The 288,358-nt window shown below is 42.7% G+C and overlaps 2 protein-coding genes, 2 long non-coding RNA genes and 1 pseudogene across 6 annotated transcripts in view; 2 read left to right on the top strand and 3 right to left on the bottom strand.

Annotated features, from left to right (window-relative positions):
- The window catches only part of LOC138747551 (WAS/WASL-interacting protein family member 2-like), a 76,888-nt gene extending 12,043 nt beyond the window's left edge, over positions 1-64,845 (bottom strand). Inside the window, 4 exon segments of the mRNA XM_069906867.1 lie at positions 4,237-4,368; positions 8,216-8,348; positions 14,138-14,269; positions 64,605-64,845. Of these exon segments, the coding sequence (XP_069762968.1) occupies positions 4,237-4,368; positions 8,216-8,348; positions 14,138-14,203 (331 nt within the window). The 5' untranslated portion in view covers positions 14,204-14,269; positions 64,605-64,845.
- Positions 64,846-66,711: 1,866 nt separating this feature from the next.
- On the bottom strand, positions 66,712-76,985 carry LOC138747552 (uncharacterized). Its single transcript, XR_011347537.1, has 3 exons — positions 76,928-76,985; positions 75,078-75,233; positions 66,712-67,956 (listed from the first exon to the last, which is right to left on the bottom strand). It is a non-coding gene; the product is annotated as an uncharacterized lncRNA (long non-coding RNA).
- A 9,061-nt stretch (positions 76,986-86,046) lies between these two features.
- Positions 86,047-216,939, top strand: tbkbp1 (TBK1 binding protein 1). 3 transcript variants are annotated; one of them, XM_069906864.1, is made up of 10 exons: positions 86,047-86,248; positions 110,029-110,273; positions 117,317-117,436; positions 119,884-119,988; positions 126,404-126,554; positions 129,274-129,476; positions 134,723-134,778; positions 211,103-211,221; positions 212,873-213,282; positions 215,646-216,939. In XM_069906864.1, the coding sequence occupies exons 2-10, from the start codon at positions 110,049-110,051 to the stop codon at positions 215,772-215,774; spliced, it is 1,518 nt and encodes a 505-aa protein (XP_069762965.1). In that variant the 5' UTR covers positions 86,047-86,248; positions 110,029-110,048; the 3' UTR covers positions 215,775-216,939. The 3 variants fall into 3 exon arrangements, with proteins under 3 accessions (XP_069762965.1, XP_069762964.1, XP_069762966.1); XM_069906863.1 differs by lacking the exon at positions 86,047-86,248 and adding an exon at positions 86,383-86,519; XM_069906865.1 differs by lacking the exon at positions 86,047-86,248 and adding an exon at positions 87,511-87,614.
- Positions 216,940-218,363: 1,424 nt separating this feature from the next.
- LOC138747103 (uncharacterized) lies at positions 218,364-228,849 on the bottom strand. Its single transcript, XR_011347308.1, has 3 exons — positions 228,734-228,849; positions 221,776-221,890; positions 218,364-218,431 (listed from the first exon to the last, which is right to left on the bottom strand). It is a non-coding gene; the product is annotated as an uncharacterized lncRNA (long non-coding RNA).
- A 1,511-nt stretch (positions 228,850-230,360) lies between these two features.
- On the top strand, positions 230,361-235,963 carry LOC138746660 (uncharacterized; annotated as a pseudogene).
- Positions 235,964-288,358: the final 52,395 nt, after the last annotated feature.

Genomic DNA, 288,358 nt, shown 5'->3' with positions numbered 1-288,358 from the left:
CACAACTATTGTTTCAGTGAAAAAGATATTGAATTTAATGTCAATGTTTTACATCTACTCCCTGACATTTATGGAATTGATTCCATGTCAAATTTTCATGCCTCTCCACATTTATTTGGAGACCATACAAAATTCATGAAGAATAGAGAAAAACAAAATTTAATTGCAATAATATCCTTCACTACATTTATTTTTAATTTTTTTTAAATATTTTTCTTTTCAATATTGAAAATCTAAAGCATTTCATCTCATTCATCATCCTCCTGTACTTTACCCAGCTCTAGGTGTTGCGATCATCAGAAAACCTGGAATCAATTACGTCTATTGCTTAAGTGCACAAACCCAATTACAATTACAAAAATATTAATCTCTTTAACATGGTCAAAGAAGGAAGCTCAAATGATTCAGCTACTCTTTCCACCTATGTTGGACTTTGGTTATGTAGTTATGGCATTAGTGTGGCCACATTTTAAGTCAAAGTGATAATGAAACCAAATGAGAATTTTTCTTAATGTGCTATATATTTATAGCGTACAGAAAAATCATAACAGATTAAAGATGAGCTCAGCTACAAGAGAGATGGTTTAAATTCAAAACTGAGCCAACTGCAATGGTATGAGGGCACAGGTAAAGCAACATCTGTAATTAGGGATGAGACAATCATAAGCCTGGCATTTATTAATATGTTTCACTCTTTAAATATATAATGCTTGAGACATTTTCTTTTTTTAATTTCAGATATTTGTAGAAACAACAGGGTCAAGGTCAAGTCAAGTTTCTCTTGATCTGATTGCACAATTACAACCCAACAGAACAATGTTCTCCGATCCTCGGTGCAAAACACACAACCAGACATAACACATACATACATACAAACAATACATATGCAGGACAAGTATTCATGCATACATATAAATAAAGATTTTGTGAATGAGAGCCTTAAATGGTTAGTGAGCACAGCTCCTTTGGTCCTTCGGAACTCTCACTGCCTGTGGGAAGAAGTGGTTTCTCAGCCTGACTCTGATACTCCTGTATCTTATCCTGACAGGAACAGCTGAAAGATGTGTGTGGGGTGGAAGGGATCTTCAATGATTTTTTGTGCTCTCTTCAGACAACAATCCCAGGTAGATCACATTGATGGGGATGGTGGAGAGAGACTTTAATGATCCTATCTGCCACCCTTTAGTCCTCTGGATTGATTTCCGATGTATTTTTCTGCAGCAAATGTACCACACTGATGCAGCCGGCCAGGACGCTCTTCATAGAGCTCCTAAAGAAGGTTGACATAATGGTGGCCAGTAGCTTTACCTGCTTGAGTTTTCTCAGTCGCCGTTATGACTTCCTGACAAATGATGAGAGGTTGAGTCCACATTAGGTCACTAGTTAAGTGAAGTCCAAGGAATCTGGTGCTCTCCACTCACTCCTCAACAGAGTTACCGATGTGTAGTAGCAAATGATCATTCGTGGTCCTCCTGAAGTCCATGATCATCTCCTTCATCTTAACAGTCAGGATGTTCTTCTTTTTTGGCTTGGCTTCACGGACAAAGATTTATGCAGGGGTAATGTCCACGTCAGCTGCAGGCTCGTTTGTGGCTGACAAGTCCGATGCGGGACAGGCAGACACGGTTGCAGGGGAAAATTGGTGGGTTGGGGTTGGGTGTTGGGTTTTTCCTCCTTTGCCTTTTGTCAGTGAGGTGGGCTCTGCGGTCTTCTTCAAAGGAGGTTGCTGCCCGCCGAACTGTGAGGCGCCAAGATGCACGGTTGGAGGCGATATCAGCCCACTGGCGGAGGTCAATGTGGCAGGCACCAAGAGATTTCTTTAGGCAGTCCTTGTACCTTTTCTTTGGTGCACCTCTTGTGGAGAGCTCGCCATATAACACGATCTTGGGAAGGCGATGGTCCTCCATTCTGGAGACGTGACCCACCCAGCGCAGCTGGATCTTCAGCAGTGTGGACTCTTGCACTATATCACAAGATTTTCCACCTCTTTGTAATGTGACTGAATTGCTGCTAATGAGGTGTTGTGTCTGTTACTGTTGTGTCACCTGCAAACTTGATAACACTGTTAGATTGGATCTGGCAATGCAGTCATGGGTCAGTAGCTTGAACAGGAGCAGGCTGAGCACATAGCCCTGAGGTGCTCCAGTGTTCAAGTGATGGTGCTCAATGTTCTGTTACCGACCTGGACAAACTGTGCTCTTTCCATTAGGAAGTCCAGAATCCTGTTATGGAGAGGGGTGTTGAGTCCCAGTGAGGTAAGCTTCTGCACAGCCTCTGGGGGAATGATCATATTAAACATCAAGCTGAAGTTGATGAACAGCAGCCAGGCGTATGAGGCATTGTTCTTCAGGTGGATCAGGATTCAGTGAAGGATCAAGGCTATAGCATCATCTGTGGAATGGTTTCTTCTACAGGCATATTAAAATGGGTCCAGCATTTCTGGGAGGTGTGCTGCAATGCATTCCATCATCAGATGCTCAAATCACTTCCATAATGGTAGAGGTCAATGCCACAGTCATCAAGGTCTGTTATTGTCACCATCTTGGATATCAGGATGTTGGCTGTCTTGAATCTCGCTGGAACAATGGTGTTGAAGATATTTGAAGACTTCGTCAATTGGTGTGCACAGTCCTTCAGTACCCAACCAGGTATGTTGCTTGGTCCTGCCGCCTTGCGTGGGTTCACTTTGGATAACGTTTGCCTCACCTCAGCTGGTTATGCAGGGGGCCATTATACATGAATAGTACAATTGCCTCACAGCACCAGAGATACAAGTTCAATCCTGACTGTGTAAAGTTTTCATATTCTCTCTGTGACTGTCCACTCAGGCTTCTTCCCCAATCCTAGAGATACGTGGGTTCATTGTTGAAGGGGAGGGCAGGAAAATGTAAGGGTGCTACGGGATGCAAGTTTGTTAGCATTAACAGACAAAGGAAAGTGGCCAGACATCATGTTATCAAAACTGCAAGACAGTGCAACTGTAACTGCTCAGCTACAAAGATATATAACCACACCTGTTTAGTCGATTACAAAGAGATATAGTAAAAACCTAACGAGAAAGAAGAGGGGGCAGCTCCGAGCCAAGACCACTGCACGTGGAGTCTGCGACCTTGAAAACACTCTGTATTAATTGAATGGGTATAGCAGAAAGAAACAGTAGCAACAGTTACTCCTCTTTTACACTCCCCACTCTGGCTAGTAATATGTAATTAAAAATTGTTTGTGTAGCTCATTTGTCTAGCTGTTGTTTTATCCTGAAGAGATACAGCACAGGTCGAATTTAACCACTTTATATTGCCTCCAATGTAGATGCACAAAATGCAAGAAGAGTTGGAGAATTCAGGAAAATAAAAAAAATAGAATAAATGTAGAATTGATGTACAATGTATGGTTGGTCAGGGTAGACTCAGACTCCATTACCTAATGCACCAGGAAGAAACATAGTATCTTTTTGAAAAAAAACACACATATAATGTACATGTTATATGCATTTTTTTTTAGAAACCAGGCACTCTGAAGCCGGTCTGTGATTTATTTAATTGATTCCTCTACAAAAGCTTGTTAATGTGTTGCAGCAGGATATCATCTAAATAAAGGGCAATTGACACCTCTTGGGAAGTTGATTGGGTGTTAATTGTAGGAGATTAACTGTGGCAGATAGTGGTATGTGCTTTGTCTCATGTTCCATTTAAATGAAAATTGCTTTTGTCAGTCGGATAGACTACACCCGCATAATACATGTGTGCGCGCGTTAAACGAAAATATTTTTAAAAAACAATTTATGATTTAATGCGCATTTATGTGTGTGCATGTTATAAACATGAAAATACGGTAGTTTTGTTCAAATTGTACCAGATCACCTTAAATCCATTCAAAAAGAGGTGACATTTATAAACATCTCTCTAAATAGCATCACACTCCTTCAATGCAGTCAACTATATAAATAACTATTATGATTTAATCTTGGCTTTTTTATGAGTTGTTCAATGTTATGCCATGAAAAAGTGGAATACTGTTTTTAAAAAATCCCTCACTGCCGCATATCAGAACATATTAATTGATCCCTATCAAAAAACATTCAATTAAAATATTCAATTAAAATATTATTTCTGTTTGTCCACAGGTGCATCCTGACCTAGCAAGCATCTCCAGTGTTATGGCAGTCAATTGCTTAAAAGGGAACTTAAGTTCAGACACAGCTGGGACTTAACCAAATAAAAAGTTGCCACAAATTACCCGAATTGTCTCTGTGTCCTACTGGGCGAAGCTTAGGGACTCCACCTTGGAACAAACCACCCATTGGAACGGGCCCACCAGATGCAGATCCTGAACTGTGTCCACCACCTCCTCCTCCTCCTCCTTTAAGATCTTCAGAAAAGAAAGGCATTATTAAATAAACAAAATGGAAATTCACCATTCCATGAATTCACTGGTATGTGAGAATATTAAATTATTTTTTAATTTAGATACAGGAAGGTATGAGACCTTCTGGTCCATGTGCTTGCATCACCCAAATAAACCCTTGTGACCAACTTACCAACCCCGTACATTTGGAAGGTGAACGCAAAAACTCGTTACAGACAATGCTGATTCGAACCTGGGTCACCGGTGCTGCAATAGCGTTGCGCTAATCATCCTGCCCCGAAGTGTTGAAAACTGAGTTCAGGCATAAATTACCAACAAATAATTTTAAACCAACAGACTGAATCAGCAAAAAAAATCAACAAAGTTGATGCGCTTTGCTGTTACACATCACACTTCTAGTATGGTACTTTTAATCTTTCACCTCAGACTGTCTTCACAAGGATAAAGTTTCGATATTTTAGACGTGTTCTCTCACAAGTCTTAAATTTGAAAGCACAATCAGCTATAATGGTACAACTGGATTTTTCAGTTTTTCAGTGAACAGCAATAGAGCAACAAGGTTCGAGATATCTCAGATCATGTTCGCGGCATTCTCAGGTGGGAGGGTAAGCAGTCAGGTGTCGTGGTCCATGTAGAGATCAATGACGTGGCTAGGAAGGGTGAGAAGGTCCTGAAAAGGTAGTTCAGGGAGTTAGGCGCAAGGCTAAAGGAGAGGACCTCCAGGGTAATGATCTCAGGATTTATACCCATGTCGTTTGCTATTGAGTTTAGAAATAGGAGGATAACGCAGCTCAACACGTGGCTAGAGACATGGTGTAGATGGGAGGGCTTCAGGTTTCTAGATCATTAGGGTCTCTTCCAGGGAAGGTGGGACCGATTCCGACAGGATGGTTTGCATCTGAACTGGAGGGGAACAAATATCCTTGCAGGCAGATTTGCCAATGCTGCTTCAGTGGGTTTAAACTAGATTTGCAGGGGGGAGGGAAACCAGAGTGTTAGATAGTGAGTTGGAGAAGGGTAAAGGTCATGTGAGGACTGCATGTACAGACTGAAATTGAAGGTTTGTAAGTGGTAGAAATTTTCTCAGGTGTATTTATTTCAATGCAAGGAGTATTATCAGAAAGGCAGATGATCTTAGGGCATGGATTGGCACGTGGGATTATGACATTATTGTTATTAGTGAGACTGAATTGCAGGAGGAGCAGAATTGTCAGCTCAATGTTTCGGGATTCCATTGTTTCAGATGTGATAGAGGGGGAGGGATGAAAAGGGAAGGAGTAGCATTACTAGTCAGGGAAAATATCACAGCTGTACTTAGACAGGACAGCCCAGAGGGCTCGTCTACGGAGGCCATATGGGTAGAGTTGAGGAATGAGAACAGTATGACCACACTGATAGGGTTGTATTATAGACCGCCCAAAAGTCAGAATTGGAGGAGCAAATCTGTAGAGAGATAGCAGACCGATGTAAGAAAGAAAAGTTGTGATAGTAGGAGATTTTAACTTTCCACATATTGACTGGGATTCCCATACTGTAAAAATGCTGGATGGCTTGGAGTTTGTCAAATGTGTTCAGGAAAGTTTTCTAAATCAATATATAGAGGTACCAATGGGGGAGGATGCAATACTTGATCTCCTACTAGGGAACCAGACAGGTCAGGTGACAGAAGTATGTGTTGGTAAACATTTTGGGTCCAGTGACCATGTCATTAGTTTCAAGTTAATTATGGATAAGGATAGGTCTGGTCCTCGAGTTGAGATTCTAAATTGGAGAAAGGCCAATTTTGTAGAAATGAGAAAAGATCTAGGAAGAGTGAATTGTGATAAGTGGTTTTCTGGCAAGGAGGTGTTCAGTAAGTAGAAGGCCTTCAAAGGCAAATTTTTGAGAGTTCAGAGTTTGCATGTTCTTGTCAGAATTAAAGGCAAATTTAATAGGCTTCAGGAGCCTTGGTTTTTAAAGGATATTGGTGATCTGGTTCAGAAGTATAGCAGGTATAGGCAATAAGGAGCAAATGAGTTACTAGAAGAGTATAGAAAATGTAATAAAATACTTGAGGAAATTAGGAAAGCAAAAAGAAGTCATGAGATTCCTTTGGCAGATTATATGAAGGTAAACCCAAATAGTTTCTACAAGTATGTTAGAGTAAAAGGATAGCAAGGGACAAAATTGGTCCCTTAGAAGATCAGAGTGGTCGTCTATGTGCGCAGCCTCATGAAATGGGGGAGATCTTAAAAGTTTTTTTTGCATCAGTATTTACTCACAAAACTGGCAGTGTATAAGGAAGGAAGAGAAAAGGCAGTAGTGGCATGGAACATATAGAGGTTAAAGAGGAGGAGGTGCTTGCTGTCTTACTTGCTGTGAATAAAGGTAGATAAATTCCCCCGGGCCTGACACGATATTCCCTTGGACCACGAGGGAGACGAGTATACAAATTGCAGGAGCCCTGGCAGCAATATTTAAAATATCTTTATTCATGGATGAGGTGCCAAAGGATTGAAAGGTAGCTCATGTTGTTCCGTTGCTTAAACAACAGGCAGTGAACCTGACGTTAGTAGTAGGTAAATTATTGGACGGTGTTCTTAGAGATCGGATATACAAGTATTTGAACAGCCAAGGGCTGAATAAGGATAGTTAGCATTGCTTTGTGCATGGTATGTGTCATGTTTAATGAATCTTATAGTTTTGGGGAGGTTACCAAGAAAGAAAATGAAGAAATTGGACCCACACGGGATTCTAGTTCAGAAGGTTTAGACATTAGGTATCCATGGAGAGGTTGTAAACTGGATTCAAAATTGGCTGATTGGGAGAACAGAGTGGTAGGGGATGATTGCTTCTCAGACTGGAGGCCTGTGACTAGTGATATCCCTCAGGGATCTGTGCTGGGACCATTGTTGTTTGTTGTCTATATCAATGATCTGAATGATAAATGTGGTAAATTGGATCAGCAAGTTTGCTGATGACACTAAGATTGGAGGCGTCATGGACAGCAAAGAAGGCTTTCAAAGCTTGCAGAGGGATCTGGACCAAATGGAAAAATGAAACAGAAAGTGGAAGATGGAATTTAACGCAGAAAAGTGTGAGGTGTTGCATTTTAGTAGGACATACACGGTAAATGGAAAAGCACTGAGGAGTGTGGAGAAACAACAAAGGGATCTGCAAATTCAGATACTTAATTCCCTGAAAATGGCATCATAGTAGACAGGGTTGTGAAGAAAGCTTTTGGTATCTTGGCCTTCATAAATCAAAGTATTGAGTACAAGAGTTGGGATGTTATGCTGAGGTTGTACAAGACATTGATGGGGCCAAATTTGGAGTATTGTGTGCAGTTCTGGTTGCCAAACTACAGGAAGGATGTCAGCAAGCTTGAAAGAGTGCAGAGAAGTAGGATGTTTTCAGGAGTTGAGTTGCAGGGAAAGATTAAGCAGGTTAGAGCATACTAGAATGAGGAGATTCATAACAAAATTATGAGAAGTATAGACAGTCAATTTGAGTAGGCTCTTTCCACTTAGATTAGAAGAGATAAAATACTAGAGGACATGGCTTTAGGGTGAAAGGGCAAAGGTTTGTGAGGAACTTTTTCATTCAGTGGTGGGAGTGTGGAACAAGCTGCCATATGATGTGGTAAAAGCAGGCTCATTCTTAAGTTTTAAAAATAAACTGGATAGATACATGGATGGGAGAGATCTGGAGGGCTATGGAATGGCTGCAGGTCAGTGGCACTAGCGGAATAATGTTTTCGGCCCGAGTGGCCTGCTTTCTATGCTGCAGTGCTCTATGGTTCTCATGTCACAACCTCACCTTTACAGCTGACTGAAATCCTATAACATCACTGTTTACATTTGCTACTTACTTTCAAGATTTGGGGCACTTCTGTCATTTGCATTGGTCACTTTTCGAAGTTTGGCTCCCTTTGTGATATCAGATAAAAGTGCCCCTCGATTACGGTGCTCCTCTCGGCTCAATTTTGATGTTACTGTATTCGCCTGTTAAAACATATCAAAAGTAACTAAAACTATTACAATGTTGCTTTACATTCCATGACAAGTTGCATCAGATTGCATATGTACAAATATTCCATTGTTTTACTTTGCAATTCCTTGCTTATACTGCCCTGTTCTCACACAGATGATTCAATTTCCCTACAAACAATCCATTGATTACCTGAAACTTCAAAGTCCTCTTACCCCACACCCTCTTAACCAGTTTAAATTGAAAGATGATGTCACAAAAATTAAACTCAGAATGTAGCCAAGGGTGAGCAGCAGAATGGATAGGAGCTGGCTTCAAGATAAACAGCATAAAATAGGGGTAAAGGATTCAGAATAAGAGAAAGTATAAAGTGAGGTAGCAGTGGTTTTCAAACTGCCCCCTATACTCAAATGCCACCTTAAGCAATCTCTATTTTATAAGTGCTCTGTGATTAGTAAAGGATTGCTTAAGGTGGCATGTGAATTGAAAGAAAAAGTTTGAAAAACACTGTTTTAATCGTACTGTAACAGCGCTATGGCAGCACTACAACTCGCAGGAGGCATCGAACCGGCCATGTGACATCAGTATGTGATGTTGTCAGCGCGTGTCAAGCGGGTGATTCTGACTTTTAAAAGATTGCGTGGGTGATAAATAGTAAATCCATTTGATTCACTCAAAAAAAAACGTGTGGTTATTTCGTTGTGACCACTGCAATTCAATTGGTGACCCCGATGAGTCCAAAAATGTACTTCTGGACAAACACGGACTCTGCAGCTACCATCTTTCTGGAGAGCTGAGCCTAAACTGTGGTTCCAACAGGATGAAGCACAATTTCACCTGTGCAAAGTCGAATTGGATACCACTCGTTATTGTCAGTGCCCTGGACCAGACCGTTGCTAAGAGGGTCAGCAACTTCCTAAAGGATCAACCACATGCCAGCAAGTATGACGCTTTAAAAGTACTTTTATTATGTGTATATTATTGTAACTGTGCCCAAAATGCTTGGGCTGCACATGTAGCTGAGGAATCTAGCCCCCACCAAACCACACCCGAACTATCCTTTTTTTCCCCAAAAAAATGGAGTGAGCAATTTATAAAAATTTGCACAAGCTTGACTTCAAGACACAAGAGTCTCGTGAGCTATTCAGTTGATTGACGACTCCAGTGGTAACACACACCCCTGGCGACTGTGGGTCGCTCTCTTTAGGGCATCCTAGCAATTCTATGTCCCGTAGAGAGAGGGCAGCCAAACTAGTACATTTCGAAGGGTTGGGAGACCACCCCCTTCAGAACTAATGAATGAAATGCTGTTCCTGGCAGCTGGTGAAATGCCCAATATGTTATTCGAGCAGCTCTTTTTAGAGCGAATGCCAGGTGATATTAGGCTCTTGTTAACCAAGTGTTCATTTGAAGACCCAAGGGCTGTAGCAGAAGAGGCAGACATTCTATGGCTGGCTTAAAAAGCACAGCAAGGAAAGACAAATCTGCACAACCAACCCCTCTGATACTGACTTCATGTCACACGCTAGTGCTCTTAGCACATCACTCCCTACAAACAGACAATGCCCCAAGACAAGCAAGCAGCCTGTGGACACCTCATCTTGCAGGAAACGCCCAGGGCAACCGCCAGTGAGGGCTGTGGTGGCTGACGAGAAACCTGCAAGCCTACTGTATGTATGGGACCACTTCTCCCAGCGAAAATTTCAGGTGGACGTGGGTTCAGAAGTTAATGTATTTCCACCCAACAGTTTTGACACACGCCATCCTACCCGGACCTGCAACTACGAGCAGTTAATAGTTTCAACATTCCGACCTTTGACTCCAGGAAGATGAATGTCAAGTTCAAGAATCATCTCTACACTTGCCCATTCATTATAACAGCAGTATCCCGACCTTCACTTGGTGCAGGCTTTCTTTGGGCTCATTCATTCCTCGTCGACTTAAAAGGCCGTCGGCTAATAGATGGAACTACTTTTCAGACCAGTACTCTGGCAGATGCCTATACCCCTGCTCTGCACCTTCAAGCATTAAGTAAACCAGTAGATGAATTCTCCAAGCTGTTGAAATATTTCCCTGAGATTACTACTCTACAATTTTTTGCCTCCACTGCAAAGCACGGTGTTACTCACTGCATTTCTACTAAGGGTCCGTCTATCCATGCTAAAGCGCGTCGCTTGCCTCCAGAGAAGCTGCGCTTGGCTTCTGAAGAGTTTGCCAAGATGGACGAACTAGGCATAATTGGTAGGTCTGACAGTCCCTGGGCATCTCCCTTACATATTAGGCCTGAAACACAATAGAGGTTGGCACCTTAACACCACCATCCCAGATCGTTATCCGATACCTCAAATTCAGGATTTCTTAGCTAATTTGCATGGAGCAAAGATCTTCTCCAAAATAGACTTGGTGCGTGGCCGTCACCAAGTACCAGTAGAGTCAGAAGATATTCCAAAATCAGCAATAATTACCCCGTTTTAGTTGTTCAACTTTTTACGAATGCCAATCGGTTTAAAGAATGCCCCTCAATCATTTCAACGGGTGATGGATGCTTTTGGACATGGTATGACCAATGTCTTAATTTACCTTGATGACATTTTAGTGGCCAGTGGGACAAGGGAAGAACATTTGGAACATCTTTGTACACTTTTTATCGTCTTCAATAGTTTGGGCTGACCATCAATCCAGATAAATTAGTTTTTGGACAAGGAATGATTGATTTCTTGGGGCATAGGATTACTCAGGAAGGCATGACTCCACTGCCATCCAGAGTTGAGGCCATTACCAAGTACTCAAGACCTGCTATGGTTAAAAGCCTGCAGAAATTCTTGGGAATGGTAAATTTTTACCGTCGGTTTCTTCCAGGAGCAGCTCATATCATGGAAGCCTCTTTTTGACTTACTGTCTGGAAATGCCAGAACCATCCATTGGACTGAAGAGGGAAACAATGCCTTCTTGAAGATGAAAGAATTGCTGACTCATGCCACAATGCTTAGCTACCCAGTTTTAAATGCAGCCACTGCCCTTTCTACAGACATTTCCAATATGGCCATAAGAGGCACACTTCATCGATATGTCAACGGTCAATGGAAACCATTGGCATTCTTCAGCCACCATCTTCGTGAAGCAGAGAAGAAATACATTGCTTTTGATAAGGAGCTGTTCGACACTTCTGTTATTTTTTGGAGGGCATAGATTTTACTATGTACACCGACCACAAGCCCTTAACATTTGCATTTTCCAAGGTCGCAGAGCCCTGGTCAGCTCGACAACAATGGCAATTACCATTCATTTCAGAATTCTCCACAAAAATACTACATATTTCCGGAAAAGACAATGTAGTTAGTAGCTGATGCACTTTCCCACTCTGCCTCAGTCGAGGTTTCGTCTGTAGATCAAGATATTGACTGCACAGCTAGGCCAAGGATGAAGAACATGACCATGAGATGATGCTTATTGGACTGCAATCACGAAATTCGGAGTTAATGGAAAACTACTCCTCTGTGATTTATCATCGGAACACTCATGCCCAGTAGTTCCAGCATCATGGAAATATCAGCTCTCTGTATGGTTTCTCACATCCATTGATTAGATCGACCTTTCGTATGGTTTCGGACAGGTTCGTGTGGCACGGTCTTAAAAAAAGACATTACACAAATGGCGAGGTTCTGCATTGCCTGCCAAAAATAAAAAGTTCAGCGGCACTAAGGCATCACTGCAGTCCTTCCCAGCAGTTACTCGCCGTTTTACTCATGTCCACGTGGACATCACTGGTCCACTTCATGTTTCAAGAGGATAGTTACCTTTTTACAGTAATAAGACAGATTTACATGATGGCCCAAGGCCGTGCCTATGGTAAATACTACGACAGACATGTGCTCAGGCGTTCCTGGGCGTCTTGTTTTGGTTTACCAATGCATATTACTTCAGATAGAGGACCACAATTTACTTCCTCGCTGCAGACGGCCTTGTCTCGCTTGCTCAGTACAACAATTCATCATACAAATGTCTGTCATCTCCAGACAATGGAATGTTGGAAAGGTTTCTTCAACATCTCAAGTCAATGTTGAATGCTCAGTTAGAGGGCCTGAACTGGGTTGAAGAGCTGCCCTGGGTATTATTGGGCATTAGCACAACTCCAAAGGAGGACCTCCAAGCTTCAATTGTGGAGGTCATGTACAGCACACCGTTAGAGGTGGTTCTAGGGGAGTTCGTCCCCTACCATTCCAACTCCAGTGATGATTCTAAAGAACTATTGAGCAGGCTAAGGAAGACCGTAGGAAAATTGATCCCTATGCCACCATCGACACATGGAGAACACTCTTTCTTTGTGTCTGAAGACATCAAAAATTGCGAATATGTCTTCATCGGTAGGAGAACATTTGGTCAACCTTTACAGACACCCTGGGAAGGACCTGATAGGATATTCAGACTAATTAGGTCAACCTGTATTTTGGACATTGGAGGGAAGCCAGTTTTTCCACTATTGACAGGCTTAATCTCGCTCGTGTAGATAAGTCTTCCTCACTGGAGCAGCCAACAGTCCGTCGCAGAGGTCAACCACCTAAAAGACAAGACAAGCCTTCCTGCTGGTTCGGGGGGTGGCGGACGTGTAGCGGCACTATGGGGGCACTACAACTCCCAGAAGGCATCGAACCAGCCATGTGATATCAGTGTGTGATGACATCAGCACGCGTCGAGTGCGTGATTCTGGCTTTTAAAAGGTTCCATGGGTGACGAAGAGTAAAGCCATTTGATTCCCCCCCAAAAAATGTCTTATCTGGTTATTTTTTCGTGTCCACACCAATTCCAGTGGCCACAGTACCTCATTGACTCGTTATGTGCACAGTTGCATAACTCTAAAGGAAATGGGCCAATGTCAATTTTTCTCAAGCAAAATATTTCATTAACAATTGGGTCTAGAGCAGTGATTCTCAAACTTTCCTTCCCACTCAAACCATCTTAAGCAATCCTTTACTAATCACAGAGCACCTATGGGATAGGAATTTTCTTAAGGTCGAATGTGAGTTTAGGGGGGCAGTTTGAAAACCACTGCTCAAGACCAATGCGGAGAACACTATTGCTCATTACTTAACTACTTATACTTTGGAAATATTTTAAAAAGTTACAAATTATATCTTAAAACCAGTAAATTAGTGCAAGTAATTGAGCCGCATTACTTGAAAAAAAAATGAACTGGAGGGAGAAATACAAATTTGCAAATTATTTGAAACAACAGTTTAATAAGGCCATCAAATAGGTAAAAAACTTAGCTACAATATAATTTTACCAAAAATAAAATTCTTGGAGTCCATAACAAACAGTTTTGTTTTTCTAAATAAGTTTTGAGTCTCAATTTGGTCACACCCAAAATATAGTGAACAACTCTTGCTGATGTATGAAGAGATAGTAGTTCCAGAGAGGGTGGAAAAAAAACTACAAAATGGTAGCGTCAGACATGCAAGAACAGCCTTGCTCTCTTTTCTCAAATTTGTAAAAAGGAAAATGTGATGGAATAGCTTATGTTTTCTGCGTGCAAAACGAACACATCAGCAATTTTTGACAATCATCCAGAAACAGTGAACTAAAAAAATTTACTTACCCAGAAACAAGTGGACCTTCGTACCACTGAAAATGGCTCAGGTAGCAACACAGATTCATTGATAGAAAGGGTAAATAATTATGAGGGAGAACAAGGTCGAGGCTTATTCTGGTAAGAGTTTGATAGTTGGCAGCTCAGGTTCTCTGTTGTATTATTCTACAAAATACTAATGATCCCCAAATCTGCCAGATTATGACTTTTCCTTACCTGATTAAATGATGGGGGTGGAGGAGGTGCAGCAGGTGGGGGTGGGGGTGGCGGAGGTATTGGCATATTTTCCACTACCTGCTGATTCAATCTCTGTTGTATTTCACACAGTGTTCTTGGTCATTCATAAACCTGAAAATATACAGAAATATTTACCAATTTGAGAAGAGTTCCCTTTATGCTGCAATGGAATAATACAAGTGAAATCCCCACTCATCCCCTCAAATATCTCCATCTTTCCCAGAAAACATAAGCTTATAATGATATACAAAATGCCCAATTAAGTTTCAGTTTCTCATTCAAAACCATTCTGAATTTATGAATCAAGACAGTCTGCTTCAGAAACAGTTAAGCTATGGAGGAATAAATAGCAAATGCACAACTACCACAGATCCAACAACCACAAATGGAATTCTCCAGTAGGGAAATAAAAAACAAATGCTGGAGGAACTCAGCCAGTCTCGTAGCATCAATAGGAGGTAAAGATATATTACTGATGTTTCAGTAATCATCTGAAATCAAATTCTCTAAAATCCTCATTTATCCAAAATTTTGAAAAACAGACATTTAAGGACTCTTACTTTGCTCATTATTTATTATTGAATATTTATTTTTCTGTATTTGTAAAGTTGGCATACTCTCCTCCTTGAGTAGTTTAGTGACCAATAATTAGAAATTCTGCCTGGCCCACAGGAAAGAATCACAGGGCTGTGTGATGTCATGCATGTATTGTGATAATAAATTGGAAATTTAACTTCCATATAATAAAAAATATTCGAGCAAGAAGTTGGTTGGGGTGTGTGTTGCGTGATGCTGTCGGGTGATGACGAGGAAAACTTTTCTCCTGGCAGAATTAATTAGTGCCCGACTTTTAAACAATTTCTTTTGTTGAACACTTTTAAACAATTTCTTTTGTTGAACTGGTTTTAAAAACTTCTTAGAGGTCTCAGAAGATGGCTACAAAGAAATTCAGAACTCAAACTACAAAAAAAAAGGCTGCAACTGGAGTTACTTTGCTGGAAGAATCAGGGCCTATCTTGAAGACTCAGCCTCCGATCCTAGTTCCTCTCCAGCCCTGACCGACAAAGGCTTCACAGGTGAGAATTCAGGCTCCAGCATCACCCTTCTCAGGAAGCTGGGAAAGATGGTGCTGGAGCCTGGGAAAAAAACTACAGAGATGGCAGCAGAGACAACGCCATGCGTGGAAATTCGTACATGCGCGCCACAGAAGCAACTGAATCGGAACCTATGGATCAGACTCTGACAACGGTAGCGGGTCAGACAAGGGCTAAATAAAAAGCCCGTTTACAGTTTTAACCCTTAGCAACATCAGTGGAGGAAGATGATGATCCTGGAGGAGAAGAAAGTTTTTTTTACAACTGTCACAAGGAAACAGAAGGAGATCAATATATTCAAGATAAAATGGGTGCATATTATGTTACCCCAAAACCTCTTGACCCATAGGTTTTTGATAACATCCTTGAAAAAATTGACTTAGTCAGAAAATGGATGCAAATTTTGCTGAAGTTAAAGATGATTTCCAGAAATGTCATATGGAGGTGGAAGAATGTAAAGATACAGTTAATAAGATAGAAGATTCTTTTACAGTGTGGGAAGTTCAGAAGAAAGATTTATTGCAGAAAGTTGATATGTTGGAAAATCAGAGTAGAAGAAATAATGTGAAAATTGTTGGTTTGCCTGAAGATTTTGAAGGTAATAATCCAGTAAATTTTTTTCAAAATTGGCTGCCTGAAATTTTGGGACCAGAGAATTTTCCAAATGGTTTGGAGCTCGATAGAGCACATAGAGCTCTAAGGAAAATCCATATCTGGGACAACTGCCACGCTCTATATTGATTAAATATTTACGTTACCAAGATAGGGAAATAATTTTAAGAATGACAGCTCAAAAAAGAGAGAACAACAAAGTCCTTTAGTGATTCAGAACAATAGAGTATTTTTTAATGCAGATTTAAGTAATGAAATTGTTAAAAGAAGAAAAGAATTTAATCCAGCAAAATCAGTTTTGTGGAATAAGGGATATAAATTTGCTTTTTGATATCCAGCAGTCCTTAAAGTTTTTTTATGGACAATATCAAGCTCAATTCTTTGCTAATGAGTCTGAAGCCTTGGAATTTGCCAATTCGTTGCCCAATATTAAGAAGAATGGAAGGTAATCTTCTGTATCTCAACAAATTGAAGGGGACCAAGAAAAATTAAAAGAAGGGATTCCATCTGGAGGACAGCCGAATGAAGCTCAAGTTGAAATTGATGATGATAAAGTTAATAGAGACCTTGAGGAAGCTTATCATACTTGATGATTGAAGTTTAATTTTGATATTCCGTCTGGGGGAGGGGGGGATTCTCTTTTTTCCCCCCCACTTTCCTCTTCCAAGGCCTCGTGCCACTAGTGACGAGGGCCTCTTCTCATTAAGGGAGTTAGCTCTGACCTAATCGGCGCTTTTGGGGTATTTTTTCTCCTTTTTTTAATTCTTTTATTTTGGGGTTTCTTAATTTCTGTCTTGGAGATGGGATGTTCTGAAAATTGATTGTGGGGCTGGGATGACCTGGGATGGAGAGGAGAGTTTAATATTTTCTAAAATTAAAACATGGCAACACAAGGTTTGAACTACGTAATGTTAAATGTGAATGGGCTCAATAATACAATTAAAAGGAAGAGTGTTTTCGCTCATATTAAAAAGTTGAAAGTAGATATTGCTTTTTTTTTTAAAACAGGAAACTCATTTGACAGAGAATGAACATCAAAAGTTGAAAAGGGAATTGGTTGGTCAGGTTATAGCTTCGTCTTTTAATTCTAAAGTGCAAGGAGTAGCCATTTTAATTAATAAAAATTTGCCATTTAAATTGCAATCAACAATTGTTGATCCTTTTGGTAGATTTTGGTAAATTTATTCAGAATATTGGATTGTTATGAATATTTACACTCCTAATGTGGATGATGAAAAATTTATTCAAGATGCCTTTTTTTAATTTGGTAAAAGTAGATGGAAATAATAATTGTGGAGATTTTAATTGTTTAGATCCAATTTTAGATAAATATACAAAATCTTTAGTTAAGACAAAAATGGCTAAAAGATTACTGATATTAATGGAAGAGTTAAATTTCATGGATATTTGGAGAAAATTGAATCCTAGAGGGAGAGCTTATTCATTTTATTCTTATCAGTTTGATTCTTATTCTAGAATTGATTTTTTTCTAATTTCTGCTCATTTACAAGGAAGGATTGAATATGCACAATATAAACCTAGAATTGTACCAGATCATTCACCATTATTGATGTCATGTTTAAATACTGATAGAATTGAAACAGTTTATAGATGGAGATTTAATTCATCATTACTAAGAAATGCAGAGTTTTGTGATTTTATAAGAAATCAAATACAGATACATTTAGATACAAATGTCAATTCAGTTCATCATAAAAAAATTTTATGGGATGTATTAAAGGCTTATTTGAGATGTCAAATAACAAGTTATTCGACTAAGATTAAGATAAATTATTTTAAGGAAGTAGATAAATTAGAGAAAAATTATGATTTTGGAAAATGATTTACAAAAAACCATCTGGGGAAAAAAGGTTAGATTGATAAATTTATAAAATGCATTATAATTCAATTCAGACATAGGACTGTGAAATTAATTGATAGAACTAAACAAAAATATTATGAGTTGGGGGAATGAGCACATAAGGTTTTGGGTTGGCAATTGAAAATGGAGCAAGCATCAAGTGTTATTAATGCTGTTAAAAATAAATAAGAAAATTACTTATAAATTCCAGGATATGAATGATTCTTTAAGAGAGTATTATACCAAATTATATTCATCTCAATCAATGAATAATGAAGAAGAAATTAATGATTTTTTACAGAAGCTTCAATTATCATCTTTGAATTGCCAAGCACGGAATGATTTAGATTCCTCATTTACGTTGAAAGTAGTTGAAGAAAAATGGGAAATCTCCTGAAGAAGAGATATGGAATAAGAGAAATTTTATTAAAAATTTAAAGATTTATTGATGCCTTTTTTAATGGAAGTATTAAAACAAGCAACTGTAACTTGTTCTCTACCCGATTCTTTTTCGAATGCTGTGATAACAGTAAAGATAAAGATTTATTAAAACCTGAATCTTAAAGACCTATATCATTAATAAATGTTTATTATAAAATTGTTGCTAAAGTTTTGGCTAAGAGTAAATAAATATTTACCTGAGTTGGTTCATTTAGATCAGTCTGGATCTATTAAGAAAAGATATTCTGCTGATAATGTAGCTAAATTAATCAGTTTAATACATGGTTCTCAGAAACAAGTGGATCTGGCATTAGTTTTATCATTAGATGCAGAAAAGGCTTTGATAGATTAGAATAGAATTATTTATTTAAGGTTTTACAAAAATTTCAATTTGGATCAAAATTTATTAATTGGATTAAAGATTGATATAGGAACCCTATGGCTAAAGTAGTTACTAATGGACAACTTTCTCCTTTTCCATTAACATTATCGGCTAGGCAAGGTTGTCCTTTATCTCCTGCATTGTTTGTTTTAGCAACTGAACCATTGGCACAATCAATAAGACAAGATGTTGGTATTAAAGTGAATAAAGAGAAATATAAAATTAGTTTGTTTGCGAATGCTCTATTGATTTATATAACAAATCCTGATAATTCTTTAGTTTCTTTATATAAAAAATTACAAGATTATACAGAAATACCTGCTTATAAAATTAATTGGGATAAAAGTGAAGTTATGCCATTAGTAGAAGGAGATTATGATTGTTGTTAATGTGGAGCTCAATGTAGGTGGACAAATAATCCGATTAAATATTTAGGTATTAGAACAGATAGAAATTTAGTAATTCGATTCGGTTAAATTATGTTCCATTATTTAATAAAATTAAAGATAATTTAAATAGATGGAATGATTTACCTATTACTTCAATAGGAAGAGGGAATTGTATCAAAATGAATATTTTTACGAGGATTCAATATTTTTTTCCAATCTATCCCTTGTTTAGTACCCCAAAAATTTTTTAAAAGATCTTAATTTAATTGTGAGAAAATTTTCATGGAAGGGGAAAATGAATAGGGTATCTTTGGAGAAATTAACTTGGAAATTTGAATTAGGTGGTTTACAACTTTCTAATTTTCAGAATTATTATAAAGCTGCACAATTGATATTTGATATGAACAAATGTTTGATATGAACAAATCTTCTATTTGGGCCAAAAAAGTTAGATAAAATTGATGAGAAGTTTATGACTGAATTTATTTATAAGTGGAATTCAAAATTGTTAACTGGTATAGATCCTCCAAATTTGAAACATTTAATTGAAATATGAAATAAAATTGATTATCAGATAGTTGGGAAAGGAAAGATCTCAGTGAAAATGCCTTTATATCAGAATAAACTTTTCCCCTTTACTGTTAATAATCAGTTTTTGAAAATATGGAATCAAATGGTTCAACTTTAAAAAGTTGAAGATTGCTTTAAAGCAGGGAAGTTTTTAATCTTTTAATCGAATGAAGAAGTTTCAAGTTCTTGATACTTTTTTTATTATCATTAAAAAAAATTTGTTGGAGAAATTACCTAGACAATCTGCTTTAGAATTATTACTTACTAAGGAAGATTCAAATAAATATCTCTCTGTGACGTACAAGTTATTTCAAAATAAAATGCCTAAATTGAATGTTCATGAATCAAGAATGAAATGGGAACTTTATTTGAATAGAAAGATAGATGGAAGTGTTTGGAGAAATCTTTGTAAAGATAGTATGACTATGGTTATAAATGTAAGATATAGATTGGTGCAATTTTTTTTTTACATCAATTGTATTTAACTCCTCAAAATAGCACTAGATAAATTAACAGAATTGTACAAACAAGGAGGCTTATAACTACCAAACTTTAAGAATTATTAGAAAATTGTTTTTCGGGAAATAAATTATTATCTTTTGAACAAATGAAGGACAAATATAATATAACTCACGATACAAGGTTTGCATACCACCAACTGAAAACCTACTTGAAGGACAAATTGGGAAACAGTCTGAGGTTACCAGAAGGAAGCAATTTTGAATATGTGATTACAGACACAATGATAATTTAAAAATTTATAACAAACATGTACATCAAACTACAAGAAAAGGAGAATGAGGAAACAAACTGTAAACCAAAACAAAACTGGGAACAAGATCTAAACATAAAGATAAAGAATGAAACATGGGAAAAGCTATGCTCCGGAACTATGAGAAATACAATAAACACGAGGTTACACATGATACAATATAATTGGTTACACAGGCTATACATCACACCCCAAAAGTTAAATAAATGGGACCCAACAGTATCAGACAGATGTAAAAAGGAAACGGGAACACCAATACATGCAATTTGGACATGTGAGAAAGTAGAAAAATTTTGGGAAGATCTAAACCAGGTATTAAATAAAATCACAAAAAGCAATATACCAAAAAACCCAGAGATCTTTCTTCTAAGTAATATAAGAAATAAAGAATTTGGACTCAATTTGGATGGAGTACAGAAAAGATTTATTATGATAGCCCTAGCTGTAGCAAAAAAATGTATTATGTCAACCTGGAAATTAGAAGACAACTTGAGAATACAACAATGGTACATTAGAAAAAATAACATATAATTTAAGAAATAACATCACAATATTCGAACAAATATGGGAACCATACATGAAATACAATAGAGAAATCCTACCATGAACCTCCACCACCTAAAATGACAGAAGGAAAAGACAACTAAATGAACTGACTCAGTATATAAAAGTAAAAGATAAAAATTTCTTGTTTATTTTATTAAGTGACAACATTGTTTAACGGATTTAATGTATCTTATAGATTGAACTTTGAATAAATGGGAAGGGGGAGAGGGAGGGAGGGAAGGGAGGGGGAAAAGGGGGAGAAAATGACACTATATATTCAAGAGAAAAATGTCTGCATGTATTTTGGTCAATATGGTTTATTGTGTGAAAAATAAACAAATTTAAAAAAAATTAAAGAAATTTGAATTAAATTCTTCAGATTTATGTTTTAGGTGTGGACAAGAAATACGTATTTTTTTCATTCGACTTGCACTTGCTCTAAGGTTAAGAACTTTTGGTCACCAGTTAAATTGTTTTTGGACCGAGTATTAAAAGTAAGTTTACCATTTAATCCAATGTTATTTTTATTAGGGGATATTAAGCCGATTGCTTTAGGGTTGAGAATGACTATGTACCAAATTGAATTTTTACGTTTGGTTTTAGATGTTTCTAAAAAAAATGTTTGGCTATAACATGGAAATCTGATTTAGTTTTAGGAATGCAAAGATGGCATCCTGAAATCAAATCTTGTATTCCTTTAGAAAAGATAACATACAACTTGTGGGATAAATATCATTTCTTTGTAAAAGTATGGAGCCCGTATTTTAAAAACTCTTGGTATTAAAATTTGATCTCTCAATCTACTCTGGAGGATGTCTCACTTTCCACAGCTAAAAAGTTGATTATGATTGTTTTTAGTGATGATCTCCTTCTTTCCATTGGTGGAAAATTTTCATGGGGAGGAGGGAGCGTGTTATTGGGGTGGATGAGGGAGGTTGGGGGGTTCATTTAATTATATAATGTTTATATCAAAATATTATAACCAATGTCGTATGATTTAAAATTGGAAATAAAATATTTTTTAAAAGTTGGCTCATTGCTTCTCATTTATTTTGCAGCAAGATTAGTATTTTTGGATGAAATGTTCATTAAAGACAAAAGTCCCTGTGTTAGACAAGATCCAAATCAATACTCAATTTGTCAATATTAGAGATGCTGAGGGTAAAAAAAAAAAAATTAGGCTGATCTAGGTGTTGAAAGCAATGTTCCATCTAATTTTTTTAGTCAGTGTGTGCAAAAATCTAATGTGCCTTTTTTTTCCCCCTGTGACAAAAGTCTGTGTGCACTGAATGCTTGTGCAAATGTAAACTTGAAATTGTTTCAAGATCATTTTGACTCATGGCTAATAAAACTGTATTGGCATATTTTAATATAATACAATCATGATTGCATTCTTCGAAGTAACGTATTTAGTTAAGATTTTATTCTATACTTTGAACTCCTTTTGCGTTCACATTAATTTCCTTTGTGCATTGATTACAAAATGTGTGTGCACATGCGCACAGCTTAGAGGGAACAATGGTTAGAAGGTAAATTAAGAGATTTGCTGTTGATATTTGCATTGAGAAAACCTTTCAACTATGCAGTGCTCAGTGTGCATTCCATCATAGGTAACATCTGAGAACCCATTGCTTACTTTTCGTGTTCTCAACCAATCCAAACTTATGTGCACTATGTCAACCATTAATGTAATTTATTTTGCACTGACATCAAATACACCCATATCCATTTGGATATCTCGACTTCCTACTTTAAGATTCACCTTTCTGTAATTCAGATTAGTATTGTGATCTCTCATGTTTGTGACAATGCTTAAAATAAATGCAGATAAATTATTAAACTATCATATCAGCTTAAGTGCTTTCCATACAGAGCTTTCCAATCTGAACAGACATTCATTGATACCATAAGACATCAACACTTTTCACAAATCCAAATTAATTTAAACATAAATCAAGACAGACATGTGCATAACTTGAGCTAAATAATCTAGTTCACCAGGTAAGCCACAACCTTGAATTATCCATAGGCAGTACACTTTCAGCTATAATAAATTTAATTTACAGATACGCCATGGTGCAGGCCTTTCTAGCCCATGAGTCGATGCCGTCCATTGACTAATCAACCTCTCAACCCTTTACGTCTTCAGGTTTCCTCCCACATAATAAAGACATAATGGGTTAGGAGGTTGGTTAGTTATTATGGACTGCTCAGGCTCATGGAAATCTTCAGAGGAAACCCATGTGGTCAAGGAGAGATTGTGCCAACTCTATCGAGATAGTGCTAGATTTGAGCCCAGTTTGCTGTTGCACAATAACAAGCCATCTTGAATTTGGAAAAGATTTGATGCAATTGCTTCAAAGTCACTCTCTTACTAATACGGTAAAACTCCGATTATCCAAAAATCAGATTCTCCAAAATCCTTATTCATTAAAAAAAAATTTAAAACTTCAGTTATCCAAAACAAATCAGAAATAGTCATTTATCAGAAGTATTTTTCAGAGCTGAACTGACCTCACAGGTTGAAAAAAAATTCACTCAACATGAAATTAGAACAATGATTGTCCTTGCTTCAATCCTCTCTCTTTCCATTTATTCTTTACCTGCCTCCATTGACTTTTCTCTCCAACTCTCCCTCTCAAAGTGCATGCAAAGTTCCTTATCCTGGTGTCACCAAGGAGACTGGCCTCCTGGGCAGGATCGGGGACTTCAGACTCCCAGGCAGGAGCAGGGACCTCGGCGGGGAGGCGTCAGTGATTGGTGGCGGCCAGCATTTTTTTGGTGAGGATTAAACATTATTTTAATGCTTAAAAAAGCCTTCCCTTGTTGTTTAAACACTATTACAAGTGATTTGTTGTTGCTACTGAGCTGTTTTTAAAAAAAAAAACGATCAGCTATCCAAAAAAAAACATTTATGTGACATAGGCCCAGTCCCGACCATTTTGTATAATCAGAGTTGTACTAGAATTACTTTTCAGGTGTATCCTTCTAACTTGGTAAGCTTTCAACTTGCATTGAAAATATTCAACTGAAGGCAAACAAAATAAATAACCAACCTTCGTGCTGTTGACTGAAGGAGAAAAGGTTGGCCAGGACACCAAGTAAAACTGAATCAATGAACTTTGCATTCAAAAGGCAGCCTCTACAACAATTCGCCACTAACTACACAAATCTTAAATGAGATTTTTAAGAATCTTGCCAACTCTCAAGCCCTGAGACTTCAGAAGTATCAATCTTAAAATGGATCACTATCACTGGAAAAAAAATTGCACAAGTTAAATTTTCACTGTTACACTCTTTCCAGTTGCTTGGAAAACTAGTACAGCATTTAATTCAAGCTATACTGCTGTCTTAATGCGGACATAATTTAATCCTTTGAAGTCCAAACGATGGAAAAATGACTGACAGGATCTACTCTCAATTAATCAATGGGCCATTGGTCTAAACTTTTTTTTAAAAGATGAGACCTATAATTCAGATTAAATTTCAAATGATTTTAAATTCTGAATGCATGCTTTAGGCTGGCAATCCAGCATCAAAAGACATTTTAAGTTCACAAGGGACTGGTATGACCAAGCAATATGTGCCTTCCATGCTGTTTGGGACAAAGACTTTTTTTTCTTTATTTGCCCCTGTGCTCGACAGTTTTAAATTTGTAATCAAAGACCTGCTAGGTTTCTCCAGGACTTTTGTGTATTGCACTAGATCCGAGCATTTGCAGATTTTCTTGTTTTCCTCAACCTGTAGTAGTATCAGAACATATCAATTTCCCTTAAGAGAAGCCATTCCAGTTATAGACAGGATTAGCGGGGAGTTGAATAATGTTTTTTTTCATTCAAAGTGGTCGTTGTTGTCATTGCCTAAAAGTACATGAAGATGCAAGTGTTTATTTTATTTTAAAAATTTCTGATGAATTACATGTTGCGTCATAATCTGAGATGAAGATCTCAAATTTTTAAGCAGCCTCTTAAATTTTAAGAATAAATTGGGTAGATGCATGGATGGGAGGGCTAATGGAATGGGAGCAGGTATTGACCTGCTATTGACTAGCGGAATAATGGTCAGCACAGGCTTGAGCACTTCATCAAAGTATGAACAAAATGGTTGGGGGAGGAGCAGGGTCCCAAAGGCAGGAGGTAATAGGTGGATGAGGGAGGGAGGGAGGGAAGGATGGATGGATGGCTCTGTTAATTGAGAGGGAAGGGAGTAGAGAACTGTAGGAAAGATTACAAAAGGGAAGGGAAGGAGAACAGTGAGTAGGAGAGCAGAAACTGAAGAAGTCAATGTTAATGCCATCTGATTGGAGAGCACCAGACAGAAAATCAAATGTTGTTCCTCCAATTTACGGGTGGTCTTGCTGGGAAGGTAAATGAAGCCATGGACTGACAGAGTATGGGAGTGGGGCACAGAATTGAAGTGGTTGGACAATGGGAAGATCCTTGTCACTGATGCAGTCAGAGGAAAAGGTGCTCAGCTAACCGATCTCCCAGTCTGCATCATCTCTCTGATAACTCCCGTGGATACACGTGAAGTGCTGCTTCGCTTGAAAGGATTATTTGGGGCCCTGAATGGTGGTGAGGGAGGCGATGTGGCACTTCCTGCAGTCAGAGGGGAAGATGCCATTGGTGGGTGGAGATGAGTGGACAAGGGAATCATGGAGGGAGAGGTCCCTACAGAAGGCAGAGAGGGGAAGATGTGTCTAGTGATGGGATACTGTTGTAGGTGTCAGAAATTAGAGGAGGTGTGGCATGTGGAGGCTAGTGGGGTGGTAGGTAAAGACAAGGGAAATCCTGTGTTTGTTACATCTGGGGGCAGAGGGGGCCATGGTAGATGAGCAGGAAATGGAGGAGATACGGGTATAGACAGAGATGATGGTGGTGAAAGGGAAGCCACATTTGTGGAGGAAGGCAAACATTCAAATGATCTGGATTGGAAGACCTCATCTTGGGAATAGATGCAGCAGAGATGGAGAAATTGGGAGAAGGGAACAGAATCCTCGCAGGGGACTGGTAGTCGAGGTAGTTGTGGGAGTTGGTGGGTTTGTAAAATATGTCTGTGGAAAGGTTGTCTCTCGAGATGGAGCTAGAAATCAAGAAAAGGGAGAGTGTTGCTGGAGATGGACCAGATGAATTTGAGATCAGGGTGGAAGTTGGCAGCGAATTGAATGATAAGCTCATCACAGATGCATGAAGCAGCCCCAATATAGCCATTGATTATAGCAGAGGAAGAGTTGAGGGGCCTTGCCTGTGTGAGCATGGATTGCTCTACAAAGAGGCAAGCTTAGCTGGGACCCATGCAGGTACCCATGGCTACTCCATTGATTTGAAGACAGTGGGATGAGTCAAAAGAGAAGTTATTATGTGAGAACAAGTTCTGCCAGGCAGTGGAGAGTGACTGGTTGGGTCTCTTGTCAAGAAAGAAACAAAGGGCTTTGAGATCATCTGTAAGAGGGATGGAGGTACAAAGGGATTGGACGTCTTTTGTGAAATGAGACGGTCAAGTTCAGGGAATTGGAAGTCACTGAAGAGATGGAGGGCATGTGAAGCATTGCGGATATAGGTAGGGAGGGGTTGGACCAGGGGAGAAAAGGTGGGTGATACTAGTTCGGTCGAGCAAGCAGAAACAATGGGTCTACTGGATAATTGGATTTATGGATCTCAGGTAAGAGGTAGAACCGGGCACGGTGGGGTTGGGAAACAAGGAGATTGGAGGCCATGGGAGGGAGGTGACCAGAGGTTGAGGATGGTGATGGAGACAGTGGCTTAATCTGCCGTAGAGGCATCCAGTGGAAGAGTTAAGTAGGAGTTATCAGAAAGCTGTTGTCTAGACTTCTCCAGTTTCTGTTAACCTACTCTCTATTCTCCCTCCCTTCCCCTTTGTCTTTTGTCCTCCAGCTATCCACCTCTTTCCTCTCCCTTCACCGAAGAAACCCCCTCCTCCTGTTGGCAGGTGTGCTCTCCCTGCCTTATCCACATTACCTTTTGGACCATGCTCCTCCCCTTTCCCCATCTATTTTGTTCGGGCACCTACTGAAATTTTATCATTCCTTGATTAAGGCCTCAGCTCAAAATGTTGATTATGTATCTTTATCTCTGCTACATAGAGAACATTGTTTGACCAGCTGAGTTTCTCCAAAATTGTGTTTTTACTTCAACTATTGTGTCTTTCATTTTTTTACTACTTTTAAACATAGTTTCCACATATCAGGGTACCATAATGTTTGGGACATCTGGCTCCACAGGAGTCTGTGATACTCAGGTACATTTAACTGCTTCATTGATGCTTGGGTATGTATGGCTGCCACAGGTACTGGTGCACTTATCGACAATGATGTAACTGCTGATGTAACTGCAGTAGGAAAATGAATTCTGAGGTACATAGAAACATCTTATTTGCTGAAGTTCAAGCAAATGTCTCCAAACTCATTGGTCAGTGCTTCATCCTACAGCAAGACAATCATCCCAAACATACTGCTAAAGCAACAAATGAATTTTTCAAAGCTAAAAATTGGATAATTGTTGAATATCCAAGTCAATCACCAAATCCAAATGTAATTGAACATGCCTTCCATATGCTGAAGAGTAAACCTAAGGGGACAAGCAGAGCTGAAGATGGCTGCAGTGGAAGCCTGGCACAGAACACCAGAGAAGATACTCAGCATCTGGTGAAGTCCATGAATCACAGATGTCAAGCAATTATTGAATGCAAGGGATATGCAACAAATTACTAAATATGACTAATATTATGTACATACAATTGCTATGTCTCAAATATTATGGTGCCCTAAATGAGGGGACCATTATAAAAAGTGTCGCATATCTTCATGGTCAAACTTAAATGTACACAAATACCCTTTAATAAAATCTGGAATGTACACTTTAATCACGTGAAACGTTTGATTGCAAACGTAAAACTGTGGAGCACAGGGCAAAATAAAGGGAAAAAGTGTCTTTGTCCCAAATATAATGGATGGTACTACACTGTACATATGCTAGGTCAGCCATTCACAACCTTTTTTTGGCTATTCCCCCCCCCCCCACCCCACAGTACTCTGCTTAAAGTTTATGGGCTCAGTTCCCTGTGAAGTAGTCAAGCTTTGATTTCTTCCATACTTGTCTCCTACCAACTGCATAAAAAAAAACACCAAAAAAAATTGTTATGCAAGGTGAAAAGAAAACAAGGCTTTTATTTAAATATGCCGTGGCCCCCAGGGTTGGTCTTCGGCCCTACAGAGAATGGTTGTGTTAGGTAACTACCCAGTACGTGAGAAACAAATTTTGTTGAGTCTGTTTTTAACTTGTTCGGGTAGCAAAGAAACTTTCCTTAACCAAAATTAATTAGATTAAAACAGTGATATTTGATTCAGATGGAAACCTTTTTCCAACAAATTCAAGTTTATCACCATATTTTCCAAGGTACAGTGGGATTTGATTCGCAGACAGTGCAGCTGGTCAACCCCATGCATGATACAGCAGTAATTGAATTAAAATGACACCTTCAACAATACATTTTCTAAAAGTAAACTTAGTCACATAACCTAGGCTGACAATTAAGACTGAGTTGACTGGAGATTCAACTCAGCCTTACTTAGAGGCAAAGGTATTAACAATGAACCAAGGCAAGCAAATTGATTTACAATTCGATCTTGGTCTTCATAAAGAGTTAATTAATTTTATTATATTTTCCAAATAATTTCCCAATGATTCATTCATTGATTCATGATTCATTCTCAAATGTTGCAATAAACAAGGGAGCATTCTAACATTAAACTGGGTCTGAATTACGGTATCCAGAAAATGTATGTGTTTTCTGCCTTTCTCTCAAGCAATCTCATGCAGTCTTTCAGCCCTTTCTCCACTGGCATCCCGGTTAATTGGCCGTGCAGTGTCCCAGGATAGGAGGCTGTTTGTACATTTTCCACTGGGCCACCTTTAACCGGGACACTGACTGCTTTTCCACTGAATACAACTTATCCCTGGGGGTCGGAGAGTCTACCTTCGAATGGAATGGATGGAAGTTGCCCTTTTTCCACTGCTTTAATCAGCATGCCAGTGTCAGCTGATGCCGGGGATACAAGCAGAGGTAGAGGCCATCAATCCCCAGCCTGATTTGACGTCATTTGATGGCGGCATGCTGATTTTTTTCCCTTTTCCACTGGACCCTTAACCCATCAATTCCTGGGACACTGTGCCAGTGGAAAAAGGACTTTTATCTCCTTACAAATTACAAGTTAGACACACCCACTAAATGGAACTAGTTTTTTTTGGCAACACTAACCTCAACTGCTGTCCTTTCACCAGTGCAAAATATCTATAAAATCACCTTCATGGATATTTATGAAGCAAGAATTTAAACAGGAACAAGATGAAGCAGTCCTTTGATTAGTCTCTCTGGAATTTGGCCAATCTGTTGGCAACTGTTGTTTCAAAGCAATTTCAAACTTAACCCAAACCACATCATGATCAACAGTGTTACGAATCGTGCGTATCAAGCAGCAATAGACAATGAACCAGACAGTGTTTAATTTTAAAAACATTAACTGTATTTCTAACTCAAACTATAGTCTTACCTTTTAAACTATCTTTAAGACTAAATCTGTGTCTCCCACGCCTCTGTGTCTCTCCGTCTTTCTGTGTCTCTTATACATAAACCATTACAGTCCAGGCCAAAATCTAGAAAGTTACTTCAAAGTTCAGTCTTTTAAATTGAGTGTTGAAGCCTAGGCCTTTAAAATTTGATGCCCAGAATTAATGATGAACTAATGGGAAAACGGGAGTTGTGGCTGCTACAGGACTCACAAATTCTCCTTGTGTTGCCTTTGAACTGTGGTCATAACACTCCTGGTCCTTTTGTAGGCGTAACTCAAACTGGGTGGCCACCACAAAGCTTCCAAGACCCTGGCACAGGTCTCTCTAAGTGATCTTCACTGTTGGTCACAAATAAAAATGAAGCACTTTGCTTCCCAAAAGACCTTCCTGGTACAGGTCAATCCACCAAAATGGCCCAGTCATTCACAGAGCATGCTTTGCCCTGAATTCCACAGAAATGGCTGGTCACAAGAGCGGCTTCAAAAAGCTGTTTTCTCATCAGATTGGTTCTCCCTTGCAAAATCGCGTCTTTGCAAAAGTATAGAATCTGGAACAGACTGTGACAAGCCTTTCCTCAGATCTTCCAATGTATTGAATTATTGCTGGCCTGTGACTTGTTTTGTGATGGTGCTTATTTGAAATATTAAATATTAACTGTGACCATTCAGTTCCTCATGTCTATACTATCCCTTACAATGATAATCCTATTTTACTAAAACAAGAGCTTGTAATAACAGCAATGAAACAAATTACAGTACTTGCTTCTGAACTTTTTCTGATCTTGCCAACTATTTTGTTCATGCAGGGTTAATATGCTGCTTAACAGCATTTCAGTTGGGCAAGTGAAGTGCCAGTTGATGAAGTAAACAAAGACGATGTGGTCAAACAATAATCATGGCTTTTATTCGCAGAAACTCATGGTACAATAATGAAAGACAATAGGTGCATACACAGTTATATCCAAGGGGAGAGTCCTTAACAGTAGAGATAATGCACAGCCAATGTTAGTACAGCAAGGCTCACCAGAGAGGGGGAGACAGGCAGCTTGGCAGACATTCACCTCAGTCTACCCCCCCACCCCACCCCCGGCAGAAGGGTTAAAATCAAAAGGACAGCTGCCAGGAAATACTGAAGCAAGCGATACATGGATACCAAGTTTGGCCTTCAGATATTCTAACAGTCAAAATACGCCAGTATCTAACAAGCAATCGAAATATAATCAGATGTTTTATGAATATGTCAGGCTGTCAGGTTGTTTACAAATTCTGATGCTTCGTCTCAAAACAGATGGCTCCTTTGCAACCTTGGGAACTGGTACAGGTCCTTGGTCTGTAGTGCGGGAAGGACTGGCTTCTGGACCCACTTTAGAATCACCAGTGTAAGGCAGTGGAGCCTCAGCATGGCCATCTGAAAGCTTACTGGGGTCACATGCTGGGGAGGGGTGAGTCCAACCTCTCAGGCTCACTCTGAGTAGGGGTGCGAGGAAGGGGCGAACCACGCGAGGCCATATCTCTTAGGGGTACAGTGTCAGTACTCCCGTCTGGGAATTTAACATGAGCATAGTTGGGGTTAGTATGCAGTAGCTGAACTGGTTGGACTAGGGGGTCTGTTTTACGCGCTCAAGCGTGGCTCTTCAGCAGCACGGTTCCAGGCTCAGATAAACAGGCTGACCAGTCCATCACAGTTCCTGATTTCCTAGGAAAGGCAAACATACGTTCATGAGGTGTTTGATTTGTTGCAGTACACAATAAAGACCGAATAGAATGTAGTGCCTCAGGCAGCACCTGCTGCCACCAGGTAACCATGTGTTTTTAAAGCAAGATTAACAGCTTTCCAGACTGTAGCATTAGCCCTTTCAACCTGTCCAGTGCCCTGCGGGTTGTAGCTCGTGGTACGGCTGGTGGCAATCCCCTTTTGTAGCAGGGTTCGCTGCAGTTCAGCGGTCATGAATGCAGAGCCTCTATCGGTATGAATGTAATTGGGAAAACCAAAAATGCTGAAAATTCTGTCAAGTGCCTTAATGACAAACGCTGACAAGACATCAGGGCAGGGTATTGCAAAGGAAAATCTGGAATATTCATCAATTACAGTAAGGAAATATGCATTTTTGTTGTTGGAAGGTAACGGCCCTTTAAAATCTAAGCTAATCCTCTCAAAAGGTTGGGTTGCCTTGATGAGACTGGCCTCTGGAGCTTTGAAGTATTGCAGTTTGCATTCTGCGCAAACAGGACAGCTTTTAGTCAGTTTCCTGACTTCTTCCAGAGAGTAAGGAAGGTTGTTAGCCCTTATGTAGTGGAAGAATCTCGTGACTCCTGGGTGGCACAGTCTGCTATGGATCTCTTTTAGCCCCTCCAGCTGAGCACCAGTAGCAGATCGTGACAATGCGTTAGAGGGATCATTTAACCTGCCCGGTCTGTACTGGATCTCATAATTATAAGGTGAGTGTTCTATTCGCCAGCGTGCCATCTTATCGTTCTTGATTTTACTTTTGTGTTTAGTACTGAACATGTAGGCTACATATTTCTGATCAGTAACAAGAGTAAATTTTCTGCCAGCTAGAAAGTGTCTGCAGCAGCGAACAGCTTCACTAATAGCCTGGGCTTCTTTTTCAATGGCAGGATTTTAAGTTCAGGTCCGCGTAACATGCGGGTCTGCCCTTTTGATTAAGGGTTCCTGCCAAGGCACAATCTGAGGCATCAGTTTCCTCTTGGAAAGGGACATCGTCATCAATGGACGAGAGTGCAGCTTTGGCAATATCAGCTTTAATTCTCTCAAAAGCCTTCAAGGTCATTGGAGAGAGAGGAAAAGATTTAGTGTCAAACAGAGGGCGTGCATTCGTGGCGTAGTCCCGAACCCATTTGCAGTAGTAGGAAAAGAATCCCATACACCTTTTAAGGGCTTTTCCTGAGTTTGGGGGTGGTAACTTCTTAAGGGGGGCCATTCTTTCCGTGTCGGGGTGGATTTCACCCTTGCGGACAATGTAGCCCAGAATGGGTAGCTCTGTCGCGTTGAACAGACATTTGCCCTCGTTAAATGTAAGGTTAAGTTCTTTAGCTGTTGCTAAAAATTTCTTTAAGTTGTTGTTGTGCTCACCCTGTGTTTTCCCACAGATAGTGACATTATCCAGATAGGAAAACGTAACCTGTAACTTATACGTCCTAACAATCTTATCCACTTCCCTCTGAAACATTGACACACCATTAGTGACTCCAAAAGGTACCCTTGTAAACTGGTATACCCCCACCCCCCATCAGCTTCAAAGGCTGTATAGGGTCGTTCCTTTTTTTTTAAAATGGGGATTGGTGGTAAGCTGCTTTGAGGTCGATAGTGGAGTACACTTTGAATTGCGCTATCTGATTAATCATTTCATTGATGCGTGGCAAGGGGTAGGCATCCAGGTTAGTGTAACAGTTGATTGTCTGGCTGTAGTCAATAGCCAGTTGTTTCTTAGTGTGATTTTTTCACAACTCCCACCTGGGCTCACCACATACTCTTACTGGGTTCAATTACTCCCTCTTTTAGCATTCTCTGGGTCTCAGCTTTGATAAACTCACGATCCTCTTTGCTGTAAGAACGGCTCTCAGTGGCAATCGGCCGACACTCGGGGATGAATCACTGAAAAGTGAGGGAGCTTTGATCTTTAATGTGGACAGACCACAGTAACTAGCGTGGGGGATGGTAAGTGTGGGTAGTGGCCCACCGAAATTTAACACAACACTGTTCATCTGAGATTGAATATCTCACCCCAGTACCACAGGGGCACAGAGTTCCAGCATAATAAAGAGCCACACATCAGCCAGGCAATGTCCCTGCAAATTTAAAGTAACTTTACACTTGTCCCGTACAGTTTTTGTAAGTTCACTACAAGCCATTGATATCTTTCAGTTCGCTGGATATCTCCACAAATTTAAGGCTCTGGCAACTCTCTCGTGGATGTAACTGTCAGCATTCCCCGAGTCTATTAGACAATCTAGAGTCTCACCATTCACCTCCCCCTTCATAGTCGACCGTTCCAGTCCGTAACATCCCCCAAGCTTTAGAGTCAATTGAACTATCACAGGGGATCCCACCTCGCCGTCACTTGAAGTCGATTCAGCCTGCTCGACTGAAGATTCCCCCTTTTCACAGTTGTCTTCCATTTCTGCAGCTCCAGGACGTATTTTCTTGGTGCTTCTCCTTCTTATCAGTGGGAGTACTTTTCGCCTTACACGCTTTAGCAAAGTGGCCGAGTTTCCCACAATAGCTGCAGGTAGCAAATCCCTAGGATTGCTTAAGGTAGTATGTGAGTGGGAAGGTAAAGTTGAGAATCACTGCTCGAGACCCAATTGTTACTGAAATATTTTGCTTGAGAAAAATTGTCATTGGCCCATTTCCTTTGGAGTTATGAAACCGTGCACATAATAAGTCAATGAGGTACAATTCAAATGGTGGCTTTCAAACTTTTTCTTTTTCCATCCGCCTATCACCTCAAGCGATCCCTTACTAATCACAGAGTACATATGGCATAGGGAATACATAAAGTGGTGTGTGAGTGGAAAGAAAAAGGTTGAGAACCACTGGATTAAACATTTCAAATCTACATGTATTACAGTATTTGTTTTTAAAAATGGGTAAACAACATTTGTTTGGATAGTGAAGAGGAATTTATTGCCACTGTATACATAGATATTTGAAAGCTTCAACATTTTTTGGCCAAACAGCTTATTTCTTGGTAGTGGGTTTCGATCTTTTTTATAATAATATAAATATAATATAATCTGTTTTATTAAAATGTGGGGTACCTTGGATGAAGTGACATGATTTAAGTGTAATGTATCTTTTTGAATTTTAACATATGTACTCTATTTTTGGATTTGAAATTTCAATGTTAAAATATTGAAAGAAAGAAAGCTTCAACATAGTAAACATTAAAATACTGGTGGTTGCTTTGAAGGCTAAACTATTTCTTTTAGAATACAAAGAATTGAATTTTTTTTAACTTTAAAACTACTCCGTACATATCTCAAATAAGTTACAAGTTTTTAAACACTGGCATCAAGCTCTCCGTCACATCCATTCATATCCATAGCACAGTTATACATGATGGTATAAAGAATTAAAGCTTCCCACATGAAAACAATATACCCTATGGGTCAGAGATTGTTAATTCTGAAATACAAGGATTTACCACAATTCAAATCAAGACCTTCACCAAGTTAGCTATTAGTTACATCCAGGATCCAATTTTAATAAATTCTATGTTCCTATTGTACAAGATCTTGCTTGGATGTGGTATGCTCAGAAAGGACAGTCAGCAGTGGTGCCCAGGGTTGAATATTCAGTGTTCATTGCTGAACCATCATTGTTCACTTAAAAGTTGATTAGAAATCTTATTTTAGGTGAAACAAATGAATATTAACACTTAAATATTAGAAAAGTTTAATCAATACATGTTTAAAAATTATGGCATTCAAAAAAATCCTTTAAAAACCATATGACAGGAAGAAAAAATATACTAGCCTGTAACATTGCTTATATTTTATACAAATCACAAAATGCAAAGTGCAAAACAACACCAAGCCTTAAGACAAAGCTTAAAATATTTGTCAAGTATAATCACGGGGGAAAACTATCAACTCATTAGATGTGCATTATTCATTCTATGAGGAAATAGACTTCCAGCTAGCTCTGTGGCATTACTCTACATACCATAATAAATATGCTAAAGCAAACCTATTCCCAAGTACAAACTTTCCCTGGTTGACACAGGGCGTTGTACAGCACTTTGACATTCACCATAAAGTGGTAGCAAATAAACACGATTTTTTTTTTTAAAGACAGGAACACAAGCAACAAAACTAATATTAAAATCTTCTCAAATCTGCACTCTGTCCACCAGCCTTAAAAGGCACATCTCTTCACTGGTATGCCATGAGTAAAAATGTACATACCCCCATTTGGCAGCGTTAGAATACCTACAGAACTCCAAGAATGACTTCATCAGGTAAATTTACTATCACTTTTACAAAGAAAGAACATGGAATAAATACTATCCGTTCCAAATGCCACCATGAGCTCACAGAGCATACACCATTACAGCACAGTACAGGCCCTTTGGCCCACAATGTTGTGTTGATATATACAAACAAAAAAAACTGAACACTTCCTACCTCATAACCCTACATTTTTCTTTCATCCATGTGCCTGTCTAAAGTCTCTCAAATGGCCCTATTGTTCTAGCCTCCACCACCATCCATGGCAATGCATCCCAGGCCCCGATAACTCTATATATAAAAAAAACATTCCTGATGTCTCCCCTAAACCTTCCTCCCTTTCACTGTACAGATGTCCTCTGGTGTTTACCCTTCCCACCCTGGGGAAAAAGATGCTGTCTACTTACCTTATCTATATCTTGAGAACAAAGATGTCATTTGCAGGGAAATAATAGTGTTAACAAATCCATAATTTAAATTTCAAAATGAAAATAACACTCCAAAAACAGAAAATGTAATCAAATGCAGAGTTTTCCTCATATAACATAATTATGGATAGAATTCAAAAGTGGCACTTAAACACTTTAGTTCACTGCATTTATCACCTGAAAAGTTATAGTTAAACCAGAAATTAAATTCAATAATCTAAATAAAGTCTGGAAGTTTCCTACACATGAGCATAAACAAATCTGACGTTCAGTTAAGTTACAAAGTGTATACAGTCAAAATGGCCATTTCGTCAAAATATCAACCTGATAGTTTACCGATTGGCCCAGATCGAATGAATCCAATTCTTCTCCTTGGTGTTCCCCATGCCCATACATGCCTCATTCACACACAGAGAACCCATCACCTTGGTCCTTTGCAACCCAGAGTACAGTTGCATGATCTAGACAGCAATAGGATTTCAGACTGCACTGCAAATAGAAACTGCCCTCAAAATATCTCTGGCAATCTTCGGACAAAGTTCAGCTATACAAGGTGTAATAGATTTCAAAAGATTTTTAAATACCTGACTCATTTAAAAGCAATTAAAATTGAATAAAATTATATCACAAAACATAGAAGATAGGAGCAGGTCATTCAGCCCTTCGAGCCTGCTCTGCCATTCAATGAGATCATGGCTGATCTTAAAGTTCAGTACCCCGGCCCCGCCTTCTCGCCGTAACCCCTAATTTCCTTATACTGAAGAAATATCTAATTCCCTCTAAAATATATTCAATGAACCTGCCTCTACTGCTCTCTGTGGCAATGCATTCCACAGATTCACCACCCTCTGGGTAAAGAAATTCCTCCTCATCTCGGTTCTAATTGGTTTGCCTATTATCCTCGAACCATGATCCCAGACTCTGGACTCCCCCATCATTGGAAACAACACTTCCACATCCATTCCGTCCAGTCCTGCCAGAATTTTATATGTCTCTATGAGATCCCCTCTCAATCTTCTGAACTCCAGCGAGTACAATCCCAATTTGCACAATCTTTCCTCATAAGTCATTCCTGCCATTCCAGGTATCAGCCTGGTGAATCGCCTTTGCACTCCCTCCATTGCAAGAACATCCTTCCTCAGATAAGGCGACCAAAACTGCACACAATACTCCAGGTGGGGTCTCACCAAGGCTCTGTACAGCTGCAGTAAGGTATCCTTATTCCTATACTCAAACCCTCTTGATATGAAGGCCAATCTACCATTTGCCTTTTTAACCGCTTGCTGTACCTGCATGCTCGCCTTCAGTGACTGGTGCATAAGAACCCCTAGGTCTCTCTACACTTCCCCATCTCCCAATCTATTGCCATTCAAATAGTAATCTGCCCTCCGGTTTGTATTACCAAAGTGGATAACCTCACATTTATCCACATTGTAGTGCATTTGCCATGTATCTGTCCAGTCCCCCAATTTATCCAAATCACACTGGAGCTTCCTGACCGCCTCTTCAGTGCACACAACCCCTCCTAGCTTAGTGTCGTCTGCAAATTTGGAGATATTACATCCAATCCCCTCATCTAGATCTAGATAAATTGAAAAAAAAATTATTCTTCTTGCCTTTTATTGCTTTGCCTGACCATCTCCAGGAAACAAAAAAAAGGTTTTGGGCAAGATATAACCTGTTGTAGAATCCTGGAGGCATTCCACCAATGTACAGCATGCACTGACGTCCAGGATTTACTTTCAATTCAACAACAGATCATCAACAATTCCTGAACCATTGGTAGATGCCCAAGCAAACAAAATCCCACTCGGGTAAACAGTCACCTGGGATACCTCAACTTTTTAAAGTCTTCTACAAGGTAAGGGGAAGTGAGGCGGTTGGTGCTCTTCATTTTACATTTACAATCTGTTCCATAATCCATCCTGAAATACTTGGAACACTTCCCATCTTCCTTTTTTGTAATAATCTGTGTTTTAGCACCCACTCAAAATAAAAAAGTGCATTCTGTCCAAAGAATTCTCATATCAATGATTTTCATCACGTTCTTTTTCTAGTCAAGCATGCTAAGATCCAATGGAATATAAAATTGCTGTGGTTATGAAAGAATCAGGCCGCTACATGGTACATCTTTAAGAATGTCAAGAATCTAGTAAAATATTCACAATGTGAGATTAAAGGAACTGATAAAAACAACAAAGGACTAAAACACGTGTTGAAATTGGCAAAATAAATGGAACAATTTCCACAATTTATGAATTTCTCATTGACGTACATTCTGAAGTTGAAAGAATGTTAGGCATTAGGACAGAGAGCTTCCTCTGGTAACAATTTAAGCAATAATACGATCAATTTTATCAGAAGAATATGGAGTGGAAATGAAAATAATTCCATTACAGTCCTGACAAATCAGCTTATATTTTTCTGAACAGACATTAAAAATGTGTTCCTTCTTCAAATATTCTTCTCCAAAACACAAAGATCTGCTGGAGAAACTCAGTGGGTCAAGGACATTAAGACAGAGTAGGAATTGCAGCATCTGCAATATCTTGTGTCTCTACTCTTCTGCAATAAAGACTTGCTTTAAAGTTTTCTTGTAGAATCTGAATGTTTTTCTATTTTACAGTTCTTTCCCACAAGTTAAATCCCGTCCATAATAAGCATCACACATTCTGAGCCAGGACTGCTTCGAATACAGGAAGTCTCCAGGTCACAATGGGGTTCCATTCCCAAGGACTATTTGTAACCCAAACTGTTCACAAGGCAGGATTATGTAACAACTATGGCAGGAGAACAAGCAGGGTGGAAATTACTGGTTCACTGAGTGAGCAAGTCTGCTCAGCATTCTCAGATGGCAATATACAATGAAAGTTTGTCATACACAAAAGTACAACATATAGATGCACCAAAATTCTTGCTTACTGCAGCCAAACAAGTATGCAAGATGCACCAACTACATTAAATTACCACAATGTGAAGACAAAAAAAGAGATAATATAATTGGATCTATTAGTGTCGGGAAAAATAAGTGATGTTTCAATAATGCAAACAGATCCTTGGTTAGTTTATGGATAGGATAGCAAGGAGATGTTCAAGAGCCTGATAGGTGTAGGATTAAAAACAATTCTGGAACCTCAAGGTGCTGCACTGCTGCTTGAAGTTAGGAAAAAGAATATGCGATCGGGATTCTTAATGATCTTGGCTGCCTTCTTGAAACAGCTTCTCACAGAGAAGTCTTCAATGGATAGGAGGCCAGTGTCCACAATTGTCTTAGCTTGATTTACCACTTCTACAGCTTGTGTTCCTGCATATTCGAGTTTCCAAACTAGGCTATGGTGCAACCAGTCTGTATATTTTCTACTGCTCAGCTGAAGGTAACAAAGTATTTGACAACATGTCAAATTTTGATCAGATTAATGAGAAAGTAGAGGTGTTGGTGCGCTTTCTTCATGGTTGCCTTTAGGCTCCTGGAGGTCTTCTGTAATACGGACTCCCAGAACCTTAAAGGTACTATACCTGCGCACCTCCCTCCAACAATCTCCTTGCTTTTGCTGACATTGTTATTCTGGCACCAAAGAACCATATGCTCACTCTTCATCCTGTATTCTGACTTATTTTTGTTCCTTTGCCAACAATAGTGATGACAGTAAATTTATAGATTACGTTGAAGCCAACCATGAGAATACAGAGAATGGAGCAGAAGGACTAAGCATGCAGCCTTGAGGCAACCCGAGGAGAAAGAAATGCCCTATTCCATCATATTTATTACCAGATTGAACAATTTCAACTCAAACAATATCTTAAAAAATGGAACAGGGCAAGAGAAAAGGTTTAAATTAATTATTTGCACATTTGTGGCTAAGACAGAGGCAGAATTTGCTAAACTAAAAAATATGTCTGAAGCTGGTATTAGAATGCTGCAATCCTCAATGGAGTTTGTCTGCAAGCAGGCTAGTTTGCAGACAGCACAGGAAATAGCTGGAATAAATGACAGTTCTGAGCATAGTTCATTGAATCCAAGGGCCACGCCATTTTACTCCTTCAGCATCATGCTACAGCTGTTGAGAATGCATGCACTCTCAACGTACATGGTATCTGCAAGTTTGTTTACAGTAATGATATAGCTCCAAAATATTAGAAATCATTCCAGATTACCATCTGTTGCAAATCAAAGTAAACTACATGAACAGTCTGATCACACATGTGATCTGAACTGCATATGTAGATTATTTATGTAAATACCAACTTTGGTAACCCTTCACATTTTTCCTCTATGTGCATTTCCTTTATTTGTGAATCCCAAACTGCAAAGATATGAAAGGAAAGATATGATCATTAGTGAGAACAGATACAACAAATGTGTTTGCAATTACATGTTATTTATTACAAAATGAGAAAACAGCAAAGCAGGGAAAGGAGGGAAAATAGCTAAGCACAATATTTCCAATTTAGTTTTCAATGACTGTCCACTTACTTTGTGGTTATGTCCCTTTATCTCTTATAGTAAATTGTAAAAATCACTATGCTACTGAATCATCAAACCCCAAAGCCCTAGATTCAATTTCCTAACAGTATGAATTAGTTTCAGAATCAATTTATTGTTATGAACATATCATGAAATCCATTGTTATGCAACAGCATTTCAGGTGCAAATTTTGGTATAAATTACATTTTTTTTATTAGTGTAAAAGAAGAGAAAGTGAGGTAGAGTCTGTAGTTTGACCTTTTAAGATCACACCATTGTGGAGTTCCAACAATGACTCTGTCGTAAAACCCCAATGCTGGAGAAACTTACCAGGTCAAACAGTGTACTTTATTTAGCATAAAAATATGGATGCCACGAGTGACGAGTCAGTAGTTGAAGACAAGGATCTGGCGGAGGATGTAGTGCAGGAGAGGTCCGTGGCAGGCTGTGGTGAGTGAGGTCCAGAGGTGTGGCAGTGAATTAAGGACACCAGGTGAGTAAAGAATCTAATTATAGATGCCAGGTATGGTCTTTACCACAACTTGCACATCAAGATGTTATAACCAAAAAAATAATTTCAATGCTATCAGTGTTCACTATGGCACAAAAAGGGTAACAGAAAATGCCAAAATACTTAGATCATATGAAGGACCTTGACCCAAAATGCTAACCATTTCTCTTTTCCATGAATGCTGCCTGCACTTTAGATTTCCAGCAATGAACAGGTTTTTTTGGTCAGGCACAGAAAAGTAGATTAGGCATCTGTATATGATGTCAGTGATCTCATTTCCACTTGTTCAGTTTGCAGTCTTTAATATACTTTTTACACAGCCACTTCGTTCTGGGATTATTTTCTCCTTATTTACAGAACGCCTCTTGTGTAAAATGCCTGGAGATGGAATGGGGAGGTCATTCAAGTCCCATCTGTTTTCTCCAAAGGAACCTAGTAAAATTCCCAGAATGCCTGCAGTCCAAACTGCACTTCTGGCATTCTGGGACCATGTTGGGAATTGAGCACTAATTTTTTTTAGTGTATTGAGTACCATAATTCTTTTTTAGTGCTGCCTGCTCTCTCCTGCAGCCTGCTGTCCCACCCTGTCCTGGAGATCTGCTGCCTCGCTCTCACCCAGTGGCCCACTCTGCCCCAAACTGCAACCCTAATGTGTGGAAAATAAGGTCGCCCGTGATACAGAGAATAAACTTAGCCCAGGGAACATCAAGATGCACAAGTAGCGGAATGAAAGTAAGGCACTGATCTCACTAAGAGCGAGAAACAGGTACAGGGCAATGAAAGCAAAGGCCAACCAAAAGTGGCAGTTTATCGTGACACAGAACCTCAGAGAAGAGACCAGTGAACACAGAGATGATTATTCTGCTGCCCGCATACTAACAACCTAACCGTACATTTGACACTAGGTCTGCCAGATTGAGGGCAATCACAAAGCACAAAGATTTGACATTAGGTCTGCCAGATTGTGAGCAAGCTGATCTGTGAATTTGTCCTCAGGTTGAACAGTTGGAAGCCCACCGCCTCGCTCCCCCACCGACAGCCCGTCACCAGGCCCCAACAATAAGTAGTGGTAATTATTAAGGGATTACTTAAGGTGGTATGTGAGTGGAAAAAGAAAAAGTATGAAATCACTACTACAGATCAATACTTGCAGTAGATTTTCCCACGCTCTTTTATACATTGTGCACGTGGGTTTATTCCTACTACGATTTTCCAGCGCTGTTCTATTAATTTCTGTGTGTTAATTAAAGTAACATTTGATAGCAAACTCTTGTGTCCAGATTTGTTTCTCATGGACCTGACATTTTCTCAACACAATGACCAGTGCGGGGACCAACTGTGTTAATCACCATTAATGCTCTCATATGACAAAATGTTGCACTCATTAATCATCTACAGAGGTCTGGTAGATTAATTCCAGTTAGGAAAGAATTGTCTAATCCCCAAAATGTGTCATGTCTCTGGCCCTTGCCTTCTCAGGTCTTTCCCTTGTTTCTCTCTTTAAAATGCCATCTCTTCTTTCTGTACATTCCTTGAGTTTGTCCGATCTCTGCACATCATTAGTTTCTATCTCTATGTCTGTCTGTCCTGGTCATTCTTTCTCTCTGTGGGGGCTGTCTCTTGGAACTCTGTTTCGCTTTGTTCCTTCCTCTTTATCTCCTGGTCATTCTTTCTTCCTCCACCCAAACCCTAGGTAACAACTCTCATTGTTCCTATTCCATGTCTCGCACTTTTTTAAAAAAATACTTTATTTAAAATTTTTAAAACCATGATACATAAAGTTAATAGACATTTAAATACAAAATATTTATGTTTACATGGTATATAACAAAAAATTTTCTTTCCCCCACCTTGCTCAATAAACCCTCTCCCTTTATATACCCTTACCTAAAATCACTCCAAACTCCCCCCTACCTACCCCTTCTAAAGAAAGAGAAAAAGAAAAATGGAGGTAAACTATCTTTTCTTTGGCTTGGCTTCGCAGACGAAGATTTATGGAGGGGGTAAAAAGTCCACGTCAGCTGCAGGCTCGTTTGTGGCTGACCAGTCCGATGCGGGACAGGCAGACACGATTGCAGCGGTTGCAAGGGAAAATTGGTTGGTTGGGGTTGGGTGTTGGGTTTTTCCTCCTTTGCCTTTTGTCAGTGAGGTGGGCTCTGCGGTCTTCTTCAAAGGAGGCTGCTGCCCGCCAAACTGTGAGGCGCCAAGATGCACGGTTTGAGGCGTTATCAGCCCACTGGCGGTGGTCAATGTGGCAGGCACCAAGAGATTTCTTTAGGCAGTCCTTGTACCTTTTCTTTGGTGCACCTCTGTCACGGTGGCCAGTGGAGAGCTCGCCATATAATACGATCTTGGGAAGGCGATGGTCCTCCATTCTGGAGACGTGACCCATCCAGCGCAGCTGGATCTTCAGCAGCGTGGACTCGATGCTGTCGACCTCTGCCATCTCGAGTACCTCGACGTTAGGGGTGTGAGCGCTCCAATGGATGTTGACAGATAAATAGCATAGGTTGAGGCATTTCACCACACCAAGGCAGAAGTATTCAAAATTTTAAATCAATATAATCCAAATAAGGGCTCCAAACTTTCCAACAAATAAAACAATTATCTCGTAAATTATGTTATTTTTTCCAATGGAATACAAGATCTCAATTCTGTATGCCATCGAAGTAAATTCAGCTCGATATAATTTTTCGAAGTAATCACAATACATTTTCTCACAACTGCTAATGCTAATCTCAAAAATACTATTTGAAATTTATTTAATCTTAATTCCAAACAAATCTTTTTAATATTACATAGCAAAAATATTGATGGATCCATTGGGAATTTAACTTTAAAAATATTTCGTAAAAGTTCTTTACACCGCATTCAAAAAAATTTCACCTTTTCACTAAGCCATGTTGAATGTAAAACGTTCCTTTTACTTTCTGGCATCTAAAACATAAATCCAAAAAAAGTAAATTGTGTCTCATTAATTTCTCAGAAGTTAAATATACTTGGTGTATAAAATTATAATGAACTAATCTATATCTTACATTCACTATTTTTGTCATACCATCTTTACACAAATTTCTCTAATACTCCTGAGTAATTTGTGCTCCTAAATCTCTCTCCCATTTTAACCTATATTTTTGTAAATCTGGATTAAACATTTTATTCTGTAATAATGCATACATTTCTGATGCAAATCTTTTTTCCACAACCCGTAATTAAAATTTCAAAATTTGTCTAGGCAACCTCATAATATTCTCAAATTGATCCATCAACAAAGTTCTAACTTGATAATAACAAAAAAGTATTCAATAGTATTTCATATTTTTCTTTCATTCTTTGAAAAGTAATAAAATAACCTGCTTCATAACAATCCTGTACAAATTCCTTTTTGATCCCATATTTTCAAAAGTTGCTTATTAACTGTAAAAGGAAAAAGTTTACTCTGATACAAAGGTGTCTTCATAGAAACTTTACCACATGTACCTATCTCTTCATTTATCTTATTCCACATTTTCATCAAATGTATCAAAATTGGTGAATTATATATAACAACTTCAAATTCCATTTATATTCAAATTGAACCCTCTTATTCTCATTAAGACAATTTAATTCAATATCTACCCATACCAGTAGTTTCCAAATAAAACATTCTATTAATAAACTTTAATTGTGCCGCCTTATACTAATTTTGAAAATTCTTAAGTTGTAAACCTCCTAAATGACACTTCCACATTAATTTTTGTTAAGATACTCTTGGCATTTTATCTTTACATAAAAACTTCCCAACAATAAAATTCAAATCTTTTTTTAAAAATTGAGGAATTTTATAAGGAATTGACTGAAAAATGTATTGTAATTTAGGAAAAATATTCATTTTAATACAATTAACTCAATCTATTAGTTATAGATAAATCTTTCCATTGATTTAAAATAAGGATGTCTCGCACTTTCTTTCCTGCATCTTTTGCGTCCATCTTGGCAGGGTCTCTCTCCAACCTGGATTTGTCCATTTCTCTCACTATGACATCTTTGTTCATTTTCTTTCCCACCCCCCACCCCCACATTCCCCCACCTGATTTGGGCCTCTCTAGAAATCTCCCTCTCTTTCTTGTCCTAAACCTCACTCTCTATATTCCAGGTCCCACTGCATCCCATGTATCTCCCTCTCTGATCTTCTCCTCAAACCCGAGTCTTACACTATTCAAGGTTTGTTGATCTATCTCCCCAGTTTCCCTCTATCCCAAGACTCTTTCTATCTCATATTTCTCTATCCTGGGTTCCTCTGCCCTGCATCACTTGGGATACCAAGTCTTCTTTCTTACTGTCCCTATCTCCTTGTCACCTTATCTTTCTCTCTATCTTTCTCTCCTGGGTCTCCTTATCACTCAGTACTTTCTTTCCCAGGCCTTTTTCTCTTTCCCACTTGATCCTGAGTTTATATCCCAAGTTTCTGCCCCACCCCACAAATCTACAGTCCTCTCAATTTCAACTCTCTATTCAGAGTCTCTTGCTCTCCTCCTCTCTTCTCTATCTAGTGCCTTTCTCTCCACACACCCCCACCCCATCTCATGTCTCTCCCTCTAAACTCACCAGTACAACAAATTTAAAAATATTTTTTCCCACAAATATACGTAGAAAAACACCAACATTTTATTTATTTATATATTTTTTTAAATTATTGTATTTATAATTACAATTGTGCCCCTATGATCCAAATATGGCTGGCTGCCATATCTTAATTAATATCATATTTGTTCTTTACGTTGTATACAATTTTTTACATAGGTATGCAACTATTCAGTTCAGTAGACCATTGTGCTATCTGTAAAGGGGAGTCGGATTTCCAAGTAATCGCAATACTTTTCTTAGCCACTGCTAAGGCTACTTTAACAAATAAAATTTGGAATTTAGTTAATTTATTACTTATTTCAATACAGTTGCCCAAAAGATAAAGCTCCAGGATGCCCATGAAGGCCACCTGTCATTTTTGTTAATATTTCTGTAATATCCTGCCAGAAAGGTCTCACCATCACACACGGCCACGTAGCATGCAAGAAAATTCCTATTTCAATCCCACACCTAAAACACATTTCAGATTTTGATTGATGTAATTTCTGTGGTGCGAGATAATAGATGTAGGAAATTATATTGCACGAATCCATATCTTGCATTTATAATAGATGTCATGCTATCCAAATACCAATCAGACCAACATCTTTCCATTATTGCAGCACATAGATCCAACCCCCATCTCTCTCTCTCAATCTCTGTAATCCTGGTTTCACACTTTCATTCTGGCGAGCATAGTAAATCTTAGTTATAGATTTAAGTGTCTTCCCCAGCCAAATAGTTCATTCCATTTCACTAATTTCAAATTTGGCCAGGCTTGGCTCCCATTTTTCTCTTAGGAACGATCTTAGCTGGAGAAAACATGTCCCATTAGTCACTCTGTATTTATTTCTTAATTATTTAAAAGACACGAGATCCTACCACATAACGATCATCATTATAGCTTGCAAATAAAGTCCTTCACGGTTTCTTTTTCTATTGAATTCAATCCCATTCTGATCCAAGGGAGACTGTCTTCTTCAAAAAAAAATGATAAGAAATCTTGCTTGTTCTGATAAATAATATTTCTTATAGTCTGAAAGGTCTAAGTTCTCCCAATTTATAGTCCCACGGACGCAATCTAGTACACAAGATGGTCGAAGAATACACGCAGACCCCGCGGGGGCCAACAACCTTCCTCCCAGCTGACCAGCTGCACAGCAGGAAATAATGAGCAATGGTAAGAATACCGACCAATCCAAGGCCAGTGCTTCTGTGACATCACTCCTGTCATCAGCAGCGGGGAGAGAATACAAGCAGAGCTGCCAGTGCAATAAATCAGACTTCGACTTCTTGGATGTGTGTGTTATTCTTTCCAAACTTGGTGGTAGTGCGCACGCTACATTGGCGACCCCGGCAGGTCCAACCAGTCGTTGGACCTGAAAATGACAGACCTAGAGGGTCTTCACGCAATTTCGTTGAAGCTGCCAACTTTCTGGGCATCGCAGCCACATGTATGGTTCAAACGAGCTCAGGTCCAGTTCCACCACTGACAGATCACCGCCAACGTCACACATTACTACTATGTGGTGAGCTCACTAGACCAGGACACTGCAGCAAGGGTTGATAACTTTCTGCGACAGACTCCGGAGCAAGGCAAATACGATGTCCTCAGGGAGCTAATAACCCGCACCTTCGGACTCTCACGGTGCGAGCGTGCCACCCGATTTTTGCATATGGACGGTTTGGGGGACAGAGCCCCATCCACCCTCATGAGTGAAATGCTCACCCTTGCTGAAGGACACAGACTTTGCCTGCTCTTTGAGCAGATTTTCCTGCAGCAGCTGCCTGAGGATATCTGACTTTTGCTTGCTGATGAGGACTTCAGCAATCCAAGTCGCAGGCTGGGCGGATGTGCTCTGGAGAGCGAAGAAAGAAAACAGCGCCTAGTGGAGCAGATTGCTAGACCCGCTCACAGCCATCAACAAGGCCACAGCAAGCCGAGAAGGAAGTGGGACCCCTGACCCAACAGTTTTGCTATTATCATCAACAATGGGGAGCGAGGACCCGTCGATGCCTCCCACCCTACACGTTACAGGCAAATGTGACAGCCTCCTCCATACGTGGGTCTCTTTGCCAGGAAGGTGCTTGCTTGTGGACACCAGTGCCGAAATAAGTGTCCTTCCCCCCGCTCAGCCTACAACACCTGGAATGGCAAGCTGGTCCCGGCAGTGAACAGCACCACCATACAGACATTTGGCACCCACACTGTCCCCCTCCAGCAGGAACTGGTTCACGTGGACATTCATGATTGCGGCTGTGGCAACGACCTTCATGCTAGGTGACCACCTGCACGTCAGGAAACAACAAGCAACAGCGGGAACGCCAACCAATCCAAGGAAGGCACTGGTTTGACATCACTTCTGTAGTCAGCAGCGGGGAGAGAATATAAGCAGAGCTGCCAGTACAATAAATCAGTTTTCAACTTCGACTTCTTGGGTGTGTGTCATTCTTTCCACACTTCATGGTAGCACACACGCTACAATGTTAGCTTTTCCAATGAAATTCTCGGCACTATTATTCAATGGGAATTGTCTTATGTAATTATTCAATAACAAAGACATTTTTAAGTTGTGCAATAGGCAACTATTGAAAAAGATACTGTAATCTAGGCATCACCTTCAATTTAATACAATTTACTCTTCCGACTAAAGTAATCATCAGGTCTTTCCATTTCTGAAAATCTCTCTAATTTTTCTAAGAGGAGTGTAATTAAATTTATAGAAGTTTTGTAAATTATCATGTCATTATTCCTGAATATTTGATTCCATCTGTCTTCCATTGAAATCTACTACCTTTTTGATATCTTTCATAATCAAAATGTTTCAATTGTATTATCCCACTCTTGTCCATATTTATTTATAACCTGATATTCTTCCATATTTTTCTAATGTTGTTTGCAATTTTATCAAGGGCTCAGCCAGATCAGACATATATAATAGCACATCATCAGCAAATAAACTAATTTTCAGTTCTTCCTGTCCAACTTTGAAGCCCTTAATGTCCAGAATGCTACTTATAATTTCCGATAGTGGTTGAAGAGCTAGGATAGAAAGTGCCAGAGACAGAGTACACCCATCTACTCAAGAGAACAAACGCTGACATTTGATTGTTAGTTATAATTTTGGCTTGTGGTTTATGATAGAGAGTTCTTATCCATTTTTTAAATTTTCAGCCTATACCAAATTTTTCCAATGTTTTAAATAAGAAAGACCATTCTAATTGATCGAATGCTTTTTCTGTATCTAGGGAGACAGCTATACTTGGATCCAACTTTGATTTTAACATATGTATTATATTAAATGGACTACTTAGACTATTTGAAGAATGTCTTCCTTGGACAAATCCCACCTGATCTGCATGTATTAATTTTGGTAGTTATTATCCCAGTCTATTAGCTAAGGCCTTGCCAATATTTTATTATCAGCATTGAAGAGTGATATAGGTCTATGTGATGAAGTTTTTTTAAATGGGTATCTACCTTTCTTCAGTAGCACTGTAATTATATCAGTTGAGAAAGATTCTGGGTCTCCACCACCCAGTCCAATTCATCCATCATAAGAATTATCAATGTCTTTAAATTGGTTGTAGAACTCAGGAGGAAATCCATCCTCCCCTGGAGATTTGTTAGCTTGTAAAGTACCCAAGGCTTTCTTGATTTCTTCTCTTGTGAAAGAGGCAACTAAATCAATTTGTTCTCTATCTTCTAATTTTGGAAATTCAACATTTGTTAAAAATTCATCCATCTCATTTTCATCTCCTAATAGTTCTGATTTATATAGTTTTGTATATTGTCTAAAAGTATTATTTCTTTCTTTTTGATTATATGTTATATCAGCCTGTTTTTATTGCATTTATCATTCTAGATGACTCTTCTGCCTTTACCTGCCAAGATAAAACTTTATACACCTTTTCCCCAATTCATATTTTTTAGTTTTTAATTTTTTTTTACTTTCTATACTTTTGTAATGTTATATTTCAGGTTTTTTATTCTCTAAATAATTTATATTTTTGTGACCCTGTTCTCTGATATACATTTTCAAATTTTGTTATATCTTTCTAGCTAGCTTTATAGCATATTCTTTCAAGATTTTTTGAATAAGAAATCATTTGTCTTCTGAGATAACTTTTAAGCATATCCCATATTAAAAAGCTATCCGTAAACAAAAGATTAGTTTCATAAAATAGTTCTGTCTCTCAATAAATTCACAAAAGTCCTTCCTTTTCAAAAGTGTGGCATTGAAACGCCATCTGTATACATTTTGTTTTTCCATTATTGCAATAGTTAAAATTAATGGTGAATCATGTCAAATCAAATATTCCATTTTTACCACTACTTTTAACCAGGAAGACATTAAAAACAAATCAATCCTTGTATGTGAATCATGTACCATTGAGTTGAACGAGTAGTCTCTCTATGGGGTAAGCTGCCTGCATATATCAATCAAATTTAAATCCTTCATAAATGATAGTGTCATTCTTGCAGTTTTTACCCTTGTCATTGTTCTGGCTGATTTATCTAGTACTGGATCTAGACAGAAATTGAAGTCTTATCCAACCAGTATATTTTGTCTTCCCTCTGCTGTTTTTAAATAGATATCTTTCACAAAGGCTTCTTCATAATCTGGGGCATAGATATTCATCAACACCCATAATTCTGCATAAATGTTACAATGTGCCAAACAAATCTTCTATTATTGTTGGTATATTTTTATTAATTAGAATCACTACTCCTCTTGCTTTTGAGCCAAATGAAGGCGATATTACTTGTCCCACCCCATCCTCTTTTTAATTTGGTAAGATGCTTTTCTTGAAGACTACATCTGTCTTTAATTTTTTTTTAATAATGTGTGCCAAGACCCGCCTCCTCTTAATGTTTATCCCATTAACAATGACAAATAAATGTTAACATTCTATCCATATTGATCATTCAAACAAATATTGTTTAACAATAAAACCTTTGATTGTTTAAATAAGTGATCTTTCTCCTTTAAAACACACATACAATGTCCCTGCCCTGACAGTGATATAAACAGGAAACCCCGAAAGCCCATAAAAAACCCGACGGAATCTCTCGAGGAAGAACCACCGCTCCCTTTAGCGTTATCTTTTTATAGATACTCTTCTCCAGGTGCCATTCTCCCCCTTAGAATAGAGTGTCCGCCTTACTACTTTTCCCAGGTTCTGTCTCTTTTCTGAGCTCTCCATGAACATTTCAATAAAGTTAACTTTTCAACAATAACTAACTTTTTTTTGTATATTTACGACTTTTACAGTCCCATTGTAAACAATCTTCACAGTCTTCCTCTTTAGCAGCATTTTCATAAACCTTGCAGGAAGTTTTCCACCTCGTTCTTATGTCTTGAAAGATTGTCTATTACCTTCTGCCACGGGGTATACCATCGAATATTTCAAGTTTCTGGAACACAATTGTCTTTACATAGTCAAACTCCTTTCTTTGCTTAGTCAAAGTAGGACTGAAATCTTGAAAAAATAGCACTTTTTCATGATCAATCTCTGCTTAGAAAATTTATATGCTTCCCCCAAATTGTCTCGCATTCCCAGTAACTCAGAAGTCTTACCAGGACCGGTCGTGGTCGCTGATCCCCAGCTCTCTTGGGTCCAAGGGTCCAGTGAGCCCTTTCAATATGTGTAGTTTATCTCTGAATTTGTCTTCTCCCAACACTCACGGGATTCATGTTTCAAAGAAGTTCACCAGATCTCTTCCCTCCATTCCTTCTTTTAGTCCAATAATTTGGACGTTATTTAATCTGCTAAAATTCTCCATGGGGTCGGTCTTGTCTGTCCAACTCTCACTGCTTTGCATCTTTCTCCAAAGCATTGAGCTTGTGTTTTTACCAAATATGCTTTTGCTTGGGTCATTATTTCCATCAAGTCTTCAAAGATTTCATTAATTTTAGTCTTTGTTTCTGTAATTTCTCTCATTACATTTTCAACACCAACAAATTGGTTGCTCTGGTGCCAGAACCTTACCGTGAGACCCCAACCACATGGCAACGTCCCTCTCCGTGTAAGTATCATGAGATTTAGCTGGCCTGCAGTGTCCTTGCTCACGTATGTTGGAGCACAGGGGCAGTAGAGAATGTCCCCCAATCATTCCCTCAACTTGCAGTCTGGCCTCACCACCATTCCTGATTCATTAATACCTGTGTGCCAAATGGAAAGCTGGGGAGCAGACAGTATTCAGACTTAAAAGTCTAAAGCTTGTTGGGAGTAATGTTCTCCCAAATCTACAATCACATCTCTCATTCTTGAAGAAGTTGATTATTTTTAAAAAACAGGCGCCGGAGCGGCGCCCTAGTAGTATTGCCTTTACAATAATATCCTGGAACTGTCAGAAATTGCCTGATGACACACATAATATCTGTTCAAATGGATACAAACAACAAACCACAAGGAGCTGCATTTTTAAATGATATCTGAAAGTTACATACACAAATGTCCTTAAATAACCCTGATCAAGTTCACTGAGATGTCAATGCACATGACCACTAAGTTTTTCAACAAAGTCTCAAAGCAGTTAAATAAGTATAAATTATAGAAAATATACTTTAAGAACCTCAACTTATCAACTTGTTAAAATTAGTTTTTATGTTGATAAATTAGACTAGTCTGTTGATATGTACTCCTCCCCCGCCATTTCTTTTATTCAGGCACAACGTACTTTTTCATCATACCTTGAAGAAGGGCTCAGGCCCAAAGCCTCAGTAACATATCTTTACCTCTTATGGTCACCGCAATATCTGCTGAGTTCCTCCAACATTTCTGTGTTTAGACTGGTTCGCTAGACTAAAGAATAAAATGCAGGATTTCATGCATGGCATACTTAATATTCTGGTGCACTTAATAATTCAATTAGTGTGGGAGATTAATTTTTGTAAAGAGCAGACACTTAAATAAAAAAAAACAGAATTCCTACTCACCTATAATCTATAGATTTTCTGATAAACTAACCACATTGGAACAATTCTGGTTTTCTTGCTCAAATGATCAAAGGTGCATCATCAAGTCATTTAGTACAACAATCAAAATTATCATCAATGCAGACCCCTAACCAATACACAGATTTCAGATTTATTGCAGGAGTACATGTATGACATCACATACAACCCTGAGATTACTTTTTCTTGCAGGCGCAGCAGAAATACCAATAATTGTTAGTGCAAAAAATAAATCTTACACAATGTAAACATGTACAAAAAGAATTGTAAACATAACAATTGTAAACATAACAAATGTAAACAAACTGCAATACAGAAAACAAAAGAAAATCAATGAATGCACACTCACAGATGAATATTTCTAAACACTAAATCACATGAATATGGCTAATGAAAGACAAAAGGAAAGTAACTTTTGAACAGGAAATGTATATGAAGTTTTTTGTTTAAATTCGAGATCACAACTCAACTTAATTTCCATTATATCTAATCTATATTAGGGCAGTGACGTGGCTGCACCTCCATTATTTTCTTGCAATTCAATAGTCCTCCAACTGCATCCCAAGATTTCCAATTCCTTTTTCACAGCCCTTCAATATTTTATTTTCATGAAAGTGAGGCGACACTTGTCCACATAACTGGTATTCTTGCATAGAATTGGCTTACATCCAAAACACACATCCAGTCCCGTTCAAGTGCCTCCTGGTAATAATGTACTCATATCTTCTTGATATCCAAGTAAATTTGAGCAGTGTTATTTAAAAGCTTTTGTCTTCATGGTAGTATGCAACTATAATAACATGTAAAAAAAGTATATTTATGGTGGTTTTTTGCTTATTAAGATTTGAACAATATCATTGAAAATTAGACCGAGCCACATGCATGTCATTAGCCAAGTTCTGTCAGTACCAGGATATTATTTATAGGCATAAATTAAGGTAGTGCCACATGTCTAATTGTAAAGTGCTGGAGAACATCAGCAGGTTATGCAGAATCTACAGGAAACCGAGGGTCCAACCAGTGTTGTGGGCCTGAGCCCTTCATTAAGGTATGAGCAAAAAGCAGGCAGGTGCCTGAATAAAAAGGTAGTGGGAGGAGGGAAGGGCTAGAGTGAGAGGAGCTAGAGGTCAGAGGTGGATATGAGTGGGACAGCAGAAGAGAGAAAAGGCTGAGAAGTGATGGGGCAGGGAGGTAGCTCTCTGAATAGAGAAGGGGAAAAGGGCTGGAGGAAAGAAGGAGGGAGAGAGAAAGAAAGACAGGGGAGGGGCCTAACAAAAACAATAGCAATTGACATTAATACCATCAAGACAGAATATTAGTTGTTCCTCCAATTTGTAGGTGACCTTGGTTTGGTAGTCAATGTTGGTGTTGGTTTGGTGTTTAGAATTAAAATGGTTGAACACTGGGAGATTCCTGTCATTGGTGCAGAATGAAGATGCTCAATGAAACCATGTCATGGTCTGTGTCCATTCTCTCTACATGGCGGTGGCCAAAATGGGAGCAGGTATAGTATTTCTTGCGGTCACAGGGGCAGGTAACGGGGCCGATTAGTGGAAAGGGATGAGTGGATGAGGAAGTCCTGGACGGAGTAGTCCCTACAGTAAGGGGAAGATGTGTCTGGTGGTTGGATCATGTTGTAGATGGCAAAAATTGGAGAGGATAATATATTGAATGGTGGGGTGGAGGGCTGAGAGTTGAGGACAAAATGAGTCCTTCCCTCATTGCATCTAGGGACGGAGAGGACCAAAACAGAAGTGCGGAAAAGAGAGGAGATGCGAGCAAGGGCTGAGTTAATGGCAGTAGCGGAGGAACCATATTTTTTGAAGGAGGACATCTCGGATGCTCTAGAATGGAAGACGAACGACATCCTGTAAACAGATGCAATGGAGGAACGGAAATTGAGAGAAAGGAATAGAATTCTTACAGGGGACAGGGTATGAAGAGGTGTAGTTGAGGTAACTGTAGGTTTGTACAAAATATCTGCAGCAAGAGCTTGTCTCCTGAGATGGAGACAGATCAGAAATGGGAGGCACGATTGGCATAGCAGTTAGCGCACTCCCTTTACAGTGCCAGTGATTGGGACGGGGTTCAGATCCCACGCTGGCGGTAAGGAGTTTGTCTTTCTCCCCATGTCTGCGTGGGTTTTCCCCTTCGTGAGTTTTTCCCAGGGGCCCCAGTTTCCTTCCTCTGTTCCAAACATACAGGGTTGTAGGTTAATTTGGTGTAAATTAGGTGGCATGGGCCGAAATGGCCTGTTACCGTGCTGTATTCTAAATTTTTTTTAAAGTGTTGCCAGAGATGGACCAAGTGAATGAGGTCAGGGTGCAAAGTGGATAAAGTTAACAAGCTCATCATGAGTGCAGGAGGCAGTAGAATGTAGTTGTCGATGTCGCAGAGGAAGAGACGAGGAGATCTGCCTGTGTGGGCTTGCAGCACAAATTGCCCAAACATAGCCAACAAAGAGGCAGGCATAGCTGGGATTCATGCAGGTACTTTTGACTTGGAGAAAGTAAGTAAGCCCAAGTAGAAGTTGAAGGACAAGAACAAGTTCTGACAGGCAGAGGAGGGTGGTGGTAGAGAGACTGGTTGAGTCTGTTGCTGAGAAAAAAAAACAAAGGGCTTTGAGATCTTCTGTATGGGGGATGGAAGAGCAGACATATAAAGAATGACATTGGTTTTCCAGTTTCTGCTAAATCTCCCCCCCAACCCCACCTTCCCCCAACATGAGTACCTCTTACCCCCCTTATGAGTCCCACCCTCTTCCCTCCTCCTCCATTCAGAGAGCTACCCCTCCCCTATCACTTCAGCTATTTTTTCCCCTTTTCTAGCCTCTCACCTATATCCACCTATGACTTCTTACCTGTTAGCTGGGACCATTTCCTCCCTCCTCTCCTCATCCTTTTATTCAGGTACCTGCCTGCTTTTGTTCTTACCTAGATAAAGGACTCAGGCTCAAAACGTTGGTTACCTTTTACTTCCTATCGACGCTGCATGACCTGCTGAGTGTAATATGCATATTACACAGAAATAAGACTGTCCTGCTGAAGGCCAACGTAGACTCTTTGGGTAAATAGACTCATAAAACCTTGCAAGGAAACCCTTGCTCCACATGCACAATCCAGTTTAGTCAACAGAAGGGGCACCACAAACCACAAAGACCTGCCATTATTCGACATTATTGCACACATTTTCAGCTGGAGCAACAGTTATCAACCTCGATGAAGCCACCTGTAACAGCTTTTTGTTGAAGACAACTATTAGGACCCCAAGATGCTCCAGTTGTGCACCAGGGGACATTCAAGTTATTCTGGCTCAATAAATCATCAACAAAACTACTGAGCAGATGTGGAAACATTTTTAAGTTCGCCTGATCAACAAGAGCATGTTGACACTGGAGCCAAGTTGCCTCTAAATGATGGTCCACAAAATATTTTTACAAGTCTAGAAACTATAATATAGCAAACCAATGCCATGGGCAGCTTAGGTCCAGCATCAACTTGCTCTTCTTGGTTGGGCTAAATGAAAAGCATGTTTCTATCTACTCAAGGGGCGAGATGAAAGAGGTTTTTTTTTAAAAAAAAGGCATGGGTTCTCAGACAACAGAGTGGCCTTGCAGTCAAGTCACTGGAAATTAACATGCAAATTCAGCAGATAATTAGGAAAACAGTATGCTGGTCTCTACTGAGAGGATTTACAGTAGGTAGAAGAGTAGAGATTTCTTACTTCAATTGAGTCTTGGAGAAATTGGATCCGGAATATTATGGAAGGGGTATTCTCCCCACTTGTAATAGATGGATCACAAAAATATCTTGCATTTGATTTCTGGGACAGCAGGTTTGATGAATGAGGAAAGATTAAGCAGACTACACCTGTATGGAAATGTGCAAAATTCTTAAAGGGCTTGACAAGGTTGAAGCAAATTGATGTTTCCCCTCACTGGGGGGGCATCGAGAATAAGGTCACAGTACCAAAATATGGTGTCATCTATTCAGGAAGAGGCAAGATAGGTAGTAAATCTTTAGAATTCACAACCTAAAAGGCCACCGTACATTCATTACAGAGATCAATAGAATTTTAAATATTATGGGAATAAATGGGACCTGGATGAGAGAAAGAATGTAGTGTTTTCAAAAGAAAGAAAATTACAGATCAGCCATAATCTTAAGGAATGGTAAAACTAGCAGGACGAGCCAAGAGGTTTGATCCTACCATTTCCCGCATTCTTATAAGGTGGCTCAAATCAGTATTGATATTTTAAAACTATAATTAAAATTGAAATAAAATTTCAGGAGTCTTTTGGCCCTTCTCTAGAGAAAGAAATTGCAACTGTAATTGATATTCTCCGCCCTCACATCGCTGAACCTACCTCCATGCGTGGCTCCAAGATGCCAAATCCGATTCTTCCTCAGGTTGGTCGCAAAGGTGGAGCAGAGCGCTCAACCATGCTCCATAAATGTGCTGCTGCTGCAAGCAGCTGGTTAGGGCCGGGCTGATAACATCGCGATGACGGCGTTAGCCTGAGACACAGGAGTGAGAATTTTGAAACCCTGATTGCGTGCACAGCAGGGATTGCATTGGAGGTACATTCTTATCATCAGTCCTAGAATTCACAGTACCTTCTCTACAGTCATCATTTTCTGACATAGGGCTCTTTCCCACTTGGCCCGTATGTATGACGTTATGTTGGAGGGTGGCACTACAGCACCAGTCGCCCTGCCTCCATTGGCTCCGGAGGACGCAGTGAAATGCCGCTCTTCATGAGAGCAATGCTGGTGCAGGCTTTTAGGCCTTTTCTATAAAAAAAGTCCAGATTTTTCTCCACCGATGGAGCTGGCCTCAAAGCGGTACCCCTCCATAAAACACCTTTGTAAACCACCAATACCCTTCCTTTTTATGAAAAAACTTTGAGAGAATACCAGACACCATTCCACCCACATATTCACACTGCCATCTCTCAAAGCCTCCACAATTCAGCTTAGATTAGGTATTGACACATTTGTCCACACAATGTTATTGACTTTTTGGGCAAAAATACAGTATTGAACCAACCTTCAGATAATTTGGGGCAGCACGGTTAGCACCAGCAATCAGGACCAGGGTTCATATCCCGTGCTGTAAGGAGTTTGTAAATTTTTCCCGTGTCCACATGGGTTTTCCCCAGGGACTTCGGTTTCCTCCAACCGTTTGAAACGTAGCGGGGTGTAGGCTAATTTGGTGTAAATTGGGCAGCACAGTCTCATGGGCTGTAATGGCCTGTTACTGCGCTGGTTTTTTAAAATTTAAACATACAGCACATTTTCATGAGTCCATGCCACCCAATTGCCTACACCCTTGGTGTATCTTCACCTTAGCTACACAAAGGACATTGTTTGATCTGCTGAGCTTCTCCAGCATTGTTTTTTTATTTCAACCAGCGTCTACAGAATTTTGTGATTCACTACCAGTATGTTTCACAGTGGGTGGAAACTAGAGCCCCTGAGGAAAACCCACGCAGACATGCGGAGAATGTACCAACTCCTTACAGAGAGCGTGGGATTTGAACCCCGATCTCTGTTGTTGGCTCTGTAAAGGCGTTGTCCCAACCGCCACGCCAATGGTGCCGCCTCGTGTCTAAATTTAAAATAGATTTTTTTCAATTACAAACCACCCCAAGTACCTTTGTAGTGAACAAGTTCAAACGATCACGTTAGCATCATGAAACAGTGCACTAAAACTAAATGTTAAATGACACAGGTAAGGGTCTATCTGTGTGCTTTCTCTCTTCATGCTTTAAGTTATTACTTAATCAAGTAACATATCCAAACCATAAAAATTTGCATTTTGTCTATATGCATCCTGTAGGTACTCTTCAGATTACAGATATTCCCCGTTTCATGTGTGAAAGCAGTAGCCAATGCAAGTCTTTTAACATGCTGCTTTTTGTTTAGGGTGAAAACAGTGGAAGCAAAGTAACCTAAAAAAAAATCAAATTATCCATGGCTAACTTTGAAACTTGAGGAATTGGTTTCAAGTGTGACAAGCCAGGAAAATTAGTTTGCATCATTGTTCAGTTTTTCAAAACTTCTAGCGCTGAAGTATGATTCATAGGGTGCAAATGTAGTCAGAGTTACCACTGAAATGGGCAGACAGTATATTGACTGAAATTGGGTTAATCATCAACAGGTGATCCATTCTTCACCTATGAAGCATATTCAGAGCAATTGCTTCACTGAACAAAGGAGTCATTTTTAAAATGGCATCTTCTCCACCAATCACAACATGGGAACACTAACACTAATTGTTTTACACCAAATTCCTGCATACAATGGCCAGGACCAACCTGAGAATTAATAAGTTTGTGTTCCATAACAGTTTCAAAAATTATACAGCTGCTTCCACAAGATATAGTTTATTACACTGGAATTTAACACATTTCAATTAAAAGTATTTGTAACATCTGTAACTTCCAGTTAAGTTAGCTGAAATTCTTAAGCAGCCAATTTGTAATCGGCAACACTGGCCTTACAATAGTCACCATCCAATGTAACTAACTATATTCAATGATACCTATGATGGATCCCTGTCATCAAACAGTAATTTCCAGACTGCTCGCTGGATGCACAAATGTGCTGGGGAAACTCAGCAGCTCATGCAGCATCCATAGGAAGTAAAGGGTAACCAACATTTTGGGCCTGGGCCCTTCATCAGGTAACTCCTGCCAGCTGGCTACAGGTGAATATATATGCCAACAATGACAATTGTATTTATTAAGCATGTTAAATAGGTTTTATCCAGCCAGATGTCTGCAAATGCAGTCATACTCACCTCAATGCCCTGAGATTAGGATCAAATTCCAACTCAAGTCATCTTTCACTGAGAAATGGTCTTGCACAGTAATGAAAGGATAAGCACAACATCTGCATCAACTACTTTCTTGGATGGAAACTTCCTAATCTAGATTCTTTTCATTTTTTACTGGGACATTAATTCCAGTCATCACTACACCCAAACACTCCAGGACTAAAAACACCATAATCTTAGTTGGGGTACAAAACTGTCACTTTGCAAACAATAAAATCTAAGCAAACAGCATTTTTTAAAAACTCATCATTGAGAAATAAATGTTGATCAAAAAGAAAAATGATGTACTCTATGTCACTAAAGGACAAGGATAAAGAATGAATGCAGAATGACAACCTCCAGATGCCATACCACACCTGAAACAGCCAGTCACTGACAAGTGTTATAATTTTACTGAACACCAGAGGCTGGGGAGGGGGAAGAAAACCAATTGCAGATCAAACTCCAAGCACAAAATCCAAAGAATAAGAATGCTTTTAGTTGACACGCTTTCTATGCTAAAATATTAATGGAGAATGTTCAGTGAAGAATAGCTATTTGGGCAATATATCAGCATTATGTCAACATCTTCAGTCAAGAAAACTTGCATAAAATGCTCTGATTTTCACTCTATTCAGCAATTAATGCAGAAATCTTGGTACACCAGCTTCTTAAATATGATTTAGCACATTAGGCGTTTACTGTGCTGCCAGATGATACATGTGTATGAGTACATGTGTGATTACATAAACACGTATTAGTACTGCTTTTTTTTAAAAATAGAGAATGCTTATTAGCTTGAATTCCCAGTCTTCAATTGTTAAGTGGGTGATTTGAGGCTACAGAGCCAAACTCATTGCATAGGACTATCAAAGTGGAGTGAATCAACAGTGCATTCCTAGAATGCTCTCAGCATTACATCGGTTTTATCTACCAGTGTAAACACTGGATTGAATGAAAACTGCATTGACAGGGCAGGGACTAAGAGGAATATTGTGCAATTATGTTTCTCTTGCTCTTTGCTCTCCTTCTCTGGATGCAATACAATATACGATATTATATTCCATTCTTTCTGCTTCAAAATGCTGGATATTAATTTCCTTCAGGTTCCAATCATTATTTTACGTGACCTCAAAGTGCAGTGATAATGACTGAATCACACTTCTGATCGCAAGGTAAATTCCTCCGACTCCCCTGAAAGATCGAATTTATTGCCCATAGAACCCATTTGTCCTACTAGAAGCTTCACATCAATGATTGCATTTCACACAGAAGACAAGATATGTACATTCCCCTGAAGTGATATCCTAAGTAGGAATGCTAGCTTACTGCCTTCTCAAAACAAGTGCACGTTAAGCACTGGCTCACAATCAAACCTGGTCTCTTGGTCAGTGCTCACGTTATCTAGCTAAAATAACTGGAAAGTAAAACATCGGTTCTCAACTTTGTGATGCAGCAACAGTATAGAGAAATGGCGATAGAAAAGGAAAACTGTAGCAAGAACTGCAATCAGTCACTCTCATCATTTTTTTTAATCCAAACTTGACACAAGAACATGGATTACGCTGTTGATAAGCCTGGTGTACATGCAAGTTGAGATCAAGGCAATTGACATTCTGCAAAAGTGGACAGGTCTTTCAGTCACACTCAAGACAAGCATGAGATACTGAAGAGACTCTGGGGAAAATTCTCAGGCTAGGCAATGGTGACTATTGACTAAAAACTGGTGATGAAAAATATCCAGCACTCAGTGCCCACAAATCAAAGGCAAGCAGTCTTTTTCAAATATCTTTATCACTAATTGATGGAGATTGTGGGAAGAATCATAAGAACAACATGCAAATACTGTATTGAAACCTGAACCATAGTTCTCTAATCATTGTCTGGTTTCTATCCCTCTGTGAGCAAGTGCTGAGGACACATGAAACAGCATCTCTTTGGGCCAAAAATGATACAAAGCTTGATGCGTTGGAACTGAGTCAATTCTCATTGGCAGGCACTAGTCAAACACCTGAGCCAAGCTGCTCTGCAGCACTCCAAGATACTAATTATATTTGAGCAGTGAGCCTATCTCAATAACAGAAGAATGGAGCTGCAAGTATAGGCTGAGAATACACCCTTTCAGCACCAGATAAACTTGCAACTCATGTTTTTTTTACAAGTTTGGAGGCTCTACTGGGTGCAGACTTAGCTGAATTAAAACTATTATCTATACTTAACCTTTCAAGTGAAGCAACACCACTTGAGTATCCGCGGGAGTTATCTACAGCATCCGGTGCTCCCTTTGTGGCCTTCTGTACATTGGAGACTGGCCGCAAGCTGGGAGGTTGCTTCTCTGAGTGCCTTCGCTCTGTCAGCATTAATGACAGGGATCTCTCAGTGGCCAACCCACTTCAATTTTGCACCCCACTCCCACGGTCAGATACCTGTCATGTACTATCCCACTAAGACCATCTGTAAATTGAACAACAACACCTGATTTTCCGTCTGGGCAGTCTCCAACTGGATGGCATTAACATCAACTTCTTGGTTTTGCTAACCTATTCTCTTGCCCTTTGCCTTCTTTTTCCAGTTGTCCATCCCTTCCTTCTCCATCCCTCTTCCCCCTGCTTGCTGCTGTGCCCTCCCTTCCTTACATACTGCATTTGAGACATGCTCCTCCCCTGCCCTCTACCATCTTGTTTGGGTGCCTGCCAACATTTTTACAGACCTTGATGAGGGGCTCAAGCCCAAAACATTGGGCAATAAAAAGTACACTGTTTGACCTGCTGTTTTTCCAGCATTATGCTTTTACTAATTAAAACTATTACTGCACACTTCTGGGGTAAATAACTAGGATGACTCCAACCTGCAAAAGAACTATGTTTAAGTACAATGCATAGCAATGAGAAGTTAATCTGCATCCAATATTAATAAATAGAAATGCTACAGGTAAAAAGGTTTCCTTAGTCTGGGTTTTTTTCTAATATTCTTGGGGCCTAGGCTGGGATTTTCATAGTCAATATTTTAAACTGCAATCAACTGCTTGTTTTATTTCATTACTTCATGGAAATCCCTCTCGCTTTTCGTTTTCAAGTCCATAAGCAATTCAAACTCACAATTAGGGGATGTGTAATTACTGTAATCTATTCCAATCTATTAAGCAACACTGTTACACTGCCTTGCACCCCAGACTAATATTTTAAATGATTTTTTTTTTAAAAACAGGATAGTTGGCTTAATTGCTGCATTGCACAAAACCAGAAACATTTTGGATTTTGAGGTTATTAACTGCATAATTACCAATATGCAAATTTCACACATTAAAAATGTGGTACAATTCTTTCTCCACATGCAGTTTTCACCAGAACCATTCAAAGATCGTTTCATGGTTCCTTAACAATATCACAAGTGGATCTATTGCCATTCTTGACTTTTTTTGGTGAAATCTGTTCATTTTAATCTACATCTCCCTGACTGGTTTCATGTCGGGCCTCTGCCTTGAGACCGGTTATGGAGCAGATAGAAAAATGGGAACTTACTTTTCAGACAGCAGCCCCTAAAAGGCTACTCCAGCGTCCCATTCATATCCAGAGGCGCCTCGTAGCGCCCTCCGGATCTGACAGAGGGGGGGCGACTGGTGCCGTAGCGCCATCCATCATCAATATGCGGCAGAGCAATGGCCATCTTCCCTATCCATAATCCCCCATGCAGCTGAAACCACTCTATGGTTCCCAGAACAGTTCCAGCTGTGTGGGAATTATGGGTAAGGAAGATGGCTATTGCTCTGCCGTGTTTTGAGCTGCAGAGAGCAAAGGCCGAAGCAGCCCAGTGTGGCTGTCCCAGCCCGCACCGGCCGCCCCCCTGGCAGTTCCCGCTGTCCCGACTGCCCCCACTGGCCCAAGGGCTCCCCGCCGTCCCGGACTTGGAGGGAGAGGGGTGAGTGGGGAGATGGGTCACGGGCTGACTGTATCATCAGCCCGTCCCTAAACAGCCGCTTAGTGTGGCTGTACACTCAGATTGATCGGCGGAGGGCTGTGCTGTGGAGATTATCCCTCTCAGAGAGGGGTTGGAATATGCGGCTCAGAGACTGCCTCCACACATTCAGAAAGGTAGGTGATTATGCATTTTGGTGGAGTTTCTCCACCTTTACATCTCAACTTTTTGGCTATCTGAAATGGCCTTTTGTTTCAGATTTTCAACATCTCCAGTTTTATTATCAACTCACTTCATTAATGTATTACAGCCTAATTAAAGACCAAAAATAGGTACAGGAAAAGGTCTTTATGCACTGCCAAACCAGGGCCACCCACAAATTGGAGAAACAACACTTAATAATCTGTCTGGGTACTCTGCAACCATTAATATCAACTTCTCCAGTTTCTGCTAGACATTCCCTCCTCACTCCTCTGTCTCCTTTCCCTCTCCAATCACATCCTCCCTCACCATTTTCCCTTGTGCCCTCTCTTATCCTCCTATTACCTTTTGCCTGTGGGCCTGTACTTCTCCTCTCTCTCCCCCCCCCCCCCCCCACCCCCACCCCATTATTTCATTCAGCCACATTTTGCTTATACCTTGATAAAAAGGCTCAGGCCTGAAACGTTGGTTATAGATCCTGAGTTTCTACAGAATAGTGTTTTTACTACAATCACTGTCTGCGGACTTTCAAGTTTCACCTCACAAGTTTCAGTATCATGCAGATTTTTGAGAAGTCTATTCTAACAATGAAAGAGTAGGCCTGTTTAAATTGCAAACTAATACAAATGTCAAAAAGTTATTAAGTCTAGTTAAATCTTTCAATAAAACATTCTTCCAACATATCCCCATCCCCAATGGGAATTCCGATTAAACTGCAATCCAGGGAAACATAAACTTCTCAAACCAATTACAAACAAGCAAGTACGTCAACCCAAAGAAAAGATCTGTGTGGTTTAGTTTGAGAATCGACATCTCACTTCTCCAGTACTTGCATCCCAGTTCACTTTTCTAATCACCTTCGCTCAAGTCAGGTGTCACATTATAAATTTTGTAGTAAATTAATTATACTACCTGCTGAGTTTCTTCAGTGTTGTGTGTTTATGTCACAAGCTGAAAATCGCAGGGCAATTCTTCCTGCTTCCCAGCGACTGAACGGGAAATAGCCTGAAGGACACGATGCACCTGCAGGCTCCAGGTGGTTACCCTCCGCCACACGCTCCGGGTACCTGGCCCTGGCCCGTGTCAGAGGCCCGAGGGCGCGGTGACCGCCCTGCCCGGAGCCGGGGCCTGAACCGCCAGGTGCTCGCACCTCCTGCCCTGTTTCCCTACCTGGAACTGGGGCGGATGCGTGTACCCCTTCTGCTGGCAGTGTCACCTCCTCGGACCGGGCCTGCTCGGCTCTGGCCAACGGCACCCGGACCCCAGGCCCTGCCCTCCCACCTCCTCCTCTCCCCTCCCACCCGACTGTTTACCTGGCTCCCCCTGGTCACATACTCCAGCCCGGGGCCGGTGAAGGCTTGCGGCCAGGACGGGGCACCCGCGCTCGCCGCCCTCCCTCCCTCTGAACTCCTCGATGCCGACGGCCGCCTCTTTTCCGCCGAAGCCGCTTCCAACTTTTCCCTCATTAACAACCCGGAAATTTTTCCCTCTCCCTCCCTTCTTCACACAGGCGTCCAACAAAATGGAAGCCGCGGCGCGAGCACGCACGATGCGCGTTCCCCGCGCCCCACAGGGCACGCTCGCCCACGGCGGACGGGGCACGCAGAGCTGCGCCACACTGCACCCTAGTGCCCGGAGGTGTGCGCTGCCAGACCTCAGACCCCCACCAGGAAACTATTTCTATTTGCAACCCCATATACAGTAATTGGGTGTAAATGTGCCACGTCCCATTAAAATGCCCTTTTTATTTCTCCATCCAACCATTAAATATGTAACTTTACAATTTGTCCATAAATGCCTTTTTTATGGTGTTGTTGCTACTTTCATTGAAAGGTGAAAGTTTCTAGTTGGGTCGGTTTCTGACACCTCAAAGGCCAAGAGAAAAAGCAAGCAAGTACTTGGTCATGATGTCAGAGATGGACGGTGAGAGGAAAAAGACATGTGAGGGACACCTTTTTAAACAGAGAGTGATTGGTTGATGGATCAAGCTGCCTGACCTTCAAATTCCTGGGTGTCAATCTCCAAGGATGGATCTGGAGCCTCCATGTCGATGCAATCATGAAGAAGACTCGCTAGCTGCTATACTTTGCAAGGAGCTTGAAGAAATTTGGTACGTCTCCGAAGACTCTCGAAAGCTTCTGCAGGGTATAATGGGGAGAGTATTCTGGCTGGATGCAGCACAGGTATGGAGATGCCAATGTTCAGGACAAGAAAAAACTTCAGAGAGTTGTTAATTCAAACAGTGACATCACAGGCACCAGACCTCATTCCATCGAGGTGGTATCTAAAGAAAGCAGCCTCTATCTTCAAGGACCCCCACCGCCCAGGGGCCATGTCCTCTTCATTCTGCAACCATCGGGTAAAAGGTACAGATGGCTGAAGGTGAGCACACAGTAGCACAAGGACAGTTCCTTCCCCTCTGCATCAGATTCCTGAATGAACCACAGACACTGCCTCACTTTGACTTTTTCTTTTTCTTGCATTATTTTTATTTGTTTTGTAGTGTGATTTATATAAATGTTTGCCCTGTGATGTTGCCGCAAAACAACAAATTTTGGAGCAATAATTCTGATTCTGAGGAAGTGGTAGAGGTGGGGGACAATTCTAACATTGAAAAAAACATTCAAGCAGGAGCATGGATAGGAAAGGTTTAGACCAGTGGTTTTCAAACTTTTTCTTTCCTCTCACATACTACCTTAAGTAATCCCTATGGAGGTGTTCTGTGATTAGTAAGGCTTTACTTAAGGTGCCATGTGAGTGGAAAGAAAAAGTTTGAAAACCACTGATTTTGTGGGATATGGCCCGAACACAGACAAGTAGGGCTAGCTTGACCCACCTGGACAAGTTGGACTTCAGGCCTCCTGCACTGTCACAGTAAAGTGATGAAAGCCTGTTGTAAATACCACTATCTTCTTCTCCTTCTTCTTTGGCTTGGCTTCGCGGGCGAAGATTTATGGAGCTGCAGGCTTGTTTGTGGCTGACAAGTCCGATGCGGGACAGGCAGGCACGGTTGCAGGAAAAATTGGTTGGTTGGGGTTGGGTGTTGGGTTTTTCCTCCTTTGTCTTTTGTCAGTGAGGTGGGCTCTGCGGTCTTCTTCAAAGGAGGTTGCTGCCCGCCGAACTGTGAGGCGCCAAGATGCACGTTTTTTTTGTATTTATCATTGAATATTTATTATCTGTATTGCACAATCTGTTTGCAATTCTTTCTTTGTTTACATTTCTCTCTTTTGGTGTATGTATCTTTTCTTTGTTTTTAATTTTTTTTATTTTTCACACTATGAACCATACTGACCAAAATACACACAAACATTTCCCTCTTGAATATACACAGTGTTATTTTCTCCCCTTTTCCCCCCTTCCTTTCCTCCCTCTTTCACCCCCCCCCCCTCCCCACCCACTCAACGTTCAACATATGATACATTAAACCCATTAAACAATGTCATCACACAATGAAAATAAACAAGAAATTTATGTCTTCTACTTTTACATACTGGGTCAGTTCATTTCGTCTTCTTCTCCTTCTGTATGTATCTTTTCTTGAATACAGGTAGAAATTCTGCCTGGCCGGCAGGAAAAGGAATCTGAGGATTGTAAGTGATGACAATTGATCGGAACTCTGAACTTGTGGTATCGTGTACAGTTTTGGTTTCCACATTTCAGGAAGGATGGCGTAGCATTGGAGATAGCACAAAAGAGATTCACCAGGGTGTGGTATGGAGGGCTAGAGATTGACTAAGCTGGCTTTGTTCTCACTGGAATGTAGCAGACCTGATAGAGGTTTATGAATTAAGAGGGGTATAGATAGGATAAATATATATATTTTCCCCCCAGGGCAGGGGAGTCTGGAATGAGAGGGTACGTGTTTAAGGAGAGGGGAGAAATCTAAAGATCTCAGGGCTAACATGTTTTTCACACAGGCAGTGTGCCAGAAGAGGTGGTAAATGGGGATATAATTACAACATTTAAAAAGCATTGAGGGAAGCACTTGCATTCGAACAGGGACAGAGAGGTCGAGGAACCCTGCACCAGAACAGAGACGGTGGGCATAGACCAGGCCGAGAGAGCCTGTACCTGAGCTGCATGAACTTCTATGCCACAGTTTTCAGGCCAGGTCTCTGCAGCTGAAGAGGTGCCACTTGCCCCTCCACAACGACGCACAAAAATATCGCCTCAGTGGAGCCATCAGACAACATATTCCCTTCTCCCGACTTGCACCAGTCCAAGATGCACGGTTTGAGGCGATATCAGCCCACTGGCGGTGGTCAATGTGGCAGGCACCAAGAGATTTCTTTAGGCAGTCCTTGTAACTCTTCTTTGGTGCACCTCTGTCACGGTGGCCAGTGGAGAGCTCGCCATAAGTGGTGCCAACTCACCAATAGTCATTGATGCTCTACTTGGGTTTCGTCAGGACCATCCAGATTCAGACCTTAGCACTGATCTAGCCAACGGTCATAGATATACAAACAAGAAGAATGACTGCTCTTGATACCATGCAGAGTTTTTCCAATTCTGTGTCAAGGCACCCTGGTGACATTGAAACTGACTTGATTGAAGTCATAACTTGTGCAAAGCTGTGCTGATCAGAAATGAATAATCCAAATTCAGATTTCAGATTTATTGCCAGATTACATCATGGGATCGCACACAACCATGAGATACTTTTTCCTGCGGGTGAAGCACAATTACCACTTATTGGTAGTGCAAAAAAAACCACATAATGTTCACATGTAAACATATAAAGAAATGCAAACAAATTGACTGTAATACAGAGAGGAAAAAAAATCAATGAAGTGCAAAAGTAAGAGTCCCTGATTAAGTTTGTCATTGAGAAGTCTGATGGTGAAGGGGTTGCAGCTGAATCTGATGGTGCGAGTCCTGTGGCACCTATACCTCGTTCCTGATTGCTGCTGCTGCTCTCTGATGGCTGTGTTCCCTGTATCATCATACAGTACCACCATACAGAATCTCCATGCAGTACCACCAATGCAGTACCACCATACAGTACCACCATACAGTACCACCATACAATACCACCGTACAGTACCACCGTGCAGTAACACCATGCAGTACTACCATACAGTACCTCTGTGAAGTACCACCATTCAGGACCACCATGCAGTACCTTCATAAAGTACCACCATACAATACCACCATGCAGCCCCACCATGCAGTACCACCATGCAGTACCACCATGCAGTACCACCATGCAGTACCACCATGCAGTATCACCAATGCAGTACCACCATACAGTCTTCTTTGGCTTGGCTTCGTGGACGAAGATTTATGGAGGGGGTAAAAAGTCCACGTCAGCTGCAGGCTCGTTTGTGGCTGACAAGTCCGATGCGGGACAGGCAGACACGGTTGCAGGAAAAATTGGTTGGTTGGGGTTGGGTGTTGGGTTTTTCCTCCTTTGCCTTTTGTCAGTGAGGTGGGCTCTGCGGTCTTCTTCATAGGAGGTTGCTGCCCGCCAAACTGTGAGGCGCCAAGATGGACGGTTTGAGGCGATATCAGCCCACTGGCAGTGGTCAATGTGGCAGGCACCAAGAGATTTCTTTAGGCAGTCCTTGTACCTTTTCTTTGGTGCACCTCTGTCACAGTGGCCAGTGGAGAGCTCGCCATATAACACGATGTTGGGAAGGCGATGGTCCTCCATTCTGGAGACGTGACCCATCCAGCGCAGCTGGATCTTCAGCAGCGTGGACTCGATGCTGTCGACCTCTGCCATCTCGAGTACTTCGACGATAGGGATGAAAGCGCTCCAACGGATGTTGAGGATGGAGCGGAGACAACGCTGGTGGAAGCGTTCTAGGAGCCGTAGGTGATGCCGGTAGAGGACCCATGATTCAGAGCCGAACAGGAGTGTGGGTATGACAACGGCTCTGTATACGCTTATCTTTGTGAGGTTTTTCAGTTGGTTGTTTTTCCAGACTCTTTTGTGTAGTCTTCCAAAGGCGCTATTTGCCTTGGCGAGTCTGTTGTCTATCTCATTGTCGATCCTTGCATCTGATGAAATGGTGCAGCCGAGATAGGTAAACTGGTTGACCGTTTTGAGTTTTGTGTGCCCAATGGAGATGTGGGGGGGCTGGTAGTCATGGTGGGGAGCTGTCTGATGGAGGACCTCAGTTTTCTTCAGGCTGACTTCCAGGCCAAACATTTTGGCAGTTTCCGCAAAGCAGGACGTCAAGCGCTGAAGAGCTGGCTCTGAATGGGCAACTAAAGCGGCATCGTCTGCAAAGAGTAGTTCACGGACAAGTTTCTCTTGTGTCTTGGTGTGAGCTTGCAGGCGCCTCAGATTGAAGAGACTGCCATCCGTGCGGTACCAGATGTAAACAGCGTCTTCATTGTTGAGGTCTTTCATGGCTTGGTTCAGCATCATGCTGAAGAAGATTGAAAAGAGGGTTGGTGCTAGAACACAGCCTTGCTTCACGCCATTGTTAATGGAGAAGGGTTCAGAGAGCTCATTGCTGTATCTGACCCGACCTTATTGGTTTTCGTGCAGTTGGATAATCATGTTGAGGAACTTTGGGGGACATCCGATGCGCTCTAGTATTTGCCAAAGCCCTTTCCTGCTCACGGTGTTGAAGGCTTTGGTGAGGTCAACAAAGGTGATGTAGAGTCCTTTGTTTTGTTCTCTGCACTTTTCTTGGAGCTGTCTGAGGGCAAAGACCATGTCAGTAGTTCCTCTGTTTGCGCGAAAGCCGCACTGTGATTCTGGGAGAATATTCTCGGCGACACTAGGTATTATTCTATTTAGTAGAATCCTAGCGAAGATTTTGCCTGCAATGGAGAGCAGCGTGATTCCCCTGTAGTTTGAGCAGTCTGATTTCTCGCCTTTGTTTTTGTACAGGGTGATGATGGTGGCATCACGAAGGTCCTGAGGCAGTTTTCCTTGGTCCCAACAAAGCTTGAAAAACTCATGCAGTTTGGCATGCAGAGCCATACAGTACCACCATACAATACCACCGTACAGTACAACCATGCAGTAACACCATGCAGTACCACCATACAGCACCTCCATACAATGCCTGTGATAGTACAGATTCTATCACCAATGTGTATATGTACAGATTGTAGTGTAGGATGACTGTGATTGGCTGAGAGTGTAGCCACACCTACTAGCAGGTCTTAAAGGATTGCTTCTAGCCAGACCAGGTTATTCTGAACTGGTCGACCTATTTGTGATATGCTTCAGTCTTTTAGTTAATAAAAGCCTTGGTTTGGATCAACAATTCTTTGATTCTTTCGACGCACTCTACAGTACCACCATACAGTACCACATACCAACCAACTCTACAGTACCACCATGATGTATCACCATGGCCTGGTGCTCACATTAGCCAGAAAATCATTTGGATGAGCTTTATATACACAGTGCCTGCAAGAGCTGGTGATCCTGCAGTGAATGACTCATCTCTAAACACTTCAATGTTTTTTGTCAGTATTTGCAGAGCACAACACTATATCATGAAGAGTTACCTTGCAGAATCAGGATCATGTCTATTTTCATGAATATTTGTCACAAAATTTGCTTATTTGTGGCAGCAGTGTTGTGAATTATAGGTGCAAAAATTGCTATAAATTACATTTCTCTAATTACACTATTAAAAAACAAAGCAGAAAAGTAAATACATAAAAACAGATACATAACTAACTACATGCATATAATGATATTATAATATATCATAATATTATTATAATAAATTGCCTGGGTGAGTACAACACCAGAAATCTTGAGAAACCAAACACCAAGGAAAATAATGCAGCTGCCTTGACTAGTGCCCTATCCACCACCCTCACCACAGTGCCTATGGTACATCCACTGCAGTTACTTACCTAGAGGCCCTCTGACATCCCCTCCCAAATCCCTTCCAATTCACACAGCAACTTGACTTAAAATGTTCTCCACAGTCTTTCGTCATGGATGGATCTAAATCTTGCAAATTCCTACCCCCGGCACTGCAGGATTATCTTCAACAGAAGGCGATTCACCGCCTCCTCCTCTTGTTTTTGAATATTTTTAAAAATTTTCATAGACTCAAACCATATAATCTTTCCCGCCTCCTTCTCAAGAGTGATTGGGGTTGGACAGTAATTAATGGCCTTGTCAGCAATGAATATGCCCTTTAATATGCCAACACAAACTTCAAACTTTATCAAAATAATACCTTGCACAATGATGAGACCAACATTTCTGATTCAACCCTGCTTGTTTCCAGCATGGTGGTTATTTAGTATTTACTTAATACCTAAGGCATATAGGGGATGATGCATCCAAGAAATGTGGTAACAGTCAATGAATATGCTAACTATTAAACTAAAACACACAGAAAATATTGAAAATTCACAGCAGCCCCATTAATGGCAAAAAGAAAATAGACAGGTTAATGGTTTGGAAAGGGACCTTTTGTCAAAATGGTCGGAGGCAGGAGATTAGGGTAGGAATGATAGATTATCTTTGTATTCAGGTGAGGAATGTTTCCCAGATACAGAACACAGTCCACTGGCTGAATAAACTTGGGACTTTCTAAATAGTTCCAGCTCATCTAAAGGAACAGAATTTCCTGCATTTGCAAATGATCATTTATAATAGTATATAATTCTGTGATGAACATGATGCATTTTCACAAATTTAGAACCCTCCAGAAATTAACTGTGTGATCTTTAACTAGTGTGATTTAATTTCTGCCAACAGTAAATCATGAGAATTGAATATTATTATGGAAAAGCATTATCTGTTTTGAATAGATCAGCTCACCCAGGGCTACTTCTTGTGTATGCTTGGACAATTAGTCTTGACAACCTATTCAACCATGAATAGCACAGCTAAAACCTCTGAAATCTCTCCACAAAAACAGACATCCACCTCACAGACACGTGCGCGCGCACACACACACTTGCACGCACAGTGCCCCCCCCAACCCCGATCAAAGGGAACTAATTATTCTAATAAATCAGCAACATTTGAGGAAAGAAGAAGAAAAAAATTCATAGAAAACAAATTCAATAGCTGTAATATCTGCAAATTAGTCCAATATTTGCATTAATTTAAGAAATGGACTGCAATGATCATTACATTAAAAACATCCATCAATCCGTATTTATCTAATTGACAGTTTCTGCTTTTCTAATTTTATCATGTAGTTATCGGAACGTGGATTCCCTTGGGCCTGTGTGCACAGCTGTGTGAACTAATGTGTTAACATCTCTCTTTAATCAGGGACATGTCAGAAAGTGCAATATGTTAATCTGAGGCACAATTCTCATACACAAGCCAGCACGGGATTTTTTTTTTGTATTATGGGTGCATTTTCTAACCTTGGTCTTCCTCCTTTAGCTGGTTAATTTAGAGCAAGAATTTGCGTAGAAGTATTGTGATCTCTCAGAAACATCCCAAAATTGTTTAGCCTCTGCTTATGCAACCAATCTGCACATGAAAAGACTTTTTATGTGCAGTGAACATTTAAATTTGATTTTGATGGTGATTCAGGGAGGAATGTTGTATGGTGATCTCCCTGATCTTCTGTAAATATTCCCATAAATTCCTTAATATTCCACTGAGCAGGCCAAAACTATTGTTCACCTGATGTATTCAAGATTCAAGATTCCTTTCTTGTCATGTAATAGTGTAGAACATGTAATATTACATGAAATTGCCTACTGCCTGTTGTAAAGCAAAGAGTCACCATTAGTGTTGCCCAGTGCCGCTACAATACGAGAGAAAGAGAAACAAACGAGAATCATCTGAGTGTCCATGAATTCACCTCCAGCGCTCCCTGCAGCTATACAGACTTCGGTCCAAACCATCAGCAATCCGAGCTCCAGATCCAAACCTCCAACACAATCCAGAAGCCTTCAGTACCTGAGGCCCTTCTGGAGCACTACTTTCCCACAGCACCCTAGAAGCCAGTCTCCAGCTGCCTGCACAGGTCCCCTGACTGCATCACCCTCAGCTTGTGTGGGTCCCTCTGCTGCTGAGCCCCTTGCTGGTCTGCTGGCATGGTCACCATCCTGTATGGTCATCTCCTCTGCTTCTCCTTCTCAATGTGGGGTGATCTCCCATTCCTGGAGCCCTGAGCTGGTCTGCTGCTCCCTGGAGTCTGCAAGCCATCCTGGCCGCTGCTGAAGATGGCAGCACCTACTAACCAATTAACCTACTAACCAGTACATCCTTGGAATGTGGGAGAAAACCAGAGCACCCATACAGTCATAGGGATCACATACAAACTCCATACAGACACCACTGGATTTGAACCAGAGTTGCTGGCATTGTAACATTGTTGTTATAATTGCAACACTAACCGTACCACCTGCTGTTGGTATTCCGCTTTGTATTTTATTTAGATCAGCAAACATTCTTATTCTAGTCTGTTAGGAATGGGCGCATTTTACTTTAGATCCGAGCAAAATATTGATTCCGCCCTCACATGTCGTTGCTTATATTTCTGCAATTCACCACACTCGTCATGTGTGCCCATCTTGGGCAGTAGCTTAAAACCAGCATATTGGTTCCTTGAACAGGCCATTTAATGACTGTGCAGAGCCACCAGCATTAGGCCTGGGAGGATCCCTTTGGAGCAGCCATTATAACAGCTCAGGCAGCGCTGCCATTTTTTTAATACTTTTGCATTTTCTGTCAGATTTTGTTTGCTCAAATACTTGTGAAGTACCTTGGAGCATTAAGTTACTAAGTTGTTATTCTAATGTATTGCAAACATGCTCAATCCAGGTACTGGAGTCAGACTAGCAAAGACGTTATATCACATCTGGTATGACAGATAAGGAGAGCTATTGAACTAATCACTGCCTGGTTTGCTCTGTTACCTTGTTTACAAATGAATTGCATCACGTCATCCTGTCTGCAGCCTGATAGCGTTATTGTGATTTCTCATCTTGCATTTGTGCACTTTGTTTATCTAACCCCAAAGTCTGTAACCCTCTGTCACAACTTCCCATCTGAGAATCCGCGCTTAGAATCATCAAATCCCCTCTTCGTGTTTTCACAGGTTTTTAATTTCCTACATATCACAGCATCTCAGGACTGAATGGAGTTCCTTTCCACCAGCTCTGCACGCACAGAGCCACCCCTTCACCACGATCAATTCTCACCTGTCCTCCCCTCCCCTCCTACCGATGTCCAATTATCACTTTTTGCCTGTTTGGCCTGTGCTCTTCCCCTGCTCTTTCTTTCCTTCTTCCCCCAGCCTTGTAATTCAGTGCCTGCTTACTTTTTAATCATATCATGAAGAAGAGCTCAGGCCCAAAATGTTAGTTATATGTCTATGGACAATGCAAGACTGGCTGTGTTCCTCCAGCATTTCTGTGCTTTTACTCTTAGTATTTGTGGGGCGCTGTTAGCCAGAATCAGACACACTCAAGATAAAGACTGTACAACAGGGTTTAATCCACAAAGACTTCCACAGAGCTAGGCTGACTGTAGCTGCAGTAACTCTGAGTGAGCTTCGGGAGGCCGGCGCAGGCTTATATCCCGGAGGGTGATGGACACCCGACTGAGTGGGGCTTGATCCCTTCAGGCCGACTGATTAACAGCCGGCCAGGTGTTGTCCTGTCCCCTTGCACTCCTGCAGGTCCAGGTGTTGCCCCCTGCAGTAGGCCGGTGGTGGACCACCACAGTATTGAAGCTTGGTTTCACCCCTTCACTTGTACAATCAGCAAGCACTGAAGCTTGGTGTCACGACGCCCCACCATTATCTCACTCAACTCGCACTTTCTACAAATTAGAGACTTGAGAAATTCTTTTTTACAGACATCAAATGAGAATTTCTTACCTCCTCGATGCCTTCTGTAGTCATAAGTTGTTAAATCTCAAGCTTGTGTTAAATCTCCTCTTCTATTTATCCAGTCTTTCTTATTGTTGTCAGACTGGGGCTGAGATCCAGGTTTACCAGCAGAAACATGATATTCAGCTGACTGTTACATAATGACTGAGGAGAGATAAAAACACCTCACTTGGTCACGATTCACAGTAAATCATGAACGATCTTTCAGATATAGCAATATTAGAAAGTCAGCCTGCTTGTGGGTGATGTAATCACCCACAGCTGCTGATTTGTTTTGGTGTGTGTGTGTGTGTGTTAAATTACCTTTCTGTGAGGGAATTTGTTGAAAAAAAATTTACTGCTTGAATTATGGATTCAAAACAGCTTTGTTGAAATTTTACTTTTTAAAGAACGTTTCTTTGTCATGGAAGCTTACAAGGTCACATTTTAAACCCCATCCTGTTGCTTTGCCTAATATATTAAAATGAAAAGATTCACCAGTTGATTTCTATAGTTGTGGCTACTGTGGGATAAAAACAACCTTTGTGGTTCCATTCGAGTTTCTCAGAATATTCAGCTTCTCTTGCAGTTTTATATGCACCCAAAAGGTTGCTTGATTCCTTCCCAATGGTAGCAATTTGCCACCTCTCATTTTGTGTGAGATCTGAGGAGAAACACACATGACGAGTGTGGTGAATTGCAGAAATATAAGCAACGACATGTGAGGGCGGAATCAATATTTTGCTCGGATCTAAAGTAAAATGCGCCCATTCCTAACAGACTAGAATAAGAATATTTGCTGATCTAAATAAAATACAAAGCAGAATACCAACAGCAGGTGGTACGGTTAGTGTTGCAATTATAACAACAATGTTACAATGCCAGCAACTCTGGTTCAAATCCAGTGGTGTCTGTATGGAGTTTGTATGTGATCCCCATGACTGTATGGGTGCCCTGGTTTTCTCCCACATTCCAAGGATGTACTGGTTAGTAGGTTAATTGGTTAGTAGGTTATAATTGGGTGGTGCGGGGTCATGGGCCAGAAGTGCCTGTTACTGTACTGATTCTCTAAATTATAAAATTAAATTAGAAAATGAAAAGATAAATTATTATAATTATAAATCCTGGATATTGCATTATGGCAGAAATTATAATATTGAAAAATGAATTCAGAACAGATATTGAAAGGAATTTGCTTATGCTTCTTGAAAATACTAAATATTTGGTATAATGCATCAAAATGTGTAGAAAGGATTTAGAGTTTGAAAGCATTTAAATCTAATTGAATAGTAGCCCAGAATGTACAAGAGGAAATGTGTTTTTTTCCCTTTTTCAATGTTTTTATTAATTTAATTTAGCAAATGTTACATAGGTAAATAAACATGAGTAGAACAATAATCAAATTTATATGATAATATCAGTAATGACAAAGCTATGTTACATTTTTAAAAATAGAATACATACAAAAAGAAAAGAAACTGACTAATCCTCAAATTCGACCTGGAATGTGTTTTGAAGTGGTGAATAATTTATTATTTTGAATACTTTGACTCAATAAATTGTAATCCAATTTGTTCAGTTATTTTTCTGCTTAATTCCTTCAATAATATGGCCCTCTTATGGTCAAGTAGCTGGATGGATAACTTGGTTGAAGACTTCACGATGAGGACTCATGGATGACTCTCTCTCTCCTTCTCTCTCTTTTTTTTTCCTTCTCTGTGATGATGGTACTCAGTGTCTGGGCGGATGCTCACCCACAATGGCATGGCAGAAGTCGAAAGCTGAAAGTGTGTGGTGAATTGGAGGTGCAGTTAAAAAGAAAGGGCAAAGTGAATTACATCAAAGGAAGATTGTAGTACCTGTATTTGATCTCATGGGATCCATGATTTCTCCTATTCGTCTATTGGCCAAACTGTTAGTCTTTCACGTTAGAGATTTCAGATTTATTGTCGGACATCATGACATCACATACAGCCCTGAGATTCTTTTTACCTACAGACGAAGCAGAATTACCACTAATTGTTAGTGCAAAAAAATGTACACAATGTACACATGTAAATGAATAAAGAAATGTAAACAAACTGTGCAATACAGAGAGAATAAAAAAGAAAATCAATAAAGCGCAAAAGTAAGAGTCCTTAAATGAGTCCCTGATTGAGTTTGTCATTGAGGAGTCTGATGGTGGAGGGGTAGCAGCTGTTCCTGAACCTGGTGGTGCAAGTCTTGTGGAATCTATACCTCTTTCTTGATGGTAGCAGTGAGAACAGAGCGTGCGCTGGGTGGTGTGGATCCTGCTGTTCCCTGTAGATGTTCCTGAAGGTGGTGAGGGTTTTGCCTGTAACGTCCTGGGCTGTGTCCACTCCACCACCTTAATCTTATTCCTTAACACAAAGTTAATACATATTGAATATAAAGCAACAGTAATTATGATAGATATTTGACCATATTATCTATTCTAGTAACGTATGCAAATGATGTTTATCAGGGTCGAGTTCCTTGAATCTATCCTTGTTCAGAAGAGTCAAGATTCACCTCCTTCCCATGTGTAGTTAAAAAGAATTAAGACTCTATCTCACATCAACATCCCTCTGGAGAGCCTCTTATTGCTACTTGGCTCACAACTATGATAGCTGGCTTTCAACCAGGTATTCATATTAATATTTCTCCTTGTAGGTGATCCTTATAGGAGAGATTGTATGGCGGAATGAAGGATGGGATGAAACCAGTCAATTGCAGGTAGGTGGGGACTGAACAGACAGGCTGGTAAGTTAAATTGGCAGCAGTAAATTAACTCGAGTGTAGGAGGTTGTCAGGCGAATCAGAAATGAGTTGGTGGGTGCTTGAAAATATGCTACAAGGAGATAAATGGGTAATGGTTCTGATGGAAGCAGAGACTCAAGGGACTGAATGTTTTTTTTTGTGAAATATGAAATATGAAAGAAAATAAGCTGATTTAAAAAATCACACCTTCTGTCCATGATATCATTCTTTCATTAGTCCTGGTTGTGTCTACTGCTTTATTCATTGGTTGCAAAAGAGTTGAATGATTCAATAGAAAGCATTTTAAGTCCCTTAGCGTTTTTTTAAGAAAAAAAACTTTTTTTTCTCTGCATTAGCTTTCCTCCTAGTATTTCTCTCATCACAAAATATTTTATTTTCCTCTTTATTTTTCTTTAAATAGAGAGGAAAGCAATAGATCAGAGAAGAGGAAGCAGACTGAGTGGAGGGTAAACTGTAGAAGTGACAGATTAAGTGTTCTCAGCAGCACAAAGGTGCTGCCAGTAATGTTACTTCCTCCCAGTTCCGGAGACTCAAGTCCAGTTAGGAAAAGGAGAGATGCAACGAGACCTGGGTGTCGCTGTACACCAGTCATTGAAAGTGGCATGCAAGTACAGCAGGCAAGGAGGAAAGTGAATGGTGTGTGGGTACTCATGGCAAGAGGATTCGAGTACAGGAGCAGAAAGGTTCTACTGCAGCTGTACAGGGCCTTGGTGAGACCACATCTGGAGTACTGTGTACTGTTTTGGTCTCCTTATCTGAGGAAAGATATCCTTGCCATGGAGGGAGTGCAAAGAAGGTTCACTGGATTGATACCAGGGATGGCAGGACTTACATATGAAGAAAGGTTGGATCAACTAGGCTTATACTCGCTGGAATTTAGAAGATTGAGGGGGAATCGTATAGAAATGTATAAAATTCTTAAGAGATTGGACAGGCTAGATGCAGGAAGGTTGTTCCTGATGTTGGGGAAAAGCAGATCCAGGATTCACAGTTTAAGGATAAAGGGGAAGTCTTTCAGAACAGAAATGAGAAAAAAAAATTCTCTCAGAGTGGTAAATCTGTGGAATTCTTTGCCACAGGAAGTAGCTGAAGCTGGTTCTTTATCTATATTTAAGAGGGAGTTAGATTTGACCCTTGTGGCTAAGGGGATCGGGGGTATGGGGAGAAGGCAGATACTGGGTACTGAGTAGATGATCAGCCATGATCAAAATGAATGGCAGTGTAGGCTTGAAGGGCCAAATGGCCTACTCCTACACCTATTTTCTATGTTTCTATGTAATCCTGGCTTCTGGTGCTGTCTTTGTGGAGTTGGCAAGTTGGGAACAGGTCGATTTCCTCTGGCTGCTCCAGTTTCCTCCATCATCCAAAAACATGTGGGTTGGTACGTTAGTTGGCCCTTGTGAATAGTTAAGTGAATGAATTGAGGGAATTGATGAGAAGAGTGAGAGAATAAAATGGGAATAGTACACGATCAGTATATATGCGTGACTGACGTTCAGAGTGGACTTGCTGGTCGTAAGGGCTCATTTGAGCGCTGATTGACTGATTCTAGAAAGCAATATGCTAACAAATAACCACGTCTAATGCTGTGGAAACTCCGCAACAAAACGCAATGAGAAGGATCAGTTATTTTTGAAGCATTCTGTGCTGATAAAATTTCTTTTCAATTTATGATTCACAGCTTTTTGGAAAAGTAATTGTTCTCATCTATCAAAGTTTGCTATTAGATTAACAGCATAAAAAGCAAACACTGCAGATGCTGGAGATCTGAAACAGAAACAGGAAATGTTGGAAACAGTGAAAGAAAGGTTAAAGACTCTTCCTCAGAGACTACAAAAAAACTGCAGATGCTGGAACCTTAAGTGAGCAGTGAAGCTGAGAGGCAGAGGAACTCCATCAGTAAGGCAGCATACAGGGAGAGAAATGGATCGTCAATGCTTCAAGTTGGGATTCCAATAAACAATGCTGCCTCACTCATTGATTCTACCTGGTTCTCTTTCTTTACATGTTATTTAAAAGTTGCCTAGCAAAGGAGGGGGTGGGGGTGATGGATGGAAAGGACATAGGGAATTTCGCTGATAGACTGAGGCCAGGGACACCACAGTGAAATGCTGTTTAGGAAAAGAGTAATGAGGGAAGGGAGGGAGGGAGGAGGGAGAGAAAGATAGAGACTGAGAGAAAGAGAAACAAAGTGGCATGAACAAGCTGTGAAATGAACCCCAGATATCTGGTTCATGAACTGAAATCAAATAAAGAACACTGGGAATGCTTGGCAGATCAGGCCATATCAGCGAACTGAGAAGATTGAGTTAATGTTACAGATGGATAACCTTACAGCAAAACCACTTGTTGTAAGGGTTTCAACCTGAAATGTTGACTGTCCGTTTCACTCTATGAATCTGTCTGACACATTGAGTCCTTCCAACTTCTCTTTGCTTATGCAAGATTCCAACATCTACAGTGTCTCTTTGAACATGTTTGTTTCCTCACTATTGCACTTCTGAAGTCTTCTGCTTTTCGATGTTTCCAGCAATTTTCTATTTTTATTGAATTTAATAATGAGTCTCAAAGCTGTAACATGCTTGGATGGATGATGAGATGCTGTTACTCAAATTCCAGAGGCCACAAATACTTAGGGCAGCGGCTAGTGTATTGCTACTACAGTACCAGTGACCTAGGTTCGAATCCATTGCTGTCTGTAAGGAGTTTGTATGTTTCTCTGTGACCGCATGGTTCCCCTGGCTCGCCAGTTTTCTCTGGCTATCCAGTTTCCTCTCACCTTCCAAAATGTACAGGGTTGGTTGATTAATTGGTATATTTGGGTGGCATGGTTAACATAGCATTTAGCTCAATGCTATTACAGCACATATGACCCAGGTTTGAATCCAGTGCAGTCTGTAAGAGATTAGTACATCTTGCCATGACATGCGTGGGTTTCCTCCAGGTGCTCTGGTTTCCTCCCACCCTCTAAAATATGCAGGATTGGAAGGTTAATTGGTATATTTGGCTGGAATGGCCTCATGGGCTGGAAGGGCCTGTTACTGTGACTATCTATCTCTAAATTAACAATTAAGTTTGAAAGGGAATAGGATAGAAAATTAAAGAGAGATAAGATGAGAAACTCAAGACCATCCATGTAGATAAAATGATAACCTGCAGAGTGGTCACCCATTTGGTTTCTCCAGTGTAGAGGTGATTGTTCAATAGACAAGATTGGCAGAAGTGAAGGTTCTTGGATGGTGGGAAGGGAAGAGTAAAAGACACATGGGCCTCTGTACCTTCACCTCCTGTGATTGCCTGAATAATCTGCCTGAAATGGTCCGGTTTCCTCCCACCATTCAAAGCGTACCAGGGTTGTAGGTTAATTGGGTGTAATTTGGCAGCACGGGCTCATGGGCCGGGAGGGTCTGTTACTGTGCTGTATGTATGTATGAAATGGGAGTGGAAGGAGGTAATGGAAAAGGCTGAACAAGGAATTCTTGGGTTATGAACATCTAACTTATGGACAAGTTATATAACAATTACAGCACAAAAAAAGGCCACTTGGCCCTTTTAGTCCACTTTCTCCCACTGACTTACACTCAACCCATGACCCTCCATTCCTTTCCCATACATCCTTAAATGCTAATATTGAGCCTGCCTCTGCTACTTCGTCTGGAAGCTCGTTCCACACACCCACCACACCCTGAGTAAAGAAGTCCCCCCTCATGTTTCCTCTAAACTTGTGCCCTCAACTCATGTCCTTTCATTTGTATCTCCCCCTTTCTTAAAGGAAAGAAACCTCTCGACATCAACTCTATCTATGCCCCTAATAATTTTAAATACCTCAATCAAATTCCCTCGCAACCTTCTACACTCCAAAGAATAAACAGAAAATTTATTTAACCTTTCCATGTTATTTAGGCCCTGTAACCCCGGAAATCATTTAAATTTTGAATATTGAGATCAGAGGTATGGGAAATGGGTGAAATGCAGTCAATAGCTATAGCAGATGAAGGGTCCACGGGGTTGAGGAAGATTCTCTCAAGCAGAGTAGATAAGATGATGATGGAGGAGCTGAGTGAATGGAATTGCATACCTACAGGAGGTAGAGTGGGTGGACAATCTGCCCCCATCTAAACACTTGTCTGTGTAGAATAGAACAAGAAATTGATTTGAGGACAGACGATCTTAACGACAAAAAAGCTTCTGTTCAATTAATACCACTGACCATCTGCATAAAAATGGTATTTTTACATTACAAATTGGTTTACTTTGTTTTTCTAATTCCATGTAATCCAATCTTTCAACATCAAAATTCATTAAGAGGGATGCAGTTAGGCAGTCCATAAAATAAAGCCTTTATTGTCCTTGGCATTAAAATTAACCAGTGCACCACTTCAGTCACATTCAGTAAGCTCTTGTTAATTGTCGGACTCCTTAAAAAGGTAGAATCAGAACCAGGATTTATTGTCATGAACCAGTCATGAAATGTGCTGTTTTACAGCAGCGTCATACATTCATATTGTAACCATCTTATAACATTACTATAAAAAATTAAAATAATAGTGCACGGAAATAAAGGCAGTGTCTTTGGTTCATTGATTATTCAGGAATCTGATACGGGGGGGGTGGGAAGAAGGTGTCCTTGTGCTGCTGGGTGCTCGTCTTTAGGCTCCTGTACCTTTTCCCCAATGGTAGCAGAGTGGTCTGGGTGGTGGGGTCTTTGAGGATAGAGACTGATTTTTTAAGACACCGTCTCATGTAGATGTCCCCAGTGGTGTCTGTGATGTCACAGGCCGAGTTACCAACCCTCTGGTGTTTTTGCTTGTCCTGAGATTTAGCGTCTCCATACCTGACAGTGATGCAACCAGCCAGAATGCTCTCCACGGTACACCTGTAGAAGTTTTCGAGAGTCTTTGGTGATGTCCCAGATCTCCTCAAGCACCTCACTAAGTCTAGCTGATGATGGGCCTTCTTCCTGATTGCATCAACATGGAGGCTCCAGGACAAATCCTTGGAGATGTTGACACCCATGAATTTTTTAATTCTGCTGTGGAGCGATTGTGATGATAGGCAAATTGCATAGATCTGCAGAGGGACTTGGACAGGTTGGAAGAATGGGAAAGAAAGTGGCAGATGGAATACAGCACAGGGAAGTGTGTGGTCATGCATTTTGGTAGAAGGAATCTTCATTTAATTACTAAATGAAGAGAAAATTCAGAAAGCGAAGGGAGAGGAGTCTGAGTACAGGATACACTGAAAGTTAACTTGCAGTTTGAGTCAGTAGCATGGAGGTAACTGCAATGTTAGCATGAAATTAATTTATATTCTAGATCTGGGGCAGGATGGTTAGCGTAGCAGTTAGTGCAATGCTGTTACAGCACCAGTGATTTGGACCAGTGTTCGAATTCCGTGCCATCTGTAAGGAGTTTAGTACATTCTCCCTGTGTCTGTGTGGCTTTCCTCCAGTTTCCTCCCACCCTTTGAAACGTACCAGGGGTGTAGGTAATTGGATATAATTGGGCAGCATGGGCTCATGGGTTGAAATAGCCTGTTACCATGCTGTATGTCTAAATTTCAATTAAAAAAATTAAATTTAAAAATAAATTTAAAATCTCTCGAATATAAAGGCAAAGGTGTAATGCTGAGGCTTTACAAGGTATTGGCCAGTCCAGATTTGGAGTACTTGTGAGCCGTTTTGGGGCCCCATTTCTAAAGATGAATGTGCTGGCATTAGAAAGGATCCAGAGGAGATTTACAAGAATGATCCCAGGGATTAACATATAAGGAGCATTTGATGACTCTAGGGCTTCTTAGAAGAATGAGGGGGGGGGGGGGAATCTCATCAAAATATATCGAATATTGAAAGGGCTTCGGAGAAGAGTCTCAGAACAGAGGGCAAAACCTCCGAATTAAAGGATATCCCTCTAGAACAGAGATGAGAAGTCTCTTCAGCAATATCTCCCCCAACCAATAGTCAGCACATATGCTCATGCCATTCATGGCATTGCTAAATGTGGGTCACCTCCATGCACCTACAAAGCTGTTGATGTGGCAGAACGTTATGAGGTAAATGAAAGTTACCCATTAACCTGTTTTTGTTCTTTTACTCTTCCATTCTCCACTTCTTCCCCCAGGGCCGGATTAACTGATGCCCTTAGCACAACCTATGTTGTGCGCCCCCCCCCCCCCCCCACGGACCCCACGGACCCTTCCATTGTAGAGACATTAAGACACAATAAGTGCTGAATGCGAAATAACAGATAAAAAAATTCCGTTTTCTTCCAGGCCAGACCCCCTATATTAAATATAACCTGTATATTATATTTATATTTTTTTCCATTTATGGAGGGGGGAGGCTTTTTGTGGGGCCCTAGTCCTGCTGCCCAATGGTAAATCTGACACTGGGGAAAAAACCCACTGGGGTGCCCCCTTCCCTTGGTGTCCTAATCACCTGGTTATTTCCCCTTGCGACAAAAAAACGCAAAAGATTGTGTCTTCTGCAGCCTTTTCAGACCAAACGACGATATCCATTCCCGTTTGAATGATTGCTCTGGGATTGAAACGATTGGCTACATTTACGGATACGACTAATCTCGGCGGGAACTCGCTCTGATCTCCCCACAAGTGCCACTGAATACCGCAGCTATTCGCGTTGGGATACCCAGACTGGTGGGCATTTACAACGGAATTGGGGTTTGGATTTCCCACACTACGCTGGTCTTTTCCTCTCCATTTTCAGTACCCAGGTTTGAAATGATACCAAACAACAGGTGTTTAACTACAAATTCCCCACCTCAGACATCACAAAGCGCCAATGAACTCGCAGCCCCCGATGTCGTGAATCCAATCAGCTGTGGTCGAGAGGGAAGAAGGTTTAGAACCACGAACCGTTCTTAATGCAGTGAAATCAATCAAACAGCCACACACATTAAAAAATATATTTATTTTAACCTACAGAGAAATCTCTCGCAAAAAATCCTCCCACTCGGTTTTTCGTTAACAATGCAGTAAAAATAAAACAATCGCATGACAGTATTGCAATAGATGAAGGTCTCAAGCCCGAAACGTTGGTTCTGTATCTTTACCTTTGCTACATAAAGGCACTGTTTGACCTGCTGAGCTTCTCCAGCATTGGTGGGGGGGGGGGAGGTGGGGGGGGGGGAGGTGGGGGGGGGGAGGTGGGGGGGGGGGAGGTGGGGGGGGGGAGGTGGGGGGGGGGAGGTGGGGGGGGGGAGGTGGGGGGGGGGAGGTGGGGGGGGGGAGGTGGGGGGGGGGAGGTGGGGGGGGGGGAGGTGGGGGGGGGAGGTGGGGGGGGGGAGGTGGGGGGGGGGAGGTGGGGGGGGGGGAGGTGGGGGGGGGAGGTGGGGGGGGGGAGGTGGGGGGGGGAAGGTGGGGGGGGGAGGTGGGGGGGGGGGAGGTGGGGGGGGGGGAGGTGGGGGGGGGGGAGGTGGGGGGGGGGGAGGTGGGGGGGGGGAGGTGGGGGGGGGGGAGGTGGGGGGGGGGGAGGTGGGGGGGGGGGAGGTGGGGGGGGGGAGGTGGGGGGGGGGAGGTGGGGGGGGGGAGGTGGGGGGGGGGGAGGTGGGGGGGGGGGAGGTGGGGGGGGGGGAGGTGGGGGGGGGGGAGGTGGGGGGGGGGGAGGTGGGGGGGGGGAGGTGGGGGGGGGGGAGGTGGGGGGGGGGGAGGTGGGGGGGGGGGAGGTGGGGGGGGGGGAGGTGGGGGGGGGGGGAGGTGGGGGGGGGGGAGGTGGGGGGGGGGAGGTGGGGGGGGGGAGGTGGGGGGGGGGAGGTGGGGGGGGGGGAGGTGGGGGGGGGGGGAGGTGGGGGGGGGGAGGTGGGGGGGGGGGAGGTGGGGGGGGGGGAGGTGGGGAGGTGGGGAGGAGGGGAGGTGGGGAGGAGGGGAGGTGGGGAGGAGGGGAGGTGGGGGTGGGGGTGGGGGCTTTTCCCCCAATTTTTCTAAATGAACTCGTCTCAGCTGCAAGGACGCTCCTCTTATTTGAAAAGTGCCACTCTTTGTCGAGAAAGTAGAGACCTGAGAAAAGGACTGGGAGTCGTTTCCTGACTATAAAAAAGACCATTATGATTTGATCGACACAGAAATACGCAGAACGAGCTCAATCCAGACATTCCTGTGGTTTTCCCCTGTAAAACACTATTTGGTGATGTTTTTGTCTTCAAAACGGAAAGGCCTCTTTAAAAGAGAGACTGCCGTCCAAAACAACCGTCTTGGATATCCCCGATGTAAACAAACCGCCCACTTGTACAGTATCAGAATGCCGAAGATGGCAGCGCGCTGCCCAAACTACTGTACCTTAACAAAGCAGGGGTTTGGTTGGAGCAGTGGCGTGCAAGAAACTTGCACGGTTCATGTTTCACCCGCAGATGCCAGCAGGCACTAGGACCGTCAGCAGCAGCGAGGTACAACTCTATATTTTTACCCCAAAATAAGGGAAATCACGATGAGAAGAAGTAATGTTGCCGGTGGCTGGAAATGATACAAAGAGAAGGGCTTTGTAACATGTCATGAATTGATACTGTCCTGTCGAGGTTTGCGCCACCACGTGGTGCTTCTGCGGGGAGGGAAATTGCAACATTGTTCAGTTTCGTCTAAGTTACAAAGAGAAACACTCTGGGTAGAGTGAATGAAACAACCAGAGCCAGATGGGGTCCCAGGATCAACCCGCAACACGTGAGTGCAACCTTTCGCGCAGCACACCCACATTGACCAGAACATCGGGTTAGAACAACCAATCTTCTCTTTCTATCTTCCGTCCTTCAGATGAGGCACAAACACTCAGCCATATTTTTTCCCTCTCCCTTTCTTGTTTGGACCCCGATTTAATTATTGCCCGAACTGTTTAAACTACATTCTGACATTCACCCCAACGATTTTGCTCCTGAACACGTTGACTTGGCCACCGTAATTTAAAAATCAGTAGCATTTTTTTTGTCTTACTGTTCGAGGCGAGATGCTGGGTTGGTCTGGGACGAGTGCGCAGGCGTTTTTCCACGCCGAGAAACCCAGGCTGAGTCTGTGATGTGGCCAGCAATAATATTCTCTCAAGTCTGGCTTAGTACACGTTACTCTGCAGGATTTCTCACCGTTGGAATACATTTGTTGTAAATGGAATTCCAAATAGTTAAAGAACAGTCGGATGTTAATGTAAATCATTGCATTTAAACAATTCAGAAACTTGAGATAGGTTGGCTACATTTTGTATTGTTTAATGTTGAATTAATAAACAGTGCAGCTTAACATGAATTGTACTTTGTAGAAGTTCCAATATCATGAAGCAGACTGAACGTTAAGATTTCCACGCTCAAAGGATGATTCAGTAAATAGTTACGTTTTTGTTTGAAGGAATGCACCCTATGTGGATATGGCATCTTATGGCTGAGGTGAATGATAATCATCAGATGGCCCCGTGGGGCTTATTCCTGGAGTTCTCCCATTTTCCTTGACGTATTCAGTATCGTCATGAGTTTGAATTTACTACCTGATTTGAGTAATAAAGAATGCTTCCTATTTCTGCCGTTAAAATCTTGCATTTAATTAGACATCCGGAACTGGTCGGTTTTTTTTATATAAAACAGGAAGCACAGCAGCCAATTAATGAAGAGCAGTTTATCCCAGACTAAAATGATCCGTTTCCCAGTCATGTCGAGTCGATAAATGCTGACTTGAGCACCGGATTGAATCGCCTTGCAGTTTTGAACTCATGCAATATGAATTCTTACATCATACTGAGAAAGTTCATGGGATCTGAATCTAACATCTTGTCAGGTAGATGTAACCTCTTGCTATTGCAATGTTAGCACTTGAGCCTATGGAGTGGGAGTGAATCGCAGAGCTGTTACACATGGAGCCATCACTTCGGGGTTGGAGTGCAGTCATGTGCTTCTGTACAATGGTGTAGCATCTCTCGTTCCTGACTGCTAATGTGTTATCTCCCCTGTTGTGTGAGAGAGCTGAATGTGCGTGTCTGCGTGCGTGTATGCCAGAGAGAGAGAGAGTGTGTGTGAGTGTGGTCATGTGTTGATGTGTTGCGTGTAATTGTGAGCATGCTTTGGTGTGAGTGTAAGTGTGTGCAGGTGTGTGTGTGTGTGTGTCTCCATGGGCTCAAGATTGATTCATCATGGTGATCTCACCAGAATTATGAACTGATATCGAGCCACTGCGCATTTATATCGAAATGCAGGAGAGCCACTCGGGAATGGAAAGTGATGGAAAATCGAGAAGAGTGGATGTATTAAGAGAAATACTTTATGTTCAATTCACATCACTGGTAAATAGGGCGAACTATTATTTGGACAAGGAGAAATTTCAAAATTCAGAGGTGCTAAGGGACTTGGGAGTCCTTGTGCGAGATTCTTTAAAGGTTAACCTCCAGGTAGGTTGAGTAGGTGGGAAAGAAGGCAAATGCAATGCTGGCACTCATCTGGAGGAATAGAATATAAGAGCAGGGATGTGATGTTGAGGCACTGGTGAGGCTTCACTTGGAGTGTGGGAGCTCCTTATTGACGAAAGGATGCGCTGGTATTAAAAAGTTACAAGAATGATTTCAGGAATAAATGGATTAGTGTATGAGGAATGTTTGATGGCTCTTGGACTGTGCTCCTTAGAGATCAGAAGAATGAGGATCTTGAAAGGCCTGGACAAAGTAGATGTAGTAAACTTGTTTCCCACAGTGGGGTGTCCAGGAGAGGATGGCACAACTTTGGGATTGAAGGCTGCCCACTTAAAACAGAGATAAAAAGGAATTTCTTTAGCCAGAGAGTGGTGAACCTCTGGAATTTGCTGCCATGGGTGGCTGTGGAGGCCAGATTGTTGGGTATATTTAAGGCAGAGATCGATAATTATCTGAATAGTCAGGGTATCAAAGATTATAGAGAGAAGGCAGGGGAGTGGGGCTGAGTGGGAGAGTAGATCAACTTATGATGGAATGGTGGAGAAGACTCGACGGGCCAAATAGCCCACTGCTTCTGTGTTTTATAGTCTTGTAATAAAACCAGGTCAATGTCTATCTTTAATTGTTTTTGAGAAAGTATTGGTGATCTGGCATCATGAACTGCTATAATCTAGACTATGAGAGTATGCCTACAGTGCGGTTATAGAGGGAGTTTTCAGGATGGTGAAGAAATCCTTTCCAATCAGCATGATGTGGGATTTAGACATGTCATGTCATTGGTGACATAGAACCATAGAACATTGCAGCACAGAAACAGGCCCCTTCGGCTCTTTTGCCTAATCCCACTGATGTACACTCAGTCCACTTCCCTCCGTGTACCTGTCCAAATTCTTCTTAAATGTTATAATTGAGCCTATATTCATCACTTAAGTTGGCAATTTGTTCACCACTCCCTGTGTGAAGAAGTTTCCCCTCATATTTCCCCCTAAACTTTTCCCCTTTCACCCTGAACACATCCTCTGGTTTTATCTCACCTACCCTCGGAGGAAAAAGCTGACCTACATTTACTCTGTCTATCCCCCCTTATAATTTTAAACACCTCTATCAAATCTCCCCTCATTTTATGCTCCAGGGATTAAAGTCCTAACCTGTTTAACCTTTCCCAGTAACTCAGTTCCTGATGTCCAGGCAACATCCTAGTAAATATTTGCTGCACGCTTTCAATCTTATTGACGTCCTTTCTGTAGTTAGGTGACAAAAACTGCACACAATACTCCAAATTTGGCCTCACCAAAGTCTTACCATAATATCCCAACTCCTGTACTCAATACTTTAATTGATGAAGGCCAATATGCTAAAAGCTCTCTTTACAACCCTATCCACCTGTGACACCACTTTCAGGGAATTATGTATCTGTAATCTCAAATCCCTCTGCTCTACCGCACTCCTCATGTGCCTTCTCTCCTTGCCCTACTGGGAGATCATTTCAGAGAAGCCTTGGTGAGTTGCTGTAGTGCATTTTATAGCTACCACATGTCAGTGGTGGGTATGTGCTTAGAGTAGATTGGGTACAAATGAAGTGAGCTGCTTTACTCCAGGTGCTGATTAATTTTATGTGCAGATTAAGCTCAGTGGAATTTATTCTACTCCATTCTTGTCTTGAGTCTTTGTTACTGTTGAAAAGATTCTGCAGAGCCGGGATGTAAGTACTTAACTCTTGGATTCTCAGCTTCTGGCCTGTTCTCATTGTTACTTTATTTATGGATTGTCCAATTAGGTTTCTAGTCAATGGTGAACACTAGTAATGAAACCACATCCTCTGTCTCCTACCCAGTACCAGAATTCAGTTGCTAATCCTGTTGCATGTGCTTTGGTCATAAACGCAGGTCTGTTGGCCCATCAAGTCCACATCAAGCACCCATTTACACTAATCTCACATTACTCTCTTTATTGTCCCCACATTCCTCACAACTCTCCCAGATTTTACCGCTCACGAGCACGTTCGGGATAGTTTATGGTGGCCAGTTAACCTACATTATTAGGATGTGTGGGCATACTAAAGCCCTGGGGTGGGGATGGTGGGGCGCAGGAGGGTGGGAGGGTAACGACAGTCGGAACCAAAGATCAGGACTGAACCGAAGTCTCTGGCCCTGTGAGACAGCAACTCTACTCACTCTGCCCCTGTAGGGTTTAGAATCAAGCAGTTTTAGTGTGAATTAATAATAACAGTTGCAACCTATGATTTACAGTGTGCACATGCCAATGTGCAATTGTGGAAGAGAACAGTGTGAGTACATACATAGCAGTAAATTCACCAATTTGCATGGCCAGAAGCACTTTTTGTTGTGTAAAGTTGAGTGCCCTGCCTTCCTTCTCAGGTAGATGTTAAAAGCAAATTCTGCTGCTGTTCTAGATCATCTGTTCTCAATGGTGGCCGCAGCACATTTAAATAATACCTTGATACTTTAATGAAGGGCTCAAGTCCAAAACGTTGGTTATGCATCATTATTATTGCCATATAAAGTAATGCATCTCCTATAGATGCTGAAAAGACCAGCTGAGTTCCTCCAGCATTTTGGTGATTTTACACTATCTGACCTGCTGAGTTTCTCCAGCATTGTGTTTTTACTTCAGTCACAGAGCCTGCAGACTTTCACATTTTACTCCTCTCATTTAAGTAAAAACCTTGTTTACTTTTCACCTCATGTAACATTAATATTTTTGGTTTTTTATGTAGTCGGCAGGAGAGAAGTACGGAAGAAACAAAAACTTCACAGGGAAGGGGTTCCATAAACTTTGAGCAGAATCCTAGGGGAGGCACAGTTAAAATAAAAAGGTTGAGAATGGCTGAAAAGACCAACTTCAACCAGCGCCTGCAGATTTTTGTGTTTTACAGGTTGAGAATGGCTGTTCAAGATGAATACCATTACCATGTACCATGAAAACAGATGAATTATCAAACCAGACATAACGAGTGGTGGGGGGGAACACTATGAAAGAAAGAGTTGGACCATAGTACAAAAATCTGTCAAGAGCCTGAGAGCTACTGGACAAAATAAATGTTTTTGAATCTAGAGGTGCCGAATTGTAGGCTTCTGTACCTTTTCTGTGAAAGTAACAGTGAAAAGAGAGCATGGCCAGGGTGATGAAGGACAGGGTGGCATGGCTGGTGTAGCAGTTAGTGCAATGGTATTACAGCACCAGTGACCTGGATTCAAGCATGTTGCTGTCTGTAGGAGTTTGTACTGTTTGCCCTGTGTTCATGCCCCTTGAATTAGTAGCATTGACATGAATTGACTTTAGCCTTAACACCCCCTCCCCCCCCCTCCCCCCACCTCTTTATGAGGCCCAACCTTCTTACTGCCTGTTGTCTCCTTGGCCCATGGTTCAAGAGAAAATAAAAGAAGAAAATCTATTTCTCCAGTGCATTTCATTGGCTCAGTATACCAGAAAGAAGTTAAGTTCTTCTGAAGTGCAGCCACTGAACAGAAACTGTGGTGTAGGAAAATGGACCGAGTTGTGCATAACAAGATCTCACAAATAGCAATTTGATAATGACTATATAATCAGTTTCAACCATGCCAATTAAGGAATTAGTATTGACACTAGGACGCTGAAGATAATTCTCCAGCTCCACTTCAAGAATTGTCCTGAGTTCTTTACATCCACCTAAGGGAGCAGATTTATACAGAGAGCTGGTAGAAAGAAATAACTAACCCTTATTCTGTATCATTCTCAAGTTGCCCAAATGAGATGCACAGTCAATGGAGAAATGTAGGTAACACTGCAGCCCCTGAGGATACATCACAGAAATAGCAATGTGATAATGTCCAGTTAATCGTGCTCCAGTGAGGATAGAACTGAGGGATAAACATTGGTCAGGATGCCAGGAGGATTATCATCTCTCTTTTAAATGGTTCGACTCCAGGCAATTTTTAATGCAGTTAGAGAGATTAGAATAAAGAGCTGGAGATCAGAATAAACCTTGTTAGAATTCCCATCTCTCCAACAACCTAACTCGTCATGGTTCTATCTCCATTATTTTAGTTTCTACTATATCTTAAAGTCCAAAAGACATTGTAGGCTATTTATAGATGCATACAGTTCTACAGAATGAGAAAATCCTTTGGCCCAATCTATTCCCATTTGCCAAAGTTTTGCCCATATCACTCTTTGTTAAAGTCAACCCATGCTATAATAAAAAAAAAAACAGCAGAATCAATCAAACATACAACAGTTTCTTTATTTAACCTTGGTAATGCTAGCAGGAGTGAGGGGTTTAGTAATTCGGTCTCTACACTAAACCCTACTCAAAGCATCAGAGTGTTCATCATACTTTTACACATCTTTGGGTCCCTTACAAGTTTCATACAAGTTTCACACACCTGATAATTTTGTGTTGACAATAATGTTCCCTGGTGGTGTTGGCAAATGGCTGGAAATGTCAGGGTATTCTTTTCTCAAGGCGTATTGACATTCTTGTGGCGTTAGTTACTATCACACTACAGCATAATGAATGTCAGGTCACTCGTCTGAGCGCTACTGGTACCATGAACCCAGTACTACGTGTTGCATGGTCAGGTGGTTGGCAACTAAACCGGCTCCCCCACTAGGCTTGCGTGGTGCAGAGGGTGGCTAGACACTCTGCAGGATGAAAAACAAGACCTGTCAAAAGGCGGATGAACCCTCTCCTACATGGTCAATGGCCATGTAGCAAACACATGGCCTGAAGCACGGAAAGGGCATCCCTTAGTGGGCAAAGGAGTTAAGGGTTATGGGAATAAGGCTGGAAAGGGGTACTGATGGTAGTGATCAGCCATGATCTGTAAAATGGCGGTGCTGGCTCGACGGGCCGAAGGGCCTACTCCAGCTCCTATTGTCTATTGTCTATTGTCTATTGTCTTGCATCGAAGCTTGGTCTGGCCATTCACTCCAACAGAGCTTTCCCCATCCGTCTGGATCCAGGAGGGGATGTCAAGAGGGTGGGTCTGGACCTGTGCAACCCCCTACTCGCCTCAATCCATTCACGCACACATTGTTCCTTTCTGAGGAGTGGGGTATCTTCATATCAAACTCCACAAACTGACTGAAAGGAACCATCATCATCGTATGGGATGGACAGCCAGAAACAGCACAGAGAAGGTCATGTTTAGAAGGAAATTATATTCCCACCATTTTACAAGCAGCTACTGTGTTTTCTCACCTGATTCATTAATCTTTGTTAAGCATATTTGTTGAACTTATTCTTTCACATCTTTACCTCCCTGATAGATATACCTGTGCCTGTCTAAATGCTTTTGCCTGATAGATGTACCTGTACCTATCGAAATGCTTTTTGAATGTGACATTTATCCCTATTTCTAGCACTTCTTCTGGCAGTTCATTCCATATACCCACCACCCTCTGTGTGAGGGAGATGCTACTCAGGACCCTTTTTAATCTTTCTCCTCTTACCTTAATTCTCTGTCCACTAGTTTTGGATTCCTCTATTGTGGGGAAACGACTATGATTATTTACCTTATTTATACCCCACATGATTTTATGGGTTAACTTGCTGGGTGGCAATTTCATTGGTTGAGTAGCATATCAGTTACAAACTTCACCGATATTTATTGTAATGGACAGTATGATTAAACTAGAGAAATGATAGTGGCAGACGAGGTTGCAGAATCCACTTCGGCTGGTTGCTGCAGAGAAAGGGGATCGGGGGTCAATCCACAGGCCCAGAAGAGTGAAAGAGAGGATCACTGTGGACTCCCTCCCCACCATTCCCTAACTATTGACGTGATCTGCCAGGATCATTGTCTGAAGAGGGCGTGCAAAATCATTGAGGACCTCTCCCACCCTGCACACAGGATCTTTCAGCTGCTCCCATCGAGAAAGAGATCGGAGCCAGCACCCTCAGGCTGAGGAGCAGCTTTTTCCCACGGGCAGTGAGAATACTGAACGACTAAAGGAACTGCTTCCAGTGACCATCTGACATATTTACAAAACAATACTTCATTATATTTGTCATGCATATAATAAATATATATATATATATATATATATATATATTATATATATATATTGTTTGTCTCAGTCTGTATGTATGTTATGTCTGGTTGTGTGTCTGCGTGTTTTGCACCGAGGACTGAAGAATGCTGTTTGAGCTGCTCCCATTGAGAGAGAGAGATACAGGAGTATCAGAGCCAGCACCACCAGTCTGAGGATCAGCTTCCTCCCACGGGCTGTGACAGTGCAGAATAACCAAAGGAACCGTTCACACTAACTCTCTGAGACTTTCATATTTACTAGATAATATTTGTATATATGAATACTTGTCTTGCGGATGTATTATTTGTCTTATGTGTGATATGTCTGCTTTGTCGGACTGTATTTGTACAATCAGATGACAATAAACAACTTGAAAATTAGCATTTAAACCAATGCTGTTGGATTATCTTGAGTAGATTGGGTTAAAGTGCTGAACGTAACATTTTTGCTGTGACTTTCCTTACTCTCGTGCATATTTTTTCAGTTGCCTGCTCTGTGCACTAAGCCTTATTTTGGAACAGTATTTGACCTTGGACAGATGCCTGCATCCTGATATTGTCAGTTAATCCTTTTCTTATGCTGTTCATAGCTGAGAGATTTGAGAGGCAGCATGGTTAGTGTATCAGCTAGCGCAACGCTGTTACAATCCCAACGACTGGGGTTCAAATCCAGCGCTGTCTGAAAGGAGTTTCCATTTTTTCCCCGTGTCTGTGTGGGTTTCCTCCCACCCTTCAAAAACTGTCAGGTGTAATTAGGTGGCATGGGCTCGTGGGCTGAAAGAACCAGTAACATGCTGTAAATCTAAATTTTAAAAAAATGTCAATTGGTTCAGCTTGAAATGCGCAAGGCTTTTAAATAAATCATCAACTCTACTGGGACTGATTATCAGCTAATGTCGCAAACTGCTGTCCAAGATTTACTATTTAGAATTGATTTGCATAAAGTTTTTGAGAGAATACTTCATAGTTTTTTTTTAAATTAAATGTTTAGTCAGTTGTTTTCTACAACTTGGATGTAATACTTGACCACAACTTCAGTGAAGATGTTCTTTGGTTCTGCAGACAAATTTATCATCAACAAATATTTGCTGCACACTTCATTAAACTCAGACCCATACCAAATTCAAGTGCTTGTGAATGAAATGATTAGGACTTGGACTAGTGAGGATTTAAATGGGAAGTTTTTATAGGTTGGCATGACACGATGGGAATAAGTAATGTTCATTCTTTCTCTGGTTAAATCACAGCTACGTCCAGCACAAAGTGTTGGAGAAAGGGACGTTTCAGACTGAGGTCTTGAAACAAATATCCAAGTTTCCTCAACTAATCATTCGTCACCCCCATCTGGTTCTACCCAATCACCTATCAGCCTCTCTCCCATCCTCCAACCATGCTCCTATATCCGGCTCTACTGCTTTCCTTCTCACTCTTGATGTAGGGTCTTTATGCAAGGCATCGACTTGTACCTTTGCCTCCACAGATGCTGCTTGACAACTTTCTTCCAGCAATCTTTTTTTTGTTCTAAACTTCAGCACCTGGGGTCTCTTCTCATCTCTCAGAGAGTGACTGGTACCTGAGATGGCCAGTGAGGCAAAGTAGTGGAAGTAAATAGACTTAAAAAAGCAACATGATACTGAGACAAAGGCTCTGCAGGTTTCTTTGAAATATATTGTCAATAAATTATTTCTTTGAAATATATTGGCCCTTCGAGCCCATACAGTTAATCAATTAGATAATTGCGGTTTCTGTGAATGTTTTAGTTGTATACCGAACATTGGTAAGTGACTGTAATTTAGTAATGTGTAAATATCATTCTGTTCGAGTTGTACCACATGAAGCCAGCAGGATTTATTATAGTGTCACTCAACAGCCCATGTCTGAATGCAGGGTTGGCGCCAGAACTAATGTTAGAGGGGGTCATTGGAATGTTAGAGGTGGGCACATTCCAGTGCTCGGCAACTCGCTCGGTGGGGAGGAAGTTGCTCTCAACTAAAAAATGTGCCAGTGGTGGCTGGGGGTGGGGGGGGTCTGCTGTCAGATGCATGGGAGCTACCTGTGCTGACGAATGCGGCTGGGGTTGGGTAGAGAGTCACTACCATGCATCATTTTAGACCCTATTGACGCACGGTAATGATGCGTTCGAGGGCAGGGCTGATGTGATGGCCGCGACTGGGGGGGGGGGGGGGGGGAGGGGAGGCACAGCACCTCATAAGGGGGTCCATATCCGTGAATGCGCCAACCGTGTCTGAATGTTTTCTTGGGAAGCCTCACTTGCTGAGGAGTTGTGTATGGAATTATATGTTGTTCAATAACACTGGACAACAAACTTTTTTGGATGTATTTTATGGATTTAGGGCTGCTGATCAAGAAAATCACTTTAAAACTTTCCTATCATGTACTGCTTTTTAGATATAATATATTTTTGTGATTTTTCTGTCATTTTTAATATGTTTCAAGCATAAAAAAAACCATAGAAATGCAGCGCATCATTGAAAATTAATTTTCTGCATTCCCTGTTGATCTTGGTGCAGTCAGTGATGAACATGGTGAAAGGTTTCACCAGGACATTGCAACCATAGAAAAGGGGTATCAGGGCAACGGGAATCCATCAATGCTAGCTGACTATTGTTGGACGCTGACACGAGAGGCATCAGATGTTGAGTACAAATGAAAATCAGTGGCAAAGCATTTTTAGGTCAGTTGAACTAACTCAATGTGTCAGTATCATTATGTGATTAAACATGCTAAATTCAATAAAAGTTAATGTTTCTCCAACTTCCTGCATCATACAGCAAATCTGAAATTGTTTCTGTGTTTAGCTAGAAGTTGTCTAACATAATACCCAATTTTTTTCAGGAAGCAAACCTTTTGAAAAAAATTGTTGTCCTGTGTTAATCAATGATGGCAGGGAGTGCAGGTCATTATAGCCGACAAAACGAGGGCGAACACCATAGATGGCTGTGATGCTTCACGACCCGATGAGTTGAACACCACCTATGCCCGCTTTGAGAAGAAGAACCAAGCAGTGCTACTAGAATCCCTGAAAAGGCTGAGGACCCTGTGATATCTGTCTCTAAGGATGACATCAGAACATCATTCAAGAGGGTAAACCCTCGCAAGGCATCAGGCCCTGATGGCGTACCTGGCAGGGTACTGAAAATCTGCACCAGAGTGTTCATGGACATTTTCAACCATTCAATGCTGCAGGCAGAGGTCCCCACCTGCATCCCAGTACCTAAGAAGAGTAGTGTGAGCTGCCTCAATGACCACCACCCAGGAGCACTAACTTCTACTGTGATGAAATGCTTTGAGAGGCTGGTCATGGCTAGAATTAACACGTATCTAAGCAAAGATGTGGACTCACTGCAATTTGCCTATCGTCACATATCACTCCACAGCAGATGCAATATCGCTGGCTCTCCACTCAGCTTTGGATCACCTCGAAAACAGCAATTCATACATATGATGACTCTTCATAGTCTACAGCTCAGCCTTCGATACCATTATTCCCTCAGTGCTGGTGAAGAAGCTACAAGCTGTAGGCCCCTGTACCTCCTTTTGCAACTGGATCCTTGACTTTCTCATCAGAAGACCAGTCAGTACGAATTGGAAATAACATCTCCTCCTCACTGATCATCAACACAGGAGCACCCATGACTGTGTGGCCAGGCACAATTCCAATGCTATCTCCATATTTTCTGATGACACCACAGTTATTGGCAGAATCACAAGTGGCAATGAGGAAGCGTACAGGGAGGGAGATAGATCAGCTTGTTGAATGATGTAATGACAGCAACCTTGTGCTCCAGGTCAGCAAAACCAAGGAGATGATTGTGGACTTCAGGAGGAAGTCAGGGGAACATGACCCAGTCTTCATCAAGGGTTCAGTAGTGGAGAGGGTCAAGAACTTCAAATTCTTGGGTGTCAACGTCTCCGAGGATCTGCCCTGAAGCCTGCACATTGATGCAATCACAAAGAAGGCTCGCCAGAGACTATACTTTGTGAGGTGCCCGAGGAGATTGGGTATGTCACCGAAAAATCTCGTAAACTTCTATAGGTGTACTATAGAGAGTATTCTGGTTGGTTGCATCACTGCCTGGTATTGGAGGCACTAACTCTCAGGACAAGAATAAACTCCAGAGGGTTGTTAACTCGGCCTGTGGCATCACAGGCACCAAACTCAATCCATTGAGGCAGTGTCTTAAAAAAGGAGCCTCTATCCAGGCTATGCCCTCTTCACTCTGCTACCATTGGGGGGAAAAGGCACAGGAGCCTAAAGACAAGTATTCAATGGCACAAGGACAGCTTCTTCCCCACTGCCATCAGATTCCTGAATAATCAATGAATCAAGGACCCTGCCTTACTTTTTGTGCACTATTATTTTTCTTTTACTTATAGTAATGTTGTAAGATGGTTATAATATGAATGTTTTCGCTAAGATGCTGGCAAAACACAGAATTTCATGACTAGTTCATGACAGTAAATTCTGATTCTGATAACCCTAATCTTCCACCAGGAGGAACGCCATGGATGAGTCAACTGACCATCAGACACTATCCTGAAGAATTCCTGCAGCACTGTTCTGAGATTGAACTGACCAAGCTCTGACAACCGAAACAAATGTTCTTCCTATCAAGACATTTTACATCCCAAATGCCCAAAGCTCCATCTCACTGAGCAGTAAAAACTGGTCAAGGATGGAGAGATTGTCGGTGCCCACTGAAGAAAATACTTTGAAGCCTGGTGTTTTAGCAATGAGATAGTTGTGATTTGGGAAAGGGAATCACAAAGGCACTAATCTAGAGATCTTTGATCCTTTGAGGGCTGGGCTCTGCAGATTGTTGATGATCTGTGCATAATCTATTTACTGGTAAAGTAATTGTTTCTACAGTAGAAGTCTAAATATCTGGATGCCAGAAATCTGGACCACCTGAGAACCCGGACTTTTCAAAAAATCTCTTAAATTTAGCGGGCTTACGTGTCCGTGCAAGCATGCGTAAGTGCCACAGATGTACAGCAGCAACAGGCAACCAAGCTTGTTGACTTTATTTTTCTTTAAAACTGCTTGTATTTGCCAATGAATAAATTATCTAAATTTACCTGTTCATCTCTTTATTCCTCCTTAAAGTTGAATTTTAAAAGTACTGCCCATGAATCTGGAAAAGCCAAAAATCCGGACCAACCCAATCCCTGAGCAGTCCGGATTTTCAGACATCAACTGTACTGGGGGCACACTGCAGAGGCTGGAATATTGAGCAAATAGCCAACTGGTGGAGGAACTCGGTGGGTCATGCAGCCTCTGCGGAGGCAAAGGGGACGTCGACGCATTGGGCTGAGACCCTGCGTCGGGACTGAGAGGGAAGATGGACAATTGGGGAGGGGTGAGGCAGGAGCTGGCTGGTGATGGGTGGTGGTGAGGAGGTGACGAGAAGATGGAGCCAGATGTGGGAGGGAAGGGAAGGGTGGAGCTGACAACAAAGGTTAGAAGTGGGGACAGCAAAGGACTGCAGATTATGCAATCTGAAAAGGAAGGAAGGTAGTTGTCCATCATGACTGTTCTGAGCCTTTGAACCACATCTCCAATTAATTTCACATCCTGCTGTTTATTTTCAGTGCTGCCACATTTTTCTTTTCAAGTTTGATGATGTCTCAGCAACTCTGGCTTGGTGAGAGGAAGAATTCCTGAACTATACACTGGAAAGAAAAACATAAGCACCTCAGTTCTAATCTATTCTATAATTCCTTTAGAGAGGTGATTCTCAACCTTTTTCTTTCCACTCACATGCCACCTTAGCTAATCCCTTGCTAATCACAGAGCACCTATGGCATAGGGATTACTTAAGGTGGGATGTGAGTGGAAAGAAAAAGTTTGAAAACCACTGCTTTAGTGCAATGGCTCATAACCGGTTTCTCTCCACGGACCTCCCAGAGTATTCCTGTGCCTACCTCTGACCACCTTTAATAAGCGTAATGACTACTTTTTGGGGAAGAAGAGAGGCAGTGATGACCTCAAGCCCCTTTCCAGACCATTTTTGTTTCAGTGTGAACATTTTTTGGAAAACTCTTATAATTTTTGGTCATCAAATTTGCAACCTTGTTTTGCACCCCTGGGGATTGGTAGATGCCTGACAAGTGAATTTTCTGGTTGCTTGAGAATGCTTGTTGCTTGATTGGCGAATTAAGGCTGAGGGCACCAATTTTAAACTTTCGTATTTTTTTTTTTACCCTATTTTCTGCAATTTTTTTTGTTGCTGGTTGCTTGAATTCCAGATAATGGGGATTTTGCAGTATTTGTTTATTATATTAGTAATATTTATTTATCATTACTTTGATGTCAATCATACTGGCACCCAAGAAGAGAGCAGTGACCTGCCTTATTGACTTTCAACCAGTAGCACTTACATCAACAGTGAAGAAGTGTTTTGAAAGACTGGTGATGAGGCAGATCAGATTTTGTCTGAGCAGTGACATGGATCTGTTCCAGTTTACCTATCGTAGAAACAGGTCTACAGCAGATGCCATCTCACTGAGTCTACACAAAGCCCTGGAACACCTGGACAGTAAAGATGCATTCATCAAGATGCTTTATCAACTACAGTTCGGTCTTTAACACCGTCATCTCCTCAAAATTAATCAGCACATTCCAAGACCCTGGAGTCAACACCCCACTGTATGATTGGATCATGGATTTCAGACCACAATCAGTGAGGATTGGTAAGAACTTCTCCATAATCTCTATCTGTACTGGAGCACCACTGGGCTATGTTCTTAGCCCCCTGCTCCACTCACTTTACACCTATGACGGTGTGGCTCGGTATGATAACACCATCTACAAATTTGCTGATGATACCACGGTAGTGGGTTGTATAAAGAAAGGTGATTGAGTCAGCATACAGGAGGGAGATTGAAAACTTGGCTGAATGGAGCACCAACAATAACCTTGCACTCAATGTCACCAAAACAAAGGACCTGATTGTATACCTCTGGTTTTCCCTTCCTAAAGTCAACAATCTGGTGCTCATTGGGGGAATCAGAGGTGGAGATGGTGAGCAAATTTAAGTTCTTGGGAATCTTTATCTTGGAGGATCTTTACTGGACTGGTCACACTAATGGCATCATTGTTATGGGCCCAGAGGACCCTAAAACCTGGTGGCAAAAGAAATTCATCAAGACAAATGGTTACTTAAACAAAAGTAGTTTTTAATTTTCTTTAAACATAAAAACAGGATCAAACTTTAACTTATTACTATTAGCTTAACCTAACTTAACTCCCGTCTAATTCTAAGTGCACGTGTATGTAAAGTGTATAAGTTCAACAAAGTTCTTTGATTCATGGTCCAATCTCATTTCTCACTCCTCCTAGTTCACCGGTATCAGGCAATTCTTATACTGTGCATAGATTTTAACATTTATGAATTTTCACCAAGTTCTGGTACTTAAAAATAATTGGTTACTGCTCTGGAAGGTTCTAGTTGGTTTCAGTGAGAGATTCGTTGCTCATTAGGCACACACAAACTGATTCCCTCCGATCAGCCACTTCAGTGTCTTGCCGAAGAAACTTGCCCCATCGAGATTTTCCAAATAATAACCTCATCTTCTGCAGGTCACCACAGAGTTCCTTTTGTTTCCCTTATTTCAGGTGAAGCACTCTAGCCAGCCATTTCCTCTTATATGGACCATAAGGGTTTTGAACAGGGTGAACTCAGAACTCACAACCCGTCTTCAAAATGGGGTTTCAACAAGCTGCACAAACCCGTTCTCTCTCGTTCTCTCTCGTTCTCTCTCGTTCTCTCTCGTTCTCTCTCGTTCTCTCTCGTTCTCTCTCGTTCTCTCTCGTTCTCTCTCGTTCTCTCTCGTTCTCTCTCGTTCTCTCTCGTTCTCTCTCGTTCTCTCTCGTTCTCTCTCGTTCTCTCTCGTTCTCTCTCGTTCTCTCTCGTTCTCTCTCGTTCTCTCTCGTTCTCTCTCGTTCTCTCTCGTTCTCTCTCGTTCTCTCTCGTTCTCTCTCGTTCTCTCTCGTTCTCTCTCGTTCTCTCTCGTTCTCTCTCGTTCTCTCTCGTTCTCTCTCGTTCTCTCTCGTTCTCTCTCGTTCTCTCTCGTTCTCTCTCGTTCTCTCTCGTTCTCTCTCGTTCTCTCTCGTTCTGAGGCTGAGAGAAAACCTGTTTGACTCTCTCTCCTTGCAAAACCACATGACCCTCTTAGAACAGCCAACTGCACTCAGACAGCCTGTGGCTCCAAACCTAATCCTCCGAGTTCTTTCATCTGTTGATTTTCAAAACAACAATCCATTAGTGAAGTCTCTATAGGCACTCCCCAAAGCTTTTGCAAAGGCACTTGGAGTCAGACTGTCTGGCTTGAGCAGAGCTCCAGTATTTAAAATGAGATCTGTTTGGAAGTGTTTGTATGTGACTACACTAACAAACCTGCCACAATTTATCTCCCAAAAAAAATCTATATATAATATAAAACACAACATAATCTGTCACATCTGGCATTTTAAATGATTTGTTTTGCGAAGTGTTTTTTGTGACCTACACTACTCCCACAATCTATTTCCTTCAAAAATAATCTATGTAAAATATGATATAATCTGTCACACCATGAAGAAAGCATGTCAGCACCTCTACTTCCTCAGGAGTTTGGGGAGGTTTGGTATGACATCAGAAACCCTGGCAAATTTCTACAGATGTGTGATGGAAAGTGTGCTGACCGGCTGCATCACAATCTAGTATGGGAATATCAATAACCCTGAACATAAAACCTTCTAAAAGGTAGTGAACACAGCCCAGAGCACCACAGGCAAAACCCTACCCACCAATGAGTACATCTACAGGGAACGTTGCCATTGGAGAGCAGCAGCAATTATCAAGGATCCACACCACACAGCACATGCTCTGTTCCCACTGCTGCCATCAGGAAAGAGGTATAGATGACACAGGTCTCGCGCCACCAGGTTCAGGAACAGCTGCTCCCCCTCTACCATCAGACTCCTCAACAACAAACTCAATCAGGAACTCATTTAAGGACTCTTATTTCTGCACTTTATTGATTTTTTTTCTATCTGTATTGCACAGTTTGTTTTCATTCGTTAACTGTTTACAGTTCTTTGTTTTTTAATGTTAAATTTAGACATATAACACAGTAACAGGCCATTTTGGCCCATGAGTTCGTGCCGCTCAATTTACACCCAATTAACCTACACCCACAGAACATTTCCATATAACCATATAACCATTTACAGCACAGAACAGGCCAGTTCGGCCCTACTAGTCCATGCCGTAACAAATCCCCACCCTCCTAGTCCCACTGACCAGCACCCGGTCCATACCCCTCCAGTCCTCTCCTATCCATGTAACTATCCAGTCTTTCCTTAAATGTAACCAATGATCCCGCCTCGACCACGTCTGTCGGAAGCTCATTCCACATCCCCACCACCCTTTGCGTAAAGAAATTTCCCCTCACGTTCCCCTTATAATTTTCCCCCTTCAATCTTAAACCATGCCCTCTAGTTTGAATCTCCCCCACTCTTAATTGAAAAAGCCTATCCACGTTAACTCCGTCTGTCCCTTTTAAAATCTTAAACACCTCTATCAAGTCCCCTCTCAATCTTCTACGCTCCAGAGAAAAAAGCCCCAGTCTGCACAACCTTTCCCTGTAACTCAAACCTTGAAATCCTGTCAACATTCTCGTGAACCTTCTCTGCACTCTCTCTTTCAAATGGTGGGAGGGAACCAGAGCCCTGAGAAAATCTACACAGACACAGGGACAAAGTACAAACTCCTTACAGACCGTGTGGGATTCGAGCTCCGGTCCCGATCGCTGCCACTGTAAAGGTGTTGCGCTCACCGCTACGCTAATCGTGCCACCCCACCTTATTATTTCCTGTTTTAAGCTTTGTTCTACCTTTTGATATGTTTACATAGGGGGTTCTCTTAGGGGTCAATTGTTGTTTACCGGTATTTCCTGTGGTCCGGCTATGGCCAAATCCTGACGTTGCCGGATTACAGAGGTACAATCTGTACTGTATTATTCGTTATGCACTCAATGTATGCTCTGTATATATACATGACGCTCTGTAAGGTCACAGACCTTGTGTGAGGCCAGTGATTAGGAAAATGTTTATTGACTGTCCTGAATATATAAGGGACTCACAAGAGACTACAAAAGCTAGAATGTGGAGCAACAAACAATCTGCTGGAGGAACTCTGACTTGAGCAACTTCAATGAGAGAAAAAGAATGGTCAATGTTTCGGGTCAGACTCATTCTTTTTCTCCCACTGATACTGCTTGACCTGCTGATTGTTTTTTTGCTCATGACTATGGGACAGCACAGTTGGTGCAGCAGTTAGCGCCAGCGATCGAGACTGGGGTTCAAATCCCGCGCTGTCTGTAAAGAGTTTGTACGTTCTCCTTGTGTCTGCGGTGGTTTCCTGTGGGGGCTCCAGTTTCCTCCCACTGTTGAAAATGTACAGGAGGTTGTAAGTCAATTGGGTGTTATTGGGCAGCATGGACTCATGGACCAAAAAGACCTGTTACAGTGCTGTATGTCTAAATTTTTTAAAAAAATCTAAATTTTAAAAGAATATATTAAACAGATATCCTTTAGATGTAGCCAATGCTTTGTGAATCGACTCCTTCAGAAAAAATTGACAGAGGAGAGGATGCAAAAGTAGAATTCTCAAAGCACTCCATTGGGACCATATCAATACTCTCCGTACAGTGGGTCAGTGTAGGACAGTTGAGCAAGCAAAAAGAAGATGGAGGGGCTCAGCAGGTCAGTCAGCGTCCACAGAGAGGTGGATAGTCAATGTTTTAGGTTCAGTCCCTTTGCTTGAGAGAGGACCCTGATCTGAAATGTTGACTCTCCATGCATCTGCCTGACCCGCTGAGTCCTCAGAGCAGGTTAAAATTTATTATTGAATTATTATGGAGGATTCTGTTCGATCGCCTTTAGAGTTTAAGTGAGAATTTAAATTTGAAGTGAGAAGAGTTAGAGAATACAATCAAAGGAACATGCAAGTGCTGTGATAGGATCATCAGGTCAGGCTGTGTGAGTGGAAAGGGAAATGCTGAATGAACATAACAGATGGACTACCTCATCTTGTTCAAACTTATAATACCCTATGGGGGCGTGAGAAGGTCGATTTTGAAAAATTTGCATGAGTGGGTAAGGGGATGTAGTTACAAGGTGGGAGAGGTGGTGGGGCTGTCACCTAAAATTTCTTCTCCCCATGGGTAGTGTATCTCTGGAATCCTCTATGGAGGCAGGATGTTTGGAAGTATTTAAAGGGGAAGTCCATACGTTTTTTAAAAGAGAAGAGAATTTAATTGTCATGTGGAACAGATGTAGAAGGTGGGGAGGGTGGTTGGAGGTGCTGAGCTGTGAGATAAATTAGCCATGCTCCTATTGAATAGTGGGGCATGCTTGAGGGGCAAAGGGAATTAATTCTATTCCTATTTTCTTGAGTTCTTATGCAGGAGCACTGGCTAGCTCTGACCCAAACAGAGCAGGTGTTCTACCCAAAAATGTTGAATTCAATATTAAAACTGGAAGCCTGCAAAATGGAATACGAGGTGTTGTTTTAAGCTTATATTGGTCCTTGTGATGTAAAGGGAGTGATTAGTGGACTTTGAAGAGCTGACCAGGGAGTCATACAGCATGGAAGCTGGCCTCTTGGCCTAATTTGCCCACTTTCTCGCTGTACTCTCGAAGTGCCTTACTCTGCTGCACTTGAGTATGGATAGACTTGCTGAATAAGTTGCAAAACAAACTTTTTCAATGTACCTCAACACAAGTGACAGTAAATGTAAACTTGAACTTGACATCCTCATTGTCTACCTGGGCTGGACCTGTTGTTGCAAGTGTTGTAATTGTACCGACCGCTACCCTTTTCCTGCCAGCTCGTTCCACGCACCTATCATCCTCTGCTGGAATGTTGCTCCACAATCCCTTTTAAATCTTTTCCTCCCAGTTAAAACCTATATGCTCTTGTTTTACACTCTCCTACCCTGGGGAAAAAGACTGTGATCAATCACCTTTCGTATGCCCCTCATGATTTTACCTCTCTGGTGAGATGGCCCCTCAGCCTTGTGCGCACAAGGGAATAAAAGCCCAGCCTTCCCTTATGACTCCAGACCCAGTAAAATCTTTTCTGCTCCCTTTCTTGTTGAATGACATCCTTCCTGTAGTGTAAATATTCCAATAGAACTGGGATGGAAATCATCCCTTTGGAATACTGAAAGGGAGTGGTTGACATCAGATCAATCAATCATCAATGACGCCCTTTGTTTCTCGTTCTTCACAAAATTCCAAACACTGTTGGCCCCATAGATTCTGCCCCCTCCTCTTGCTCCTTTCTCGTGACTGCTGAGAAATTTCTGCTGTTCTAACTCCCGTCTCTGAAACTCCTTCGCAGCCTTGCTTCCTTCCCCTCCGCTTGGCTCTGTCAGCCTCCGATTTCTCCGAGGGTCAGCATCGTTCCATTTCCTTCTCCATCAGAACACGTGTCAAATCGGTTATGTTCTGCCATCACTTCAACAGTCTGATGTTTCAGTAAGTGAGAAATGACTCACTGTAAATTCAGAACTAGAAAGTAAAAGTGTAACCGAAATTAATTCAGTGTGACTGAAACTGCAGTCAGTCTCAAAGCTTGAAGTGAATGACGTTCAGCTTGTGTATATACAAAAGCACATAGGTCGTAGGATTTGGACAACAATATTATTCAGTTTAATACAGATTGATCATCAAATTGATGGCAAGGATGAATATTTTGAATTTTGGGATAAGATTTTAATGTCAAGAAAACATCTGCTTCAAAGGTCTATTTTAAATCATTCTATATAGAAAGAGAAACTTGGCAAGGTCAGGCAAAGGTCTGGAACCTTGCCAATCATGATTAACCTTTATGCTACTAAAGAATTTTGTATTTAACTTCAGAAATCTTGATCTTGCGGCTCAAAATATTGGTTCTGGAAAGTAGTGGAGGAAATCCGACAAGGTAGCAACAAGTTGTTAAGAAGGCCAAACATCAATTTTAACTTGCAGAAGTGCTGGGGGAACTCAGCAGGTCTTACAGCGTCCAGAGGAGGTAAAGATCTATTACTGATACTTCGATGATGTATCTTTACCTCCTCTGGACACTGTGAGGCCTGTTGAGTTCCCCCAGCACTTCTGTGTTTTTACTACCATTGCAGTGTCTTCAGACTTTCGTGTTTCTCATGAATTTTAACTTGTAAAAAGTTGGTAGTAATAGCCGGCAGAAGATTGAGGAGTGGGTCAAGAGGGTGAGGTGGAGAAGAGAGTTCAATTGACAGGGTAGAATACTCTAGAGCCCTTCTCAACCCTTTTTTTTTTCACCTATCATCTCCACCCACCCCCCCCCCCCCCACTCCCCAGGACTCTGCTTAAAGTTTATGGGTGCCCTTCCTTGTGAAGCAATCATTTTGGTTTCTTCTGTACTTCTCTCCTACTGATAAATATTTGTTACATGAGGCGAAAAGAAAACAAGGCTTTTACTTAAATGTGCTGTGGCCCCCAAAAGCCCCCCACCACCCTCCCTCCCCCCACTCTGAGAATGGCTAGTCTAAGTAATATCAAAATCGTCTTGTTCATTGGGATGATATTAAATGTCTCTCCAGCCTCATTTCAAGAATATGTGCATGAAGCTGTGAAATCTTCCCTGGAGCACATCACTGGAATGGAAAGGGCGTGATCCAAATAAAGCAGATTTACCTTTCATTTCAGTCCTGGAAAAGGAAGAGTTAAAAGCAGAAGTCAGAATTGTGAGCCTAGATTCGGTTTGAATCTAGGAGTACATTAGTCAAGGAGAGCTGCAGACCAGGGGTGTCGAGTTTAAAATGGGACTTGAAGTGTACGTAGCAAGTGCAGCTGCCGTCTCTCAGTGACACCGGTTTGACCCTGATGTCTGGTGCTATCTGTGTTGAGTTTGTAAGTTCTCCCTATGTCTGCATGGGGTTCCTCTGGCTGCTCTGGTTTCCTCCCACATTACAAAGACATGCAGATAGGCAGGTTGATTGGCTCTTCTAAATTGCCCCTTGTGTGTAGTAGTGGCAGAATGTGAGGAGTGGCTGGGAATGTGGGCAGAGTATAATCAATGCCGAAGAGCCTGTTTCCTTTGTGTACGGCTCTCTAAATCGACATAAAGTCTCCATCCGCTCTCTCAGATGGAAGTAAATGATCCCATGGGCAGGGACAGGGTGTTGGTTCTGGTCACCACACATACCTCCTGAAACAGCGTTAAAATAGATGATCTGGTACTTATCATCTTGCTTACGATTGAGGTTTGCAGTGAGTAAATTGTATGTTGCATTTCCTAGGAGAATAAATTGGTCAGACTAGGTTGGCACCCACTGTGCTTAAAGCAGTTAAAGTGAACTTGATTGAAATGTGTAAGGTTCTGAGAGGTCTTGTGAGAATAAATGCAGACAGGATATTTCCTTCTGGGGATTCTAGAACTCGGTGCCACTGTTTTATATAAGAAAATAATAGAAGCAGGAACCTGCTATGTAGCCATCGAGCCTGCTCTGCCATTTTGTGAGATCATGGCTGATCTGATCGGGGACTCAGCTCCACTAACCCACCTGTTCCCTTTAACCCTTAATTGCCCTATTTTTCAAGTCTCTCTGTGTATGAAGCAGCCACGATTGGGTCCACTGGCAAAGGATTCCACAGATTCTCTACTAGGTGGTAGAAGCTATTCCTCCTCGTCCCTGTCTTAAATAGTCCCCGAATCTTGAGGCGATGTCCCCTAGTTCTCATCAGAGCTCTTATAAAATAAAGATTTGCCGATGCAAAAAAAAAATAGTGGGGTCAATTTATTTTTCTTTCAATATGTCCTTAAAGGGCAGATAAAGCAGGATATTTGAATATTCTGTGTTTAAGGCAGTGGTAGATAGATTCTTGATGAGCAAGAGGTGAAATATTACTGGGGAGGTGGGGTGGTGCTGGCTGAAAAGTAGTCCGCCACGAACTTCAGTGGGTCTTTCTTCTGTCCCTAATTTAATTTGAGGCTTCAAAAGTACACCATTGAGTAAGACATTATCGGGTATCCTAAAAGTGTGAATTTTCTACAAAAATGCAGAGCCCATTTTCTACTTGAATAAATGGGAAAATTACACTGGACAACTTTTTTTTCCCCCCTAAAAGGTTTGCTTCCTAAGTAATAAATTGTGGATTATGATAGACAACTTCAAGCTAAACCCAAAGATAATTTCAGGTTCACTGCATCACGTAGGAAGTTGGAGAAATATTGAATGAGCTTTTATTGAATTTAACATAATGATGCTGACACATTGCATTTGTTCAACTGATCTAAAAATATTTTGCCGCTGATTTTAGTTTGCACTCAGCATCTGATGCCTCTTGCGTCAGTGACCAACAATAGTCGGCTGGCATTGATGGATTCCAGTTGCCCTGAACCCGCTTTTCCATGGTCACAATGTCCTGGTGAAACCTTTCTCCATGTATGACACTGACTGCACCAAGATCAGCAGGGAAGACGTCCAAATGCAAATACAGAAAAGGAATTTTCACTCCCATGCTGCACTTCGTGGTCTTGTATGCTTGAAATAGGCTTAAAATATGGCGGAAAATCACAAAAATAAGTTTTTTTTGAAAAAGGTACACGATAGGAAACTTTTAAGGTGATTATCGTGATCAGCAGCCCAACACCCAAAAGTGTTCAGGAAGCCAAATCTTTGTTGTCTGGTATTATTTATTTTATTTTGCAATTGACAGTTTCTCAATGACTGCCTACTATGGATTCTTACAACTTTGAAGAAGATATCAGTATTCTAACACATGAAGGACTACGCGATGAAGAGGACTGCATTGATAGCCCCAACACTGAGCTCACAGGGGAGGAACATTCTGCTTCTCATTTTGCACTTATAACTGCATACAACGATATCAAGCAAAGGCTGATTGGGATGGAAAGAGACAACTCCACTTTGAAGAGGAAACTCAGGCAGTACGACCTCAAGGTAAATCTTGGCATCAAATTTTGTTCTTTGTGAAGCTGAGATGTGTCCTATCTTGGTAAAAGACTTTGGCTGGAATTTGGGCTGTGTATTAAAACGTGTGGTTCTCTATGTGAGACTGTAGGGTAGTGGGATTCCAGGATCTAAGGTGCTTGGGGCATTGAGCATCCCAGCTGCTTATCTCCACGATGACAGGAGAACGTAAAGCGGAACTGCCCCCTTCAAATGGTATGGGTGCCATTTACCATAGGTGCTTTGTGGTTAGTAAGGGATTACTTAAGGTGGTATGTGAAAATGGTTGAGAACCACTGGGGTAAGTGATGGAAACAGGCTCTGCACCCAGCCGACAGTCATTGGGTTATTATATGCTGTCTCTGATGGTCAGGGATTATCTAGCAATAAAGAACAAAGTAAATACTCTCCAGAAAGATGGGTCTAGATATCTGGACCCAAATTACAGCTCCAATGTCAGATTCCCTGACTGTGGCTCAAGGGGAACCAGATCTTTTAACAAAGGCACGGTTGGGGTAGCAGTTAGCACAATGGCATTACAGCGCCAGCAACCAGGACCAGAGTTCAAATCCCACGTTGTCTGTAAGGACTTTGTACATTCTCCCTGTGTCTGCATGGGTTTTCCCTGAGGGCTCTGGTTTCCTCCCACCATTCGAAACGTACTGGGGGTGTAGGTTAATTGGGTGTAAATTTTGCAGCATGGACTCGTGGGCCGAAATGACCTGTTACCGTGCTGCATGTCTAATTTTAAATTTTGAGTGGGAGGCTTCCTGTGCCCAAAGCCTTTGTCATTTTGTGACATGTATATTCAGCGGTGATGTGGTCGTGTTGCAAGACTAACAGTCAGAGTTCCAGCTAATTGATTCAATTGTTGGGAGAAATTAAATTTAACTAACTAAATAAAGAGTGAACAGAAAATAACATAAACCACAAAATTACTGGATAAACCCATCTGGTTCACTAATATTAGAAGAAACACGATTGGTTGCCGACACTGTAATTGTAGTAAACACACTGAAATGCTGGAGGAACTCAGCCGGTCTATTCAGCATCTATGAGACAAAGATATATTGCCGACGTTTCGGGCCTGAGCCCTTCAAGGAAAATCAGAAAAGGCCGAAGCAGGAGATAGCAGAAACAATGGGGGAGGAATCTAGACCAACAAAAGGTGTTAATTGGATGTAAAAGGTAAATGTTCTATTAATGTCATGTAATACTACATGTAGAATGTAACATACATGAAATTGTCTACTGTAAGGAAGACAGAGTTGCCACTTTGTCAAGCGCTCCTCACAGAAATGAGGCCCCAGGAAGGAACGAACTTGCATGATAAGGGACTAGGTAGAATTTATCCTGTTTGTGCGAAAGGAGATGGAATGGAGAGACGGGGGTGGTGGGGGTGGGGGGGGGGTGGAGGGTGTGAACGAAAGCCAGAGACGTCAATATTAATGGGGGAGTCCTCCACCACTGTTTAAAGTCTGAGACTTTCTGATATCTCCTGCTTCGGCCTTTTCTGATTTTCCTTGAAGGGCTCAGGCCCGAAACATCGGCAACATATCTTTGTCTCATAGATGCTGAATAGACCGGCTGAGTTCCTCCAGCATTTCGATGTTTTTACTAGTTCATTAATATTCTTTAGGGAAGGGAGTCGGCTTACTCCTCCAATTGGGCCCTTTAAGTGTTTCAAGAGCCACCGATGAAATTGGGGATGGACAATAATGACTGTCAAAAACATTCCTCATTTTATGAGGGAGTAAGTAAAATAAAGTTTGCTGTGTATTTAGTGTTGATTGATATTACCACTGTGTTTTGTTGTCAGTGCAGCGTGTTGACACATTTGTGGAGGAGCGCAAGGTAATATTCCAAACAGGGACAACTGTGCATTGAGATGGTTCTTGGGGATGAATCTACCACTTAGGACATTAAAATATTGCACTGTGTAATTTGGACCATACCTGAATCTCACGATTCCTGAAAGATCACTACCGGTGCCTCTGCAATCTCTACCGCTACTTCTTTCATAACCTGAGGGGGCAATCTATCTGGTCCAGGAGACTTATCCATCATTAGATCATTCAGCTTTGGAGCACTTTCTCCCAGCCTCTGCACTCATTTCCCTTCCCAGACACCCTTTGACATCTGGGACACTGTTAATATGTTCCACAGTGAAGACTGATGCCAAATACTAGTTTAGTTCCTCTGCATCTCCTTGTCTCCCATTTATTATTTCGCCAGCGTCATTTTCTAGTGGTCCCATATCTACTCTCACCTCTGTTTTATTCTTGAAGCTTTTTGCATCCACTTTGATATTATTTGATAGTCTATTTTCATACTTCATCTTTTCCCTCCTTATGAACTTTTAGTTCCCTTCTGCAAGTTTTAAAAAGCTTTCCAATCCTTAACCTTCCTACTGATTTTTGCTTCCTTGTATTTCCTCTCTTTTTTTTCTTTTGCATTGCCTTGACTTCCCTTGTCAGCCACCATTGTGACATTTTTCCATTCTAATATTTCCTCTTTTTTGATATGTATTTATCCTGCACCTACCTCATTTCTTATTAAAGGATCCATCCCACCCCAATCTTTTCTTTTCCCTCCTTCCATCAGGCAGCAGATAGATCAGCTTCAACACATGAACCTCCAGATTCAAGGACCTTTTTTCCTGCTGTTATCAGACTCGTAAATGTCCTGTAATTGCTAAAAGATGTATCGTTCTCTGTGTCCTGCACTTTGTCTTTTTAACAGCACTCTGCGACTCGCTGTAACACCCCACCCTGCCCTCTGCGACTCGCTGTAACACCCCACCCTGCCCTCTGCGACTCGCTGTAACACCCCACCCTGCCCTCTGCGACTCGCTGTAACACCCCACCCTGCCCTCTGCGACTCGCTGTAACACCCCACCCTGCCCTCTGCGACTCACTGTAACACCGCACCCTGCCCTCTGTGACTCACTGTAACACCCCACCTGCACCCTGTGACTCTCTGTAACACCACATCCTCACATTTGTTTTATTACTGCACTACCTGCTCTTCTTAAATATGAGTTGACTTGCCTGTATAGCATGCAAAACAAAGCTTTTCACTGTATACCAGAACATGCAACAATAAACAATACCATTGTGGGGAAGAAAGCAAACACTTTGAGATGAGAGTGTTGGACTTTTGGACAAGGCAACAGTCAGGCATGTGGTGGCAGAGCAGGTGTATTTGAAAGCAATAGCCATTCACATTTGCCAGAATTCCCTCTATCTCCATATCTTCCCTTTTCTACCCCCTCAGCACCATGGTAGTTAATTAAGGTATACTTCTAAACAAGAGGATGTAAAATTTGCCAAATTTGAGGTAAATATGTTGAAAAGACCATTTAAAAGTCTGGTTTACACATTAAATTACATTGAGCTGTTTTGGTGTGAGTTGAAGGTTTGGGCAAGATCTTTAATGTGCCAGCAAAATTAATGGTCCACATTACTACCTATGTTTGGAATCATAGAGTCATATGATGTGGAAACAGGCCCTTCGGCCCATCCTACCCATGCCGATCAAAATTCACACCCACACATGTCCCACCTGCCTGTATTCGGCCCATATCCCTCTGAACCTTTGCTATCCATTCAGTGGACATATTGTGTAGCCACACCTCTGCCTTCCTCATAGAGATCCTTCACGCAGAGATTGCAAGCAGAAAGTTCCTCTTGTTAAAGTTGGAATCCACTGAGCTACAACCAAAGCAGTTGGCAGCAAGGGAGCTCATGCTTGCATCTAAATATAGCCTAATGTAGGTGAATGGGTTACAGTGTAAGTGTGTGTGAAAATGGGTCAGGTTTTGTGCTCTTCAATCATCTCAGATGCAAGGGAAGCCCAGCAAATGTGCAGAAATCAGCCAATCAAAATCTGATTTTCTTTTCAAGGAAATTTGGAATGAAGCACAAGGGAATTAACAAATAGGATTCTGGGACCAGGTTAACAATTAAACCACCCCAATAGAAATAGTTAATTTGGAAGCATACTCATGCAACAAAGGGCTCTTGTTCATTGGTAGATGCAGGTTTAGGTTAAAGCATCAAAATTCTGGCAGTCTGTTTTCAAACGTATCTTCTTATCGATAACTAAATCAAATTTAGATTTGTATTAAATTTTAAATTAAATTTAAATTTTCCATTTTAAATTTAGACATTCAGCACGGTAACAGGCCCTGCTGTCCCATGAGCCCATGCTGCCCAATTACACCCAATTAACCTACAACTCCCGTACGATATATATATATATATATATTTTTTTTTTTTGGAGGGTGGAAGTGCCCAGAGGAAACCCCCATAGACACAGGGAGAATGGGCCAACACCTGACAGACAAGGTCAGATTCGAAGCCAGGTTGCCAGCTCTGTAACAGCGTTGCGCTAACCACTACACTTAACCGTGCCGCCCAAACCCTTCTCCAGGATGCATAATAGGTTCCTACCCTGTGCGATCTCAGTTCTAAAATTTTGCTTCACATCCCTTCACGAATATCGCTTTTGCTGTCTCTGTATCCCCCTACTGCCCTAACCCTTCTCCACACTCTCTGAACCTGTGCAAACTAACCATTTGCATTGGTTGTCATCTGTTCCGGACTTGAGCTCTGAAATTGCATCTTTTCAATCATTCATGCCTCCACAAGTTTCTTATTATTTGGGATCCTTCTTAAAGAGAATCAAATTTTCTGTCGTCTGAAGAGCAGGGGTGTTGTCCTTGACGTCCTGGTCAGAAATAATTCCTCAAAATGCAGTACAATCTGGCGGTTATTGCACAGCTGTTTGAGGGAGTTTGAAGTATTTTGGGACTTTGGGGGGTGGATAGATAGTGAGATACTTTTCCCTCAGCAGATGTGTCTTTCAGCACAAGCCATAGGTTTAAACTAAAGCCCCTTTCTCACTTGCAAGTGTTCCCAGGAATCAAACACCAATCAGCCTTTAAAGTGGTAAGTGTGAAAGCAAAATCAGCTCAATGCCGGCGTCAGATGACGTCATCTCACACTGGGGATTGACAGCCTCGACCCCTAGTACAATCCCTGGTGTCTGCAGATGCTGGCATTGCAATCAGGCAAGTTTTTGCATGAGTGAAGGAAGAAAAGATTAAAATGAAGGTATAAACTTTGGCATGGGAAAGTTGCAGATGGGGAGAGAGAGATAGAGAGAGAGAGAGAGAGAGAGAGGAAAAAAATAGCAATAGCGTTCAATTTTTAAACAGCGTGGGAAAATTGGTAGTGCTATAATGCACAATTTATAAAGACTGGAAAGAAAGCAATGGTGGACTTGACTTCCCAGAATGCTGTGCAACAGAGAAACTCCTCTATGAATGCTCCATGCATACAGCCAGGCATACAGCCCTTTCTCTGCTACATGGCATTCTGGGAGGGCAGGTCAGCCGTTGCTTTATCCGACGGTATTTATACATTGTACACGATAGTGCTACCAACTTTCCCACCCTGTTTAAAAATTACTTGCTCTTTCCCTCAGTCCCTTATAAAAGTTTACATAGGTCGGCACAACAACAGGGGCTGAAGGGCTCATACTGTGCTGTATATAAAGTTATAATTAGGCATGATTAATTTTGTTCAAATATAAGATCATAATACATTGATCAGGATTTAGGGGAGGTCCACCATTGCTCAATGTGTCGTGACATCACTGGTAGAAGGTAGAGCAGTCCTAACTTCGGGGACAGCTCCTTGCAAGTGTGAAAGCATCAATGTCCCAGTTAGGAGTGGTCAAGTGTGAAAAGCCAAATCCCCATTCCTATCCCAGGCTACTGAACACCCAATTTAGTGGGATGCAAGTGTGAAAGGGGCTTAAGATTTGTAGGACATTTGGAGTAGGATTTGATTTTAGCCATGTTGGGTAGTTGAAATCTGATGAGATGATAGAAGCAAGTCCTTCACAACGTTAACTGAGTACTTTGATGATTACTGGAGCAGAAGGGCTGTGGTCTGAGTGCTGGGAAATGAGTTTGGTATACTGAGTATATACATGTAATAGTCAACACCACCTCTACCCCCCTGCTGATTTGGCCCCAAAATCTGGTATTTTCCATGTATCGTGTGTAAAAGTTGACCCTTTCTATTTTTGCCCCTGGCCGCTTGCCCATCCAAGCTCCTAACACTCAGAACGCAGACTCTCGCCTAGGCCCCGGCTGTCCGCCCACCGCAGCTCTTGACGCCCTGACAACGGACTCTCGCCTAGGCCCCGGCTCCCCACCCACTGCAGCTCCTGACGCCCCGACCACGGACTCTTGCCTTGGCCCCGGCTGCCTGCCCACTGCAGCTCCTGATGCCCTGACTGCGGATTCTCGCCTAGGCCCATCGCTGCTTCCGAAAACCCAACTGCAGTCTCTCACCTGGGCTCCGGCCGCCTGCCTATTGGAACACCTGACAACCCAACCATGAGCTTGCCTAGGGCGTGGCCGCCCGCCTATCCAAGCTTCTAACACCTTGAACAATGCAGGCACTTACCGTGGTCTAAAGAAGTGTGCGTGTAATAGTCGACTCCCTAAATTTTGCTCTAAAATTTGGTCCACAAGATTCGACGTTTATGCAGTAGATGGCTGGCTCTTTTACAGTGGGCTGAAGAGCCTGTTCCCATGATGCATCATTGTGACGTTCAATGACCCCCCCCCCCCCCCCATTCCTCTTCAAACAATGCAATTGAAGCTCACATGAGACACGGCCTTGGTTTAAAATCTTCTTATCCATGGATCAACACGCTGGTATTAGACTATAAGATGAGATGGTTGTGTTGAAGTCTTTCTCTTGAGTGTGGCCTAAACCTTTAGCTTCCTTATCAAGACACAGAATGTTACTAACTAAGCCATGACTGGTTGAAGAACAAAGTTGGAGGATGATTGGGATGGGAAGAATTCTCTCTCAGATGGCTGCAGGTGCTCAACAAGGACACAGGGCTGAAAATGGTAGCAATCAAAACCTTAACCAATAATGAATCATGCTGGAGGAGCTCAATGGCCTTTCTCTGCTGATGTTCCAGCTCTCTTCTCCTTCATTTCCCAGTTTTCCATCTCTAATGAATGTGGAGACGGAAGGAAGTCACCCCAAGGCTTGCTTGATGTCACCCTGCTGCGTAATGAGAACAGATGTCTAAGGGAACAGCTGGACCATCTCAGGAATCAGGTTTGAGTTGTGTTTATAGGATGTGCTTCTTGTCAGTCCTTGTCAGCCAAAGGGGGTGGGTTTAAAGGGAGGAGAAAGAGGTTCAGAAGGGATGTGAGGAAGAACATAAACAACAAAAAAAATAGGAGCAGGAGTCGGCCATCCGGCCTGTCGAAACTGCTCCGCCATTCAATGAGATCATGGCTGATCTGATGATCGGCTCATCTCCACTGACCTGCCTTTTCCCCATATCCCTTAATTCCCCTACTATGTAAATATCTATCCAACTTTTTCTTAAGTATATTTACTGAGGTCACTTCCACTGCTTCACTGGGTAGCAAATTCCACAGATTCCCCACCCTCTGGGAAAAGCAGTTCCTCCTCATCTCCATCCTAAATCTACAACCCTGAATCTTGAGGCTATGCCCCCTCGTTCTAGTCTCCTCACCAATGGAAACAATTTATCTACCTCTATCTTATCTAAGCCTTTCAGAACTTTATACATTTCTCTAAGATCCCCTTCCATTCTTCTAAATTCCAGCGAGTACAGTCCCAGGGAACTCAATCTCTCCTCATTGGCTCTTTCTCTCTCATCCCTGCAATTAACCTGGTGAACACCCTCTGCACCATTTCCAAAGCCAGTACACCCCTCCTCAAGTAAGGAGACCAGAACTGCATGCAGTCCTCCAGATGTGGCCTCACCAGGACCTTGTACAGTTGCAACATAACCTCCCTGCTCCTAAATTCAATCCCTCGTGCAATGAAGGCCAACATTCCATTTGTCCTCTTGACAGCCTGCTGCACCTGCAAAACAACCTTTTGTGATTCATGCACAAGTACGCCCAGGTCCTTTTGCACAGCAGTATGCTGCAATCGCTTGCCATTTAAATAATAATCTGATTTTCCTATTTTCCTTCCAAAGAGGATAGCTTCACATTTACCAACACCTCACTCAGAGGATAATTTCATGGAGAGGAACTGGCCCTTCCATCCGTGATATCTGTGCAAATCTAAATGTCCAAATTAAACTAAAACACTGGTGATTGTATATGATACATATCCCTATGCCATGTGGATTCATGTTTCTATCTAGAAGTTTCTTAAATGTGACTATTCTATTTGCTTCCTCCTCTACCTGTGCCAGACTGTTCCAGACACCCACCACTCTGCATTATGTCATTGTCCTCCAGATCTCCTTTAACGACCTCCTCACTTTAAACATATGTCCTCTAGCATGTGACATTTTACCCTGGGTCAAAGATTCTGTCCACCCTATCTCTGCCTCTCATAGTTTTATATCTCCCAGCCTCAGGCGCTCCAGAGAAAACGACTGAAATTTGTCCAGCCTCTCCTCGTATCTCAAACCCTCTAAACCAGGCAGTATCCTGGTAAATTTTAATTTTTAATTTTTTAAAAACATTTTAATTTAAAAGAATTTTTAAATTTGTATTTAAATTACAGCACAATATAAACGCTATATGTTTTGAATCCTTCTGAAGCTCTGTGAATCCATTCCAAAGCCTTCACATCCTTCCTGTAATGAGGTTGTAATATGGCACTTCAGGAGCAGGTAGAGACCAGGTTCAGCTTTAGTCTGTATAAAATATTGTCGAATAGTAAGGCTGTGGGAAATGAGTGGCAAGCCAAACTATACATTATAAAGAAAGAGAAAACCTGACCCAAGATGATGCTGACGGCAGAATTGTCAAACAGAAAGAAAATAGCATGATTGCCTGGCATCCCATTTGCTGCCCAATACCTCCATCAGCGCACAGTAAAGTGGCAGCACTGTGTGCCATGTAGACAGTGCACATTGGCAACTCCTCTGGCTTCTCAGAAAGCACCTTCTACACCAAAATACAACGATGGCAGCAGGCAGACGGGAACATCAGCACGTACAGGTTCCCCTTCGGGTTGCACGCCATCCTGACGTAGAAATAGATTGTTGATGAATTTAAATCACAGAATCAAAGAATAGTTGTAGGATTGAAAGAGGTCATTCAGCCCACAGTCTAGGCCAGCTCTTTGTAAGGCTTGCCCTGCAAGTCTCACTGCTGCCCTCCATCCATCCTCCCTCAACCCCCTAAATTCTTTCTGTGTGGAAACTTGCCCTTTCTGCCTTTGGAACCCACCAATTAAATCTTGACCAATCATTGCACCTAGAATCATTTCCCCATCTCTCTGTTCAACCACTTTTTACACAACACCCTGGCATACCTTTACCACACTGTCTACTACTGGCCAATCACCCTTTCAGAGATTCACAATAAATGCTGGCGTAGCCAGAGTCTCCTAAGTTCCTGGAAAGAAGAGTTAAAATATATTCAGCTTGGATATAATAAAGAAGAGAGTGTTAGATTCAGTACAGTACCATGTAACTGGTCCACTCCCGTCAAGCAGATGGATCCCCTTGGGCATTTCATCAATTAGATGATGATTTTAATTAATCAATTTTAATTAATTTTCAGCTTCAAGATAGCAAAGAGAGGGAGGATCACCTGGAAGAGGTCATTCAAGCCTACGAAAAGATACGTTTGGAGAAAGAAAACCTCAACAACCAGCTGGAAGAAATGGTACATTACCACTCGAATTCAGTGTTGTGTCTGAATCATTGCTTTGCTTCTCAGTGAGTTAATACCCCTGTCACTTTCTGATCGGGTTAGTTGGCAGTAGTATCCCAGATAGTGTTGCTGTCTACTTCACTAATGATGGCCTTTAAGATTGCTGTTGGAATATAGGATAACTGGTGCTGCATTATATTACTCTACAGAAAGACTCATCTACTTAATGGAGTTCTTTTGAAGAACTAATGTGCTGTGGATAAAGAGGATCAGTCTGCATTTAAGGTGCCTCATCAAAGATGATAGGAGAAAAATAAGAGCTTTGTCTAGTGGGTAGCACACTGGCAGGGATAGAAGAGTAGCTGGTTAATAGGGAACAAAGTTGGCACAGATGGATGATCTTTTTCCAGTTGGAAAGATGTAACAAGTGTTGTGCCCCAAGGATTGGCACTTGGGTCTCAGCATTTTAAGATGAATAGAAATAACTTAGATGAAGGTATTAAAGGTTATGGAATTGGCTGTTGGCACAAAGGTAGGCAGGAATGTCCATTGTGGAGCATCAGGAGAATACAGAGGGATGTTGACTGGGTTGTCAAAGATCTAACAATTGTTAATTTTGGTTAAGAAAATGGAAATAAAGAAATACAAGTATTGAGAGTTTTGAGGGAAATGGATGAGTAAATGTATTTTTTTAAAATTTAGACATACTGCACTGTAACAGGCCCTTCTGGACCAAAAGCCTGTACCACCCAATTACATCCAATTAGCCTACAACCCCCATATGTTTTGTGCGGTGGGAGCAAACTGGAACACCTGGAGGAACCCCACACAGATACAAGGTCAATGGAAAGACAGTGCCGGATTCTAACCTGGCATTGTAACAGTATTGGGCTAGCCGCACCACTTTTATTGTTCATCAAAGGTAGTGTGTAGGTGAAGCACCTTCTAAGGAAAGCTAGCAGAAAGACCTCATTTATTACTGGAGAAAATGAACTTAAAAATGGGAGTGCTTCCAATGGATAAGAGGTTGATGCGACCATATCTCAAGTACTATGAAGGGGTGAATGTGTAGGAACTGGGGTTCCGCCATCAGTATCACTTTGGCTCCTGTTTTCTCTTTCTTTATAGCGTATAGTCTGGCCTGCTACTCATTTCCCATAGCTTTACTATTCACCAATATTTTACAGAGACTGAAGTTGAACCTGGTCTTTAATTACCATATTACAGCCTCATTATAGGAAGGATGTGAAGACTTTAGAATGGATTCAGAGAGGCTCAGAAGGGTTCAAAACGTACAGGGTTGTAGGTTAATTGAGGTAAATGTGTAGGAAGCAACTAAGAGGAAGTGCACAAGACTTGTACCTGGAATGGGTGGGCTGTTTCATGAGGAGTTGTTGCACAGGCTAGACAGTTCCCATATTGTTCAGAGCAGAAAGAGACCCTGTCTGCCAACCTACCTCGTGCTGACACAAAGGCCTTTCCTATCCAAATGCTTCTGAGATGCAAAATATTGCAGCACAGCGCAGGCCCTTTGGCCCAGGATGTGTTGACCTATTCCAGATCAATCTAATCCCTCCCTCCCTCCCAGCTCATAACCCTCTAGTGTTCTTGCCCCCATCTGTCTGGCTTTTACCAGCCTCCACTACCATCCCTGGCAATGCATCCCAGGCCACCACCACTCTCTGGCTTAAATCAAATTTAAATATAGTCATACAGCAAGGTAAAAGGCCATTTCAGCGCACAGATCTGTGCCGCCCAATTTACACCTAATTGACCAACAACCCCCCCCCCCAGTATGTTTCAAACGGTGGGAGGAAACCTAAGGCTCTGGGGAAAACCCATGCAGACATGGGGAGAATGTACAAACTCCTTACAGACTGAGCAGGGATTCGAACCCCCGTCCCGACCTCTGGTGCTGTAACGGCATTGTGCTAACCGCTACACCAACCGTGCCACCCAAAAACAAGAAACTTAACTCCGACCTTGTCCTTAAACTTTCCTCCACTATATTAACATCCTCTGCTACTTGTTATGGTCGCCCCAGGAAAAAGGTGTTTTTCTCTTATCTATGCCTCTCATAATGTTATATTCCTCCATTAATTGTATCTGCCTGCACCACCTCCTCTGCCACCTCCTTCCAGATATTCATCATCATCTATGTGAAAGACCTATCCCTCAGATCTCCATTAAAATTTTCCCCTCTTGTTAAACCTGTGCCCTTTAGTTGTAGACTCTTCTGTCTTGTGGAAGAAAAAAGATTCTGACTGTCCTGTCAATGCACCCTCATAATTTTATAAATATCTATAATGTTATCCCACCACCTCCTGCAAGTGAAAATAAACCCAATCTGCTCAATCTCTCCTTCTAACTTCAGCCCTCCATTCCAGGCCATACCCTGATGAACCTCTTCTGGACTCTCTCTATTACTACCCCATCCTTTCTGCTGCGTGGTGACCGAACTGTGCGCAATGGTCTGATTGCAGCCGATCTGCAATATAACATCCCGACTCTTGTACTCTGTGCCTCGGTGTATAAAGTCAAGCAAACCGAATGTCTCTTAAATTTGACCTATCCACCTGTGCCGTCACTTTCAGGATGTTATGAACTTGCACCCAAAAGATCTCTCTGAACGTCAACCCTCTTGTGGCCCCTGTCATTTACTGTGTATGAAGCAAAATTTGGGGTTGAAGTTTTTAGGAGATCTCTTCCTCAAAAGACATTTGTTAGAAGTGGAATCTTTTGAATGCTGTTACTAATTTCCAGGTTTCTGAATTTGCTAGTTAATGATGTAATCTCAGTGCTGTTCTACTCCTCTTAAAAGCTGGTTAACATTTTTGAGATTAAAATCTTGAGCAGCGGAGCTCTTTATTTTTCTTAAGTTGATTTGGAATTTTTGTGTTTGATCTGGTTCAAATCCATGACATAAATGCAGTGAGAAGCTGTGTTTTCTCTTTTCCCTGCTTCTATTTTTAGCCGCTGATGCTCAAAGGTTGATTCTGAGGAATAGTTTCAAAAGCATCTTGTGAAAACAGGGCCTGCTGGGATTTTAAGCTAACCTGCTTCAAAGGTCTGGCCTGTGAACTTGTTATTGGCCCCTGTCGGACCTGTTGAGTTGTACCAAGCTGTCCCTGAGGCAGCAGAGTTTGTAAAAAATGATGTATCTTTGCTCCATCCAAAATCACTTTCTCTTCTTGTCAGGTTATAGCTTCCATTTAAAACCTTGAACTGACTGTGTCAAAGGTTCTGTACAGTGGTCCGATTCTTGATTTCCTTTGAGACAGCACAGCTTCAGGGCACTGCAAATATTATTCCTGAAAAATCCTATGAGATGAAAAAGATCATAATCTCCAACATACATTCAACTCGGCATTTGGTTTTACTGGGTAAACAAGGGGTAAGAACATGAGGAGCAGGAGTCGGCCGTCCGGCCCGTTGAGCCTGCTCCATTATTCAATGTGATCGTGGCTGATCTGATGATGGACTCAACTCCACCCACCTGCCTTTTCCCCTTATCCCTTAATTCCCCTACTGTGAGTATATTAAAAAAAATCTATCCAACCTTGTCTACGATATAGTTACCGAGATCGCCTCCGCTGCTTCAATGGGCAGTGAATTCTATAGATTTACTACCCTCTGGGAAAAAGCAGTTCCTCCTCATCTCCATCCTAAACATGCTCCCCTGAATCTTGAGGCTATACCCCCTAGTTCTAGGAAAAAATGTGCATATAACAATAAACAGAATTTTGACTCCCAGTAAGAGACAACATTTGCTAAGCTCTTCCCTCAGTAAAGGAGACATAATTTATTGACACTAGTCGACACAGTTTGAAAAACGATTAGTTTCTATTTGAAAAAGCACAATGTTGGAGAAACTTTGCAGGTGAAACAGTGTACTGTACATAGTAAATGTAACCAACATTTCTGACTTGAGCCCTTCATCAAGGTATGAGCAAAATGTAGACAGATGCCCAACTCTTTGCTTTCTAAAGTACTGGCAGTCCCCGGGTTACAAACTAAATCTGTTCCTAGGTCTGTCTTTAAGTTGAATATGTCGGTAAGTTGAGCCTTTTCTTGCATTGAAATACAGGCTAACGGGCATATTACACTGATTTTGATCGTCAATGGCAATGTGATCTGATTCAAAATGGCAGACCGCATTATCCTTCCTTGAGCCGGTGAAGCCAGGTGTAGTCCGTTCATTTGTATGAGTTGTCCGTAGGTCGGGCGTTCGTAACCCGGGGACTGCCTGTCCACGGTTTGACCTGCTGAGTTTCTCCAGCTTTATGTTTTTACTTCAGTCACGATGTCTGCAGACTTTCGTGTATTACTCCTACTTTCTTTTTGACATAGTTTGACACCCCTAATAGCTTTACAAGAACTCAGAAAAGTACATCCCTCTTTTTAAGACTGCTTCCTCTCTTGTTCTGTTGCTTCTTGGGTGGCTGATAAGTCCAATTAGGGATGGGCGGAGTCTGTCGCACTGGGCTGGGTGGAACTCTTGAAAACATTGGTTCTCAACCTTTTTCTTTCCACTCACATATAAGTATTCCCTATGCCATAATTTGTCATTAGTAAGGGATTGATTAAGGTGGGATGTGGGTGGAAAGAAAAGTTTGAAAACCATTGTTTTAATCGTCCCTAATTGACTCGTTATGTGCATGGTTTCATATCTCCAAAGGAAATGGGCCAATGACAATTTTCTCAAGCAAAATATTTCAGTAACAATTGGGTCTAGAGCAGTGATTCTCAACCATCCTGTCCCACTCACATACCACCTTAAGCAATCCCTTACTAATCACAGAGCACTGATGGCATAGGAATGACTTAAGGAATAGGGAATGCTTATATGTGAGTGGAAAGAAAAAGGTCGAGAACCACTGCTTTAAAATATTTTTATTGAGTTTAACAAAAATCCTTTACACAGGGTATATTAATGGTAGCAAATAATATATACATATCACATATCAATTGTAAATTAGAAGCAAAACCATAATTATGACATTAACTTAACTTAGTTCAGGACATCAAATTCTATAATTATAATAATTAAACAATTAAACCATAACTTGTACTATGTCAAAAATCAATATTGAATACAAAAATTACACAAATAATACACATAAAATTCCCTTACATGGGCTAAGTAGAACTCAATGGGATAGCTTACATACACCTGCCAGAGTGCCAAAATGTTCAGCCTTTTCTCGGATCCATCAGTTTGAGCTGTCCTTTGAGCCTATCTGGGTGTAATCAGACCTGAAAACAGTGGTTCTCAACCTTTTTCTTTCCACTCACATATAAGCATTCCCTATGCCATAATCTGAGCTGGGAGCAGATACTGACTTTGATTAACCCATTTCAAGAATTTTCCAGAGGGAGTGTGGGTGGAATTTTTCCGATACCCTGCACAATGTCTGATAAGGCTCCAGCGTAAGGCAGCAGCCCACTTATACATAGCAAGCTCATACAGCCAGTATCGTGTCAGTTGAAGGATGGGGTTTGAGTGGAAACTTCCCCACTCTTCCTCGGTTACAGTAGGAGTTCATGAGGTGGCTCATCTGAAAGAGAGGAAGTCTGACTGCACAGCACTCCTGATCCCAGAAGGACCTGTAGGTGCATAGGATCCCCACCTCCCTCTTTCCTCCAGGTCATCCTGCCTTGAAAAGACTGCCTTTCAACCTTTGGGTCCCAATCATTCAACTTCGTGCCCTGCAGGATTTAGGAGTATCTTCTCCACATAGCCCCCATTGGCTCCTCTCAACATATTTCACAGGTAATATCATCAATGCCCCTATTCTGTGGGTGAATGAATGGAGTGCATGAATGATCTGAGGTCATTAGTGAATCATCAATTCCTTTGCAGCTGTAACCATGTAAAAATGAATGTCTTCAAGGGAAGAGCATGAAGAAAACGTGAAAGGAAATTTGGATATTAGTGTAAATAAGGAAGGATGTTTCCATTAGATTTAAGACAAACTGCTTCTCCCACAGAGTAGTGAATCTGTGGAATTCTCTGCCCAAGGAAGCAGAAGAAGTTGCCTCATTAAGTATGTCTAAGATACAAATCAATATACTTTTGCGTATTGAGGCTAATGGGGAAAAGGTGAGCTGCTGCGATCTTATTGATGATGGGCCAGGCTTGACAGACCAAATGGCTGATTCCTGCTCATTTTTCTTATGATCAATGAGAAGCTGGGGGGACTGAACTGGTCAGGCAACTTCCATGGGTAGAAATCGAGAGGCAGGATCCGGACCTGGAACACTGACTCAGCATTTCTCTCCATGGACGCTGCCTGATCTGCTGAGTCCCTCCAGCTTCTCTTTCTTTGTCTTGGGTACCAGTGCCTGCATGATCCAGCCAACTCAGGTGCAGCATCATTAACTGAAGCCACCGTCTTCCTGATCCTTGATGGTTTTCTTCTCACAGACGGTCCTGGTGGAAGATCACGTCTCAACAATTCAAAGACTGGAACAGGCTCTGATGCTGAGGGACAGTTCTGTTCAGTTATTCAGCAATCAGCTCCAGACAAAGGACGAGTGGATGATTCGACTGAGCCCACTGCCCAGTGGCCATCAGGGTAAGCTCCATTGTCTACCTATTCACGGGAATCGGGGGCATCATTCCAGAAGAATTTGAAAGGGCGATAGGCATTGACAGCCTGTGTTCTAAAGGAGGAAGCCACCCACTAGGAAGCTTGCTTGTCATTCTGTACATCAGTGCTGTAAAACTGTAACAGTGCAATATGGCAATGTGCTGGAGAAACTTGGCAGGTCACACAGCATCTAGAGGAAGTATCAGGTGTACCTGAAGAAGAGCCCAGACCTGAAATGTTGGATACCCTTTACTTTTTCTTTCCAATTTCAGTTTTATTGTCAGAATACATACATGATATCACATACAGCCCTGAGATTCCTTTTTCCTGTGGGACAGACAGAATGCAAAGTGTGATTGCGGCCTTCAACAGATGTATTCAGTTTTCTATCAGATGTGTTTGTTAAAATTACACCCAACTGCACCCAGTTTCTCTTTTCCTCCAATTCCTTTCTTACACTGATGTCACAAGGACCTAGAGCCAGTCTCCTGGATGATTAAATATCAGGCAAGGTTATTCCAACTGCGCATTACAGCTGCCATGTAAAAGGCAAGTGCAATGTCTCACCAGCGACTGATTTCACCTGCATTTTATTCTGAAATTAAAGCAGAAATTTGCTCAGGAGCCTCAGAAGGTCAAGGAGAGCCCCTGGAGGAAGAAATAGTTAGTGCTTCAAGTTGCATACAGTGGGCATAGAAGCATAGATTTTTAAAGAGAACCCAAGGGGGAGGGCAGTAAATACAAAAGTGTGAAATGTCAAGCTTAGACTGTTGAGGTTCGCTGCCTGCATCATAGTGATCTGCCAGAACATAGGACCAGGCTATTCTTCCCATCAAATCTGTGCAATCCCACTCCCCCACCTATTCCTCTGTAACCCATTCTGTCTCACTTGAACATCAACTCTTCCCAATTCTCACACAACCCACCTATACTGTACACTTAGGATATTTCACAGCGGTCCATTAACCAGTTAGATAGTCCATGGGAAGTGGGAGGAAACTGGAGCACCTGATGTCTGGGAGAAAGTGCACCAGAGGTCAGGATTCAACCCATGTAATTGGAGGTGGCTGATCTCCAGAGGTAGTGAGCATTAATGGGAAAGGCATAGACAGAGTAGATGTAGAAAGGTTGTTTCCCATGGTGGAAGAGTCTAGGACAAAAGGTCGTAACTTCAGGATTGAAGGGTGTCCACTTAGAACTGAGATGCGGAGGAATTTCTTCAGCCAGAGGGTGGTAAATCAATGGAATTTGTTGCCACACAGGCAGTTGTGGAGGCCAAGTCATTGGATGCATTTAAAACAGAGATTGAGAGGTTTGCGATTAGCCAGGACATCAAAGGTTATGTGGAAAAGGCTGGGTTGTGGGCTGAATGAGAAATGAATCAGCTCATGATTGAATGATGGGGCAGACTCGATGGGCTGCATTTCTGCTCCTTTGTGTCTTATGATCTGTTGTGTTACAGTATTCCCCCTTTGCCAATGCTCCAGAGATCAGGTGGAGGTGAGTATGAAGGTTGCGGGACTGGAGGATAAGGTCAATTGAGAGCAAATTCAGGTATCAGCCCAGAAACCAAGCAGTCGGCACATTGGGGCTAGAGAAACACTGCTGATGACACAGCATCCATGAAGAACACAAGGCAATCGACATTTCAGACCTGAGCCCTTCGTCAGGAGTGCTGAAAATATGGCAGATGCCCAAATGATAAGGGAGGAGGAGAAAGGGGGGAGGAGGTGATGGGAGATACTCACTGACTGGAGAAGGAAAGGGGCTAGGGAGGTGGAGGAAAGGAGGCATGAAGGAAAATGAGTCGACAAGTCAAGTTTATTGTCATCTGATTGCACAAGTACAACCCAACGAAACAGCGTTCTCAGTGCAAAACACCAGACAGAACACACGCACACAGACAAACAATACTTATGCAGGACAAGTATTCATCTATACAAATAAATAAATATTGTTTCATGAATATGAGAGTCTCGGATGGTCAGTGTGAGCAGTTCCTTGGTTGTTCAGTGTTCTCACTGCCCTTGGGAAGAAGCTGTTCCTCAACCTGGTGATGTTGGCCGTGATACTCCTGTATCTCTTTCCCAATAGGAGCAGATGAAAGATGCTGTGTGCGGGCTGAATGGGGTCCTCAATGATTTTGTGTGCCCTCTTCAGTCAATGATCCCGGTAGATCACGTCGATGGGACTCCAGTGATCCTCTCTGCCACTCTTCTAGTTCTGTGGATTGACCTCCGATCCATTTCTCTGCAGCAACCATACCACACTGTGATGCAGCCGGCAAGGACACTGGATAGAGCTCCTGTAGAAGGGTGATATAATGGCGTCTGGTAATCCTGCTCGCTTCAGTTTTCTCAGGAAGTGCAGTCACTATTGTGCCTTCCTGACAAGAGAGAAGGTGTGTGTTTATGATAGGTCACTAGTTAAGTGAACTCCAAGGATCTTGATGTTCTTCACTCTCTCCACTACAGAACTGTTGATGTGTTATGGAGGGTGGTCGTTCCTGGTCCTCCATAATAGGGGATTACCAGAAATTGGAAAGGTTGATATTTGTTGCCATCTGCATGGAGACTTCTGAGATGGAATATATGGTGTTGTTTCCTCCAATTTACATGTGGCAAATTAACGGCAGTGCACTTGATTTCCTTTGTAATTGGTATGGTTTTCCTTTGGGACTGAATGGGTTTGCCTTTGCTTGCAGTGCTGGAGAGTCCATGGCACCAGCAGAGCTCCCAGTCCATGGCCCATCAGCTGGATGAGCAGGTTCGGCTGCTTCAGGATGAGGTGGACGAGCTGCAAAGGAAGTTGCGCAATTGCCAGTGGCGGGAGGGGCAGTACAAAGAGGAGTGCGATCGTCTCCAGTCCCAGCTGAGCCAGCATAGTCTGCAGGAGAGCTGTGCCCAGGTCAGTGGAACTCTTCAAAAGGAGCTGTTTCATGCAGTGGCTTCAACCCCTGACCATGGTTGAATTGACCTTCTCTCTTGAGAGAGTCGCATCAAGCTTCTAGTTGCCACATGTACCAAGATGCAGTGAAAGACACTGCTTTGCAAATAGACATCTCATGCATAGAAACAATGCAGAGAGAGATCAGTTGGTGTGGGTCAGAGATGATATACTTTTCCTATTCTGGGATTCAATCAGAAGTCTGATTGTGTTGAGAAAGAACCTGTCCTTGAATCTGGTTTTGTGTAACCTTGCACTCGTGAATCATCTGGCTGAGAGGAGCGTGGGGTGGGTGAAGAGAGTGTGGCCTGTGGTGGGATCAATCTTGTCTGCTTTTCCAAGGCAGCTGGAGTTGTGGAAAGAGCTGACATCAAGGTCTAGGACTCCTAGATCGGAGACTGAGTCCTCAGTTTGGAACATAGCTGAGGGTAGTTCCCTCATCAATGTGGATATTGGTGTATTTCACTGTGACATGACAGTGGCTAATCTAAGATCCAGGGTTCTCCTCACTAACTTGTGGCTACGAGTTTGAATCTCACCCCATGTTCTGGGAATTTAAACCCAAGTAATGGAATGCCCCTATTGTTCCAGCCGTCCCCGTCCCCCCCACCCCCCCCCCACCCACCCACCACACCTGGCAATACATTCCAGGCACCCATAACTCTCTGTGTATTGTGTATGTATGTGTAAATTACCCCTGATGTCTCCTCTAAACCTTCCTCCCCTCACTTTGTACCAATGGCCTCTGGAGTTTGCTACTCCCGCCCTGAGGAAAAGGTGCTGGCTGAATACATTAACTATACTTCCAATGATCATGTTGACCTCTATTAGGTCACCTCTCATCCTTATTTTCTCCAAAAATGACATCGATGAGCCATTTCTCAGTAATGAAATGCTCAGTTTTTTCCAATCCAGGCAACTTCCTGGTGAATCTCCTCTGTACACTCTTCATAGCCTCCACATTTTCCCTGTAAGAAGGTGACCAGAACTAAGCATTTCATTACTGAGAAATGGCTCATCAACATTTAGTGTCATGTCTCTTTTTCGAGAATCAATTACGGCATTAAACTCCATCTGGTTCCTCAGTTTCCTTCTAAAATCTGCCCTTCCCAACCTGATCCCATCAATGTCTGCAAACTCCTGGAATGCATTCCCTTCATTACATCTAAATGGCCCGTGAAGTCACTTGAGTTTAAGAGCAATCAGAGGTGAATTATATAACCCATGCGAATGAGTCCCATCTCATGATTAAGTAAAGATGTAGCTTACGCAGTGTGGATACAAGCTTTAAGTATCTGTTTGGTATACTATTGGGGAGACGATCTACTAGGACAAGTTGCAGTGCTCATAACTCTAGCAGAGTCTGGCCCTTTGGCTAAGAAGGTAAGGAGAGAGCCATAGTGATTGGGGATTTGATAGTCGGGCAAACTGATAGGAGGTTCTGTGAACAAGATCAAGACTCCCAGGTGCCAGGGTCAGGGATGTCCCTGATCAATTCCACAGCATTCTGAAGCAGCAAGGTGAGCTGCGCTGCACATTGGTACTAATGTCATAGGCAGGAGTAGGGATGAGGTCTAGAAGAGGGAATAAAGGGAGTTAGGAAGGAAGATGAATAGCAGGATCTCAAGGGTGGTAATCTTGGTATTGCTACTTGTGAAATGCAACAGTGAGGGTAGGTGCAGGAAGTTATGGCTGATGAATGTGTGGCTGAAGAGTTGATCCAGGGGACAGGGGTTCAGATTTGTGCATCATTGGGATCTTCTCTGGGGAAGGTCTGACCTGTATAAAAAGGACTGGCTACACTTGAACTGGAAAGGGACCAATATCCTGGTGGGCAGGTTTACTCGAGCTGTTGGGGAGGGTTTAAACTAGTTTGGCAGTGGGATGGGAACCTGAATATGAATGCAGAGAATAGGGGAGCGGGTGGAAAGGATGATGCTATGTGTTGTGAGTTTGTGAGGAAGGACAGGCAGGGGAGGAAACATAAATGTAGTCATTTGGAGGGGTTGAAATGTGTCTATTTCAATGCAAGGATTGTTAGGAATAAAGGAGATGAACTTGGAGCATGGATCAGTACATGGAACTATGATGTTGTGGCTGTTACAGAGACTTGGCTGGCAAAAGGTCAGGATTGGCTGATGCAGGTACCGGGGTTTAGGTGTTTTTAAAGGATGGGAAGTAAGAGGGGGGGAGGAGTAGCATTACTGGTCAGAGATAATGTCATGACTGTAGAAAAGGAGGACGCTGAAGAGGGAGTGTCTATGCAGTCAATGTGGATGAAAGTTAGAAATCAGAAGGGAGCAATCATGGTACTGGGAGTCATTTATAGGTCCCCAAATAGCCCTCGAGATACTGAGGAACAGATTAGTAGGCAGAATTTTTGGAATGGTGCAGGAATTACATGGTGGTTGTTATGGGAGACTTCAACTACCCAAACATTGACTGGTACCTCCTGACTGTAAGAGAGATAGTTGGGGTAGAATTTGTCAGGTGTGTCCAAGAAGGATTCCTGACATAGTATGTGGACCAACTGATGAGAGGAGAGGCCACACTGGATCAAATTGTGGGTAATGAACCTGGTCAGGTGACAAACCTTTCAGTGGGGGAGCATTTTGCTGATAGCGACCACAACTCCCTGAATTTTAGTAGAGTTATGGACATAGATAAAATGGGAAAGTGTTTAATTGGGGAATGGCTAATTATGATGGGATGAGGCAAGGACTAGGAAGAAACTCACAGGAGAAAGCACAGAAGTAGTGTGGAGGATGTTTAGAAACTACTTGTGTGGGGTTCTGGAAGGTTTGTCCCACTGAGACAGGGAAAAGATGGTAGGTAAAGGGAACTGTGGCTGACAAAACAGATGAGACAGCTAGTTAGAGGAAAAAGGAAGCCTACGTTAGATTTAGTAAGCAAAAAAATAGGAAGTGCTCATGAGAATTGTATCGTAGCCAGGAAGGAACTTGAGAAAAGACTTATGAGGGCTTGAAGGGGGCAAGAAGGATTAAGGAGAATCCAAGGCATTCTATGTGTACGTGATTAACAGAAGGATGATGAGAATGAAGGTGGGGCTGCTAAAAGATAAAGGAGGCAACATGTGCCTGGAGGCAGAGGAGGTTGATGAGGTCCTAAATGAATACTTTGCTTCAGAATTCACAAGAGAAAAGGACCTTGATCAAGGTGAGATCAGAATAGAACAAACTCATGTGCTGGACCAGGTTGAGGTTAAGAAAGGAAGTGCTGGATCTTTGTCAAAACATTAAGATTGATAAGTCCCCGAGGCCAGACGCGATACATCCCAGGTTGCTGTTGCAATGGAGGGAAGAGGTAGCTGGGGCAATGGCTATGATCTTTGAATCCTCCTTGGCTACAGGGAAGTTGTGGAGGATTGGAGAATGGCAAATGTTCTCCCTTGGTTTAACAAAGGCAATAAGGAGAATCCTAGGATTATAGACACGTGAGTCTTGCATCAGTAGTGTGCAAATTATTGGAGAGGATTCTTAAAGGACAGGATTTATGAGCATTTGGAGAAGTACAGTCTTCTCAGGGATAAACAGCATGGTTTTGTGAGGGGAAGGTTGTGTCTCATGTCTAATTGAGTTTTTGAGGAGATTACAAAAGAACTTGATGAAGGAAGGGCAGTAGATGTGGTGTATATGGATTTTCGTAAGGCATTTGACAAGGTTCCCCATGAGAGACTTGTTCAGAAAGTCATGAGGCAGGGGATACATGGAACTTTAGCTGTGTGTATTCGGAATTGGCTTGCCTGTAGAAAAAAGAATGTAGTAGTGGAAGAAAGTATTCTTCCTGGAGGTCAGTGACTAGTGGAGTTCTGCAGGGATCTGTTCTTGGACCCCTAAACTTGGTGATTTTTATAAATTACCGAGATGAAGAGGCAGAAGGATGGGTCAGTAAGTTTGTGGATAATATGAAGGTTGGAGGAGTTGTGGAAGGAGCTGAAGGTTGTTGTATGTTACAAAAGGATATATGCAGAGTGGAAAAATAGCAAGTAGAGTTCAATCTGTATAAGTGTGAGGGGATGCATTTTGGAAGGTCAAACCTAAGGCTTGGTGCAGGGCTAATGGTTGAATACTTAACAGTGTGGAGGAACAGAGGGATTTTGGGGTCCAAAATCTCTCAAGGTTCCCGCACAGCTTAATAGAGTAGTTAGGAAGGATTGTAGTATACTGGGCTTCACAAATCGGTGGATTGAGTTGAGAGGTCATGTTGCAACTCTACAAATCTCTGGTGAGACCATACTTGGAGTATTGTGTTCAGTTCTGGCCACCTCATTATAGGAGAGATACGGAAGCTATGGAGATGGTACAGAGGATGTTTACCAGGATGTTGTCTGGATTAGAAAATAAGTCTTATGAGGCAAGGTTAGCAGAGCCAGGAGAAATTTTCTTTGGAGCGAAGAAGGATGAGAGGTGATTTAATAGAGGTCTACAAGATTCTGAGAGGCACTGCCTTTTCCCCAGGGCCAGAGTAGTAAACACCAGAGGACATATGTAGAAAATGAGGGGAGGGAAGTTTAGGGGAGACATCAGGGGTAAGTTTTTTTTTTTACAGAGTTGTGGGTGTCTGGAATGCATTGCCACAGTGTTGGTGAAAGCTGAAACATTTGAGGAATTTAAGAGACTCTTAGACAGGCACCCAGATGAAAGAAAAATAGAGGGTTATGAGGTAGGACAGGTTTCGGTTTTTTTTGTAGGTTTATGTAGGTCGGCACAACCTCGAGGGCGAAGAACAGGTACTGTTCTTTATTGTTCTATATTTTAGTGTGGGTTTCTTGTTTACACATTGGACATTGCTTCTCTCTATGAACTGAAACATCTACAGGAAGATTCCACGGAGTTGAGATACTCCGTTCACCCTCACACTAAATGTCTGTGGCTGAATTCCTGAGTAGAGGAACAGCAACAAGTTTCAGAAGTGATGGAAAATGTGTCGCTGTTTCTATGTTGAAGTTAGTGCAAGGCACCAGGAATGAATTCCCACCTTGAGCTCGTTGAAGGGAGACAAGCATTGTGATGGTTGGGGGTTTGATGGAACCAAGCATGTAAACAGGTCAGTGCCAATCCTGTCATAATAATCACACTCAGTAATCAGAGGGTAAAATCAGATCAACCAACCACCGTTAAATTGTCCCAGTTATACAAAGAACCATCTTTCCATTTAAAAAGCACAGTCTTCTCTCTTTCCTCCAGGAGCTAATGTGTGACCCCCATGACATGGAGTGGATGAAGAGTACGGAAGAAGAGCAGTGAGTATTTGACCAATGTGAATTAATCAGTCCTACTTCAAATGACTTCAGGTTCCTCTCTGTACTTCCCTGCAGTTGAGTACTTCATTCCTTTAGGTTATCTAAGCCTTGACTCTTTGTTTTCACATCCCTCCAATAACTTCCCCACTCTCTCTCCCCCTTGTAAACCAATATATATGTGCACATTTCAGTTCTCCTCTGTTTTAACCACACCACCAAAGGTAGCTGTTTCCACAACTATCAAAGTCCTGAGTTCTGGGATTCCCTCCCAAAACCTCTCCAACGCTTTTTTTTTTTGACTCTCCTTCAAAATATTCCATAAAATGTATTTGCTTCAGCAAGTTTTCTTTTCATCATCCTCTCTAATATGGGTCAGTACCAGATAGATTTGGTAACGCTGCTGTGAAATGGCTTGGGATGTTTTGCTATCAATGCTATATAAATTCAAGTTGTTGTTTGTGGATGAAACTGGCAGTTTGCATGTCCATGCCACACCTGGAGCTAGTGCCAATTTCTAGTCATTACAACAAGCAGGCAGAATGTTTGCACTGAGAGAGAGGCACGCTGAGTGCACCTGGCAGTAAGCCTCACCTGCAGATGGCTGCTGGGGCACCAGTGAGGGTGAGAAGACAATGCTGAGAGCAGATGCCCACTTAAAGGGAGTGATTGGGGGGGAGGGGGGGAAGGTTAGCTCAACGCTGTTATGGTGGCAGCGACCCGGGTTTTAATCTGGCGCAAACAGTATGGAGTTCGTACGTTCTCCTCAAGTTCTTTGTGGGTTTCCTCCATGTGCTCTAGTTTCCTCCAACCCTTCAAAAACGTATGGGGGTCATCGATTAATTGGGTAATTGGGCAGCACAAGTTTGCGGGCTAGGGTGGCCATTTCCAAATTTCCAAAAAGGAGGACTTGCAGGGTCAACATCAGAACAATAGGGGGGCATTAGGGTAACCACCGGAGGGAGGGGGAAACTGGTGTTCGAAAACTCTCTTAGCAGGGCCAGGGGTTGCATGCTTATATCGCCTGCTGATGCTAGTGACGCTGGTGCTATGCGGATATGGGGTCACAATAACTCATTTTGGGGGAGGGTGATGCTTGCAAATGCCCCCTCTTGTTTCTGCCCCTGATGACATGGCCATAGTTACCAACTTACCATATATATACATACATACAATCAGTGTGTTTGACCAATCTTGCTGAATTTTTTGAAGAGGTGACTAAGAATGTTGATGAGTGTAGAGCAGTGGATGTTGTCTATATGGACTTCAGTAAGGCCTTCAGTAAGGTTCCGCATGGAAGGTTAGTTAGGAGGATTCAGTCATTAGGTATTAATTTTGAGATAGTCAAATGGATTCAATAGTGGCTGGAAGGGAGATGCCAGAGAGTAGTAGTGGATAACTCTTTGTCAGCCTGGAGGCCGGTGACAAGCAGTGTGCCTCAGGGATCTGTATTGGGTCCTTTGCTGTTTGTCATATACATTAATGATCTGGATGATGGGGTGGTAAATTGGACTAGTAAATATGCAGATGATGCTAAAATAGGTGGAATAGTGGATAATGAAGAAGGATTTCAAAGATTGCAGAGGGATTTGGACGGCTTAGAAGAGTGGGCTGAAAGATGGCAGATGGAGTTTAATGCTGTTAAGTGTGAAGTGCTCCTTTTGGTAGGAATAATCAAAACGGGACATGCCTAGTAAATGGGAGGGTATTGAAGAAAGCAGCGGAGCAGAAAGATCTAGGAATAACGGTTCATCGTTCCCTTAAGGTAGAATCTCATGGGGATAGGGTGGTGAAGAAGGTTTTTAGTATGCTGGCCTTTATAAATCAAAGCATAGAATACAAAAGTCGGGAGGTGATGTTGAGATTGTTCAAGGCATTGGTGAAGCCAAATTTAGATACTGTGTGCAGTTCTGGTCACCAAATTATAGGAAGGATATCAACAAGGTAGAGAGACTGCAGAGAAGATTTACAAAAATGTTACCTGGGTTTCAAAATCTAGATTACAAAGAAAGATTGAGCAGATTAGGTCTTAATTCCTTGGAGCATAAAGTCGAGGGGGGGATTTTATAGAGATATTTAAGATTACGAGAGGACAGATAGGGTTGATGTGGAAAGTCTTTTTCCCTTGAGAGTAGGAGAGATTGAAACAAGAGGTCATGAGTTAAGAGTTAAGAGGCAAAAGTTTACAAGTAACATGAAGGGGAACTTCTTTACTCAGAGAGTGGTGGCTGTATGGAATGAGCTTCCAGGAAAAGTAGTGGTGGCAGGACCCATTTTATCATTTAAGGAAAAAGTGGATAGGGGATTGGGAGGGGAATGGATGGTTATGGGCAGGGTGCAGGTAGGTGGAACTAGAGGAGAGTACTCAGTTCGGTGGAGACTAGAAGGGCCGAGATGGCCTGTTTCCATGCTGTTATATTGTTATATGGTTATATAAAATTTAAACCATATTGTAAAAGCAACAAATGAAAATGGATGACCATCTTAGTTATTTTATTAAATAAAAATTCTAACATGGAACCTTTTTTTTGCCTATATAAATCCAGCAAAAACCTAGCTATTTCTACATAAATCGGTGATTTTTCTGCTCGAGCCCTTTTTCCTCTTCAGTGATTTATTATTCTACATATTACATACAATACGTGCATTCGTACAGCATAAATATAGGTGAAAGAAATGAATATGGAGTCTCTCTCACCCTCCTTCAAAGCCCGCCACTACTCCACTCAACATCGAAATGTTGCCGATCGCACAGTCACACCCCCCCACCCCCCGTCGGTCTGTGGGCCCACTGCGCACGTGTCAACCGGCCCCAGTAAACTAACCACCGCACATGCACCAGCTGGCCCTGGTACTCCAATCCATCACATGCGCCAGCTGGCACTCACGCATAGGCGGAAGAAGAAACATGGCCGTATATAGCTATGGACCCCAGGGCACCGCATTTAACTGGTAAGTGCCCCCTTCCTTGCCCCTTCATTTGCCCTTCATCTAGCGAGTAGGACCTACATCCCCAAATGGAGGATAAATTAATATCTGGCTCGAGGTGGTGCTGGACAGAGGGTTTAAAAACTGGACTGTCTGGCCTAAACCTGGGCATATGGCCACCCTATTGTGGGTTAGAAGGGCCTGTTACCATGCTGTATCAAAATTTAAAATGTAATCTGTCTCTCGGTTTATATTGCCCTCTCGTGGCTATATTGCATTATTGCAGAACATTTCAGTACGATGCAGTTGATTCTTTGATGCTTATCCAATAAAGTGAATAAAACAAAGTAAATAATATGGTGGTGAACAAATTCAGTGTCAGTGAGTTATCTGACAGTTTGGGAAAGCGATATTCAGGCTCTGGCCCAAAACATTACCCATTCTTTTTCTCCCACTGATGTTGCTCGACCTGCTGATTGTTGCAACATTTGTCACCTTGTTGAATACTGAATCCTTGAATGGTTTTATTTAAACACTGATTTGAACATTAATGTAATTGTTATGGTCCTGCACGCTACTAAACTGGTGGATCTGAATTTAAAGTCGATTTTAAAATAATTCCCACTCGGGAGATTTGATAACCAATGCTCTGGTAGATGCTGAGTGAGTGCTCTCTCAGAGGAACTATATACCTTCTCAGTGGAATGTTAATTTGGTGACATGGCATGCATTGGGTGTGAAAGAGTGAAACATAAAAGTCTGCAGATGTTGTAACACAGAGATGCTGGAGGAACTCAGCAGGTCTCACAGCATACATAGGAGGTAAAGTTATATTACCAGCATTTCGGGTCTGAGCCCTTCTTCAAGGTATGGGAATAAAGGGCTTCCCAGTCAGTGCTGTCACTCAGTTGATGAGCAGATTACTTGCCTGTCATTGGCCACATTTGGAAGCTTGCTGCATGGCCATTGGTTGCTGCTCTCTTTGCCTCACTCGTGTCTCGTAGACTGACGGCAGATGATGAATGATGAGGGTGAATTTAGCTGCTTTGTGGCTTCTGGACGTATCTCTGACCAACTCCCAGCATGGAGGGAAGCTTGCTGAGTTCATGAGGCAAGAAGCCACACCTGCTGACTGGGCGGGAGGGCAATGCTGAGGGCAGCAGCCCACCCACCCAAGTGAGCAATCTGTTCCTTGCTGGGTATCAGTTGCAAGAGAAATACTGGCCTGAACACTGGGGAGATCCTGAATGCTCTGCTTCACAACAAGTTTATTGTCTGTGAACAAAGACATTATGAAAAGGTTTGTTTTGGGAGCACTCCAGCTTGTCAACCTGCACATAGTACAGAGGGCAGTTGCAGAGCGACAGATCAGTTATAACGGTGCTGTCAGATATTTAATCACCTTCTGCATCAAGATAAGTTTTTGTGATCAGATCTCTTGAATAGGAGTTATTATAATGCCAACTATAATTTCAGAATGTAGTGAAACAAGAAAGTCTGCAGATGCTGTGATTGTAATAAACACATAGAAGTGTTGGAGGAACTCGGCAAGTCCTGCACCGTCCATGGGAGGCAAAGATGTATAATCCACGTTTCGGGCCTATGCCCTTTGTCAGGAAACCTTGGTTATATATCTCTGCCTCCTATGGATACTAGCGACCTGCTGAGTTTCTTCAACACTTTTGTGTATTTATTATAAGTTCAGAATGACAAGTTTTCTGTTATGAGTGTAGTACAAGCTGATGCTGGTGAGCCCACACAGATCTCTGGATAAGATTACTAATCTTTCATTGTGGCTTGAACTCTGTGTCTGCATGCTGCAGTTTACTAAGGCAGCTCACTTGTCTTTTTAAAATATTTTTATTGAGTTTAACAAAAACCCCTTACACAAGATATATTAATGATAACATAAATCAAATCATATCATATACATATCACATATCAATTGTGAATTAAAAGCTTAACCATACATTAGCTAATTTAGTTCAGGACATCAAATTCTATTATTCTAATAATTAAACCATAACTCGTACTATGTCCAAAAATAATATTGAAGACAAAAATTATACAAATAAAACATAAAATTCCCTATGTAAGATATTTTATACTTCTCTGATGTGATCATGTTGCTCTGTGGTATGATCTGTAATCTGTAGTTAAACCCACTATAATTTATTCATAATAAAAAGGGGAAAAAAGGAAAAGAAATTCTCCCCGCCGATCTCCCTCTCTCCCTCCCTCGAAACAAAGTTTTCTGTATGTATTGTAAATATGAATCGAATAATGGCCCCCAGACACCAGGAAGGGAATCCCCGAAGCATCCACACCCCTTAAATTCTCAGATTATGATGATTATCCACATCCACATCTTCTCAAATTCACACTTTGCATTATTTTTTCTCAAATTTTTTTTGGAAGACAATTGAGTCACATTATTACCATTGATAGATCAATGACTATTCCCATAGTTTGAAATCTCAAATATTTGGATCCTTTATGAAAATATGACTGGCATAAATCCCATCCGCTGGGCTTTTTTGATGCTCTTAGAAATTTCCTTTTGCTTCTGTCCACATAAGCCTGTTATGTGTCTGCCAAAAATCCGACCTGTGTATGGAGATGTGAACTGGGACAGAAGCTGTACGCTCTTGTAATCCACTGAAACACCACACAGAATGCACTTCTTAGGAGGTTCTTCGTAAGGATTTTCTAATTTTATTGGCAGATTAACCTTTTTATCTTTAATATTGGATCTAATTTTTTCCAAACTTAAATAAGACGTGATATCATGTAACCAATGAATGTGAGTGGGTGAAACATTATCTTCCCACTTTACTAAAATTGTTCTTCTAGCTATCAGCGAAGCAAAAGCTAGGATTCTCTTCTGGATTGAGGAGAGAGATGTATTGTCTTCTCGAGAAAACCCAAATAAAACAATCAAAGGACATGGTCACTGACACCTTGTCAAGGTCACTTAAAGATGGGCAATAAATGCTGGCCTTGCAGGTGGCACAAGCATCATTTTTAATGTATTTTTCCAGATATGAGTCGACTGATGAATATTGCACACTCCTAGTTTTCACCTTGAGAAGGTGGTGAGGAGCCTTCTAGAATCATTTCAGGCCTGGCTGAGCAGCGGAGGAGGAGTTGCAGCATTTATGCCCCACAATGTCAAAGGGCTGGCAGCAGGCGTTCCCATGGGGCTGCTGCTCTGTGACCAAATGGAAAAGAACCACTGTGCCTTGTTGCGGTGACACTGCATGGACATTGTGGGCAAGAGGTGGTAGACTAGAGGTGTTTGGATTGGTTTTTATTCCATTCCTTTAAGACTAGTGGGTGGCTGAGAGATTTTGAAATAAAGTAGTTTGAGGTGGGGATAGTGTGGTGTGACAGGACAGAGTGCTTTGCACTCTATAACAAGTCTATGATCACTAAATCGTCTCTACTCATTTTCTTCCTTTTGTGGTTAGAGGTGATGGAAGGGCTTTCAGATAACAGATGAAAACCTTGTGGCTGTTTTCAGGATTAATGATTCTTCCCTCAGTAAACTTGACATGAGTTTCGTTTCAGGCAACCAAAAAAATTTGTGATATTAGTGTTTTTTTTTAAAAAGGGGCAGAAGAACCAAATTGTTTATCAAACTAAAAGAAACAAATTATTTTTCAAATGGTGCGAAGGAGAAGGGAGGAGCTGTGATCACAGAGTTTAAGAAGCTGGGCCAAGGTCCTTCACCCTTTTGGTGTAACCCAGTCCAGGCAGCAGCAGGTGCAGGGAGGTGAGTTTGAATGCTAATGGTGTAACTGAGGGTGCCATGGGGTAGGAGCGAGAGGCAAGGAATTGCCTAGTGAAATTGGGTGAGGAGTATAAACTGGGGGAGGGGGGTGGGGAGGGGAGAAGAGAAATCCACTAAAACCATCATTATCTCTTTTACTGTCTTGCATTTGCAATAATTTAAATATTTACTGTTGTAGTTGGTTTATCTTGTGTGGCTACAGCAAGTAAGAATTCCATGCATCTGGACGTTGGACGTGATAATTACAATAAACTCACATTGAATATGGAACTAGTGGCTGCTTGGCAGCACGAAGTTAACTGGAGCAAATCCCGAGCTGTTGGTAGAACTCTTCTGTGGATAGAAATTGTCAGTTGAGAAGCTTGTTGTTTGCTCAAGATCTTTGTGCTTCTGTGAGTTTAACTGTTTGAGCGGTCTGCAAAGTGATTGGATGTTTGTTCCCTGTGGCTGTCCAGGACAGTGTCAAGAGTTCCGTTGGAGGTTGTGCAAGGCAGAGATCGAGATGCACTCACTGACTCCATGTGGGACTGAGGGGGGTGACGTGGCCCGTCTGTGAACTGGAACTCAGAGCTGCTGAGCATTGGGCTTGAGTGGTGGTCTGATTTTATCTGTGATAGGAATGATTAAATGGTGATGTGCCAGACTTCACCCTACCCACCCCCCACCCCACTTCTCCACACAGACTCCTGCTCACTTTCCCCCAAATCTCTGCTTGTGCTTCAGCTGGCCTTCCCACACTCTTTCTTCAGGCTCTTCCTTCCCACTCCTTTGGGATCCACCCAGAAAACTCCAGAACCTTACTGCACTCAGCTCCAGGCCCCTCCCCGCCCCCCTCTGGACCCCACTGCACTCCACTCTAGACCCCGTCCCCTCCGCTCTGCTCTAGACCCTGCCCATCCACCGCTCTAGGCCCCGCCCCACTCCAGACTCCACCCCAGCTTTCCCATTCTTCCCCCCCCCCCAATGAATCTTCTCACTCTCCTTCCACATCCACTCCTCCCCTCCCACCCCTCTGGATTCTCTCCCACTTTCTCTCAGTTCTGTCCCATTCTCTCTCCAGACTCTCCCATCTCTCAGGATTCTCCCACAATCTCCAAATCATTCCTTGCTCCATTCTCCATCCTAGCCTCCCTGGTTCTCCCTCCCACACCTCATCTCCAAGCTCCTGTATACTCTCTCCAGTCCTCACTCTCCCTGCACAGCTCCCTCCTCCTTTGTTGACTTAAGTTGTTGCTCCTCATGAAGCAATTAGATGCTCCTTGCCTGTTTCCAAGAGATACTATATTGGGCTGCACTAGTTGTGTTCAAATTTGTTTCTGTGAACCAGAAGCCTGGCTCTAATGGGTTGAATTGATGGAAGGTCAGCCCACAGATCAATGGAATTTCTTAGAAGAGGGAAAGATTGTGGAGAATGATCTGTTAGCACATAATTTCCTCTTCTGATTCCCTGGTCCACTCAACCTTTTCCACCAAGCACCTCCCTTTTTGACCACACTTCCCTTGCACTGTAGGTGATGCATCATTCGTCCCTTCACCATGTCCCTTCCCACTCTAAGATTACAATGATCTTATTAAAAGAAGGTAAACAAGAAAATCTGCAGTAAAAACACAAAGCTGGAGAAACTCAGCAGGTCAAACAGTGTCCTGTATATAGCAAAGATAAAGATATAGAACCAACATTTCGATTTGAGCCCTTCATCAAAATCTGCAGATGCTGGGATCTAGTGTAGTACACAAAAGATCTTTTGAGTACTGCATCTTATTGAATGACGGATGATGGGCCATCTTCTCTTATTTATTGTGTTCCTGAAGCCATGGCTAGGTGGTAACACAATTGATTGTATCTCCTCAGCAGGTTGATTTCTGCTTCAAGAGCATAAGCTTTTTTTCCCCTGCAGTTGGTTCGTGTCCAATAGCTTGGACATCCCTGGCATAGTGCGCATTTATTGCCCACTCTTAATTGCCCTTTGAATCGAGAGGCTTCTTGGGACAGCTTAGGGACAAGAGTCAACCACATCATTATAATTTTAATTTAAAGTAGATTAAACTGGACAGGGACTATGGGTTTTCCTTCCCATGTTCCCATTGCTGCTTACAGCACTTGTGATCTGGGTGGGATCCCATCATTGGGTGCTGCCTCTGTGAGGTGCACACTGTCTTGCTGTGAATAACGATGATGGGGTGAGTACAGGGTTACCGGGGGATAAATTGTGGAGATTATCCTGCCAATGGATTAACAGATTGGAGAGCAATAACACTGGGCAACTATTTCTTTTTCCAAAAGTTTTGCTTCCTGAAAACAAAATTGGGGACCATGATAGACAACTTCAAGCTGAGCACAAAGATGTTTTCAGATCTGCTGTATCACATAGGAAGTTTGAGAAACATTAAATTAATTTTTATTGAATTTAGCAAGTTTAATCGCATAATGATGCTGACACATTGCATTAGTTCAACTGACCTAAAAATGTTTTGCCGCTGATTTTCATTTGTACTCAGCATTTGATGCCCCTCGTGTCAGTGTCCAACAATAGTTGGCCAGCATGGATGGATTTCAGTTGCCCTGATACCGCATTTCCATGGTCGCAATGTCCTGGTGAAACCTTTCACTGTGTTCGTCACTGACTGCACTGAGATCAGCAGGGAAGAGGTCCAAATGTATTTTCAATGATGTGTTGCATTTCAAGGTTTTGTCTCCTTGAAATATGACAGGAAATCACAAAAATAGGTTACATCTAGAAAACAGTATGTGATAGGAAACTTTTAAGGGGGTTTTCATGACCAGCAGCCAAAAATCCATAAAATACACCCAAAAGTGTTCAGGAAGCAAAATCTTTTTTGTCCAGTGTAATACAACAAAGGATTATAAAATGATGCAAAATACATGTCCAGAAGGTCAGTTTGTACTAAATAAGAACAAAACATTGCCAGCATTACAGCTGAAAACTTACCACAGAAAGGCTGATTCTGATACAGGCAGAGAAAATGACTTGGAGAAATATAAATGTAATGTCACCCTTTTCCTCTCGTCTTTCTAAATGGATGCTGCCTGACCCGCTGAATATCTTCAACAATTCTTTGTCTGCCAGAGAACAGGAGTTAGCTGAATTTGTCTGAAAGACAACAACGTGCCCAGGGAGAAGATAAGATGCTGTTCCTGAGACTAATATTGTTCCTCATCGTGGGGTGGCACGGTTGGTGTAGCGGTTAGCACAAGGCCATTACAGCGCCAGTGATTGGGACCAGGGTTTGTTCGTTCTCCCTGTGTCTGTGTGGGTTTTCCCTGGGGACTCCGGTTTCCTCCCATCATTTACGACGTACCAGGGGTGCAGCTAACTTGGGTGTAAATTGGGCGGCATGGACTCATGGGCTGAAATGGCCTGATACCGTGCTGCATGTCTACATTTAAATTTAAAATATGATGGTGTGAGGAACACAGATAGAAAGGTCATAGTGAACGGTAAGCAACAGAAAGGTTGGAATCACCCCAAGGGCTGAATCAAGGTACTTCACAAAACAGTCAGCCAATCTATGCCTGGTTTCACTCATGTGAAGGAGAGCACATTGTGAATATTAAATATATTATACCTGATTGGAAGAAGTACATGCGAATGGCCACTCCACATGGAAGGGCTGATTGCTTCCCCGGATGGAGAGGAGGGAAGAATTGAAGGGAGTGATCTGACACCTCCTGTGGTTGCTTGGGAAAGTACCGTTAGAAAGGGATAATGCTAGGGACTGGCAAGAGGGGGGATATGGAGGGAGAGAAATGGTGGAAATTGGTTTTTGATGGAGGAATCTCATCAAGCTGGTGGAAATCTTGAAGGAGTGTCCACTGACCATGGAGGCTGCTGTGAGCCAAGGGAGCTCTTTCCCTGTTCTATCTCAGAGGAGAGGAGGGTGAAAGCAGAGGCCCCAGGCTGCCTCCATTACAGTGAAAAGGAAGGCACGGTTCACGAAGAAGGAAGCAGAGTGGATATAAGAGCGAAGGAAGAACTAGAAGAATGGAAGAGAGTCACTACAGAGTCAATTCCTTGAGATGGAAAGAGAGGGGGAAAGTTGACAACAAAGAGAAGGTCAGGGTGAAATTGACAGAAAAAATAATGAATTTTTAAAACTTCTGTATGCAGGTGTTAATGTACCAATAAAAGTGTCGAAGATGGGGCCGGAGTAGGATGAAATAACTTTTCATAGCTTGGGTCCGCATGATTTTCTCTGACCATACCTTGAACCAGAAAGATGATGGGTTTGTGTGAACCTGTGTTAATTGCTATGTTGCTTGTCCCACAGTGAGATTGCACTTCATTCAATGCGGGGCAATTTCAAAATTCGAGAAGTTGCACCAAGTGCCTTGAGATTATGCATTATGTTAGATAAGAAACTATAAAAACTTCTCCTGTATTCTTGTACGAAGTGGGGAGGATGAGGTCATAACATTCCTGACGGGATGGGAACTCTTGCATAGAATACGACTTTGGAAATCACATATGTGTGTTCTATAAATATCTGTCCAGGACTATTCAATTGGTCACAGGCTGTGATGGGGAAGTGGAATGTTCCCTTCGGGTATAGTGAAGTGCTTTGTGAATGGCTATCTATATCAGTGGATGGTGGTGGGTGAAATGGCCTCAGTAGCTTAGGGGGAGAAGTGCCTCTCTGTCTCCAGCTCATCTATCTAATTTCTATTGTGAAATTTGCTGAGGTCTCTGTCAATAAATTTCCTTACACACTCATCTTTGAAACTTGGGTATTACTGACAAGGCCAGCATTGATTGCCTTCCCTTAATTCCTCTTGTGAATGAGATCAAAGGTACTACCTTGCATTGCTGCAGTTAATGCCTCACCCACTCCTAGAAACTCACCAATAATTTTACTATTGTAAATCTCGAACATCTGTAGACACTGTGGTTGAAGTAAAAACACAAAACGCTGAATTTCTCCAACATTTTGTTTTTTTTTATTACCTATTTTACTATGCCTGTTCAGAAATACCCTTTTGAGAACTGGAACAAACTTTTTCTAAGTTTCCAAATTTTGGGTAGATGGGCATGTTTTTCATTTTATTTTCCATAGGGGGTGAGTGCTAACTTCATTGAACCTGTTTCTCTGTTTATTGTAATTGCATCCTAGTGACACCAGAAGGAGCTGATTAGCTTGAAGTATATACAGCAGGAAGTCTTGACATCCTGTATTGTGTCCAAGTATATAAACTAAGAAGATCACTTTCTTGATCCTAAAAGTTATCGTAATGTCCGCAGGGGTTGATGCTGGGCCTGCAACTGTTCATGATATGCATTAATGTACAGGGTGGAGTGTATCTACCTTTGCTGATGACACTAAATTGAATGGAAAAGCAAATTGTACAAAGGATACAGAACCTGAGGAGAGCTATAGATAGGTTGAGTGGGCAAGGGCCTGGCAGATGGAGTACAATGTTGCTAAATGTGAGGTTATCCACTTGGAAAGAAAAATGGAAGATCGAACTATTATTTAAATGGCGTGCTGCCGTACTGAAGGACTTGGGAGAGCTCATACATGAATTTCAAAAGGTTGGTTTGCAGGTGCAGCAGGCTATCAGGGAGGGATTGAAGCTAGGAGCAGGGAGGTTATACTACAACTGTACAAGGTACTGGCGAGGCCGCATCTGGAGAACTGCGTGCAATTCTGGTCTCCTGATTTGAGGAAGGATGCTCTGACTTTGGAGGAGGTGCAGAGGAGGTTCACCAGGTTGATTCCAGAGATATTGGGGGGGGGGGGGGGTTAGCCTATTAAATTGTCTGGGATTGGACTCACTGGAATTTAGAAGAATGAGAAGTGATCTTACAGAAACGTATAAAATTATGAAAGGTGATTCTTATGATATGATAGAGGTAGGTAATTATTTCCATTGTGGGGGAGACCAGAATTAGGTACAAGATTCAGGGTAGTAGATTTACTATGAGGCTGGTGAATCTGTGGAATTCGCTGCCCATTGAATCAGTGGCAGCGACTTCAGTAAATATATTTAAGAAGTATGGATAGATTTTTTACATAGGGCAATTAAGGGATATGGGGAAAAGGCAGCGATGATCTCAATGAATGGCAGAGCAGGCTTGACGGGCCAGATGGCCGACTCCAATTTCTATTTCTTATGTTCTTGTGTTCTGAATGTGGCACAAACAGGCCATTTGGCCCATATTCTCCATGCCATCATTTATATTCAATTTAACCCTCGCAACTTTCTTCATCAAAGAAATGCTCCATCTCTCTCTAGCCTCCCCTAGACATCTGTACTAGTTACTTCAACCTCTTCCTGTGACAGTGAGTTCCACAATTTGGCCATTGTCTGGAGAAAAGTTTTCTCTATTCTCTTTTGAATTTCTCAGTCTTGCCCTTCCCCAGAGTAGAAATGTTCTCTCTGCATCCACTCTTCAGAAACTTTCAAAGTCCAGCCTTCATGTTGTACACAAGGTGAACAGACCTTAAGTTCTGCAGTCTCTCTCCTGATACTTGCATACATGCATACTTACATACATGCACAGTAACAGGCCATTTTGGCCCACGTGTCCATGCCGCCCAAATTAAACCCCATTAACCTACACCCCCCCACCCGCGGGTACATTTTGAACATTCTGAGGAATGCTCTCTCTCCTGGACCAAATTTATTGTAAGCACCATGTTGCTAAAATGCACACAGACCAAGAGAATGTCTCAGCCTTCAGCTGGCAAAGCCCTCTGCCCTGAAATCCCCAAAGTAAACCACTACAAGGTGACCTATTATACCACCTTGACCAAGTTTTTGATTATCCTTCTTCAGATGTCTTAATATTATTTATAACATTCCCCTGAAGCAACTTGTCAACAGGATGTTAAAGGTCTTAAATGAGTCAAAGTTATTCTTTCATGTACATTGTGCAGGCAAAAAAGAACCAAATCTGGATTTCCTTCTTTTTCTTTTAACGAAGTTCCAGTGGAAAACCTGGAGAGCTTACATGAAAGTTCAAACTCTTTTAAAATCAAAAGGAAGAATGTCATTTAGTCATTAAACTTTGGGATAAATTGTTCTCATTGGCACTCTTCAGATCATATGTGCGGAGGAGCAGAAGTGGAGATCAAGATATGGAGCCAAATGATTAAGCTTCTTCAGTGATTTAACAGTTGCTTATGGTCTCAATTACCAATGTATGTTCCTGACAGGAAATGCTTGGTTCATGCCATCAATCATGTTTTCACATTTTTAGAGACTAATGCACTCTTGCGGGAGTCTGAGTGCTCACTCAAATGCTTAGAAAGTGACGAGCATTTATTGCAGCCAATGAGATAATTTGAAACCTTAAAACTGAGGAAATGTAGGAAACACGGCAGCTATTTTACAGACAGCAAGTACTCAAAACAATAATATGATCAGGACCAGGTGATATTTTTGCCATGCGGATTGACATCCACAGGGTGCTGAAGGCAACACTTTCCTGCTCCTTCAAAATGCTCCCATTGGTCATTCGAAAGGGCAGAGAGGGACTTGATTTAGCATCTCAGCTGAAGGCCAGCACCCCTGTTAGTGCAGGTTAAATGGAGGTTAGTAGCCGACTATTTAAATTTTGCACCCCACATCCGCGCCAACCTGTCTGTCCCTGGCCTCATGTCAAACCCAAACCACCCATATAATTGGAGGAGCAACACCTAATTTTTCCACCTGGGCACTCTCCAACTCGTTGGCTTCTGCTAACCTATTTCCCCATTCTCCCTCTCTCTTCAGTTCTCCACCCCCTTCCCTCTCTGTTCACTTTGTTTGCTGGTGTGCCCTCTCTCCCTTATCCACCTATTTCCTCCTGCCTGTGGCCTGTGCTTTTCCCCTGGCCCTCCCCCCACCATTTTATTTCAGGCACTTGCCCATATTTTGCTCACACCTTGAAGGGCTCAAGCCCTTCATGTGTCTTTATCTTTGCTACATAACCTACATTGAGTTTCTCCAGCATTGTGTTTTTACTTCAATCACAGTGTGTATAGACTTCAGTGTTTTATTCTAGAGCAGTAATCTCTCAGTTTTGCAATGATATGGTAGCCCAAGGGAATAAGTCTCTTCAACATGGTTGCCCCAAAAAATCTTTCTCAATCCTTCTTGCTTCACCTCCAAGGTTCCCAATGGAGTGGATCTGATCCACAGGGCAACTGGGGAAGCTGTTGAATCTACTTCATCTCCATTTTAGAACCAAGCTTCAAGCATCCAGTTGACACTTGTGAGACTGAACACCAAGCCATTGTTGAGTTATTCATGAGATAATAGGCTTTGCATCTTGCATATACAACATGCATGTACAACCTGCCTCTGCAATAAAGGTGGACAATAAGAAAGCATGAACCATTTTCTCTGTACCTTCAGTGCAGTGAGGGAAAAGGGTGTATGAAGAGCAAAAACCCAGCCAAAACCAACTGGACTACTCTGTCCTCCGCTATTACACTTCCAGCAGTCCCAAATGTTGGAAAAATCCCATTGTTTCTGTCTTCATAAAATTCTTTAAATCCACTGGGAGAAATAACAAACCAATTTCACTGTTCCCTCCTAGACCAACATCTCCAACACTGAGGCCGTAATGACCAGAATCAGAATTTATTGTCATGAACATGTCGCAAAATTTGTTATTTTGTGGCACCATTACAGGTGCAAATATTGCTATAAATTACATTTTAAAAAATAATAAATTATTTTAGAAGAATGAGAGGTGATCTTACAGAAACGTATAAAATTATGAAAGGTATAGATATGATAGAGGTAGGTAATAGTGCAAAGTGAAAAGCAAGTGAGGTAATGTCTGTGGTTCATTCAGAAATCTGGATGGCAGAGGGGGAAAAGCTGTTTCTGTACCATTGGATGTTCATCTTCAGCATCTGATACCTCCTTCCTGATGGTAGTAGTGTGAAGAAGACATGGCCTGGGTGGTGAGGGTCCTTGAAGATAAAGGTTGCTTTCCTAAGATCATCTTATGCAGATGACCTCGATGGAGTAAAGACTGGTGCCCATGATGGCACTGGCTGAGTTCACAACTCTGTAGTTCTTTTCTTGTCCAGTGCACCAGCACCTCCATATCAGACAGTGATGCAACCAGTCAAGATGCTCTGTACAGTGCACCTTTAGAATTTTGCAACATTGTTTGGTGATGTACCAAATCTCCTCATGAAGTATTGCTGCTGCATGATGTATTGGATGTAGCCAGGTCTGTTGGGCAGGCCACATTACTCCCAGGTTCTCATACAGGCACTCCAGTCCATCGTTTGTCATGACAAGAGGGTACCAGACGGATGGATAGAGGGTGTTGTCAAAGCCTTGATGAAGTGCATCATTGTAATTTGCTCGTGGAAATTCCTGGTCCATGGCTGCTCAGACTGGAGAAGGAGCATCTGTGCTGGCACCGAGAACCTTGGATTCCTTCAATAGAAGCAAAGAGAAGCCTGGTCTAAGCTGTGAAAGGAGCACACCATTTCCCCAACTACCTGCCCAGTTGCCCTGCCAAGCAGCTCCTCCCAGGTCACTCATTGGCCTCAAGAGCTACTTCAGAACCCCATAGAACTAGAGGCATCTTTGTTTTAAGGGATACCTTTCAACTGAGGCAGACATCAGTGAAGAGGAAGATGTAACTGGGCTACTATCAAAGGCGTGGGTTATGGCTTCTTGTTTAAACCCATCAGGCAATACAATAAAAGTTCTAAAATCCATACGGCTCAGGGATTGGGTCAGTCCAGATTTTTAGATTTTCCAGATTCTCAGCCAGTACTTTTAAAATTCACATTTCGGGTGAATAAATCTGAGATGAACAGGTAAATTTTGATAGATTATTAATAAAACGTTTTTAATATAAAATACAAGGTATCAAAAAAAAACAAATAAATGTTTATTCATTCATTTCCCAACTTGTGTGCATCTGTGGCATTTACACACGCACAAAAAACTCACTAAATTAAAAAAGTTTGAGAGTTTTTGAGAAGCCTTGATTCTTGGGTGGTCTGAATTTCTGGCATCCGGATTTTTGGACTTTTCCTGTGATGTGCTTCAGGGGAAGAAATCCTTTTAACTGGTTCACCCCATAAGTGATGTCAGACCCACAGCAGCAGTTCGAGAGCAATCTGGGTTGTAAATAAATGTCAGAGATGCTCGCTCGTCTGAATAAAAGTCTTTGTGCTCATGGTTCTGCTGCTGTGGCCCCAAGCCTGCTCGGACACATAAAGGGGCATCGAAGGAGCGATAGAGATCGATGGGTGGTAGAGTGGTGAGCGCTGGATTGTGTGAAGAGCTGCAGGTCCTTGCCAGTCTTCACGACTGGCTGCCTGTGGAGAGTTGCTTCATGTGGTGGTCAGGCCGCTGGCCACATCCTTTGCTCTCTGCACCCAAGTCAACCCTGTGAGCGTCTGGTGGGACCAGCCTGTGCTTGCAGCAAGGGCTCGGAGTCCCTTTCAGCCAGCAGCTGTGGCTCAGCCATTGCAGCTCAAGAGCGAGTATTTGAGAACTGATGAAGGAAATTCAATGAAAACACTAGCTTAAGACTGACCACAAGTGCAGTGAAATGTTCGGTGGTTGGGTAGTGGTGGGTGGTGGGGTGGGGGGGGGGGTGGGGTGGAGGAGAGCCACACCATAAGATGGCTTGAAGTATGTAGTATGAAGTATGTAAGTATGAAGCCTGCAGTGTGATCTGTAAAATTGATTTACTGAACAAGATTAATTCTCAGGCAACATTTTACAAAGACATAAGTGATCAACGCAGGCACCAGAGCGTGGTGCATGGCGATACTGTTCTGTCAGTCACAGGGTGGTGGGGTTTACCTTCTGGGACAACATCCAGGCGAATACTCCCTGTGCTGTACTGTTGGAGTCATGCATTGAAAGAGGTGCTGCCTTTCATACTGAATGTGTATTCAGGTTTGAGATTGCGAGATTATTAGATATCAAGTGATATGTGCTTAGAGCCCTGTGGTGAAAGATCAGCCATGATCTTACCAAACGGGGAAGGGTGCATGATGGACTGAGGGATAAACTCCTGCTTCTAGTTCCAGTGTTCAGAACCAAGGTGCTGTCAGTTCTCTTGGGGAGCTGAAAGTGCAAATTAAAATACTGAGTGGTATTTTGAAGACAACTGAAGGTGTTGCTCTCTGTGTCCTGGCTAATAATTATCTCTCAAGATGTTTGTCCTTCACACTGCCTTGAGGAATTTTGCTGTGTCTTGTAGCCATGCAACCCTTCAGCCCGATTAGTCCATGATGACCCAGTTAGTATTCTTGGCAAGTCCCAATTGCCAGCATTTGATCCATATATTTTAAACCCTTACATCCATATACCAGGCCAAATGTCTTTTCAACATCATAATTGTACCCATTTCTACAGTGTCTCATCTGGCGACTGTTCCAGATGCAGACGACCCACTGAGTTTGTGGAATGGACTGTTGAATTAACTGCAATTAGCATTGAGATAATGGCTTGCACTGTTTAACTGTGCCTTTGTCTTTAAAAATGCTACCCTGCAGTTTGTTTTATTGTAACAACTATTTTGATCCTTGCACTACCTGTTGTAGGATGTACAGGTTGACCTGCATGGTTAGCGTAACGCTGTTACAGTGCCAGCAACTCAGGTTCAAATCTGGCGCTGTCCTTAAGGAGTTTGTACGTTCTCCTCGTGACCTGCATGGGTTTCTTCCTGGCGCTCCGGTTTCCTCCCACCCATCAAAGAAACGTACGGGGTTGGAGGTTAATTGGGGTATTTAGGCAGCCTGGGCTCACGGGTGGGAAGGGTTTGTTACTGTGCAGTATGTTAAATTTAAAATATAAAATTTGTCCAGATAGCATTTGAAACAAAGTTTTTCAATATACGTCAGAATACATGACAACATTTCATTCCATTGTGTTCCATTCTGTTCTAAGAAACCAGGGATGTATTCATGAAATATTTGAATTTTGACAAACCGCACAGAAACAGGTCATTTCAGCCCACAAGCCCATGTGGCTCATTTACACCCAATTGACCTACAACCCCCCCCCCACCATTTCAAATGTTGGGAGGAAACCGGAGCCCCCAGGGAAAATCCATGCAGACATGGGGAGAACTAGACAAACAGGTTTTACTGACATTGATCGAGAATAAGTATTGGCCAGGGACCACCTGCCTGTTTCTAAATTATGCCACAATATTCTCAAGGCCACCTGGTCTAACACTCAAAGATATGGCACTGCTAAATTTGAAGGTGCCTGGTTTGTAAGGACCATACTGCCTTGGCTGGAGAGGTCCAGAGGGCAATTGGAAAAGGGAGTACAGTGCTGCAGCATGCACTGCTATTTAATTTGGGGCCACAATTGGAGTGCTGAACTTATTCCAGAACCTCAGAAATTGACGGCACAGAGGGAAGCCATTTTGCTCTGCCCAATACCTCTCTGTGGTTGCAGTCTCCTGTGTGACTCCTTGGAAATCTGCTCGAGAAAGCAGCCTTCAGGCACAGGCAGTCAGGTGAGCTTTCACACATCTGCCAATCACTTTCAGCTCTCACTGGTGAGACTTGTCACCTTCCATGAGTGAGAACATCAACAACACCTGCAGTTGTCTAGAAAGCATCCCAGTCTGTCGATGAAATGCCTTCAGTGTTCAAGGCCGTCTCACTGCATTTAACTGGGACTCTTGATAGCTTACTAAGAGCACAACACAAGAGTTTCGTATAACATCATTCCTTCCATAGGGACAGTCTTGTACTCGTCACTATTCTGTGTGACAGTTATTAGTAAGAAGCAGGCATTTATTCCCCACCAGTAGATGTGCCCCATGGAGAAGGTGTTAATCTAACGTGGTGTTGGAACAACTCCTGCCTGTGAGAGCTGATGAGATCAGAATTTATTGTCATATACTTAAGTACAAAGTGCAGATGTACCGAAATTCTTACTTGCTGAAGTCACGCAAGTACATGAGGTACACCAACTACAAATGTAGTAATTAAATTACCACAATATGCCAAGACAGAGAAAAGATATAAATATAAAAGGATAGAAAGATAATTATTCACAATTGCAGTCAGTGAAAGGAAAAGAAGCAATTTTAATTCATGCACTCAGCTCTTTTGGTGATCTGGAAGTAGTTTATGGTTGGGGATAGGGTAGTACGGGGAGGTTCAAGAGCCTGATAGCTGTTGGAATAAAACCGGCCTTGTACCTAGAAGTGCTGGACTTCAGGCTTTTGTTCCTTCTGCCTGAAGGTTGCAACGAGAAGAGGTTGTGACCAGGGTGATGTGGCTCCAGGGTGATGGCACTGCCCATGGTGGACTTGGCTAGGTTTGCCATTCTCTGTACTTTCTGCTTTCTTGGACCCTTGAGTTTCCAGGCCATGATGCAACCGGTCATTATACTTTCCCCAGTACACCAGTAGAAGTCTCAGATTTCAGATTTATTGTTGGAACACACACATGACATCACATACAACCCTGATATTCTTCTTCCTGTGGGGGAGGCAGAATTACCACTTATTGGTAGTGCAGAAAGACTGGACACAACTTAGACGTGTAAACAAATAAAGAACTGTAAACAGATAATGAATGTAAACAAACTGACTGTGCAATACAGATAGAATTAAAAAATTGATAAATTGCACAAGTTAGAGTCCTTAAATGAGTCCCTGATTGAGTGTGTTGTTGAGGAGTCTGATGATGGTGGAGGGGGAGCAGCTGTTCCTGAATCTGCTGGTATGAGTCTGTGTCACCTAGACCTCTTTCCCGATAGTAGCAGCGAGAACAGTGTGCTGGGTGGTGTGGATCCTTGATGATTGCTGCTACTCTCCAACGGCAATGCTTCCTGTAGATGTTCACAATGATGGGGAGAGTTTTGCCTGTGATGTCCTAGGTAGTGTCCACTACCTTTTTGGAGGGCTTTATGATCAGGGATAGAGTACTCAACCACGTGTCAAATCTCGTAGGCCTTCTGAGAAAGTAAAGGCATTGGTGTGCCTTCTTCTTGGTTGTCTTCATGTGTTGGCTCCCGCAGAGGTTCTCTAATATGTGGACTCCCAAGAACTTGAAGGTGCTAACCCTCCCCATCGCCACCCCACCGATGAAGGCAGGTGTTTGGGTCCTTGGCCTCCCCTTTCTTCAATTAACAACACGCTCTTTGATCTTGCTGATGTTCAGAGCAATATTGCTGTTCTGGCACCACACAACCAGATTCTTGATCTCCTTCCTACATTCTGACTAATCATGTATCGTTATGGTTGTGTATAGATTGTGCTGAAGCTGAACTTGGCTACGCATTTGTGAGTGTAGAAGTGGAGCAGGAGTCTCAGCGATGCTCCTGTGTTGATGGTCAGTTAGCATGAGTTGATGTTGCCAATCTTCACAGATGGGGTCTACCAATGAGGATCCCTGTGTCTGATTATTAGTTTTACCGGCATGATGGTATTAAATGCTAAGCTGTAGTCCAGTGGTTTTCAAACATTTTCTTTCCACTCACATCCCACTTTAAGTATTCCCTATGCCAAAGGTGCTCTGTGATTAGTAAGGGTTTGCTTAAGGTGGTGTGTGAGTGGAAAGAAAAAGTTTGAAAAACAGTGTTTTAATTGTACCTAATTGACTCGTTATGTGCATGGTTTCATAACTCCAAAGGAAATGGGCCAATGACAATTTTTCTCAAGCCAAATATTTCAGTAGTAATTGGGGGTCCAGAGCAGTGATTCTCGACCTTTCCTTCCCACTCACATACTGCCTTAAGTAATCCTTTACTAATCACAGGGCACCGATGGCATAGGGATTACTTAAGGCGGTATGTGAGTGGAAAGAAAAAGGTTGAGAACCACTGCTGTGGACAATCAACAGCACCCTGAGGTAAGTATTGTTGGGATCTGGGTGATTTTCATATTGAATGGAGGGCCAAATCAAAGTGGGAATTGAAATACAACATGATTACTGGTAAAGTGATCATGTGATTTTTTAAATAAGAAGGAATAACTCAATTTTTTTAAAAAAGCAGAAGAAGCAAAACTTACAGAGGTAAATACAGTCATGAAATTCAAGTCCTCTCAGTGATCCCAACATCTCCTCCAAGATTGTACTCCACTCTTAATAGCCTCCTCGGTTCAAGGGCAACTAGAGGTGGACAACAAATACCAGTAGCATCCACATCTCAGAATTTTATTGTCATGAACAAGTCCCAATTCGTTGTTTTGTGACAGCATCACAGAGCAAGCATTCATATAAACCACCTGACACAACAAAAATTAAAAATAGTGTACGAAAAGTCAAAGTGAGGCAGTGTCTTTGGTTCATTGATTATTCAGGAATCTGGCAGAGGGGAAGGAGCTGTCCTGGTGCCGCTGGGTGCTCGTCTTCAGGCTGTACCTTTTTCCTGATGGTAGCAGAGTGAAGAGGGCATGCCCTGGGTATTGGGGGTCCTTGAGGATAGAGGCTGCTTTCTTAAGACACCACCTCTGGTAGATGTCCTCGATGGAGTGAAGTCTGGTGCCGGTGATGTCACAGGCCAAGTTAACAACCTTCTGGAGTTTTTTCTTGTCCTGAATGTTGACATCTCAGTACCAGACAGTGATGCAACCAGCCAGAATGCTCTCCATGGTACACTTACAGAGGTTTTCAAGAGTCATTGGTGACAGACCAAATCTCCTCAAACACCTCACAAAGTATAGCCACTGGCGAGCCTTCTTCGTGACTCCATTGACATGGAGGCTCCAGGGCAGATCCTCGGACATATTGACACCCAGGAATTTGAAGTTCTTGACCCTCTCCATTACTAAGTCCTCGATGAGGACTGGGACATTTTCTTCCTGAAGTTCACAATCATATTCTTGGTTTTGCTAATGTTGAGTGCAGGGTTGTTGGTGTGACACCATTCAACGAGCTGATCTATCTCCTTCCTGGACGCTTCCTCATTGCTGTTTGTGAATCTGCCAACAAGGCAAATTTGTAGATAGCATTGGAATTGTGACTGGCCACATGGTCATGGGTGTGTAGTGAGTCGAGCAGTGGGCTACGTATTCATCCTTGGGGTGCACCTGTGTTGAAGATCAGTGAGGAGGAGACACTGTTTCCAATTTGCACAGACTGTGGTCTTCTGATGAGGAAGTCAAGGGTCCCGTTGCAGAGGCCCAGGGTTTGGAGCTTCTTGACCAGCACTGAGAGAATAATGGTATTGAAGGCTGAGCTATGGTCTATGAAGAGCAGCCGCATGTGTGAGTTGCTGTTTTCGAGGTGATCCACGGCTGAGTGGAGAGCCCTTGATACTGCATCCGCTGTGGAGCGATTGTGGCAAATTGCAGTGGGTCCAGACGTTTGCTTAGGTACGTGTTGATTCTCATGAACTAACCATAAGTGCTAACCCTGAGAGCATACATTTCTGCAGGCTTCAAGATAAACCAATCCCTTTCTAGCTTACACTAAATAGCGATGGTGGAGAGCTTATTTCTTACCATTGTTCATCTAATCATTAGATTTATGAGGAACAGATTGAGAGCAGGGGTGGGGAGTGGAGACCCAGGGATGCCTGGCGTTGGTCTTGGTAATACAGAATCAGTTTGCTACAGAGGAAGTTTCTATTTTGCAGTCTTTCACACAGTCTGGTTGTTAAACTGCTCACGATTCTTGCCATGCACACAACACCTAATCATAAAATAAAAACACTGCAGCAGCCTGCGCAATCTCAAATCATTTTAAAATCAATATATAGCGACTGGAAAGTTGCTCCACATGCTGGAATGGCTTCTGTGAAATGCCTGTGGGGGTGTTTTACATGCTTAAGGCAGAGAAATAGTCGGAGAGAATTTAAAAATGCATCCACCTCCAAGACCGTCCATCACATCCACTTCCCTCATCCCACCAGTAAGGTTTCACGTGGCACCAGGTTGTGTAACTGGCATGAGCCCTGTCCAGTCCCTTACCTTCACAAGTTTACTGTCATCTTGCCCTTGTGGCGGCGCACATACTCATGGCGAACCGGCCCCGCTTGTATCGCTGCGCCGGCGGGGTAGCCGCGAGAAGATGGTGCCGTCGGGGGACCTCCGTGCCGCGTGGGTTTTGGCAAAGGGTGCGCCTCGGGTGAGCGTGGTGACATCACCACCAACACGTGGGCGGAGCTCACGCCGCCCTTAAAAGGATGCGCACGAAGTTTGATTAAAACAGTTTGTTGAAATCCCCAACGTGGTCGTTGTGAGTTTCAATCATAGCACTGTACTCTTAACATTACAATATAGGAAATATAGTAATGAATTTATGCTCAGCAAGCTACAACAATATGGATTGTTGAGAGATGTAGCCGGACGCTACTCGAAAGAAGACACACACACGTAATGTAGTCAGCTTAAGCTCTGAGTTTTATTAGGACTCAGGCCTACATTTGTACTGTTCCCGCCATGGCCCTTCTTGCATAACATGCATAACAAAAGCAGGTTTTCCGTGCGCAGGTAATTTCCAGCATAACAATGCCCTTCTTCCCCGCCTGCTGTCTTTGCCGACCTGTTGGCTGTGCCGCAAGGCTAATGCCATTTTGGTGTCACTGGCCTTTAAGCTGCCCTTGCCGTTCACTTGCCGGTTCACTTGTTGGGGCCAGTGCTACTGGGGCTGCTGGCCTTTGGTGGTGCTCGCCGCCACAGAGAAACACAAAAACTGTGGATGCTGGAAACTTGAGTGAGCAAAAGGGGTGGAGGGATACTCACATCATCAGGCAGCCCCTGTGGAGATACATGAAAAGTTATCTCTTCAGGTAAAAGCCAAAATGTTTTTACTCCAAACATTGAATGACCATTTCTCTCTGTGGATGCTGTCTGGCCTGCAGACTTCCTACAGCCTCCCTTTATTTAATGATTTTGTCAGTGATATTTGAAGAGTTAATGCCATCCAATTGTCTGCTGCTCTTCAGATGAAGCAGGATGTCTACATCAGATCAGATACTATTTATTGCCTTTAGTCTGCCATAAGGCAGACAAAGGTTCACCATTAGCATTGCTTGGCACCCCTTGCTGTCAGAGAAAGAGAAGCCCCCCCCCCCCCCCCAATTCATCTAGTGTCCATGGACTCACCTCCAATGCTCCTGATCATGCTCCCTCAGTCTCAATTCAAAGTCTTATCTGAAAGACAGCAGTGTTAACTATTTGATGCTCTCTCAATACCATGGTGGAAGAGTTTTGCATGCAAGTTGGGACATGAGTCACAGAGAGATAAATCAGGTGCTTTGACTCGTCCTCCAACCTGACAATTTTCCATCCAGTTCAACTCATCCCATGTTAATCCCATTTTATTCTTCCCACTAATTTCACCCAGATTCTACCACTTGCTTGGATCTCAGGGGAAATATTACAGCAGTTAATTAATGTGGCAACTCGAGGTCTTGTGCGGAAACTGGAGAACTGGGAGGAAACTTGTGAAGTGACAGGGAGAATGTGCAAACCGGTTGGGATTGAACTGGGATTTCTGGCACCAGGAGGAAGAACTTCTACTATCTGCACCACTGTGCCAACCATTCTGACTCTGAGCTGACTAAAACATCCCAATTCTGCAGGTTATAAATTTGCAATAGAACTGAAGCCACAAAATCTCTTCTTAAATTATCAATGTTCCTTAGACTATGCATCAGAACTACATAAAAGAAAGAATTGGAGTTCTGTGATGTAGTGAGTGCAGCAACTGCCAAGTTCAATCCAGAATTTGGGTTCTGTCTGTGTGGAGTTCGCACATTCTTACTGCGACCAAGGGGGTTTCCTCCGACTGCTCCTATTTCCTCCCACATCCCAATGACGTGAAGATTGATAGGTTAAATGACTACTGCAAGTCACCCCTAATGTGTGGGTGAGTGGTAAAATCTGGGGATTGATGGATGACATGGACTGAGTGGGATGAATGGTTTGTTTCCTTGCAGTTTCTCTCTCTCTATATCCTTTCAACTTTGCACAATGTTTGTTTTACTGAGAGAAATGCAATAACTAATTTTCACACAAAAACTGACATGATGAAGGCCACATAATGTTTTGGATGTTAACATTGGATGTTCTGGTCACCTCATTGCAGAAAGGATGGAGAAGCTGTTGGAAAGGATGCAGAGGAGATTTACCAGGATGTTGCCTGGACTGGGAAACAAGTTTTATGGGACAAGGTTAGCAGAGCTGGGACTTTTCTCTTTGGTGCAAAGTTTGAGAGATGACTTAATAGAGGTCTACAAGGTTATGAGAGACATAGATAAGGTAGACAGCCAGTGCCTTTTTCCCAGGACGGGAGTAGCAAACACCAGAGGATATCTGTGCAAAGTGAAGGGAGGAAAGTTGAGGGAAGACATCAGGGAGTAAGCTTTTTACATAGAGAGTTGTGGGTGGCTAGAATGCATCATTCTAATGGATTATTAGGTGCATTTTAGTGACTCTTAGACAGGCACAGGATGCAAGAAAAATAGAGGGTTACGAGATGGGGAGGGTGAAGTAAATTTTTTTGGTAGTAATATTTAGGTTGGCTCATCATCTGTACTCTGCTGTAATGTTCTATGTTCTATTGGCTTAATGTTAGCCTGGGCAGCAGAATAATTCCCTCCTCTATACTGAAACAGAGACTAGCTCAGGGAGGGCAGAAATTCTGCTTAATGTTTCACCATGAAGTGGAACCACCAATAGTCCCTCAACATCCTAGTGGATGAATTCACCTCATATACCAGATAAGATTGAGTTTCTCGGTCTAAACTTGAAAGTTGAAAGGTGGCCAGGAAATTAGTCACAGATCAATTATCTCAGAAAATCTCAAACTTAATCACAGCTTAATTTACAGCATTGGTTAAGGAGATCAATGAGAATGGAAAAGAAAGATGAGATTATTAAAATTCATTTGGAAAATATTTACTAACGTTACTTTGTAAAGTCCTGATAATCAATGAAAGGCTGAAAACTAGATAATTTGTTAAGGTAATCATGGATTAAATCAATAGAACAATTTTATTAACCTAATTTTGTGAGTCTGATACTGTGCCTTTAAAACCAGATCTGCTGAGTTTTTAAATTATACTGGTTTGCAACTAGATGCAAATATAGAATTGTTTGCCCCAGAGGGTGTGTTTTATGCTGTGATTTAAAAAAAAATTCCTAACACTTACTATTGCACTGCTTTAGAATGTTCCACATTTCACAAAGTATCCGTCACTTTTTGTACACCAGGGTTGCAGAGAAATATGCGTCAACTATCCAAATTTTGCGTGATTTGTGTTTACAAACACAATCCTGCCAGTGTCAGCCGTGGCCTCAGTCGGAGTGCTCTCACCTCTCAGTTAAATGTTGTTGGATTCTGGAGCTTCTGGAAAAAGCCTGAGAACAAGAAATTATCAAAGGTGTGTAGCGGCGGCTACACTGCTCCTGCAATAACACACACAACCAGGCGGATTGAGCTCAGTGAGCAGACTGGTTTATTGAAGGCTGCTGAGCTGCATTAATACTCCCAGCCCAGACCTGGCTGAGAACCGCGCTGGAGGGCATTGACGTCACCCGGGCGTCATGTGGTCCCCAAGCGCGGGTTTCTGAGCCCCGAGCTGGAAGGAAGGGAAACCCCCGACGGCGCCATTTTGGCCGGCTGCCCCGCCACGTGGCTTACAAGTGGGGCCGGTTCCCCTGCTTTGTGGTGAGCCGCCACACAGCCCCCCCCCCCCCCCCCCAGAACCAGTGCCAATGTCCTTCTTTGCCGGACGGCCTCGCTTCTTGGGCTGGGCAATGACCACGGGCTTTGTGGGATCGAAGTGCGCTGGCTTCAGCCTGTCCATGGTAAACAGCTCATGCCTGCCATCCAAGTCCAGCATGAACGTCGATCCAGAACGCTGTATAACCCTATACGGCCCCTCGTACAGTTGCTTCAGAGGTGCCGCGGTCGGGCCCTGCCGAACGAAAATGAACTCCGCGGAAAGCAGCTCGCCAGGAACGTGAGTCGGGCGGGTGCCATGCCTGGCCAGCGGTGGGGGTTCGAAGGAGTCCAAACGTGCCCTGAGGTGAGGAAGTAGTTCATGTGGCGACCACTGGGGATTGTGAGGTGCGTTGATGAACTCACCAGGTAGTGCCAGCAGTGCACCATAGACCAGCTCAGCTGTTGACGCCTGCAAATCTTCCTTGAGAGTGAAGCGGATGCCCAGGAACACCCAACGCAGTTCGTCCATCCAGTCGGGACCGGTGAGGCGGGCCATGAGTGCCGACTTAAGGTGGCAGTGCAGACGTTCGACCAATCCATTTGCCTGTGGGTAGTAGGCCGTGGTGCGGTCCACCACTGTAAACAGGTAACGGTTGCCCCTGGAAACGGGTAAGGGCCCGACAATGTCCACGTGAATGTGGCTGAACCATTCCTGGACGTGCTCAAACTCCTGTACGGGCGCCCTGGAGTGCCTGTGCGCCTTGGACGTCTGGCAATGGGTGCATGTTCTGGCCCAGCCCGCGATCTGCTTCTGCAGCCCATGCCATACGAACCGTTCTGCCACCATACGGACCATGGACCTGATGGATGGATGTGAAAGGTCGTGGATGTGACAGAAGACCTGCCTGCTGCAGAACAACTGGCCGCGGGGTGCCCAAGGAGATATCGCACAGGATCGTGCCTTCACCGCTCAGAGTCGGGAGGTCTCGGAACTGCAGGCCGGTGATGGCGGTCTTGAAGGCACTTGTATACTTATCAGCTTCCTGGTCCCGGGTGAGTTGGTCAAAGTCGAGGCCGGGCATCAGGGCACAGATGGCTGGTCGTGAGAGTCTATCGGCAACCACATTGTTCTTCCCCGCCTTGTGCCGAATGTCAGTGGTAAACTCCGATACGAAGGAGAAGTGACGCTGCTGACGGGCTGACCAGGGATCCTTTGCCATCACGAGTGCCTGGGTGAGGGATTTGTGGTCGGTGAAGATGGTAAAAGTCCTCCCCTCCAAAAAATAGCGGAAATGCCGCACCGCCAGGTACATGCACAGTAGCTCACGGTCGAAGGCACTATACTTCCGTTCCGGCAGGCAGAGCAGATGGCTGAAGAATGCCAGTGGCTTCCAATGCCCATTCACTTGCTGCTCCAGGATGGCACCGACGGCTGTGGCAGGGGCACAAAGTGCCATATGGCAGAGAGTGCCATATGCAGGTCGGTGTGCGGGTGGGCGAGCATGGCAGCCTTCGCAAGGGTGTCATTGGTGGCCCTGAATGCAGTGCAGGCTTCTGGGTTCCAAGCGAGCGTCTTGTGCTTGGCTGCGATGAGGGCGAACAGTGTCTACATGTTGCACGCAGCTCCCGGGATGAAGTGGTTGTAAAAGTTGACCATACCGGCGAACTCCTGCAGCCCCTTGAGGTTGTTCGGGCGTGGGAACTCCTGGATGGCGGCGACCTTCGCAGCGGGAGGCGTGGCTCCTTCGGCTGTGATGGTATGGCCCAGGAACTAGCACTTTCCTGAAATTGCACTTGGCCGGGTTGATGGTAAGGCCGAAGTCGGCCAGCCAGGCACCCTCCAATGCCAGGGCATGAACATTGAGTTCACTGCATTCCACTAATTGGCTTGCCTTTTCCCCCTTAACTAGTTATTCCAGTTCCTACTTCTTTTCTCTCTCCACCTAGCCTCTTCCGTGGTCCTTCCAACCCCTCCCCCCCAACCTATCAAACCTATCATCTCCCACCCTCACCACCCCTTGCCCCCTTTTGTTCGGACATTTCTCATGTTCCCCCACACTTTGATGAAGGGCTCAAGCCCAAAACATTGGTGATGTATCTTCACCTTGGCTACAGAAAGGCACTGTTTGACCTGCTGAGTTTCTCCAGCATTGGTGGGTTTTTTTCACTCTTCACTGGTTTTAAAGTTCTTTGGGATGACACGAAAGTTGCTATTTAAATGCAAGTCTTTAAAGAGATAAAATGGTTCACTGAAAATATAAACCTACCTATCTGTAAATAATTGAGAGTGAAATAGCCATGAATTACAATCCACATAAATATCTTGCTGAGGGATTTCATGCATATTAAAATATTATTTAAACATTAAAATCTGTTTACCATGGTTTAAAACTTCATTGCTTAATCATTAAACTCTCAATTTCATGAAACCAAAATTCGAAATAAAATCCTAAATGAGTGATTTATTGTTTTTTTTTATTGGTCAACTTCAAGCATCTTAGTGTGGGAGTATTTTTTAAAATAAAATGTTCTCAGTTTTATTTTTGCAACAAGTGTGCAAGCTGCCCACTCTAGGTGTTAGCTCTTCCTGTCTTGGTCTATGTGGTTATCAAGGCCATCTCTGATAATAAGAGAGATACCAGAAACAGTTCCCTTATTTACATAATTAATATAGGATTAGACAGAGACACTCTCCCTTCTAGTCCCTATTTTCTTGCCCCCTTTTGAATCTTTGTGTGTCTGTATCTGTGTGTGGATGCAAGTGTATTTAAGTGTGAGAATGAATCTCTATACAAACACTTTTCTAATGCTGTGTGCATTTATATCAATTTGAGCATAAAATTTAGGAATTCACATCCTCAAGGCTACACTGTTCGAGGTGGATGCCTACAAGTAAGCTATTTAATCAGAAATCTGTCTGTCTACTCAGGTAAATTTAAAATATCCCAAGAATCTACACTCAGGAGAGTTTGGGGTGCCCATGACAAATATATCCATCAATTAACAATTGGAAAAAAAAACTTGGATTACCATTGCTATTGTTAGACATTGGAAGATAAGAAACAAGAGCAATCCACACGACATCTTGAAATTGGTCCACTGATCAATAAAGCTGTGCCCATTTTTCTACACAGTTCCCATATCCCCTAATTCCTTTGTTGTCAAAACATCTATATCTTTCAGCTGTGAATATACTCAGTTGGTGAACTTCCTGGGCAATTTCAAAGGTTCACTTACTTCAAAGTAATTGTTCCTTGTGTATCCATTTTTGCCTCTGTCCTATTAAATCCTCAGCAGTGGAAGATGGCACTCTGTCTAGTATATTCCAACAAAATTGCTTTTCATTTTCTAAACTTCTATGAAATGGGGCCTTATCTTGAGAATCAACTTGTGAATGTACACTGCATTGCCTCCCCAGTTAACTATATTCTTCCTTAGGTGTGTGTGCAGTTTTCCAGGTGTCCTTTCACTCTACAGGTGGAGTAAAGTTTATCATTTTATTGCCACCTCCCTGCAATAAATGCAAATATCCCACTTGTCTTCCAAGTAGCTTGCGATTCTTGCTAAATTTCCTGCTTTTCATGAACTGGCAGACAAAGATACCACTGTGCAAAATCATTTGTTGAATTTGTACCAAATTTAAAATATTCTGTTTTTACATTCTCCTTGCCAGAGTGAATAATTTCACTATTTTCCTCTTCCTTGCCGAACTCACTTTGGAGATTTGCATCTCGGTCTCCCATCTCGTGTTGTATGAGTAGGAATCATGGATGTGTTGCACATTGTGTTTTCATCTAAGCTGCTTTTATTGTTTCCAGATCCTTAAAATCTGAATGGGCAATGGACACTTCCTAACTTTTTTCTCTTTCTTGCACTACTTATTTATTTTACAAGTCATATATTTATAGTCTGTCCCCTAGGTCTTGAGAACATTCAAACAGACTGCTCCATATACATATTTCTTAGAACTTTGTTGGGATTTGTTAATCAGGGTCATGTCCCTTACCCAATGGTTAATAGTCTTTTATTACCTTGCAAAATAAAGAAGTTGTTATCAGCTCCAGCTAATAACAAGAGAGGAATTTAGCTAGTTTATCTTCCAGTCAACATTTTAAAACTGACATTCTCAACTGGAGCAGTGAGGTAGCATCTCAGCTAACTCTGCCACAGTTCTCTCTGTTTTTGACATTCAAAGGGCCTCAGAGTTGCTATCGAGCAGTTTCAGAACCAAAGAGCACAAGTTAGGTGAGGGCAGAAAGAGGACAAACTGGGAATATCTCGATGCCTTAAATTCAGACTGGATGGCATTCAGTTGTGGAGCTTGCTAGTGGAGAATCCCAAGTGGCTGAGATGCCCAAGTGAGATCCTAGCTTGTGGAACCTCTTCAGAAAATGCTGGAAATGCTCAGCAGATCAGACAGCATCTGTGAAAAGAGACGTAGAATCAACACTTTGGAAATTTTGATCATCATCAGTCCTATTGAATGGATTTGAAACGTTGGTCCAGATGCTGCCTGAACTGCTGAGTTCTTCCAGCAGCTTCTGAATTTATTTCAGATTTGCAGACTATGCAAGATTTTAGTTTTGGGTAGAAATTAATTGTTGATCTCTTTAAACCAAAGCAGGTTAATGGTTAGGCCCTGGAGAATGTTGCAGAACAGAAAGACCTAGAGATGCAGTTATATAGTTCCCTGAAGTAAAAAGACAATGCTGAAGAAACTTAGCAGGTCAAACAGCGTCCTTTATATAGTAAAGATACATAACCAACATTTCAGGCTTGAGTCCTTCATCTCTTCAGTCCTTCACCTTGATGAAGAGCTTAAGCCTGAAACATTAGTTATGTACCTTTATCTTTGCTATATAAAAGTCACTGTTTGACATACTGAGTTTCTCCAGCATTGTCTTTTTACTTCAATCACTGGTATCTGCAGACCTTCTTTAGTTCCCTGAAAGTGGTGATCCAGGTAGACAAGGTGATAAAAAAAATGTTTGGAATCCTTGGCTTCATTGGTTGTGGCACTGAGTACAGGAGTTGGGACATTGTGTTAGAGAGTACAAGACATTGGTACAGCCATATTTGGAGCATTGTGTACATTTCTGGAAACCTTGATTTTTGGAAGGATGTTATTAAGCTGGAAATGAATCTTATCAGTTATCCGGTGTGCATAGAGTTGTGAGAATGCTCAGACTTCGCAAGAATCTAGCTGAGGCAAGGCAGCCAATCCATTTAAAGATAGAAAAAAAAACATACAGTCTAGTAATCATCAAAAATTGATTTTACAAAGATATATATATATATATATAAAAAACAAGAAAAAAAACCCAGAAAAATAAAATAAAAAAAAAACCCAAACCCACCCTCCCACCCCTTCAGTCAATTAAGGGGAGCCAAAAATATAAATTATATATAAAAAAATTAAAAAATGTTAAGAACAATTCAAAGTATATCTAAATACATATATTCCAAATTTAGAGACATTTGCTAACAAAAAGGGAATAATTATCATGTAAATTATGTATTTTTTCCATAACAATACAAGTTTTAATTCATTTTGCTAATGTAGTATATTAATCTCTGTATTGTCTTTCCAAGTACTCGCAACACATTTACGCGCTACTGATAACACCAAACGTACAAAAGCAATTTGAATTTTGTCCAAACCCAATCCCCTCAACGAAATCAAATTACCCAACAAGAAAATTGTTGGGTCTAATGGTAATGTAAAGTTATACAATTTTTCCAAAACTACTTTAATTCCTTGCCAGAAAGGATGAACTTTAACACAAGTCCAAACAGCATGTAAAAAATTTCCAATACATGAATCACATCTAAAACACGAGTCTGAATTACTAAACCCATATTTTTTCGGTTTCTCCAGAGTCAAATATAATTGATTTAAAAAATTCCATTCCATATCTTACATTAGTCAAGTTGATTACATTGTCCTGACACATATCCGCTCAATCAACTTCAGGAAAAATAAACAATAAATCACTCTCCCATTTAAGTTTAGATTTTTCCCAATCCAGTTTATCCATATTATCTTGTAACAAATTATACATAACTGAAATATAACCCTTCTTTGGTACAGAGGAAATCAAAGACTCAAATCTTGACAGAGTAGGTAAGTTCATCTCTCTCCCATAATTATCCTTTACCAAGGCTCTAAGTTGGTAATACACAAACAAAGAATTTACAGATATATCAAATCTCTCTCTCAATTGATTAAAAGAAAGAAATGGTCCCTCTTCAAAACTGTATTGTCTTTATAACCTTAAAATCCCAACTCTTTAAATAATTATTAAACATTGAAAAAGAAATAAGCTGATTATGATACAATGGAGTTAAAATTGATAATTTATCTTTTGATCCCAAAACCCTAGTTTTTTTAATCCAGATCTTTAACAAATGTTTCAATACCGGCATATTATATTCCTGAAACAAATTCAAGTTCCAACGAAATATAAATTCATGTTCCTCGACCTCAGAAATACACGTCATTTCCACCATAGCCCAGCTAGGAGGTTGATCTAGATCCATCAACCTGCTAATAAACTTCAACTTAATTTTGTAATAATTTTAAATTCTGAATAATCTCCTATTCCAACTGGTAAAATTTCACTTTTATTCGAATTAACTTTATATCCTGACAATCCTCCAAATTTCAACAAAGACTCTTGTAACTACTTCAACGACCGTTCCGGTTCTGTCAAATATATCAATACATCATCTGCAAATAAATTAACCTTATATTCTTCATTCATAACCTTCATCCCTCTAATTTCATCATTTTGTCTAATAGTCTGAGCTAATGGTTCAATAGCCAATGCAAATAAGGCTGGTGACAATGAAGAGCCCTGCCAAGTTGAACGAGTCAACCGAAATGGTAAAGAAATCTGACCATTTGTCACCACCTTAGCAATCGGGTTCGTATATAAAGCTTTAACCCAACCAATAAAAAAAGGGCTGAATTTAAACTTTTCTAACACCTTAAATAAAAAATCCCACTCAACCCTATCAAAAGCCTTTTCTGCATCTAGTGCGACCACCATAGGATGGTTAGGCTGCTTTCGGTACGCATTGACCAAAGTAATTAATCGAAGAATATTATCTGATACATTTCAGTTCTTAATAAAACCTGTTTGATCAGTATGTATCAACTTTTCAATCTTCTTCAGCATGATGCTGAAACAAGCCATGAAAGACCTCAACAATGAAGATGCTGTTTACATCCGGTACCGCACGGATGGCAGTCTCTTCAATCTGAGGTGCCTGCAAGCTCACATCAAGACATAAGAACAACTTGTCCCTGAACTACGCTTTGCAGATGATGCCGCTTTAGTTGCCCATTCAGAGCCAGCTCTCCAGCGCATGACGTCCTGTTTTGCGGAAACTGCCAAAATGTTTGGCCTGGAAGTCAGCCTGAAGAAAACTGAGGTCCTCCATCAGCCAGCTCCCCACCATGACTACCAGACCCCCACATCTCCATCGGGCACACAGAACTCAAACAGTCAACCAGTTTACCTACCTCGGCTGCACCATTTCATCTGATGCAAGGATCGACAAAGAGATAGACAACAGACTTGCCAAAGCAAATAGCGCCTTTGGAAGACTACACAAAAGAGTCTGGAAAAACAACCACCTGAAGAAACACACAAAGATCAGCGTGTACAGAGCCGTTGTCATACCCACACGCCTGTTTGGCTCCAAATCATGGGTCCTCTACCGGCATCACCTACGGCTCCTAGAACGCTTCCACCAGCGTTGTATCCGCACCATCCTCAACATTCATTGGAGCGACTTCATCCCTAACATCGAAGTACTCGAGATGGCAGAGGCCGACAGCATCGAATCCACGCTGTTGAAGATCCAACTGCACTGGGTAGGTCACATCTCCAGAATGGAGGATCATCGCCTCCCCAAGATCGTGTTATATGGCGAGCTCTTCACTGGCCATCGTGTCAGAGGTGCACCAAAGAAGAGGTACAAGGACTGCCTAAAGAAATCTCTTGGTGCCTGCCACATTGACCACTGCCAGTGGGCTGATATCGCCTCAAACCGTGCATCTTGGCGCCTCACAGTTTGGCGGGCAGCAACCTCCTTTGAAGAAGACTGCAGAGCCCACATCACTGACAAAAGACAAAGGAGGAAAAACCCAACACCCAACTTCAACCAACCAATTTTCCCCTGCAACCGCTGCAACCGTGTCTGCCTGTCCCGCATTGGACTTGTCAGCCACAAACGAGCCTGCAGCTGACGTGGACATTTACCCCTCCATAAATCTTCGTCCGCAAAGCCAAGCCAAAGAAGAAAAAGATTAGCTAATAATTTGGCTATAATTTTATAATCTACATTTAATAAAGAAATAGGACTATATGAAAACACTTTTAATGGAACTTTATCTTTTTTTTGGAATAACAGTTATTAAAGCATTTGAACAAGATTCTGGCAACTTCTGTTCTTCAGTAACTTGTTTTAACACATCTCCAAATACATTAGATAAATCATCATCCAAAAAATGTATAAAATTCCACAGGAAATCCATCATCCCCTGGGGACTTTCCATTTGGCATTTCCTGTATAGCTTCCTTGATTTCAAAATCTGTAAATGGAGATCCCAATTCCTGAATATCTTTCTCATCTAATACCGGTAACCTTAATTTAGATAAATAAGATCCAATAAAACCATTATCCTGCTTCCCCTCAGAAGTATATAATTTTTGATAGAATGAATAAAATTGATCATTAATTTCCTGAGGCTTATAGGTAATTATTGAATTCTTTTTAATGGTATTAATTGTCTGAGATGCCTGTTCAGCTTTCAATTGCCAAGCAAGTACCTTGTGAGCTCTTTCTCCCAACTCATATTAACGTCGTTTAGATCGATTAATTAAACGCTCAATTAAAGTATTATAGCGTAATTTCAATTTCGCTAATGCAGCTTTTTTGTCTTTGGTCACATCCTTCTGAAAATCTTTCTGTAACTCAGCAATCTGATTTTCCAACATTAAACTTTCTGCCATATATTGTTTCTTAACTTTCGTAGAATAACTAATAACCTGTCCCCTCAAATAAGCTTTTAACGTGTCCCATACTACAAAATGACTATCCACAGAATTAATATTCTCAGTCAAAAATAAAGAGATACGCTCTTTAACAAAAGTAACAAACTCTGTTTTCAATAACATTGCATTAAACCTCCATCTATGCGATGAACGTACCACTTCTGAACTTTCACAGGAAAAAAGTAATAATGAATGGTCTGAAAGAACTCTACTTTTATATTCAACTTGTAATGCTCTACCCTGTAGGTGTGCTGATACCTAAAAAAAACAATTCTAGAAAACAAATCATGTTGTGATGAATAAAAAGAAAAATCTTCCTCTGTAGGATTAACCTTTCTCCAAATATCTACCAGATTTAAATCTTCATCAACGCATTGATTTGTATTGCCGTCTTTGATTTCCTTATACTCTTCGGGTTTCTGTCCAATAAAGGTTCCAAAACACAATTAAAATCTCTCCCAAAATATTTTCATTAGCTTGAGTTAACAATAAAAAAGCTTCTGAAATATACCGCTCATCATCTATATTAGGCGCATAAAGATTAAGCAAAGTCCAAGATTCAGCAAAAATTTTACAATTCACCCATAAAACTCTACCTACATTTCCCTCTGAAGATTCCAATTCAAATGGTAAATTTTTATGAATCAAAATCGCCACCCCTCTTGCCTTAGAATTAAAAGAAGAAAAAAAACACATGTCCAACCCAATCTCTTTTCAATTTCAAATGTTCTCTTTCGGTCAAATGTGTTTCTTGTAAAAAGGCCTTCAAACAATACTTTGAATTAAAAATGATATTCTCTCTCTCTCTTACCCAGAACCGTTGTATTTAGGGTACTTGCAAAGTATCAGTTTAATGTTGCAGCCCACTGATTAGGCTTGTCATTTGCTCCATTGTAAAGTTGTTTCCTGTTAGTTATATTGCTGCAGTCACCATGAACTGCAAGTGGTGTGAAAGACAGAAACCGTTGGTGCATTGAGCGGCGCTGAGCTTTAGCTGTTATGGGCAGGGGGTTCATTTGTCGAATCATACCATCAGACTTCAGCAGAGAAACGACCCTTGTGACTCACTACATTCATGCCAATAGCAGGGCCTATCTACACTAATCCCTTATACCCGCATATCCATAATTCCACTGTGCCTTTCCAAGTTATTACCCCACCCAGATGCTTTTTAAACATTATAATTGCATCTGCCTTTACTATCTTGTCTGGCAAGATCATTTCAAATAACCACCACCCTCTGTGTTGGAAAAAAATACTCTCAGATTATTTTCACAATGTATAGAAAGGCTAGTATCCCACATTTAAGGATAATCTGAAAGCATTAAAAAAAAACACAGCAATCTACTGCATTGCTAATTTATTTATGTTATACAACGGAAATATTTGTGTAGCCTTCAAGATCTGGGAGATGAGATACAGATGGGGCAAGTGTGCAACCAAACATCTCTACTTTATTCCAACAATTGGCCAAGACCTGGTCCAATTCCAGCCGTGACAATTGGTGACATCAGGACTATTCCACTGCAAGGTTGGTCAGTTGTTAACACTCCTATATGAGGGACACTGAGGAAAGGTCTACCAACAATCTTGCACTCAGTGTCACCAAAACCAGGACCTGATTGTCAAATTTAGGAAGGGAAAACCAGAGGTGTATGATCCAGTGATCATTGGGGGATCAGAGGTGGAGAGGGTGAGCAAATTTAAGTTCTTGGGAGTGACTATCTCAGAGGATCTTTCCTGGTCACAACGTGCTAATGGCATCATGAAGAAAGCACATCAGCACCTCTACTTCCTCGGGAGTTTGGGGAGGTTTGGTATGTCACCAGAAACCCTGGCAAATTTCTGTAGAGGTGTGGTGGAAAGTGTGCTGACCGGCTGCATCACGGTCTGGTATGGGAACACCAATACTCCTGAGCATAAAGCCCTCCAAAAGGTAATGGACATAGCCCAGGACATCACAGGTACAATCGAGAACATCTACAGGGAACGCTGCTGTCGGAGAGCAGCAGCAATCATCAAGGATCCACACCACCCAGCACACACTCTGTTCTCGCCACTACCATCAGGAAAGTGGTGTAGGTGCTAGAAGACTCGTACCACCAGGTTCAGGAACAGCTGCTCCCCCTCCACCATCGGACTCCTCAACAACAAACTCAATCAGGGACTCATTTAAAGACTCTTACTTTTGCTCTTTATTGATTTTTCCTCTCTGTATTGCACAGTCAGTTTGTTTACATTTCTTTATTTGTTTACATGTGTATGTTGAGTACAGTTTTTGTGCACTACCAGTAAGTGGTCATTCTGCCTCACCCGCAGGAATAAGAATCTCAGGGTTGTATGTGATGTCATGTGGGTACCCTGACAGTAAATCTGAAATCTGAAGTTCCAGTCCTGCAGCTGTGCGTACAGTCCGTGGGGTAGGGAAGGAGTGCTGCTTAGTTACAGGGGGTGCCTGCTAGTTCAGGTTGATGTTCTTCCATGAACCTGTGAAATTTAAATACATCAATATTTAGAAAAGTTATCAATAAGATTGAAAGAATACAAGGATGTTGCTGGGACTTGAACTGAGTTGCAAGGAAAGGTCATACAGGTGAGGACTTTATTCCCTGGGGTGTGGAAGAATTAGGGGAAATTTGATAAAAGGTAATCAAAATTATGAGGGGCATAGATAGAGAAAATGCAAGCAATCTTTTCCCATTGTAGTTGAGAAAGACAAGAACTAGAGGACATTGGTTCAGGGTGAAAGGTGAAAAGTTTAAAGGGAACATCTATGCAGAGAATGTGGGTTTGAGTTGCCAGCTGAAGTGATAAATGTGGGCTCAATTTTGACATTTAAGAAAAACTTAGGTAGGTACATAGATGGAGGGGAATGGAGGGGGGTGGTACATACAGGTCAATGGATCGAGGCACAATAATAGTCCAGCACTGACTTGAGGGGCAGAAGGGCCTGTTTCTGTGCTGTAGCATAATATGGCTCTACTTTTTAATCTTACTGTTGAGCATGAGTACAGAAATAATATTTGAAATTGTGTGATTTTCTAATTGACGAGTGTTTGAGACTTTTCTGCTGAATATATTTCCTTGATATCCTGTGTAAATGAAAGTGCTCGTTTGTCGGTCTTCTTCCTTCCTTCCTTCTTATCAGATACTTTACTAAAGACAACTCTTTCTCTCATGAAGATTTCTCCTGTGTTCTATTTCCAGAAAAACAGGAATATTTTCACTCTTGTTTGCCTCAGTGAACAGAGAGATCCTTGGAAACAATTTAAGATTCTGTCAAACTTGATGTGCAGAAGAATTCAGGCTCCACATCTCATAAGCTGCACCTCGCAAAACTTTTCTAGTTTCTCATACAACGCTCTGTGAAGTTTGGTGGTAACTTATACCATATTACATGGATAGGTGCAACCACTTGAAAGTTAGCAGACTCATTTATTTTTGCTCCCCCTGTAAAATTTCATTTCACACCTAGATTTATTTTAGCGTGAAAGTAACTTTATGAAACTGTGCCAGCGAACATCCTGTCTCCTTTACCTATTCTCGAGATTAATGGGGGAAATCTACTGAAAAATACCCAATGTGTCGGTGAGATATATCATTGAATGTTTGTGTGGCTAGCTCACAGTGAAATTGCAGGCCTGTTATTTCAGTTGGCCAGTGGAAATGAAAAATCGGAAGCAACGTTTTAACTTTAGAAGTATTAACAAAGATGCAACAATTGAAATGATCACCCGTAGATTTCGTGCTCAAATTGAACTCAGATTTAACTGATAAAATCTTTTGTTGGGGCTGCTTGCTTGAATGGATGACAACCTACCATACTTGTGTTCCGGATCAAAAGGTGTTGGGACAATGCAGAGATAGCTAAATACTCTTTACGACTTCAATATACCTGATCCACACGTCCTTATTGCAAACAGATTGAGGTAGCATTTTGACCTTGTTTGTTTGTAATATGATCAATGTGTTTGTACTATTTTGTTTCAGAAGTTCAAGTGCTGGTCATCGATTTCGATAGAAATTAATTTCTCCATTACATTGCAGCATTCAGCTGCTTCATTAACTGGATCAAATAAGGAAGAACTTTTGCATTGTTGTTAATTACTTGGATGATGCAGTTTCAATGAATTATTTTATCGTGCATCAAGAGGTTGGGCATGGTATTGAGCCCTGCCTTCAACATTAAAAGTCACAAAAATGATTGCAAAATTGGGACATCCTTGGTATTGTGGTCTCTTATTTTCAAGGGTGTTAACACGCCAGTCTGTACGTTCACAGATGCCTCTTGTTCATGAGGCAGGTAGCTGCCACGTTATTCGTGGCACATGGCAAGAACGAGGGGGAGGTGGGATCCAATTACCGAGAGTGGGGGATGGTGCAAGAAAAGGAACACCAGTGGATTGGAAAAGATCCAACGTCCTGACTGGGGTGGGTGGGGGGGGGGGGGTGGGAGGGATCGTGCATGGTGATGTCATCATGCTGATATGAAGAAGCCTTCCACACTGTGATACTGCCCCTCATCTCCACCAAGTATCAATTGGACTGGCATGAAAATGCTCATCCACAGCTCTGAGTGGCTGCTGGCAGTTATTGGTTTTCCCAATAAATATCTAATGGGCAGATATTCCATACATATTGCAGGGGAAGACACTGCTTCCTGGAAATATGATTGAGAGTCATAGAACGTCGGAACAAGCCCTTTGGCCCACGTGTCTATTCTGAACAACATGTCCAATTCATACTGAAGCTCTGTTGCTTGAATGATCTGTATTCTCAATCCCTTCATATTCTCGTGTTTATTGTGTCTGTTCAAGAGTCTCTTCAATGCGACTACAGTATCTGCTTTCACCACTACTCTTGGCACCCACCCACCTCTCCCTGTGTAAAATATATGCCCACAAATCTCCTTTAAGCTCACATGTCCTCCAAAGTTTGATGCTTTTGCCATGGGGACAAGATTCTGACTGTCCATGCTTCTCATGATTTTATGAGGGCAAGTTGGCAGGTGATCTTTAATGTAAGGCTCATCCTCTTGTTTTGTTCAGGGAAGGAGTCAATGACAGTTTGGAGTTGGGCCTACAAAGGTGTAGATTAACATTCTGTATATCATTGACTGAGCCTGCAATAATCTCGTTCCTGGAGTGGAGAAAGTTGAAGTCGGACAGTTGCCCATTCATATTGGAAATTCAGCTCAATCCACAGGGATGCTTGTGGAGATGTTGTGCAGGAATACAGTGAGCAAGACCTAAGGAGAGTGTTTGTATGGTGACCCCCCCCCCACTTCCCCAGTCATCTCAGAGACTTGATCCCCAGGCTGCACAGTGACTGGATCTAGAACTATAGTACTATAGAACATTACAGCACAGAAAGAGGCCCCTTCAGCCATTATTGTCTGTGCCAAACCATTTTTTTGCCTGGTCCCACTGACCTGAACCCAGACCATAGCCCTTCATACTCTCCCATCCATGTACCTGTCCAAATTCTTCTTAACTATTAAAAATGAGTCCGCATACACCACTTCAGCTGACAGCTTGTTCAAAGACTCCCATAGCTCTCTGTGTGAAGAAGTTCCCCCTCATGTTCCCCTTAAACTTTTCCCCTTTCATTCTTAACCCATGTCTTCTGGTTTGTATCTCACCTACCCTCAGTGGGAAAAGTCTATCTACATTTACACTGTCTATCCCCCTCATAATTTTAAATACTTCCATCAAATCTCCCCTCATTCTTCTATGCTCCAGGGAGTAAAGTCCTAATCTGTTTAACCGTTCCCTGTAACTCAGTTACTGAAGTCTGAATAAATATTCTCTGCACTCTTTCAATCTTATTGATATCTTTCCTGTAGTTAGGTGACCAAAACTGCACACAATACTCCAAAATTGGCCTCACCAATAGCCTGTACAAATTGAACATAACATCCCAACTCCTAAACTCAATACTTTGATTTATGAAGCCCAATGTGCCAGAAGCTCTCTTTACAACTCTATCCACCTGTGACACCACTTTCAGGAATTCCCAGATCCCTCAGTTCTACCGCACTCCTCAGTGCCCTACCATTTACTGTGTATGTCTTTTCTTGGTTTGTCCTTCCAAAATGCATTTCTGGTGAACCTCTTGGTCAGGCTTGTGAGCTACACCAGCAAGCAGAATGGCAGGGAACGTTCAATACAACTCCAATTTTAGAAGGATTCTCAGTCATTTTGTGAATTTATAGGAGGTCACCTACAGTGGGTGGTTATGCAAGGACCTCCGCGCAAGATGTCTCCTTTGTTAAAGATGAACTGCATCTCTAAGATATCCAGACATGTCATTAAATTTATTTTTAAATGTAGATGCTAGAAACCTGAAATAAAAACGGAAAATGATGGAGGAACTCAGCAGATCTAGCAGCATCTGTGGACCGGGAAAAAGTGAACATTTTTCATCCTAAACCCCTCATCAGTTGTTCCTGCAAAGTCTCTAGCTCTTGTTTTTCTGATCTAGTACTTCCAAAATTTTAAATACTTCCATTAAATCTCTCTTGGCCAACTTTCATCAAAAGAAAACAACCCCTAATTTAGTCATCCTTTCCTTCTACCCTCACCCAGCCCTGGCATCATCCTCTGTATCTTCTCTGAGACAATTTCCATAAGGTTTTGCATGTAGTGCTTCACCTGAGGCCAGCTACTGGATTTGTCTTGTATTCCTTTTTTCAGCCAATAAACGAAAGTCGTCCATAAGCCTTCTTAACTACTAAGAATTTGTGGACATGCACTCGCAGTTCATCCATGGTTCTCTATCTCCAATGACACTGGACAACAACTTTTTTCACAAGTTTTCTTCCTGAAAATAAGTTGGGAATTATGATAGACAACTTCAAGCTGAACAGAAAGTCCCAATTGTTACTGAAATATTTTGCTTGAGAAAAATTGTCATTGGCTCATTTCCTTTGGGGTTGTGAAACTGTGCACATAACGAGTCAATTAGGGATGATTAAAACAGTGGTTTCAAACTTTTTCTCTCCATCCACATACCCCCTTAAGTAATCTCTTACTAATCACAGAGCACTTATGGCATAGGGATTACTTAAGAGGGTATGTGAGTGGAAAGGAAAAGGTTTGCGAATCATTGTTTTATGTCTTAGCCATAGAGTCCTATAGCACAGAAGTTGGCCCACTGGTAAGGTCAGCTTAGTGATTAGTGCTATAGCACCAGTGACCTGGGATCGAATCCAGTGCTCTCTGTAAGGAGTTTTTACATTCTCCCTGTGTCTGCATGGGTTTCCTGTGGGTGATTGTTTTCCTCCCATCCTTCAAAAACAGAGAGGGGGTTGTAGATCAATTGGATGTAATTGGATAGAATGGGCTTGTGGGCCGGAAGGGCTTGTCTAAACTAATGTAATATTAAATTAAAAATTAAAATTGCCCATTTCAAACCAAGGCGCCCTCTTGCTTTTGTCCCACCTACCCCCAAGGCCCACGTCCCTCCCTCCCATTCATGCAGGTCTCTAAGTGTTTCTTAAAGGAAGCTAACATACCTGCCTCCACCACCTTGTCTGGCATCTCATTCCAAAGGTTCCTCACCTTATAGTTATGCCATCTTAGATTCTCCCTACTTAGGAAGCAGATGGTCACTATTCACCTTATCAATGACGCTCCCCCCCCACCCCAAGAATGTATGGACCTTATCCCCTCTCAACCTCCCATGCTTTATGTGTCTCTAAAGTGCTGCCAATTTAGCTTCTTGGCTTGTCCATGAATATGACAGTAATTGTTGTTTGAAATGGTAATTTCACTCACCAACAAGTCACAGCTTTAATAAAACTCATGTAAACAGGTAGGAAATAATGAATGTACTACAATTGTAGTATTGTAGCTTGCATCAGGCTTTATAATTATCTGCAAGTACAAGATTGACAACAAACCTCTGTTGAGCTAGTAGGTCACTATCACCCATTGCAAGATTACTTGTGCTATTATCCTGCACTGGGTTTGCAGCCTTCAAAGAGTTTCATTCTTTTGTTCATTCCCGTAGATAACAAAAGATAACTTCTGCAAAGAATGCAAAAATACAAATGCATTATTTACTCTCAGCATCCAGCAGGAGCCCTACCTGTTTCAAAGTGCTAAGAATGCCCAAGTTAAATGTGACTTCTTATCACAACTTGTTTTTGAGTGACAGCTGTGGTTTTAAAATATTGCACTCAACAATTTTGTTTTCAAATCACAATTGCTTTTGATTTCTGACTGAATAATTTGGCAGATATCCTATTGTGTTTCAAGCCACTCCTTCCTTTAAGGGATCCCCATGCATGAGAATACATAAGGAGAAAAAAATGGAGAGCTAGAGCACTGTAGAATTGTACAGTACCTCATCCATGCTGACCATGATCCTTACCAATGCAAATGTCATCTGTCTGCATTACTCTTATAGAAGCATCTGCCAGAATTCCTTTGGAGCACTGGAACACTGCTTCCACTCCCTGGCAGCTTGGTATGGAGAGTCACCACTCTGTGTGAAACACTTACCCCCTCAGAGTCCTCTCAATTTCTTCCCTCTCACCTTCAGCCCGTATCCTCTGGTTCTAAACTCTCCTGCCCAGGGAAAATAGTTGTTACCCTTTCACCTGAGCAACAAACTCAATCAGAGATTAATTTAAGTATCTTACTTACTGAATATTTATTTTCTGCTTTGGCCAGTCTGTTTGTTTGCACTTCCTTCTTTGTTTATGTTCCTCTCTTTCGTATACATATCTTTTCGAGTACAGTTTTTTTTTGCACTACCGATAAATAGAAATTCTGCCTGGCCCACAGAAAAGAGAATCTTAGGGTTGTATGTGATGTCATGTTTCTACTCTGACAATAAATCAGAACTTTGAACTCGGAGATCCTGACCATCCATCCTATCCATGCTCTTGTTATTCTATGATTGTACACCCCTCTACAACTGTGTGGCCACTGGAATTACAGTGGACATGACAAAATAACCACACAAGGCGTTTCTAGAGTGAATCAAACAGATTTACTCTTCATCACCCAAGCAAACTTTTAAAAGCTAGAATCACGCACTCGACACGTGCTGATGTCATCACGCTCTGATGTCACATGGCCAGTTCGATGGCTCCTGGGAGTTGTAGTGCCGCCATAGCGCCGCTACAACTGGATCCATTTTTTGGAAAATTTTATTAATTAATCATAATAAATCATACAATAAAGATACAAATAAAACATAATACATACATGATATTTTACCCCTTACGACCTCTCCACCCCTACCCTAACCCACACCTCCCAACCCCCCTCTAAACTACCCCAAAAGAAACAGAAGAAAAGAAAAAGAAGAAAGAAGGAAGAGGAGATCAATTAACATAACACTCTTCAGTTATTTGTCATGGTTCAGAGCAACACCATCAACGCGTGGGAAAAAGATTAATAATTCAACCCCATATATTCCAATACGGGCTCCAGGTTTTAACAAAAAAGAATAATTATTATGTAAATTATATGTTATCTTTTCTGTATACCATCTCTGAATACTCAAATTAGTCTCATTTTTCCAAGTAATTGCCAAACATTTTCTAGCCACAGCGAGAGCCAATCTCAGAAAAGCAATTTGAAATTTATTTAATTTTAACTCCAAACTCAATTTTTTAATATAACCCAATAAAAATACCAAAGGGTCACGTGAAATACTCAATTTAAAAACAGCTTTTAAAAGTTCCTTAAATCTACCCCAAAAAAGGTTTCACTGTCTCACATAACCAAGTAGAATGCAAAAAAGAACCAACTTCCTTATGATATCTGAAACATAAATCAGAAGAGATAAACTTATATTTCCTTAATTTCTCCGGAGTTAAGTATAACTGATGAAGAAAATTATAGTGAACCGATCGATACTTTACATTTACAATTTTACTCTCCTCACACAAGTTCATCCAATCATCCTGAGGAATAGATGTGAACAAATCTTTTTCCCATTTTAATTTAGATTTATAAACATCGGGCTTAAGCATTTTGTTTTGCAATAAAGCAAACATCTCAGATATAAATTTACTATCAACTGAGCCTATATTTATTTTCAAAAAAAGCTGTATTTGATCCCTTATAAATTTACTAGATTCAGGATTTTTTAATAATAAAGAATTAAATCTCCAACGATAAACATTCTCCACTCTCTCTGAACCTGTACACGTAATTAATAACAAAGAATGATCAGACAAAATCCTACACTTATACTCAGCCTTCAAAACTCAACCTTGTAATTACTAAAAAATAAATCTATTCTAGAATAAGAATCAGGATGGAATGAATAAAATGAGAAATCTTTCTCCTTAGGATTTAATTTTCTCCATATATCTACTAAATTCATTTCTTTCATTAACACCAACTGTTTAGCCATTTTAATTCTATTATCGATTTTGGAGATTATCTAATAATGGATCAAAGCAACAATTAAAATCACCCCCTACCATAATTTTATCATATGTCTGACATAAAAAAAAACTGCTCATCATCTATATTAGGAGTGTAAACATTCATTAAAGTCCAAGATTCAGAAAAGATTTTACAATTAGCAATCAAAAGCCTACCAGCTGACTCAAAAATTGAATCCAATTTAAAAGATAACTTTTTATTCATCAAAATAGCAACTCCTCTTGCTTTAGAATTGAAAGAAAATGCTATAACTTATCCAACCCAGTCTCTCTTTAATTTCTGATGTTCCTTTTCAGTCAAATGTGTGTCTTGCAAAAAAGTAATGTCGACCTTCATTTTTTTTATTATACACCAAAACACCCTTTTTCTCTTAATCGGATTATTAAGCCCATTAACATTAAAAGTAGCAAAATTTAAATTAGCCATTAAGTCATATCTTTAAACACCCCACCATAAATGGTGAAGCAGCTCCCCATGGCTCCAACACAAGAAAAGCCAAAGATCTCCTCAAAGAAAGGAAAGGAAGAAATTTTAAAAAACCCATAAAAAATACTTTAAAAAATGCTGTAATAGTATTACTCCCCCTCAATTATACGGGAGTGACAAATGCCACAAAGTGGCCGACGACTTGTGAAGGATCGGTTGTCGAACCACCTCCCCCGAACAGAGCAACAAAAAATCATTTTGAGTATGAAATGCTCCTTCCAGATCTTGATTAACCTGCTCATCATCAATTCCAATATCAATCAACTGTTGAGATTCCACCTCTCGCTTCCTATTCTTCCCTTTCAGAACCAAAACAAGCTGTTGAGGGAACCTTTCTTGACCTTGCACCTGCTTATTATCAGGTAAAGAATTAGCAAGTATAAGAGCTTCAGCATCATTAGTAAAAAACTGAGACTGATAATCTCTATAAAAGACCTTAAGCACAACAGGATAGTAAAAGGCAAACTTATATCCTTTCTTCCACAAAACAGCTTTAGCTGAATTAAATTCTTTACGATGTTTAACTTCAGCTTGACTAAAATCAGCATAGAAAAATACTCTATTATTCTTAACAAGTAAAGGGCCCTGATTACTTCTCGCATACTCTACAGCAAGTCTTAAAATCAATTCTCTGTGCTGATAACGCAGACATCTGATCAAAATTGAACGTGGAGCTTGACCAGGAAGTGGCTTCTTTCTTATTGCTCGACGAGCTCTATCCAATTCCAGACCACTTGGGAAATATGCTGTTCCCAAAACCTTGGGAATCCACTTCTGAAAAAACTGAACCGGGTCTGGACCTTCAAAATCTTCCAGAAGACCAACAATTTTAACATTATTTCTCCAAATCTTGATTTTCCAAAGCATCAATCTTCTTCAACAAATCACTTTTCTGAAATTCTTAGCCAGTAAACGAATCCTCCATCTGTCCCATCCTTTCTTTATATTGGTCCACATCATCTTTACAATCAATAAATTCTTCTTCAATCTTCTTAAATTTATCTGAACCTTATCCACTGCTTTCAAACATTTTGCCACATCCATTTTAATAGAAGATATTTCCCCCTTCATTTCAGCAAACTGTTCCTTTATAACTGAGAATCCTTTACTCATTTGAACAGCCTAGTTCTCCATTTGTTTAGACAGATCAATAGATAAAGATGGCTCTGAATGGTGAGAGTCGGACTTAAACTTTAAAGTCTGCCTCACCATGGGCCTACCCTTATAGATAACTGTATTCTCCTCCTCCATAAGTTGTTCTCTTCTTCCAGTCCAGGAATGTCCACCTCTTCTTCCTCTGTCAACACGGAGATCGCCTCGACCCGACTACGGGTACGGAATTCCCCGCCACTGTCAATCCAGGATCATTGGACTGAGGGAGGTTGGGTCCCCCTTCAGCCTCGGCCATATCGGGTGTAATGTGCACATGCAAAGTTTTGCGCAGTTGTTCGTCTTGATCGGGAGGAGGTGGACGTCGGGCACTGGCGCCATCTTCCACAGCAATGCATGGTCTGCGCTGGTGTAGTATGCACCTTACTAAAGGACTGGCGTGTCCTTTATGTAGCAAAGGTGAAAATACAGAACTGACGTTTCAGGCCTTCATCAAGGTATGGAAAAATGTCGGCGGATTGGGGGGGGGGGTGGGGAGTGGCAAAGGCAGGAGATGATAGTTGGAGAAAGGAGGGAGAGCTGGGTGAGTGGAAGAACTGGAAAGACAGGAAAGGGTGAGGGGAAAGAAAAGATGAACTGGTTTAATGGAAAGCAGTAAGGTCAATGTTTATGGCATCTGGCTGGAGGGGCACAGATGGAAAATAAGATGTTGTTCATCCAATCTGCTGGTGGTCAGGGTGGGATAGTACACAAGGCCATGGACAGATGTGTGAGTGTGGGATTGAAACTCAGAATTGAAATGGTTGGCCACTGGGAGGTCACTGTGGTTGCGAACATAGAGGAGGTGCTGACCAAAGTGATCTCCCAATCTGCGACTGATCTCTCCGATGTAGAGAATGGCATTCTCTACATTGGAGAGACCAGTCACAGATTGGGAAAACATGCAAACTCCTTACAGACAGCGCGTGATTCAAACCCCGGTCCTGATAGCCCGGGTCTGGGCAGCTGATGATAACTCCATCAATGGTAGACTGATGAGAGGCAGAACAGAACTGGAATTGTGTAGAGAGAGTTGCATCGCTGGAGGACATTACAGAGGAAGGAAGGAAGAGGCTGTGAAGGTATTTCAATAATGGTGAAAACGTGAGCAATTGCAAAATATGCAGTTACCTAGAAAGCCTGGTGTGAAGATTTGAGCTCATTGAAATAAATGTTCATATCTTCTGAAGATAAATGAAGATGAGTTGACAGTGGGTAACTACACCTCTTGCAATCGCATCAGATGTTGTTAATTGCTCTGAATATTTCTTCATACAAATACATTGCCATTAGAGTTCAAAACTTGCTTGCATGTTCATGCTGAAACAAATGTCAATCTATTCAGTTAAATAGAATGCCACTTAAAGATTGGTGTACACAAAAGTGTAAACAAGAACACCTGCAGATTTTCTTGTTTACTTTCATAACACTTAAATGTAAACTTTTCAAACACCTTGCTCTAGGATGCAATGTTTCTGATTGTCAAAAATGACCATTTTAACAGCACAGATAATTCTGAAAGAGCCATTAGCTGCTCTGTGGAAGTGATAGAGGAAGGAACAGATAAATCTACTCCTTGCAACAAATGTCAGGCAAGGGCAGTATAATAGCTCCGCTATTGGGGTCATTCAGGACCCTGATGACAGTAGTTGGAAAACTGTCTGTTGGTGTGTGTTTTCATACTCTTGAGTTTTCACCCCAATGGGAGGAGGAAGAGGAGTGTCTGGGTTGTGATGGATCTTTCAGTACTGTATATACTCTTGTAATAGTCATGCTTTTTGGACCAATTTTTTGGGAGGGGAGGGTTGTCTTTAACATGGGACATACTTTTGTGCTTGCGCCATTCAAGGCATTGGGAGCTCAGACAGCCGGGACCGGGTTTTAATTCTGTGTTCAGGTCGTCGGAAGCTCAGATGGGCAGGTGACCGGAGCCTAGGCGAGGATCTGCAGTTACCCCATTGAGACTGCTGGTGGGAGGACAGACAGCCAGGGCAAGGATCAGCGGTTTGGGAGTCAGGAGCTCAGATGAGTGAGCAGCCGAGGCAAAGATTTGTGGTTGGGACGTTGGGAAGGCGGGTGGCCTGGGCAAGGACCCACGATCAGAGTGGTGGGAGCTCGGATGGGTGGGCAGGCCAAAAATAGCGGGGTCAACGTTTACATGAGTCATACGGAGAATGTGCGATTTTTGGACCAAAAAAAGGGGCTGACTATTGCATGGGATCAACTATTACACGAGTACATATGGGTATGTTGGCTGCCTTTTCTAGGCAATGGTAGATTTAGATGGAGTCCATGGAAGGGAGGGAAGTTTGCATTATGTCCTGAGCTGCATTCACCATCTTCTGTAGCTTCTTCCCAACTTAAGTAAAACAATTAAAAAGTGTCAGAACTTCCCTGCATCATTTGTAATGCTGGACATTCATCATTTCAAAGTAGGGCTGAATTAATCTACTGGGAAAGAAATCCATATGTTTTTTTAAAAAACATATTGAATTTAAAACCTGAAACAGAAAACTAAATATGTTTTAAAAATTGCCTTTGAGAATGATTTGCATTTAACAAGTCTAACCTAGCACTAATATACAGTGAGGCAGGGGCTTCCAAATATTTTTCTTTTTGTTGATTGTTATGTCTGAGATGCAGTGAAAAACTTCATTTTGCATGCTGTCCAGCCAAGTCAACCCATATGTGGTACCACAGTAGTGCAAGATCAAAGACAAATGTGCAGCTGCCACGCTTTCCAGTTCAGACATAACTCCTGCTGATACAATACGATGTGAGAGTTTATGGTCATACACATGAGTATAATGGAAATAATGGGCAGATGCACCAAAATTCCTAGTCGCTGCAGCCACACGAGAACACAAGATAAAGCAACTGCAATGCTGTAAACTAAATTGCCGTAATGCGCCATGAGGCTGAAAAAAAACATTTATTTTTAAAGTTGAGATTTTTTTATTGTCACAGTATATTCATGGCATCATATACAACTCTGAGATTCCTTTTCCTGCAGGCGTGGCAGAATTACCACTTATTGGCGGTGCAAAAAAAACTGAACTCAACCTACACATATAAACAAATAAAGAAATGTTAACAAGCTGACTGCAATACAGAGAGAGAAAAAAATTGATTGAAATACAGAAGTAAGAATTATGGTTAGGGTAGTTCTGGTTAGGCTCCTATTCCCAGAGGGAGCTGTTGCAACATTCCTATGATATGATCAGTACTGGCCTGGCCAGAATATAATTGTCCCTGCAAGTAATGGAGAACTCCTTTCTTGGGATCCGTGTGGTGAAGGTACTTCCAGTAGAATTCCAGGGTTTGATGAAGGAGTGGTGATACATTTCAAAGTCAGGATGGTGTGGGAAGGGAGCTGTTTGGTGGTTTTCCCTTTGTGGGTTTGGGAGGAGCTGTTGAAGGAACCTCGGTGAGTTTTGTGGACACTGCACCTGATAGACTTGGGCAGATAAATAGATAGGGAGGGTTTTGCCTGTGATGTCCTGGGCTGTGACCACTACCTTTTGGAGGGTTTTACACCACACCTCTATAGAAATTTACCACGGTTCCTAATGTCATACCAAACCTTTGCAAACAAAGATTTACCAAGATGTTGCCTGGAGCAGAGGATATGAGCTATGGGGAGAGATTGGACAAGCTTGGTTTGTTTTGTTTAGAGTGTTGGAGGCTGAAAGGAGATTTAATAGAAGTTCATAAAGTTATGAGAGGCAATGATGAGGTAGGTAATCAGAATCTTTTCCCTAGGGTAAAAATGTCACATACTAGAAGAGATGCATCTAAGGTGAAGGGGCAAGTTTAAAAGAAATGTACAGAGGAATTTTATTTAGAGACCGAATGGTGGGTACCTGGAACTGATGATGTGGTAGTGGAAGCAGATACAATGGGGGCTTCTAGAGAAACGTGCACACGCAGGCAATGGAGGAGGATGTATTGTGTGCGAGCAGCAGTTTCAGTTTAATTTGGACATTATGTTCGGCACAGACATTGTGGGCTGAGGGCCTGTTCTTGTGCTGTAGAAAAGGGCAAACAGGGTTTGATTTTGTGTGGGTATGTTTTTAATTTGGGGGAAGGTATTTTGTTTTCCACATCTGAAGAATGAAGTGTCAAATCTGACCCAAAACAGAAACCCACAGTCTGGTGCATGATTAATAAAGGTGACAAGGACGAGTACAGAGTGTCGCCATGAACAAATGACTCACTCCTGATTTCTTCTAAACATATTGGATTCTTTGAAGCATTTTCAGAAGCTTGGCACCTACTGTTTCTTCCAGTACCGATCTGTGTGCTTTTTTACAACAGTGTTTAAATTAACACAAGGAACCTTACAAATTTAACCCTAACCAGGCACAGGATCCTATTCCAGGTTGTGCAGGAACCAATGGCAAGGAGGAGGAAAAGAAACAAAATCGTTAAAGGAAATGAGGCAAGCGAATAGGAGTGGTTTTTTTTAAAGTTTCTCTTTATAGAAATCACAAAATTAGAGTCAAAATAGCAACGCAAAACCATTTTTAAAAATACAATTTTTTTTTACAAATTACCATTTCAGTAATGACATTATTGTTTTTAAAAGAATGGAACTGCATCTAAAACTTTAGTCCTAGAATCTGCAGATCAGATAACTGGAGAAAATGAAATTGGCATTTCCTTTTAATGATGTTGCTTCCATTCCTCTACCTTTTGCACAGCTTTACCCTCAGACGTATTAATGTCCCCATTACCAGACTATGAATGGGATCCTGTGCCTGGCTCAGGTTAAATTTCTAACATTCAAATTTATTGTCAGAGCACGTCCATGACATTACATCCAAACCTGAGATTCTTTTTCCTGCATGCGAGGCAGAATTATCACTTATTGGCAGTACAGAAAACAAAACTAACTCAATGTATACACGTCAACAATAAAGGACTGTAAACAAACTGACTGTGCAATACAGAGATAGAAAAAATATCAATAAAGTCCAAAAGTAAGTGTCCTTAAATGAGTCCCTGATTGAATTTGTCGTTGAGGAGTTTGATGGTGGAGGGGTAGCAGCTGTTCCTGAACCTGGTGGTGCAAGTCTTGTGGCATCTATACCTCTTTCTTGATGGCAGCAGCGAGATCAGAGTGTTTGCTGGGTGATGTGGATCTTTGATGATTGCTGCTGCCCTCTTACATCAACGGTCCATATAGATGTTCTCAATGATGGGGAGAGTTTTACCTATGATGTCTTAGGCTGTGTCCACTACCTTTATACTCGGAGCTATTAATGTTCCCATTACCAGACCATGATGCAACCGGTCAGCACACTTTCTACCACACATCTGTAGAAATTTGCTAGGGTTTCTGATGTCATACCAAGCTTCCACAAACTCCAAAGGAGATGATTGCTCGAGAAGGTTACATCAGCAATATGTAGCAGGTACACGTCATAAAAGCTCTTTTCTGTAATCGTCCACTTTTAAACAGTTTTGGTATTTTGTAGGCTTACACACTTTAGGCAGACCCATATGCGAAATATCAATTGCATTTATACAGTGCCACAGTAGAAATGTAGCGGTCTTGAGTAATAATGGAGAAAAAGATGTTACATCCTCATAATCTTAACTGTGGGATTTAATTCAATTAATTAGACAATTTCTGGTGCGAACAAGCTAGTAAGAATAATGGTGATTGCCAAACTATCCGGGTTTGTTGCAAAAATTTATCTGGTTCTGCAAAGAAAAAAAATAACCTACCATCCTTTTCTTTATGTGACCAGTCTCCAAACTTTTAACCTCGGAATCTGAATTTATTGTCATAAACATGTCATGAAGTTTGTTGTTTTGTGGCAGCATTAAAGATGCAAAAATTGCTATAAATTACATTTAAACAAAATAAATATATTAGTGAAAATGAAGAGAAAATGTGAGGTGGTGTCTGTGGTTTATTATCCATTTGGAAATCTGATGGCGGAGGGGAAGAAGCTGTTTTTGTGCCACTGGGTGTTTGTCTTCAGGCTCTTGTACCTCCTTCCTGGTGGTAGCAGTGCGAAGCGGGCATGAGCAGAGTGGTGAGGGTCCTTGAGGATAGATTAGAGATGGGCATCAAATCCTTGCTCTGAATCAAAACAAAATGTAGGTCGTCAGCATCTGCCAACTCTTCAACACATTCCCCTGTTCCTTCCCTCACGTCTTTCAAAGATTTAAAATTACTATTGAATCGATTTCCATCACCTCTCCATGCTGTGCATTCCAGAGCACAGCAGATGGGTGAAAGATTTTTTTTCCACAATTCTTCTTGAGTTTTTATTTACCAATTGTCCTAATATTTGTCCTCTCATTGCTGATCTCCCTGTCATCAAAAAGATCGTCTCTCCCTTTCCCAAAACCCTTGGCGATTTTGAAAATATATGACACCAGCCTTGCATGATGCACCACTTCTGTCATCTTGAATCTACCATCCCTGCTACTCAATGCCAGACTATGAAGTAGCTCCTCTCGCTAGCCTCCAGAAAGGAGCTGTATTTCCAATTCCTAAGCATTACCAAGTCCCCTCCACCAATCAATTCCCACTCTACTGACACACCGTCCTATAATCACTTAATTTCCAAGTTTCACCCATTGTTTTTATGGCTGCATTCCTGTCTCTATTTCTAACACCTTCCAGACCTACAACTTTCTAAGATTTTGGCACTCCTCCAACCCTGGCTTCTTGCACATCCCCAATTCAAATGATTCGAGACAATAAAAAACAGAATTAACATGATGGTCTCTTAAAAAAAGTTTAACTTTGGCCCACACGCAGTGGTTTTCAACCAATGGGCCATGGTCCACTTGTGTTCCATAGTATGTTTCCATGTGAGTCTTTGAAAATGTTAAATAAAGTACTTTAAATTAGATGAAGATGGGTTTCTTACAGAGATGCCTTTGACTTGAAAATATTGCTCAGTCATTGCCACTAGTGGGAATGTAATTTATAGCAATGTTAGGCTGGAAGCCAGATGGGCCACAGGGTGAGAAAGGTTGAGAACCACTGGTACATATTGGTTTCCAGTTCTCTGCTACAGAAATTCCATCATGAGTGTGGTCCTGAACTGCCTCCTCTCAGTGTCAATGACCTATTCCCAGATCTCTCTGTCAAGAGTTACATTGAGGTGATTGCTATTCACTACAAGTCTAATTTAGATTCAGATTAAGTGTAATATGTATTGGTGTACTGATATGCAGTGAAAAGCTTTTTTTTTGCGAGCCATTTAAGGGAGACCTGTCAAGCTCCTGCGCCATTCTGCAAAAAGAAAGGAAAGAAAAAATAGAAAAGTCACCGTGGTTAAGAATCACGCCACCTCCTCTTCTGTGCTAACCACTGTACATGGTCTTGCTCAGTTGCACAAAGCTGGGACAGGCCAGTAAAGTCATAAGTATTGCTGAACCAGTCATAATTTTAAGTAGATATCATCTTTGACGTCTCTGCAAAATGCTCTAGATAGGGTAGGTGAATTAATGTCAACATTCTCTGCTGACCAATGCCCTTAGCATACAAACTCTGATCATTTTGAACTAACTCAGGTGAGTGGGCTACACTTCTCATATGCTTGACACCTGAAAGAAAAGAGGAGGAAAGTTGCTTCAAGGATATGTTCATCCTCTTTGATAAAACGGCACGTTCCTAAATGTTCCTTGTCCTATACCTGCTCAGAATGGAGAAGCAATGATCACAAGCATTGAAGAAGAAAGGACATGGAGGCTCTGTGTGAACAATGGAGTGAGTACACATTCCTAACTAAATACCACATCCAAGGACTTCCCAGCCTGACCATACCAGTTTTGTGGATCTTGCATAAATCTGCTGAGCTACCTCAGAACAACACCCCAGAGCAAATCATCCTGTGTGCCAGTTTGAAACATTATCTAATAAGACAGAGTGCAACAGTACAGCACTTCCTCAGTTCTCCACTGCACTGTCTTCAAGTTAATATTTTAAATACAGCAATAATACTTCATAAAATCAGCAGTTTGATTCATTTTCATTTATAATACTGTTGTTTGGAGAATGAAATTTACTTAAATAGAAGTGAAATAAATGTTCTCTTGAAATAATACATTGAAAAATTGTACTGGCAGAGACATAAATGGAATTCAATCTTTTAAATGATTGTAACAAATGGCTAGAGAATTCACATGGGTTGCAGTGCCAACAAATGTGTAAATACAAATGATAGAGATTTAGTTGCAGAATAAAGCTGAAAATAAAGTGAAAAATGTGAACCAGTTAAAGCTGAACTGAGTGTACTAGTCTCTATCTGATTGAGAATGCAGCCAGCTCAAAAACCAACCTCTCAATTTGAGTAGTTTAATTATCACATTTCTGCATAGCCCTGAATCTCAGGCTCAAGACTCTGCTTCTCACCACCCATAGGGGATCGCAGACTATGGCCCGTCAGAATTTCTGGCACTTTGTGTGGGCCATTAGTTTCTCATCAACGTAAAGTAAATGAGAAAGTATTTCTGCTAAAGTAAAACACAAAACTGTGGTTGAAGTTAAAACACAATGCTGGTGTGGTAAACCACTGTTGTGCCATGATTGGCTGCTGCCGGCTGGACATGCCTTCCAAGACCGATCCTACCATAGCCCCTTGCATGCTCACCCTTTCTCTTTGCTTCGATCAGTCAGAGGTTGATGGTTGTTCCAGTCTTTAGTTAATAAAAGCCTGATAGTTTCACAATTCCAGCCTTTTGTGATTATTGATGGTGCATCAGCTGGAGAAACTCAGCCGGTCAAACCATGTACTTTATGGAGCAAAGATAGATACATAATCAATGTTTTGGGCTTGAGTCCTTCATTGAGGTATTGATGCTAGTTCTGTTTCGATTGAAACAAAATTTGGCATTTAAGTAGAAATCAAATGCAATACAATAAGAAAAGAATAACATGCAGAACTGCTGCTTTTTCAATACCATGGAATTGAGAGTTAGTGCAAGAAAGTGGTGCCGAGGAAAAGAATCAGCTATGATCTTATGAAATAGGAGAGTAGGCACAAAGATGCTGAATGGCCTCCTACATCTGTTCCTAGAATCACTTTGTTAAGATTATTATAAGCTGTCAAATGACATATTCCTTTCGCAATATATGGCTTCAGTTAATTTCCAAATATTTCTGTATCTGAACGTCCAGTATTGCTTCTCAGTTAAGGTCTAACGTCCTCTTCTACAGCACTGTCTGCGTCCATTCCAGGATATCTGATAGCACTTTGCAGTCAATGAAATACGGTCACAGCTGGCTGTGTGCAGCACCGTCACTAATTTACGTGCATCAAGATCCCATACTCACAAGCATGAATAGCGCCCAGATGTTCTGTTTTAGAAAATTTGACTGGAGTGTATGTGATAGCTGTGACAGGCGTGTTTGAAGAATATTGCAGTTTGAGACTCATAAGAATGAATCATTTCAATGATGGAGTAGGCAATGGTCTTAACTTGGAACACCTCACGGAGGAAGAAGTTATAGACTTGGAACACCTCACGGAGGAAGAAGTTATAGACTTGGAACACCTCACGGAGGAAGAAGTTATAGACTTGAACACCTCACGGAGGAAGAAGTTATAGACTTGGAACACCTCACAGAGGAAGAAGTTATAGACTTGGAACACCTCACGGAGGAAGAAGTTATAGACTTGGAACACCTCACGGAGGAAGAAGTTATAGACTTGGAACACCTCACGGAGGAAGAAGTTATAAACTTGGAACACCTCACGGAGGAAGAAGTTATAGACTTGGAACACCTCACGGAGGAAGAAATTATAGACTTAAACACCTCACGGAGGAAGAAGTTATAGACTTGGAACACCCCACGGAGGAAGAAGTTATAAACTTGGAACACCTCACGGAGGAAGAAGTTATAAACTGTACATTGAGGGGTTGCAAGGAACAAGGGAGGGTTTAGATGGTGTAATGATGGGATTGGCAGAGAGAGGAGTCTAGAAAATGGATAAAAGCAATCCAACCAACAGACATAAAGTTAAATAAAAAATCTGCATGTGTGAAAGTTTCCCATCAGAAGAACACCTGCTGCCAAACAGCTGCTCAAGTCTGGCATGTGAATTAATTTGGAGAATAATAAAGGTGAGAAAATGCAAATTATCAGTGTTTTTGTTCTTGACACAGTTCAGTTGCACAGACATGGTTATTATTGAATATCCTTCTCAGCTGCCCAGTCTCAGGAAGTCCTCATTGCCCCCCCCCCCCCCCACCCCCCTCCCCCGCCCCCCACCCTTCTTCTGTCAGAGGGATCTCCTTAGCTGAAACATTGCAAGAAAGTTCTGGCAAGAATAGTTCCATGGTACTTTGAGGGTGAATTTGGATTTAAGTCACTGAATCAATGAAAATTTGACAATGCTGCACTCCTTCATCATTTCATTACTACCTTCATCTCCTTGACAGCTTTTGTCCCTGAACTGAGATCAGGGCTCAAACTCCCTATCAAGAGACCACATACATCAGGAAAATATAGACTGTGCAGTCTTGAGGGAATATTGCAATGTTAGAGGTGGTGTTTTCCTGGTGAGATACCAGACTAAGACCATAGTACTTTCTCAGGTGGACATACTGTAAGTTTTTTAATGCTGAAATCTAGAAATTAAGGAGCAGGAGTGGGGACATTTGTCCCTTTGAGTCTACTCAACCATTTAGTTTGATCATGGGCTATCATCCAAATTCAATTTCCTGTGCCTGCTCTATCCCCATCTCCTTTGATCTCCTCGGCCATTATACCATATCTAACTCCTTGAAAATCATGAAAGAGGGCACCAGCAATCGGGTCCACGCTAAGGAGTTTGTACGTTCTCCCTGTATCTGCGTGGGTTTTCCCCGGGGACTCCAGTTTCCTCCCACCGTTTGAAGCGTACCGGGGTTGTAGGTCAATTGGTGTAATTGGGTGGCACAGACTCATGGGCCGAAATGGCCTGTTACCATGCTGTATGTCTAAAAATAAATTTTAAATTAATGCTGGTTCAGCACCAGCATTCGAATCTGGCACTGTCCATAAGGAGTTTTTATGTTCTCCCTGCGTCTGTGTGGGGTTCCTCCGGGTGGCACCGTTTGAAACATAGCGGGTTTGTAGGTCAATTGGTTGATCCCAATTCATAAGTATCTGGAAAAATAAACCAACAGTTGATAGGATTTAGGGTGACATAATTTAGCACTTTTCAACGCGAAGATTGCTAATAATCAGAAACTCTCATGCCCACAATATATTCCTGAGGCTGACAGATCAATTGAAAAGCCTAACCAAAGTATCAGGTTCAGTTAAATTGCCAATCAGCTGGGTTGGTTGATCGGACAAGCTCAAAGGACAAAAAGGTTTTCTATCTTTTCAATGTCTCCTTTCAACACAGATTCTACAAGATTTCTCAGAGGACTATATCTTTTGATCTGTAACTCTTCTTACTTACTGTAAGAAGGCCCATTCAGCCCAAGAAGTCCATTTTAGCTCTTATCAGTCCCGTTTTCCCCTGCTGTGTGTATGTATGTCTAAATTTAAAACATTTAGCCTCAGTTGCAGGCTGTGGTGGAGATTCTTATACACCATCTTGAAGATAGGCAGGGTCTTCCTGCCAATCTATTTGATAGTCTGTGGGGTCTTGTTATGCATTGTGTACGACAAAACTGGCGACTGAAACATACAAGTATTGATGCAAAGAGTTTTGAAGCAAGGAGGATGTCAATCCAGGAGTGAGATGAAGAGATTGTTCTTTGCTCTGAATCAATAAACCTTTGGAATTTTCAGCTGTGGATTCTTGGTAGTTGGATTATTTGAGGCTAAGGCTGGTTAAATATTTGGATTTCAAGGGAAACTGAGCCACCTAGAGATTTGAGAGAAAATGCCTTGAGGTAAAACATCAGCCATGCTGAATGATGGAACTAGTTTGATGTTACAAAGCCTTCCAAAGCACTTTGTGACACCAAGCCAAATATACAGGCAACATCGAGTTCAACTTTGTCAATAGGTGAGTGATAAAGGGGTGAAGTGGCGAGTTATAAAGAGGGCTTTCTCCATGCTAATTGTAAGCAATCTTTCGAAGGAACAAACCAACAATAAGAGTTGAAATAGGCATCAGAAACTCGCTGTGAGAACACCGTGCATTTTACAGTTGTAGCTGTTAACGGAAAAACGGGGTAAAAAATCATGACAGAAGGAATGAAGTTCTGCAGAGAAGACTGCAAAAGTAAATATTTGGCCAAACTTTAATTGTCTATGTTGCTCTTATATTATATGTAGTATAGAGGTCTAAATAATTTTTAAAAAGATTCCTGAAGTTATTTGAATGTAACCCACCCATGAGTCAGCTTATGCATTTCATTCAAATTGTGTCTAGTTTGGCTGTATATTTATTGAACGAAAAGTTCTGATTCTGATATTATCTATTATTGTATTGAGTGAGCTGATGAAAAGGAGAGGAAGAGAGAGAGAGAGAGAGAGAGACAAAGAAAGTGTGTGTGTGTGTCCATGCACGTGTGCGCGCGTGTGTGTATGTGTGTGTGATTATTACCATCAGTACAAGAATAGAGTTCAAACTGAGTCTTCCCTTGTTAGATCTAATCAAGCACAAGAATTGGGGTGCCACAGTTGGCATAGCAGTTAGCACTCCACCTTTATAGTGCCAGCAATCAGGACCGGACTGGGGTTTGAATTCCGTGCTGTCTGTAAGGAGTTTGTACATTCTCCCCATGTCTGCATGGGCTTTCCCCGGGGGCTCCAGTTTCCTCTTACCATTGAAAACCTACTGGGGGTTAATGGGGTGAAATTCAGGCGGCATGGACTTATGGGCCAAAATGGCCTGTTACCGTGCTGTATGTCTGATTTAAAAATTAAATCTAAAAGCAATAAATTAACTTTATTTTGCAAGCAGCAAGGTCTTCAAAACATCATAGCTGTTTATTGCTGTCATAACCATTGCCAGTTCTGTAGGCAATTCCATCTGTCCTGTTCCCCCTCATTTCACTGTAAAGCACGTGCCTGCCCACTTCCTTTTTGATTCTTTGTTATTAGCATGCACTCGGGTCAATTTACATTGGCCAATGAACCTTCTAGCAGGGGAAAATGGGACTGATAAGAGCTAAAATGGACTTCTTGGGCTGAATGGGCCTTCTTACAGTAAGTAAGAAGAGTTACAGATCAAAAGATATAGTCCTCTGAGAAATCTTGTAGAATCTGTGTTGAAAGGAGACATTGAAAAGATAGAAAACCTTTTTGTCCTTTGAGCTTGTCCGATCAACCAACCCAGCTGATTGGCAATTTAACTGAACCTGATACTTTGGTTAGGCTTTTCAATTGATCTGTCAGCCTCAGGAATATATTGTGGGCATGAGAGTTTCTGATTATTAGCAATCTTCGCGTTGAAAAGTGCTAAATTATGTCACCCTAAATCCTATCAACTGTTGGTTTACTTTTCCAGATACTTATCAATTGGGATATTGATACCATCATAATCCAAGGTCCATTTGATAGTCAAATTGTACAGTTTCAACTCAACATATTTCAGAGCTAGAGATAAAACTTCAAATTAAATTACTACAGTTAGTGTAGAAAAGGTCAAATTACGACCACAAGTATTTTGATTTAATTCAGTGGTGTTAGTGGTTGAGAGGAGAGTAGGAACATCCCACTGACACATCTGAGGAAACAACTGGCAAATTTCCATGACTTGTCAATGAAGGCCATTGATTTCTTACTTCAACAAGAACCCAGTGCATTTTTTTACTGATAAGGCAATTGCTCCAAATTACTGAGAGGGACATTAAGTGGGGGGTGGGGGCTCAGTTTTATCCTGTCTGCAGTTTGGAAAGACGTCTTTCTGAATTAAAAAGGCTCTGAGGTTGACTGGCTAAAAAAAATGGACAGGCATTTGGTTTAAAAAAACTACAGCAACCTTTCCATAATTTTGTGATTTCTGATCATTTTCGAAAAGAGAGCTACAAAATCCAGTATAAGGGTTAGTGAAATGCTCATTAGAGTGCCAGCGACTCGGGTTCAAATCGGCGCTGTCTATAAGGAGATTTTACGTTCTTCCCTGTGTCTACATGGGTATCCTCTGGGTACTCTGGTATTGTCCCACTCTTCAAAAACATACGGGGGCTGTGGGTTCATTGGGGTATTTGAGCAGCATGGGCTCATGAGCCGGAAGGTCTACTTTTTAAAAAAAAAGTAAATATTATCATAAACCTGTGAACTGCTGCCTTGATTTTTTTTTAAATTTAATGCATAAATTTAATTTAGAGATACAACATATTTACTGGCCTTTCCGGCCCATGAGCCCATGCTGCCCATTTACACCATGTAACCAATTAAAGCTACTAAGCCTGTACATCTTGGTGACGTGGGTGAAAACTGGAGCACCCAGAGGAAACCCACATGTCGCTATGATACTCAGATAATTCCAGTCATTAACTAAATAAGAAACAATGGGGAACTATGGGTAAACCTTCTTGCTTGAAAAGAGGTTTCCATTGCTGCTGAGATCCTACATCAGAATGATAATATACAGCTCAACTCCTGAGTTACAAGATAATTATGTCAACCTTCTATAGGAACTCTGTTGAGAGCATCCTGGCCGGCTGCATCACAGTGCGGTATGGTTGCTGCAGAGAAATGGATCAGAGAAAATCCACAGGGCTACAAGAGGATCACTGGAGTCTCCCTCCCTTCCATCAACGTGACCTACTGGGATTGTTGTCTGAAGAGGGTACGCAAAAACTTTGAGGACCCCTTCCACCTTGCACACAGCATCTTTCAGCTGTTCCTGTTGGGGAAGAGATACAGGAGGATCAGAACCAGCACCACCAGGCTGAGGAACGGCATCTTCCCATGGGCAGTGAGAATGCTGAACGACCAAAGGAACTGCTCACACTAACACTACAAGACTCTCACATTCATGAAACTATTTATTTATTTATTTGTATATATGAATACTTGTCCTGCATATGAATTATTTGTCTGTATGTGTGCGATGTCTGGTTGAGTGTCTGCATGTTTTTGCACCGAGGACTGGAGAACACTGTTTCATCGGGTTGTATTTTTGCAAACAGATGACAATAAACTTGGCTTGACATTATTTGCAAATTCAAGTTCGCCTCAACAAGCATAGTTAACTAGTACAGAGGAGATGTTGCATTGACAGAGGTGCTGTCTTGTACAAGAGCACACAGACCTGTGTTCTTAGCCTCCTGCTCTACTCACTTTACACCTACGACTGTGACTTCGTACGACAATAACACCATCTACAAACTTGAGTCAGCCAAGAGGTTGGAGATTGAAAATTTGGGCTGAATGGTGCACCAACAATGACTTTGCACTCAATGTCAACAAAACTAAGGAGCTGATTGTTGACCAGGAATGGAAAGCCAGAGGTGTAAAATCCAGTGATCATTGGGGGAAATCAGAGGTGGAGAGGGTGAGCAAATATGGGTTCTTGGGAGTCACTATCTTGGAGGAACTTTCCTGAACCCAAAACACTAATGGCATCATGAAGAAACCACGTCAGCACCTCTACTTCCTCAGGAGTTTGCGGAGGTTTGATATGACATCAGAAACCCTACAGAGGTGTGGTGGAAAGTGTGTTGACCGGCTGCATCACGGTCAGGTATGGGGACACCAATACACCTGAGCATAAAGCCCTCCAAAAGGTTGTGGACACAGCCCAGGACATCGCAGGAAAAACCCTCCCCACTATTGAGAACATCTACAGAGTATGCTGCTGCTACCCCTCCACTATCTGACTCCTCAACAACAAACTCAATCAGAGACTCATTTAAGGACTCTTACTTGTGCAGTTTATTGATTTTCTTTTGTTCTCTATGTATTGCACAATCAATTTGTTTACATTCGTTATCTGTTTATAGTTTTTTTATTTGTTTACATGTTTATGCTGTGCAGAGTTTATTTTCTGCCTCAGCCATAGGAAAAATGAATCTCAGGGTTGTATGTGATGTCATGTATGTACTCTGACAATAAATCTGAACCTTAGGAAGCTGCAAATTCTGTAGTACAGAAAAACAGGGCTGTTATCCCCAATATGGTAACTTGTAGTGGCCACGATAGGTGGTACTGCGAAAAGAAAGGATGGGCCTCGGGCAGCCAGTGGACATGTCGCAAAGGAATAGTGGTCCTCCTGGTTCTAGGGCGAACTCCGAAACCTGCAGTCCTGTGATGGCCGTGCGGTAGGCCTGCATGTCTGCATCCTCGGCCTGGTCCCTGGCGAGTTGGGCCATGTCAATACCACCCATAACCTCAGAGATTGTTGGGCATGAGAGTGTGTCTGCTACTATATTGGATGTCCCTGCAATGTGTTGGATGTCTGTAGTAAATTCCGAGATATAGGAAAGGTGGCGTTGCTGTCTGGCCGACCATGGGTCCAAGATATTCCCCAGTGCTTGCACCAGTGGTTTGTGGTCTGTATATGCCGTGAATACCCAGCCTTCTAGGATGTACCTAAAATGGCATATGGGCAGGTACAGAGCTAGCAGCTCCCGTTCAAAAGCACTGTACTTAAGTTCGGGTGGCCTCAGGTGCTTGCTGAAAAAAGCAAGTGGCTTCTATTGTTGATCAATCCACTGCTGCAGTACTGCGCCGACCGCTCTCTCAGAAGAATCTGTCGTCAATGACAAAAGGGAGTATGGGTCTGGGTGGGCGAAGAAGGTGGCTTCAGATAGTGCTGTTTTGGTTGTGTTGAAGGCTTGTAGGGCTTCAGTGGCCCAGGTGAGAATCTTCTCACCCCTTTTGATGAGGTCGAATAGTGGTTGTAAGATGGCTGCTGCTCCTGGGAGGAAACGATGGTAAAAGTTCACCCCTTCCCTACGAATTCCTGCAGTCCCCTGAGAGAGGTTGCTTTGGGAAAACTGCGGATGGCCTCGACCTTGTCAAGATAGTGAAATGATGTCACAGGAAATCGATGGTGTCCAAGTCAAACTGGCATTTAACTGGCCTGAAGCTTGGCAAAGAGCTGCCGAAGGTGTTCCCCATGTCCTGCATTGGGACCGGTGATGAGAATATTGTCTAGATAGACGAATATTCCCTCCAGGTCCTGAGTCACCACGTCCATAAGGCGCTGGAATGTCTGGGCCACATTTTTTAGGCCAAAAGGCATGTGCACGAATTTGAAAAGTCTGAATGAGGTGAATATGCCAGTCTTTGGGATTTTATTGGGGTGCACTGGGATCTGATGATATCCTTTAACCAAATTGATTTCAGAGAAGATCTGAGTTCCCCAGAGTTGAACAGTGAAATCGTGCACATGTGGTATTGGATACTGGTCTGGAACTGCTGCTTCATTTAACCACTGGTAGTCTCCACACGGGCACCACCCTCCAGAGTTCTTGGGGACCATATGTACGGGGAGGCCCAAGGGCTGTTCGAGCGGCGGATGATACCCAACTCCTCCATGGTTGCAAACTGGGTTTTAACAGGAGGAGCTTGTCCTGGGGATGTCGTCTTGCCCTCACGTAAACTGATAGTCCGGTGGTCTCAGTGAAGTGCTGCACACTGTGTGCAGGTTCCGCATCGTGGAAATTCAGGGCTAGCAGCGATGGGAAATTGACCAGTACTCATTCCGGTTGGAGGCGTGGACTCCCATTGGCTGGAAATTTTGTTGGCGTACAGTGAGGGGAAAAACCTGGAAGGTTGCTGCGTTCACTATTTATTTACATGTTTTTGCTGTGTAGAGTTTATTTTTTGACTCACCCACAGGTCAAATCCTGGTCAAATCTATCAGCAGTTTGTTGGTCCACAGAAAATCTGCCCCTAGGAGGGCCTGACCCACAGAAGCGACTGTGCAATCCCATCGAAAAAATGTGTCCTTGGTGTGGATAGTCACGGTTTGAGTTCCATAGCTGGGGATCGTAGAACCGTTGGCTGCCTGTGAGGGGAAACCTTGGGGGTTGTTTCTCCGCTCGAAGAATGTGGGCGGTATGAGGTTGATCTCGGCACCGGTGTCCAGGAGGAATAGTTGCCAAGTCTTCAGATCCCATAGATACAGGAGGCCTTTACTTATGCCATCCACTGAGGCTACTAATGACAGCTGGCTTGCTCATTTCCCGGCATCCGGCCAGGTGTGGATCCGGGGAAATTACAGGGGAGGACGCAACAGTGGGCGTTACGACCCCATTGACGGTGGTAGTAGCAGTAAACAGTAGCCTTGTTGGGATGGTCGCCATGCTGTGTCTGTACGGCTGCTATGGCTGCCAGGGAGGGGGAGGGAGTAGTCCCTGCCAATGTGTTTACACCCACTACACAAATAGGCTGGACATGGATTGAGTCCGGCTGAAGGGTTTGGAAAAGATAATCCGCTTCCTTGGCCACAAGGTGTGGGTGAGCAAAGTCCATATCGGAGATGGCTGAGGCAATGTGGACTGGCAACTTCGACAAGAATAGGGCTTCAAATAGGAAACACTTGGTGTGTCCGTCTGTTAACGCCACTAGCTCCTGCATAAGGTCGGAGGGGTTGCGATCCCCAGACCCTATGTGTTAAGTATGCAAACGGCCTGTTCGTGCCGGCTGAGTTCGAAAGAGTTGAATAAGAACCGACGAAAGAGTGTATACTTGTGTTCCATGGGCGGGTGGTTCACAAAAGAGCTGACTCTTGCTGCTGTGACTGGATCCAGGGCACTGACAATGTGCCAGAATTTGGTGTCTTCAGCCGTTATGCCTCTTAACGTGAACTGTGCCTCAGCTAGCTGCAGCCAACTGCATGGCTGGTTGGCCCAAAATGGCAGCAAGTGGATGCCCACAGCATTCATTGTAGCCGGGGCAGGAGCAGAAATGGCCGCGACTGCGGCAGGTTCATCTCCAGCAGCTTCAGGAGCTGCTGAAAAACAGGTAGGGTCCAGGGTCCATGCTGCAGTGTACTCGGTAGGTCTGAAACCATTGCAGCGTGCACGATATGATGACGCTGCAAAAAGAAAGGAACATGCCTGCACCGAGCTGAGTGAACCAGTAACTGACTTTTTATTCAAACAGACAAAAGAAATACAGCGAAGCCCCCCCCCCCCCCCACCTGCCGCCCTGGCTCAGGAGCGGCGCTCGCTTCCTCTGTCCGCTCTTTAACCCTGGAGCTTCTTCTCAGTGAGGAGGCAGTCTCTGCGCCGTTGTGTGTAGGCTGCGTGCTGTGACAATTCGGCCCGTTGTGTACGGGGCTGGACCAGACCATTACAACTAATATTTATCTTTTAACCAATGTCTATTAAGACAGATCAGTTGTCTTTATCACTTTGTTATTTACTGGAAGTTTCTTTGGACAAATTACAGTACCTGATAATGATGAGTGTGTATTGTCAGATATTCTTGTTTGCAGGCATACAGGTAGATAAGATATAATAGGTCACATTAAATTACCGCAACGTGTCAAGACTGTTAGGTTTCCTGTGTTCCAACTGTGACCACAGTTCAGAAGTACTTCATTTGTTGTGAGATGCCTTAGGGCCACCAGAAACCCAAAAAAACATTTCACAAATGTCATTCGTTCTTCCAACCAGTATTCATTTATTCGGGATTTCAGGCATTCAGGCTACAAACTGATGTTTAATTAAAATATTACAAGCTGTGAGAGCTTTTCTGTGTTGTAATTAACCAGGCCTCTAAATGACGGTTGTTATAATTGCAAATTGTAATCACTCATGATTTACCCAGTACTTGGGCCTCAGAATCTGCACTGACCTGGTGCTGAACAATCTAAGGTCTGAACCAGATTCTTGTCTTTTTGTGAGATAATAAGAAGAGGTTTTCCAAAGTCTTGAATTATAACTTCAACACACAAAAAAGGAAATTGATTTTTCGCGTGTACTTGTTTTTTTTTAACCCCTCTGGTTTTGAACAGGATGGGCAACATTTGTACACTCTGCCCCATTTGCAAACTGGGAGAGGGTTACATGAATGCGGGGAGTGTTTTCACGCTGCAAAGGCTAGTCCTAGCCATATAAGCTTCAAAAGCGTGGCTGTGTCAGCAATGTTTCCAGAGAAACCAATGCTTCTGAGTCTGAAACCAAAAGAGAGAATGTTAGAAGGACTCAGCAGGCCAGGCAGCATCAGTAGAGAGAGACAGTTTCAGATCAAAATTATCCTTTGACGGAACTGAAAGAGTGAGGAAACAAGCAATTATTAAGTTTCAGAGTAGAGGTTGGAGAGATCAAGGGGATATCTGTGCGAAGGTGGATGAAAGGTCATGACTTTTCCCCACGAATGCCGCTTGACCTGATGTGTGTTCTTTGCATGATATTTTTTTGTCATATTTCCGTTATCTCTACTCTTTTGGTTCTACTGCAGGATAAGAAAACCAATGCTCCAACTCCCTTGCTCAAGATGATACTACAAAAATCTCCAGTATAGTTTTAAGGTAACACAGCATCACTAGAGGTGCTGTTTTTTAGATAAATTGATAACTGAGTTTTGTCCGCTCCCTCAATGGATGTTAAAGATACTTTACCTTGTAGAAGGGCTCAGGCCCGAAAGATCAGCTGTACATCTTAACCTTCAAGGGATGCTGTGAGACCTGCTGAGTTCATCCAGCATTTCTTTGTTTTCACTATAATCACAGCATTTCTTTGTTTTCACACAAAGATCCTGTAGCACTATTTTGAAAGAGAATTTGGGAGTTGAATCCTGGCATAAATATAGCCAACATAAGACCAAGTGGAAGAAATAGGCTATTTGGCCCACTGAGTCTGCCCCACCATTTAATCCATTCACTCAGCCCCATGATCTGGCTAATCAAGAACCTATCAATCTCTGCCTTAAATACACCCAATGTTCTGGCCTCCACAACCACCTGTGGCAACAAATTCCACAAGTTTACCACCCTCTGGCTAAAGAAGTCCCTCCGCATCTCTGTTGTAAGCCGACACCCTTCAATGTGCCCTCTTTCTCCTTCCTGGACTTTCCCACCATGGGAAATGACCTTTCTACACCATGGTAACCTATACGAGGGAGCTTGCTGGGTGTCTGTTGACTGCTGGGTCAGTAATGAACACGTCATTTATTGGGAGCTGCTTTGGAATATCATTATAATTAGAAAACAACACTGACTCATGGCAACAAGTGGTTCTGGAGATCTGCCAGCCCTCATGCTTACCTCCAAGAGTCATGCATCTCACACCTCCTCTTCATACTCCAGATCTCCTCTGCTGGGTGTGGTCATCTAACTCAAAATGCAGAAATGATAGTGATTAAAGGAAAAATAAAGCAAAACTGCTCTTATGGCATTTGCACTATGTTGATATTCCCAATGATAACTCTTCATTCTCTTTGCCAATTTTACCATTAAATATTCATGTAAAGAAATAACTACAAATTGTAACACTGGGAAGTTAGATTCTTGTTAAAACTATACATGAGAAGAAGAGGTGCTAAATTTAAGTTACAATTCGGTAGAAACCAATTCCAGCCATTGAAACCCATGCCGCCCAATTACACCCAATTAACCTCCACCCCCGTACATTTTGCAAGCTGGGAGGAAATCGGAGCAACCGAGGAAAACCCACACAAGTCGCGAGGAGAACGTATAAACTCCTGACTGACGGCACCAGATTCAAAACCAGGTGACCACCACTGTAACAGTGTCGCTCGAACTAGCTGTACTGCTGGATTGGATTGAGAATGGAACAAGGGGATATGAAGCCACCCTTACTATGGTATGCCTGATTTATTATCCAGCAGTACTGATGGTACCATTGCTTCTAGGATTGGATTGGGTTTTTCAGATCTCCCTGGAGCTCTGACATTAGCGCATATTGGATTAATTTCACAATTTTGGGATGGACTTAATGAGATCACAGGATCAGCTAACTGCTAAGATAGCCAAGTATGGATAATAGCCACCAGAATTGTATATATGAACTGATCACATCCATCAACCCATTGCTGTTAAAACACTCTCTCCCACCCCCCCACCCACCCCCCCCCCCACCACCACCAGCTCTGAACCTTCCTACATCAGAACTCTGCAACCACTGAGGTGGGTGTAGAGCTGCTCTTTAAAATCTATTCATAGCAAAGTTTAAAATTAACTATTTAACTTTTAAAAAATTTGTACATGCAACACAGGAACAGGTCCTTCCAGTTCACGAGCCCCTGCTACCCAAATACATTTTTGAAGGGTGGGGGAAACCTGGAGCCCTGCTGGATTTGAAATCGGGTCACTGCCACTGTAAATGCTAACTGCGCTGCCCCAACGAGTTGGCCTCTGAGCCAACATAGTATTTCCAACCCGTAAGTAAATCACAGCGGATGGCATCCTTGGTTCAGTCAATACACAAAGGACGTGAAAGCTTTGGAGAGGGTGCAGAGGAGATTTTCATTGTCGTTCCCCATCCCATTCCCATGCTGATATGTCTGCCCATGGTCTCATGCACTGCCAGACTGAGACCACCCGCAAATTAAAGGAACAACGCGCCATCTTCCATCTGGGTGCCCTCCAATGAGATGGCATTAACATCGGCTTCTCTGGTTTCCGTTACTCCCTATTTCTCCTTTCCGCTAGTTCTCTCTGTCTCTCTCTCTCCCCCCTTTCCTCCAGTTCTGCTTTCACAGAAGCACCCCCTCTGTCTTCTTCTCGATGTCCAATTATCACCTTTTATCAGTTGGTCTGTGCTCCTCCCTCTGCTCTTTCATTCCTTCTCCCCATCCTTTTAAGGGGAGAAGCCTACCTGCTTTTTACTCAAAGAAGGACTCAGGCCTGAAGCTTCGTTTATATATCTTTACCTTCTCCGGACACTGCGAGACCTGCTGAGTTCCTGCAGCACTTTTGTGTATTGCACTGCAATATGGCTTTCCTGATTTAAGGAAGGATGTCAATGCATTGGAAACAGTTCAGAGAAAGTTTACCAAATGAACGCCTGAACTGAGGAGGTTGTCTTATGAGGAAAGGTTAAACAGGCTAGGCTTGTATCTCCTGGAGTTTAGAAGACCGAGGGGGAACTTGACTGAACTGTGTAAAGTCCCAAGGAGACTCGACAGAGTGACTGTGGAGAGAGTGTCCTTGTGGAAGAAAAGAGAAGAAGGAGTCACCCATTTCAAGCAGAGAAGAGGCAAAATTATTTTCTCTCGGTAGGACATGAGCTTTGGAAGTCTCCTTCTAAAAGCAGAGTGGGAGTAGAATCTTCAAGGTTTTTTCTCTGGAAGGAAAATATTTGATATAGATTTTAATATTTTTTAAGTTTAAAAAAAATTAGATATACAGCATGATAACAGGCCATTCGGCCCACGAGTCTGTGCCGCCCAATTTACACCCATAACCTACACCCCAGTATGTATCAAATGGTGAACTCCTTCCAGACAGTGCAGGATTCAAATACCGGTCCAAATCGCTGGCGCTATAAAGGCGTTGTGCTATCCACAACGCCAACCGGCCCGCCCAATATAAAGGGATGAAATGTTACTGCAAGAAGACAGGAATGCAGAACTGAAGTCTCAATCAATTAATGGAGGACAAATGAGAGGCCTGCAGCTACTGTTATTTGTTCCTCTGTGTTGTTATTTTGACTGAGGACTGAGCAGCTCTCTCAGGTAAAATAATATATCCTGTCACACCATTCAAAGGAGAACTGTCCTCAAGGCCCTGGCAAGAGTTATCTCAGTAGCAATGACAGTTAAACAAATGTATTTGTAATTTATATCATTGTTGATTTTGGGATCTCGCTATGAATAAAGTGACCAACACTTTTCTCTACCTTACAATGTGGTTCAGAATAATTTCATTAATTGAAATATGCATTGAGATGTCATGAAAGACAATCAAGATGCAAATACTCTCTTTCAAGGCATTTGGCAAACATTTTAGATTTGTTTGCCAAAATACTCAACACAATGATCTAGTTGGCATCAAAGCATTTCATTACAGGATAGGAATTACCAACTCATATGAACATTTAACGTGTCTCACACCAAAACCCCGTCTGTGCTGTTTTGACACAGGCTCCTGCATCAGAGAAATTCAAGTTGTACAGCAGGAGTCCAAAAATCCAGATGCCTGAAGTCCAGACCACCTGAGAATCCGGACTTTTCGAAACCTCTCAGACTTTTTAAATTTAGTGTGTTTTTGTGTGCGTGTGTGGGTACGTCCGTGTGCATGCATGTGTGTGCACGTGGCATTGTTCTCTTTCTTTAAAACTGCTCGTTTTGATAAATGAAGCATGCTGTATTTGCTCGTGAATAAACTGTCAAAATTTACCTGTTCATCTCTTCTTTATTCCTCCTTAAATATGAATTTTAAAAGTACGGCCTGAGAATCTGGAAAATCCGGACCGACTCATTCCTGGGTAGTCTGGATTTTCAGACTTCTACTGTGAATTATAATTGATGATGTTACACCAAATCTTGTAACTGCTGGTTTGAGGGAGACGTTATTTACGTGAAATGGGATACCATTGGATTAAGAGGGGAAGACCTGAGACGTGGAGGGCATTCTCACCCCTACACCATTGTCACTTTGTCGTATCTAGCAGAGGACACTTATTAAAAAATTTAGACATACAGCACGGTAACAGGCCATTTCGAACCGCGAGTCTGTGCCGCCCAATTTACACCCCATTAACCTACAACCCACGGCACATTTTGAGCGGTGGGAGGAAACCGGAGCCCCCGGGGAAATCTCATGCAGACACGGGGAGAACGTACAAACTCCTTACAGCCAGCGCAGGATTCGAAACCCGGTCCCGATCACTGGCCCTGTAAATGTGCTGAGCTAACCTTTGCGCCAACAGTGCTGTCCCAAGCATTTGAACCAATCATTTCCTTGAGTGTCTATAACAACTGGGTTTGATTAATTATTCATGCTACACATTTCAAGTGAATAGATAGCAGATTTTTATTGTAATAACCAGTCATTACGATTGGAAGTGGTAGTAATAGAGATCAGAGGAACTGACAACAGTTGAAATAAAAATAATCTGTGGGTGGATTGTATGTGTTGGGGCCTGATTAAATTAAAGTAAGAAAAGCATTGAGTTTTCTTATAAACCTTACCACAAGAGCTTATCTTTTATCGTTGGTAATTACTTCCTCCAATTTCATTTCCTTGAGAAGCTGGCTGGTGTGCACCTGCAGTTCTCCAGTGTTATATCTGGTTTAGAGGCAGCAAATAATATTGTTGCCTGGAAACTCCAAGCAGGATCCCAGAGAAGATTACTTCTGGGTGGCACGGTTAGTGTAGTGATTAGTGCAATGCAGTTCCAGTGCCAGCGACTGGGGTTCGAATCCGGTGCTGCCTGCAAGGAGTCTATGCATTCTCCCCATGTCTGCATGGGTCTCCTCCAGGTTTCCACCCACCTTTCAAAATTTACCGGGTTGTCGGTCAATTGGGTATAATTGGCGGCACGGGCTTGTGGGCCGAAAGGGCCGGTTAATGTGCTGTATGACTACATTTAAAATATTTGTTCTCAGTTCCATCCAAAGTTCAACCTGCGTGCTCACATATTCAAGATGGTGGATCTCAGGAATTCACTTTTCCAGAGCAATATTATTATTTGAAAGGGGAACTCGCACAGAAGAGGAATTAATGCCAGTGTAGATCAGCCAGATGGTTTATTCCTGCTCCGAATTGTTCTTGTGATCTTCTGTCCTTACCAAAGCTCCGAGGGTCAGCAGAGAAGACTAGCTAAAGCCCACCTCCCCTCCCACTCAGGCCCTCCATCCTCCAAGTTCAGCTTGCTCTGTGGGACTGCAGACTGGATTTGGTGTCACCTGGCTTTATAGGTCACCTAGTAGCTTTACCAACTAAGTGGTGTCAGCCTTGGCCTTGAGTCGGAAGGTTCAAAGCCCCCTCCAGAGTTGTGAGCATAAAATCCAGGATGATCCTGCCAGTGGAATACTAAGGGAGTTTTGTCTGATTGTTAAACCAAGGCCTCTTTAACCCCTCAGAGAGATTGGTGCTTCATGAGATTTGAGGAGTCTTCCTCTAGCTCCTGTCAATCTCAGATGACTATTAACAATGTTCTTCCACCTTTCTGACAACACAACTTCAGAAATTGGCTGGAAGCTGTTTCACCACATTAATTAAGGAAATATTGAAACTTTCCTTCAGGAAGTATGTTTTATGGATATGATTTTTTTTTTTGTTGGTTATAGAAGCCATATAGCTAATAATGAAGTTTCTGAAAATGACATTTCTCCAAAAAAAGACACTAAAAATGATCGAGATAATTTGCTGCATCATTATTTTGTGAAGTGGAAGTTATTTTACATTTTTCTGAAGGGACTTTCCACAGCCAAGGCTCAAATAACACAACCTGGCAGTGGTGGGCAGTGTCTGCCTGTCTGCCAGTCACTTTGTTGAACATTGTACGACAGCCTAGTCCAGGGGTGACCAACCTTTTACATTCCATGTGTCAATTTTTTCACACACCGTGAAACTCTTGAAGCCCCATTTTTTCAATTCTTGTAAAAATATGTTAATATAGACAGATTTAGCATTTTTACATGATATATTGATTTAATAGAAAAGCAGGAATGCGCCGCTTATTGTCTATGTTAAGTAAAATTACGTTATGTTCTGAGAAATTGGGTGTTATGCGATGTGGACATTGTGCAGACACCATAAATACTTAGCAAAGCTATATGGGATACTGTAGTGTACCTGTAAACGTTTTATTTGTTAGTAGGGATCAGTGTGGGGACTGACACAGGGCTGTGGGGAGAGAGCGGGCAGTGAGGTCACTGTGGGGACCGACATGGGGCAGCGGGGAGAGAGTGGGGCAGTGAGATTATTTGGGACTGATACAGGGCTGTGGGGAGAGAGTGGGACAGTTGGATCAGTGTGGGGACTGACACAGGGCTGTGGGGAGAGAGCGGGCAGTAAGATCAGTGTGGGGACCGACATGGGGCAGCGGGGAGAGAGAGGGGCAGTGGGATCAGTGTGGGGACCGACACAGGACTGTGGGAGAGAGTGGGGCAGTGGGATCAATGTGGGGACCGATATGGGGTAGCGAGGAGAGAGCGGGGCAGTGGGATCAGTGTGGGGACCGACACAGGACTGTGTGGAGAGAGTGGGGCAGTGGGATCAGTGTGGGGACCAACACGAGACTGTGGGGAGAGAGCGGGGCAGTGGGATCAGTGTGGGGACCGACACAGAACTGTGTGGAGAGAGTGGGGCAGTGGGATCAGTGTAGGGACCAACACGAAACTGTGGGGAGAGAGTGGGGCAGTGAGATTATTTGGGACTGATACAGGGCTGTGGGGAGAGAGTGGGACAGTTGGATCAGTGTGGGGCCCGACACGGGGCTGTGGGGAGAGAGCAGGCAGTGGCATCACTGTGGGGACCGACATGGGACAGCGGGGAGAGAGCGGGGCAGTGGGATCATTGTGGGGACCGACACAGGACTGTGGAAAAGAGTGGGGCACTGGGATCAGTGTGGGGACCAACACAAGACTGTGGGGAGAGAGCGGGGCAGTGGGATCAGTGTGGGAACTGGCATGGGGCTGTGGGGAGAGAGTGGGGCAGTGAGATTATTTGGGACTGATACAGGGCTGTGGGGAGAGAGCGGGGCAGTGGAATCAGAGTGGGGACCAACATGGGGCTGTGAGGAGAGAGTGGGGCATGAGTAGGCTTACTTTTTTTTATTATTATTACTGGGATGCAATGCACCACTTCTAATCAACCAGTGGCCCATTTTTGGCACATGTGCCATAGGTTGGCCATCCCCAGTCTAGATTGACCTCTATAAATACAGTCACAGTTGCATTTGCTAAACCTTGAAGCCATTAAATTGACAGTCATTTGCAGTATTTGATTCTTTTCCTTGCCCATATATTGCATGGCCTTCACACTTCTTGTGTGGTGCTGTGGTTGCACAAAGGCACACTGTTATTTTGTCTGTGTGACCTTGGATGGTGAGGGCCACAGCCTTTAGCTCTTGTAGTGAGGTCTGGCCCGATACTCACTGACTTTGCTATCTCTTCTCAGGGAAAGGCTGGTGGTGGCCTACAGTGAGCTGGCCCAGGAACTCTGCCGTCTACGCAACCTGACTGAAGCCCAGACTGAGATACTAACAAGACTCTCTGAGAAACAATCAGCTAATAATGGTAAACAGAGAATGTACACACAAGGACTTGGGGAATTGTTGTGGTGAGGATGGAGTGGGTGGTAGTGAATACAGTCAACAATTGAAACTTTCAGCTCCTTGAGTCTGCTCTGCTATTCATTGCAATCATGACTGATCCTGGAAATCCAGTATTCTCTCCATACCCCTTTCTATCTTTTGTGTCTAAATGTCCATCAATCTATCTCCTTAAATATATTCTGTAACATGGTCACTGTAACCTTCTGTGACAGAGAATATGATTGAGAGGCTTAAAGAGAGTTTTATCTCCGCACCCATCAGACTTCTGATGAACTCCACAACAATGCCCTTGTTCAGTAAAAATTTTTTTTCCTTTATTAATTTACATTGTGCAATTTTGCTCCTGTTCTTCTTTAAATAGCTGCATGTGTGCTGGAGTTAACTTAGCCGTAGAAGAACCCTTCTCACTCCACGAAGTACAATGTGACAAATGAACTTGGTAATAATGATGATTGGTTTATTGCCTTACTCACAAGTTCAAATGCATGAAATTCTCACTTGCTGCAGCCAAACAGGTACCTCATTAAAAGAAATCCTACAATTTAAAGTATACAGTAAATTAATATTAAGTCATGAATACAAAAGCTAGACAGATAATAACAGTAAAAACACAGAAATGCTGGAGGAGTTCAGCTGGTCTCGCAGCATCCATAGGAGGTAAAGATATAGAACCAATGTTTCTTCATGGTATGAGCCCTTCTTCAAGGTATGAGCAAAATCCAGGCAGGCAGGAGGGGGTGGTGGGGAGGGAAGAAAAGGCAGAGGGAAGAGCACAGACAAACGGCTGAAATTGGATATGACTAGGAGGACAGGGCAGGAAAGGTGAGAATGATTGGAGGGGGGGTGGTTCTGTGGAAGCAGAGCTGGGGGAAAGGAGACAGGGAGACAAGGAAACATGTGGGTTAGCTGGCTAATTTAGCGGGTCTTTTCCCATGAAACGTCCCAACCTGGCAGGAGGAGTTAAATTCAACCGGGCTCTGACACTTGAAGAGGGCAAGTGTCAGAGCCCGATCGAGTCAACTCACTAAACGCCTTCTGGCAGTGTGAAAGCACAACTTGCTCTCACATCGTCACCGCTAGAGGCGGGACAGCCCCTTAAAATGCCGCGTTGTGGATGAACCAGGTAAATCATGGTGCAGAGGGAAAGACTCCTGAGTTCAGCATGCCTGGTAAGTTTTCCCGCTTCCTAAGAGGGTTGTCAGTGTGAGAGGGGCAAGAGAGAGAGAGAGAGAGAGAGAGAGAGAGAGATAAAAGGAGAAATAGGGGTGAGGAAGGGGAGGGGGTCTAACAGAAAGGGGAAGTTAATGCTGATGCCATCTGGTTGGAGGGTGACAAGATGGAATACATGTGTGTTTGAGAGGGTTGGGGGGAGGGGGAGGGGAGAGAAGGGAGACTAGTTGAGGTAGAACTTTTGAGCCAAAAGTTTAAATGTCATCAGCTTCCCTCAAACTGGAGTTGTGTCCACGCCTGGTTTGGATGTTTCTTCTGACAGATCCTTTGCTGAACTTTTGATTTATCCGGGGGGATTCTGAGATTTCCTGAGGTTATGCAAACTAAATACCTTCTTACCTGTTTCTAAATAACCTTAAATCTGATGTTGTACCCTCTCTCAGCCCATCCCCATGCCTCAGGTTATGTGAAGCCAGACATCTACTCCAGTGACCCCAGGAACACAAGGCACCCTCTCCAAGGCTCTCGCAGTTACTCCGAAGCCAGTGATGCCAAAGTGTACCAGCACATGATGCCATCTCGACTGCAGGACGAACGGTCCTCACCCAGGCACAGGCAATACCTCCCTAGCAATTATCTCAAGGTAGTGGAAGGCGCAGATGACGGACCCTGTGATGGACAGCTGGAGACGGATGATGAGGACTGGATGACCCACAGTCCGCCTGGCACTTTGGACAGGGGAATGAGGAGCACCTCCTCCTGCATGGCCCTCCCTATTCCAGACAATCCCACGAGAAGGAATTCCACCGAATATTCCAGATCAGAGCATGCCCAGTCCTGGCCTTCCATTAACGTAGGTCCATATTTTCATAGTTTAACCTCATTGTGCCTTCTTCACCGGCTGCTAGTTATGGGCATTCACTTCTGCAAACTTCACTCCAGATTAAAAAAATTTTTTAATCACGCTACAATTTAAAAGTATTGTTGATCCAAACAATAAAGTTTTCAAGCATGAAAGGTTTTGAGAGGATGAACAGTGAAAGATTGTTTCCACCCATTGTGCCTTGGTAATGGTTTGAAGTCTGAAGGGTTAATACTGGCCAAATGAACTGGGATGTCTGGATGGAGAGAATGGAGATTCAAAGGAGTTTTGCTTATTTTCTTGACATATTGTGGCCAAAGTATGCAAGTTTATAAGTTAACTGAGGAATTCCAGGTGCAAATTACAATACAAATTGGATTGTATACAGAGTGCACTAGTACTGTAGTAAATTCATCATCTCAGAAAATTATTCCCAATGAGGTTAAATTGCATGGCTCCAAACAGTCCAGAAAAAAAATAAACTAGTTATTTTGGGTGCATAGAGATGAGTAAGCATGTTTTAATAAGTTTCTCAATATAAGTTGGAAAGAGTGTTGGGAATGTGGAGGAGGTGAAATGAGATGTGACTACCCTTAAAGAAAGCAAGAACGTCTGTGACTATGATCTATGGAACACTCTCTCACCCAGGATCAATTAATAAAACTAATATGGAAAATGGTCCACCATTTAAATGAAGGTGAATTATTACATTTTTAAAATTTAGACATACAGCACAGTAACAGGCCATTTCTGCCCATGAGCCCATGCGCCCAATTTACACACAATTAGCCTACAACCCCCGGTACATTTTGAATGGTGGGAGGAAACCGGAGCCTCCATGGAAAACTCACGCAGACACAGGGAAAGTGTACAAACTCCTTACAGACAGCACGGGGTTCAATCCCCAGTCCCGATCATTGATGCTGTAAAAGCATTGTGCTAATTGCTACACCAACCAGGCCACCCCTGGCCAACTGTGCTGCCCTCAGTGTTCTGACGTCATTGTTTTAGCAAAGTAGAAATATTGCAACAATATTTCATTAAATAATATCTTACTAATAAATCTTTGATTATGCCATTATGGAATCGAATGATTTGTATTTTTCTTTTTTCACTATTGATATATATTTCTGTTATTTTCCCTGAAGCTGACACCTGTGATGAGTTTTAATTAATAGTGAAATCAGTCTGAGACAAGATATTTCTCCTGTATGGGGCGGCAGAATTAGTATAGGTGTTAGCACGGTGTTAATACAGCGTCAGCAACCAGGCTTTGAATTCGGTGCTGTCTATAAGGAGTTTGTATGTTCTCCCCGTGTCTGCATGGGTTTCTTTGCGGGTGCTCTGGTTTCCTCCCACCCTCCAAAAACATACGGGGTTATAATTTAATTTAGGTTTAATTGTTTAAATAGCTGGAATTTACTTCGACCATGCTGTAAATAAATTTTTAAATAGTAATTTAAAATTAAATTTAATTTCCTTTGCCATTCATTTCCCGTAAGCCATTGTTAGGAGCATTGTTTAGAAATCAACATAATGTCTCCCTTGTACAAAGGACACTTTTTTAATGCTGTTTTAGAGCTGTAACACAGGCTGGGAATCATGTCAGAGATCTTGCACTATCTTCAAGGTTGCACATACAGAACAGGTATTTTCCGACTTAACACCTATGTGACTTACAGCCATTCGTACATACGACAAAAAAAATTAAAATAAAGAGAAAAATATAAAAATTATGCATTTATAGGTGAAAGTCAGGCCTATCTAGGAAAAATAAAGCCTCTTTTAAGACTTGGCTGGTGGCCAACCTCTCTCGCGAGAGCTGGCCTTGCTGGCAGCCATGTTGAATTTGACAAACTATAACATGGAGACAGTGCAATTCTGACATATGCCCACTCCGAGATACGTCCGGTCGGCCAGAACAGAACATGGATGTAAGTTAAGGAACACCTGTATATGAATTATAGAATGGTTGCAGAACGGAAGGAAGTTCATTGGCCCATCATGCTTTTGTTGGCTCTCTACTGGAGTGATTCATCTTGTACATTTGCCTGTTAAGTCAACAGTCTAAATCTTAAATGGAACTATGTAAGGTAACCCTTGCAGAATTGAATCCTCTGGGATACAGGAACAAGGCACAGCCTTCAGTGCTGGTATATGTTATACACATTCACTGTGCTAAACATATATCAGGAGCTAAGTGCTGAACTCCAGATAACCAACCGAGGATGACAATGTCTCACACTGCATGGTTCACACCAGTGAAATGTCCATCCTTTACTTGCTGATGAGTAAATTGTGATATTAAAACAACCACTGAGCACCTCACTAATCTGTTCCTTTTCTCTACCCAGCTCTGGATGGAAACAGGAGACTCAGACATGAGGAGCTGTCCTCTCTGTCAGTTGGCCTTCCCCATCAATTACCCAGATGACGCCCTCATAAAACACATCGATACCCATCTGGAAAACAGCAAAATCTGACTCGAGGCTCCATGCTGATTCATAGAAGGAGTGAAGCAAGCTAAGGCTCTTGAAAGCTGATCCTCGATAACCAAACAAAGCGTGATCACATTTTCTACTTGCTTGATTTCTTTTGTTACAGTTGGGGATTGAGTGCGTGGGTGGGTGGGGTGGTGGAGCAAGAGACAGAGGGATGAAGATTTATGTTGAATGATCGTAATGTTGAGTGAAAGCTATTCCCATTTCGAGGGAGGAAGATTGAAAGTTATTGATCAGCAAATGCCAAGCAGAACAAGTGATATGTCTTCCAGTACAATCAGTTTACTTCCAAAAGCTAAATACTTGAACACTGGTCAGTAGGAACTTAGTTGTGCTTGAAGCATTGCCGATGATTACACATCGGGGAGGATTGGTGATGGATATTAAGTTGTCAACCCATTCTTTAACGTTACTAATTTGTAATAACACACACCCTAGGATTGGGATTCCTGTGGAGAAAACCATGCCAGTATGGTTATTTTGAATTATTGGTATAAACAGGTAACCCCCTTTAGTAAGTAGTGAGGTACAGAAACTGAACCATAGCATGGCATTCAGAGGATGCAGGATGGGTATGGGCTTTCCACCAATGTAAATTCCACCGGTGGTCATCACGTTGCAAGTTCGATTTATGATATTAACACATCTTAATATAGCACTGTAGAAAAATAAAACAAATTTGACATTAATATCGGCAGTCACACAATCCAGTCATCGACAGCATCAGCAAAGCATGCATGGCTTTCATTCAGATTTCTAAGTACTGAAACATTTATGCTGGCCAGTGTATCTTTAGTGTTGTGAGTTACCTCAACACTACTGTGCTTGGTGGAAACTACACATCCCGAGTTTACACTTATACATGCGCGCGTGTGCGCACGCACACACACACACACACACACACACACACACACACACACACACACACACACACACACACACACACACACACACACACACACACACACACACACACACACACCATCACCTGCAGCCCATTTAAAATCTATTGACGCAAAGATCCTAGTTATTGACAGCAGAGAGAGAGATACTAAAACTAGGATTTGAACTGGCCACGATCTCAAAGAGATCATGAAGTTTTATATTCACTGTGTATGTGTATATATAATAAAAATCTTACACCTGCTGTTTTTCCATCACAATTTTTTATGCTCATATCTAGAATAGGAATTGCCTAAATGAGTTGCTGGACTGGACCTCTCGTTCAATCCTTGCAGTTTGAATTAGTACGTTTAACATCAAAAATTAACATTGAAAATATGGATGCATTGGAAAGTTAAATGTGAACGAACTTTTGTGAGAGCAAAGAAAAGCTGGGAGGAGGGCTCAGCACTTCAAGTCAGTCAATGTTTGAGTAGGGAGCCTCAATCAAGACTCAAGTAGGAAGGGGAGATATCAAAAATACGAAGGTAGTGAATAATGGGTGACTGGGAAGGACCAATAGGTGATAGGATATAAGGAGAGGTGGAGAAACAGGTAGGGGAGGAGACCCACTGGGGATTTGATGGGAGAATTGAGGGAGAATAGAAGAAGGTAAAGGAAAGATGTAAACAGTGGAACTGGATAGAGATGGGGTTACCTCAGTCTGGCAATCTTGCTCTTTACGCCATTGGGTTTAAGGCTAGCCAAGTTGTGAATTAACTTTTTTTCTGTGTGCCCTGGTCCAGGTATTACCTGGTTCCTTTGCCTTGGCTTCCTGCATACAATCTCCTGGGGCACAGTTATTTATAATGCTTTCCTTTGTGAATAGGTTAATGGTAACCCTCTTATCTTCAGGTTGTCAATCTGGTATCTAAAGCCGCTTTCAGGTGGCCAGAATCCCTGACTGTCAAGCTGCTTATTCTACCCCAATGCAGCTGTAGGTATATTCTCTGGCTCGGAGAATCCCCCGTTGCACCTGAAAACAGCAGACCACAGGAGCCGGCATTCACTCAGACGCGGCTCTCCTTCAGCCGGCACGTTCAGGTGACAGAAAGGCGTCTTCTCCGCGGCCACCTGAATGTCCCAGCTGCACTCCCCCAGCCACGTCTGCCAGCGCATTGTCTGCGTCTGAGCACCTGAAAGCGGCTTAAGAAAGTGGTGCATTGGTTGAGGTGCCATCTTTCCGATGAGATATAACATTGACACCCTATCCATTGCTCTTGGAAGATTCCTTCAAAGTATCACAAAAGTATTACCCACCCCCCACGAATATCCTGGTTAATATTCATCCCTTGATCACCTATCGATAAAAAAACAATCCTATTTACCCCCTTATTTGTGGCTGGTGATTAATGTGGAAATTCTATGAAGTACTCTGAGGTTGTGAGAAATGTAAATAAAAACCATTCTTCAGGCATCAGTCACCATGAATAAGACCCTGTGGAGTGTGGACGCAGTGAAGTTATGACAAGCAGACTGGGAAGGATTAGTCACTGGAATTTTGGCCCTATTTTTCTAAAATATGTCCTTGAATTCTTTGTGCAGAATGATGTTTGTAACATGTAAATAAATTACATTGGGCAAACTGAATCCCAAATTTACAAAAGATTTGCACTTAAACAGCTCCTACCTGATCTTTGTCAGGGCAATCCAAAGTGCTTTTCAGGTATTTACACGTTTTAGAAATGTTTTGACTGCTGTAATTTAATGATAATAATGGGATGAAACACAAAAGTCTGCAAATGCTGTGATTATAGTAATAACGCAGATATGGTGGAGGAAGTCATCAGGTCTTGCAGTGTCCATAAGAAATAGGAGCAGACATAGGGCTTTTGGCCCATCGAGTTGCTCTGCCATTCAATAAGATCACTGATTGACCTGAAGATAGGCTCATCTCTACCTACCTGCCTTTTCCCCATTTTCCCCATATCCTTTAATTCCCCTACTGTGCAAAAATCTATCCAATCTATCTACTGTCTTCACTGCTTTAATGGGCAGAGATTTCCACAGATTCACCACTCTCTGGGAAAAGCAGCTCCTCCTCATCTCCATCTTAAATCTACTCCCCCGTATTTTGAGGTGATGCCCCCTAGTGCTCGTCACACCTAGCAGAAAAAAACCTTAACTAGTTCTATCTTACCTATTCCTTTCATCATTTTATACATTTCTATAAGATCCCTCTCATTCTTCTAAATTCCAGTGAGTTTGGTCCCAGACGACTCAATCTCTCCTCATAGGCCAACTCCCTCAACTCTGGAATCAACCTGGTGAACCTCCTCTGCATGACTTCCAACGCCAGTGCATCCTTCCTCAAGTAAGGAGACCAGAACTGCACGCAGTTGTCCAGATGAGGCCTCACCAGTGCACTGTACCGTTTCAGCATATCCTCCCTGTTCCTAAACTCAATCCCTCGAGCAATGACAGCCAACATTCTAATTGTCTTCCTGATAGCCTGCTGTACCTGCAAACCAACCTTTTGTGATTCATGCATCAGCACTCCCAAGTCCTTCTGTGCAGCAGCATGCTTGAACTTAAGTAGTAGACAGATCTTCCATTTTGAAAAGTGAAGCACTTCACATTTACCAACATTGTGCTCTATTTGCCAGACCCTTGCCCACATTTAACCTATCTATACCTCTCTCCAGACTCTCCACATCCTCTGCACAGTTAGCTTTTCCACTCAATTTAGATACACTGCGCACAGTTCCCTCTTCCTGATTGTTAATGTACATCGTGAACAGTTGTGGTCCCAGTAGTGACCCTTGTGGCACACCGCTCACCACTGATTGCCAACTAGAAAAACATCCATGTATCCCAATCCTCTATCCATGCTAATACATCACCCCCCCAAACTTATCAAATGCCTTCTGGAAATCCAATTAAATAATGTCCATCTGGTACCCTCCATCTACTGCCCTTGATATAGAATTCCAGTAAATTCGTCAAAAGGATCGGCCTCTGCCTGATGAATCTATTTCACTCCAGATTTCTCCCTATTTATCCTTTAATGATGGTTTCAAGGATTTTCCCAACTTCAGATGTTAAACTAATTGACCTATAGTTACCTGCCTTTTTTCTACATCATTTTTGAACAGTGCCGTGACATTTGCCATCTTCCAATCTGCTGGGACCTGCCCTGAGCCCAGAGAATTTTGGTAAGTTCTCACCAAAATGTCAACTCTAACTTCTGCCATTTCTTTCATTACTCAGGGATGCATTCCGTCAGGGCCGGGGGGGCTTTTCTATCTTTAGGCCCTCAAGTTTGCTCAGCATCCCTTCTTCGGTGATCACTATTGTATGTAGGTCCTCACTTTACTATTGCATGCATGGCCTCTGTCTCTGACATGGCAGACACGCCCTCCACCGTGAAGACCGACACAAAATTGTCTCTTAAAGCTTCTGCCATTTCCTCATTACCCAAAACCAATCCCCCTTTCTCATCCTCCAAGGGACCTACATTCACTTTAGACACCCTTTACCGCTTTATATAATAATAAAAACTTTTACTGTCTGTTTTTATATTTTGAGGAAATCCTTTTTATATAATCTACCTTCCCTTTCTTTATTGTTCGCTTTGTGGTTTTTTGTTGCTTTTTAAAGTTTTCCCAATCTAGTTTCCCACTGCTCTTGGTGACTTGGTACCCACGAGGTTTTAGTTCAATGCCTTTCTATATTTCGTGAGTTATCCAGGGCTGGCTGTCCCCACCCTGACTGTCCTTGCTTTTAACTGGAATATACTTTCATTGAGCATTGTGAAAAATCTCTTTGAAAGTCTTCCACTGCTCTTCAACCCTACTGCCATATAGCCTGCGTTCCAAGTCTACATTGGCCAACTCTTCCCTCATGCCTTTGTAATTTCTCTTGTTTAGGCATAACACTGATTTTACACCAAACGAATGCACCCTTCATTTGTATGAGAGGTTCAATCATACTGTGATCAGTCTTCCAAGAGGATCCCTGACTACAAATCACTAATTTTATCTGTCTCATTGTACAGGACCAGATTCAAGGTAACCTATTCCTTTGTAGGTTCAGTAATATCCTGTTCAAGAAAGATATCATGGATCCATTCTATGAAGCCCTCCTCAAGGTTGCCCTGACCAACTTGATTGAGCCAGTCTATGTGCATGTTAAAGCCGCCCACGATAACTTAATTGGCTTCCGATTTTTCTTGGTTATTGTCTGCGCTACTCTAATGTTATTATTGGGTGGCCAATGGACCACGCCCATCAGAGATTTTTCCCTTTATTATCCATAATTTCTTCCCAGATGGATTCAACACTTTGGCCATTAGATCTTCGATCATCTCTTATTATTGCCCTGATCACATCCTTAACTAAGGGTATTATCACACCTTCCTGCCTGCCTTCCGTATTATACTTGATATCCTTAGATATTTAATTCCCAGTCCTCTCCATCCTGGCACCACATTTCTGTGATGACCATAAATTATATTTGTATTGATTTGTGCCACTGGTTAACTGACCTTGTTACAAATAGTACAGGCATTCAGATAAAGTCTCCTTATGCTCATTGAGCTTTTAAAATCTCTTAATCTGTCCCTCTTGCACTTGCTTTTACTTTGTTATTTTTTTTATCTTTTGACTTTACCCACACATTTCCCTTTTACTTTATTCATCCTTCTCCAGTCTGTTGAAAATGCCCCCCCCCCCCCTTCCCTCCTCCTCCTCCTCCACTACTATTTAGGTTAAAGCCCTGTCCACCATCCTAATTATGCGATTTGCCTGAATCCAGGTCCCATCATGGTTCAGATGGAGCTTGTTCCCTTTGAACAGTTCCTTCCTTCCCTAGTACTGGTACCAAATTCCCATGAATTTGAATCCACTTCTCTCACACCAATCCTTGAGCCATGCATTTATCTCCTTAATCTTCTGGATCTTGGGCTAATTTGCATGTGGCTCATGAAGTAATCCAGAGATTACCACCTTTTTGGTTCTGTTTTTTTAAATTTAGTCCCTAGCTCCTCAAATTCCCTCAAAAGAACCTCTTTTCTGGTTTTACATATGTTGCTTGTACTCACATGGACCATGACAACTGAAACGTTCTCTTCCCAACGCAAATTCATTTGCAGGTCAGATAAGATGTCTCGAACCCGGGCACCAAGCAGGAAAAACAGCCTTTGGAACACTCCATCCCTGCAACAGAGAACTTTGCTTATTCCCCTTGCTATACTATCTCTGAGTCCGACTATAATCTCTTCTCTCCCCCCTCTTGAATGGCTTCCTGAACCACAGTTAGGCCTGCTAATCCTTCCTATATCCCCCACTCTCATCCACACAGGGAGTGAGAATCACAGATCTGTCAGGTAGCGACTCCTCCAGCACTTTCTCTTGGGTCCCACTACCTGCCCCAGCCACAATCATATCCTCTTGCCCCTGACCACAGACCGAATTTGAGGCAGCTGTTCTAGTGGGTATGACTACCTCCTGAAACAAAGTTTCCAGGTATCTCTCCCCTTCCATGATGTGATATATCTTTACCTCCTATGGATGCTGCGACCTGCTGAGTTCCTCCAGCAATTCAGTGTTTCCACAATAATAATGAGATACCTATTTTAATCATGTTGAGTGTGAGATAAATATTGGCCATAATACAAGAGATAACAAGGTAACACCATGGAAGTTTTTCACATCTACTTATGAGGGACTTGGCTTTAACAAAAGAGCGGTGGATGAATATTTTCCAGGGTATGAGGGAAAGAGTTTCTTCCATTGATTCTACCTATGGGATTCTTTTCAATGCAGGTGAGGCATAAATGTAATATCTCAACTTTAGTGCCATGGTGGAGTGTCATCTAGAGAGGAAAATGGCTTGAGTCACCAGGACTAGAGTTAAGGCTTACAGGCAAAGATTAGATGGGTTGGTTCTTTGTTCTCTAAAGTGTAGGAGGCTGAAGGTGGTGATCTTATAGAGGTTCATATATTGAGGGCCATGAATAAAATCAGACTTGTTTCATAGCAGAGATATTTTTAAAACTAGAGGGCAGAGGTTTAAGATGAGAGGGGAAAGTTTTAAAAGGGACATGGATGGCATGGGACAATCTTCCAGAGGAAATGAGAAACATGCACAATGTTGACATTCAGAAGACATTTGACAGATATATGGATAGGAAGGGCTGAGAAGGTTATGTACCAAATGCAGGCAAATGGAACTAGCCTGAATGGCAATTTGGTCAGTATGACTCTATGATTGTTTGAAGAGAGAGCTACCTCTGAACTATACTCTCAGGTGAATGATATAAATATATCCCAGTGGACTGCATGAAGCAAGCCTTGCTCAAATAAACTTGGTGGCTGATTCTCCACTCCCTGCACCAGAGTGGCCTATTAACCTATGTGGATGGGCTGTGGGAGCACCCATCCTGTTCTCGTTGCTACCACCAGGTTCAGGAACAGCTGCTGCCCCTCCACCATCAGACTCCTCAACAATAAACTCAATCAGGGACTCATTTAAGGACTCCTACTTTTGCACTTTATTGTTTTTTTTCCCTCTCTGTATTGCACGGTCAGTTTGTTTACATTTCTTTATTTATTGACATGCACGTCGAGACAGTTTTGTTCTTTGCACTGCCAATAAGTGGTAATTCTGCCGCGCCGGTAGGAAAAAGAATCTCAGGGTTGTATGTGATGTCATGCATGCACTCTGGCAATAAATTCTCTGCCAGAGAACTCGGGTGGGGCGGAGGGGAAGGTGGTAGGGAAGGCATGTGGTCACTTCTTGCAGCCAGATGAAGATTAGAATGGACCCTTCTATCTGTGCCTGGCCCCTACATCCCTTAGGAGTTACAGAGTGCCTCCCACTTCCAATGAGCTAGGCGCATTTTACCAATTTTCAAACTGATGGGGATGTTAAGAAAATAGTGTGATACCAGCTTCCCAAAATGCCTTCTTCTTAGCCAGTGTTTATCCTGATCAATGATTGACCAACCTCAGGATGGATGGAATGCTGCAAGAAAGTGAGCAAGTCAAGTCGATTGCATAACATGGAAGAAACAGCATTCTCCTGTCCTCAGTGAAAAACACAGACATAACACACATAGAGACGTAATTACATACAAATAATCATTCATATCTACAAATAGATAAATAAAAAAATAAATTTTGTTTCATATTATGAGAGTCTCGGATGGTCAGTGCGAGCAGTTTCTTTGGTTGTTCAGTGTTTTCAGTGCTCATGGGAAGAAGCTGTTCCTCAGCCTGGTGGTGTTGGGTCTGATCCTCCTGCATCTCTTCCCTGACGGGTCCAGCTGAAAGATGCTGTGCGCAGGGTGGAAGGGTTCCTCAATGATTTTGCACGCCCTCTTCAGACAACAATTCTGTTGTTGACCCCATTGATCCGCTCTGCCACTCTTATGGCCCTGTGGGTTGATCTCCAATCCATTTCTCTGCAGCAACCCTACCATACGGTGATTCAGCCGGCCAGGTCGTACTCAATAGGGCTCCCGTTGAAGGTTGACGTAATGGGGGCTGGTAGCCTTGCCCACTTGTCTTCTCTGGAAGTGCAGTCGCTGTTGCACCTTCCTGACAAGTGAGGAAGTGTTATGTGTCCACGATGAGTCACTAGTTAAGTGGAGTCCAAGGAATTTGATGCTCTCTGCTTTCTCCATTACAGAGTTATTGACATGTAATGGAGGGTGGTCATTCCTAATCCTCCTGAAGTCCACAATCATCTCCTTCATTTTGTCCACATTGAGACTCAGGTTATTCTTCTTCTTCTTCTTTGGCTTGGCTTCGCGGACGAAGATTTATGGAGGGGGTAAAAGTCCACGTCAGCTGCAGGCTCGTTTGTGGCTGACAAGTCCGATGCGGGAAAGGCAGACACGGTTGCAGTGGCTGCAGGGGAAAATTGGTTGGTTGGGGTTGGGTGTTGGGTTTTTCCTCCTTTGCCTTTTGTTAGTGAGGTGGGCTCTGCGGTCTTCTTCAAAGGAGGTTGCTGCCCGCCAAACTGTGAGGCGCCAAGATGCACGGTTTGAGGCGATATTAGCCCACTGGCGGTGGTCAATGTGGCAGGCACCAAGAGATTTCTTTAGGCAGTCCTTGTACCTCTTCTTTGGTGCACCTCTGTCACGGTGGCCAGTGGAGAGCTCGCCATATAACACGATCTTGGGAAGGTGATGGTCCTCCATTCTGGAGATGTGACCCACCCAGCGCAGCTGGATCTTCAGCAGCGTGGACTCGATGCTGTCGACCTCTGCCATCTCGAGTACTTCGACGTTAGGGATGAAAGCGCTCCAATGGATGTTGAGGATGGAGCGGAGACAACGCTGGTGGAAGCGTTCTAGGAGCCGTAGGTGATGCCGGTAGAGGACCCATGATTCGGAGCCGAACAGGAGTGTGGGTATGACAACGGCTCTGTATACGCTTATCTTTGTGAGGTTTTTCAGTTGATTGTTTTTCCAGACTCTTTTGTGTAGTCTTCCAAAGGCGCTATTTGCCTTGGCGAGTCTGTTGTTTATCTCATTGTCGATCCTTGCATCTGATGAAATGGTGCAGCCGAGATAGGTAAACTGGTTGACCGTTTTGAGTTTTGTGTGCCCGATGGAGATGTGGGGGGGCTGGTAGTCATGGTGGGGAGCTGGCTGATGGAGGACCTCAGTTTTCTTCAGGCTGACTTCCAGGCCAAACATTTTGGCAGTTTCCGCAAAGCAGGACGTCAAGCGCTGAAGAGCTGGCTCTGAATGGGCAACTAAAGCGGCATCGTCTGCAAAGAGTAGTTCACGGACAAGTTTCTCTTGTGTCTTGGTGTGAGCTTGCAGGCGCCTCAGATTGAAGAGACTGCCATCCGTGCGGTACCGGATGTAAACAGCGTCTTCATTGTTGGGGTCTTTCATGGCTTGGTTCAGCATCATGCTGAAGAAGATTGAAAAGAGGGTTGGTGCGAGAACACAGCCTTGCTTCACGCCATTGTTAATGGAGAAGGGTTCAGAGAGCTCATTGCTGTATCTGACCCGACCTTGTTGGTTTTTGTGCAGTTGGATAATCATGTTGAGGAACTTTGGGGGACATCCGATGCGCTCTAGTATTTGCCAAAGTCCTTTCCTGCTCACGGTGTCGCCATCATCACCCTGTACAAAAACAAAGGCGAAAAATCAGACTGCTCAAACTACAGGGGAATCACGCTGCTCTCCATTGCAGGCAAAATCTTCGCTAGGATTCTACTAAATAGAATAATACCTAGTGTCGCCGAGAATATTATCCCAGAATCAGTGCGGCTTTCGCGCAAACAGAGGAACTACTGACATGGTCTTTGCCCTCAGACAGCTCCAAGAAAAGTGCAGAGAACAAAACAAAGGACTCTACATCACCTTTGTTGACCTCACCAAAGCCTTCGACACCGTGACTCAGGTTATTACTCTCACACCATATCACAAGACTTCCACCTCTTCTCTGTCATCGTTGCTGATGAGGCCAACGACTGTAGTGTTATCTGCAAAGTTGACAACACTGTTGGAGCTGGATCTGGTGATGCAGCCATGGGTCGGTAGCGTGAACAGAAGCAGGTTGAACACACAGCCCTGAGGTGCACCAATGCTCACAGTAGTCTTTCCATTAGGAAGTCCAGAATCCAGTTACAGGACCTACACCCAGGAAAATGATGAGCAAGTTAGCTGATAGCAAGCTGGAGGACCTGAAGTCAAATCAAGACCCTCTAATGTGATAATTGAACACGCGTACCGGTTTGTGTCACAGCTAGGTTCCTGAGATTGCATTGCAGTCAGTAGCATCCACCCAGCCAACTGTTGTTTCATATAATATATGCAAGAGTGTGAGAGGCTTAAAATTTGAACAGTTGGCTGCCTTAGCAATTCTTATCTTCCGCTCAGCCACCAAATGTTGCTGTTAGGGTTTCTCTCTTCCGTGCCCCCTGTGTAATTTTACCATTCACTTTGCATCTTGCACTTTGCCAACAAATCTTTTACTGTCCATTTTGTTCTTCCGCTGCTCACATGTTAATCTTCTGCTGTCAAGTGGATTGGAGTCATTTGTTGAAAAAATAGACATGATGCACGATTAGAGTACACCATGATACCAAAAGATAGAGATTAGTTCTCAATCTGGGCAGAGAAGAGGCAGATGGAGTTTAATCCGTGCCAGTTTGAGGTGTTGCACTTTGGGAGGTCAAATGCAAGGGGAACATATGCAATTAATGGCAGGACTCTCAAAAGCGTTGATGTGCCGAGGGTGGTTCAGGCCCATTGGAAGTGGCTTCACAAGTTGATAGGCTGGTACAGGAGGTGTATCATATGCTTGCTCTCATTGGGCAGGGAATGGAAAATAAAGATAAAGAAGTTAAGTTGCATCTATATAAAACTTTGGTAAGGCCTCACATTGAATACTGAGTACAATTCTAGTGGCCACGTGACAGGAAAGACTTTGGAAAAAGGTATAGAGGAGATTTACCAGGATGTTGGAGGTTGATTCTATGTCCAGCAGTGCGCCAAGTTATAGAAGACCCAAGTTGTGAAAAGCTGACCATGCAAATGCTTTCATGAATCAGTAGTGAACGATTTGTTGGACAAACAAATAATATGAAGATGTTCAATTTAAGAATGGATTGAAAACACGTGGATGGTAGGTCAGCAGTTTCAACCTATTCACTTTCAAACTGAGATCTTCAACAAACCACAAAAAAGGGCTGGAGGACGTAAGGAATCATTCCTGACAAACATCAGCTGTCTTTTGCTTTCCAAGGATGCTGCGTGACCTGCTGAGCTCCTCCAACACTTTTGTGCATTGATCCTGTTCTGTAGCATCAGCAGACCCGTTTAACAAACTGAAATCATGCTGGATTTCGAAGCACATATGATTTAAATATCAACTTTTAAAATTTAGACATTCAGCACAGTAACAGGCCATTTCGGCCCACGAGTCCGTGCTGCCCAATTTGTACCCAATTAACCTACAACTTACAAGTTTCAAATGGTGGGAGGAAACTGAAGCCCCCAGAGAAAACAAAAGTAGACATGGGGAGAACGTACAAACTCCTTACAGACAGCGATGGGTGTGAACCCAGGTCTGGTCCCCATCGCTGGCGTTGTAAAGGTGTTGTGCTAACCACTACACTAACGGTGCCGCAACGAGTTATCACTTTTGTCAAAGCAAGCCACCACAATTTGATACATTTTTAGAACCTCACTGTGGTGATGTATTTCTTGTGACATCCAATAATATTCAATGGATGGTGTTAATGGACAGTACGACATGGCAATTAAAAAGCACAGGTGATTGTCAGATTAAGTACTGTGCTTAATGTAATTGCAGATTCTAATGTCAACCTCAGCTGTTAAATAACAATGGTGGATCACTTTTTCATCACTGATAAAATGATAAAATGGCTTGATAAGTAGAAATATGCAACATTTATGAAGAAGTTGTAAACTTGATCTGAACTTAGCTTCAGTTACCCTGATCAATGAATAACATTTTCAATAATCTCTCTTTATGTTTCAATCCATTTACAAACAAAAAAGTAAGAATCGCAGGCTTTATCATCAACCTAGCATTTGGGTGGGAAGATCTCCTGGGGGAGAAAAAGTACCACTTGATAAGTCAGGAAGAGGAGGCACAACTATTTGGAGCAATGGGGCTTTTATCTTGGTTTTGGGTTAAATTGTTCATTTCTGACATTTATAAAACCGGTTTACAGAGAGTTTTCAGGAACAGAACCCTAACTTCACCGAGGAATTGCTTGTGTTCTTCAGCAATGAGCAGATGGAAAACAGTCAGAACTATTTCTTGGTTAACCTTCCATTCTTTGGAACCATCTTCTCCCCATTGTTAAGTCTGGTTGCCCCAGAGCAGTATTTCTCCATTTGTGGACCATGGACAACTTATAGGTTTGGTAAAAGTTTGTGGCAAAGACAAATATTACTGATGTAAAAAATAAGTAGTATGTAAAGCAAGGTAAATAGTAGGTCTGGAGACGCAGGGGTCGAGTGCAATACCCGAAAGTGGTGAGAATCTCAGCAAGTCACGCACCATCCATAAGAATTAAAAGACCGTTGACGTTTTGGGCCTGTGCCCTTCCTATTGGAGATTTCTGTGGTGTTGGGGATGGCAAGTGTCGCTCTCAAGTCTTCTCCAGATGTTCAGAGTTGATCATCTTCTTCAGGATTTACTGGTGTGATGTCATTTAGATTGTCACTCACTATGTCATAATCAGCCTCCTCACATTCATCCATTATGGGATCTTTCCCTCCATCCCACCATAACGCGCATCACAGGAGTTAGTTTGCTATTGAGGAGTGATCTATGTGGAGCTGTCAGAACCACCCTTGAAGTGGAACTTCAGACCATACAGTCGTACAGTTTTGCCAAGATCTCATCTTTATCACCAGTGTTAAGTCTGGTCCCCAGTAAATTGAGAATAGGGTGTGTTCTACAAGTAAACAAGAACTCAGAAGCTTAAACTAGATGAAACAAATATTTTGATGTCTCCTTTCAACTGGTGGTGCAACTGGTATAGGCCTTGGGAAGTCTAAGCTCATTAATGATATCACCAACCTATTTAAATAAGCTACGCCTATGATTTCCAATTTCCACTTCCTCTGACTGTGTACATTTTTTAAAGATCTACAACATCTATTCTAGTGAGAAGAAGATGGATGCATGGTTTACTAAAAGGACTCACATACTAAGTGGCAGCACAATTTTAAAAATGTAAAGTTCCAATCTTGTTTTACTGAGCTTTCACCTTGCCTTTGGGATGGGAAGTAAAATGTCATTGAATTGAGTTGAATTGAATAGCTTATTGCCACGTGAACCCTGATTCAGTGATTTGTGTGTTATCCAGGAAAGTCATTTCATACATAAGTAGAGCAGGTAATGCCAAGTGTAGTTTTAAAGTAAATCAAAGAGCAGAGGGTCTACTGTTACAAGACAAACTACTGGGTGTAGAGAAAAGTACTATCAAAACAGTGCAGGGTATGACCAGTTACCAAAAAGAGGTCCATCTTTGAGCCTGATAACAGCAGGAAAGAGACTTAAGGCAGCATGGTTAGAGCAAAGCTGTTACAGCACCAGTGCTTGGGACAGGGGTTCAGATCCGCCACTGTCTGTAAGGGGTTTGTACATTCTCCCCGTGTCTGCATGGGTTTCCTTCAGGGGCTCCAGCTTCCTCCCACCTTCAAAACGTACTGGGGATTGAAGATTAGTGGGGTGCAATTGGATGGCACGGGCTCATGGGCCAATAGTGGCTGTTACCAGGCTGTATTTATTCCTGGCTTCTATTGATCGGTGGAGCAAAAAGCAGCATTGAACGAATTTGTCAGTTAATGTGGATTACAATGGCTATTATAAGGGACATTTTCAATGAAAAATATAATTTTTACACAGAAGACTCTGATAGAAAAAATGTGACAAATTCAGAAATAGTTTTATATAAACAGGAAGGAGGCCATTCTCACCATCCAGTTAAATAACATTAGAACTGTGCTCAGCTCTTACTTGGTGCCCAACAAAAATGAACTAATTTCAGATATATAAATTCCAAGGGCTGGCTGCCTTTTGAGGAAGACAGCTCAGACTTCAACTCACTGCACAATGAGGGTCGGTTTTGTTCATCATAACCTGCCAAGAAAGAGCTTATTTTAGGATATTCTTTCACATGTGGAACAAAGTTCAAAACCATCTGCTGGAGCTACAGAGGGAGAAAGAGAACCGTCTGCATTTCGGGTCAGAAGCCTTCATCAAGACTGCAAGCAAATTCCTGCATCTGCAGTCCCTTGTGTGTCTAAAGTCCTATAACAGAAGACTTAAAGATTTTAGAAATTTCCATTATCTCACGAGACATCAATTCTTATTTGTGGACATTGAGCACCTGTTGCAGATTTTATTTCTCAAAAGAGAAAACAATAATATAAACTAAGGATAATAATCTTGAAAGATTATGTTCTTTAGTAACTGGTCTCGATATAATTAGAAACAGGTTTGTACATTGCTTATGAATTCATGTTAATTTCCATTGCCATTTAAGAAATATTTCAGGGTGATTGTGCAGGTAGAAATTAACCAGTGTTCAGCACCAAAAATTTATATCTATATAACTATAATTTGAGTAAAAGCACAACGCTGGAGAAACTCAGCAGGTCAAATAGTGTAGCAAAGATAAAGATATATAGCCAATGTTTCGGGCTTGAACCCTTTATCAAGGTATGAGCAAAATGTAGGCAGATGCCCGAACAAAATGGTGGGGGGTTGAGGGGCAGGGGGAGGAGCACAGTCTCAGAGGCAGAAGGTTATAGGTGGATAAGGGAGGGAGGGCACAGCAGCAAACAGGGGGAGGGGAGTAGCTCTGTGAATGGAGAGGGAAGGGAGTGGAGAGCTGGAGGAAAGGAGACGGGGGATAGAGAAGAGAGAGGAAGAGCGGGGAGTGATCTTTACTCTATGAGGTGCACTGTTTGGCCTGCTGAGTTTCTCCAGCATTGTGCTTTTACTTCAACCAAGGAGTCTGCAGACTCTCCTGTTTTACAACTAAAAATTATTAAAAGCCTTCTCTTCTTGATCTTCAATTTGCTCTTTCATTGTGACCCTTAGGTTAAAAAAAATCTCTGCCTGACTCTCTCTTAGTTCCATCACCTCATCACCTCAGGGCCTACTTGGAAATGCCAATACGCCTTGCCTCCCCCACCCTTGCCCCCCCCCCCCCCCCCACCGCACTGATCGCCAGTGTCTCATCAGGTTTTGAGTCAGGCAGGAGGACGTGGACACTTTGCTTCGCTCTCAGCAGGAGATCGGTGAGCTGCAGCGGATGGGACTCCTCCACCTTGGTCTCTCATCTTGGTGTCATGTTTTCTTAAACCTGTGACAGCATCTTGACTCAGGGCCATGTGCGAAGGAAGAAAAATCTTTGTATTACTTGTCTTCCCTCCGAGGATGAAAACAAAAGCTTTTAAGGTGAACTTCTGTCTGAATTCAGGGAGGAAAATAGACTCGACCACAAAGAATGTCACAACGGCAGGTTCTGTTTGAATGAATACTAATACATGTAAGATTCCATTTCCCCATATTATGACCATATCCCTCCGCTTCATTCCTATCCACTTGTCTACACCTCTTCAGCATCATATTTGTATCTGCTACAGTGAGAATAAACCCAAGCTGTGCAATGTTTCAAAAGTTGTCCATTCCAGGCAACATACTGGTAAATCTTCTCTACCCTCTTTCTAATCTACACCATCCTTCCTGGAGTGTGGTGTCTGAAACTGTACTCAATAGTCCAGTGTTTTGCACAGCTTATGAAAACAAGTACCATCGAATGCCTTTTTCACTAGCATTTCAACTTAAGGCCACTGTTTTCAAGGAGCTTCAAGGTCTCGGTGTAGATCAACACGCCTGAGGTCCCTGCCATTCACCGAGAATAGAAGTGAAACACAGAAGCCTGCAAACTTACTTATATGGTCCCAGCAGTGATCCCTGCAGTGTATCACTGGTTGGAGACTTCCAGTCAGAACAAAAGCATCCCTTGGCTCCGAAAGTGCCACTCTCACACCCACACCTTCTCCCTCACCGTGATCTCCTGACCACTGAAGTCAGAAAATAACTGATGCTTGAACTTACTATTCACAAGCCAGTCTATTTTACAGCATCTAATCACCCTCTGTTGGAATTGAGCAGCATCAATGGGAGAAAACGAACACTTGGTGCTTTAAGCTGGAACCCAGTGAGCACAACTTCAGATACAAGCATCTGCCATCTTCCGAGTGCCTCTAAGCAAACAGAATTCACAATTCAAACTCTTGCAAACTCTCACAATAAAAGCAGGATTATTTTGCCAGCAAAAATGCAATTGAGTCACATGCAATTACATGCATGAAATCAACACTGGGTGTGATTCCCAGATGATTGAACTGAGCGTCTTCATTCCATGGAGCTCATGATGACACTGACTCCTATCAAAACACTGCAATAGTTGATTTGCCTCCACAAACCTAATATTTTTAGGTCAGACTTTCTGAGATGCAACACCACTCACATGGCAATTGGCCCATTTATAAAACTTTTTTATGCCATTGCTATTTGCCAGTTCAGAATACCCTAGTCATTACCCATGACACAGCAATGACAGTCAAGCGATGTGAAAAGCCCCTCAGAGTAAAATTCATTGTAAATCTGTACACAGTAAATTGTACCCTTTACACAGGAGTACACAGCCGGGCGACACTAATGGCGACGCTCCTTGCAGAAGGCAGTTTCGAGTAATATTACACATTCTCTACGATTACATGACAATAAAGGAATCTTGAATCTTGACTGCTGGAGATAACACGTTAGACTGCCCGCAGGAAATCCCTTCTCACTGTACCATGTATAAGGTGACAAATAATCTGAAACTTAAATACAGATCATCCATGATCTCATTGACAAAACATGCTAACTGGCATACAGGGGTCCCTACATTCCAAAAAACTGTTGGAATTTTCCCACTACACTGCAAGGATCATTCTGTTCTTTGGCAGTCACTCGTGCCCGAGTGTTTGAGGTTAATCGTGTACCGACTGGTGCTTGCGTAGGAGCCCGTGTAATTTTTATCTGCTTCCATGTGCCCATTCAACTCATATTATCATACTTCCTGATGATTTAACACAAACCTCATCCCAGCTGGTGTCGAATTCTCACATCACTGGGTGTGACTGCTATTACAGCGAGCATGTCAGGGGGGAGATGCAGGTGGTGTCAGATGGGGTGCTAATGGGAATCATTTCAATAGGATCATTATTACAAACAAGCTGCCTGTTCCATATGGAACGCCCGACTGCCCTCATTTTCATGCCTGATGAAAACAGATTAATTAACTGTGTGGTGTGGGATTCTTTTCATAATCTTACATGGGAAATTATTTTTTTAAGTTTAGAGATAACAGACCCTTCAGGCGCAAGAACCCAAACACATGGGATCAATTAATCTACCAAAACAGTAGCATGGATCTCCCAGTGGCCACCCACCCATTCAATTCCCCTTCCCAGTTCCATGCTGACATGTCTGTCCATGGTCTCATGCAGTGTCGGACTGACATCACCCACAATTAGGAGGGACCACAGTCTGGATCCTCTCCAATCGGATGGCATTAATATCGACTTCTTCGGTTTTCATTAGACCATTACCACCTTCATCCACCTGTCTCCTTTCCTCTAGTCCTCTCTCTTCCCTTTCCCCTCTTTGCCCTTTCACAGGGCCAAAATCAATGATCCTCTTATCATATCCAATTAACACCTTAGTTTGTGTTCAGACCTCCTCTCCCTCCATTCTCCCCCCTTTGTCTCTAGGCCTTTATTGAGATGCCTGCCTGCTTTTGGCTTATACCTTGAAGAAGTGCTCAGCCTGAAAGGTCAATCGTAAAGGTGGACGCTACGAGACCAGCTGAGCTCCTCCAGCATTCACTGTGTGTATTCACTACAATCACGGTGTCTGCAGACTTCCGTGTTTCACTCGATTGACCTACTGACTCCACGCGTCTTTGGTTCGTGGGAGGAGACCAGAGCACCCGGAGGAAACCCACATGGTCATGGGAGAACCTACAACTCCTTACGGACACAGCAGCAGGTTTGAACCCGATTCATTTGCACTGTCATTACGTTGACCACTACACTACGCTAACCGTGCTGGCCTATTTCTATTATAATCTCAAAATTTGGACATTTCTTTATATCTTGCATTCCTACACACTTATTAAATGCCGTCATCACTGCCCCGAAACCTTGACTTTTTGGAGGAATGTTTCTGAGGCAAGGTCACAGGCCATTTCACCCCACATGCCCGTGCCACCCAATTACACCCACTCAACCTACAACCCCCGGTACATTTTGAACAGAGGAAAGCAGAGCACTCAAAGGAAACCCACACAGACATGGAGAGAGTGTCCAAACTCCATTCAGATTCCAACCCCGGTCCCAATCACCAGCGCTGTAGCAGCGCTGCGCAAACCGCTATGCCAACTGTGCCACCCATTTGTTTTGTGGGTCTGAGCATCTTCTCCATCATCAACAGCTCCCTGGCTCTGTCCCAACCTGCTTAAAACGTGCAGTGGTTCAGTTCCTCCTGAAAAAAACCTAACCTTGACCCCCACTATCGCCAAACATTACAGGCCTGTTTCAAAACTTCCTTTCCTCTCCAAAGTCCTTGAAAAATACTTAACCAACTATCTCCCTACCTTTATCAAAATAAAATAACGTTTCAGTCGAGATACAAAGCCCACCACGGCACAGAGTTGGCCTTATTGAGGGTATACAATGACCTACTCCTCACCATGGATTCGGGCGGTGCTGCTGTTCTAATGCTCCTAGACCTCAGCACAGCATTCGACACCGTCTATCATGATAGACTGTCTCCAACAGGAGGTCGGCATCATTGGAGTGCCCCTGAGCTGGTTCAAATCTTACCTCAGTGACAGGGCTTCCAAGGTCAACGTGAGCAACTACTCATCTGCCTCAGCCACCCTCTCCTGCAGGGTTCTGCAAGGCTCCATTCTTTTCTCACTGGACATACTCCCCCTCAGCCATATCATGCAGAAACATGGCATCTCCTTCCACTGTTTCACCCAACTCTACCTCCCTCCAAAACCAGATGACCAATCGAAAATCACCAACTGTCTGGAAGACATAAAATGCTGGCTGGCCCGCAACTTCCTCCAACTTAATGAGACTAAATCTGAGATCATCCTATTCGGCCGCCCCCTAATTTCACCAAAATGTTACATGACTCCCCAGGTAATCTTTCCACTCGTATTAAACCCCACATTAAATCCCTGGGGGTCTATTCGACCCTGCCTTCACATTTGACAAACAAGTTAACGCTGTGGTGAAGGCCTGCTTTTTCCAGTTCTGCGCCATTGTTTAAATAAAACCGTACCTCCCATTCAAGGACCTTGAAAGGTTTATTCACGCCCTTATCGTCTCATGTCTGGACTACACTAACTGTCTGTACACTGAGATTAGCCAGTCCTCCCTAACCTGCCTCCAATTGGTTCAGAATACCGCAGCTAGGGTCCTGACAGGTGCCAAGCAGAGGGACCATATCACTCCAATTCTGGCCTCCATCCAGTGGCTGCCGGCGGGGCTCAGAATTGACTTGAAGCTGCTGCTATTTACATATAAGGCCCTCAACGACCTTGCCCCCCCCCCCACCCCATATCTCCAATCTGCTTACGCCCTACTCCGCTCCCAAGCAGCTCAGGTCAGCTACAACAGGACATCTGGCTGTTCCATGCACTAAGCGCACACATAGGGGAGACCGGGCTTTCGCAGTTGCAGCCCCCAAACTGTGGAACACCATTCCCCTGACCATTAAACTAGCCCGCTCCCTCCACTGCTTTAAATCCAGGTTAAGAACATTTCTTCTGTCGTTAGTGTTTAACGTCTGAAGCCCTTTGTATGTTCCTAACGTCTTAATCCACTGTTCTGTAAATAGTTGTACTAGTTTCGATCAATTGCCTTGGTTTGTACAGCACTTTGGTCAATGCAAGTTGAAAAAGCAGCTATATAAAGAACTTGAACTTGTTTTGAAGTGACGTACTGCTGTCATGCTGAAGAAAATAAATCTAAACTCTTTGGTGGATTGCAATAGGCCAGATGTCGGGCCTAGGATATGGGAGGTGCGAATGGCGTGCAGGGCTCCCGATAGGCCTCAGGCATTAACATCTGGTTTGGAATGAGGGGCTGAAGAGGGTGACTTGAATTCTGGAGCTTGGGTTCACTGCTGGAACAGACACCTAAATTAAGTTATTTATGAAGTCTTCATTGGCTTACCAGTGAGTGTATTTTGAGGTAATTATTCCTGATTTAATTAATGAACCAAATGTAAATACAACGACTGTTGGAGTGAGAATTTGAACTTATGTCACTGCATTAATTGTGCTGACATCTGGATTTCTAGGCCAGTAATTTAACCAGGAGTGAAGCACAAAAGTCTGCAGATGCTATGGTTGCAGCTTTTATACTCAGTCTTTGATGAAAATATCTTGGTTGTACATCTTTATGGACGCTGCGAGACCTGCTGAGTTCTTCCGGCATTTCTGTGTTTTTACAGTAATTTTACCATGATGCTTCCAGTTGGATTTTTCTTTCAACAAAAGTACCCATCTCCTGTGTAAGAGGCAAAAACTTGAAGTCAGAGGTCAGGCGACCACTCATGAGCACCATTATGTTGGTGCTACATTTGTACTAGGCTTTTGTGCTGCTTCGTTTTATTTTCAGCACTTAGAAATAAGCTCAGCAGGACACGTCAATCTAAAATCCTGTCATTATAATCGTAGCAGATTGTGCCAAAAGTGCAAATGTTATGATAATTCCCACATTAGAGGAGATCTGGAGCTAATATCCTTAAAGACCTCTTGCATTACTTGTTGAGATAAAAGGGTGAAATCCTCCATTTTTTTCACTAAGTTACCACAGCGTGATCCAAAGACAAACAGTAGGCAGGCTGACAAGTGAGTCATATGGAGCAAATAACCACTTTCCATGCTGTGTTCCCAATAATACTGTACCACTCCCAGCTGTCCGTGCAAGGGCAATCTGCTGACCACACCTGGGTGTGGAAGCCATCAGATCATTCTTCCTGATTCCGAGGATGAGCTCATTGGCAAGAGTGATGACCCAGACCAATCCGTCCCTGATAAAATGAGTGTTCTGATCGTTATCAGCCCACTGTTGTCTTTTTGTCCCTGTTGGTGAGAAAGGGGTGGCAGGGTTGGGGAGGGTGTGGGTATCATTGGACGGGATAGATGGAACAATTCACACATCCATCTCAGTTTGAAACTGCTCTCAGATTTAAAGCAGCAAGCCAAAGTGTTGCTCATTTCAAAACTAAACAGCTACTCAGTGAGCTGTGAAACACCACCCCCCCACCCCCACCTCCACTCCACCTATCCCTCATCCCAAGAAGGATCCTTGACTTCTACCAGTTCTAACTACAGTCTTCAAAGTGCTCCCCCTCAGTCATCTGCTTGGAATCAGGATATTTTCAGTGTGACTTTGTCCACATGTGCTTTACTTATGCCCAATAACACTGTGCTGCTTTTCACTGAATCAATCTCTTTCTTTACAATGACCGACTGTTCCCACTGAAGGATGTGCACGCAGAGTGGATGCAATAAGGTTTCATCAGCCTGATTCCTCGGTTGAAAGTCTGCAGTTGCTGTGGTTGTAGTGAAAGCACAAAAATGCTGGAGGAACTCAGCAGCTATTGCAGCGTCCACAGTGCTAAAGATATATAACCAACATTTCAGACCTGAGCCCTTCTTCAAGGGATTGTTCTCTGAAGAGAAATTAAATGGAATGGGCTCTTCCTCTCCAGAGTTTAAAGAATGAGGAGTGATCTCATTGAAATATACAAAATTTCCAGAGGTTTAACTGTGTATATGCAGAGATAATGTTTCTCCTGTCTGGACTGTTTAGAATGGGATGGAACTCCCTTTGTGGCACATCTCACTCACCACTCATGACACAATCTGCCTGGAATCCACCAAGTGAGGGCTATGCCGATTCCTCTAAGTTATCAGGCACTGGGCATTCCGCAGAACCACTTTACAGAACTCCCTTTGGGTGACCTATGGCAAAGTACAAATTTCCTGACCTGAAAATGTGATTAATGTCTACTCTTTCAAGTGAGTCCCAGACCTTGGAGGGGTCCTTGCCCTCTTTAAGTGTGAAGTCTTGAACCCACAACACACAATCTCAGTGACTGAAGCCCAGAGTCCTTGTTATGAATTTTGGGTTAGGATTAGGGGTATGTGCATGAAAGGGACAAGGAGGAACCCACAAAATCATTGATTCACAAAGTAACCCATTATAGAAACAAGCCCTTCAGCCCAACTCATCCATGCCAACCAAAATGTCTATCGAAGCGAATCCCATATCCCTCTAAACCAGGGGTAGCCAACCTTTTACATTCAAAATGTTGATTTTTTCATGCACGTGTTCAGATTCACCATGCAATTCTTGTAAAAATATGTTAATATTCAGCATTTTTACATGCTATACTGATTTAATAGAAAAACAAGATAAATATTACTTACCTTAATGTGACTTTTCAGTCTGTTTTGATTCTGTTAAAATTTTAGATTTATTCTCAGTAAGGCCCATTTCTAACTCGAAGCTACTTGAATTCCTGTTGTAGATATTTTTTTCTCCAAATCGGCTTTTGGTTAACACTTTCTGCATGAGTAGACTTACGTTTTTATTGTTATTACTGGGGTGCAATGCGCCATTTCTAATTATCCATTGCGCCACTTTTGGCGCATGCATCACAGGTTGGCCATCCCTGTTCTAAACCTTTCTATCTATGCACCCTTCTAAATCTCTTTTACAAATTGTAATTGCCTCTGCAGCTCGTTCCATATGCCCACCACCTCCTCAAATCCCCTTTAAATCCTTCCTCTCTCATCTTATGACCTCCAGTTTAAGAGCCCCACCCTCAGAACCAGTCTGTGCCTATCTCCCCTATCAGCACCCCTCATTTTATAAACCCCTCAGTTTCCTGCTCTCTGGGGTAAAACAGTCCCAACCTATCCAATCCCTCTTTATAACTCAATCCCTCCAGTCTAGATGATATGAATCTTTTCTGCACCTTCTCTAATGTAACCATATTCTTCCCATCCATTTAAAAGAATAACATCATGTTACAAATGTACCTTCATCCCCATAATTAAAATTTCATGCAGGTGTTCTCCAAAAGTGGCTACCATCATGACCTTGATGTGTATATGTTGTGGAAACCTTTTCACTTGCAATCATTTTGGGCTAAACATCTGATCAGTCCATTTCTTCCCCTGCACACCTATGCTCAAAGACAGTTTACAGCAGCCAGTCCACCTGCCAGCGCACATGGGAAGAAATGGGAGCACCCATAGGGTCTCATGATCATTCCCACACAGACGGTACTGGAGATCAGGATCAAGTCCTGCTTACGGAGCTGTGTGGCAGCAGCACTATTCCCCTGCCTCACTCTTCTGGAACAGTCCTCTCTTTCTCACGAGGCTATGGCTGCACCTGAACCCAAATGCAATCAATCATATGTTCTAAAGATCAAAGTGCAAGATAGAGGTGGAAATATATGGTGAACCTCTGCAACTTGCTACCACGGGTGGCTATGGAGACCAAATTGTTGGGTGAATTTAAGATAGAGACTGATAGCTATCTGAATAGTCAGGGTATCAAAGGTTATGGGGAGAAGGCAGAAGAGTGGGGCTGAGTGGGAGAATGGATCAGCTCATAATGGAGCAGACTCGAGGGGCCCACTTCTGCTCCTATATCTTGTATGGTCTTCTCTTGTGATGTGAACACGATTTGAGCAAACACCTTGCCTCAAGCGCCATCTAATAACGTAAAAATATGGAACTTGAAGCACGAACAGGCAAGACACTGCTGTGTGCCCAGAGAAAAACAAGAACAGCAGATGCTGGAATCTTGTGCGAACAATGGGAAGCAGGTCAAACTGCATCAGTGGGAAGAAATAGACAAAAAGCATTTCGATCAAGTGTCACAGTACTTAGTACCGTGAGACTGCTCCTCGGTACATCATTTATTCATGATCCACTGCCTTGTGCTGAAAGGGAAACAGAAATCAATCCATAAACATTGCTTCCTCCAGTTTACAAGCAAACAAAAAAAAACCATTATGAATGCAAGACTTGTTCGTGTGAGAATGCTGAATGAGATTTGAATTGTAAGCAGGCTCCCGCCTCCAGTCACCATGGCTGCTCATTCAACCAGCAATGCAAATGCTAAAAAGAGATGTTGTCGCTTGATACTATGGGAGGTTCACAGCATCGAGGTGTTGCACGCTGGCCTCGAGTTTCTTTGGGTAGCCACAGTGTATTTACAGTATTCTCAATAGGCTCCACTATGCTGATTTGGAAACTGTTAAATTCATCACCTTGGATGGAACTGTGTTGCACCAGGATGCCTCAAGGTTCAAAGAGTGTAATGAACCAATCTGTGAGTGGAGAAGATTCAAGATTCCTTCATTGTCATTTAATAGTATTAAATATTGCAGAAAATTGCCTTCTGCCTGCCATAAGGCAAAGAGTTATAGAGAAAGAGAGTCACTGAGTGTTCGTGGATTCGCCTTCAGCGCTCCCGCGGCCTCTGTGGCCCCACAGGCTCCTGTTCAATCAATTGGCAAACCTCTGACCCAATCAGGAAGACTTCAGCACCTCCTTACCCTCAGCACCCTCTCAAATTCAGGTTCCAATACCTAGTGGAGAGGGTGAGCAAAGGGTCTTCCTTTGATGTCCTGGGCTGTGTCCACTACCTTTTGGAGGGCTTTACACTAGAGGTATCGGTGTCCCTGTACCAGACAGTGATGCGGCCAGTCAGCACATTTTACACCATACCTCTGTAGAAATTTGCCAGGGTTTCTGGTGTCATACTGAACCTCTGCAAACTCCTGAGGAAGTAGAGGCGTTGACATGCTTTCTTCACCATGCCATTCGTGTGTTGGGTCCAGGAAAGATTCTCTGAGATAGTGACTCCCAAGAACTTAAATTTGCTCACCCTCTCCACCTCTGATCCCCCAATGTTCACTGGATCGTTCACCTCCGGTCTTCCCTTCCTGAATCAACAATCAGATCCTTAGTTTTGGTGACATTGAGTATATGGTGCAACAAGCAGACACAAAACACTGGAAAGACTGTACTACAGTCTTTATTCCACTTAAACTCCAGTTGAAGCATCTCGATGGCTCCACGTGTGTGACTGGCCCGGGAGGGGCTGGCTCGTCTATATACAGGTCGATGATTGACAGCCGGCCAGGTGGAGTCGGCCTCCCAGGTTGTCTACCTGCAAGTACAGAGGACGCCCGCTGCAGTAGGCTGGTGGGCACATGGCCCAGTGCTGTGGTTGTATCACCACAGAGTGAAAGGTAATTGGAGTGGTGGACCATTCTGCCAAGTTTTCAATCTCCCTCCTGTATGTTGACATCACCTTTCTTTATAGAACCCACTACTGTGGTATTGTCAGCAAATTTGTAGATTGTGTTATTGTTAAGCTACATTTGAGGGTGTGAAGTGAGTAGAGCAGAGGGCTAAGAACACAGCCCTGTGTTGCTCCAGTACTGATGGAGATTGTGGAGGAGAAGTTCTTACCAATCTTCACTGATTGATGTCTGGAGGTGAGGAAATCCATGATTCAATTACACAGTGGGTTATTGACTCCCAGGACTTGGAGTTTTCTGATCAGTTTTGAGGGGATGATGGCGTTAAATGCTGAACTGTAGTCGATAAAGAGCATCCTGATGAATGCACCTTTATTCTCCAGGTGTTCCAGGGCTTTGTGTAGAGCCAGTGAGATGGCATCTGTCAAAAACCTATTGCTAGATAGGTGAACTGGAACATATCCATGTCACCGCTCAGACAGGAGCTGATCTGCTTCAACACCAGCCTTTCCAAACACCTCATCACTGTTGGTGGATAGTTGTTAAGGCAGGTAACTACACTCTTATTGGGTACCAGAGCAATTGATGCCTGTTTGAAACATGTGGGTACCACGCTCTGCTGGAGAGAGATATTGAAGATATCCGTGAATACGTCAGCACCAATTTTTAATACTTGGTTTGGGCCAGATACTTTCATCCGACTCACTCTCCTGAAGGCCACAGGCAAGTCATCCTCAGATGCAGACTAGATGGGATCATCAGGGAAAGTAGGGGTATGCAGGGGTGGTTCTTTTCTGTTACTGTTGTTATATCAGACATAGAGGGCATTGAGTTCCTATAGGAGCGAAGCTTTTCCATCTGCTACTTCACTGGATTAGGTTTTGTAGCAGATATGGCATTTAGGCCCTGCCACAGCTGTCAAATGTCCCTTGTCATTTCCATTTTCATCTGGAATCTCCACTTCAACCAGAAGATAGCTATCCACAGGTGATATGTGCTCCTTCTCTATTGATCTGGATCTCTGGACCTAAAGGCCTATGATCTCAGCAGGATCCAGATTTCATTGTTCATCCAGGACTTCTGGTTGGGGAAAACCCTGAATGATTTGGTGGGGACACCCTCATCCACAGCTATTTTGATCATGTCTGTGACAGCCCTGGTGTAATCGTTCAGATTCTCAGCTGAGTCCTTGAACACGACCCAGTTCACTGACTTGAGAACATCCTGTAATCGTTCTTCATCCTCCTTCGACCACCTTCTAGCTGTCCTGATCTTTGGAGCGTCTCTTTTTAGGCTCTGTCTGTATGAAGGCAGAAGGAGCACAGCCAGGTGATCTGACTTGCTAAAATGTGGACTTGGGAAAGAACGGCAGGTCTTCCTTATCTTGGTGTGGCAGTGATCATGTGTGCTGGGACCTTTGGTACAGCAGGTTACATGCAAGTGGTGGTCAGGCAGGGTTTTCTTGACACAGGCCTGGTTAAAGTCGCCGACCAACATTTGTAATGTGTTAAGCTGGGCCGTCTCTTGTTCACTCACCACACCATGCAGCTCCGCAAGTGCCCGTTTATAATCGGCATTGGGAGGGATGTAAACTCCAGTGAGAATCAGAGAAGATAGAAGGATGTGAATTTAATCAAGATTTCCTCTAAAGCAGTAGAGCAAGAGTCTGACATAACCATACACCACCCAGTATTAATGAAAAAGCACACGCCACCCCCTCCCTTTTCCCGAATCCAAGTTCTGATCCAGTCTCTAAATGGTGAAACCGTCTGGTCAGATAGCAGTGTCCAGTGAGTTCTCTATTAGGCTCTTTGGCTACTGGTCAAAAGACATGAGCAGAAATAGGCTATTCAGCCCATTGAATCTGTCCCTCCATTTAATCATGAGCTCATCCATTTTCCCACTCAGCCCCACTGACCACTGAACATTACAGCACAGCCTTTCAGGCCATCATGTTGTGCCGACCTATATAAACCTACTCATCAAACTAAACCTTGTACCCATAACCCTCTATTTTACTTGCATCCATGTGCCTGTCTAAGAACATTTTAAATGTCCTTATTTTACCAACCTCCACCACACCCATGGCAATACATTCCAGGCACCCAATACTCTCAGTGTAAAAAACTTACCCCAATGCCCAAGAATTTGTCAATCTCTGTCTTAAATGCCACCCAATACTGGCCCCTGCAACCGCTTGTGGCAACAACTTCCACCGATTACCACCCTCTGGCTAAAGAGAAACCTCCACATCTTATCATCAAATATTCATTTACACCTGTCCCTTCTTGTTCTCCCCATATTCACCTCAACTCACCCTAAAATCAATCATCCACCTGAACACTAGGGCCATAAACAGTAACCAAAGTCTACCGAGATGCACGTCTTTACAATGTGAGAGCACCTAGAGGAAGCCTACGGTATCTCAGATAGCACAGGAAACTCTTAATGAAGGGCCCAGGCCTGAAACGTTGGCTGCCCTTTCCTTCCTGTGGTTTCTGCGTGACCTGCTGAGTTTCTCCACCTGATGTGGGTATTGCTCATGCAAACTCCTTCAGCACCAGGGGTCGGGATCGAACCGAATCCACCAGATGCCCCATTCTGATGTACTGATGATGAAATATAAATCAGAAATAGAAACATATTAAGGAATCTTTCTTTAAAGATGTGACAGCATCCTTGTTTCTTACTGGATGAGATGTTAGTAAAATGTGCAGTAATGTACAACTGGTAAAACTGAAATGCATTTACATAACTAGACTTGAAACGAAGAGGATTGTGAGACTACTGCTACCAAACTTTAGATCAGTGGTTTTCAAACTGCTTCCTTTAAACTCACTTTCCACCTTAATCACAGGGAACATGGCATAGGGATTGCTTAAGGTGGAAAGTGAGTGGAAAGAAAAAGTTTGAACACCCCTGTTTTAATTGTCCCTAATTGACTCGTTATGTGCATGGTTTCAGAACTCCAAAGGAAGTGGGGCAGTAACAATTTTTCTCGACCCAAATATTTCAGTAACAATTGGGTCTAGAGCAGGATTCTCAGCAAGAAAACCATCGAGTTGTCCCAGCGCTGCTTGTTTAAGATTCAAGATTCCTTTATTGTCATGTAATAAAACAGGTGTAATATTACATGAAATTCACTTTAGTTATTCCCCATCAGCAGAAATTACTTGGCTTCTCTTACAGGCAGAGAAAGAGAAGCAAAGGATAGAACCCCCAAAGACTCTGAGTGTCCGTGGATTTGTCTCCAGTGCTCCCACAGCCTGTGTCAGTCACACAGACTCCAGGCCAAACCATCGGCAGGCCAAACTTCCGACACAATCAGGGAGCTTTCAGAGGCCTCGGCACCCTCTTGCGCTCCCAGGAACCCCTTCAGCCAGTCTCAAGCCCACGGCCGGCGCCAAGGGGTGTGAGGGCATTCGTGGGCATTGCTGCCCCGAATGAGGTATTGTGTTCCTCCCCCATCCCCCCTGCAGCATTAGTGTCACTAATGTCACTAATTTCCACACTGCTTGTTGCATCGGAGGGAGGGGAAGTGTGACAAGTGGCAGGGCACGTTGCGGATTCATGGCGCCACCACCACTGCTGAGCATTTTTGAATGTCAGATTGTGCTCCCACCCCCCCCCCCTGCGGTTACCCTAATGCCCCCTGATCAGACTTGCTATAACGCCAACCCTGCTCGAGCCAGAGATCCGAGACCTTTGACCGCAGTGGCCAGCAGCCCACTGCCTGCATGGGTTCCTTGCCTCATGTCGCCAATGGCCCACTGCCCGTGTGTGCTTCAGCCTCAGAGCCACCTCACTGGTCTGCCGCCATGGTCACCATCCTGTAGGGTCATCTCCTTTGCTTGCCTCTCTCAAACAGGGGGTGTTTTCCCCATTTATTTATACCCTGCACCAGTCCTCTACTTCCCTTGAGTCTGCAACACCTCGAGGCTGGGGCTCAACACAGACACCACCATCTCCAGGCCCCGTGGTTGCAGGATTTTAAAATAAACCACTGACGGCTCCTTTTATAGGCTGTTTAAAGCCTGCACGGAGCTGTCAGTAGTTTGGTGACTGAGCAGTAGAACCCTGTGGAGGAGCACTACATCTCTGCATCCCGCTCTCTGCAGGTCCACACCAGAGGAACCATTTTTAAATTTAAAGGCATACATTAAGAATGTGGTCGTCTTATTGGTATTGATGGAGTGATTCAGAAGGTGACTTACCACCAAGGGGTAATTAGGATGGGCATAAATTTGATACATTTCTCAAGGCTGCTGCACAGGTTGCTAGATAGTTACGAAGGCCTAAGGTATGCTGGGCTTAATTAGTCGGGGGATTGAGTTCAGGAGTCATGAGGTAATGTTGCAGCTCTAGAAATCTCTGGTGAGACCACACTTAGAAGATTATGTTCAGTTCTAGTTGCCTCATTTTAGGAAGGATGTGGAAGCAGGGGTAAGTTGTGTGTGCCTGGTCTGCATTGGTAGGAATGGTGGTAGAGGCTGGTATAACAGGGGCATTTAAGAGACTTTTAGACATGAACACGGATGAAAGAAAAATAGAGGGTTATGAGGCAGGGAGGGTTTAGTTCTTTTTTGGTAGGTATGTAGTGGCCTGTGGGACACAGAAGATGCCATTCGAATACAGCGATTGAACGGGTTGCACGAGGCGTCAGCGGCCTGTTCCCATAGGCTGCTGCAAAAAGGGCTTTGCCAGCCAATCACTGGCGACGGATCACAAAAGGACCCAGGGCGGCACAAAACACACCCGTCGATGACGCTGCAGAAAAATGTGCCGATCCAGCCAATTCAACCACGCTGAGCACGCTGCTCACTTTTTAAAAAGAAATTCTAAATCAGTAAAAGGAGCCTCCAGCTCCATTATATCTTCTTCTCCTAATACTGGTAATTTCAACACCGATAAAAAGGAATCAATCAATCCGCTCTCCTGTTTTTCTTCAGAAGTATATAATTTCTTATAAAATGAATGAAATTCATCATTAATCTCACGAGGTTTGTAAGTAATAGTCGAATTTCGTCTGACTGCATTAATAACCCTTGATACCTGTTCTTTCTTTAACTGCCATGCAAGTACCTTTTGCGCTTTCTCACCCCATTCATAATACCGTTATTTGGATCTATTAATTAAGCATTCAAATTGATAAGATTGCAACGTATTTCAATTTCAGTCTAGACAACTCTATCTTCTGATTTTCTGTCACATCTCTCTGAAATTTCTTTTCTAATTCATCAATCTCTTTCTCTAATTCAAGGCTCTTGGTCAGATAATTCTTTTTAACCTTAGAGGTATAACTAATTATTTGGCCTCTCAAGTAAACTTTCATAGCATCCCACAATATAAATTTACTCTGAACAGAATTAACATTTTCTTCCAAAAAGAGAATGATTTGTTTTTTAAGAAAATCAATAAATTCTCTTTTTTTAACAACATCGTATTAAATCTCCAATGAGAAGCTGCACAAATTTTTTCAGAACTCTCACAAGTAAAATACAACAAAGAATGATCTGAAATTACCCCTACTTTTATATTCTGCTTGTAGTATTTTTCCCCTGTAAATGTGCCGATACTAAAAAAAATCAATTCTAGAAAAAGATTTGTGTCTAAATGAATAAAAAGAGAAATCCTTCTCTGTTGGGTTGAGACGTCACCAAATATCCACTAAATTAAAATCTTTCGTCCAAGCTCGGATTTGAATTGCCATTTTAGATTTTTTAACATCTTTTGGAAATTTATCCAATAAAGGTTCCAGAACACAGTTAAAGTCTCCGCCAGAGCATGCTGCTCACTTAAGACTTCCGTGCACTCGCCTGAGTGAGTATGGGTTGACCATTAACCCAGCAAAATGCCAGTTCACCTGTGTGACTTTTTACTTCTTGGGGCACCAGATGAATAAAGATGGGGCCAGGCCACTGCCCGAGAAGGTAAAGGCCATTTAAGTCATTTACTAGGCCAAATGCAGTCAAGGGCCTACAAGAATTCACTGGTATAATTAATTTTTACTACCAATTCATACCAGCAGCAGCCTGCATCATGAGGTCATATTCTCCCTCATTTTCAGTCACAAGAAAGACATTATATGGATGAATGAGGCAGCTGAGGCTTTCCAATTTGCTAAGGACACTCTGATCAATACAGCACTACTGGTGTACCCTAGGCTTGATGCCCCGACAAGCCTCACAGTAGATGCCTCTAATACAGTGGTCGGGGGTGTGCTTGAGCAGCTGGCATATGGACAATGGCAGCCACTAGCCTTTTTTAGCTAGCTCCTCCGGCTGCCAGAACTGAAATACAGTATGTTCGCCCACGAACTGTTGGCTCTGTACCTGGCAGTGAGGCATTTTCAATATTTCCTAGAGGGCAGGAAATTCCTGATCTTCTCTGACCATAAACCACTTATCTTTGCTTTCAGCAAAGTTTCAGATCCATGGTCAGCCATGGTCAGCAATGGAGACAACTTCCTTATATTTCAGAATTCTCCACTGACATTAGTGACATCGCAGGAATATCCAATGTGGTGGCTGACACGTTGTCCCGACCTGCCATTTCCGCCATACATGCCCCCGGCCCGGGCATCGACTACATGGCCCTGGTGAAAGCACAACAAGCGGATCCCGACATCCCAGTTGATCAGACTGCAGTATCCGGCCTGCAGCTGGAGGACGTCCCAATTGGCCCAGATGAAATGACTCTTGTGTGACTCAGCTACTGACCAGTAAGCCACACCCAATCATCCCAGCCAACTGGAAAAGATAAATTTTTGACATGGTCCACAGTCTGGTACAACCCTCCATTGAGACCACTGTCAGAACGGTAGCTGACCGATTCATCTGGCATAGCCTCCGAAAAGAGGTCAGCCAGTCGACAAGGACTTACGCACAATGTCAATCTGCTAAGATCCAGACACAAATTAAGGCCCCTGTCCAGACTTTCAAACCACCACGGCGAAGGTTCAGCCACTTACACGTGGACATTGTTGGCCCACTACTGGTGTCACGGAGTGGCCAATACCTGCTCACTATTGTAGAGCGTTCGACCAGGTGACCTGCCGCAGTCCCGTTACCTGAGGTATCCACTAAGACATGTGCTAGGGCCCTGCTAAACAACTGGGAGGCACACTTTTGGGTCCCAGAACATCTCACCTCTGATAGAGGATCCCAATTTATCTCCAGTCTATGGGCAGCCTTGGCCAATACCCTTGGAACCCAACTCCACCAGACAACGACATACCACCCACAAGCTAACGGATTGTTGAAGATGTTCCATAGACACCTCAAATCAACCCTCATGACCAGACTCTCAGGACCCAACTGGACAGAAGAGCTGCTGTGGGTCCTCCTGGGTATTTGAACTGCACCCAAGGAGGATTTCAATATATTCACAGCCGAGATGGTGTACAGTGCACCCTTTGTCATCCTGGGCATATTCTTGGCTAGTACCCCGGAAGACCCACCAGATGCTGCCCTAGCCATTCTGCGTCAACATTTGGGAACACTTCCCCCAACACTTCCCAAAGTGGATGGCCCTCCCCAATCCATAGTCTCCAAAGTCCTCAAGAACTGTAAATATGTTTTCATAACAGCCACTGCTCCAAAGACTGTATGAGGGCTCATATCATGTCCTCCAGCACAATGGGTCCAACTGCGTTCTGGACATCAGCGGCAGGAAAGAGATTGACCACGTGATTGACTGGCTCAAACCGGCACATTTGGACAACAGTCAACCAATTACACTCCCAATCCCTTGCTGCAGGGGCAGGCCTTCCAAAGGCACTAATACTTCTCCGATGGCTGGTTTGGGGGATGGGGGGGGGGTGCCGTGTAGCGGCTCACAGCCATCGCCGCAGGCTGACACAGAAGACGCTGTTCGAACATGGAAATCGAGCGAGCTGCATGGGGCATCAGCGGCCTGTTCCCATAGGCCGCTGTAAAATGGGCTCTGCCAACCAATCGGCAGTGATGGATCACAAAAAGACCAATTAGCCCCCAGAGCGGCACAAACCACACCGGTTGATGATGCTGCAGCAAATCGGGCTGTTCCAGCCAATCACCGACAGTGGATTGCAAGAACACCAATCAGAGCCTGAAGGGACACGGGTCACACCCGTCGGTCACATGGCAGCCAGGGTCAGCCTGACCATATAAAAGAGAGCAGCCAGTTCATTAAATCAGTGTCAACTAAACTCCTTGTTGTGTGTGTCTTATTTCCGAGCTAGAATCTCAAGACACGCCACAAGTATATATTATATAGGTCAGCACATCATCGTGGGCTGAAGGGCCTGTGCTGAGCTGTTTTATGTTCTATTCTCAGAATATATAATAAATGTGGTATTCACAAGCAAACCTCAGTGACCCGAACTTAACCCTACGAACCTTGAGAGACAAAAGGGATTAAAACGATGAGTTAAAGCACACAATGCTGGAGAAACTCAACAAGTCAAACAGCAAACACACATAAACAACATTTATTTAGCCATTGAGGCAATGTCCATCCAGACTATTAGTAGAAATCATGACTGGAACTGAATGGAAGTGCATCCCACAGCCAACAAAACCCATGGAATTAAAAATAAAACAATTTCTTGCTTAACAGCAGAATTGGTTCTTAATTAAAAGAAAAGTAATTAACAACTTTTACATGAATAGAATATGTAATGGGGACGTGTGAAAGACAAGTCCCTCGTGATGGTGAGCTAATCTTCACCTGTGCAATATAAATAGACGGTTCCGCTTCTAATTCAATGTCTAATTTTATACAGTAATTTTATACAGGCTTCCTTCCCTAAAATATAAATCTCCCTCATCGTAAAAGGTAGAAGCAATGTTGCTTTTAAAGCTCAAAAGTGAATCCCCCAGTTCCTGCATCACTCTAAAATTCAGAAACAACCATTTACAGTAAAATTCCCATTATCTGGAATTCAAGCAACTGACAAAAAACATTGCGAGAAATAAATAAGTCAAAGATATGAAAGCTTAAAATTGGCACCTCCCCCCCCCCCCACCCCCCCCAGAGGTTAATTCGCCAATTCACACAACACACAATCTCAAGCAACTGATAAAATTCACTTATCCGGCATCTACCAATCCCCATTGATACCAGATACCGGGGGGATGGGGGGGGGGAAAGGTTTGCTGTATTTGCAAGAACAGAGGACCTCATGTCAGCTCTAAGGATTCTTTTGTTCGACCTTGCCTGATATGGCAGGTAAAATGCTTCCAGCTGCCCTCGAGAGTTGATATTAGGTCATTTCAGAGATAGCCCAAAAGTTGAGATGTAAAGCTGGAGAAACTCCACCAAAACACAGAATCACCTACCTTTCTGAATGTGTGGAGGCTGTCTCCAAGCCACATATTCCAACCCCTCTCTGAGAGGGATAATCTCCACAGCGCAGCCCTCCGCCAATCAATCTGAATGTAGACCCACGCTAAGTGCCTGTTTAGGGACGGGCTGATGATACCGTCAGCCTGTGACCCATCTCCCCACTCACCCCTCTCCCTCCAAGTTGGGGCAGCAGGGACTGTCAATGGGGGCTGGCGGGGCAGCGGGGGCAGTTGGGGCAGCGGGAACCATCGGGGTAGAGGGGGCTGTCAGTGGGACTGGTGGGGCAGCATGAGTTGTCAGGGGACAGCTGGTGGGGTCTGGGTCAGCCATATCAGGCCACTTCGGCCTTCGGGGCTGCTCTTTGCGGCTCAAAACGCAGCAGAGCAATGGCCGTCTTCCCTACCCATAATCCCCCAGGCACCTGGACCTGTTCTGGAAACCATAGTGCGGTTTCAGCTGCCTGGGGGACTATCGGTAGGGAAGACAGCCATTGCTCTGCCACGTATATATGACGAGTGGCACTATGGCACCAGTCGCCCCACCTCCATCGGATCTGGAGGGCGTTACAAGGCGCCTCTGGATATGAATGGGACGCTGGAGTAGCCTTTTAGGGCTGCTGTCTGAAAGGCAATTTCCCATTTTTCCATCCGCTCCGTAGCCAGTCTCAAGCTGGAGGCCCGACATGAAATGGCCTATGATGTTTGGCAGCATAGCTCATGTCTCCCCTGCCTTTAGTCTGTGATCTCCATTGAAACGATAATGGAACCGTAGTCTGGTGGGAATGATCTGCTCCATCTTCCAATGCAGAACTTCTATGTCTGGTCATTCATGGGCCAAAAAAACCTGACAGCAGTATGACTGAATTGTTCGAAGTACAGTAAATCCCTGGATTAAGAACGTCCGACTTACAGACAACTTGTTCTTACAAACGGACTACTCATGGCTTCAGCGGTTTGTCGTCTCGAGGAAAGAGAACCCTGTCTGCCATTTTAAGTCAGACCACATTGCCCTTAACACTATGTTGAGTGTGTAACTGTCCTTGGCTTATAGTTTTCTCTTATTTACCCTTGTAACCATGCCTCCAAAGTGTAAATCCGCTAAGTATGAATCATATGTACCTGTTCCGACTTACCTACAAATTCGCCTTAAAGACAGACATAGGCACGGATCTTGTTCATAACCCAGGGATTGCCTGTACCGCAAATATCTCCGCTTCACACCATATGGCTGATAAAAACAAACATGACCTCTGGATGTCTCTCAGAGATAATGGACTGAAAGTCCCGATGCCCAGTAATAGATGTGCTTAATTGACAATGGGCAGGAGATCTGCAACCAAGAATTATACAAACACCCTGTACCCTGTAGGGTGGGTACTAATGTACTTTCTGAATGTGGGGGGAAAAGGGGACAAGAAAAGGGAAAAGCTGCAAAATGTTACCCCTTTGCAATTATTCTACAGATACCAAGTCATGCCCAAGTCCGAGAATTATAAAACCAGATTAGAGGACAACAGAGCTGACTTTCTTTCCTTTCTCTAGCTTGGGGGTATTCAAGTCAAGTGCCATTGCCCGCTTACTTTCCCGGCTGAGATTATTAACTCAGCACCAACCAGGGGTCGAGCATCCAACATATGGTGCAATGTCGCATCACTCAGTGTGATTTATCCATGAAGCCATTGCATGACTTACTTAACCTTTCAGAGGAGTTGTAATGTATTATTCTCTTTCTCTCGAGACTTCCGCAGGCATTCAGATCACCAGCTTCTCACGCTGGGTCTGCCTTGGATTGTTAAATGCTACCTGATTCACACCTGATATAGAGGTGTCAATTTCTAAATTATTCATATAGAGAATGATACCCACTGCTCTTGCAGGCAGTAGGTTATTGTCACAAGAAAGATTTGCATTGGTTTGCACTTCCTTCCTGTGAAGTGATCTTGTTTTTATCATGAGAGAAGAACAACTTTTAATTGTTACTTTTAATTTAGCGACGCAGAACAGAAACAGGCCCTTCCGGCCCACGAGCCCATACTGCCCACATACACCCATGTGACTAATTAACCTACTACCCCATATGTCTTCGGAATGTGGGAGGAAACCAGAGCGCCCAGAAGAAACCCATGCAGACATGGGAAGAATATAAGCTGAGATTTGAACCTGGGCTACTGGTGATGCAATAGCATTGTGTTAGTGCGGGTGGAGCACTGGAGGCGAATCCATGGACATTCGGTTATGTTTTTTTACATAGAAACTATGTGATTTTTTTCCCATTTTGAAGTGTCTCCCTTTCTTCTAGAAGTGGCCCTTCACACAGGAATGAGCAGAACTCCAAATGTCCGTATCACACTGCGCATTTAGACAGAATACTGGAAGTCCCATAATTAAGGAGGTGGGACTTTCAACACCACTGCGGCGAAGTCGACCTCAACATCTGACGTACGTGGGGCGTACGACGCTTCTGCGGTGATGCCGAGTATGACGTGAATCGCGTGTCATTGATTCGTGCTATTCATTAGCCGGTTGTTCGCAGAATGCCTGCAGTTAACTTTAGACAGCAGAGATTCCGAGAAATTTACTAGGGACTCCTTATTCCCGTTCCGACCTTTTTACACAGACTGCGTTCTGGGGAAATGGAAATAATTTCCTGGAAGGCAGCGGCTGTTTTTAAAAACATTAGTGCCTATGGCTGGTATCCCTTTTGCTTGTCTGGCTATAAGGGGCTTTGGGCAATTTCTGCTGCTAGTGTATCTTTGCATTACGGTCGACTAAAATAAATTTCATGTAGTATCACATTTTCAGTTTTATTACATGACAATAAAATAAGCTTGAATCTTGAATAACCAGTTAGTACAATCTATTACCAATAGTAACATGTAAAATATTGTCTGTGTCATGTGAATGAGTATTTTTTTTTTTTTTTAATTTTTTTTTCACACCATAAATCACAATAGCCATGCTATATGAATGAGTATTTTTATACCAACAAAAACTGGTCAGCAATCATTAATGTTACATGAGAGTTGTTCATAAATGTGGACCATTCATAATAAAGACATTTTTAAAGTACCTTTTACGAAATATTTCAGGAGCTAAGCAGCTAATTTGCGCACACAGCAGGCTCCTACACACAGCATTGCAAATGAAAAGTGGTCTTACCATTTGTTTTAAGTTTGACTAAAACAATATGGAGACTTTACTTGGCTCTTCCTCACATCGTGATGCAAAACCTCATTCATTCATTCATTTGAGAGGATGAAGGTCTTATTGAAAGAAGAGCACATCTGAGAGTATCAGTGTATGAGCAAGTAAAGTCAATTTTATTGTCATCTGATTGCTCAAGTACAACCGGACGAAATGTTCCCGGTCCTCAGTGCAAAAACACACAGACACTCAACCAGACATAGCACACATACAGACAAATAATATGTAGGCAGGACGTATTATATCTATAAAAATAAATAAATAAATATTGAATTGTATCAATGAGAGTCTTGGATGGTCAGTGTGAGCGTTTCCTTTGGTCGTTCAGCATTCTCACTTTCCTTGGGAAGAAGCTGTTCTTCAGCCTGGTCGTGAGTGAGGGAACAGATTTGATGGGTCTCAAAAGCAAGGACTCTGAACATAGTCTAACAGTAAATGACTTTATTTACAGAAAACACACATGGGAAGATCACAACAGGGAGAAGGTGTGCACGTATATACACACATACACACACACTATCACACAAATGTAGCAAAACACAGACAGAGAGATAGACATGCACACAAACACAGCACACAACCCTCACACACAGCACTCACACACACACAACACTCCAAACACAAAACACACTCACACACACAAAAATATACACACACGCACTCACACACAACCATGCAAGACACACTCACGCAAACACACACAGCACTCACACACAACCATACAACACACACTCACACAAACACACACAGCACTCACACACAACACACACACTCACACACAAACATACACACAACCACACAACACACACACTCACACACAAACATACACACAACCACACAACACACACACTCACACAACACACACAAACATACACACTCACACACCACACACACACTCACACAACACACACAAACTCGCACACACACTCACTCACACATGCACACACACTCACACAAACACACAACACACACTCACACAAACACACAAAACACCCACGCACATACACACAACACACAAACACACAACACACTCACACAAACACAAAAAAACACTTACACAAATACACACAACACACAAACACAAAACACATTCATACACACAAACATACACACACTCACACACAACCATACAACACACTCTCATGCAAACACACACAGCACTCACACGCAACACAAACACTCACACACAAACATACACGCAACCACACAACACACACAAACATACACACTCACACACCACACACTACACTCACCCAACACTCACACTCACACACACACACTCATATCATACACACACAGAACACTCACACAAACACAAAAGACTCACATACTTACACACTCACACAAACACACAAAACACTCACACAAACAACACTAACACAAACACATACACAACATGCACACACACTCACACATACACAAAAACACACTCACACAACACACACACACACCACACACACACTCACACAACACACACAAACTCGTGCACATACTCACTTACACATACACACACACTCACACAAACACAAAAAACACTTACACACATACACACAACACACAAACACAAAACACATTCATGCACACAAACATACACACACTCACACACAACCATACAACACACTCTCATGCAAACACACACAGCACTCACACGCAACACAAACACTCACACACAAACATACACGCAACCACACAACACACACAAACATACACACTCACACACCACACACTACACTCACCCAACACTCACACTCACACACACACACTCATATCATACACACACAGAACACTCACACAAACACAAAAGACTCACATACTTACACACTCACACAAACACACAAAACACTCACACAAACAACACTAACACAAACACATACACAACATGCACACACACTCACACATACACAAAAACACACTCACACAACACACACACACACACCACACACACACTCACACAACACACACAAACTCGTGCACATACTCACTTACACATACACACACACTCACACAAACACAAACAGCACTCACACACAACACACAAAACACTTACACACATACACACAACACACAAACACAAAACACATTCACACACACAAACATACACACACACTCACACAAACACAAACAGCACTCACACACAACACACACACTCACACACAAACTTACACACAACCACACATCACACACAAACATACACACTCACACACCACACACACACTCTCACAACACACACAAACCCGCACACACACTCACACAAACACACAACACACACTCACACAAACACACAAAACACTTACACACATACACATAATACTCACACACCAACACACAGTCATACACACACCACACAAACACAAAACACACTCACACACACAAACATACACACACACTCACACACAACCATACAACACACACACTCACACAAACACAACACACACAGCACTCACACATAACACACACACTCACACACAAACATACACACAAACTCACAGACAACCACACAATGCACACAAACATACACACTAACACACAAAAATACACACAAACTCACACCAGCACACAATGCACACAAACATACACACTCACACACAACACTCACCCAACACTCACACACACACTCATATCATACACACACAGAACACTCAAGACTCACATACTCACACACTCACACACACACTCATATCATACACACACAGAACACTCAAGACTCACATACTCACACACTCACACACACAAAACACACACAAACTCACACATACACAAACACACACACACAACACACACTCACACAACACACACAAACATACACACTCACACACACTCTCAAAACAAACAGAAACTCGCAAATACACTCACTCACACATGCACACACACTCACACAACACACACACACACACACAAACATACACACTCACACACCACACACACACTCACACAACACACACAAACTCGCACACACACTCACTCACACATGCACACACTCACGCAAACACCCAACACACACTCACACAAACACACAACACACACACTCAAACACAAACATACACACAAACTCACACACAACCACACAATGCACACACACATACACACTCACACACAAACATACACACAAACTCACTCACAACCACACAATGCACACAAACATACACACTCACACACCACACACACACTCACACAACACACACAAACTCGCACACACACTCACTCACACATGCACACACACTCACACAAACACACAACACACACTCACACAAACACACAAAACACCCACACACATACACACAACACACAAACACACAACACACTCACACAAACACAAAAAACACTTACACACATACACACAATACACAAACACAAAACACATTCATACACACAAACATACACACACTCACACACAACCATACAACACACTCTCATGCAAACACACACAGCACTCACACGCAACACAAACACTCACACACAAACATACACGCAACCACACAACACACACAAACATACACACTCACACACACTCTCAAAACACACACAAACTCGCAAATACACTCACTCACACATGCACACACACTCACACAACACACACACACACACAAATATACACACTCACACACCACACACAACACACACAAACTCGCACACACACTCACTCACGCAAACACCCAACACACACACTCAAACACAAACATACACACAAACTCTCTCACAACCACACAATGCACACAAACATACACACTCACACACAACCATACAACACACTCTCATGCAAACGCACACAGCACTCACACGCAACACAAACACTCACACACAAACATACACGCAACCACACAACACACACAAACATACACACTCACACACACTCTCAAAACACACAAAAACTCGCAAATACACTCACTCACACATGCACACACACTCACACAACACACACACACACACACAAATATACACACTCACACACCACACACAACACACACAAACTCGCACACACACTCACTCACGCAAACACCCAACACACACACTCAAACACAAACATACACACAAACTCACTCACAACCACACAATGCACACAAGCATACACACTCACACACAGCACTCACCAACACTCACACTGATATAATACACACACACAACACTCACACAAACAACACTCACACAACACACACACAACACACACACGCAACACACACACTCACACATACACAAAAACACACTCAAAACACACACAAACATACACACTCATACACCACACACACTCACACAACACACAAACTCACTCACACATGCACACACACTCACACAAACACACAACACACACTCACACAAACATTTACACACAACACTCACACACCAACACACAGTCATACACACAACACTCACACACACAAAAATACACACAACACTCACAAACACACACACAACACTCACACATACACAAACACACACACTCACGCAACATACATATACAAGCAAACATACACAAGCAAACATACACATTCACACACCACACACTAACTCACACAACACACACAAACTCACACACCCTCACTCAGACATGCACACACACTCACACAAACACAAAAAACTCACACACCAACACATACACTCATACACACAACAGACACACACAACTCTCACACACACAAAAATACACACAAAACACACAAACACATGACATACACACAATGCTCACACACAAACACTCACACCCAGCACACACAAACACACAACACTCACACACACTCTCATATCATACACACAGCACATTCACACAAACACAAGACTCATACTCACACACTCATACAAACACACACAACTCTCACACACACAACACTCACAACACACTCACTCACACACACACAACACACACAAACATACACACTCACACACACTCTCACAACACACACAAACTGACACATACTCACACACACAACACACACACTTACCCACAAACACACTCACACTCAAACACACAACACACACAAACACTACACTCACACTCAAACACACACACAACACTCACACAAACACACACTCAACACACAAACAACACTCACACAACACACTCACACAAACACAACACATTCACAAACACATGACACTCACACACAACACACAAATACACACAAACACACACAAACATCCACACCCACACACAAACACCCACACACAACACCCACAAACACACAACACACACAAACACACACTCACACTCACAACACACACTCATATACTCACACACACAGAACACTCACATACTCACACACAAACACATCCACACACAAACACACTCACTCACACAACATTCACACACACATACAAAACACACACACACACACTCACACATACACAAACACACACTCACACAACACACACACACAAACATACACACTCACATGCCACACACACACTCACACAACACACACAAACTCACACACACACTCACTCACACATGCAAACACTCATGCAAACACACACTCACACAAACACGCAACACACACACACTCACACACAAACATACAAACAAACTCACACACAACCACACAATGCACACAAACATACACACTCACACACAACACTCATCCAACACTCACACACACACTCATATAATACACACACAGAACACTCACACAAACACAAAAGACTCACATACTCACACACTCACACAAACACACACAAAGCTCACACAAACAACACTCACACAACACAAACACAACACACACACACAACACACACACAACACACACACAAACACACACACAACACACACACAAACATACACACTCATACGCCACACACACACACTTATACACCACACACACACTCACACAACACACACAAACTCACTCACACATGCACACACACTCACACAAACACACAACACACACTCACACAAACACATAAAACATTTACACACATACACACAACACACATACACACAACACTCACACACCAACACACAGTCATACACACAACACTCACACACACAAAAATACACAGAACACTCACACAAACACACACAACACTCACACAACACACATACACAAGCAAACATACACATTCACACACCACACACTAACTCACACAAACACACAACACTCACACACCAACACATACACTCATAAACACAACAGACACACACAACACTCACACACACAAAAATACACACAAAACACATACACACAAACACTCACACAAACACATGACACACACACAATGCTCACAATCAAACACACAACACACACACACACTCATATCATACACACAGAACATTCACACAAACACAAGACTCATACTCACACACTCACACAAACACACACAACACTCACACAAACAACACTCACACTGACACACTGACACAGAATACACTCACACACAACACACACAAACACACAACTCTCACACACACAACACTCACAACACACACACTCACACAAGCACACAATACACACACAACACTCACTCACACCACATACACAAACAGCACTCACACAAACTCACAACACTCACACACCAACACATACACTCATACACACAACAGACACACACAACACTCACACACACAAAAATACACACAAAACACACACACAAACACTCACACAAACACATGACACACACACAATGCTCACACACAAACACTCACACACAGCACACACACAAACACACAACACTCACACACACACTCATATCATACACACAAAACATTCACACAAACACAAGACTCACATACTCACACACTCACACAAACACACACAACACTCACACAAACAACACTCACACTGACACACAACACACTCACACACAACACACACAAACACACAACTCTCATACACACAACACTCACAAACACACACTCACACAAGCACACAACACACACACAACACTCACTCACACCATATACACAAACAGCACTCACACAAACACACAACACTCACAACACTCACACACCACATACACAATACTCATACTCAACACTCAAACACACCCACACACAAACACACATGCATTCACACACACTCACAAACAACACACACCCACACACTCACACACAACACTCACACTCATACAAACACACACACAAGCACCCACACACACACAAACTCCTACAAAAACCCACACACAACACACAAACATCCACACAGAACACATACACAAACACCCACACACAACACATACACACACTCACACACACTCACTCAACACTCACACTACACATACACACCCAATCACATTCTCACACATACACAACACCCACACGCAACACATACACAAGCACCCACACAGCACATACACACACAATACACACTCACACACAACACTCAAACACACACTCACACAACACAACACACACAACATTCACACACAAACACACACACTCACTCAACACTAACACAACACACACAAACACACATGCTCATGCTCACAACACTCACACACATGCACAAACTCACACACAAACTCACAAACACACTCATATACCCTCACACACACAATCACATACACACACTCACACATAAATATACACATGCGCTCACACACCAAACTCATCCACAAACACACAACACTCACACACACAACACTCACAAACACCCACTCACACAAGCACACAATACATGCACCACATTCACTCACACCACACACACAAACAGCACTCACACAAACACACAACACTCACACTCACTCAACACTAACACAGCACATACACACACTCACACTCACATACCACACAAACAATACTCATACACTCACACACAACATTCACACTCACACAAACACACATACAACACTCATACAAACACCCACACACAATATATCCACACTCACACACACTCACTCAACACTCACACACTACACACATACACACAAACTCACAAACACACTCATATGCTTACACACACACAATCACATTCTCACACATACACAGCACCCACACACAACACACCCACACAACACATACACACACAATACACACTCACACACAACACTCAAACACACACTCACACAAACACACACTCACAAAACACACATACACACACAAGCACACACTCACACAACACACACAACATTCACACACAAACACACACACTCACTCAACACTAACACAACACACACAAACGCACATGCTCATGCTCACAACACTCACACACACATACACAAACTTACACACAAACTCACAAACACACTCATATACCCTCACTCACACAATCACATACACACACTCACACACAAATACACACACTCACATACAAATACATTCACACACAAAACTCATGCACAAACATACACACTCACTCACACACACAAAACACTCATATACTCACACACACAACACACACACACAACACACACACACTCACCCACAAACACACTCACGCACAAACAAACAACACATACAAACACTACACTCACCCACAACACACCGACACAGAAACACTCACACTGACACACACTCACACACACACAAACACTCACACACAAACAAACAACACACACAAACACTACACTCACCCACAAACACACCCACACACAAACACTCACATTCACACACACACACACACAAACATTCACACACACACACTCACCCACAAACACACTCACACACAAACAACACACACAAACACTGCACTCACACTCAAACACACACACACAACACTCACACAAACACACACTCAACACACAAACAACACTCACACAACACACTCACACAAACACAACACATTCACAAACACATGATACTCACACGCACAACACACACAAATACACACAAACACACACAAACATCCACACCCACACACAAACATCCACACACAACACACACAAACACACAACACACACAAACACACACTCACACTCACAACACACACTCATATATTCACACACACAGAACACTCACACACTCACACACAAACACATCCACACACAAACACACTCACTCACACAAAACACACTTACACACACTCACATGCAAACACACACACACATTGACACTCACACACATTCACACTCAACACTCACATCCACTCATCCACAAACACAAACACACATGTGCTCACACACACACTGACACTGACACACACTGACACACAAACACTCACACTGACACACACTCACACACACACTCACCCACAAACACACTCACACACAAACACACTCACTCACCCACAAACACACTCACACACAAACAAGCAATACACACAAACACTACACTCACCCACAAACAAACAACACACACAAACACTACACTCACCCACAAACACACCCACACACAAACACTCACACTGACACACACACTCACACACACAAACACTCACACACACATTCACCCACAAACACACTCACACACAAACAACAAACACAAATACTACACTCACACTCAAACACACACTCACAGCACTCACACCACAATACTCACAGACACAAACACACAGACACAATCACACAGTCACAAACATACAGGCACATACTCATACACTTACACAAACACTACTACACACAATTTATTTTTTTGGAAATTTCTTTTTTGGAAATTTAAATTTAAAAATTTAAATTAAGAAAAACAAAAATTTAAAATATGACATCAAAATTGTTGGTGCCATTAATTAAACACAAACACGCACTCACACAATCACCAAACACACACAGAAAAAAGAGAGGCAAATGCAGGTGGCGCCCTTTAGCTCAAGTCATCTACAGAGGCCAATGGCTCACTGCCAGCAAGGTTTAATTGTTACCATATAACCATATAACCATTTACGGAGCGGAAACAGGCCATGTTGGCCTTTCGAGTCCGCACTGGTTCACTGATTTTGTGCGCCCTCTTCAGGCATTGGTCCCGGTAGATCTTCATTCAATAACGATGGGCGAATTCAATGCAGGTGGAATCAGTCGTAGAAATGTTTGTGATGTTGGAGGACTAACTGTCAGGGACAAGCCATGGCTGTCAGGTCTCTGTTCCTTTATTTATATCAGTGGTTTTCAAACTGCCCCCTGCAATCACATTCCACCTTAAGCAATCCCTATGCCACATGCTTTGATTAGTAAGTGAATGGAAAGTAAAGGTTTGAAAACCACTGTTTTCTAATTGACTCGTTATGTGCACGGCTTCATAACTCCAAAGGAAATGGGCCAATGACAATTTTTCTCAAGCAAAATATTTCAGTAACAATTGGGTCCATAGCAGTGATTCTCAACCTTCCTTCCCCACTCACACACTGCCTTAAGCAATCCCTTACTAATCACAGAGCACTTAAGGCATAGGGATTGCTTAAGTTGGAATGTGAATTCAGGGGGGCAGTTTAAAAACCACTGATTTAAATGATTAATGTTTTCTGTTGATTTCTATGTGGGGGAGGAATAAAACCAGACTCAGCAGAAGAAATGTATATATACTTGATGAACGTGATTGTTACATTGTGAATTATTGGAACGGTCTGAGTTTGGAAAAATTATAAATAAGGTATTAAAAAAAACATTGAGACCAAAAGGGAGAGAAAAGCAAACTAGTATCATGACAATGAACATCAACAACTTGGCTCCATTACAACCACCCAATCTTTGGGTTTTAAAAAAAATGTTACAAAGGCCAATGGCCCAAGGCCAAATACAAAGGTCTTTCTTTGGCTTGGCTTCGCGGACGAAGATTTATGGAGGGGTATGTCCACGTCTGCTGCAGGCAGGCATGGTTGCAGCGGTTGCAAGGGGAAATTGGTTGGTTGGGATTGGGTGTTGGGTTTTTCCTCCTTTGTCTTTTGTCAGTGAGGTGGGCTCTGCGGTCTTCTTCCAAAGAGGTTGCTGCCCGCCGAACCGTGAGGCGCCAAGATGCACGGTTGGAGGCGAGATCAGCCCACTGGCGGTGGTCAATGTGGCAGGCACCAAGAGATTTCTTTAAGCAGTCCTTGTACCTCTTCTTTGGTGCACCTCTGTCTCGGTGGCCAGTGGAGAGCTCGTCATAGAACACAATCTTGGGAAGGCGATGGTCTTCCATTCTGGAGACGTGACCCACCCAGCGTACAAAGGTACTTAAAGGGCCAATGGTCATGTGTTCACTGATGGGTGGGGCAAAGTCAAACCTTGATTGGCAGGTAGTGTGTCTTCCAACCAGGTACTGGTTCACATGACAGCCATGACTTTCCACAATAAAATCCACCCCTTGGAAGTCACAACACTTGCCAATCATTACATGAAATACATAAAAAAATGAATACATCCTAATACAAGAAGACAATATCTTAACCTTAACAAAATGGATGAATCATGATTACAAACTATTTCTAACCTTAAAACTATATGTTAATATACACCATACTAATGAAGGGCAGATAATCTGTCAAACATAACATAATATACAGAAGGCAACAATGACGAGAATGAGAGCAGCCACATAGTGGATGACAGTTGCCCACCATCTCCCCAGAGACCCAAACAGCTACCAGTTTCCCCATGAGGTGGTGATGCTGATGGAGCTGGTCCCTAAATTTTTGAATTTTAGCCACTGAGTCCCAAATATGGCAAGCCAAGTGGCTGATGTTCCTTGACTAATCAGGGATGTATGTGCAGCACTCCTTACAAATCACATCACGGGCACCACTATCAGGCAGCCAGTAGGTATCCAGGACCATCCGATTCTGCAGGGCAGCCATCCTGACCGCTGTCAGCTCTGCCGCCATTCGAGTCAGGGTGTCTTCAGTATATTGCAGTGGTGTTGCCATTTCATTTGCCAGTGTTTCATCGGGCCGAGCCATCCCTGGGAAAGGCTATCATTCGAAACCTCTCCGCCTCTGTAATGACCCTCTTGTCCTGGTGACCGTGGTATGCCAGGTGTTCCCAAAGGTCATCTAAGGAGTGGATGTAGGGCATCACAAGGGCTGGAGAGCAACACCCGTACCAGCTCACAGGGAGCCACGGGTAGGCACGGTGGCTGCAAATCCAGTGGGTCCCATTCAAAGTCCAGGGAGCCCTCAGCTTAGCCACACCGTCAGCAGTGGTTACTGTGACACCCGGATATAGGTCAGTTTGGGAGGCTGCATCAGCGGTGCTTAGGTCTGTTCACTGGTTGTGGAGTGACCCTGAGAGTCAGGACTCGGGTGGAGGTCAAATTGTAGGGAGGGAAATGCTGGTATCGTGTAGAGTAAGCACTACTTTCACCAGCTCAGCAAGTTGATTGGACCAACCCCCCGCTTCTTTCGTTAAAGTTTTCCCCGTGGCGCTTCCCTCCTTTCCAGCGGCTGGAACCGACCGTGAAGCAGGCGTGCAACATTTTGCTGGGGGTCGAGAGAGTCGAAGGGTTGGCCTCAGGACACAGGATTTCGAGTATGTCTGGGCTGGGTCCTGGAGGCAGCTGACCCCTTCTGGATCATGTTCTGCTCAGTTAGCGATATAGCCTGAATATGCCTGGGATTGTCTGATATCCTAGAAGCAAAGCAGGCACAGGTCTGGTCAGTACTTGGAGGGGAGACCGCCTACAGCAGATGCTGTGAGGGGCGCTGGACAAACTGGTGACTCTCTGCCTACAGTAGACAAAAGCTGAAGAAATTCATGTATGCCACATTTTAAATGTAGTATTAATAACAGAACCTTTACCTTTACCACTTCAATTTTACTATAGAGGACCGCTGGGCCCGGTCCTCTTTGTGAAAGGAATTGGGGGACTTAACCCATCACAGTATAGGTAGGTGGGGGCAAATGACAATAGGATCAGTGCCTGTTTGATGTTCAATGGCGAGGAGTGCTAGATAGCCAAGTGGGACTCTGCACCCTTGGATTTTCTGCCAGAAGCTCCATTTGGTGACCGTCTCACTGTCCAAGACCTGTAATTCGAAAGGGGCATCTGCCTGGAGGGGAGTGAGTGGCAGTACTTCTTCAACAGCTTGCTTTGCTGTTTCAAAAGCAGTTTGTTGTTCGGGTCCCGATAGGAATGTGGCCTTCTTACGGAAGACCCTATAGAGTGGTCTAAGGTCAGGTATATGCTACCACCAATAACCTAGGTCCTAGGAGGTTTTGTTTGAGGGCACAGCAGTCTACTCAGGAATATCTCTATGGCCTGAGTGCCATTGTATTCCGAGGAACAGGACATTCTGGCTGGGGCCCTGCATTTTATCAATATTAATGAGCCAGCTCTGTTCCTTAAGGAAAGGCCTCGATGACAATGGCCTCAGATGGGCAATTGACACCTCTGGAGGAAGTTATGCTTTGTAAACTGTTGGAGATTAAACCATGGTAGATAGTGGGCCTATTGATTTATCAATTCAAATACCTTGAGGTAAGTGACAGAATGTATTTATCTCCCATCCCAAGTAAATGCCAATTGGTCCTGGGCATGGTGGCAGCAAGAGGAGGGGCAAACTTGTTACGGTGTCTGTAATTCACCGTCATGTGCCACCTGCCATTCTTTTTGCAGGTGGGCCAGATGGGACTGTGAAGGGAGAGGCTGTGGGTCTAATGACACCCACCCTCCCGCAGTAGGGCTTGGATGGCCTTAGTATTGCCTGCTACAAGTGACCTTGGAGGGAGGGGGGGGGGAACAATGACCGATTCCCATTTAGCTGCCCTAACTATGACTGTACCCTGTGCGACCCCGAATGTGAACTTGGCCTCGTTAGCATAAAGGAACTGTCCCTTTAAGACACTGATCCCCAGAATACATTCATGCGATGCCGCTATTAAAACTATTATGGATCAGGGAGGTTGGTTCCCATGTGAAGTGTGACTTCCTTCACAGGTAAAAGGAATACCCCTGACTCATCTGCATTCCTTTCCACCTGGCGGAGTCGCCTGGGATGATGGTGGGTTGTGCACCTGTGTCGATGAGTGCCTCCTCTATATGATGTTCCCCTTTCCCAATGTACAGCTACGGGTATGTGTGGCCTCAGGTCCCCCAGGCAGGAGAGGGCAATGGATGGAGGCGGGCGTCTGTGGAGATGGGACATTTTCAGTCTCAGCAGGTCTCTGAGCTTGGTCGAGGGCAGGAGAGGCTGATTCGAATGGGGAAGGGGTGGCAGAGTCTGTCTTTGTGTTGGCAGAAGGTTGTGGGTGCCCCCTTTGTCGGTCTTGATCCCAGGGCGGGTGTAGGTTTCCCCCGGCAAGATTTCCTCCCACAAAGTTTTTTTCATAGTGCATTAAACGCTGGAGGTTGGGATCCCATCCATCTTGGTGTGGTCCACCTCGGTGTGCAACAGGTGCAGGTATAACTACGCGAGAAATGAGAGAATGGTTCTCCAACCTATGTCTCTGCCCTACGGACCTGGGCAAGCATCTCCCTCCACCCACATGTATTCTAGCCCTTCCAGGAGGATGATGGCATCCCACTAGATCTTCCTATTAACTGGTCCCATGAGGGGCAGGACCACCAACCTCAAATCGGGGCACTCAGTAGTGACCAGGTATCCCTCTAGCGAGCTGGTCACCCTGGTATTTTCTAGGAAGTTGCGGTCATGGTCCCCCTCATAAATGCCATTCCCTAATGACCCTGGTGCCCTTGCTGACTGTGTTTCATTGTGGGCGTCCATGTAAATCCCACTTGAGAAAGATAGGGCACCGAACCTGCATGGAAGTCACCAACAGATCCCACAGGGTAGTGCTGTCCAAGATCTCTTCCCGTGGTGCCCGTAGGCATTGTTAACACCCTGCTGATCAGAAAGGCTCCCCAGGATGCTCACTTTCTGGTGAGGGAGACTTTTATTGGGGGCCCCCTGGTCCCACGGTCAGAACAGCCATGTGGCAAGTCCTCACCCAGCCGCTGGTGGTACCGGTCTGCCAACTGGGTCAGTTCATGGCTGAGAAGTCACAGGTCTCTGTGGTCTCAGAGTAACCACGGGTACGTTCCTTTGTGGCTCGCGTGGCTATGGGTTGAGCATGCAGTGGCTAGGGTGCGCTCTCGTGGCAGGTCCGGGACCGTGTGACTGCGGGTCGAGTCTGCAGGGTGCACGGGGGGAGGGTGTGTGTGATGGGACTCAGGTTCCTCAGACATCTCCTCCTCATCACTGTCATCCATACACCCCATCCCCCAGCAAAGCATCCAGCTTATCCCGCACAGGGTACCTCTGGCATGCTGGATGGGTCTGGGTATGTTGGACGGCCTCCTGTAGCGTGCACCAGCACTGCTGGAGTGCCTCTATCTCTCTATCCTTTTGTTTGCACATATACTGTATCTGTCCAGTAATCCCAACCTGGCATCTCAGGAGGGACACAAACAGCCAGACAGCACCCCTTTGACTCCCCTTAGCCTTGGGGAACTCCAACCTCTTAAGGAGGGAAACCAGGTGGTTCCCCATTTTCTCACCACAGAGGTCTAACTGCTCGGACCAGTCTACTGGTTCACCATGGTCCACCAGCATGATGACCAAGCTTCCAAATCCCTCACCCGGGGATCCTATCTTTGGTGCCAGCACTGGCTTTCTTGCTCCCCCACATCTGTGTCCAATTGTGAGAGAGGGAACAGATTAAATGGGTCTCAAAAGGACTCTGAACACAGTTTTGTAGAAAATGATTTTATTTACAAAAGACCTGTGTGGGATAAGGCGTGTGCACGCACGTGCGCGCGAGCACACACACACGCACGCACGCACACACACACACACACGCACGCACACACACACACACACACACACACACACACACACACACACACACACACACACACACACACACACAACAATGAACTAGAGCACACAGTGCTGTTACATACAATCAAGGAAAAGAAACAATATGATACCCGCCACCCTTGTCTCAGTGCAGGTATGACTCTATGCTACTCGGGACACTAACTAAGATGCTCCCAACCCTTTACTAGTGCACACCTTACAAACGATTTCTCCACCACCATTCCAAGGTACTCATGCTGAATTGAAGCAGTCCTGTCCCTCAGAGATAGCAAAAAGAGAGAGAGGCAAGCGCAGGTGGTGCCCTTTACAGTACTGGAGGGCTGGGATGTCCAGCCCAGGTAATCTGCAGGGAGCCCAATGGCTCAGTGCCAGCAAAGTCTAATTGATAATGGCCCAAGCAAGGCCAAGTACAAAGGTATTGAAAGGGGCCAATGGTCAGATGTTCACTGATGGGTGGTGGTGTCTTCCAACCAGGTACTGGGCAATGCTGTTAAGTGACAGCCACGACCCTCCACAATATAAGCCTGATGGTGCTGGCTCCGATAGTCCTACATCTCTTCCCCAACAAGAGCAGCTGAAAGATCCTGTGTGCAGGATGGAAGGGGTCCTCAATGATTTTGTGTACCCTCTTCAGATAATGATGCCAGTAGATCACATCAATGGAGGGGGGAAGACTCCAGTGATCTTCTCTGCCACTCTTATGGTCCTGTGAATTGACCTCTGATCCATTTCTCTGCAGCAACCGTACCAGACTGTGATGCAGCCGGCCAGGACACTCTCGTTAGAGCTCCTATAGAAGGGTGACATAATGGCCTTGCCCATAGACGACATTTTCCAGCTTCTAATATTTCCCAATTTTAAACATGTCATCTTCAAGGAAACGTAAGCATCGATATTCTGAATTGCATTTTATCAATTCAAATAAATCAAACTTCATAATTGCAGCTGTAAATAGCTTTAATTTTTCATTGATAAAAACGAATAAACATTTTTATAGCTTCGCATTTCATAACAGTGAATAAAACAAAGCATATAGTAAATGATAAAGATATTCAACTTCAAACAAATATCAACAAATTAAAATGATAATAAATGATTAATAATGAATAATAATGATGAATTCAAAGAAAAGTTTCTCGAGTGCTCACGTCCCTTCCATGGTTATTCCAAGAATGAGAACGAGTTCCTCGTACGCTCGGCTATTACAACATATGAAGCCATAATAACTATGGTAACTCTACAAAACAACCATTTTTCTTAAAGGGAAAGTCAAAAAAACCCCACAAATCATAAACACAAGGTTTAACCTTTACATTGGCCGCTTTGGTCTTCTCAGGAAGTGCAGTCGCTGTTGCGCCTTCCTGACAAGGGAGGAGATGTTGTGTGTCCACGATAGTTAAGGGAACTCCAAGGAACTTGGTGCTCTCCACTCTCTTTACTACAGTGTTGTTGATGGGTCATTACTGGTCCTCCTGAAGTTCACGATCATCTCCTTCGTCTTCACATCGAGACTCTCTCAGGTTATTACTCTTGCACCATTTCATGAGATTTTCCACCTCTTTTCTGTAGTGCAAGTCATCGCTGTTGCTGACGAGCCCAATGACTGTTGTGTGTCATCAGCAAACTTGATGACACAGTCGGAGCCGGATCTGGTGATGCAGTCATAGGTCAGTAGTGTGAACAGGAGCAGGCTGAGCACACAGCCCTGAGATCCGCCAGTGCTCAGCGTGACGGTGCTCGACACTCTGCTACCAACTGTGATCTTTCTGTTAGGAAGTCCAAGATCCAATTACAGAGAGGGGTGTTGAGTCAGGCACTGTCACTGGACATTAAAAGTCCCCGATTCAGAGAAAAGTGTCAAATCCATGGCTGTCCCCCATTGTAGTAAGAGGTTGAATGAAGGGTACCCAATATTCAGCAAATCGTTACCTTGATGAAGGGCTCAAACCTGAAACATTGGTGATGTATCTTTTACCTTTGCTTTTTAAAATACATTGTTTAACCTGCTGAGTTTCTCCAGCATTGTGTTTTTACTTCATTTCTTGTGTCTGTCAACTTTTGTGTTTTACTCCAGCAAATATCAACATATCATAGGAATTAACTTCTTTATTTTAGAAGATATTTTCATTTTGAATAAAAAAATAAATGATAGAAGATCATATTAGTACCTAAAGCATTTATCTTGCAATAAATATTTGTGGCTGATTTTTTTTCCATTTTATTAGTGTGTTTTAAAGATTGAAATGATTTGTTTGGGATTTCACTTTCTCTAAAGAAACACAAAAGCTGTAGATGCTGGAATCTTGAACAAACAATGAGATCTGGAGAGACTCAGTGGACCAGGCAGCATGTGTGGGGTAGAAATGGTCAGTCAGTGTTTCAGGTTGGGACCCTCTGCCTCCCGTTGACTACATGATTCTCATGGCTATTAAAATATCACCCCAGTCCAACATTTTATGAGCATAAAGGAAATTTAACACATAGGCTGTCTGCATCGTTACCTCATTCCTTAAACTTATCATGTAAGTGAAACATTACATTACCAACAGACAGTTCTGCGACACCAATCTAGGTACTCAAAGAAAGTAAATAATAAATGACTACGAGTTTCTGCCTTGTGAGAATAACATTTGAATACATCTGATACATTTGCTCTCCTCAAGGAGGTGTTAGAATGTTTGACAAGAGGTGATACATCCGTTAAAAGAAACAGGCTGGGGACTTGTTCACCAATATCCCCAACAGTCCTTTCAACCCCCGGGAGTAATGGACATGGGTTTAAATGCTGGTCGGATGAAGGTTGAAGATAGGATAATCATATCTGACTGTTACACTCCAAGAAGTTTCTTCGTTTAAACTCATAATTTGTTATATTGAGCAACCTATAAGCTATTAAGCATCCAACTTAGAATCTTGCAACTGTTATTCTATATTTAATTATATTTTAAATCCAGCTTTTAATCCATTGATTTTTTTTCATTATTGAGTTCATTTTAGAGAAGAAATAGCGAGGACTCATTTGGATTTATTACTTTTTAATCCCCTCCCTCCCCAAATATTCTTTATTCATGAAATTTATAATTCTACAAAATGGCACAGTGCATTTTTTACATTGTTGAGCCTGTCATTGCATTCACTTGCAGTATTGGCATTCCTTCCCCAAGGATTCCATCGATGATAAGTATGAGAAGCTATTACCCAGGATCCATTCATTCACCGTAGAGCAGTGGGAGAGGACCATAAACTGTGTCCTTTGCAGCAACTGTACCAAGCCTCAGCTCAATATGTCCCTCAATTCAATGCCCTCGGTCTTGGACTATGCCCATTTTCGCCTTTCAGTTGTGGACAACTTCTTGCACTGGAAGAGCAGAAATGTTAGGGCAGACCAAAATGCACCTTTCACCAATTTGATCTTCCAGCAGTGGTCAATATTTGTCTCATGGTGCATTCCCAGGAATAGACCTTGGAACACTGAGGCCTGGGGTATGCAGTTGCTCAAGATGAACCTCAACAATGACCATTGAATCCTCTTCCAAATGTTCTTGGAAATGAAGGTCTAATCTGCATGCACCCATCTCATGAGCATCATACAATGGGACTGAAATTCCAGCTGTGCAGGAACTTGATGACCTGGTTGGACTCTTCTTATCATCAGCCAGGCAAGATCCTAGTGCTTCTTTAAATATTCTGGCGATGTCATCGTAGCAAATGATATTGGCAGGCTCCTTGCAGAACCATCTAATAGGATCCGGCATTTCTATTTTGTGCAGGCTTTGAGATCTTTCTATATTGACCATTAATTTCTTGCTGACAATTGTCCAAGACTTTGATGAATAATTTTCAAAGTATTTTGGCTCTAAATGTGGAAACTTCTATTTGGAATTAACTTGCCTTCAATAAGGATATGGAATTAATGCAGGCCAGAGGGATTAGTATAGACAGGCATAGTGGGTCAAAGGACTGATGAATAGTTGTATATTGTACAAATCCATTCCTCTATAACTCCTGCTAGTGGCCTATCTTCTAGGTGCACAACCTCTTCGCACGGCTACCTTCGGACAGAAGAAAACTAGCCCCTCTAGGTTAAAGAACAGTTTCTTTCCAACAGCTATCAGGCTTTTGAACCTCCCCTTGTTACACTAATCATGAACTGCTCCAACACAGCAAAGGACTGTATCCACTGTTGTAAGTCACTTTTTTGCACAAGGATTTCTGTAAATATCAATCTCTCTTATGGGCTTATCTTCTTAATTCAATGAAGTTTACCATAATGATTTTTTTGCACAGGTATCAGTTTGGTTGCAGCAAGTAAAAATGTTAATGCATACGTACATTGTACAATGTGTATGACAATAAACCCATCGTGCTTGGGCCCGATCCGAGGATGATGTTTCATGTCAGTGCATAACCTGAATGTCAGTGAGCTAGTGAACCATTGCAAGTATTCATAAACAGATGGGCTCCATTAATTAGTTCTAATCAGCCTTATGAACTTTAAATCTAATCACAGGAGTGACCTCTTTCTGTATTTATACTTGACTATACCTTGGCTCAGGCCTCCAATGGAAGCTATGAGTCCCGTTAAGTTCCTCCAGCATTTGCCTATACCAATGCTTTCTTTCCTGAGCTTGATATACACTCATCTCAAAATAATAGTATCAGATTCCACCTGATCTCGTGAACATTTCCGTTTACGACACTGGCCATTGACGGGCTTGCCAGCACAGATGTGCTCCCTGCTTGAACACGGACATTGAGAGCATGGAAATAAAATCTGCTGAATGACAAACAGCAAATGGGTCACAGTGGGTGGCTCTTCCTCAGACTGGAGGAGGGGGAAATCATGAAGTTCCCCAGCGACTGGCTTTTAGGGTCTTGTATTAATGACCACTTGAACAAGCACCTCACAATTCAATAAATTAGCAAATGAGACCTCATAAAATGTTAAATTGTGATGTTAATTCAGAGTTTCTCTCCCGATTCGTAGTGCCTAAATTGGTGCACATTTTTTTTTTAGAAATTCCAGCTTCTGCAATGTTTTGCATTGATTTTTCCCTTATCTCCTTCTGCCTTCACAGTTATGACTAAGTAGCTCTTTCATTTGTCATTTCCATTTCAGATTTTCAGCATCTGCAGCTTTCTATTTAACTCTCCTCCAATTAATCTGTGATGTCACTATTCTGCGAGCCGTTCACCAATCAACAGGCTGGAACCATTCCAATCCCCATTCACCAACTGGCAATCTGGTTCTGTTTCTGATCACCGTTCACCCATAAGTAATGTGGCAACCGTCCAATCGCCATTCAGCAATCAGGCTCCATGCCAGTCCTTCATGAATATGGCACTATTCCAATGACGATTCACCAATCAGCAGTCTTATGTCAAAACACAAATCAAAATATAATTCTCCTGTTCTCTATTGAGTTGTTTCAGGAAAGAATGCTGTCAACCGCTTGAAATTGTGTGGAAAACCTCTTAAATTAATTGGTTAGGAATGGGATTGAAGCCAGAATCTCGATGACTTGTCTTCTTCCAGTGTGAATTATCAGTGCTGTTATTTTATTTTAAATTGATTTTATTTGGGATGGGATGTAAATTATATGTTTGTTTCTAAAGATAATTTAATTTCCTTTATCCGTTTGATAAAAGGAATGAGATATGTTTCGGACTTAATTGTGAATTGTATATATTATAGTTATTAAAGTTCTGTCCATCCATTTTGAGATTTTGTCTGGTTTGATCCGTGGAATAAGAATGGCTTACAGTGACTGCAAGACTGAATAGGAAAAATAAAGCAAAATAATATCTTGACACCCTCTGACAGAAGATTCCCTCGAGTCAAAGATATTTAACCAGACCATGTGTGGTAAATTGTGCAGCATTACAATGAACAAATTTCAACACAAACCAAGCCAAATTTTGGAAATGTTGAGAAAACACTCCATTTCAATTGTCAATTTTCAATTGCCCGATTTACAGACGCATTTATTTTGCTAAACACGAAAATCTGCAGACACCGCGATTGAAGTAAAAACACAACTCTGGAGAAACTCAGCAGGTCAAACAGTGTCCTTTATAGAGCAAAGATAGATACATAACCAATGTTTTGGGCTGGGCCCTTCATCAAGGTGTGAACAAAATGTAGACAGGCGCCCGAACAAAATGGTGAGGAAAGAAGGGGAGGGGGGAAGAGCATGGTCCCACAGGCAGGAGATCTTCTTTCCTCCAGCTCTCCACCACTTCCCTCTCCATTCACAGAGCCATCCCCTATCCCCCTGTTTACTGGTGTGCCCTCCCTCCATGATCCACCTATGACCTCCAGCCTTTGGGACCTTGATCTCCCTACCTCCCTCCCCCACCCCCTCACCCCACCATTTTGTTCGGGCACCTATCTACTTTGAGGGGCTCAAGTCTGAAATGCTTGCTACATAAAGTTCACAGTTTGACCTGCTGAGTTTTTGTCATTTGATTTTAAGGTATTCTGAATGCACAATGTCTTGCATGTACTTAGCTTCTCACAACACTCAATATTCTGCCAATGACTCAGTGCATGAACAACCATAGGCTTGCGTTCAACATGCAAAAAGCCACAGACTAGATCATTTCCATTACTAATCTCATTCACAACTCTACGGCTGTGGTCTTGAGTGCCTAGCACCAAGAAGGACCTGGCAAGTGATCAAAGTTCTCCATACGGGATTGCAAAGGTGGCTATTGAGAATAGGGATGTGCCAAAACAGTGTTCATCTTGAAGGAGTTCTCCGACCCTCTAGGTGTGTACTTCCAGACTAGAAGATGCAAAAATCTTCAAGAGAAGAGACCTCCAGTCAACTTTATTCATTGTTTTGCGTTGCTGGCTGTGTTGAGCTCTCTTCATAAATGATGGTGGTCTTTTTGGGGAAGTCCTCAAACAGGTCTTTTAAGTGGGGAGTTCCTGGGATGAGATCCAGTGATGTATTTTTCCAGGTAAGAACGGTGTACGATATGACGGGAAGTGATGTTGTGGTGTTTCCATGTTGAGGAAACCCTTCTCCTTTTTGATGGTGGGGGATAAGAGGATGCATAAGGGAAAGAAAATCTTAGCAGATGGAGTCAGGTGGGGAAGGGGAGGGGACGGGAAGGGTAAAGACAGAAGATGGTAAGCGACAGGTGGAACCAGATAACGGAGGGATATGAGGCAGATCATACCACGTGCGGAGAGGAGATGAAAGCTTCCGCCTCAGCCCCTCCCTCTCATTTCCATCCATTGATTATCTCCCTGCTACACTCTTAGACCCAATGCAGGGTTTCAATCCAAAACATTTGCCTCCATAGCTGTTGCTTAATCTGCTGAGTTCTCCCAACAATCAGGGGCTGGGGTGAGCCGAACCCAGCAGATTGACTTGCTTGCTCTTCGAGTCAGTGAGACTGCCTGGTGGGTGGTCACCCCTCCCGCCCCTGCTTACTCTCCCGTCACAGCTGTTTCGGTGATCCTCTCCCACACACTGCTTTTGTTCACTTCCAACTTACCGACAGGTCAGGTTATGAGCTCTTCTCGGGAACGGGAACCTGTCATAACCCGGGGACTTCCTGTAGTTACCCAAATCACTTAGCTCTGCCTTTTTGCTGCCAAATTAAAATTTAAAAATGTAGTTACAGCACAGTAACAGGCCCTTCAACCCCATGAGCTCGTGCCACTCAAATACACCAATTAACCTACGGACCCCGTACATTTTTTTGAGGGTGAGAGGAAACCAGAGTACTCAGAGGAAACCCTCACAGGTCACGGGGAGAATGTTCAAACTCCTTACAGACAGGACCAGATTCAAACCCGGGTCGCTGGCACTGGGGTTAACCACTACACCAAATGTGCCGTTTAGCACAGATATTTCTTTTCTTTGGCTTGGCTTCGCGGACGAAGATTTATGGAGGGGGTAAAAAGTCCACGTCAGCTGCAGGCTCGTTTGTGGCTGACAAGTCCGATGCGGGACAGGCAGACACGGTTGCAGCGGTTGCAGGGGAAAATTGGTTGGTTGGGGTTGGGTGTTGGGTTTTTCCTCCTTTGCCTTTTGTCAGTGAGGTGGGCTCTGCGGTCTTCTTCAAAGGAGGTTGCTGCCCGCCAAACTGTGAGGCGCCAAGATGCACGGTTTGAGGCGTTATCAGCCCACTGGCGGTGGTCAATGTGGCAGGCACCAAGAGATTTCTTTAGGCAGTCCTTGTACCTTTTCTTTGGTGCACCTCTGTCACGGTGGCCAGTGGAGAGCTCGCCATATATCACGATCTTGGGAAGGCGATGGTCCTCCATTCTGGAGACGTGACCCATCCAGCGCAGCTGGATCTTCAGCAGCGTGGACTCGATGCTGTCGACCTCTGCCATCTCGAGTACTTCGACATTAGGGATGAAAGCGCTCCAATGGATGTTGAGGATGGAGCGGAGACAACGCTGGTGGAAGCGTTCTAGGAGCCGTAGGTGGTGCCGGTAGAGGACCCATGATTCGGAGCCGAACAGGAGTGTGGGTATGACAACGGCTCTGTATACGCTTATCTTTGTGAGGTTTTTCAGTTGGTTGTTTTTCCAGACTCTTTTGTGTAGTCTTCCAAAGGCGCTATTTGCCTTGGCGAGTCTGTTGTCTATCTCATTGTCGATCCTTGCATCTGATGAAATGGTGCAGCCGAGATAGGTAAACTGGTTGACCGTTTTGAGTTTTGTGTGCCCGATGGAGATGTGGGGGGGCTGGTAGTCATGTTGGGGAGCTGGCTGATGGAGGACCTCAGTTTTCTTCAGGCTGACTTCCAGGCCAAACATTTTGGCAGTTTCCGCAAAGCAGGACGTCAAGCGCTGAAGAGCTGGCTCTGAATGGGCAACTAAAGCGGCATCGTCTGCAAAGAGTAGTTCACGGACAAGTTGCTCTTGTGTCTTGGTGTGAGCTTGCAGGCGCCTCAGGTTGAAGAGACTGCCATCCGTGCGGTACCGGATGTAAACAGCGTCTTCATTGTTGGGGTCTTTCATGGCTTGGTTCAGCATCATGCTGAAGAAGATTGAAGAGGGTTGGTGCGAGAACACAGCCTTGCTTCACGCCATTGTTAATGGAGAAGGATTCAGAGAGCTCATTGCTGTATCTGACCCGACCTTGTTGGTTTTCGTGCAGTTGGATAATCATGTTGAGGAACTTTGGGGGACATCCGATGCGCTCTAGTATTTGCCAAAGCCCTTTCCTGCTCACGGTGTCGAAGGCTTTGGTGAGGTCAACAAAGGTGATGTAGAGTCCTTTGTTTTGTTCTCTGCACTTTTCTTGGAGCTGTCTGAGGGCAAAGACCATGTCAGTAGTTCCTCTGCTTGCGCGAAAGCCGCACTGTGATTCTGGGAGAATATTCTCGGCGACACTAGGTATTATTCTATTTAGTAGAATCCTAGCGAAGATTTTGCCTGCAATGGAGAGCAACGTGATTCCCCTGTAGTTTGAGCAGTCTGATTTCTCGCCTTTGTTTTTGTACAGGGTGATGATGGTGGCATCACGAAGATCCTGAGGCAGTTTTCCTTGGTCCCAACAAAGCTTGAAAAACTCATGCAGTTTGGCATGCAGAGTTTTGCCGCCAGCCTTCCAGACCTCTGGGGGGATTCCATCCATACCTGCTGCTTTGCCACTTTTCAGTTGTTCGATTGCCTTATATGTCTCATCCAGGGTGAGAACCTCATCCAGCTCTAGCCTTAGGGGCTGTTGAGGGAGCTGGAGCAGGGCGGAATCTTGGACTGAGCGGTTGGCACTGAAAAGAGATTGGAAGTGTTCTGACCATCGGTTGAGGATGGAGATCTTGTCGCTGAGGAGGACTTTGCCGTCTGAGCTGCGCAGCGGGCTTTGGACTTGGGGTGAGGGGCCGTACACAGCTTTTAGAGCCTTGTAGAAACCCCTGAAGTCGCCAATGTCCGCGCTGAGCTGGGTTCGTTTGGCGAGGCTAGTCCACCACTCATTTTGGATCTCCCGGAGTTTGCGCTGAAGATGGCTGCATGCGCGACGGAAGGTTTGTTTCTTCTCTGGACAGGACGGCTTTGTAAGGTGAGCCTGGTGGGCAGCTCGCTTCTTTGCCAGCAGCTCCTGGATTTCCTGGCTGTTTTCGTCAAACCAGTCCTTGTTTTTCCTGGAGGAGAAGCCCAGTACCTCTTCAGTGGATTGCAGTATGGTAGTCTTCAACTGATCCCAGAGGGTTTCAGGGGACGGGTCCGTGAGGCGGGTTGCATCGTCGAGCTTTGCTTTGAGGTTTGCCTGGAAGTTTCCTCTCGCTTCGTCTGACTGCAGGTTTCCAACATTGAACCTCTTTCTGGGGGCTTTATTGTTCCTGGGCTTTGGCTTGAAGTGAAGGTTGAGCTTGCAGCGAACCAGCCGGTGGTCAGTGTGGCATTCCGCGCTAGGCATGACCCTGGTGTGGAGCACATCTCGTTTGTCACTTTCTCGCACCAGGATGTAGTCCAGGAGGTGCCAGTGTTTGGATCGGGGATGCATCCAGGTGGTCTTAAGGCTGTCCCTCTGCTGAAAAAGGGTGTTTGTAATGACGAGCCGCTGTTCTGCGCAGAGCTCCAACAGGAGGCGCCCATTGTCATAGTTGCATGGCAAAACACGAAAGTCTGCAGACACCATGGTTGAAGTAAAAACGCAATGCTGGAGAAACTCAGCAGGTCAAACAGTGTCCTTTATATAGCAAGGAGAAAGATACCTTGATGAAGGGCTCAAGCCAAAACGTTGGTTATATACCTTTATCTTTGCTACATAAAAGACACTGTTTGACCTGCTGAGTTTCTACAGCTTTGTGTTTTTACTGTGGTTCCATGACTTCTGTCCTAACTATCCAAACATTTAACCTGAGTCTATATCCCCTATGTCGGGACTTTTTACATTGAGGAAACAGCCTCCTAGCATCAACCTCTCTTAGAGCCTTCCACGTTTGAATGAGATCAACTTTCATTATTTGCAGCCAACCTGTTTTCAGTCCCTGCAGTTACAAATATGACCATTAGATGGCGTGCAGAAGTAATTCAGGCTTACTTTACTATGAATATCTCTGAGCATTCGTCTTCCAGTTGGCATGGACAAGGTTGTCCACACTCCACCATCATTCTGCTGGTATCCTCTTCTGTCCATTCATTATAGAGCCTCCTTTTTGGAGGCTGATGATCATTGATCAACCCATTAAACCAAAGTTAAACACCTGATATTTTGCAAATCCCAACTGTGATCAAAAATGTTAAAGAAACACAAAATCTGTTGGGATCCTTCAGCAAATATGGAGACGCTCGAGGGGCTCAGCAGGTCAGGCAGCATCCATAGGTTAGAAATAGTCAGTCCATGTTTCAGGTCAGGACCTTCTATTGAGAGTAAAGTAGGAAGGGGTGATATTGTATGCAAAGGTGGGGAGTGGGGTGGGGCACGGGAAGAAAGGTAGAGAGGAAAGCAGCTCCGGAGGAGCAAAGGGGTGAGAGGGTTTTGGACAGCAGGTAGGAAAGGTGGAGAGACAGGGAGGAGGGGAGGTTAGAGATAAAAGTAAAAATGGGAGTGGGTAAAGATGAGATGGAAACAGTGGAACTGGACAGAGGTGAGGTTTTCCTAAAATTGGAAAGATCGATGTTCATGCGATTGGGTTTAAGGATGTCCTGGAGGAACATGTTCGATCGGTTTATGTTTGACCTCTCCCTGTAATGGATGAGGAGTGGACAGACATTTCTGTTAGGCAAACGGAACGAATGCAGGCAAACAGCTTGGTCGACAGAGGCCTGATGGCCTGTCTCTCTTCTGTGGTGATGAATCCACATGGTGATTTGGGGAAAGGTTACATGTCTTTCAATGGCTATATTTTTTAAAATATAGATGACAAAAACCATAGCCCACTTCTTCCCCCTCCTTAAATATTAATTATGCCGCTATGGAATGACTTTTTCTTTGTTAAAAATAGGAAGTTTTAAGTTGTGTTGAATTTGTTGAAGTGATGTTGCAAAGCCAGAATCTGTTGTCCATGACTCCCAAGACATGAGAACTGGGCTATGTTTCTGAGGGTCTTGCTGTACACCTCTTGCAGTGCAGTAGGGATAGGTTAGACGTGGTGGTTCTCAACCTTTATCTTTCCACTCACATCCCACTTTAAATAATCCCTATGCCATCGGTGCTCTGTGATTAGTGAGGGATTGCTTAAGATGATATGTGAGTGGAAAGAAAATGGTTGAAAACCACTGTTTTAATCATACCTAAATGACTCATTATGAGCACAGTTTCATGACTCCAAAGGAAATGGGCCAATGACAGCTTTTCTCAAGCAAAATATTTCAGTAACAATTGGGTCTAGAGCAGTGATTCTCAACCTTCCCTTCCCATTCACATACCACCTTAAGCAATCCCTTACTAATCACAGAGCACCAATGGCATAGGGATTACTGGTACATGCGTAGATAGATAAAGGTTGAGAATCATTGGGTTAGAGGAAGATTTTTTTTCTTGCCAGTACAGTATTAAGTGAGAAGCCCATCCTCCTACAAACCTCTGTGAAAGTTCCATGGTGTCTTGGAGTATGTTCAACTGTAAATGTTGTTTGTTTACCTCAGTTTTGATTTCAGATGTTTGGATAATATTCATTATGGAAATGAGGTGCAACATTGGCACGGGGAGTTAGGGTAATGGTGGCCTGGAAGCAGACTGGGAGATCGCTTCGGTAAGCACCTTCGCTCTGCCCACAGCAGTGACACCCTCTCTCCTCCACCCCTCTGTCTTCTTTCCTCCAGCTCTCCACTCCCTTCCCTCTCCATTCACAGAGCCATCTCCTATCCCCCCATTTAACCATATAACCATATATCAATTACAGTACGGAAATAGGCCATCTTGGCCCCTCTAGTCGGTACCGATCTAAGTGATCTCCTCTAGTCCCACTTACCTGCTCCCTGCCCATAACCCTCCAATCCCCTCACATCCATGGGCATATCCAACTTTTTCTCAAATGACAAAAATGACCCTGCTGCAACCACCTCTTCTGGAAGGTCATTCCACTCACCCTCCACTCTCTGAGTGAAGAAACTCCCTCTCATGTTTACTTCTAAACTTTGCCCTGTAACTCTTAACTCATGACCCCCTCATTCCAATCTCACCTACCCTCAAGGGGAAGAGCCTATTCACATCTACTCTATCTATCCCCCTCATAATTTTATATACCTCTTTCAAATCCCCCCTCAACCTTTTATGCTCCAATGAATAAAGACCCTGTCTACTTAATCTTACTTTGTATTCTAGATACTGCAATCCAGGCAACATTTTAGTAAATCTTCTCTGCACCCACTCTACCTTATTGATATCCTTCCTATAATTTGGGGACCAGAACTGGACACAGTATTCCAAATTTGGCCTCACCAATGCCTTGAACAGGCTCAACATCACCTCCCAGCTCATATATTCTATGCTTTGATTTATAAAGGCCAGCATACCAAAAGTCTTCTTTACCACTCTATCCACATGAGATTCCACTTTCAAAGAACGATGAACCATTATTCCAAGATTCTCTGTTCCTCTGCATTCCTCAATGCCCTCTCCTTCACTGCATATCTCCTGTTTTGATTATTCTTTCCAAAATGAAGCATTTCACACTCTTATCAATATTAAACTCCATCTGCCACCTTTCAGCCCACTCTTCTTAGCCGTCCCAAATCCTCCTGCAGTCTCTGAAAACCATCTTCACTATCCACAACTCCCCCTATTTTTCTATTGTCTGCATATTTACTCACCCAATTTACCATTCCATCATCCAAATCATTAATGTAAATGACAAACAACAAGGGGCCCAACACCGATCCCTGAGGCACAGCGCTCGTCACCGGCCTCCACCCTGACAGATAGTTATCCACCATCCTGACAGATAGTTATCCACCATGACTCTCTGGCATCTACCTTCTAGCCTCTATTGAACCCATCTGACTATCTCAACATCAATACCTAGCACCTGAGCCTTCCTCACCAACCTTCTATGTGGAACGTTATCGAAGGCCTTACTGAAATCCATATAGACAACATCTACTGCTCTACCCTCATCAAAATATTCCTAGTCACCTCCTCAAAAAATTAAACAAGATTTGTCAAACATGACCGTCCCTGCGCACACCCATGTTGGGCGTCCCTGATCAGTCCCTGCCTCTCTAGACACTTATATATATATATATATATATGTTATCTTGAAGAATACTTTCCATTGTTGGTGTGCCCTCCCTCCCTTGTCCACCAATGGCCTCCTGCCAGAGGGACTGTGCTCCTCCCCGCGACCCTCTCACCCCGTCATTTTGTTCGGAAGCCTGTCAACATTTTTCCATACCTTAATGAAGACTCAAGCCCAAAACATTGGTTGCATGTCTTCATTTTTGCTTTATGAACTACACTGTATGATCAACTGGGTTTCTCCAGCATTGTGTTTTTACTTCAACCATGGTGCCTGCAGACTTTCCTGTTTTACCGCAGCCTTAATGGACACAGATCTTCTGTGCGAATGGTTCAATTTGTCATCCATTGGTTAATGTCATTGCTTGAACAAGTACAGGATGGAACGAAAGATGAAAGTCCACAGATGTTGTGATTGCAGTATTAGAAATGCTGGAGGAACTCAGCCGGTCTTGCAGTGTCGTAGAGGTAAAGATATACTGTATATCCAACTTATCGGGTCTGAGCCCTTCTTTTTCACCTCATTACAGGAAGGATGTAGAGGCTATGGAGAGGATGCAGAGGAGATTTACCAGGATGTTGCCTGGATTGGAAAATGTCTTGTGAGGCAAGGTTAGCAGAGCTGGGACTTTTCTCTTTGGAGCAGAGAAGGATGAGAGGACACTTAATAGAGGGCTACAAGATTATGGGAGGCATAGATAGGGTGGACAGCCAGCACCTGTTTCCAAAGGCAGGAACAGCAAACACCAGAGGACGTCTGTGCAAAGTGAAGGGAGGGAAGTTCAGGGGAGACATTAGGGGTGTTTTTTTTTATGCAGAGAGTTGTGGGTGCCTGGAATGCCTTGCCAGGGATAGTGGTGGCAGCTGAAACATTAGGGGTATTAAAGAGAGACAGGAACATGGATGGTTTAGTACTTTTTTTAAGGAATATATGGGTCAGCACAACATCAAGGGCCGAAGGGCCTGTAATATGTTGTAGTGTTCTAGTTTCTATGAATGAGTAAAACAGACAGGCACCTGAATTAAAAGGTTGGAGATAAGCTTGAGGGCAGCTGGGAGCGCAGAGGGGGAACAGTAAGAGAGTCTCTCACAGGACTCCCTTCGAAGAGAGGAGGAGAACTTCTGCTGGGGTAGGCATCCCTCGAAGAGTTTCCACAGTGGATCAACTGAATGGAGTGAATCACAAAGTCTGCAAATGTTGTGATCGTAGTAAAAACACAAAAGGCTGTGTTCACGCACTTACTTTCATCTTATCTGAGATATTCCCTTTGTGTAACCAATCTGTCTCCCACCACATGCAAACACACACACACACACACACACACACACACACACACACACACACACACACACACACACACACACACACACACACACACACACACACACACACACACACACACACACACACACACACACATATTCCTCTCTTGGTCCCTGTGACTGGAAACTGACTTGCTTTCTCTAAATTGATTCTCTTTTGTTGGATATCTTTAGTCAAGGCAACCATAAATTATTTGTGAAATGAAAGGCCTATTATTTTTATCCGGATTAACCAGTCAATAGCCATCAATGAATATGCAGCAGGATGTAATCACATAATCTGTGCATCAGAATCCAGTGGCACAAGCAGGTTGCAGACACAGCTTTTTATTTAAAAAAAACTTAGACATACAGCATGGTGACAGGCCATTTCGGCCCACGAGTCTGTGCCACCCAATTTGCACCCAATTAGCCTACACCCCTGCTACGTTTTGAATGGTGCTAAGAAACTGGAGGCCCTGGGGAAAACCCAAACAGACATGGGGAGAACATACAAACTCCTTACAGTCAGTGCAGGATTCGAACCCTGGTCCCAATCACTGGCGCTGTAATGGCATAACGCAAACTGCTACGCCAAACATGCTGCCCCTTTTGATAATGTCCCTTTTGCTTTGTGTTACATAAAAAAGCCCACAATTACATAACTATGGATAGAATCTAAATTGCCATATGGAGGTGAGAATAAAATACAATGTGTTTATCAGATTAGTAAACCACAGAAATGGGGAAGCAGTGCAACTAAGACATGACAGCGAACTTCACGCCATGCGTGGTTTAGCATGCTACTCGTTGAACTGTTCTTTTAGATTATTCTGCTTCAGAGCTTGTTTAGCTTCACCAGCACCCTACATAACCTTAATAAAAGAGCAATAAGTATGTTGCCCACGTTTGTTAAAAATCATGTAAAAATTACATTGAAGAACCAGGACATAGTACAGATGGTTCATGCTGCAGTTTAATCATCGTACAAGCTACATACCATCAGCATTCTTGTCTGTTCCTTTATACTTTGTCTGTTTCTGCAATTTAACATATTACTCACCTCAATGATTCAATATGATAGCAAGTTCCTTACTCTCTCAGTAATGAAATTTATACTGACTGTCTCATGGGATTTGTAACAGACTGTCTTCTCTCAGGAAACATAAAAGACCAAACGCTGCCATCGGAGAGCAGCAGCAATCATCAAGGATCTGCACCACCCAGCACATGCTCTTCTCCCTGCTGCCATCACTAAAGGTGCCACAAGACTCACACCACCAGGTTCAGGAACAGCTGCTACCCCTCCACCATCAGACTCCTCAATGACAAACTCGATCAGGGGCTCATGTAAGGGCTCTTACTTTTACACTTTATTGATTTTTTTTCTCTCTGTATTGCACACTTTGTCTACATTTCTTCATTTGTTTGGATGTGTACGTTGAGTACAGTCTTTTTTTTGCATGACCAATTCTGCCTTGTCCACAGGAAAAAGAATCTCAGGGTTATACGTGATGTCGTATATATACTCTGACAATAACCGTGTCTGCCTGTCCCGCATCGGACTTGTCAGCCACAAATGAGCCTGCAGCTGACGTGGACATTTACCCCCTCCATAAATCTTCGTCCGCGAAGCCAAGCCAAAGAAGAACCATGAACTTCGACCATTGAAAAGTGTGCAGATTCTGAGATTGCAATAAAAACATGACAAAATGTTGGAGGAATTCAGCGGGTGTTGCAATGTCCATAGAAGGAAATATTACCGACATTTCAGGCCTTAGCCCCTTCTTCAATGTCTTATTTTATGGCCACAGGGTTGAATCCCTGCCATCTGTGTCCATTTGATTAGTTCTGTGCCAACCATAGGTACCAAACTTACAAGATTCGCAACAGGCCCTCTCTTTCTGAATGTGTTGGATGGCTGCCAAGACTTCAGTAATAAATAATTTAAACAAAATAAAACTGAAATTTGAAATAAAACCAAAAATTTATTTTTAAAAAACCACATTCAATACAGACCTTAACCCTTATTTTCCCTTCAGCGGTGATGGACAAGCCCTGTGTACCTTTTGAATATTCTCTATTTTACTCATCTCAGAGCTTCTGAGGCAGTAGCCTGGAAATGCCATCACACAAGCTGAGGCGGGGCAGAAAGTGCACTTGCACTGGTTTCATGTCGCATCGATCTTGGAGAGGCAAACTGATGAGGGGACCCCAACAATGGCTTCAATTCAATTTTTACTCAAGCACATTTCTAATTACTTTTATTTTGTGCCCTCCAGGCCATGTGGGTGGACAAGGTGGTGAAGAAGGTCCTTGGCACGCTTGTTTTTGTCAGGGCACTTGAGTTCAAGAGCAGCTACGTCTATTACAACTGGGCAAGATGTTGGTAGGTCCATGCTTGGAGTATTGTGTGCAGTTCTGGGTCACACAGTGATAGGACAGATGTCATTAAGCTGGAAAGGGCATGGACATTTCTCTCTGGAGTGTAGGAGTCTGACTGGGGACCTTACAGAGGTTTATAAAACATGAGAGGTATAGGTAAGGTAAATAGTCACAGTCTTTTTCCCAGATCAGAAGAATCTAAAACGAGAGGGCATAGATCTAAGGTGAGAGGGGAAGAGTTAAAAGGGTTATGAGAGGAGCCGTTTTCACACAGAGTGCTGGGTATCCACTTACCAGAGGCAGAACTGTAACATTTAAAACCATAGAACATTACAACACAGAGACAGGCCCCTTCAGCCCTCCTAGTGTGTGCTGAGGTATTATTCTGCCTAGTCCCACTGACCTACATCCAGTCCATAGCCCTCCATTCCTCTCCCACCCATGTACCTGTCCAAATTCCTCTTAAATGCTAGAATTGAGCCCTCAGACACCACTTCAGCTGGCAGCTCATTCCACACTCCCACCACTTTCTGTGTGAAGACGATTCTCCTAATGTTCTGCGTAAACTTTTCCCCTTTCATTCTTAACCCATGTCCTCTGGTTTGTATCTCACCTAGACAAATATACGGACAGGAAAGATTCAGAGAGGGGATGTGCTGAACACAGTCAAGTCATACTAACTTGAGTGAACAACTTGGTTGACATAGACTAAGAATCAGAATTTATTGTCATGAACATGTCATATGGTTTTGCAGCAGGCATCATGGGTGAAATAAA

Source organism: Narcine bancroftii, chromosome 12 (assembly GCF_036971445.1).
Source record: "Narcine bancroftii isolate sNarBan1 chromosome 12, sNarBan1.hap1, whole genome shotgun sequence".
NCBI classification, from domain to species: Eukaryota; Metazoa; Chordata; class Chondrichthyes; order Torpediniformes; family Narcinidae; genus Narcine; species Narcine bancroftii.
This window is presented reverse-complemented; position numbering and strand designations above follow the sequence as displayed.

Excerpts from the sequence above, each read along its gene's own strand:
- tbkbp1 (XM_069906864.1), top strand. The coding sequence starts at position 110,049 with ATGGATTCTTACAACTTTGAAGAAGATATCAGTATTCTAACACATGAA. Across the intron at positions 129,477-134,722 it reads TGCAGGAGAGCTGTGCCCAG|GAGCTAATGTGTGACCCCCA; the intron begins GTCAGTGGAACT and ends TCTTTCCTCCAG. Across the intron at positions 211,222-212,872 it reads GAAACAATCAGCTAATAATG|CCCATCCCCATGCCTCAGGT; the intron begins GTAAACAGAGAA and ends ACCCTCTCTCAG.